Source organism: Manacus candei, unplaced genomic scaffold (genome assembly GCF_025592945.1).
Source record: "Manacus candei isolate 608988 ecotype Guabito, Panama unplaced genomic scaffold, ASM2559294v1 h1tg000014l, whole genome shotgun sequence".
NCBI classification, from domain to species: Eukaryota; Metazoa; Chordata; class Aves; order Passeriformes; family Pipridae; genus Manacus; species Manacus candei.
Window position 1 is genome coordinate 54,499,533 of NW_026138062.1, and position 263,706 is coordinate 54,763,238.

Here is a 263,706-nt window from a genome sequence, read left to right on the forward strand (position 1 = left end):
AATGGTGACAGATGGGCCCTGCTGGGAAGGAGAAGATCATTGAACGAGACTGGGATAAGTTAGTGAGTTTGCAATTATAAAGCATGTGGCTTTTGTAATTTCTAACCCCCAGTTCTGCAAAGTAATCAGTGCAGTTGGGCCCATATGCCTGCAGGGAGATTCATGGAGACAGGCATGAAGATCTGTGTAGAGGAACAGGGACATGCAGATATTCCAAAACACAGCTGTAAGGGAGTAAATCTCTCTTTTTCAGCCAAATTTTAATCTGCCCTGTCCAGAATGGAAGAATGCCTCACTATGAAATATGAACTTGATTTTCATGTTCCCCATAGCTCTCACCAGACTAGGGCTGGAATTTTAAGAAAAATATTACCCTTTCAAACATTGAAGGATCTGCCACTGTTAAATGTTGTCCATCTCAGTATGCCTGTGGCATACTGAGTGCTGGGTGACAGGTTTTTTTAATTATGTTTTGAAGAGGACTCTGACTTGTTTTTTATAATGTTGAAAATCTTTGTCTTGACTCATTTCTGTAATAAACTTCTGGCAACGGGAAGCTATAATTTATTTACGTAGAAATTTCTCATCTCTATTATCGTAAAGATGTCTTAGCAATTCTATTTTTAGGATTGCACAAATGGGGCATAAATCCTGTTTTTCTTTTAAAGCAGATTGTGCTAGGATATAAAACATCAAATGTGTGAGATTTGTGTCCATCTGAATGATCAGCTTGGTTTTTATTTCCAGGGACAACCTCAGTCATCAAGTCCCACCATATGTAAATGCAGACCACTAAGCAGATGATATATTTAACTTGTTACACAATCTCTTCCATGCTTTTAACAAGCTGCAATAATTCAGAGATGGTCTTCCCAGTGCATCCCTACAACAGGCAACTATTTGGTTTCAAGGTCTTGAAGCTATGCAGCTCTTGGCCCTTTTTTCTGACCATTCCTGGCAAACTTATTTTCACTTTTCAACCAAAGAATGGCAGTGCTGCTGCTGATCCCAATACACTCATCGACATCATGTTTTCTTTTACAATCTGATATTTATGCCTGTTCTGTGTCTCTGTAGAGAAGTTGCCATGAGTAAGTTCAGTTGTCATAGCTGCAAATTTTATGGTGTAGTCTAATATTCTTTCATGGTTCCCAAATTTCTTTTTGATGTGCAAGTCCTTTCATGCCTTAAGGAAGCACAGAAGAAAGCACAGAAGTACTTGAAACACTAATAAATAGGAGCCGGAGGCTGATATTATAGGTCAACTGGGTGTAGGAGGAGCTGATGTCTTAATGATGAATCAGAAATGCTAGGAGAGGGGGAAGGCATGTCAGGAAAGATTGGGAAGATGCAAAACTTGAAGTGACACAGCGAGGTCAATCACTCACAAAAAAAAAAAAATCTCTTTCCGGAAGCACTTGGAATGGACATGAAAAGTGCAATACTGTCTTTGTGGGAACCAGAGAAAAGGAAGCAAGACAATGCCTAAGTGGAATAGTTTGGCTGAGGTGATGGATCAGAAAGTCCATATCTTTGATACATTAAGCAGAAAAAATTCAACAAGTGCGATTCAGAGCGTGGATGTGAGTGTGTAAGGTGAATTCAGAGCTGAAGACCAAGCATGGGTTATGGGTCTGAAATAGGAGAAGATTGTGTTCTCCACCTTGATTGAAAAAGGAAGGAGGAGAATGAGATTTAGACAGTATTAATCATCCTGCTGTAGCCAAGGTAAGGATGAGCAACGCTAGTCTTCCTCAGAAAGTTCTGAGGGAAAGGGTGGTTTGGAACAAAATGGGATTTGAATCAGAAAGGGTGATTTGTGAGTTGTCCACATAGAAATAACAGTAAAATGTATGTTTACATACATTCAGCAACACAGGGAGGAGGTCTATATAGAGCAGGGCAATGTGCCAAAGACCAAAGTTTTGTGGCAAAGCTTCGCTGTGGATGAAGTCTCTTCCAAAGAAGTAGATTGGAAGAATAGGAGGGGAAACACGGAGACAAAGTCACAGGAGCCACTAGAGACTGGATTCCATAAAAAATGTGCTCTTGGGACCCCAATCACCATTGGGTCCAAGAGAATATGAATGTTGTTTCAAGCTGCATCAGACTTTCCATGGAATCTGGGGGCCACAGGAAGGACTGGAAAGTGTTTGGAAGAAAACTGAAGAGGCTTTGCAAACAATAAATCCAGACTGTGTGCCCAAATTGTGATGCTAGAAAAGCTTCCTGTGGTCATTTAAAGAAGAAAGAAATAATACGTTGACATGGATCTGTACTTCTACAGGACTTAATTTGTCTACCTTTGAAAAATGTGAACTACCCTAATAGCTTTCCAGAAATGTTGACTTGTGGAAATACAGTGACTTTAGTGCTGATGATCAAGCACTTTTGGACCTCAAGTTCCCAGTTACATTAGCAATTGATCAAAGTCAAGGCAATGAGTACAGGAAGTTCCTGGTTCTTGTGAAAATCTTTAGGTTTCAGCTCAGGACACTTCAGAGAATGTTCTGAGAATCTGATAAAACCCTAAGAGATGCAGAATCTATATAGTGCAGCTCCCAAAATCCAACTAATTCAATACAGTTCTATATTTAATGTTGTTCAGCTACAGAGTAACACCACTGCAGCGTGGAAAATCACTGGCAGACTTACAGGGATATGCATATTACCCAGTATGACAGAACCAAAGGATGAAAAATTACTATCAGACTTTGGTAAAAAGTAGGGAAGTCAAAACAAGCACAAAATTGTAGAAATACAAAACTTCATCATAGTTTAGACACAGATGCTTTAGAATTTGGGAAGGTCACATAACAAAACCTACAGAAATGTCACTTTCTTGCAATGAGCTGAACACAAAAGAAACATGTTATAAAGAAATTGGAAGCTTCTGCTCAGTCTTCTAAAGCAAAAGAAAAACAAGTGTTGGCAGAGGAGAGTGAAACAAAGGGCAAAGAGACTGAAGAACAAAAGTCTTCACGGACTGATCTTTGTTTTCCAGACTGTGTGTAAAAGCAATTTAACAAGTGAAGACATGAACATATTTGAAGATACTTTACTTTACCAGATCAAAACTAGAAGGCAGCTGAAATGGCCAACAGACCAGTTGAAGCATGTTCATCCTGTAGTAACAAATTAAATGTTTGGTTTAGTTACTGTACTGGCTGGAGCGCTTCGTAGTGCAAGACTAGTGAGCAGGGTCCATCTGTCTGCTGCATGGCACTGTCATGGATCCTCTTTGTAAAAAAACAGAGAAGAGGAAGCAAAATATAAGTTGATGGAAGAGTTTAGCTGGGTGGACAGATGAGAAAGGCCACTATCTCTGATATGTTATGAAAGATGAGAAGATTCAGCAAGGTGCAATTCATAGCTTGGTTGTGAGAACATAAGGAGTGATCAGAGTAGAAGAGTTAATTTTGCCTAGGTCTCCTTTACCTTGATCAGTTAACTTCAGCTAACTTGACTGGCTCATTAATCGGGATTTTTTTTGACGCACCCACATCTGTGCCACTAGATTGACCATCAGAGTATTTTTTGTTAGCTCAGCTGCTTTCCTTCCCTGGAATCCTCCAAAAATAACCTTTCTTGAGGGCTTAATTTCCATAGTACACCACACTCTGAATTTCCCAAAGATTGTAAACACTTAAAGGAAAGCATAAGCCAGACCTAAATGCCTGGTATTACTGTTATCAAGTCTGCATTGCTCAGATACCAGCAGCTGCTGTGACTGGGATCAAGGGCACCACTCATGGGCATTGGAAGCATTTGGGTAGTGGAAGCCACTCTTGGCTCTGTGCCTGCTCTGTCTACCTGCAGGACACATGCCTCAGTGCTTTCTCTCCCACTTTCTTTGTGTATTTACACCTGCAGATGGGATTCCTCACCCTTCTGGAGCTTCTCTGAGGAGGAAGGTTTCCTGCTGGGAGCTGCTGCTTACTGCTTCAGTTCAGTTTTCATCTTGTCACTCCTACCCCAGTATAGGGATGCTGCCTTACACCTCAGAAGTCCTCTCCAGCCTAGCTGGCTTCACTTCAGCACGTTGAACTGACCTGTTCTCTCTCCTGCCTTTATGCTTCCTTGGCTGTGATTCAGACTTGTCTGCCAGGTTTGCTGAGCACACTCTGCTCTCCATAATCTAAGAGTACCCGAGTCTCCAGTGATGTTGTAAAATCTTTAAAACGTGGAAAACACCCTACTTTGAAAAGAGCTTCAGGTGTAACTTGTCTCCCAGACTTACGGACCTGCTTTTGTTATGTGAACTCCTCTGAATCTGATTCCTGCAGCTACCCTGTCCATGCCTTTTCTTCACTTTTCCTTTTGCTTTTTTATTAAACCCTGTACTGAATGGGGAGCCCTGCCTTGTGGGGGAATGCAGGCAGCAAACCATGGCTGACCAGGGTAAAACAGCTATGTTTAATATTTGTAAAGGGCAATTCAGGTATGCTTTCTGTCTGTCACTTTATCTGCATCCCTTCTCAACACACTTCTGCCTGAACATTCCCACAGGTTAGGTTTGAAGTGGCTCAGGGAGCAGGATGGCTCCAAGACTTGAAGCCACGAGACCTGGCACTATTTGTGCCAGAGAAGTTGTGAGAGAGAACACCCTGGAAGTGTTCAAGGCCAGGTTGGATAGGACTCTGAGCAACCTGGAGTCTAGCGGAAGGTGTCCCTGCCCATGGCAGAGGGGTTAGAAATAGATGATCTTTAAGGTCGTTTCCAACTGAAACCACTCTATGATTCTATGACTATCTGTGGTGGACCCTCGGTTGCCCCAGGACAGCTGCCCTGGGCAGTGTGCTCAGCCCCTAAAGTAAACCAGAACAAGCTCACCTTGGGGTGCAAAGCCTGATGCCTTCAAGTCTGTCTTACCTGTGCTCCCCTCAGGTCTCTGTGCAGCTCCCTCAGGATGTACCACAGAAAATGTCACTCCTACTCAGGGCCTTGTCTCACAGAGTGCCCAGGGTGACTATGAGGCCCTGTGCTGGGGCAAATCACAGAATCATAGCATCCTTAGGGTTGGAAGGGACCTCTGGAGATCACCTAGCCCAACCCCCCTTCCAAGGCAGGGTCACCTAGAGCAGGTTACTGGATGCAAATAATAGCACAGGAACGCATGCAGGTGGGTTTTGAATGTCTCCAGAGAGGGAGACTCCACAACCTCCCTGGGCAGCCTGTTCCAGTGCTGTGCCACCCTCAACGTAAAGAAGTTCTTCCTCATGTTCAGGTGAAACTTCTTGCATTTTAGTTTATGGCCATTATTCCTTGTCCTGTCGCTGGGCACCACTGAAAAGAGTCTGGCACCATCCCCGTGGCACCGGCCTTTAAGATATTTATATGCATTGATGAGATCCCCTCTGAGTCTTCTCTGGACTAAATAGGCCCGGCTCCTGCAGTCTCTCCCCGTAGGAGAGACGCTCCAGTCCCCCCAGCACCCTCGTGGCCCCCCACTGGACCCTCTCCCGCAGCTCCGTGTTCGGGCGGTGTTTCCCGGGCCCCCCGCCCCGCCCTCCGGTACCGGCGCCGCATCCCGTGGGGGCCGCGCTGAGGCCCCGCCCCCTCCCCGCCCCCGGCCCCGCCCCTCCCGGGGCTCCGCCCGCGCCCCGCGCGCGTGCGCCGCCCGCCGCCGCCGCGCAGGCGCAGTGAGGGGCGGGCAGAGGGTCCGGAGCGGGACGGGCGCGGCGGCCGCTCCCGGCGGTCTTCGCAGCGGGACCCCGGCGCGGCCAAGGGGATGCGCCTCCGCCCGGCCCGGGCAAGAGGACGCGGGCGAAGCGACGCCGCGTGCCAGGCCGGGCCCCCGACCGCCCGCTGCCGCTCGTCCCGCAGCCCCGCGGTCGCGGAGCGCGGGCAGTGCCGCTGACCGGAGTCGCCCGCTCGGGCCCGGCCGGCCCCGCGGCCAGGGAGGGAGGGAGGGAGGGAGGGAGGCGCTCAGGTACTGGGGCGGCCGCGCCTCGGCCCGAGCCCCCGCGGGGGCCGTCGGGGCGGCCCGGCCTCCCCCCTGCCCTCCCTTCCCTCGGCGTGGAGGATGGTGCAGCCGCCCGCAGCCCCCGAGCCGGGCCGGGGCCGCCCTCCCCGGGGGCTGAGGGGATGAGCCGTGCCCCGCCGGGTGGTCGCTAGCGCAAGGATGACCACTCCCGCCCTGCTGCCGCTCTCCGGGCGGAGGCTGCCCCCGCTCAACCTGGGGGCCTCCGCCTTCCCGCACCACAGGGCTACCTTGAGACTCTCCGAAAAATTTATCCTGCTCCTTATTCTTAGTGCCTTCATCACCCTGTGCTTCGGGGCGTTCTTCTTCCTCCCCGACTCCTCGAAGCACAAGCGCTTTGACCTGGGCTTAGAGGATGTGCTCATTCCCCACGTGGACACCAGCAAAGGGGGCAAGAACCTCGGCGGCTTCCTCATCCACGGGCAGGGGCACGACGAGCACCGGCACAGGTAGGTACCTTGCTCGCCGGCGAGGGAGCGGGACTGGGGAGAGGGAGATCCCTTAAAATAGGTCCTTCCCGTACTGCTGTTCCTCCTCTCTCCGACATCCTCGTGTCTTCCCAACGTGCATCAACTTCTGAGCGCTAGCCTGGTGTCCTCCAGCTGCCACATGTAGCTGTGGCTCCATGTTTTCTTTCCCAGTGTGAATTTAGCCTTCTGGCGAGCGAGAGCTGGGAGGATAAATATGAGCTGTCCTCCAGTGACTGATTTATTTTCTCACCCTGGCCAATTCCCTGCATCAGTCATGGAGAGAAGGGGGTTAAGTTATGGCGTTTGTGGAGACAGTGTAAGTGACTGAAAAACTGCTGCATCTCTTCTGTAGCTATTATGTGCTTACTCAAAACAGCTGCTTGTTGCTGAATAGTGTGCAAGAACTTTGATCTGACAAAGACTGCATGCTGTGATCCAGAGGCTGTCAGCCTCTGATGAGCAGGACACGGAACTAGTGCATGTGGCACAATTGCCTTTTTCTGGCCCTTAAACTCACTTGTAATTATGTTATTCCAGGTAATTGAAGTTGCCGGTTGCTGAGTTGCCTTAATTGTATTTGCCAGTGTAAAGAACTTGGAGATAAGATAAGGGTATCAAGGTTTAATGTCATACTGTTGATAGGTTTTTGGGGGCCACCTAAAGCTCTGTGTGGTGTAAGCCTCTAAATGCTCAAGGCTGGGTCATGTGAAGTAAAGCGTTCAAAATGGAGATAAAACCCCCTTAAATTATGGTTATACAGTGTACTTGCTTCTAACATACTTTAATTGCTTAAATCCTGCCCTAGTGCCTAGATCATAGTGAGGCTGACAGATCTCTCTTCACTGTCAAACATGTGCTAAAATATGATGATGGGTGATAAAAGATCTGCTCTTCCATACTCAAATTAGTAATACAGTGAAATTTGAAGAAAGGTTACTTATGTTGGTAATGTTCCTTTGAGAACAGTTTAAAACGTATCTTTTTTACATAAGTATTATTTAAAGGTTATTTGTGCTAGATTAAAAGGAGAGGTTTTAATTGACCTCTTTTTATTAATCTGTTATGAGTTATAAAGAATACCTGAATACCGTGGTATTTTTCCTTAAGGCATCTTTGCTGTCGGATGCCTTAGGCCACTTCCATGAGCCCTTTCTCGCTATCTGAAAGGGCATGGATACTTAATATTTAACAAGTACTTATTTTGTCTATGATGTTAATTGCTGACGTGGTTAAATGTTGCATTAAGGATAAGTTTAGACAGTCTCTAATATGCCTTTGAAGTTCTCCTGTTTCGCTGTGTGTGTTTTTTCGTGATGTTATTTCTTAGCTTCCCTGGTCCCTGTTGCACATTCAGTCAAAATCAGTTTCTAAAATATAGGACAGATGAAACAAAAAGAGAGTTCAGGAATTTTCAAAACTCCAGCTGTGACTGTTGTACCTTGTGTTGCTCAGTAGATGGGCTGTAGAAAAAGGAGTTAGTTGATAGTGATATTTCATGTGGGTCCTTTACAGGTTCCTTCTTGAAGTGTAATTCCTGAGGCCACAGCTTTAGTAATGAAGTACATACGTTTTGTCTGTCATGTGTAGATAAGCAGTAACTTAAAACTGTTGGAACTAAATGCATTTTTGGTTGTTTGGGATATGTTCTTAAGCGAAGTGGTTATCCTGCCATCAGTCACCTCTCCTACTGTTCCTCTATTGCTATAACTGTGTGTACCCTGCCCTCCATTCAAAATTTCCCTGTCATGTTCTTTTTTTTTTTTTTTTTATGGTCACATTTTGAATTGTTATTTGAGCAAGAATAGATATTGTTCCTGTTGTTTTAGCCCTGCAAACCACTAGATTACTCTAGGCATATCTTAACTGCTTTAAAAGCCTGCCTGCTTAACCTGCTTGTAAGACCCTTGTGTGAATGCCACAAAATGCATTGTGGATCAAGGTTACGTGCTTTACTTTCAAAACAACTTCTTTGGCTGATTACCATACAGTCTTATCAACAAGCTATTTCCTAGCTTGGAGCTGATGTGGTGGCTGCTTTCCATAATGGAAAACACTTGTTGCCATTTTCATTATCGAGTTCTTGCTCCTGGGTTGCAGGGACATTGATAGATGGTATTTTGAGAAAGTATAGGGTCTTTGGTGGTGAGTTCTAGATTACTTGTTATATCTGTTTGGGATGGAAAATTTTGTTCTGCCTGCTGTCAAGGAGCAGAGTCATGCGTCAACTCTATAAGTGTTGGGTTTTGGGTAGTGCAGAGGAGTTATGGTACAAAAGATCAAGAGAAATTAACCTACCCTGAGTACGAAGGAGGATGCAGTCTAAGATGTGCAGTGTGAGGATGGATTGGCAAGTTGTATTTCCAGAAATCGAGGGACTTAGGTAATCAGATCAAAGGTCATTCATATGAAGTATACACTTGATCATGACATGACAGGTGTTTTGATTTAGTCACTAAAAAAAGTGTTTCTTCTGTGAATGCCAGTATTGACCTCTATCAAATGATAAAGTGCTCATATTAAAATGCTGCTCCCTTGGTATATAGGCTATAATAATTAATTGCACATTTTGCCGTACTCAAATTTTTAGCTTTGTAGGCTGTTGGAAAATAATTTTGTTTCTATCTTCTAGCAAAATATAGCAATGCTGTAGGTAGAAAGTTGTCGTGCAGCTATGCTTTAGTGTTGGGTGTACAAACAATGGTTCCCACAGGACCTTTTCTGTATTCCTTGCATTGCTTTCCCACCTTGTCCCTTGGGCACCCTTGACATTCTTGAGAGCTTTTATTATTATTGTTACAGTGGTTACTCCTTGCTGACATTAACTTTACATCTTCCATTAAACTGTTTTCCTTACTGCTCCCGTCCCTTTTTTTGTTTTCCCTTCCAGGCAGAAAAAGGCAGGAGGCGGGGGGGAACCCTGCTCCCTTCCTGATGTTCTTAAATATTTATTCAAAAATTACAGTGTCCTTGCCTATCATCCAAACAAAAAGACATTTCATGTAAGGAGATGGTTACAATCTGGAGTAAAACTGCAATTTATATTTTGGGAAATGGGAGGGATGTATTGCAAGGTGATGATCATTTTCATGTACTCATTTCATCGGTAAGCTCTTCATGTGCACTTGCAGCATAGTGCATGGGGAATGAGTTAGTAATGTTGGAAAGATGTACCACAAAATTTTGCCTCTGAGGGGAGGGAGAGTGGAAAAGACTAGTCCAGGACTTAGGAAGATATGCGCGTACACACACTTTTAAAAAATAAATTTAATTTCCTGAAGATGAGTTTCTCTCCATTTCAAATAGGATATTGCAGAGATTCTGGAATGAGAGCTGCATGGTTTTAAAGATACATCTTGCCAAACTAACTTGAGTGTCACTCAAAATTTGTTACACAGCTTTAGATAACTGTCACTTCTCCCAAACTTCTGCATCTTCTACCACATAAAAATACTTAAGGGGTTTCTTACTACCCAGTTACTTTTCAGATCTTAGGTATTTTATTCTTCCATACCAGACCTAAAAGATAACTCAGGAACCAAATCAAAACATTCTTATGGCTTCTTGGCATCTAATGTAAATGAGTGAGAATGCAGATGTCCTGTAATCTCCTTGATTTCTCAGATTTTTTGAAAACAGGATTATCTGCAATATAAAAATGGAGGGAACTTGTTTATTTAATGATGTGTCAAGCAGCTGCTCTTTATATTACTTTACAAAAGCTAAGATCATTTCTGTGGTAAAAGTGCATTAATCTTAGAGGCAACGAATAATGTAACTTTAGGAGCTCAAAGCAACAAAGCTACTTTGTAACAGCAATTGGACTACTATTGTGCCAACAGTTAAGTCCTTCAGAATTTGCAAAGCTGTATCTTCAACTGCTAAATTCCTGTGTATTGCTGAAGTCATACTTTCTGTCTGTGCTTCGAAACAAAAACCAGACACCAACCCTCATGTCATCAGGTTGATAGCAGGAGCTGTTAATAGAAGTGACCACCTCAACTACCTTACCCTCTGTGAGTGAGTAGGTATAGATCAGTTTAAATCATGCTTTCAACTTTGTTTCTGGAAAGCTAAGGAATATTGATTTCCATGTGATGCAAAGATATAAGCTCAGCAGTCTGACATGACCAGTTGAGAGTCAGCAACTGTATGGCAATAGTCTAAAAGTGCTCTTTCTTCTGTTGCTCCATATGTGGTTGTCTCTATGGCAGTAGCAGCTCCTGTGTCAACTCATAGGAGGTGAAAATAACAAAAATTATTCTGAGGAGCTTTCAGTCTTAATTTTTTCTTTTAAATTCTGCATTTTTTAAAAAGAAGCAGGAAAAGCGTAACATACTTCTTTTGAATCCCTTTGTCTTATCTGTATGACTTAATTAGCCATACTAAAAGTGGGCAGAGGAGATAATCTCTGTTACTGGGTTCAGTGTGTTCTGTCATAAAAGTACATAACTGCTCTTTGCTCTTCCTTTCCCAACTTTACTCTAGGCACAGCTCATTAGTGTAATTAACAGTATTTGCTGTTGTGATTCAGCGAGCCTGTTTTTTCCCCTGAAAAATCAGGAGCCGCTGTGTTGTCTGCACCCCAACTCCTACTCCATTCAATTTTTCATTGCAGACTCCCCACAGTCTCTTTCAAGTGTGGGCACTGAGTTTAGGCTGAGATGCTTGATCTAGAAGCAAGGATTTCCTAGGGTGCAACACGCAGGAGATACGGGTCCTCATGGTTACATCTCTGGAACTCAAGTAGTACGTTCCAATTCAGGGGTCAGAAGTATCTTGTATGTCTAGGGCAAAGTAGGCATAACTGACTGGTGCCAGTCTTCAACTGTTGAAACTACTGCAAGAGCACTGGCCCTCTTTACTGGGAGACTTTTCTCAGCTGGAGTTTTTAGTAGACAAATATAATTCTTCATTCTGGACTCCATTTTGAGAAAGGACTTGAGAGATGATGCTGGTACTTGAAGATTTATGGGAGTTTGATTTCTTCTGGAGTGCCCACTTTATACCCTTAAACTCAATTGGGATTTGTCCTGAAGTTGCACTGGGCAGTGGGAGAGGTGCCCTCTTGTATTATTTCTGAGGTTCTGCTGAAATGAACGCATTATGTTGTAGGCTGAGAAGTGCTTTCAATTTTGAATTACAAAATGCAAATTCTAGACCATCTGTCTAGATGTCCTCCCTCCTCTCCCCCATCTGCTGAACAGAGCAGAGCATGTGTAGAGCACTGCTTTCTTCATGTTCTTTTACTGTACTCCAGTTTGTCAAAGTATTGCCTCTATTATGAAAGAGGGGAGTCAAGAGCTGGTGTTCTCCAGTTCTTACCCTTTTCACTTAAAAAAAAAAAAGTTTTCACTTGTTGGTTTTCTGCATGATCTATACTTTGTCTACATGCTGGAAAACAATCAGGCGTGGGAAAACTGCAGGAAGCCTGCTAGCTGGATTTACGCCAGCTAGTGGGTGGGAGGCAGTAGCAATTTGGTTCATTCGTAGTTTTGTAGATTAAAATCTCAAAAGAACTTTAGCCTAAATGTGGGTTGCTTGATTATGGTAGCAATGGAGGCAATAGTAAGCAGCATGGCTAGTTGTGGGCATATTGCTCTACAAGAGTTCTCCCATGGTTTGATCCTCTCAGTTTCCTGTAGTAAATACAAATATCTCGATCCTACTCAGCTAGTTGTGAGTTATGGGTTTTTGCTTCCTTACAACAAACGTCACCAAACTTGTAATTGGTTTTTCATACAGGTGTGGTATGTGCACATGTTTTCATAACAACTGAACTGAGACTGAATATGGGCAAAGAGGAGAAATTTTGTAATACCTTTATTTTCTTCTTATGTCCATCCCTAGAAAGCCCATAAAATTAAGAAACATGGTCAATGCTTTTATTCTACCATTCTGCACTTCCATTATTGCAGCTGTCAATGTTGAGAAGAGACTGGTCTCGTGGGTAGGCAGCTGTTCCTCAGAGTTGTTATTCCAGCTAACAAAGTGGGAACTCGAGGACACCTGTTTGGGTATAGCTTGTGGGATTTGTTCTTTTCCCTTCATTTTCAGATGCTGGCTCAAGTGAGTGCTATCATCTGTCTTAATTCAGTAATAAGATTATCACTTTATTACTGAAATTCGGAGTTCTCTTGCAAGTTAGCTGTTTGTGGAGAGAGGAGTGTTCAACAGGCCAACAAGCCTGTAAGGGCAAGAAAGGGAAAAAATAAGTATCTTTTTTCCTGCTGCCTCAAACCTTGAAATAAAAAGTCTGAGGGCTTCAAATGTCCTGTATGACTGTAACTTTTCTGAAGTATCTGCATTTACAATCTAATGGTTTTTCTCTTATTTGCTCTATATGACCTAGGATATTTGTCTTCAAATTCAACACATAGATTTTGCTTTATTATTTTATTGTATTGAGAGTGAATACATTCATTCATGGGGGGAGGAATGTTGGGAAAAGTTTTGGTGATTGCTAGGTTCTTGTCATAGGTTTGCTCATAAAATTTGTGGGATTTTGATTCCTTTTGTCTTTGTTATCTAGCGTCCTGTACGGAGGAAATTATGTAACTTCATCCATTCACTCTAAGATCTGGAGATTCTGTGTTATTGTATGAGATCTTCGAATACTAAATAATAAGGGAGATAATTTCCCTGGTAACTTCCATTCTTGTTGTTTTGAGTACCCAACCAGGTACACTGGTGTTTCTAAAATTAAAAAAAAAAAGCTTAGAAGATAGGTTAATAAATAGCCTATAATATTATTATGTCAGCTAGACATTGCTTTTTAAAGGTCTTTTTGGCCTTGTTGCCAGAGCAAACAAAGTTTGTGGACATGCTGTGTGTTTACCTGTAGCTCTTACTGACCCTTTGCTGTTCTGTATTCCTCGTTCTTCCCTGTAGGATCTCTCAGCAGCAAAGGGTGACCTGTCGAAATAAGTGCTAAAGGAAGGATCACAGCTGTGAACCCAAGAGTCATTTGTGATACTTGGTCTGTGTTAGTCAGCCTGCAGAAGTGTAGCTCTGAACCAGCCACAGCACTTGTCCTCTGTTCTTCACTGATTGCTGGAGAGGGGTGGTTGGAGATTAATGCTGTGGCAGGGAAGAGCTGGATTTTATGGGATAGCAGTAGCAATGAGGTGTGTTACTGAGGTGGTAGGAAACATTGGAACAGAAAGCGGAAGGCTATTGGTGTTTGAACTACAGGACTGCGTTAGTTCTTCTTCTTGGAGGACTTATTTGCCCAAATGTTGAATCATATTTGCGATTCTCTCTTGCTACTTTTTTTTTTTTTTTAAATAATCTTATGATGCACACTGATGAGGAGGATTACCTTCCATGTGGTATTGAGCATTAGTTTCATTAATGTTTTATGTGCTCTATTACTTGCTAGTCACCTCTTAAACCACCAGAGGATTTTAAAATGCTTTCCCAGCTCCTTGCAGTTACTGCCATTGTGGCTTACAGTGGACAGCTAGCTATTTTCCATGATTCTATTTGAGAGAGCAAGTTTGAGGTTCTCACTTGGCTTAACATTATGTAATCTGATCAGTATGGCATGAGCAAAATTACAGCTTTAAGGGAGTGCATGTGATGAAAGTATTTTCTTGCTATATAAAGCTCTAGGAACTCTTAAATGAGAGAACTCTGTTAACACCAGGATGCAGAAATGTCAGTTTTCATAGAATCCTAGAATGGTTTGGGTTCAAAGGAACCTTAAAGATCATCTAGCTCCAACCCCACTGCCATGAGCAAGGACATCTTCTACTAGACCAGGTTCCTTAAAGCCCCGTCCAACTTGGCCTTGAACACTTTCAGGGATGGCGAGTCCACAGCTTCTCTGGGCAACCTGTGCCTCACACCCTCACAGTAAAGAATTTCTTCCTAACACCTAATATAAACCTCTTCAGTTTAAGGCCATTCTTCCTTGTCCTATCACTACATGCCTTTGTAAAAAATCTCTCTCTCCAGCTTTCTTGTAGGTCCCCTTTAGGTACTTGAAGGCTGCTAGAAGGTTTCCACGGAGCTTTCTCCAGACTGAACAACCCCTACTCTCAGCCTGTCTTCATAGATGTGCTCCAGCTTTTTATATGCTAGTAGGCAGTTGGAAGACTTTTGCAAGATGGTGTTCATCTCAGCTGAGTTTTAGCACTGTTTGCAGTCCAGCAAGGCATTTGGAGCTTTCACAGACAGGCTGCATAAGTAGTTTCTCCCTCTCAGTAATTTGCTATCATATCTCTGTGACCTGCTGACATGTTTTAATGTCTGAAGTGTACAGTCTGGCCATTTATGAGCAGGTGACCATCAGTGGTAAATCAGACTAATCCAATTGACTTTTTATTGGATCAAACTGAATGTGATCACTAAGGGTAAGAAAAACGTACCGTCTGTGGGATTGGTATATCCCTTAAATCCTTCAGTGGGAAGGGGAAGATCACATCTGCTGTATTCTCGCTTTGAATATCCTGCTGGATAAATAAACTTGTGCTGAACATACTGGGTTCTACACTTGGTTTGGGTTTGTTGGCTAGTAAGAATAGCTTACAGCATGTGCTGTTCCCTCAGCAGATTTTTCTGGATATGTAGCTATCTTTATAAATGTGTTGCATTTTGAGTGCTATTTGCTGTTTTTCCAATGCAAGTTGTGGGATCTGATTTCGCTCCAGAATACTTTCATCCTTTGTCGTATATTTAGAAAATCGTAATCCAGAGCTGACTTTCTGGACCACAAACTTCCTGTTTGTTTTTATTACTTTTGTGACATGAAATTTGCTCTCTGCTTTAAAAATAGAACTTGAAAAACACCTGCCACTGTCTTGGCTTGTTTGAGATGGCAAAAGTAGAGGGAAGGATGCTTAGAGAAGAGGGAAGTTATTTTCCTTGTTAAGATACAATATTCCTCTCCTCCCCCCTTTTTTTTTGTTTCTGAAGAAAGAAAGAATTCTGTCCTGAAAAAATGATAGTGTGAACTAGTTTGACTAAGAACTGTGTTTCTGGTGACCTTTTAAATCTCTTAATCAGGTTTATCTTGGAAACAGTGATGACTATTTAATTCTAAACTTAATAATTGCAGATGATGCAAGCAGTGCTATAATCACACATTCTTAGTTTCCTAAAGGCATCTGTTCTGCTGTCACTGGCTTCTGTTCGAGTCGAAAATGTTCTCCAAGTTTTTAAGTACTGTATGTAGTGAATTCTGAATTGCAGTGCACAGTGTTCTGGAGAAGACATGACTGCAGAGGGTTAAGTGGGCTTAAGAAATTCAGATTTTCAAATTTTCTACAGATAGTAGAATCCGTGGCAATTGAAATATTAATGGGTCTCTGAAACAGCCCTTTTCCAATAAATACATAAAAATCAAAACAAATGAGAAACAATGCTAACAATTAAAAAAATTTTAACTTTAGTTTTATCACTGTCTTGCACATTATTTTAACTGGTTGTTGCTCTGAACTGTTAAAAATACTGATTTAGGTACTTAAAAACAGTTAAGTTGGATCTGCTGATTGTTATACTTGTTAAATTGGTCGAGATCAGTGCAGTGAAAAGTTAATAGAATTTGAATGTTACACCTATTTCTATGTGAAATGAGTTACTATTTCACATGCCAGAGGATGGACCTTAACTGCTCTTCAGTAACTGTCACCCTAATGACTAAGAATTTTTTCAATTTTGTGTCATGTCTGGGAACTTTCTCATTTTGAGAGTTTGATACCCATGGAAGGATACTAGAGCTATCACATATACAGATATATTATCTGTATATGTGATATCTGTAAACTGCTTGGTGAAGTGGATAATCAATTGTCACTGCTATCACTTAAATACTTGAATGTGAAACTTTAAAACCAATGACTAATGAGGTGACCGATATTCTACTGGAAGTTTTTATAAGTAACTTCTGTATGAACTTGGGTTCAGCATTTTCTTGAAATAATATTAGTGAACATGATGATTGGGAATAATTCAAAGTTGTACTGGTAACCAAAGGAAGCTCTTTTGTAAAAACAACACCAAAATCCACCTAAGTCCCCACCCCAAACCAAACAATAAACCCTCCCATCACCCCATCATTCTTGGTCTTTATGTGAAAAACAATGGCAGAAACCAGTGATGGAAGAGAACCTGGAATCTTTCTGACAGGCTTTTACTCAGCCCTGTGTTGGCATTGCAGCATTTGATTGCTGCTTGTTGGCCAAAGTTGGCAATGGTAGACAGTTTATTCACTCAAAAAGTGAGTGCCTAATGGTGACTTTGTTCTTGAGTGTGTTGGTGAAACAACAGAATTTTTATCATTGCTCCATGTGACCCCCAGGTCCTTGCTTTGCTCTGTTCTCTTTTGATATGTTTATTTTGGTTTCTATAAATCACTTGAGTACTAATTTTATTCCAATGGGTGTGCTGTTGTGGTTATACTCAGTCATTCGCTTGACACCCTGTCTCCCCTTTTTAGACATAATTTTCTCAGAATAGCATCTGGCCGTCACACTATGGTGGGACTAGATCATCCAATCTACTGCTATTACAAAGAAAAATGAGGCCTGACATATTCATGTCAATTTGGCAAGGTGCCTGAATCATTGTGCTCAATGAAATATGTGACGTTTCAAGTGGTAATGTAACCTGCAGGAGCACTTGCAGGAGAAACTTGAGGCAGTGCAAAGAAAATGCCACGTTTGCTTGGGCTGGAAGGTTTAGATGCTGACATGAGCCACCTGATCAATCCCCATCACAAGAGGGTTTAACCCATTCCAGTATTTCATTTTATTCAAAATTTTTTATTCTCTAGAATTTGTTGGTGGTGATCCTAGAAAAAGTTAAGTGCCTTTTGAGTTCAAAAGCTAAAAAAACCCAAGGAAACATCCATGGAACTTCCTTTCATACATTAACAGGTAGACAAACTAGCAACTAGCCCAAACTCCAAAGTGGTGTGTGTAACTTTTGAGTAAGTTGTAATTCCTTGCTTTTCTATGGTTCTCTAGCAAGTTGGTTTTGAACTTTCATGGATTCATAGTATGGAATTTTCAGGGAAAAAAAAAAAAGCAAGCTATGTAATACTGTCTAGTGTTTTAGTAACTAGAAAATATGTAGAGGCATAAAAAATTAAATTACTCCTAAAATATGATACTTAAAAAATTCATTTTTCTATCTGACTTCTGTTAAGGAGAAGAAATTCTGGAACCTGTACAGACTGTGAGTAGAATTCTTCCAAGCTGTCTTGAAAAATTCCCTTAAACTGCATCAGCCATAACCTTGTTCTTACCAGCTTTCAAGTGTATTCAATAGTGCTTAAAATAGAATGCCTTTTGAGATTTAGAAAGGCTTATATTTACATCAAACTGTTAAAAAACATTTGTGGCAGATGGTTTTTGGATTTGTATTTTATTTTCAGTTTCTGCTCTACCTCTTCTTTGTATAGAATTGTTCACTTATTTTTAGCAATTTGACCCTACTGTTTTCAGTTCAGTGCTCAACAATTAAAAGGAAACAGGGCAGTGAAGGTGGCAAGTGCTATCCAATGGTTCTATAGTCCAAGACTTCTAAAACAGCATCACCATCTTCTGTGCTATGTGGAGATGGGAAAGCTGCGAGGGGAGGAAAGGGTAGACATTGGATTGTAGTCTAACCCAGAAATTTTTCTTATATTCCTTTATGCCGTGCTGGTTTTCAGATCACGAATAGCCTTTGCCCCAGCCTTTCTCCCACAAAGGCTACGTGTGGTACTGAAACATGCTGTGGTGATGGATGGCTAATAATGCCTCTTCTTTTAACCCGTTAATAACGACTGAACTGTAGCCACTCAGAAGAAAGAATGAATAAAAGCCTCCATAAAACTGAAGAAATCCTCAAGAAAGGAAACTACATTTGGCTTTGACAACCAGTTTAAATACCATGTTTTGTGCTATTTATTTTTTCTGGAATCCAGAATGATAATGACTGAAGATGACATAATGACTGAAGGTGACATAATATTTATAGGGGAGGGAATTAAGCTTCCATTTTCTAGTCTGAGTGCATAATTTTGCAACACCTTTACTTTAGGGTTGGAAAGAACTTCCAGCTAATATTAACTTCCATGTGTGACAGTGGCTGCAAGGATATGACCTTTTACCACAGCATTAATCTTCAGAAATAGAATCTGTCTTTAAAATTGCCATGGGTGAGTGTTTGGCATCTTGTGCCATGCACAGAGGTTCTTCAGACAGGAGATACACAGCAGTTATTTACTGGCTCATGCAGAGAACCTCACCAGTTAGGCTGTTTACTGTGGATTAATGTGCTTACCAGCTCAGTGAGTCTCTGCTGACCTGGAAGGTATAAGGTAGGAAAATATCAGCCTCCTTTGATCTTGGAGCGGGTTGATTCTTGATCTGGCTGAGTCAACATATTCCAACTCCACTTTTTCTTCAGCTTTTATGCCTTTTGGAGTCAATATTTTTCTCTTGGATTAAGTTAGTATCTCATCAATTACATTCTGTTTCTTACCTTTGGTAGCTTATAGCTGTGAGAGTATCCTCTCATAAGGTTCCAGTTTATTTTTGGAGCTCAGCCCAAGCTCACACTGGATTTTGAGTTGTAAAAGAGTTGAGTCTCATGATTTGGTCATCTTGGGACCATATGCTTGTTTACTCTGGACCAGTATGTTTGAAGCTATTAGGTCTGAACTCAAAATAAACATGACTGTTGCCTACAGCCAGTGAAATGAAGGAAAGAGTTGCGAGTTGTTTTCTAGTTCCAGAGTTTTCATTAGTCAAATCAATGGTGTTATCCTGTTTGAGTCATCTCTTAGTTATGTACTGTTATATAGTACATATAGCATGGATACATTTGTTAGTGAAATGATCTGTTTTTCATGAAAGAGGTAAGAAAGTTGCCATAATAGTTTGAGCTAATGAAACAGATTTTATTTTAATCTTTGAGGAATCAAACATTTAACTACATCTATCCATGAGCTGCATTTTGTTGCTGGGAATTTAGGAAGTTGTATATGGTGGTGGTGAAGGAAGAAATTAGACTTTACATGCTGGATGCATGTATGATTATATTACACAAATTAATAGAGGAAGAGACGTACTATGTACAGTACTATGTACTGTTTATAAAGCTCTCTGATAAACTTGAAATTCTATTGATGAAGACAATTCAAAGACCAAATTGCTGAGACATTTTATATCCCCATCTCTCTCCTTGTTTTGGATTCATGTTCTTGGCTACAGTACTTCTGTGTATTTTCTGTCTCGGTCATGTCAAGAGCAGTTTGTGTCCAGCTCATCTGTTGTTGCATACATCTAAAGTCTGTATGTGTAGCCTGTAAAATGTTGATATTTAACTGATACTGGAAATAGCTTTTAATCAACATTTCATTGCATTAGCTTAATCTGTTACTGTTATCATAGGTTTATGAAAAATATCCATGATAATTCTAGATGTACATACTACTGAGACATTTGCTGTATTTTGTTTCTTGTATCCTGACAATATTTTTTTTATAGCAGATATATATGAAAAAATATTTGCTTAGCAATCCCCAAAGAAAGCCAAATCATCTTTGGATGAATTATTTGTAATGTGTAAGAGTAGTTTACACATCACAATTTCCTCTGTCATACTTTTTTTGTATTCTGTTATGTTTACCATCATGATGCTGACATCCTTACCTTGTTTATGGGTCAGTCATTCCTTAGACTTTGTACTGGATTTTGCTGTCAGCAATATTGTTTACTCAGTTGGGAAGATGTTTCAATTGGGAAGATGTCTTTTGCAGAGTGAAGCTTATCATTCATATTCTATGCTCATGGAGTGGAGCAAATGAGCAAACTCCACTGCATAATTTATGGCAACGATATCTATATCCTTGAAGATATTCAGAAGCTATCTGGACATGGTCCTGGGCAATCAGTTCTAGATGACCCTGCCTGAATATGGGAGTTGGACTGGATGACTTCCAGAGTTCCCTTTCCACCTCAAACTTTTTGTGATTCTATGATAGGTGCTGTATTCTTGTCAGATGTGCAAAAACCTGCTTTCCGTATTCATAGATGTACTGAGTAGTGTGAGCCTTCCATTGTTATGTTTTTTCAGATGAGGAGTTACTGATCCTCTGTTGCATTTCTGACCTTTTCGAAAAGGAAAAAACTCAACACCCAGTTATCTGTCTCTTGAATCACAATTGTGTATTTCATTAGCAGTGTGGATTATTTTAATGTGGAAACTTATTAAAAGCACCTAGAAGGCTAAATAATTTGTCACACAGTTGTCTCTTATCCTCTGCTTTACTGACAAGATTAAAGAACTTTGGGAGTAATGAGATACAGTTTTGCTCTGTGGAGCAGTGCAGATTAGACTGTACGTCATGATTTGCAGGTATTTTGTTGCTCTATCTTTAGTTACTGTTTTGGCTGATTTGCTAAGTAGAGAGGTATAAAACCTTGCTGTTCTTTCCCTCTAAGTAGTCCCAGCGGTGCTGCATGGGAGAAGGACTTATATTTCTGTTTTAATTAATCCAGTATTACTGTTAAGTATATCCACTCTGCAGTCTGTATCATTCTATATGAAATTCTCTTGAGTCACAGTATATGTGCTCTGTATATATAGATATACCTCCCCTCCCCTGCCCCTCCTTCCCCAAAACAACAATGACTGTGTTTAACAACAGAACATGGTCTGCAGGTCCTGTCCTGTCCGGGCCTTTTCTCACGACGTGTGTCTAAATATCTTCTGGAAGCTATTGATATTCTGAGACTGAGTACAATCTCTTTTTTTTTTTTCTTTTTTTTTGCTGTCATTGCCCCATAATTCATCCAATGTCTGTAAGCAGGACTACATTTTAAAGTGTTGCCTCATAGAGGGGAAGGAAGTGATCCTGCCAGTCCTGCACTGTGATGACCTGATCTGTGTCTTTCAGACAAATCCAGTGCTGCTGCTGTGCCACAGCAAGGCGAGTGGAGTAGCACTGATGCTGTAATAGCCAGAAGGGTTGTGCATAGCTGTGTCTTGGTGTCAAGAGGAAGAAGTAAAGGGAAATTGCTATGTTTGGACTGAGCTGCACTCCCATAGTGTTGATTCCTATAATGGAATCACTTCCCTAGAGTAGATTCCAGGATTTTCCACTTTGTCTTTCTCTTCAAGCTCTGCCATACAACATTGCAGTGCATGGCTTATGGTGCCATGCATGGCGACTAGTCTTCTGATTTTAAACACATTGATAGACAGGTATCAACTTACCATGTTAGCCATATGGTAACAATTATAGGTGGAGGAGGAAGACGAATCTGAGCAGTATGTGTGAATTTCCAATCCAATAGTTAAAGCAGTGTTGCTTCTGGGATGTGCAAGGCAACTTTGGCTGGGTGATTAAAATAGCATTATGGAAATGTGGCAGTTTGTGTCGACAGAACATCTGTGTGAGGGTAGTCACTTCCTTAGAGCTATGTAGGACCTGCCAGAGGGTTTCCTGTGCAGAGAAGTCTAGTACCATCTGCTTACCTGAAAGTTTGCCATCTCTGAGTCTGCATTATATGCTACTGATACTTTTTTTGTAACAGCCACTCTCTTTATGTGTTGTTTTTTTTTTTTTTCCTGGCAACTTATTTTGTATTTGAACAATTGAGAATTTTTAGACTAAGACCATACTAATGTCATGGCTATTGCTTTAAATTGCTTATGTTCTCCAGCTGTTTTTCTTCTGTTGGTGAGAGTTTTGGTGTTTTCTGCTGGAGATCGGGCTGCCTAGAGGATTCTGGTTGTAAAAAGAGGGAGCTATCATACTAACTGTGGTGCCGCTTTTGAACACAGACATCAGGAAGAAGACATTGCTTCAGTCAATATAGTTTTCATTTTTCCAGCATGGGGTGGGGGGGAAGAAAGAAGTATGTAATTAGGAACAGGAGCCTGGAGGGGAGGGGAAAATTGAGCCAGGGCTAGCAGGGGGACTTGGTGGTAGTGAGGAGCAGCAATTTCTTTTCCTGGGAGCCCAAGATGGAAACTGCACATGGAGCAAACTACAGAAGGATAGGATGACTGTGAAATGGTGCCTTTTGGTTTCCTCCCCTTTGTCCCTAAGTAGAAAGAGATCAGTGTTGTCTGAGGCATAAGAAGAGGTGGACATTGGCTGAATGAGATACTAATCAGAGAAAGGAGACATTTGGAGGAAGGTGATACTCAGGCATAAATAAAATTCAGCATTGTAGGGACTGACTTGCTGATGGAGGAAGCGGTATCAGTGGGGTAAACTAGAGAAGAGGAAACCATATGGCTGAGTGTGGGGATAGAGGTGATAGCAGGGAATGGTTGTGGTTAATGGCTGTGTGAATTTGTATGCAGAAAACATGCATCTTATAACTTGGACTTTAACATCTCTGAACATGCAGGTCTGTAATACTTGAAACTCATGTCCTGTTCTGTGGTGCCCCCAGCCATTTAATCTTGCCTATATCCTTGCCCCAGCATCAGTGTTTGGGCAGTCAGCCAGTTAGGAGACCTGATTTGGTCTGAAATGATCCATAATTTTTCAACTGGCTCAACTCACCACTGGCTGAATGGCTTGTTGCCCGGTCTCCTGAGTACCAGTATAAGGAGTAAGTGAGCTTGCTTCTGTAGGGCCACTAAAGCCCTGAAAAAAGAATGTTTCGTACAGAGATGGTGACCAACATAAGGCATATAGAGTTATAATATCCTTTATTACAAAACCCAGTATTTAGACTATTACAACTGATCATGCTATTAATGCTGCTGTCGTACACAATCAGTTTTTAACCTAATAAAGCATGCATGGACATACAAGCATCCTTCATGCACTAGTTGACTTGTTTCTAAAGAACTGTTAATTTTCTAGTCACAAGTGTCTCTGTGTCAATGCCAGGGAAGCTGTGTTCCTTTGCAGTCTCTGGCTGATGATGAGCAGAGGGAACCCCTGCTGATGGTGTGCAACTCATAATTACTCAGGGATATTTTCTTACCAGCCCACACAGGTGGAGTTCTCTGCCTCAATGAAGGCAGTGTCATCGCTTCTCCAGCTGGAAGTTGTGTCTGCAGATGGGTTCCCTGTGAGTTTGTCAGAAAAATTTCCCAAAGCTTAACCTACCATGGCTTGTGCATGCATTGGTGATCTGTGCTCTAAATGTTGTTTGGGATGTCCCATCAGTTTGTTTATCTCACTGCATTTTTATACAGTAGTCCTCAGTTTCCATCGGATCCTTGCCTTATTACTGTTGAGACCTTTTACTTGGCAGTAACTGGGTATTAATCAACTTAAATATAGTGTGAAACTGTAGCTGGAGTCTTTTTTTTTTTTCTGCTGCAAGCTGATATGTGTGAAACCCTGTCAAGGTATTCTTTTCTTCCTCTGTTGTTTACCTACATAGTAACTGATAGAGGATGACAGCTTCCTGCTATTAGCTCAAATGGTGGATCCTCTTATGGATGAAAAGCTCCAGCATTACCATTTTGAAATACTAGGATGTTAAAATGATTGTCATAATTTTTAGTGATTGCTTCTTAGTTTCATTAAAAAACACTCCCTTACCCCATGACAATTCTATACAGTAAATGTCTTTTGACAGCCTATTTTCTGTTGTTTCAGGCTCTGTTCTTAAGGTTGCTTCTTTGATACTTTTAAAAGTCAGTAAGATGTTACTGCTCACAGTTGATGTTTAACTTTTTTTTCTGATTGTTATTTGAAACTAAATGCTTTCAAGCCCTGTTCTTAACAAAATAAAGTCAAAAGTTGGTTGATAGAGTTGTTTGCTTGTTGATTGTGTTGCTTGAAACGTTTTCATGGTCTGTTTAATGGTTTGCTTGGTTTTTTGTTGTTTTTTTTTTTTTTTTTTTCAAACCAAAAGTAGACCAGGAGTTTCCTTCCTTCTATTATTGATCTTCCTGGAATCACATGTTTAATGTGGGGCTTTTTGGCCAAATTCTTCTCAAGTATGTCCCCTCCTGTTCTTTCATTTCAGAACAAACTTATAATGTCTATGTAGAATGCCACAGAAGCATCACCTGTGGAGAATGAGGCTATTGTGTTGTATTAAGTACTTAAAACATTTGTATTAAGCACTTCCTATTGCAAGGAGTAAGTGCAGCTTTCTCTGTGATATGTGCTATTCTTACGCAGTGATTTCCACAAGCTTTTGATAGCTGCTGGAGGAGAGTTTTCAAGCTGTATCTTATGAACATAAACAGGTTGAATCCTGTTTCCCTTTTGCTTAAACATTCTCTCATATATTGCTGTTTCTCTGTGTCAGGTGAAATGTTAGAAAACTCTTCATAGCTTATGAGTCAAACAAATATCAGCTGTTCTCTTTTTGGGCCGAACTGCCTGAGTAAGGGCGTGCTGTAATCAAGAGATGTGCTGAGAAATTCCTTTAACATGTGTATATGCAGAGGAGAAAGGAATTTTTCAACCAGCTATGGCTCCTACTCAAAACTGGTTCAGTTTCTGGAGGCTATTTGGGTCCTTTCCACTACTCCTGAAGATTTTCTGCATGCCTCCTTTCTTCCTCTGGGAAGAACTCCTCTGGACTTCATTCTCGTTTTTGTCCCCATCTAATCCCAAAATTCCTGTACAAGTCTAAGGTTATGAACCCAGCATCCCATCTTGGCACAACTCTCATGTAGTGTAGTTGGTACAGAGGATAAAGGAGTGGCAAGTCAGTAGTGTAGTGCTTAAGATGTAGTACAAGCCTCTGTAGAGCATATACTAAAATACTTGCTGGTGTTGTACAAAATGTTGTACAAAATGGTACAAAATGATTAATTTTCTTCAGGTAAAAAATATGTAAGCATTATATTTTAGAGAAAAACTTTTCAAAGAATGTTAAAATGTTAAATAGTATAGTAGTTTCACATGCAATTTGTGGGTCTGCAGTGCTCAAAAGGGTGAGAATTAAGGTGTAGCAGAAACCAGTAATATTCTTGGTTTTCAGGTGTTTGAATCTGGTTTTTTTAATTTAAAATTAGCTGTCGAAGTCTGGCTAATTCTAGGATTCTGTTTCATATTGGGTGGCTAAGTTGTCAGCTTTTCCCCAGGAAAACTATTATCAAAGCAGCTTTGTTTATCATTGTGAAAAACACGAATTTTCAAATATTCAGTTTTGTATAGAATAAAGAAAAATAAGGAATGTTTGTAAAGATTGTAGCAAAGGTGACCTCTGAGGAAGATGAGCTTTGATGCTTCAGGCTCTGCAGCAACTTTTGTGATATATGCCAAATCATAGAATGTACCACTCTTATTTTCCTTCCTGGCTTCTGTTGATGAGTTTGACTCTTTGTTGGTTTTTGTTTTTTGTTTGTTTTTTTTTCCTATTGGAAACTTAGTTTTGGGCAGTAGCAGTAGACTAGAAATAATATTTAAGAACTTGATGCTGTATGTGGGAGCGCTCTGGTTCTTTTTATTTTTGCTTGAGCCTATGCTTCAGTATCTGATCTGCACCACCATCATCAATGGGTCTGCTTTGTCCTATATGTAAATGTGCTTATTTATAAAAATTCCTTCTTTAATAAGACACGAAGATGACACGTTGTTCTTGCATGAGAACTCAGTTCATTGCTTTCTCAGTATCATAGGACCAGCTAAGTATTATTCTGCCATGATCAAACTGTCTTTCGTATCAATAAATTATATAACATGCAAGATGGTGGTTCGTACTGTATTAGAATTGACCGTGGGGAGTTGAGTTTAAATACATTGCTATGTACATGTTTAAATTTGTACAACAGCAGTGTTTCCAATGACTTAGAATGGTTTGTAGTAGAAAATTCTGTTCTTTGACATTGTTAATCGTAGTGGGGTTCTGAAGTTTTGAATTAGAATTATCCTACTATTTTTTGCTGCTGTTTGAATCCCACATCAAAATAAACCTTAGATTTCCAGATGAAGAGTTGTTAACTTTTCATCCTACCCAATTCACTTGTTCAGTACTGATTTCTTTTTCTGTTTCTTATTCCTGTAGTCTATATGTGTTTGTCACTCCTGTTTCTTGTGACATTCTTTCATCTTTATTACTTTTAAATAAATAAGGTCTATCTCATTGGGATACTAGTTGGAAAGGAAGATCTGATGTTCCAGTCAGTATGGTATTAGGAGACAGGAAGCTATTTAAAATCATTTTGCACAGGGCAGGTAGCACCCTTCTTCTCGTTCAGTTTTCTTGATAGAATGTGAAGAGATCCTAAATTTCCTGAAGTTTTAGTAGGACTTTCAGAGTACCTTTTTAGAAGTAAGCCGGATTCCTAAAAGATAAATTTCTTTTCCCTCTGTATTAGTGTTGTAAGTACTTTGACAATCAGATATAAGACTTTGTTCTGCAGAGGCTAAGTATTCTGCACAGATGTAATTAGCTGCAGATGTTAACTCAAGTTTCTTTAATCATCAAAAAATCTGAAATAATACCTGTTTTTGATTGTGTTAGTGCCTTGAGGCAAATGTAGTTGTATTCTGTTTTACGTTGTGTAAGCGAAACAGATCTAAATGAGATGTGTTTGATAGAGCTGTAGTGATTGAAAACTCTACATTGTTGAACTTTCTGCTTTTTCTAATGAAGTGGTTTTGTACCTGAATGACATTAAGACACTAAAAACTGAATGAGTTTACTTGTATACAGTTGAAAACTTGTGTAATTTGTTTTATTTGCTCCTCACTACTGAAAATTGCTTTCATTGCTGTTGTAGTCTTAAAAAGTATGTTGATCTGATTCTTCTTAAAATCTGTTTCAGCTGATACATGAAACTTCTTAGTTTCATAGTTACAGTAAGCTTAAAATATTTGTGCAGTCTCTAGTGACCCTTCTTAGCATTGAGAAATTCCTACTGCTGGTTTAAGTGCAGCTGTAGGAGTGTTTGTAGAAAACATCTGCTTTTCTTCACTGGTAAAACTTAAGCTGACTGTAGCAGCTATGACAGTGCTTCCAGGTCCCAAGGAAGTCACTGACTTGAGCTTGGCACCCTTCTCATTTTTTTGCATTGTTGCTTGGAATAATGTGGCTGCTACAGAGGTGAAGAAAAAATGCCTTTGCTAATGGTCACAGCACTTGACAGATTCTCAAGATAAGTTTTACCAATTCTGTCCATGTCAACATTCATAACATCAGAAGCAAATAATTTCCAAAGGATGATCCCTTACCTGCATAGGTTTTGTTTTGTTGTTTGGTTTTTTTTTTTTTTGTTCCATCAAAGGTTATACATGTTCCACATTTGATCATATAATCTGTATTGTTTTATTCTTAACTGGAAGGTACGTTTTCTTTTTATTATGGTTATGAAAGAAAAAAAGAGATGTCTCATATGTTCATGCTCTTTATTAATGAAGTATTTCCATATGATGATTCATGAAGATCCTAGCAATGTTCCAAAATCTTATAAAAGATACCTGGGAATACTCAGGCTCTTTTTGACTTGCAGTTTTGCAGAGGACTTGGTCTTCCTGTGTAAGGGATGTGCTTCAACTCTCCACTCTCTTCTGCAAGTTCTGTGTGCCCACTCAATCTGTGTTTTTGAAATTCTCTCTCTAAATATGTTTCCCCAAGGATTTTGCTTGTCCTCATTCCAGAGCAGCTTCCAAAGGCCATACCTTAATTATGAGACAAAGGAAAACAATTGGGAAGAGACAGCAAAGGGTTAACAAGCAGCAGCTGGTCATCTTTAATGACCAGCATGGAAATCCGTGAATTTAACATACTGGACATCTGGAAGTAGCCATGTTTTTCAATTGTCTAAAAAAATACATATAATGAGTTAAAGGTGAAGGGAAAAAAAAAGTACAGAAAGGCAGTCTAAGGATGCCAGTAGTGAAGTGGATTGTCTTCCTAGGTGAATTGCTGTATGAAAGGAACAAGATCAAGCTCTGAGGGCTTATAACTGTATGGGTTAAGAAAGACTGAATTTAAAATACATGGAAACTAAGCAGAAAGAATGTGCAGACACTGGCAATCTGGGCAATGGAAAAGTTTCCATTGCTGAACAAAAGATGTGGAAAGAAGATTAAAAGTTAAATTACATTTGGCTTGAAGGTGACACCTAACTATCTACAAAGACATGTCAGAGGCTGAGGTTTTGGTTTAGACAAGAGAGCAGATCTGAAACAGAATCAGTGAGCTTCTACGATAGAGATGAGAGATTTAGAGACCAATCTGGCTGGCAGCCCAGATTCTTGGTCTAAGATTTGGCTGCAAAAGAGATCAATTAGGGACATGATTTCACAGAAGTGGAAGGAAGTTTTATTTGGAGGAGGTCTACAGGAACTTTAGGAGGGGGTATTTAGTATTGGAGGAGAGTGCCTGTGTCAGTGCATTAATTCTCACTTCTCCCTAGCATGGTCCAAATAAGTCAAATGATGCAAGTGAGGAGGACTGGCTTTCAGTGTGGTGGCCCTGCCTTTTTAGAAGACCAAGGAAGCAAACTAGCCTAAGTTGGTACAAATAATAGTAAAGAAAGGCAGGAAATAGGAACATGAAAAAGGTCAAAAGGCAAACTGAAACTGAATGGAGAGGGATAGGAGTTGAATAAGGACTCTTATCTCACGTTCCTTATGTTTGAGGAGCATTACTCATGTTCACATGCAAATCTAATCACTTGCTAGAAATAAATTCTACTGTCATTTTTGTTGAAAAGAAACCACTCAAGGAACCTATTATTTGGTTTAATTTTCTGGGCTATGAATCATAGAATTATAGAGTATCTTGGGTTGGAAAGGACTCGCAAAGGTTCATTGAGTCCACTCCTGGTCCTGCACAGGACAACCCCAGGAATCACACCGTGTGCCTGAGAGTGTTGTCCAAACACCTCTTGAACATCCACTTTCTGGGGGAGCCTGTTTCAGTGCCTGACCACCCTCTGCTGAAGAACCTTTTCCTAATATGTAGCCTAAACCTCCCCTGACACAGCTGACAGGCTGGTGATGCAGCCAGGACACAGTTGGCCCTCCTGGCTGCAAGGGCACTTTGACTCATATTCAACGTGATGTTGACCAGGACTTCCAGGTCCCTTTCCACAGGTTTTCTGTATCTGGAAAAGTTTAACAATAATTTTTCAAAGTGAATTAGGTCTGTTCCCTTTTGATGTCATAATGAACTGTTGTCTCCCTTAAGGGAGAAGGGTTGAAATGGGAATATTCTGCATTTTGGCTATTCCTATGCCACCAGTACATACATGCATAAGTAACTATAGCACGTGTATTACGTGTAGGTATTACTGTCTTAACTGAAACAGTGATCAGGTAGGATGTTTGCAGATAAATAGAAGCATAATGTTCTTAAAATAGTTTAGAACATCAACAAAGAACAGTTTGACTTTCAGTCTTTTTTTTTAAATAACAAAAAATTTTTACTACTAAGTTATCCCCTATCTACTCTGCCTGTGCTAAAGTTTCAAGCTGTTTCCATCTGCAAGGGTATTTTAAGCAAAGGTGAAAACATATTTAGAAACTGTGTTTTGGACGAGCACTGTGTTAGAGAGAGGATTTTTGGGACAACGTATTCCCTTGCAAACATGCACAAGATTATTCTTAAAAGTCTGGTTGGAAAGTCTTTATAACCAATACTTTGACACAGTGTTTTTGATACACTTAAGTTACCTTTATTCCTGCAGGATTCACTTATTTTCTGATAAAAACATTCCTTTCTAACCAGTGATCTCTGATTAAGTTCATTATCTGAGGAAAAAAACTTCAGTAAAATAAATACAACCTTAACTTGCCTTGAAAGAGAAATGGTAAGTAGCAGTCTCACTGTTAACAGTGGTGGAGGTTGCCCCTTTAGCTGTCACAGTCATATACAGATCTGGTACTCCTTCCTGAGCATATTTTCTGCTGCCTCAGAGCAGCCCAGCAAATTGGGAGGAAAGTGGTTATTTCTGCAGGATGACCATGATGAAAACCAAACATGGGAAAAAATAATAAAGCCTCCTCCCCTGTACACACTTGACAATAGAGAGTAATGCAGCCATCCAGCAAGGAGAAAAACCAACACAACTGCTCCTTTTTTCCAGTTCTTTCTCCTTCAGACTCTCTTCGTGTAAGGGGCAGTCTATCTCTCCAGTCGTGAGATATATAGACTTGTACGTCCTTGTATGTTGTGAATTTATGTTCTCCATATGCTGGGAGGACACAATGAAGTTGTAGGTATTATAAAATCGTGTATGCTGCAAGATTGGAGTAAAAACAACATTTGTAGTTAATGTGTGAAATGTTTTTTAGGCACTGACAGAGATTTAGTGTGTGTTTTGTGTTTTTTTTTTTTTTTTTAATTAGTGCCTGTTTTTTTGTTTTACCGTCTCTGAAAGCCTCTGGTTGAAGATCAAACTTGACCAAAGGGTAAAAGTTTAGAATTTCCACATAGGAGGTTGTTTCTGAATGACAGGCTTACACAAATATTTATGTGCTTTAACAGTTCTTGCCTATCCACTTGCTGAAACTCCAAATGATAATAAACTGGATGTCCTTTTGCTATAGTGAGCCAGTGGTCTGCTTTTTTAGTGGAGAGAACAGTTGCTGGTGGCCAGTTTGCTTTTCTTGACTCCATTCTAGTTTTTATTTTCTTTTTTTATCTTGAATCTTACAAAGAAATTTGAAAACATTTTTACGGATTTTTTTTGCAGTTCACTTTCTAAAGAGCATGCTGTGTCACAGCAGATAGGAAAGACTTCGTTTGAAGTCATTGTCTTGGCAAGTGAAGCTGTTCAGAAGGCTCACTACTGTGTACATAATTAAAGCACATTAAGTTTTGGTTAGTGATTTGCTTATCAAGCATTATAATTTGTGGTCTTTTCCGAATGATATTTAGACAGTTTTTGGACACTTTGAGAGTGTTCAGTGTTCCTGCATAAGCAGCTGCAATAGTTAATTGCAGTGATTGTTTAAAATACTTGCACCTGTTTCGAGTTTCAGATTGTAATTATTAGATCTATTTATGGTTCTTACTGGCAAAAATAGTCTAATCACAGGTTCTTTTAATAGTATTGCTTGTTTTAAAGTAGCTTCTGCTGTAGTTTTATGGTACTTGAATCTCTGTTTTGAGACTTTTGAATAAGCTTTTGGGATGACTAGAAGAAAGCAGCTTTCTATTAGATAAGGTTTTTGAAGATTTGCTCAAATACTCTAAATTTTAAGTTTACTTATGTTACTTAGAAGCGGGGGTGGGATACGGAAACAGTTTGACACGTTTTGGTATATGTGTTTATGCCTGGATTCTTTCCAATCTTATATTTTTAGATTGATTCTTTCTGAGGTCTCTTTCACTCTGAGAATTTGAATGTAGTGCTATCTACATGTATTAAACTGCTGCTTACCCTTTCTTATGCTGGCTGAGGAGCTTGTTGGTGACTTGAGGGGGTGTCAACTGCTCACACATATCCAGTCTTCTCATTAACTTTATTCTGTATTTTCACTTAGTTCTTGTTGCTTAAGAACTCAGAAGAAACATGTGGTATTGATTTTAGGAGTGTGATTTTTTTCTTCCATTAGAACCGTGTTCATGAATATATTTGGTAAAATATGTCTTCAGTTGGCACATAGAATATGACATATCTTGTAGTTCTGCTGTCCATCATTGGTAATTGCACTGAGAGTATGTGTCTGCAGAAGAAGCTCTTGTACTATCTCCTGTAAACTCCCTCAAATACCTGTTGACCTTTCTCTTCATCTTACTGTTTTCTTATGTTTATCTCGAAATGTCACTTCCTGGAAGGAAGGCTTTGAGCTGATCATACAGTTAGTGCTAGAATTTTTCATCTCTATTGAGTCTCTGTGTGTTTTATTCTGGTTGACTGAAGGAAAGCAGACTGTCATTCAAACCTCCTTAATGACTCTAATTGGATTATATTGCTGGAGAAATCAACAGCTTTTGTATATTTATGCAGTGGTGTCTGCAGTGTAGGCAGATGTAAGTTCAAAACTTGTTTTCTGATTTATGGCTGTTTCATGCAGTTTGAATCTAGATGATTCAAATGATTTGAATCGGTGAAGTTGGTAGAGTTATGGAGCTTTTATTATTACTGTTGTATGCAGCACCTGGGACTGAAAATTCAAAATAAAGGTAAAAGCGAAATCTTCCCAGCACTTGATCTTGATGGTGCAAAATTGTGAAGGTGCACAAAGCACATCACCAGTGACTCATTCCAGTGAGTCAGAGTCACTGTAACTACTAAAACTTCATTAATCTTTTTCACTTAGGGGAATTGTATTTGGGGACATGCAGGTTAACTGTGGGGTTTACCGAAAGCATTTTTATTTATCAATAAAGCACACTCATTGTAAAGCATCTTCAAATTAGGGTTGTGGGACTATACCTTGAACATACTTTTATTAAGGTCTGAGATAAATTGTTACCATTTTTTTTTCGAAAAGTTCAAGCATTTCAGTGATGGTTGATGCTTTGCAAAAGAATTCCAGTATCTAGTAACAAAATGTTAGTAAATTTGGTCAGAAAATAAAGACTGTCACTTGCCTCCAGAAACTGAGTTTTGAATATGAGAAGTGTACCTCCAAAATACATTATTCCCACACTGAATTATTTTGATTCTTAACCGTTCAGTAACACTTCCGATTTCTCATTTTTCGTCAGCCCTCCCTTTGGCTCCTGTACAGCTGCTGTCTCTTGGTGAGAACATGTCTCTTGGTGTGGGAAGGATGTCTTGTTCTGGCGACCTCATTCTCTCTAACTACATCTTACACAGAGCCCTCTGCTAGCCTTGGAAAAGCTTCCCAAGGTTTCAAATCTTTCAGGTGGTAGAAATTTTCATCTGTTTTTGTTATTGGAAATTGAGCACATTTACTGCCACACCGAAATGTGAATCACTTTTGCAGGAATACAGGGAAGTTATTTCCCCATATAAGTGGGTCATAGTAGAAGTAAAAGTTATCCTAAATGGCATTACTTGTGTTTTCTCTTTTTATAATAGCGTTTTGCCACTTTGAAGGTTGTTTCTTTGCTCCTTGGTTGAGGGAGAGAGGCACTGATACTGTTTGACAGTATTAATGAGCTTGGATTTGACAGTCAAATTGAGGAGCTCAGTCCTTTGCTTTTTTAATGTTTGGGATGTTAATGTTTTAATATGGATGTGACCGGAGTCATATTGAGAAAAGTGGCTGAAGAACTTCCATTTAAAAGCCCTTCAGTCGGCGCATCTATTAAAATGTTGCTTTGTATTTCTAGTACTGAAATATTGAAGGTAATAGTGCTGCTATAATTTATTTTAGATGTAAACCTAATAGCACTTCAGAAAAATGTAAGGGCTGATAAAGTACTCTTTGGGTAACAATGCATTTTTTACCTAGTGCTTGTTTTAAATCCCTACAGCTTTTTTTGACTTACATTAGTCATTGGGCAACTCTGTATTTTAAAGAAACTTGAAAAGGTTGTGCTATATTGAGAGATCCATGTGTATCTTTCTGATGCCTTGAAATAATTTAGAACTGGAATGGGCCATTTTTGTGTGTTGTTAGAATAATCTCTTGTTTAAACCAGGCTTTAAACCAGCACTCTTTGTTTTGAGTATGAATCTTAAAACTTTATCTGGTCATTAAAGATCACATCGTAAGATACTGCTTAAAACCAAGATGGTGTTCATTTTGTTGACAGTGAATTTCAAAATCATGTTTTACTAAAAGCTCTTATGCTCCTAAATGGCTTTATAATTAATTCTGCTTTTAACCTTTGGGGTTTAAGGACTGTACTGATTGGAATAGTGTGTTCTGAATTCGAGAGAAAACATGCTGCAGTGGAGGTTGGTGATAAAAGAAGTGGCTGTGATTTTTTTTCTTTTTTTTGGTAGTGGTTACTTTACTTCAGATCTTGGCAAGTTGTGTACGATCTATTTATTGTGCAGAAGGTGAGGAAGAGACCTTCTGATTTATAACAAAAAAAAAAAAAGGAATGTTTGCTAGATGTACCTCTGCACACATCCTGTATTTGAAGTACAGGATATAGGTCTTTTCCTCTCTAAATTCTTGAGTGGACAAGCAAAGGTGCTGAGACATAATCTAGAAAACTCCTATGATACATATTTCCACAATAATGTCGCTGATGTGTGTGGTGTTCTTTTGGGGTTCACGGCAAAAATAGCTTAGGATTGTGCACTAACAATACAGTAAGCTTGTCTGAAACATTGGAATTACTTAGAGTAAACCAGCTGGGGATGTGGATTCTGTTTTGAAGCTGCAGTTTGTTTATAAGCAATATGTTTTTAGTAATGAGATGCTGACTAGCATTTGTGTCTCTAGAGAAGAAGAGGAACGTCTGAGAAATAAGATCCGAGCAGATCACGAAAAGGCTCTGGAAGAGGCTAAGGAGAAATTGAAGAAATCACGTGATGAAATTCAAGCTGAGATTCAGACAGAAAAGAACAAAGTAGTGCAAGAATTGAAAAAGAAAGACAGCAAACCACTGCCCCCTGTTCCTTTACCAAATCTAATAGGGATAAACAGTGGAGAACCAGCAGACCTGGATATCCGAGAGAAGAGGAACAAAGTTAAAGAGGTAAAGATGATGTGGTCCTCTGTGTTCTTGTATCTGATAGCAGTTATTTGTATGGCATTTAGTTGCTATGATTTATACTAAAAAGAAAAGAAAAACAGGTCTACGAATCTTTTAATAAACAGTAAGATAAAAGTGCACAGGTATTAATGAGCATCAGCATTATTGCTTTTTTTCCTTGTGTTGGAGTGTTAATATTTCACTGGATAACAACATAAAAATTATTTTAAGGATTTCTTCAGCTTAGTCGTATGAGTTCAAAGTGAGTTTGTTGTTGACTCATGGAACAGTAACAAGAGCATCTTTAAAATAGAGCATGACTTTATCAGTTTCCTTTCAAAGAATGGGTTATGTTACTGTATCACAGGATAGTTTTAAAAGTTTAAAAAGTAGATTGAAAAGATAATTTTTTAGACACACTGAAGTTTTATTTTGAAAAGCATATGACTATTTTTAATAATTTTCAAGTATTAGCAGAAGGTCTTTTTTTCCTTATGAGTTAATTTAAGTAGCTTGAATGTTTTACAGGTAAATGATGTAAACTAAGATGTTTGCTTAGGCTTTTGATTCTGTGGCAGCTTATGCTATGGAAATTGCTGTTTCTGGTCTTACCCTCTCCACTCCTGATTGGCCATGAGATTTGTTGCCCTCTTTTGCCCTGGCAATGCCAATTTCCTATTACTATTGCCAGGCATTTTTCTGAGTCTGTACTTCTAACTAATACGGCAGAAATCTCGTACGGCCTTATTTTTCTTTTTCTTTCCTACAATCTGATTAGTTTTATACCTAAAAATCGGGTTAGCAAGCAGGAATGGTTCAGCCAGAGTTAGACAAGCACAGGCTCTGTTATCAAAGAACATCCAGGACCACAGCACTAAGTATTTACATCAGCTAAATCTTCTTTTAAATTCTAATCTGAGTTTAGTTAGCTCATAAAACCAAACAGAGATCAGTCATACACCTGTCCTTGTCACAGGAAGGAGTTGTAGTTGAAGTGTGTGCCATGCTGTGGGTAGATAACCCAACCTGGAATTTTAATTTGAATATTAATGATAACTAGATGGAATCCACTCTTACCAAGTAATGAACAACTGCTTATGATACACGAGAGATACAGCGTGGGGCCGTATCACTGTTGGTAGTAGTTACTACATACAGAGCTGTATCACAATTTGAATCTCTGAAGTAGCAAATCCTTCCCCACAAGATGTGTCCGTTAGTGATTATTGCAGAAGTACTTCTGACTGAGAAGTTGTGTGTGGAATATTGGACCTCTTTTACCCTGCTTGTGGATTTGAAAAGGCTCTACTACTTTTCAAGCCTTCAAACGTTTTCGGTAAGAATATACAGGGTATTTTGCTTTTCAAAATGTCTCTGAAGATGAACAGTGAATGGGTATGGTCATGTAGTTGTCAACACTTCTTAATTTTTACTACAGATTGCTGTAGTTAAACACCTTTGCCACTGATGGATTTAATGGATGGAATAAAATTGAGTTGACCAAGAACTGCAAAATTACTGCACACAGCTAACAATGAAGAACTACCTGGAAGAAATTATCAACCAAAGTTCCTCTAGATCAAACCTGGAATTGGAGGGAGGGTTGAAAATTGATATTTACATTTCTGAGGTTGTTTGGTCAGAATGTAGACTGAGAGGAGATGATGAGCTATAGGTTAATACAGAATGGCAATTTTCTTGGTGTCATGAATAAGTAGTAGAATTTGGACAATTCTTGCTGATCTAAACCTGAAGGTATATCTATTTGTAAGGAATTCAGGGTAGTTTGTGAGGATCACTAGGTTATAGTTCTGGTGATCCTTAGCTGCAGTTGCCACACACCTCGTGCTGTAAAAGGCTTACTCCTTTTTTTGGTGATCGGCCTACGTGTGAGTCACGCTGACAGTCTGTTTTTCTGTTGCATAACTTGTTGATGACTACTGTTGTGGTTTCTGAGGTGTAGCTTTTCATAGCCAGACAAAAGGTTTTTGTGGGTCTATGTATTGGGTAGGTAAGTCCTTCAGTCAGGATAATAATGCCTTTGTACTATGCGATCTTCAGTTGTGTGACCACTTTGCTTGAACAGTCCAGGATCATACCAGTATGACTGAAATTTGTCTTTGTGTGAATTGCCTTCATTGAATTGGTCTTGTTAGTACTGGTACTTGTTGGTATCAGGTGATTTCCAGAATTTTAATTTTTTTTCATGCAGGGCAGCAGATTATCACTTCTACAGCAGATATGAGAAGACATAAAATACAGGGGTAGAAGGTCTTCTAGGGAGAGCAGTCAAATGATAATGCTGAGGAACCCATGTTGGTACAGTGCCATTTTTTTTGGCCTTTGGGTCCTCTTCTGGATTTTGGATCTGCTATGTTGCAATGAATACAATGTGGCTGAGATAAAACATGTATTGACAGTGTCAGATGGATAATATTTTGCCTGAAACCTGTTTTTGGCAGCATCAGATGTCTCAGAGAAGGCTTTAGTGATTCCAGAGATGTGAAGTGCATTTTGAAGTATGTTATGTTCATCACTGAGTTGCTCTCTCACTGTTTTATGTAACCAGTATAGAATAATACACATTGTCTTGGTAGATGAGATGGAGACTTAGCAAAAAAAAGAACAAGTTTCAGGAGACAATCTCTCTTAACATTGGTCTGCAACTAGCACATATAGCATTTGTGATATGCAAGACATTATAGTTGCCTGGATTGAGGCCTAAAAAATAGCACAGGGATCTCCTAGCTCTTTGAAGGCTGCATATCTGGCTTCAGAATTCCACAGGGTCCCAGGAAGGCATTTGACCTATGCCTTGATTTATTGTAAAGTGTCCTGGTGCATGTTTGAGGAACTTCACTCTCAGAGAACAGCTTTAGACTGTTTAAATGCCTGAAACTAATGATGTTATTCAACCTGTTTCACCTCTTATCAAATGGTGGAAAACTGTGTAGAATTAGGCTGAATGATGGGGACAGTATGGAACACACACCACACACGGGTCTTTACAGTTGTGAGAAAGGCTGGGAAATTTTCAAATGAGGATTTAGTTTCTATTATTTTTACAGAAAATTTATTACCAATTTTTCTTTCCAAATAACAGCTTGATAAAGTCTTTTTTTTTTAACAGATCTCTGTATAAAAAGTGATTTCTCAGTGCTTAAATATTTTAAAAAGTCTTACTTTGATTTCAAAAAAATGCATATAAAAGAAAAAAATTGTGTAATGCTCTTAAGAGAGCTTTGTAAAACATTTGAAAGCTTTATATAATAACAATGCTTGCTGAGCACAGAGAGGGAGCCTTCTTAAGGTTGTGAAATAAACTGGGAGCAGAATCTGCATCTTCTTGGGGTTTTTTTTGTGTCTTTGGTTCTGATAATTATATGTAGTGTTACATTGTATTCTCAAGTGTAACTAATTACAGAATTGCAAAATTTGTCTGTCTTCTTCTAACAAACTATTCAGTTATTCCAATAAGCAGTATTTATGAATTGACTGATTATTTTAGATGCACAATGACAACTTCAAGAAGAAAAGGTTTTCCACCTGCTTACAATATGTGCTTTGTAGTATATTAGCTTGCTGTTCTGGCCTTTAAAAAATGCTATGGTGTTTAATTAACTGGTATTTTAAGAACAAACATATCTGAAAATTTTTTCAGATTCTTGCTGCTACACTTTAGCTTTCTATTAATATTTCAGTGGGTTTTTATAGTATGTAAAAGAAGAATGTTGGAAGTAGAAAATGTTCTTTAAGATGGTAGAAGTAAATTGTATAATCTTACAGAAAGATTTTAAGGTGTCTCTTTTTGTTGTGGTTAATGCAGAGAAATTAAGAACAAAAACTCATCTTTTGGAAGTCACTGACTTCCTTTCCAAGTTAAATTAGATATAAATTGCTTGAACGCTTGGAATTTTTGGCACTTAATTTCCATTATTATGTCCTTTAAATGATCAGAATATTAATTTTTTTCCCCTGCAGTTTAAATGTAATCATTACATAGTGCTCTGTAGTCTATAATGAGTTTTATTTCCTTTAGAAGTTAAATTTTACCCAGTCAAATAAGGAAAATTTTGTAATTTTTTTCACCCTAGGCAGGGTTCAGGTTTTCTTTACTTTCAGCATGTCATAGTATTATCTTACTGCCAGCATTCATTTCAGGCTAAAGTAGTGTATTTCACCCAATAATGGTACTAATCCCATGCAGGTGATCCTTCCTCTCTACTCAGCACCAGTGAGGCCACACATGGAGTTGTGTGTCCAGTTTTGGGCTCCTCAGTATGAGAGAGACATGAGCATACTGGAGAGGGTAGAGAACCACAAAGATGCTTAAGGGGACTGGAGCATCTCATCTGAGCAAAGGAGGAGACAACTGGGACTGTTTGTCCTGGATGAGAGAAGGAATCTTACCAGTGTATAAAATAGCTGAAGGGAGGGCACAAGGAGGATGGAGCCAGGCTCTTTTCACAGTGACAGGCACAAAGGTAATGGGCACAAATTGAAACACAAGAGGCTCCATCTGAACATCATAAAACATTGTTTATTGTGAGGGGGACCCAAGCACTGGAACTAGTTGCCCGTAGAGGTTGTGGAGTCTCCCTCCTTGGAAACACTTATAAGATGACTGGAAATGGACCTGGACAGCTTGTTCCAGATTACCCTGCTTGAGCAGGGAGGTTGGACCAGATACCCTCCAGAGGTCCTTTCCAACCTCAAGCAGTTTGTGGTAGGATGATGTTTGTTGACTAAGCCTGTCAGCTGAAAGAAAGCTTCTCTAGAATGTTAGGCAAGTACACATAGTAAACTTAGGAGTGAAATAATAATGTTCTAGGTTTCAAAGAGACTGGAAAATATGAGTTCTCTGGAGCTTTTATTCTATTACTTGTTCTGTATTTGTTGAGATGTGCAGTCATGTAATTAGGCAATGCTACTTCTAAATGCACTTTTTTTAAATTGACCTCAAGGGAGGTGTGTTGTTCACACAGACAAGCTACTTATGAAGTGACTGAAGGTGCTGGCTGTAGAACATACTTGCCTGTGCAATTTAAAAGCTGTTATGTTTAATGAGATGGGATAGCAAGGCGGTATCCTATTACTTTCTGATAAGCTGTTTTCAAGGCAGCAAAATTTTAGTTATCCTGCTTTTCACAGATTTCTGCTAAAAAGAAAAAGCGGAGAAAGACATTTAAGCAAAAGGTGTTGTGAAATGGGCATCCGGGGAGTATGGGTGCCACAGTTAAGGTTCATAGAATCATAGGATAGTTTGGGCTGGAAGAAACCTTTGAAGGTCATCTAGTCAAACTTGAAATTCACTTGCTACACTTGCAGAAGGAGTTACTGTTAAGTTTGGATGCTTTGCATAATTGAGGAACAAGGTCCTGTCTGGGAAGCTGGGGATGTTCTAACTTGAGTTCTTTTGCTGGTGAACTTCCTTCGGCAGAACTTTCCGTTGATCCTCTTTTAAAATTAGAGTTATAATATATTACCTCTTAGAAGGGAAGGTAGAAAGTTCATTTATTTAATATTAGTGGAGGTAATTTTGGAAATACTTCTAGGAAGGTGCCAAGAAGAAAAGTGATTAAAATGTATTTTCTTCATGGTCTCTGGATGATACTCAATAGGCTGTTAATAGTGTTGAGAAGTAACAAGCTGTTTTATAAGCAGCAAAACTAGAGGTTTTCTGTGGATTTTTGACCTAAATCCCCTTGTACTACCCTCTGCTCATCATGCACGTATTGCTGTGAATGTCCTCTTATCTTCCTGTTTGGCTGCATGAATTGCAATGTGTTCCATACCTGCTTTAGAGATACCTGTGTGCTAAATAGTGCCCCCTGAATGAATAAAGGGTTGAATTATGACTGCCTTTGTCTCCGTCAGGGTATTAATTTGTGACTGTTTACCTTATCTAACCACAGGTATTTTTTTTTTCTTTCCTTCTGCCCCCCCCCCCCCAAAAGCACAGTATCTGGTTCCTCCAGCTCTTTAAAATCAAGTATGAAATTAGGAAATGGATTCAAAGGCTACTGCAAATGTAGGTGTCAAATGACAGATGTACAGACAGCAAGACTGCATAAGCCTTATTCTTTTAAGAAATCAGGTTAACAGTAATAAGTGACCTTTTACCTGAGTTCTATTTAGTGTGCTTATTGAGAAAAGAGCTGTGTAGAAGAAAGAAATACTTAATCATCTGGAGATCTTTTTATGCTGCATGACTCCTCTTTTCATGGTTACTATTCATACAACTTCCAGTGCTAATCTCGTTTATTGTTTCTAATTGCAGTGTTTCTTATCTAGCCAAATACACTGCCTTCTGTGACTGGGGGACCTTTTTTCAACATCTGAAACCAACTTAGAACAATTTCATTGTTGCTGACACTTTATACTCTTTGTTTTCTTGGACTTCTAGTTGGTTATGACACTAGTTTTTAATAATCCACGTCTGTTAAGAGTTTTGCACTGCATTTTGTATTTTGCACTGTTCCTTAGATCCCAGTGAAACTGAAGGACATCAGTATTATGATCCAGCTTTTTCAGTGTTTAACACTCGCTGCTGTGTTTGTATAAAATATATACACATATTTTATTTGTAAGTGTGCATATAAAAACCTCTTTGTATCTGTACATATGTATACATACACATTGTTTATTTTGTGTGCACACTATTTGGATTCTCTGTGCTCTGGATTCTCCAATGTAATTTGACATTATGAGAACAGATAAGTTGGCTTTCAGCTAGTTTCACTACACTTCTTTAAAGCTTATCTTAATTTTATTTAATTAGTGAAATCTGTAAATTAAGGATAAAATTTTTTTATTGAGTTGGTAAATTAATTTTCTGTGGATATATTCGAATGAATATTTTGCAATTAGCACTTTGGCCAGTACAGACATGTTAGGAGTGGCCCTGCACAAAGTTCTGTCCCAGCTTGTTGGAATGATTGTATAAAGAGCTCATTTTACATTTGTAAATCTTTCATTTATGCCTATGAGAAGTTTTGTAGGTTGGTATATTTATTTTGCTGAAACAGAAGAATGAAAATAAAGCTTGGAGTTTTATGTGCAGTATTTCAGCTGCACATCCTGGATAAGTTGCTTGACTGGTAACTTAAAATGTCCTACTCATGAAGAATGCAAGTTTTTGTTTGAGGGTATTTTAAAAATGAATCAGTTTATTCAAGTTGTAGCAATGACAGAATTCTGCAGTGCTCGTGCACTATTGGAAGCATGTTAAAAACTCAAGGTCTTCATTATTAGATTTATCTTTTTTCCAGACTGTTGTGAGAATAACCTGTCTTTCAATGTGAATTAAGTGATTTAGCACATTTGCAGCACTTAATATTCATAAATGCAAAATAAAATCAAAGAAATAAGGAAATATTTCACTTCCCTGATATAATCAGACAAACAAAAATGAGCAAAACTCCAGGTAAATTACTTATCTTCAGAACTGGGTATATCTAAAGGCTCCCTGAAATCTCATTGACCTTTTTTTTATTTGTATTTTATATGCCATTTATTCCCATACAACAGAAGAGCTCATAGCAAAAATCATGAATTATGGCTAGATGGAAGATATCTCTATTTTAAATTTTACAAGATCTAATAGACCAGTGATATTATGTTTATTTTGCAGCTATGGGGACTTTGATTGGAAGGCCAGAGCATGCTGTTACGCTTTTGTTAGTCATCTTTACATAATATCTCCTGTAGGCTCCTCTGTGTTTCCCAGAGCAACTCCATGGAATATATGCCAGTGTGTTCTTAACATACAGTTTTCCTGATACTGCTACCTCTCAATTGTTGATATTAATAATGTAACTGATACACAATATGAGGTGCTGGTAGTTGATGAGTAACCTCTCATGGTGTGTTCCATTAAGACCTAGACCGTCTGCATACAATACTGAAATACCCCAAACTTGAAACAGTTCACTCTAACTAGTTTACTTTGAGATTTGGATTCCTGATTTGCACTGCTGGCATCTATTCTTATTTTCTGCTTTGTTACCCGAGCACTGATGGCTAACAAGGCTAGCAAGGGGAGATCAAAGAACTGCAGAACACTATGCCTGCTGATGAACTGCCGATTAACAGAAACCTGAGTGGGGAATAGAATCTCTGAGCACACAGATATGTAAGATTTCCTGCTGCATTTTATTGATGTCATCATGCACAAAGCTACAGAAGATCCCTGAAAGAGTCAGCAAACATGTGAACAAGGGAGATAGGGTTAGATACATAATTTTTCAAAAAATGTTTGGCAAGGTTTATTGCTAGTAGATATTGAACTAAGCAGCTGTGGGATGGAGGATAGTTTCTCTGTTTGCCTGAAGAAATTGGTTAGAAGGCGGGAAGTGGAGACTACAGATAAATGGTGCTGGAGGCCACAGAGGACATGTGCTGGGGATCCGTGCTCTAAATTATACAAATAAATTATTTAGAGTTTGAAAACGGATGAATATGGTAACTGCTGCCAATGGGAAGAATTGCAAAAAACCCTTATGGGACTGAGTGATTTTTCTCCCCTTTTATTTCACAGCTAAATGTAAAATGATGCATACTGGGGCTGGAGAGGGAGAGATTCCAACTTCATGCTTAATATGAAAAGGTGTGAGGTGACTTATTACCACTTTAGAATGAGAAATTGTATTTATTATAGTTCCTTGGAAATGTCAATGTAGTGCTCAACAGCAGACAAAGAGCAGATATTCAGTATTTCAAAAAAGAACAGAACAGGAAAGGTTCTTATGGTAGCTTCTGAAGCTCCTCAGGTGTCTCTGCATCTTGCATGCCTCACGTAGTTACTCAGCTTCAAAAAGGATGCAGCAAAACTGGCGAAGGTGCAGGGATTAGCTGATGAAGATGATTAGTCTGATGCCTGAAAAGACAAGACTGGAAGAAAGCAACTGCTTTCTGCTGGTTGATGTGCAGTCAGGGTTGTTTACAAAGATGTTCTGAGAGATTCTAGTGTTCTAAACACCACAAGACCAGTCAATCCTGTGAATACCAGTTTCTCTTGAAACTATGAGAATGCACAAGGTCAAAAATCTTGCTTTGTCCTCTTGGATAGAAAGCATTTGGCTCTCTTGTACAAATTTGAGCAGTCAGTTCACTGCTGTAAGCTCTCCAAATTTAGGCTCTTTACATCTACTGTTCCAGTTCCCGCCAATTTGAAGTACTTTCCCCTTAATTTCATCAGTCATCTAAGACTTCAAGTGTTTAATGCAGGGGGAAAAAAAAGCTTTTCACTTTGCATCCATTTGATAAACAGTTTTGTTTTAGTAATGGATTTGTTACCAGATTTGACAATAGAAGAAAACTCAACTGTGTGTGTGTTAGGAGCATGTTCCAAACAGACATTTTCAGTGACAGTGTTCAGAAGTGCATGACAGAGGCATGAACTGATGCCTGAAATAATTTCTCTTTAAGTAGACCTCCCAGAAGAATAAAAAAATCTGAGTTTTCTAAGTTTCATCAACAATCTGAGTAGACAAGGAAAAGATCGTTCTTTAAATTAACCTCCAAAACATACTCTCTGCAGACAGGAGGAAAATGGTTATTAATTTTTAATCTGCCAGTTGAGCAGTAATTTTGTCTAGCAAATCCTTGGTTAATTTTAAAACTGAATTTGAAGGTGGTTTATATAAATCTCTTTAAAGTGTACTCTTAACCAGAAGACGTTCCTTTGGAAGCAAAACCTGTTTGCTATCTGTTACGCACATTCCTGATGGAATAGCAGGAACCAGTAAATACTGCAATTTGCCAGTAAATTGTTTCTTTTGCTTGTTTGTCAGGACTTTTCTGTTGCCAGGTTGTCTGCTTTATTTTGAGGACTGGAAAGGTGCTTTTGAACCAATCATTAGTTTGAATTAATGTTTCTAACGTGTCACTATAGTGATAGATCTTCCTTACAAGTCTGTTTTCAATCACTGTAATCTCCTTTTACTGTTACAATTATGGATTTGTGAAAGATGTCATTACCACTCTATATGTATAAAAACCTGATTTCCCAGTTACTATAGAGAATCAGATCCCATGAAAGTGCTCTAAAGTCAGCAGAATCAACTATAGATAAGGGTGTACCTACAAGAACAGTTTCATTTGACATGCCCTGCTTCTTGCCGTTCTGGCTCTCTTGCAGCAGAGTCCAAATCAGTCTTTTTGTAGAATTATCAAGATGTACGTGCAGCAGCATCTTGCTGGTGGTTGTTTCTGGTGCATCCCATAATAAACACTTGCAATATTAGTATGCAATAGACCTATCCCCTATTAATGATTTTGCCTTCAAAAGCAAAATATAGCACTAATAGTGTCAGTAAAAAGTCCACTGCTAAAACCAGGTGTTCTCTGGTGGACAGATTGTAAGATCTTTATGTGACATCAAGCTCCAAGCACTTACTGTGACAAACTGCTATCAGGTAAGGAAATTTCAACTGTGGAAATCTGTGTATTGCCTTTTTCACAATGCTTGTAATTTTCATTCTACTGAACTTAAAGTGTCTCTCTTGTGAGTTCTTTAAGGGTTGGGTGTGGTTTTTTGCTAATAGTTTTACCTTCTTTCTATTATCTGTAGTGCTGATGTTCCAGTCAGTGTGCGAGACTTTCCTCTCCTCTTAAAGACAAGGTTTTGGTTTACGAAAAACCTGTCTCTTCCTGGAGCTGTTCTTCAGCATTTCCAACTTTGACTATGCAAATGCTATCTAGTGTAACTATAGAGATAATTTTGTTTTTCCGATTAGGAGTTCACGTTGCTTGTACTTCCTCAGCCAAAATGCCATCCTCTGTTAATTTTTTAGCTGGCAGAGGCATCTATCTTCTTGTGTCTCTCCAAAGCTTTTGTGTGAACAACTGCTCCCAATAGTATAGATGGTCTAACTATAGTATAACATGCTACCTGGTGTGGCAGTAACAGAAATCTCCATGTTGTTATAAGATCTCTTGGCATATCATCCTTACAAAATTTAATGCTGTATACAAGAGCCGTGGGGTTTCTCACTTGCAGATAATGTGCATTTATCTGCCATCATATCATGAAGCCTGCTTGCTTTGTGGTAGAGGAAAGCAGTGAGCTGTGTGACAGAGTAATGCTCAGTGTTCATCTGGAAAAAAACAGTTGACTACTTCCTGTAATAAAGTCAAAGGATTCTGAAGGACTTATCATATTCTTAGTACACTGCTTGGGGGAGGCAAAGGGGACAGGACAGATATGTTTGTGGTTATCAAAGTAGCCTTATCTCCTCAAAATATGATTTCCTATCTCAGAATTAGATGATGCAGTTAACTGTGTCTTAGTCTCTTGTGTTCAACTGAGTTTCAGGTCTCAGTAGTGTATTCTTAGGTTACTTCTGCATTAAGTTATGTGTCTGGTGAAATGTACTCTTTCACAACTTCTATCTTAATTTTATCTTAGGATAAATTATGGATATAGAAACATGTTGTGATGTATTCAGTTTTAGCTATTTGTGATTTCCATATTTTTTGTGTTTCTTCAGAGCTAAATATTCTGTAACAAAATCTGTACCTTTTCCCCAGAAGCATAGCAAATTAGGGCAGTGAAATATTCCACAATTAATATTCTGCTGTGAGGAAACAAGTTCTTCTCTTGGACTTAGCTGGTATTTGCATACACTGTGATTTTTACAAAGCTAAAATGTCAATGGTTATTTGATTCTCCTTAATAAATATTTATTTGAGGCATCCAAACATCCCAGAAGCCCAGTTTCCCTCATATGCAAGCCAAGTGGTTAGATCCGCCATGTCATGGTCACAGTCACCTTCTTGTTTAGTCACTCATCTGTTTTGAACCACACTGGTCAGTCAGTCTTTAGTTTCATCCTCTAAACCTATAGGTCTGTGTTTTCCCAAGTAGAGTTTTTAGGACTTAAAGGTGGTCTGGCAAGCTGCGAGTTTAGAGCAAGACCCTTCACAGAGGCCTCGACTATCCCATTCTGACTGTCCTTAACTCTGTCCTGACTGGATAAAGCCTTGAGTAGCCTGGTTTGATCCCATAACTTTAAGCAGGAGGTTGAACTGAGATCCCTTCCCACTTGAAAGATGCTGGGATTATTGATTTTATGATCTTAAGTTAATGAACAATTTTATATAGAAATTTGTACATTGGTTCTGGATAACCTTAGCAAGAGCTCTCACAGGAACTTCTGTACTTGCTGACTGTGACCAGGCTTTTACTGCGTTTGTCACATCAAGAGAGAATCACTTTACCTGAGTCATCCTGAGGTTCTAATAGCTATGAATTGGTCAGTTTGATAAGTGCTTTGTAAACACTAAGGAATTTGTGAATGCTAATGAAATAACTTTTCTCTCCTCTTTTAGTATAATATTTGCATCCGCTTTTGCTAGTTCATGACACTAAAAGAAGTGATACAGTATTATTGCCTATTCAAGTGTCAAAATCTTTTAGTGCAAATACCAAAAACAACGTATGAGCAGACTTTGAATGACAAGCGGTAGGAGTGGGACCTCTGGCATGTTGGGAGGGACAGCTGTGCCTAAGTTGATGGTAGTTTAACACAAGAGTGCTTCCCATCTTTTGGACCTGTGTGTATACCTTTGCTGTGGTTCACATTTATTGTGTAGGCATGACTTAACTGAGCTGTGGGAAATTTGGAAGGAATTTACATGCAAAGGAATTACGGCTGTTTAGTTTGGACAGGGATCTCTTGATGGTTGTAGAGAGACAGGGACTTTGTTTTCCACATCTCAGCAGGCAGTTTAGATGCAGTCTGAAAGATTTGGGATTACCGGATGCTGACTTCCACTTGAACTTGACAAGAGGGGAAACCTGTGAGGTAGTAGGACACATGTGAGGTAGTGCTGGTTGCACCTCATTTTTTAGCCAGCATCTGCTTCTTCCTACCATTTTCTGTGAGTATAGTGACTCTCTGATTAAAATAAGATAACTATAGTAATGTACATTGTAGTGAAAGCTGCCTTCCCTCAGTTTCTGAAACGGTTAGTATTGGTTTGTTAGTTACATTAGCATAGTTTCTTTTCCGAGAGAGCATTTCTCAAACTTGTGGAGATCACGATTTTAAGTACTATACAGTTGCTTGGGGATCTTGTTTATATTAACAATATTTTAACACCATTTTAAAAATGCAATGTAAAATAAAAATATATATAATGTGAATGCAGACACATGGCTGTTGTTTTAGAAGAATTTTTTCCTAACTGTCACTGTGGTAATTTGTCTTTTGAAATATAATTTCCTTCTGTTACTTGCTCTTGTCTCTTTAGGTAACTAATAATTTTTTTTTTTAAACTGCATTCAATTTGCAGTTTTCAACTGCTGTATATCAACAGGCAAGGAGTTTGAAGAGTTTTAGCAAATCCATAAAAGCACTGCTTAGTGGCTGATGTGCACGGCTAATATTTATGTGGGTCAACAAGACCTTTTAGGGTTTTAGATGTAATTTTCCTACCAGGTGGAAACATCTATTAAAAGGAGTTTAATGTTTTGTGTAGCAAGTATTAATAATGTTATACTTCTTTGTTCATTATGCTTTCTAAAGAGCAACCTTTTGGCATTTCTTTAGGTAGAGGCTATATGACAGTATATCTTTGTCAAGTAGGTGTTGCTAATAAGAAAATCATTATGCCTTTTGCAGAATTGTTTAGTCATACTTGGATGTACCAGTGTAAATAAATCCCTTTTATGCTTCAGATATTGGTAGATATCTTTTTCTTTTAGTTAGCATCTTAAGACATTAGCCAGTGTTTTACAGCCGTTCCTTACACTTAAATGCGTTCCTTATGCTTACATTCTTACATATCTGTGCATATATTAAAGGAAAAGAAAGAAGAAGAAAATGACCTAATGCAGAGCATTAGGCTCTATAGCTCAAATCAAATAGACTTGAAGTTGTTTCCAAATTTATTTATGCTGTAAAATCTGATTTTTTGTAACAGATAGAAATAGTGGCAAAGTAATTAATGAATATACTGGGATGCCTATGAAAGTTAAGTCTCAAATAAGAAACAAAATATATTAATAGAAAGTGGTTTTATAATGTAATCAAATCTTATTTTTCATTTCTCAGATGATGAAGCATGCCTGGGACAATTACAGGCAATATGGATGGGGACATAATGAGCTCAAACCAATTGCCCGGAAAGGACATTCCACCAACATATTTGGTAGGCTATGTTTTCTGGTTTGTTTGTGAATTTGTTTTTTAATTATATTTCTGTCTGTGTGTGCTCTTTGAAAGTCTACCCAAACTTACTACCAAACTCTGTTTTAACACAAATCTTTTGAAGTGTGGTTGACAGAAATGTTTCAGAATTATTTCAATGGTATTTCGTTGAATTACTTTACTAACCTATCTTTTTGGGAGTAATATGTTCTTATTGTTGCAAAAGCTAAGCTGTATCTATGTGCACTGTTACTTTGTGTGTGTGTGTATATATAAATGGAAGTTCTAATGCGCTGATGATATTTTGGGATGCAATGAATATAATTATTTTTTTTTGAAAAGCCAACCTTATGTTGTCTAGATCTTTGTGTTAAATTCCATGAGAATCATGGAACAGTTTGAGTTGGAGGGAATATTTTAATTTAAAGATGATCTAGTCCTACCCCCTCTGCCATGGGCAGGGACACCTTCCACCAGACCAGGGTGCTCAGAGCCCCATCCAACCTGGACTTGAACACTTCTAGGGATGGGATATCCACAGCTTCTCTGGGAAACCTGTTCCAGTGTCTTGTCACCCTCAGAGTTAAAAACTTCTTGTGATACAAGAAAAAGGTGCATGTAAGATGCTGAAAAACTGCTAGTACCAAGGTGAAATTTAACGTAGCTATAAAAAAAGGTCTGGGTAAGGAGAAAGTAACATTATTACTTGAGGTGTGTGACTTGTGGATCCTGAACCTGTGGATTGGAATGAAAGAAAAAAATTATATTCAAAATACGGAAGTTTGAGGGTAGGGGCAAGTTTTGAAGAAATTCAAGGGATGAAGTGAGAATATTAGAGCAATGGAGTGTGAATATGAGTGTTACAAATGGCATTTATAATAGTATAAAATGTGAGGATGGTAAAGATCAAGAGACTGACCAAGCCATCAGACTAGATGGCTTTTCTTCCTTAAAATATCAGTGTTCTGCAGCAGTACTGCTTTTCTTGGTGTAAATGCACCGAGATAGATCAAATAGAATAGTGATTAGAAAATGACAAGCATTTTGTTCGTACTCAAACCAGGAAAGAATCCATTTTTTGATCCCAACTCTGTAGGACTGATGGTTCCAAAAAACCCACATGGTCACTTGGTTGTCACTGTTGAGGACTGAGCCCTGGAGGTCCCTTACGTTCATCCTCTGGTATATCAAAACACATAACCTTTGTGTTAGTAATTAAGGTTAAGTCTGGATTGGTGCAGGATGCACAGCACCTAAGATGGCTGAGCTGTGAAGTTTATGCATTTATTCTGAAACATAGTGGAGAGCTGCTCGAAGACTAGGAAGAATTTTCTGAATTCTTTTCAGGGTTTCACACTGGGTTCATCCATTCTCGTATTTGAGGAAGATACAACTTTATCATAACCCCTTTTTACATCAAGAATGATTGTGAATATACTGTGTATACCTTAATTATGTTAGTATTGTTTATAAAATTTGCTTGAAATCAGGGAGGTTTTTTTGGCTTTTATTGTAAGGTGGTTGACTAATGGCATTGTGTGAGGCAGTTTCTCATTGTAATTGATATTTATCTTGTTTTAAACCTTGAATTTGTTTTTTGTAGGTGATAGAATATGGATTTGGATTGTGTAATTGTCTCATTTTTGGTGCTTAGTGCCTGAACCTAGAATAAAATATTTTGACTTAAATCAAAATTTGATTAGCTCTTTGTTTTCATTCATAGAGGAAAAAGTAAGGTCACAGAAGAACCCTATTCCAAAAGAAAAGTCAAAGGATGTTTTTCAAAAGTATTGTAATATTTAAAGGATCTTTCTAATTTTTTTGCTGTCCCTTTTCCCAATCCCCTTAAATTTTATCTCAAAACTATTCTTATATCTTACAAGTTATTTTCTTTATATCCAAACAGTTTTTCATTAAATTCATTTGCATGATGAATTTCAACCTTAAATAAGTTGTGGATATGGAGCATGGAGGAGAACTTTTAACTAGGCACACTGCTCCTTTCCCCTGCTCCCAGCAATGGAAGGAGAAGCCTCCAAGTTGAATTTTCTGCAATACTTAAAAAAATCTCAAATGAATAAAACAAAAAGAAAGCCCACAAATAAATGCACTTCCTCCTTGGAAGCTTATTGAAATCTATAGGAGAATAATTTCAGCTGCTGTACTAGGCCAATCTGCAGTAAGGAGTGTTTGACTTAACTGCAAACCTTGACTGCATTGATGTCTTCTGGTCTTGTGCTGGAACCTGGTTTTTTACAGTTCAGTACGGTATGAAAGCTGGTAGTGTTCTGATGTTATTTTACTTATTTATATTCCCTTATACAGAAAATGACTGGATCAGGGGGAGTTGTCTGAGAGAGGGAAGATGACCCAAGTTAGTATGCACAGGAGAAAAAAAAACATGTGGACTGGGCGAGGAGTTTGATGAATGAAAGGGAGAAGTCTTAGATGCAGCTGGTACTAAGTGTAGTGCAAGGAGAGAGTGTGAGGCTGAAGGAAAGACTGTAGGAATAGGCTTCTGCCATAACAGACAAAAGGACTTTACTTAGATACCCGGAAAGTACTGTGAAGTATTCTTAGATAATTTGTTTGCTACCTTGTACGTTGGCACTGCTTTAATTTCTACTAGAAAAATAGTTTTGAAGCTTACTGTGATTTAGTTTTATGTTATGACTAATTCATGGCTTTCCTTTATATTTTTTCCAGCTGATGAAATGGGATCTGACAGTGAAAAATCTTTAATGTTCACCTGTATGATCATGTCTTTGTTGAATTTAGATGCAATTCTGTTGCTTAATTTGCCATGTATAATTTTAGATTAGCCTTGGTTTGTAACCCAAACTCTATGAACTAAGGTTCTTTCTTCACATGGAAGGAAAACATTTTTATAATGTTTTGTTTTTAATGTGAGTGACGAAGTATTTTGAAGCAGTTATGAATTATAATTTCATTGTAGTCTTTTCTTTCCATTCCTCCTCTGCCTACTTCTAACATGTCTCCTAATGAGTCTGGAGGACTTTAGCTTTTTTCTCCTTGGAATGCTTATTCTTTAGAATGATGTATTTTTTAAGTTTTGGCATTGCTTTCTGAAAGAAATTGCAGGCTTTTCCACATTAAAGTTTCTGCTCCTCTTGTTACAGTTAACTCTAGCAGCCAGTTCCTATGTGTCTGTCCTTCTAAAATCCAGATGCTATTTTGTGCCATTTAATTTTTAGCCAAGTCATGTCATTATTGCTCAAGGCTATTTCATGTGGAAAACTTTTCTAAAGTACATAGTCTTGCAGTATATATTAAGTATACTTGATATAAGAATAGAATCAGCTGTTGTTCATTTGGTGGGTGGTTGATGGGGGAATATGTGTGTGGAAATTGGCCTTTCTACCAAGAATATCTAGGCTGTTTTGTTATTCCTAATTCTTTGCCAATCTTTATTACCCCTAATGTCACCATTCCCAGCAATATTTGCCTTTATAGAAGGATTGCATAATTATTTTTGAAATCTCATGCTAGTTTTAAGAAAAAGATGCTTAGCAAAACTTGTTTTTATTATTCACCTGAAAGATGATGTGACCCAAACTATTTTCTGCCATTACTGCGGTCTGCAGTCTTCCATTTCAATTCCTAGCACATCTGTGAGATCCTGCAAGGAGATGGTATCGCTGGTTGATTCATTTGCATGAATCTTTGGGAAATCAGGTTTACCGATAACTCTCAAGTGAGGTAAACGTGATTCAATGTGGAAGGCAAATAAGTCATTAGTCTTCTCTGGTGGACTCTACTTTTGTCTGAAGAAGTGTATATCCATATCTATGCCAAGAGGAACGCCAGTGTTTCTAACATTGCAAGATCTAGCAGGGTTCAGACTGGGGTCAGAGAAGGGGAGACCAGGTGGCCTGCTCTGCTCTTATAAATCTTAGTTTTAAGTCCTTAAAAATACGAGGAAGGATAAACTTTGTAAACTTAAAAGCAAGATGCTCTATGCCTCACTGAAGCATGCCAACAGGAACATATATGGGCTTCCTCAATTTATTAGCTTGACTTTTATAACAAAACCTGCTAGGGTTGCTTTAGTTGTCCTGCAGCTAGAAACTGTTGCCAGTCTTCTTGAGATGTCTGACTGTAAATTGTAAAGGAGAGCCTGCTAAAAATACTCGTCAGTCAAACTGTGTAGTCAGTCAGTAGTTATAATCTTGAATAGTACCTCTTCAATTGCTGGGTCACAACAGTAGTATGGTGCTGCTTTGGGAAAATACAATTGGGAATTGGTGAGCTTTTAAAGATATTTACATTTAGATGACATATAAACCAAACCTTTATAGGTTCTCTGTTGGTGAAACAGGATGATAACTTACCTGTTTTTGAAAAGGCTGGTATTCTCAAGATTTGTTATTTATTCCTACCCCATAAGATGAAATATGAAAGGCAAAGAGAAAGTACAGCAGAGAGGTGTAATTTTTTTTTTCCAGTTTAAATTTTAATTTGTAGCTCTGCCGAAGGTTGTAGCAGCTAAGCTTAAAAAAAAAAAGTGAACCTTTTTTGTTGGACTGCTTAAATTGCTGGAATAATTTGATGGCAGCCTCAGGGCATTATTGCAGAGGTGGGTTTCTATGGGATCTGGGTCAAGTTCTCATTAGAACACAAAGTATGGAGAGAAAAGGCTGATGGAAAACGATACACGTAGGATAATGAGCAAGCATGACAAACACTGAGCTTTCTTCAGAAGGTTTTCTGAGTTTAGCCAAAACCAGAGTAGTTGATGATACTGTTGGAATCTCTTGCTGTAATGAAATCTGATTGGATTTGCGTTTGAGGATGAGAGTAACCGTCTGAAACATGCTGTTTGAGGATGATTTGTCCCTGCACTTGTTTGATGACCTGTAGGTGAACATCAGTCCAAATATGCTTCAGAGTTTTAAGATGTATGTTTGTGGTATCTTTTACTTCAGTATGGTATGAACTGATTACTGTACCATAAGCTGTAAGGATACTTTATTGTGAGTTAAATTTAATAGTTTGTACTACTTAGTTTCTATCAGTCTTCAATCTTTATTTTTCTAAAACAATGTTTATTTGAGAACCTGAATGACTTTTAAGGAAAAAGGTAAAGAAAATAGACCACAATCCTTGGGCGATTTGGAACACTGTCTTCAGCAAACCTAGAAATCATGGGCTGTCATCTTACCTGACGCTTTCTGAAATGAGAGTTCTAAAATTTGTGGTGTGTTTTTTTGTTGTTGTTGTTTTGGTATTGTTTTTTGTTTTGTTTTGATAATTTTACTGTCTAAAAATAAAGTGAAGATGTGCATTTTTTTCAAGCAATAAGTATATGGCAAAGTATTTATACGAGTCTGGCAAAACTGAAAAATTTCCATATTACTAGCAGTGTATTTCTAAACCTGGCATTTGGATGTATTCTGTCTAGAGATGAAGACAATCTGATAATGTATATATCCATAAACAGTTATATGTCTAGATTGTTTTGAAGGGTGTAAAAAGATCTTAAGAATGATATCAAGTTTTAGTTGTAGGCTCTTGCATACAGATATGCCCATTCTTATGCACAAAGATTTAATAAAATCATCATTTTGTATTTTGTCTCACTAGAACTGTCTCACATATCAATAGGGCTTTCATGCCTCTCCTGTTCTCTCACCTTACATGCTACCTAAACAGTCAATTTAATCTGCGATGTCTTCCAGCTCTGTCTTGGGATCTTGTCTTCTAGGGGGGAAGAGAAAATTGTGAATGAAGTCAGGGTTGCATTTGTGTTACGTGGTAGAGCCTCAAGGCTGCAATGCAGTGCCTTATCTCTTCCTTAAAGTTGACCAAATGAAACCATTCTCTTTTTTGTGAGGGATTTTTGTCTGGCACGTTCAATGTCATTAATGAGCAACATGTGTCCAAGGGAACAACTTAAGGATTCAGTCAGGGCAGCTAGTGTGCTGAATATTTTTTAACTTGCCGGGTACTACTTGGTTTCTACCACCTCACTGAGTGTGTCCTGTTACCTGGCTTGTGCACAGCCCGTCTCAGCCTTTTGCTGCCCGTGCCACTGGTAAACCCTTGAGACACGGGAGAAAGTTGCTGAGCCAGCTGCCAACTGCCCACTGCCGCAGTGTAGGAAGCTCTTGCTGCAGATCTTTGTGTTGCTAAGCAATGGAGATCTGACAGTGCATTTCTCTGCTGTGCCAGAGAGCGGGAGCATCGATACTCCCAAGCCCCATTCAGAAAATGCATTTGTCAGACCACAAGGACATGGGGCTGTTGCAAGAAGGAGCTGAGTCAGGCTTAGGAGTCTGTTTTTCCAATACCTTTGACAAGTACAGTATAGCTTGGGAGAGGAGTATGATTTCTTTGAGTTTGTGGTCCTAAAAATGAGAGGCGGAATATTTCTTGTAAGCACTACAAGAAAATGTTGTAACACATTTATTTTTTTTTTTTAATTTACCCTTGGAAATATTCATTAGTTTATTAGTTTATTTTGGTTATCTGTCCTTTTAACAATTACTGGACTGCCTGAGTTGCTCTGACACTATCATCTGCTGTCACCTGATTAGTTGTAATTTACTTCTGAAGTTCACTTAATTGAATGTTGTGGGTGTCTGCTTTCATGGACCTTCTGTATTTTCTGTTTGTTTGTTTTTTTTTTTTTTTAAGCTGGCAAAATACCTGCAAAAATTTACAAACAGTACGGAGACAAACACTTTTACTGGAAGAAATTAGATGATATACCCTAAAGTAAAGGCTGAATGATGACCTTCTGAAAATATGGCTGAAAACTTCTTGTGTCTTCTCACTGTAAAATCCTAATAAAGATGGGAAACACAGCTTCTGCTCAGCATCCTTTTTCTGTGCATGAGTTCAGCCTCTGAATCCATGAGGAGGATAAATGAGCACAAAAAAAGGAATATGAGGTCTATATGTAAACAAAAATGTTCTTGACTATATGTTATCTTGATGAAAAAAACCTACTTAGTGAGCAGTAGTTCTTATCTTTTAACTGTACCTGCACAAGTAATCTACCCATCATTGCCTTTTCGTGTGGCAGATGAAAGGGGAAAGAAAATCCATTCATGCTAACTAGTAAAGTGAGGTAATTTCATGATGCAAATTTCAGGCTAATCTCTGTATATCAGGTTCTATTCAATTTTAAAGTAAATGGACCTGGCCTTAGGACAGGCCCGTGTACCTGTGTCCTCTGCAAACTTAGTAATGAGTGACTACAGCGAGACAGTGTTGAATATTACATGTACATTGAATGTGTATTTTTTTGGCCGGTAACACAAATTTTGGAAAGATAAAATTTTGAGAAAGGGCATAACTATTCAAGTTGCTGGCTTTTTTTTGTAATTAGAACAGTGTTCTGATATCGCAGGAAAAGTTTGTTCAGGTTGGATGAAAGATCAAAGATGATCATTACTCATCCTTCAAAAATTGTTTACAACAAGTACAAAGGGAAAAAAATGTAAGAGCAGAAAAAGCTTATAGTAAGTGAGCTTGTGTCTGAGTACTCTATAGCCTTACAGAAGTTTGTGCAGTGTTAGTGCTTCTGTGGTCAGAGGCAGCAAATTTTATTTAATAACTTTTAGTTTATTTTTCTTTGATTTCATGCACACTACTTTGGAGTCTGGGCAAACTTAAGAGCACTCAACATATCCCCTTATGTGTGGTTCCATAGTTTGATTTGATATTGTGTGGGAAACTTTTTACTTTTGAAGTCTGCTCACTGTCCTAGGTGACTGGTTTTGGTCTCTTATTCATCTTTTCCTCGCCATTCTTGAGTTTGTAGAACTGCGTATGCCCTCAGTTGTATGCCTTGTTTTGTATGGAGAGTCTTAACCTGTTAACATATCAGGTATGAAAAAATGTATGTATGAGAAATGACTTATCTCCTTTCCTTTTATCTTTTCAAGTTCTTTTTTTTGTTTGTTTTTAAGAGAAAGACCGAATCTTTGTTCTATTTTCTGCTGTGTTCACTGTTCCTTTCCTAGTAATTGTATTTTGTATCTTTTAGGCTCCTTATGGAGTCTAGAAAAATACTACAGGGTAGCTTTTCTGCAGTAGCATTCCTTTTCAAAATCCTAATCCACTGTGTCCAATTATATTTATTTATAAATATTTATAAATATTTCCAAATTATTTAATAAATAATCATTTGCCCAAGCATTAATCTCTATAGGATCCCACTGGTGGTTTCAACTCACAGTGATAATTGGTTGTTTATACTTATCCCATTTCCTTTCTTTATAACAGTTACTCACCTGCATGAGAATTTTTTCTTATCCTGTGGTAGGTTAGTTTTCTTAAAAGCTTTAGTTAAAGAGATATTCTCACTTTCCTTCCGTGTATGCTCTCTTTCTGTATACAAGTTCACTTCTTAAAGAGACCTCAACATTTGTCTGAAGATAAGACTTCCCTTTACAATATTTCAGACTCTTCCTCAGTTCATATAATTTAAAAACTCTTCTGATTGATGCTGCTAATTGGGCAAATAGTGGTGTGTTAACACTATTTTGCTTCACTGCAATACATGTCACACTTATTCAGAATATAGATGTTCTCTAAAACTTGTAAATGTGTGCAGGCAGGATGCAATCTGTCTGTGTGTTCCCTCAGCTGTTTTACAATACTGGTGCCATAGATAAAACAACTGCTTAGCTAAGAATCTTTATTGAATGTCATTGATAGTTCATCAAATTGTCACAAGTGTGCCTGTGCATATCAGGAAAATTCACCACGAGCAGCTGCTTCTGTTCTTTTTAATAATACAATATTCCCACTGAATTCTTCTCACCCAGTTTGTATTAGCTCATGTACAACACATTTAGGTCAGTTGTTCTCAGTGGCTTTTTTTTATGTGTTTTTGGACCAATGATGTTTAATCCTATGACATTATTCAAAAGATTGAAAATTCTGCTTTAACAGCAAAAAAAAAAGAGATGCACAAAAAAAAGGTGGAATTAGATAAACACACATCATTTCTATAACCTGTGTTGTAGAATAGTGAGGTAAACATCTGCATGAAATGGTAATGAAGAAATTAAGCCATACTATAGTTCAGGGCTAAGATTCAGATTGAGAATTTTGAGTCTTTCTAATCGCATCCTTTCCTGCTCTTCTCTTATAAACCAGATGGTTTGCTCTGAGGAAAAAAAAATTTATTTCCCATTGGAAATCTTTGGACTTAACATTTGTTTTGATTTGGGAATTATTTAGGTTCTGGGAATTCTGTTCATGAATTTAAACTTGTTTCCTATCATTTGGAATTAGGAACAGAGCGTGAAATTAAAGCTATGCAGTCTGTTTTGGACTGTGTTAAAATATTAAGTAAACAGGCATGACAGCTAAGTAAGAATTAGCATACTGAGCTCTAAAACTATATATGCTGAGGACAACCAAATGGGCACATGTACGAAGAGGGAGGCAGATGCGAGAACGCTTTGTTGTGATCTGAAGCTGGCAGATGTACAAGGCAGTTGTAATTCAGAAACAGTTCAACCACATGAGTGTAGCACTGTGCTTGTGCCTAATACACTGAATACTGTTCACTCAAGTTTTGCACCGTTCTGGTAAAGTTTTATGGCTACCACACTGAAATCAGCTCCTCTTCAGCTGTTCCAAAGAAAATTTAGAATGTGGTTTGGACCAAAATGTGTGGAAGCGGCCCAAGCTTCTACCTAAAGATAGAAAAGCTTTTGTGGCATGATGGCTCTTAGGTGTTTTGTTTTGGGTTTTGTTTGGTTTGGTTTTATGGTGTTTGTTTGTGTTTTGTAGGGTTTTTTGTTTGGTTGGTTTGGGTTTTTTTTTGGTGTGTGTGATGCTTTTCCTACTGCCTTACTGACAAAGTAGCTTAGCTCACAATTATCTGTAAGAGGTTGTATCTTGTCTGGGAAGATGAGTACTTAGCTTGCTTCGTACATCAGGTCACACAACTACACTCGAGTCCAGATAACATCTTGTTCTCTTATTTACTGTCAAATATTAGTCTTGCTTTGCTTCCTGCTGGGTTTAAGTGGCTGCTGCCAGTGTTTAGGTTCTGCATACTTCTGTGCCATCGTTCATAGGTACTTTTCCTTTCAGTCTTCCACTTCCTACTTTCTCAAAATGGACTTGATTCAGATCTGTATTTCTGGTTAGTTTTGATGGACTGCTTCATGTGCCCAGCAGATTGTCATCACCATTCACTTCTAGCACGTTATTCTTGCTTCCCTTCTGATACCCTTCCATCCCATTTAATGCCGATTTAACGCCATCTCCTCTCTCTCTCTCCTTCCTTTCCTACTCTGAACATCATCCTAATCTTTCTCTCCTGATATTGTGGCCTTTCAGTTATCACGAGGTCTTAAACTTCCCCTAACTCAGGTCATAGTTTCTGCAGTAATCTTCATTATGGTCTGCACACAGTCCTTCTGTCTACAGTAATTCAGTTTTGTGTTTGTGCTAAGAAATAAAATAACCAAAAAATATGGAGACAAATGGATTGAAATGTAGAAAATTGAAGTGGTCCGATATTAATCATAAGCCCTTTTCGGATTAGTTTTGAGGACATTAAGTCTTTGTACTAAAGAAACTGCATCCAAGTCTTGCTTGCATGACTTTCGAATTAATTTGAAGGGCCATGGAAGATTTAGTTAGAGAGCAAAGTAAAGCAATCAAGTGAGGAGCAGAGAAGAAGAATGTTTACTGTAGTATAGATTCTTAGACACTAAGTTTTAAAATTTGGGTCTTAAGAACATAGCTATTTGAGCAGCAGTTTGCTGATTAATCACATCTAGCTGTGGTCCAGTTTTTAATATATTCAAAGACTAGCATACACTTCAGTGCTTCACTCCCATTACTTTCTCAGTTATGAAATTAAGGAAAGCATTAAAATTGATTATTTAATGTTATTTATATGCTAAAGTACTTTATTGTCTGGTACAAAACATTAAGACCTCCTTTTCATGTTGTCTATTATCAGCAATTTAACAGAACTAAGCAATCAACATGCTTAGTTTCTTGTTCTGCTTTTTTAATTAGTCTAAAATGTTAAAGGCAATTGGTTTCTTCATGGATACTTAAAGGCTTATTCATTGTATTTTATGACTGAGCTGAAATCATATATTGCAGTTTTGTATTAAATGTATGGTTTCACTGACTAATTTTGAGGCACTTGTTTTCTCAGTGAAATTAAACTCTCTTGTTCAAAAGTTTAATTAATTTTCTTAAATGTTATCTTGTTCTTCCTGAGTCGTTAAGATATTTTGCAAGTGGTATGCTTCAGTAGTGGCAGCTTTATTGCCAGAGCCTCATTAGAGATACAGAGAACTGTTGATAATTGTTTGCATTTAATTTTCATGTTACATATTTTCCTACCATGTCTGTAATTGTCTGTCACATCAAGAAGTCCCGTTGCTACAGTCTGAAAGCTTGAATTATTTGAATCTTTTTTAGGAGATATTAGTATAATTTCCCTAGATCAATAAAGTCTTGCCCAGTCTGCGTTTTTCAAAGCAAGCTGGGCAGACAGGAATATCAATAACAAGAATATTTGTTTTCTTTAAGATTGTAACAACTCTTTATTGAATATCAGGCTGAGTTTATCAAGGAAACATTTTCACTCTGTTACTAGGGATTGAAACACCTGCCTATGTGAAAAATAAACTTTCTGGTTCGAAGTGTGACAGAGTATATACTTCTCCTTGGGGAGGCTTTACATCTCCTCTTTTGTTTCTGGAATCACTGTGGTGAAATTGGGAGGATCTGCTCTATGGTTGTGCACACCCAGTGGTTGGGTTGCTCTCTGGGTAGTGCTGGATCACTCTGAAGCTGAGGTCACCCGTCTTAGTGGAAATTTATCTTAGGAATGAAGATAAATCAAAAAATATGAAGTCTCAAATCAAAAAGAAAGTCTCAAATCCCTTGAGACTTTGGTCGTCTTACATTCCTTTTGCAAATCGAACCTCCCTCCACCCTCAAATAAATACACCAGTAATCAAATGCATTCTGCACCAGTAGGGGTAGGTTCTGTTTCTAGTTTCTAGGGCCCTGGAAAAAAACAAGAACTGGACATGAGTGGCTGAGACCAGGAGTATTTGTGGCAGATGAGGTCTGTTCGTATCTTACGGTTCTATTGATCACTCTGATCATCCTGTTAGCCATACTGTTTTGAGTGAAAGCCATTCCCTTACATCTAGATCTCCAGTCTTTACGCATAACTGACTATGGATTTCAGCTTTCTAATGCTTAGGAAGATAAGCATTTATATTTCTAAAATATAAAATAACTTATTTCCAGAGCGGGGATGTTTTATGACAGAGATACTTGCTGTTTGTATGATGTAGAGGCAGTTGTCTTCAATAACAACCCAAGTACTTTTACTGTATCTAACTGCTTGTTCTTCCCCAAGCAATCTTGCCAATTCCCTTAGCTTTCTTCAAAACATAGCTGCTGGTGGTGTCCACAGGCTGTCCTTGTAAACAGGAATAATAGTCTTTATTAGATTTCTGTGTGATTTTGTCACTGGTGTAGGAAATACTAAAACCCTACCTTGATTGTAAATGAACTGGTGAGCATCCTGCTTTTGGATCTGTCATCTGCAATCTTTTCTGAGTAATAATAAAATACTTCCTTCTCAGTCAACGGCATAAGGTAGAAGAGTACAAATGGTTACATGCACCTATTGGGGCTATTTATGTGACTTGGCTTGGAAGCTGAGTGGCCTCACAGTAATTTTCCGCTTAGGCTGGTTTCCTTGACTTTGTAGCAGCAGTCTGCATTTTGGTAATGAGAGATCCATTTGAATGAGCTAGATTTCCTTCAGGTTTGTTACTCCTCAGGCTGGTCTCTGGGTAAATACCAAGTGTGTTGTAAGACACACTTGGTGTTGTGTCCCAAGTGTGTTGGGACACGAAAGTGTTAGAGCACAGGCAGCAGAGAAAGGGTAAGAAGGACAATTCTCTCCCAACCTCTTGCCTACCCCCAGCTTATTCACTGTGGGGGCACAGAGCAGGGGGGAAAAAGAGAAAGCCTTGTTGCTGTGCAAGCACTGCTTAGCAATAGTCAAAATTTTGGTGTGTTATCAATACTGGTTTAGTCACATATCCAAACCACAGCACTGTACAGGCTACTGTGAAGAAAATTAGCTCAGTCCCGTGCAGACTCAGTACACCTCCACCCTCAATTTGGGCTAATGAAAGCCCCCATGGAAGTGTTTTTCAGGAGAAGTAATGAGATTTGTGTGTGGTGTATACATGTTGAAATAAGGAGTAGGTATGGGCGATGTGTCAAATAACGTTTCTGTGAAGCACCTATTTGATGACTACCTTTCAATTCAAAGTGCATGACTTCAGTTTGCTGATGCAGAGTTTTAATTTGTCATCTTGTTCCTTATTTAACTTGTCTGTGGCTCATATCTTCAGTCTTCTCTGTTCATAATTCGTCTGTGCTTATTCTCATATTTTCTCTAGTACCTCACTGCTCATAGTCTCTTCTGCTTCCACATAATAAATACACTAAGCAATTCTGTAGCTGATATCAGACTTTCTAAATCTCTACACTTATGGTATAATGAAAATGGGCTATTTGTTTTCTTCATATTCTTTTTGTGACAGAACTCATGACAATGATCTGTCTCCTTTGTACTTTCATAGTCTCTTGTGAGACTTTCAAATGGTACAAATAAACCAGTTCTTCATCTAGTGTTTTGGCATACTGAAAAAATTCTGGATAGGAAGATAGTTTTTCTTTTAGAGGCTTGATATTTTACACTTAGTCATACGATTTGCTAGATATTTCAAACTGTAGATTTATGTGCTATCAAGTGAAGGAATTATTTGGCTTATCTGAGGAAACAGACTTCTACCTAAATACAAATCTGAATTACTGTTTTGCAGTCCTTTGGAATAATACTGTTGCTTAATGAGAGTGTGCATGATTTTCTTAGTGGTTCAGCTATTTCATGGTAAATTCTTTCCATTAGCTTGTGATGGATGTTCTGTTTTATTTTGAAGAATAAGCATTGCATTCATTAGGCAAACTTCATTAAATTTGGAACTCAATCAACTAGAACTATAATTATATGGAGAGGAGACTTCTTAATCTGACGTTTGTAAAACTGAGCCTTTTTGGAATCAGTTATTATCTTATGCAACATGACTAGTCGAGCCTTTTTATTGAACAGAGGCAGACCCTGGGAGGAGTGCCTTTAGTTAGGAGGAGTGTTATTTTCCATTGTAGTTTAATTGTTTTATAACCTTTTTCACCACAGTAAGACATCTGCTCTCTCTGTATCTGGAGCAATAATAGATCAGATTGGTTGAAGTGATAGCAAGCGGTGTATGCTCCTCTAAACTGTAATCTTGTTGTTTAAGGTTACTTTATGGTTACTTTATGGCTCTTCAAATGACCACCTTCTACAGTTTAAGTCCAAGAAGGCTATACTCTTGTCCCTTACAGCAAAATTTATGGATATTTGTGTGGTTATGAAATAAAAAAACTCCCACCATCCTTTATTATGAATGGAAAGTGATTTCTCTTTGTGACTTCGGAAGAATGGTTTCTATCAACATCAGGAGGGGGGAGTACAGCTGCCTATCCATTGCAGTCTGCTTTCCCTATGGTACCACGAATGACACTAATTCAAGTCAATGATCCTTGAACACTTACTGTTTCTTCCTGCTTATATTTCAGCTAATGCTTTGCTGCATTGGTATTACTGCTAATGGTATTGCAGTGAATTTCAAGATGAAGACAGCTATGACAACATCACTGCCTGTTTTGGTTAGGTTGTAGACCTGAGCAGATAGAGAAGAATTCAGTGGAAGCTCTTATTTAGGAACAAATTAAGAATGACGTCCTTTCCACATAGTCCTTGAAGAAAACTTGAAGCAATTAATTTTACTCTTTAACCAAACTCATAAATGGTTTTAAGTTGTACTTCTACCAGAGTATGGGGCACCCAGTGTGTTACATGTGTATTGTCTTCACTGTTGCCTTAAGTCCAGGGTTGCCTTCTATTCAGCACAAGACTTCTGGGTGTGAGTGCCTCATTTTGGACTCTTCTGCCTCAGTGCCCAGGAGGAGAGAATTAACTGTTTTTGTGCTACCTGATTGACACTAAAGGAAGAAGATTGGGTAGACAATCTGTTGCAAAATATTGACTTGTCATCTCTTGACCTTTTGAAAATGTGTTCAACCAAAAGAGTTTGAAAAAACAAAGATTGTTTTTCTGAGTCTTCCTGAAGGAAGAAATACTCATGCAGAAAAAAGAAAAATAACCCAAATTTGGTTGAAAACCCCTACTTATAAGAAAGAAGAAAAACTAATAATTTATGATAGGTTGGGATATAAATGCTATCCTTAAGAGATGGTGTTAAAAAACAATTGAGCTCTCACATGGAGTCTAGAAACTATAACAGTACTGATCTGCATCTCAGAAACAGGTACCCCTCACCACTCAGGGAAGCGGCAAAGTGTGAGTAGAAGGGGCTTTGCTCAGTAATGTTTTATTTGATGTTTGTGCTTCTAGGAAATATAAACATAAAAATATGAGAGAAAGGAGTCTAAAGAGAGGAGGAGGGAGAGCTTCAACAAACTATTGGAGTATAACCCAGACAAAAGTTTAGAGTACAATGCTATGCCTTTAATTGACTCTTGGGGCAAAAAACGCTGAACAAGTCTGTTTGAGTGCTTTGGGCTGCATTTGTTTCTGCAGCTGTAAACAGCATGAAGCAGGTTGTCAGGCAATCCCTTTTGGGGACCTCTGGTTTAGGTGTGATCTCTGTATGTGGGGTTGAGGGCTCACTTTTAACACAGTGATGATGGAAGCAGATTTCTTGTCTGTATTTGGTGAAGTCATGTTGTTCAGTCATTATGAGATGCATTAAGGAAACTGTGGACACTTTTGGTCAATTCTGGAGAGAGATCTGTTCTGCTCTTTCTGAATGCATCTGTTTCATTGGTAAGATGGCAAAAGTAGTCATGTACTCTTGCATTTCCATGGCTCTTTTTTCATGGTTCTGTGCAGAGAACTCCATGAAAAAGGTGATTTAAATTTGTGAAGGTATTTTCCTGCGGACTGGCAATTAGGTATTCTTGTGCCCAACATACTGTTGTCCCACAATGTGGACACTGGAATGTATTTCTGAGATCTAGAAAACCGTGGGTGATTGTTACTGTGGTGTTTGAAATTTTTTGGGGGAGGCTCAGGTGTGGGATGGCAGACAGTGACACACCCGTCCATTCCCATGCAATGTGTTCTCCTTATCCCATGCCAGTTGAATAATATGAGAGCTTACTGATGTGATTACCACTGTGTTTAACTTACAAGGTTTTTATTTTTTGAAACTATTACAAGAGGAACTTTCAGGATTTCCCAAGGGTATGTATCCCTATTTGTTCAGACACTTTGTGTATTTGAAAGTTTTATCAACGTGGTTTAAATAAAGGAACAGAAATTACTTTGAATGTGTCCTGGAATCAGTATAACACATTCCAGTTTCATGTCAAAAGATACTTTGTCAGCTGGTACTGAAGGTAGTCCTTATATCCTGGTCTGATTTGCATATTTTTGAAGTGATATATTAGATAACTGTCACATTATGCTTATGAGAAGGTGTGAAGTTAAGTGCAGTGCTGTAGCTCTGCTCAAAGCAACCTCCACCTCAGGACAAGCAATGGAATTTGGCTGAAGGCATTAAACCTTACAGTACTTACGCACCACAGTGAATTCATATCCTCAGAGCTATAGGTGTGGATGGTGGCCAGTTTGTCAGAGAGTGTCTTTTAATTAATCTTGCAAAAGGTGGTGTGTCATGATCTGTACTTGAATATTCTTAACAAATACCACTAACTATAGGCTTTCCATATCTAATTGAAATTAATTAAAAATGATGCATGACTGTTTCTTTAGAAATTAGTTGGTGAGATACTGTTGTATCTGAGATACTGTTTAATTTTTATTATTTGGGGAAAGAAGTCCCTGAAAATGGAGTTAAGCTTGCATGTGTGTCAGTCATTTAGGTTCGTGAAAGAAATACGATGGGGTTGTTCATTTCACTCAGTTATTGTTATGCTTGAGGAAAAAACAATAACTCTAACCATGTGAAAGTCAGAAATGGCATAGAAAATACCATGCAGGAACACTGCTCTTTAGAGATTCCATTATGGGTGAAAAGCACATTAAAAAACCCCTAAAATAGGGCTTAGCTTGTTAGGACACTAACTGTCATTAAATTGCTAATCATAGTAATTGTACTGGTTTATAGATTACTGGTATGAACAGTGAAATTTGACTATTTTCTTAGTGCACAGGACATTTTATACACTCTATGAAAACAAATAAAACCGATGGTAATTTTTGCTTTCCTCTAGAAACAACGATCTCTGCCTGCTGAGGGCAACAACTTAGGTAGGGGTGGCCCAAGGAGACCAGTGCTAACATGGGCAATGACTCACTACCCCATCATCCTGGCTCCCTTGTACAAGCCGATGAGTCACTCATCAATCAGCTCTAAATTGCTGCTGTTTCAAGTGAATGGCGTTTTAGGGTAAAGCACCATTGATTTTTATTTGTCTTTCAATGCTCCACTTGAAATGGTGACAGTTGAGAAAGCCATTAGCAACTCAGGTTGTGGAACCCCGGAGAAACTGAGGTGAACGTCTTGGGACTGTGGCTTTCTCAGTCAGTCTAAGCCAGTGCGTCCCTGCTCATCAGTCCATGCTTATCAGTGATAAGGTAGCTTCCATAATGGCAAACTTTGAACATTTCAGAAATAAATGTTGGGAAATGCAAGACGTTACTTCAAGTACGGATTGTTTTATCTTGCATATGATTTTTTTTCCCTAATGCTTCTGTCCTAGAATTCCTAGTAGCTTTTTGAAGCTGAATGTCTTTCTGTCCCTTTTTTTTGTGTCGAACTACAGTTGCTCAAGTTCAGGTTAGAAAAGCAGATGAGAACAACTGTTTTTCCATCTTTAGTCTTCTTTTCTCCCCAGAAGCCAAACTGTTCCCGAGTGGTGCGTTGAAAGAGAAATGGGAATCTTCTTATGTACCTGATATTCCTTGCTCGTTTTGATTATTCTTTGTACTGACATCTTTGTAGTAACTTTGCTTTGCTACTGCTTCTGTTATTTTGTCATGTTTGTGATGTTTAAGAAAAGTAATAAAATAATCACTTGTAATATAAGTTCTTCTTTTTGCATGTAGGAAACTCGCAAATGGGTGCTACCATAGTAGATGCATTGGATACTCTTTATATCATGGGGCTTCATGATGAATTCAGAGAAGGTCAAGAATGGATTGACAAAAATCTTGATTTCAGTGTGGTGAGTAAAGCTTGCCCTAATATTTCTCTAGTCCTTTTTAGTGTCCCCCTTGGGGGAGACAGAAGAGGTCTTTCAGCTGAAACTTAAAAAACATATGAATCAAAGTGTCATATCTAAGCTTTAACTGAGTTCTCTGTGTATCTAACTTTATTTTGGAAAAAAAATATACCTCAACCCTTTTGCACTTACAACTGTAAGTAAAGTAATGTCTATATATTGTGTTTTCAAAGTGCAAATTACAATTGGATAATGGAAGAACGTGTTCTGTGAAAAGCAACAGGGCCTCAGAAATGAAGGCAGAAAGGTGAAGTTTTATTAGCTGATAGTAGTTGCAACTAACTGAGCTATGAAAGACAAATTTCCTCCAAGCCAGTGTGTAAATTACTTAAGAATACAATCTCTTCTTCTTCTTCTTCAATGTCCTTAAGTGTTTTAACACAAAAAATGCCACCTGAGTTGTTGAGTTTTCCTTTTCTATCGCAAGAATTTCCCAGTCGGTCATACAGCATCTGACATTCTTTGCGTATGCAGAGTTTGGAAACATTACATGGAAGAAATGGCTCTATTTTAGTCTTATTGATTAGTGTTCTTATTACTAATTTTGGGACTGTCACAGACTCTGTGATGGAATTTTTATTTCAGTCCTTGGATTTGCCTATGGTTCCAAAAATAATTTTTCATTCAATAAATGCACATAATTAAATGTAGATATACACTCAGAATTCAGCAAATGCTTACTGTTGGTTTTATATCTTATCCTACTTTTCAGAAATTATTTGTTTCAGCTTTTTCCTTTTCTTTTATACATCAACTGTCTGGCAAATGTTAAAGAAATTTTACTTTGCTTTTTCAGTTAGTGCCAGATAATTATTCAGTCTAAAACTGAAGATCCTAAATATATCAGAGACAGTGTAGACATAATGATACCATTATGAGGGTGAACTAAATTACTTCCATAACTTTTTTCTGTTCTAAGGCAATTTCAATATAAATTTGCAGAATTAATCTAGGATTTAGATTGAAGAAATTTACATGACCCACCAGGGTTCAATTATGTCTTCCTATGTATGAGAAACTATTTCTGAAGGTTAATGAGTTGTCCTGTGTATACACTAGACTTGAGTAACTTCCTTATATGGTTTGAAGTTTATAAATACGTAAATTTGTTCCTCTTGGATTGTTTTACTTGGAAATGGAAATATTTTGTTTCACTTCACACTGTACCATTGCATGTGTGATTCATGACTTTAATAGCTATTAAGTGGAATCATATGCTGCATTGGTGTTATTTTTCTTGTATCACTTGTTTATGAAAAAAGAACAACCTTTACTAAAAACTCATATTTGGGAGTGTTTCAAACTTTAGGCTTTTAATCATCAGTGCTATTTGAGGAAATCTTTAAAGTACTCATATAATCTTTCTGAAATAAGTAATACATGCAAAATGCATTGATTTTGGACACAAGCAAAATGCATATGACTGGAGGTGCCCTGGAAATAACATGAAAGGAAAGGCATACCTATGGATATATTTCATCTGTGTGTGAATTGGTGAGTCAGCTTGTACAGTGTACATTCTAGTGACTTTTCTGGATAAAAGGAAAAGTCTGCCCCATCTCAAAATCTCTTAATAAAACTGCATTTCTGTGTCTAATGGGTTGAAGAGAAGTTTACGGGGGAGACAGATGGAGTGTATGTGGGCAAATGAGCGAACGGGGCACAGAGGGAGTCAGAAAGATATTAAAACTACCTGGTTCTTCTTAATTTTTCTGTCATTAAATGAGTCAGAAGATACTGTTGAATTTAGCCTGAGGATATTAGTGTGGAGGAAGGCAATAAAATGGTTTGTTCTCCTGAGTTTCTCGGTGGTCTTGCAGTATTTCTTGTCATAACATTAAATACATAAAGGCTGTTCCTAGACAGAAACTGTTAAAATGGAGCTCTGAATTTTAAATTGCTCATTAGTAATTCAGGTTAAGAAAGTGCATTATGAGAATTCTATAATTATTATTCTGCTTTATCCTGTAAACCTAGAAGATTTGGTGTTATGCTTAAACATAAGAGAAAAGATACTGAATTATGGAAATATGTGGTCCTTGCCTTCTTTCCCACCATCCCCAAGTTACTGTAATTGCACTTTGTGGTGATAGTATGAGTAGAGGGCAGGAGAAAAACTAAGCTGATTTAAAAAAAAAATCACTTGAAACTGTAATTAGAATTATCATTTGATGTAATGAAGATGTGCACAAGAATTTCAGTATGGATCTAGAAACTGAAACAGTACAGACCCTTGCATGTAGGTTGGTTTAGGATATCTACTTGCCTCTGCCTTGATTTTTTTTTTCCTTTGAATAAGAAATTGATTATTATTTATTCTTTCTTTCTCTTCTAGAATTCCGAAGTGTCTGTATTTGAGGTCAACATTCGCTTCATTGGCGGTCTTCTAGCAGCATACTACCTTTCAGGACAAGAGGTAAGGAGACTGGAAGATGTCTGTGAAATTCAAGGTATTCTGTGAAGACCTTTCTAGAATTTTGATTTCTCAGCAGTTTACAAACTAATTACAGGAGTCAGTTGTCCAAAATAACCAAATTCTTAGAGTATGAATCTTTAAAGCTTGCTTCTCTGCAGATCTGGCACCATTTAGGACCCTTTGTTAGAGCTTTGAAATGTTTCTTTTATCAAGATGTTTTCAGAAGATATCTACTCAAATAAGCATCAACTTGAAATGTCAAGTGAAATGTCAGCCTTCTCATGCCAACAATAACTTGTTTTGATGTTCCGTAACTTCATGGAGGGAGAAAGAATAGGTTTGTCACTTGTCTTGCAAGGCTGTAGGTTTGCTTCATCAAAGTACTACACAATCTCCTTACCACTTTCTCAGTGACAGACTGATAAATAGCAGGCCAATTTTGTCCTACTTTTGAAACTTCTATTAAAAAAGATCAAAGACTGCTGAGCGTGTATGCAAGGACATGCTTATATTGAAAAAATGCTTTTACCTAAAAACTTGCGACCATGGGCTTCTTTGGTCCCACAGTCACATTGCTGTGACCTCTTATTTCACATTCTTTGACAGGACTGGAGCCTGACCCAAACTACAGATTAAGTTATAGCTCTTCTCATGTCTTAGCAGCTACCTCTCTTTAATTTGTTGCCTGTCTGATTTCTTTGATTTTGTCCTTTATTTTTCATGACCCTTCTGTAGCCCACTGCCAGACATATATCATGGCTTAAGGTTCAATACAATTTCAGATGTTCATAAGTATCTTCCTCCTTTGTTTGGGGAAGCACTGCATACATATCATCAGGTTCTCAGGGATATTAAGCCCACACCCCTAAAAATAACCAAGAGAAAATCCATAATTAGTTGACTCTTCAGGTCTTTGGAATCATCCTGGGATCTGTGAATTTTCTCTTGTATGAGTGTCTTCTCCTTTGGAAGAAGAGCTCGGTGGCAAAGCAAAAATCCAGTGTACACCATGAGAGAAATGAGTAGTTCATTTTTCATCAAGTGCTACTGCTTAACCTTCTTCAAACTGGAGCATGCTCCTTGGAGGCATCTACTGTGAATATGAAAAACCTCAGAGAAAAAACAAAGATCACACATCTGTAGCTGGATTGTTTGTGTAGATTGATATTGCATCTGTGCACAAACCCCTTAACAAGAACTGTTTTGCCCCAATATGCAGATGGGTACTGCCAAAACACGTGCTTTACCTGCAATTGTAAAGCTGAGTATTCCTTCTTTTAGTTGGTTCTAACTGCTTGGTAGAGTCAGATCAAGCTCCTCTGCTTAAAGAGCTTTCATTTCTTTTCTTCTTAGAAAGCACCTACCCTCTGTCTTTCCTAAATGTTCACCACTGGTTTGTCTTTTGTTTTTAAGAAGATTTCTATGGCATTGTTCTCTCCAACAGTCTTCAAATGCTTCATGACTTGTGGTACAAGATTATTCCTGTCAAATGTCCCTATGAATCATCTTTATTTTTCTAAAGAACAACTGCTAAAAAAAGTGTTCAGACTGCATTTCTTTCAAAATAGTGTGGCAGCTACGATTGCTTTGGGTATCTGAGAGACTACATCATTTGCCAAGTTGGATGGTGTTTCTCTGCAATTTGTCATTGTGAATATGACAAGCAAGGGAATCTGAGGCTTTTCAGCAACTGAGCCCAGGAGAGACACCTGTGTCTGGGAACTCCTTGGAGTTGGAAACAGGTTTGTTTTGAGATGGGATTTCCAGTCTGGTCTTTTCTCTCTTGTTCCCAAGAAGGGAAGGTATTCCTTAACTCAGGATTGTGGCATGCCTGATTTCTTTTTTTACTGCATTCAGACACGTGAGGAGGCACTTTTTAGCCACTGCTAAGACAGACAAACCTGTTATCAACTGTTCGGATGTTTTGCCAGGTCAGGGTTGTGGACATGCACATGGACTTCTTCCTCTAAGGGAATCTCTATCTAGTGATAGACTTCATTCATCAAGCTATCATTTACTTGCTCATATTCACTTACCAGATCTTCTTGGTATTTCAATCTCCATCTCCCTTCTTCCAAGCCTCTACTTCTGCAAGACTGTTGCTAAAATGTTTTTGTACTGTTTTCCATACTCTTCTGTGTCTTGTTTGATGTCTTTAAAGTAAGGTCCAATACAGACTGCTTTGAATTAATTCTAGTTTTCTCCTTTTAATATATAAATATAAATATATATGTCAGCAACAGGAGTTACTGCTCTTTGGTAATAGTTATAAAAGCCATTCTTATTTAATGTTACTATAATTACTTAGTCTTATTAAAGATGCTGTAGGGACAACCATAAAAGAAAGTGTCCAAGACTCAGCATCAACTGTGGAACTTTAATCACTTTTAAATGGCCACATCTGGAGAATTTGATAGTCATCATGGTTTATCTCTATGGTTTCACCATTTGTAGGGGGAAGGCTTGATAGGATTTTATCTGATTGAATCATCATGGTAGATATTGACCATAGTTTTCTAGTACAGCAGACTATTAACTTAGATAAAACTGTCCTTGTTAGTGCTTTTATTGAAAACATATGAATTTTAAAAAATTATTTAGCATGTCTGTTGGCATGATTCTGTGGTCTTGATGCTATATTTGCATTTTAACTGTCATGTTACTGGTATTACATAGAGAAGGGTCAACTGTGATCATGTTTTTAATAATGCTGGTTACAGTTGATGGTAAAAATTTAAGCCTTTCATATTAAGATTGTAAGTATTGCTGTACTTTCTTTTATCAGTGGGAGTTCCCTCTTACTCACTGCAGTGAATGGGGAAAATAACCAAAAATAAAGCTACTGTTTTTAGCCACTGGCACAGGTTGGCTGAAAATGCTGTAGGCGTGTCCTGTCTCGTGTTGAATCACAGGCCTTTCCCTGTGAAACATGACATCTGTACATCTTTTAACAGCTCAAACTTTTCCCTGTGGGAATTTATGCTGGACTTCTGTGTAGGATGAGCATGTAAAACTAGAACTTGAGAAGAATGCATTTTCATGCAAATGTCTTGGTTGTCTTGCCTTGCTGTACCATTCTGTTAATGTAGGAAGACAAAATTGTTTCTATGATTTGGGAAAAAGCAACATCTTTCTCTATTTTTCCATGTCAGAATGACTTTTGAATAAAAGAAAATAAGATATGCCTGTGAACCTTGGCACAGTGGACAATTTGCCCACATGTCTGTTTCAGTCTTTTCTGGTTGAAACAACACTGATATTTATCTGGTGACAGGAGTTGTAGGTCTGCAATCTGGGGGGGCCTTATTTAAATCCTCTGCACAATAGTTTTTCCTGGCTGATCGTGGACAGGCCAGCTGGTGTCTGGCTAGGTGTACGTTATTAGATCTAAGAGTGTGCCGCCTTTGCCTCAGCTCCCATGTAGGAATGAGGTCTCAATCTGTCATTGCTTTTGAGATTCTTTTAGCCTGCAGCTTTTCTCCAAGTACTTTATTGAAATATATGCTAAAATAGTGGAATATAGAATCATAGAATGATTTGGGTTGAAATGGACCATTAAAGATCATCTAGTCCAAACCCCTGGCCATGGGCAGGGGCACCTTTCAGTAGACCAGGTTGTGAGAGCTCTGCCTGACCTGGCCTTGAACACCTCCAGGGATGGGGGATCCACAGCTTCTCAGAGCAACCTGTGGGTAGCCTTATTACCCTCATTGTAGCATATATTTTCCTTATAGGGCTTTGAGCAGCCTGATCTGGTGGAGGGTGTCTCTGCCTGTGGCAGGGGTTTGGAACCTGGTGATCTTAAAGGTCACTTCCAACCTAAACAATTCTGTGATTATATCCAGTCTAAACCTACTGTCTTTTGAGTTTTAGAACTGTTGACTCTTCTCCTGTCACTACAGGCCATAGTAGAAAGACCTCTTCATCTGTTTTGAAAACCAGACCCCCTTTAGGTACTGGAAGGCTTTTTTAAGGTCTCCCCAGAGCCTTTTCTTCCCTAGGCTAAGCAATCCCAGCTCTCTCAGCCTGTCTTCACAGAAGAGGTGCTGCAGCCCTCTGATCACTTATGTGACCCTGCTTTGGACCTGTTCCAACAGGTCCACATTCTTTCCTGTCTTGGCACCCCAGAGCTGCAAACAGGATCCTCAGTATGAGTGGGGTATACTGTATACTGGATTTTTTTTGAAATTATATTGTCAAACCAAAGAAAGAAAAAGAGACGTAATAAAAAGCAGAAGAAAAAAGCATGATCTCTCCCAGGAATGCTGTATGACATAAAATCATAGAATCGTCTAGGTTAGAAAAGACCTTGAAGATTAGAGTTCAGCCTGTCCAGGCAGGCTCTTTTGTATTTTTCTGTATGCCAGAGTTTCCTTCCCAGTTTTCCCTGAGCAACCGATGCAAAGTGTTTACTTCGCTCATTGCTATCTTTATTAAACTGTATGTTAATAGTCATAATCTCTAAGTACCAAAGTCTCTAAATAAGAAGTGCAAAATTCATTGTGCCCATACTCAGTAAGGAGGTACTAGTAAAATATTTTTTGAGGTACAGAGTTTAGGAGACTTGCTTAGTAGAAAGTGGCTGGGAGCCATACTGTGAGAACTAGGCACTCCTATTTTCCACTCTAGGTTATGATAGAATGTATAAAATCTTTATTTTAAATTTTGATCAAACAGGATTGTAGTTAAAGTGTGTGAACTACAAGTCTTCCACCTTCTGAGTTCAGAGGCACCATGATGCTTCCTCTTTTTCATCTGTCAAATGGAGTTAACAGTCCAAAATGACATACTGGTGCTAAAATATTACTTCTTATCTAAATCGAGCCAGACTGTTTCTCAGTAATCCCTGCAGCAATCCTTTAATTTCTTTAAGAACTAGATATGGTCTTCATTATGCTTGGGGGAGGGGTGGGGGATACAGCACTATGATACAGTTGATATTATAACAGAAATAAGTAGAAATTAAATATTCTCTATGTCTAGTTTGGAGTAAATGTTGACTATGGCAGTTTAGGATGAAAATCAGCCTTACATTAATTAAAAAAACAAGCAGACAAAAGAACACAACAAAATTCCCAAACAAAACTAAAAAGCAATCTTTTTTTTTTTTTGTGGCTGCATTAAGATATTTGTTTTCTTGATGCCAAACAAGGCATTACTTAGCATTTTACCCAGAACAGTAGATTTCTTTGTTTATTCCAAGTTATTCTCTAGACTGACTGTATGAGAATGTTGTGTTCTTTATGATTTTCTTTATTTTATTAGTCTTGGACAATATCTTGGTATCACTCTATTGTATGTAATAGCATCAGGATAGAAATGCTTAGTGAAAGAGTATCATGTATACTCAGAGATTAGAACAAGATAAAACCACTTGCATTTCACAAAAGAAAAAAAAAAGGTGCTGTTGCAAGGATGCTATTGCAAAAGGATGCTCTTATTGTTAGATTGGAGCTGTCTATTCATACGGTATTTTAAAGTCTTTTTCCAGGGAGTTTGCCTGGAAATCAACCATAGTGTATAACTGGTTTCTGAGGATGTGGCTCTGGAATTCTTTGACCTCCTATGGTGTCTATCTAGTTTTGTGGCTGAAGATTTTATTCAAGATCAGTCATGTTTGGTGCTTGCTTTTTCTCTGGGTAACAAGAGGTTTTCGCTTCACCATGTGTGTTGGTATTGGTAAATTCTTTCTTTTTCAAGACAAATTATCTAGTTGATCTTTATTTTTTATATGACTGATTATAAATTCTTCCACTTCTTTCAGTCACAGATCTGTGGATCTGGTTATTTTTGGGCATCACGGTAGCTGATACTGATTGCTGAGGGAGGATGGGGGCACTGCTTTGTAAAATCACTGCCTGACCAAAACACTCTCAACTCCTGGTGCAAAAAACAACAACCAGGCAAACAGTAAGAATGAATGGCATGAAGTAGAAAAGAATTGGCTGATCTTACTGTGTTAATGCTGAAACAACAAAGCTTGCCAACAGACTGCAGTGATAAACTGCAGGAGAAGTTACAAAATAGATCCATGATGAGAGTGTCTCAATGTAGAATTTGTGAGAGTAGGCTACCACGAGACTGGGAATTGCAGTGTCCTCAAAGCCTAAGACAGTAAAAGATCTACCACAACCTGATGTAGGGTAATGCATTGGAATCTTCCACAGAAATTGGATTGTCTTGTGGTGTGCTGCATGAAAGGGTCCAAGAGTTATAACTTCTGTTATGCTGTCCCCACACTTGGGTAGTGAAGGAGCAATCAGGATGAGGAAGACTTCGTAGATGACAATGCCAGCAGAAAGCAGCTGCAGTCCTTCATACTGGCTGTGTGAACTTTGAGTTCATAAAGGCAGATGGAGATTCCTAGGGCATCTAGCAGGATCCATTGTTCCTCATTTCTGAAACCCATCCAAAAGACAGCAGTGAAGATGCTGAACCCTGCAAGGAGCAGTATCTTCACTTCCAAGTCTTTGTGAACACACTATAAATGAACTTTCTGCTCTCCAAATGGGAGTTTGTTCAAGGAGGGAGGGAATGACAGCTGCAGAGCCCAAATGTTGCGTACGTGCCGAATCATCCTGTAATTAAACACAGTGAATGATCGTAGGAGCAATAAAGCTTAAATAAGATAAAGAGTACCAGAGTTGAGTGCTCTGTGTTCAAAATCTGATTTTTTATAATTGTGTTTGGTGAATTGCTGTCGCTTCTCCTCTGTGGCTCCTGCCCAATTGCCTCTGGCATTGATTATACCTACTGCTGGAATGAATGTGATACTCTTGTTACATGCCAAATATCTGTCCAACTTCTTGAATAATAAATAGATAAAGTCCAGGTTTTTTAGCAAATCTACAGGAATAATCATTTCTTCACAGTGGTCCCAATAATAGACAATCCTAGACAAGCAAAAAAAAGCCCATTCACTGATCGTTACGGAGTTATCAGCATCTCCCCAGCTGTAGAAGGAGTCTTCTACCTTCTGTATGCCAAGTCTGCCCTTTACCCCATAGCTATGGCCCCACTTGTGTCTGTGACACCGTGTGGCTCACTGTGGTGGCAAGCCCTCAATGCCATGGACCCCTTCTGAGGCTTGGTGACACCTGGGGTGCCACCAAGTTGGTAAACTCCTTCTAATAGAAGTTTCAGCTTAGGTTAAGAATTTTGGTGTTTCCCTTGTGTGTTCCCAGTGTACTTTATTTTCTACTCTCTCATGATTGTGTGCGTTAGGAGTTGAGCAAGATCCTGTTTATACTGAGAGCAGGAAATAAAATCCTCTAACACTGAGAGAAAGTACCTGGAGCAAACATACCCAGGCATTTGCCACAGCTTCAGGTTGGAGAAAGCAGAACACAAAATGCATGTCATCATCAGAAGACCAAGGAGCTGTAGTTAACTGAGCCCAAGAGAGTCAGAGGAACATGGTGTTACATGCAGACCTTGTTTCAGGTACCTAAATTTTATTCAAATTACAATGTAACTTTTAAATGTGTGGCTTTTCCCTGACTTTCTGGGCATTAAAGAAGAAATAACACAAAAACATGTAAGTAGAGCCCTAGTCTATACAGAAAGACAAAATTCTTCTGCACTTATTTCAGTGGGTGAGCATATTTTTTTTGCTGATCATTAAGAAGTCATTGCTTGTTTTATGTGCTTGCTCTCTGTTTTTTTTTTTAATTGTATCACAGGCTCTAGAATGCATCTTCCAAGATGGTTGTTTTCAGGGCTTCCCCCAAAGAGGTGTGTATGCTGACTGTAGTACTGTGCTACCAGTATTCCTCTGTTCCAGATCTGAGATGGTCAGTAGGTCACAGGGTGCTTGGGAAGTAGTGCTCTGTCCTGCAAATGCGTGAAATGCAACCCCAGCCAGAGGGGAGATCACAGGGGAAGAGCTAGTTAATCATCACTCATACCTTCTGTGCAGGAGGCTTGGCAGGTGTGTGTGTGTGTGTGGGACACCTGTGTTTATAAGTACCCAGGATGAACCTTCTGTTCTTGATCTTTGCTGTAGAATTGTATTGGGCATGTGTCCCATAAATGTTAATTCATGAAAGTTTACAGTATTCTTGTGAGAGTGCATGTTATCATGCTAGTTTCAAACGTCAGTAATTACAAAGTGGATAGACTTAAGGATAAATATACTGGAGATAGTCACTGGATTTGGAGTGCTTCAGTGATCAGGAGTGTGACTTTACCTTTTCTCAGCAATTAAAACTCTGAGTGCCTATGGCCCTCACTTAACAGTCCTTAAAGCTTCTGGCAACTCAGCACATTTTCTGAAGCAAGATGAACCAGAAGAAGGAATGCCATAGCTAGCAGTGGTCTCTGAAAAGCTGGATTTAACTCTTTTAACTGGCATCTCATAGGAAGTCTGTTACAAAACCAAACATTGAGCCCATGGCTTTTGGATTCCTCCCTACAAAAGTATATCTGCAGCTGTTTACAGCAGGATTCAGGGTTTATTTCCACTTCTTGCATGTGTTCTGCTTTGTAAAGAAACAAAGAGAATTGAGATAAGAACATAATTCCTATACACTCTGCCTCGAGTCCTTTGTTAGCAGTCAAATCCATAAGAGATTTGTAGGGTGTGCAGGAGTAACCCCATCTTGCCTTTAGACTAACTAAGCATTATCTGGTATAAACAGCATTTGTCTGAGGAGAGAGTGCACAAGTGACCTGTTGACTGCTTGCTTTTTTTCATGAAGTGGAGCTTCACAAATCATTAAAACTTCTGGCATGACTGGTGGTGGCAAATAAAATATTCCTGTTAGCAATAATGCACGGAATGACAAAAGCCCAGAGATGGATAGAGGGTTGGTTGTTGTGCAGTGCACATGGCTGTGCTTGAGAAACGGCATCAAGTAAGGAAAACAAAGTGAATATTATTCTAATGGCTGTTGTGTGATAGCATCAGGAGGACAGTTAGACCACAATAACAAAGTGTTCTTGTCTGCTGATGATTTATTAGTACAATAAAAAGGGTAGCTTATTGTTTTATCTTTGTTGGACAAACTTATTTATGATATTTGCAATATAAAAAAAAAGATTAATGATTTACTTTGTCTACCTTTGCGAGCCTTAGATATAAAGCAGTTAGTTTACATGACTGTCGTTTTCATCTTTTTAAAAGCCATCAAAATGACATATCTTTCTGGGCAAAATAGTAATATAGTTCACATGGATAAATCCATCCTCAAATCTCATTTAAAGTAGAGCACGAGGGCTGTTAAGTACCTGATACTCTGTTAACAGACAATCAAACTAATCCTGAATCTGACAGGCAGCATCTCTTCTATTCAGGAAAATTCAGTCAAATTATGTTATATATGTCAATGCACATCCTCAACAGCAGACTTAAATATATAAATATAGGTCTTCAATAAACAAGACTATATTATGTGTCCTGGTTTCACAGAATTCTTAAATGTACCTATGAAATTATCTAAATTAAAGCTTTAAGGCATATCTAAATTAAGTTTTCAAAGGTTGAAAATCTCAGAAGAGTTACTAACAGTGCATATGTCCTGTCCAATGAAAATGAGATTTGAGCTTGTTGCCAGGAGATGAGCTGCTTATTCATAAGTAGTTGTGACAGCTCACTGGTCTCTAACAGGACACAGCCTGAAAAATAACTTTTTTTTTTCCTTGACTTTTAAAGCATTGTTTCATACTGGGCGTTACCACTGCTCACTGCAGTGCAGATTGTAATGCTTGTGCAGTTTCTGTTTACCGTGCTTGTAGTAAACATTTTCTTGACTGGCAAATGACACTTGGCCCAATTTATTGCTGCATCTTGGTACTGCACAGCACCTAAAGCGGAGAAAAGGAGGGGAAGACTGACTTCGTTGCAGATTTATTCCCACTACTCTGTCTGATTGGAAGCAGGTTTTTCCTATTAGCATAACATACCTTAAGCTGGTTTAAATAAAGGACAAGCTGTTTTAGCAGTAGAAAATACAATAACTGTGCAGTGATAGCTACTTATGAAACTCACTCTTTGGTCATGTTCCTGCAGAGGGCTATAAAAGCTAAGAAAACGTAGATCATTGGTACAATGTCATGTATCTCCTGTTGACTAAGTCTCTTAGTTTTTGTGTCCTCCTTCACTAATTTGAGTCATACTGATGCTGATTGGCACCAGTGACAGCAAGCACAGTATCCTGCCTGTTACTTTGCCAAACATTCACTTACTGGCATTATTGTTGACACAGTAATACGTTAACTGAGTTAATGTAAAACCTGCTGAGTTTTCCTGGGTACTTTCCTCCTATGTTAACATCTACACTGACCGTTTTCATGCTTGATCTGATCCAGAGAGGAAGTATGGTATTGTCTTCTGTCAACTGAAAGGACAAGTTCTTCCAGTGGGATTTTTTTTCACTTTAAAACAGAACAAAAAACAAGGCCGTGGACATGATACTGCTCTTAAATAAGGCATCTTTGGCTGGTTTTGCCTTTTCAAACTTGCTCTCATTCAGTGCTCGCTATCATGCTTTTGTCTTAAAAAGGAGTTTGAATACTAAAAACTAAGAACAGATACGGTGAGAGAAAAATAAATGCCATGAATGCTACAATAACTGCTAAGCAAAACCACTAAAAGCTAGCAAGAATGTTAACAAAAATCATGTTGCCTGTGATGATGTGTTGCACCTATTGTATGATAAAGATGGTGAACTCTTCCAGTCTGTGAGGAATCAAGTGGATGCTATCTGCAGTAATATTGTGTTGCCATTTATGAATTGGATAATCTGGGAACAAACTGTTAAAGAAATGACCAAGAAGCTCTCTAACCTATTAACAAGAATTTTTTTAATTCAAAATGTAAGATTGCAGATAAGTGCCTAAACCAAAAGAACGGAACTATGTCCATGTTCAGAAAAGATCTTTTAAGGTGACCTAGGGAACTGTGAGCCAGAGAGTCTGACTTCACTCCTCTTCCCCATCTCTGAAAATCACTTAATGGAAAATAAGAGATCATCAGTACATTTGTGACTTGACAATGAAAGTCTTCTCTTAAGAATGTATAGCTCACTCTAGCTCATGTTGAGATGGCAAATAAGTAGACAACTCCGGAGAAACTTAGTCGAATGTTCAACTTGCTCTGTATAAATTAAATGCATTTTAATGTTGCCAAAGGTGTAGGTGCAGGCTGCAAGTACAAGAGGGGTGAACAACCCATGTTGGACAGACCACCGTGGGGACAGAACAAGGGATTGTGTTTTGAGTAGCTGTGGCTTTCAATATACTTTTTTTTTTCTTTTTTTGTGGAACTCACAAAAAGCAAGCTGCTCAGCTTGAACTTCTGGTGTGAAATCCAGTGGCAAAGGACCCATGAGCATTTGGATTTATAAATAGGACCTTTGAATACAATGAGGAATTTTATTTCTGTTTAAGTCATTAATAAGAACTGCTGTTGGTATGCTGCAAGATTCTTGGTAATCGTATTCCTAGAAGGATTTGTAAAACCAGCAGAAGCGATAGAAAAATTGTGAAAAATTAGAGGACTGATACTTATGCCTCCTGCACACATGGATTTTCAGTATGTGGTACATGACACAGCCCAGATACATCTCTGGAAAGAATGTTTTTCCTAAGTACTACTTATGGATGTAACTATAAAGGTATCTTGGTACTTATGCCTTATTTTATGCAGATGATCAGATTGTTGCTCTTGAACCTTTTTTATTTTTGTTTGCATGGCATAGAGGAAGAACATTTTTATCTTATTTCTAGCCCTGAGATCTATAAATTATGCTGCAGGAGTTTAGGGTATTTAACTCGCTGTTTTTTTCAAAATAAATGTCTGGTTTTTCAAATGCCTTACAGTATTTATGCAACTATGAAGATTCAGTGCTTACTGATTCATTCCTCATAGGTTTTGTTTGCCAACTAATTCTGTGTCAGAACTTGGTCTATATATATATAAATGTTAGCTGTAGATAAGCTAAATGTCTGTTAATCGGTGAAAACAAACCAGTTCATTCATTAAAAAAAAAACAGAGCACTATTTACTTTCATCAAGTGCAAAGTATGGTGCTTTGAGTCTGACACTGTGTAAACGATATGTTTTGGAAGATGTAAAAGCTATGTGATTTTTACTTTTTTTTTTTCTTCTAGTCTGTGATTTTTGCATTGTAATCTGTCACATACCAATGGGGGAGGGAGGCTGTGTGTATATGACTGCACATAGTGTGAAACAATATGTAATTTAATATCTGTTTAACTTTTTTTTATAAAGGCAAATACAATCTAAAAGGGACTGAGTCATTTCTGGCCAAGACTAAAGGGGAAATCAAGATTAAGTCTAAAATGGAAAGCTTGGCAGCACATTTAAGAGAAACAGGAGACAGAGGAATAATCTGAGAAAGAAAGTAGAAATTGATACAATGTAAGCATGGAGTTGAAGGACAAAAAAGATATAGAAAAATAAATGGGAAATTAGGGAAATTAATTTCTGTTGCATGAAAATGATTCTTGTGAAACTTGTTAGTACAAATAGCTTAATTATTTGAGTTCAGAACCGGTTCTTAAGGTTCCTAACACAGATTTTTTTTTTTTCTTAAAAAAACACAGACTGGATCATCAGTTGAGTTGGGACTTTCAGGAACACAGTGCAGTCTGTTACTCAACTCAGTAGAACAGCTGGTAGTACCAAAATAGAAAAAGATTACTGTTTAATAGGACAAAAATCCCCACCCCCAAGATTCACTTTTACCTTTTGCTTTGCCTGGATGTGTTTGACTACAAAGGCACGTTGAAAGATTGATATATTAGAGTCAATTCTAGTTCCTAGGATCATGTTCTGGAAATGAGAAAGTGTTCTTCCCCTGTCAGATTCCCCAAGATGTTTCTCATACTCTTGTTCCCTACAACTACACTGTTGGCAGTCCATCCGTTTTATGTCTTACCTGCTTTAGACTTCCATTCATTCCCTGTCTTGCTCTTGATGCCTTTTGTTTCTTCCCTTCACTGGCTATTTGTGCTCCCTTCTTTTAACAACTTCTCCCTGGCATTTCACCCTGTAGGAGATGGGGAGTTGGAATCCCTGTCCTTTACCACTTCTGCTTCCCCACTGGCAAAGCTCCATGCTGATCTTCTGTCCCTTGATGGCTCTTTCTTTCAGTTTCCTGATGGCTGTTCAGAATAATTTTTCTCCTTTTTCTTTCTCTGTTCCTTTTTTTCACAGTTTAAATCAGTCTTTCTCTGTGCCAGCAACTATTGAGGAACATTTAAGCCAGATGCCAGACATTGTCTATGCTCTCACATCTGGTTCCCTCTGCTACTGTAGTAGCTCCCACTGCAAGAACAAATCATCTGAAAAGAGTCTCTTAGGGCATGCTCGGGCAAGAGTGATTGTGATTGGTATGTTGTGCAAATTGAAGATTGTTGCTTCTAGGCCTGGGACAATTTTTTTACAAAGGTAACTAATCTGGCAGGTTAATACTGCTTGTGAAGGTAAACTTACAGTGAAGAAGCTGGAGATATGAAAAGCAGGAAAGATAAAGCACAAAAATTGCCTACACTGAAAACAACTTTCTAATAATAATAGTATAAGAGAAAATTAACTCCAGACTACCATGGTTTCTGGCACAGTTAGACGGGATGTGAAACAGTGTGCTGTATCTTCTGGAATTATCAGATCAAGGAGACATTTATATGCCAGATTTTCATCACATTAATTCTGAATTTTAAATAATCTGTGATGTTGACTGACTGGTGTTAAGTGCCTTGAATTTGAAGGCCCTTTAAAAGTTGAGAACATGTAACTTTTCTATTCAGATATGCATGAAATCCATGCCAACGAAGCTGATACAGCTATTGAGGTGAATGGAAATTATGCAGTTTGAGTTGTTATTAACCAGTGCCAGGTAGTTTAAATGTGATTAGCTGGCTGTCCAGTGCATGCCAAATTTTTATGTTTAGATCTTCTAAAGCAAAAATGTCAAATATTTCTAATAAACTAATATATGCACAGACTTTCTCATGTGGGTTTTTCAAAAATATCAGTAGTGTGAAACCAATGAATATTTCATTAGATCCTAAGATGCCTTAGTCAACAGTAACTAGATGCTTCATGTCTCTGGTCCAGGAAAGCAGCTTTGGAAAACTTCTGAAAAAGATATAGTGTCACTTAAGAATTCTGTTTGCAGATCTTTCCCTGTTGATGGTAGAAAACCACTATAGTATTTATTATATCTAAGAAGCAGCATTTGAGTAAATAGTTGCTAATTTGTAAAATGTAAATAGGGGAAGCTATAGTCAACCAGACAATATCTGTCTTATCTGCAGTTAACTGATGCAGTTAGACTGTAGCTGAACAATATGATCAGATAGGCATTTTAATGCTTTTTAGTACAACCCTTGACTTAGGAACTACCATTAGGATAGTTTTCCTAGACTACCTAGTCCATCCAGATCAATTGATATGGTGGGGTAGTTTATGATACTCATTATTCTGAAAAAAGTGACCTGTATTTTCATTTCAGGACTGTCTAGAGCCTTTAGGAAAGAGGAGATCTTGGATGTATGACTGGACCTGTCTGGTCCCGCAGGCTTTACTGAGCTTTTGGTTTCAGAAGTAAGATGCAGAGCACAGTTGCAGATTTTCCTTTGGAAGTTATGATTATTCTGAAACACTGCCTTAGAAAATTTTTACAAGCTGAATCTCTGATTCTCCAGACAGAGAGACTAAGGACAGCTAGGCTTGTGTAGCCATAAATTTTAGATCAGAGGCAACTGTTACGTCGCCTAATTTCATGCATCATCTGAAACTGGATAGCCTTCCTTGCCTTCCTACCATTCTTTAAAACTGTTAGCAAAAGTCTGTCTTTCAGAGAGGAATCCAGTGTGACTTCTCTTAAATAAAAGTATTTGGAGAAGTTTGTGTGTGGTGCTACTGGCTAAAGAAAATGTCAATCTAGTCTTGAAAACTAAGGGAGTTTCTTTTTCCCAAAAGAAGGAACATTTCATGAAGCATTTATTGTCTTGTGAAACAAGTAAATCATCAAGTTATGTAATATTTATGGATTAAGTACAATCTGTTCTATCTTATTATTCTTGAGAGTCCAGAATTCTCACAGCTCAGGAGGACTTTGCAGCAACAATTGCATGAACAGAAGTATCCGATCCTGGACTTCCATTAGGGTGAATTTGACAGTGTTTTAAAATTTTGAAGGCTGTTAGAATTAAGCCCAATTTCTTTCTCTCTACCTGTGCAAATTGTCTGTGTGCAACAGCTGCCTTATAGAAGTGTAGTAGCTTACAAGGCGCAGGTTTAAATGAGCAACATTGGGCAACAAAACTAATAAGCAAGATGAGTGGCATCCCCCCTAGATCAGTCCTATATTCAGAAAGGGCAAGCAAGAGGACCCAAAGAACTACAGGCTTGTAAACCTTACCTCTATCTCTGGAAAGGTGATGGAGCACCTAATTTGGAAAATTGTTCCCTGGCCCATGAAGAACTGTGTGACTGGGAAACACATACTCAACCAACCCTGATAACCTATGCAGTGGTGCAAACTAAAGTCTGAGGCCAGTAACCAGTGGTGTACCCCAGGTATCAATACTGTGTCTGATCTTGTTCAATGTCTTCATTCTGGGTGATGAAGCAGATGGCACCCTCAGCAAATTTGCTGATGACACCAAACTGGGAAGAGTGATTGATATACCAGAGGGTCATGCTACCACCCAGAGGGACCTCAGTAGGATGGAGAAATGGTCTTGACAGGAAACTCATGCAGTTCAGCAAGAGCAAGGGCAAAGTCCTGCATCTGGGGAGGAACAACTGTATGCACCACTGTATGCTGGGGGTCACCCACCTGTGCACAGAAGTGGGGAACACCAAGTTGACCACGTGCAGCAATGTGCCCTTGCAGTCAAGAAAGTGGAAGGTGTCCTGGGCTACATGAGGAATTTTGCCAGCACGTCAAGAGAGGTGATTCTTCCCCTTGACTTTGTCCAGTTCTAGGCTCCATCGTACAAGAGACATGAATGTGCTCGAGAGAGTCCAGCAAAGGGCCACAAGGATCATTAGGAGACTGGAGATCATGGCCATTTTAAGTTCACACCATAGTCCAGATTCAAGTTGATTCCCCTTTTTTTAACTCTGATCTTAGACTGCTGAGATGGGTTTAGCTTTTTCATTTCCATATTGATCTTTTTTCTGTCACAGAGAAAGCAATAAAAATTCATAGAGCATCTGTTTGCAGGGTAAGTGTTCCCTTTTTTAAAGAGTTTCAGTCTTTTAGAAATGCTAAGTGTTGTTCATCAAATACCTTGATAGTCATTGCTGCTCACCAAAGAAAGGAACATTATCTTAGCTGTGGCATTGTCTTTACAATATATATTCCTTCCTTGAACATCTGCTACTACTCGAGAGACCTCAAATGCTAAAGAGGTGCTGTTGAATTTATGCATTTCTACATCATTTCACCACTATAGGTAGTGTAGTTTGTAGCTACCTTGCTAAGTTTCACATGAACATGATTTACATTCTCCAGGACCGATTCTAGATTGGCATACCTCTTCAGTCACCACTCACAAACATCTGTAAAATGTGGCTGAAGTGCTTTCCCTCTCTCATTTTGTACTCTGATAGCTGAAATGTTAGCATAATCTTACTGCATCTCCCTCATCACACAAGATGCCTTTGTAATTAAATACATGGAAGTTATTAGAAGCAAATGTGCAAAGAGGGAACCATTTCTCCATTTCTTGGTAGCAGGATGGCCCCTGCTCGCAGAGGAGGATGCCCTAGGAACACTGTAAACCCCAGGAGTTCCCAGTCTTGAAGGGGTAAAGTGTGGTGGAACTTACAGCTATTCATCTGGCATGTAGACATCTTTTTCCTATGCATTATGGCTTAAGTATAAAGAGGCATCAAACCAGCAATTCTTATTAAGCTATTTATATTTCTCTTTTTTTGTGACAATGCTGCTTGATTTTCACCATGAGCCTTTATCTCTACTCATGCTGATAGTCCTTTCTGACAAGTTGAGCTTTAAATGGGTGGTTAGCCACCAAAAGGCAGTGAAGAGTTCACTGCTGCAGACTGAAACTATTCCTGTTTGGGTCGAGGAATACCATATAGTTTCCTCAAGGATCTGAGTCTAGTATTGCTGTCAGGTGCTCTGTTTTTTTAATCTACATTCAGTAGATAGATCTGCTTCATTATCTTCATCCTTAGTGTCAAAGGAAACAGGTGCAGGGTTTGATAGTAATAGTAGTACTGACGGTGAACTGAGTACTACGTTTTTGTCAGCTTGTGCAGTATATCTGTTTTGTCTGATGTTTTTTTCAAGGATCAAGAGTTATCAGAACCAGCCACATTGCATGGCCATAGACCATCATACTAAGGGGAAGTCTGGCATTTATTACTGTTTAATAAGAATGACTCAAAGGCTGGTCTATGCACATAAATGAAAGAGGTTCTTTATTTGTATAAAACATCTATAATCTCCCTCAGAGTTAGGAACAAAGGCCATTCGATGCTGTTTGCCATTCATAGTGCTGGAAGGGAACACCTAACAGCAGTATTAGCATAATATAGTTTTCTGAGAGTTGCAGCCATGTATCTAGGCAGTCACTGGATACATCAATAAGGCTTTTGAAGAATCGTTGAAACCTTTAAGGCCTTTTCTACGGAATGTTTTGGCCTTGCTTGGATTAGGCTCAGGAGTTAGCTTTCATGTTGTGGGGTGGGTGGCAGGTTTGATATGTTAAGCATCAATTTAATGGGTGAAAATTATTCAGGTCCTCACAGCTAGCCTACTGTACATATTAGTTTGTAAATACTGATTGCTGTTTTCATCTTAATGAGGGATCCACTTATCCGATTTGGGGTTTAAATTTTGCTTTTTCTGCCAATTTTCACTCTCTTCCCTTATAGCTGTAAACAGCTTGATTTGTTTTTGAAAGGGGGAAAAATTCTTCCATTTCTTTACAGTATTTGCAGAAAGAAGCATTAACCTAGAAAAGACCATGTAAATTAGTGAGTTTAGTGTATTAGATTTTGCCATGTAAAATGGAAATGCTTCTCCAAGTCTGTGGTGGCTTCTGAAACTTTTCTGAAAAATTTCCATATGATGAGAGCATACAGAACAGCTACCCTGGGATTAATAGACACGTTTACCTAGTACAGTATTTTTGCATCTTCAAAATAGAATGTCTTGCTGTCGCTGTTATGGTGTCTTTAAGAAGATTCTGATTAGTTACTTCCATGTCTTAAGGCCACTGCATGTTGAATTCTGTGATTTTTGCAAGTGTGAATGCATATTTGAAAAAGGTGGAGTTACCCTGCAAGAGCAACATTCTTTTTGAGAGCTGTTGACTTTGTGGTTTCTGTGACTTTCTCACTCTTACAGGGGTCGATACTTGGGAGCTTTGTGCTACCAAAGAAACTTGAGGGTGAATAGTCTCCATGATTTATGCACCAGTTACAAAGGTGCTGTGTGGGTCTACAGAGTAGATACAATAACCCAAGAGACACAACACTTTCCATTTACCTGTATGGCACCAGCCGTCTCCTTACTGGGGAATTGTGGTGGGTTGACCCTGGCTGGATGCAAGGTGCCCACCAAAGCTGCTGTGTCACTCCCCTCCTCAACTGAACAGGGAAGAGGAAAAACCAAAAATATTAGGAGAGGCTCATGAGTAAAGGTAAGGATAGGGAGAGATCACTTACCAAGTACTGCCATGGGCAAAACAAAATTGACTTGGGGAAATTCATTTATTACCAATCAAATCAAAGTAGGATAATGAGAAATAAAAACTGAATCTTAAAACACCTACCTCCACCCCTCCCATGTTCAGAGGCTCAACTTCACTCATGATTTTGTCTATCTCCTCGCCCACAGTGGTGCAGGGGAAAGAGGAATGGGGTTTGCGGTCAGTTCATCGCAGATTTTCTCTGCCACTCCTTCATCCTCAGGGGGAGGACTCTTCACACTCCTCCCCTGCATCAGTGTGGGGTCCCTCCCACAGGAAACAGCACTCCATGAACTTTTCCAACGTGTGTCCTTCTCACAGTCTGCAGTTCTTTGCAAACTGCTCCAGCATGGGTCCTTTCCATGGGGTGCAGTCCTTCTAGAACAGACTGTTCCAGTATAGGTCCCCCACAAGGTTACAAGTTCCGCCAGCAAACCTGCTCCAGCATGGGCTTCTCTCTCCATAGGGCCACAGATCCTGCCAGGAGCCTGCCCCAGCATGGGTTTCACATGGGGTTACAGTCTCCTTCAGGCATCCATCTGCTCTATTGTGGGGTACTCCACAGGCTGCAGGTGGATCTCTGCTCCACCATGGACCTCCATGGGCTGTAGGAGGACAGCCTGCCTCACCATGGTCTTCCCCACAGGCTTCAGGGGAAGCTCTGACACCTGGAGCACCTCCTTCCCCTCATTCTGCACTGACCTTGGTGTCTGCAGGGCTATTTCTCTTACATGTTCTCACTCCTCTCTCTGGCTGCAGTTGCTGTTCTGCAGTTGTTTTTTTTACCTTCTTCTTTTTAAATACATTATCCCAGAGGTGCTACCACACCAATGCTCATGGGTTTGGCCTTGACTAGTGGTGAGTCTGTCTTGGAGCCACCTGGCATTGGCTCTGTTGGACACAGAGAAAGCTTCTGGCAATTTCTCAAAGAAGCCACCCTTGTAGTCTTCCTCCTACCAAAACCTTACCGTGCAAACCCGATGCAGCAACATGGCTGAAAGAGTGGTAAGGCAGGTGAGTAATTTTCAGTTATTCTTCTTTTCTTTGACAGAGTGAAGGAACATCTCGGACAATCATCTCAGTCTTTGTAGTTGTATGTGTTGTACAGAGCATTTCTAAAAGCTGTAGTGATGACTGGCAGCAGTCATGGTCATGCTTCATTCTTAGTTATCCTTTTTACCAACTTTTTCCTAGTAACTAACTTGCTTTCCCTTACTCCATTTCAGTGTTATTTTCTGTTCTTCATGTCCACAGGAAAAAATATTATTTCTTTTTCCTTTTTGTAGCCTTTATATACTAAAAAGTCCTTACCTTGTCTTTTCTTGAACATCTTTTATATAGACTAAATAACCCCAATTCTTTTACTGTTTTCTAATGAGCTCTATTTTAATAGGCAACCATTCATTTTTTGTTCTTCTCTGTTCTTCTTGTCTATATATATTTTTTAAATGCATTGCCTGTCAACAGGAAACTGCCAGGGCTAAAATAGAATCTATCTGTTCAACCTGTTTTTTTAAAAAAAATTAAAACTATTATATGATAAGTAATCATATTATCTGATATCAGCTTATTATTTAAAAGCTAGAGCCTGAGGCTTTTACTCTCTAGAACTTGCTAAAAGAAGGCATTTTAATAAGCTCAGCAGAGCACTCTGGACAAATATGCAATTTCCCATAAAAGGCACCTTACCCACCACTGCTTGCTACATTTCTTTCTTTTCCCTGCATCTCTCCAAATACGCTTTTCTGGTCACCTGACCCTCACAAAATCCTGTGCAGCTGTCTCAAGCTCTCACTCCAGCCTGCATAGGTAAACATTGTACCAAGTACTCAGTGGTTTTGTTATGCACAAGCAGCAGTGAGATAAGACTGAGATGTCAGGAATAGAAAGTAAAGGCATGTCTTCAACCAGTTTGTTTCCTTGCATTCAGTCTTGGGTGAGAGGGATATAGAGGGAGTTTTATACCTTCTGATGCTAAATCAGTGCTATGTAGAGTCCTTAACCCCAATGGAGGTGACAGGAGGGTGCCTCTAATCACAGCAAGTTTTGGCAGCTACTGCTAACAACGTGGTTATCTGAACCAGCAGTTAGTGCTGCTGCTCTGATGCTGAAATGGCTCAGTGATGCTTTGCTTTGACTGTCTTGTCTAGATTCGTGTACATTTAGATCAGCTCAACCTTCATACACTCCTACTAAAAACTCCTTCAATACTATAACTTGTTCCTCAGATATTGTAGTACGTTTCAAACTGATTAAAAGCTGGATAGCAGTATGTAAATAGTTAACCATTAAGAATATTCTTCTAGTAAGGATATTTGTAAGGATGTTCTCCCATTGAATATTCTTACCCTATTGCTTCAGTATCTTTTATTAATGAATAATGCAATAATGCGTAGCGCTTTCAAAGGGTACAGGATCCAAATGCTGAAGCTAAACAAATTAATGCTAAAAATGTCTTTTCAAACAATTTATCATTTAACTGGAAGTCATCATTCTTTTCTCGATTAGGTGTTAAAGCTTGTCTGTACTGTAGAGGAACTCCCCTTAGATGACTCTCTGTAGATAGTTCTGTCTGGTCTTGACCCGTCTACTACTTAAAAATCTAAAGGTTCAGTGTGAATTTTTGACACTTATCTGTAGATGCAAATCAGGTCGTTTATATGTAACTGGGCCAAGAATGAGCTTTTAGTTCTCTTTACAGTTTCTTTTTCCCCAGTTATGATAGACTGCACATGTATTGTACCTCTGTCTTATACTATGCCTTCTTATTTTGACTTGGTCCTTTATTTAAGGTCAGAGTGTTATCTGAATTTTACTGCTAAATTTCTGTGTATTTTCTCAAATGCTGTCTCTTGTCAGTTTCTTTGCTAAAAATCATTCAAGCCATATTGCCTCTGTTACTTCACAATTCTATCAAATAATATTCTGAGGTTTTCCAGTTTAGACGTATTCCATCTTACAATTCATTTGAAGTACCTCTCTAAAATTTCTTTTTCCTGGCTCATTGCTTTCAAATCCACCTCCATCTTTCCATACTACACTGCATCAAATACAGTTAGATGTCATCTTTAATATTTTGTTCTGGTTTATTTCATGTCTCACTAGTCATCTCCTCAAACATTAAGATATTGATTTTTTTCCCACCTTCATATGAAAAATAAGGATGTTCTTGATTGCTTATTTTTCAACTTGTTTCTCCAGTAAGCGTTTCTTCTATTTTCCTCCCATAGGCTTTATAAAAGGGCAAGATGCCTTTTAGAAATCCAACAGAACTATCATGTAGTCCTGCTTAAAGATCTTATTCTTCTTGATTACATGAGTATTGGTCAGGTAGTTGATCCTAACGGAATGGTAGAATATTGCAAATTAGGATTGTTGAATCCAACACCCTCCTTCTCTCAGGACTACCTAAAACTAAACCTTGTGATGAAGAGCACCATCCAAATGCTCCTTGAGTTCTGATGGGCTTGGTGCTGTGACCACTCTCTCAGTGAAGAACCTTTTCCCAATCTGAAATTCTCCTGAAATTCATTTAGTTTCCTCATGTCCTATCACTGGTCACTGGAGAGATAATGTTTCTATACTATGTCCATGTTGCATAAATTATTTTGGGGCATGATAGCGCTTTTTGTTACATGTTTATATGGTGCTTCAAACTGGTGAAAAATGTATCTCCAAATTAGGAGATACTTCTCCACAAATGTAATGAATACTGAAAGTGCATTAATTAAAATGTGTGCTAGCAACTAACTGGTAAAAGCAGATTCATATAATGGGCATCTACCAAATATGCCTCCTTTGGAAAATGTGCTTCATGTAGGCTTAGAAGGAGCTTTCTCCCAATTGCTCATTTATTTAACAACCATTAGGGTCTGAATAAGGCTGCTACAGATTTATGTTCTAAAAGTAAGTAGAAACAACACTAGAAATGACAGAGATTTTGTTCTTTCAATAGTTTCTCTAAGTAATCAGACTAGGGAGGAATTGTTTTTCCTATGCATTATCAGTGAAGGAAAAACTGGGAAACTGCATATATGGTTTTTCATAGGCTATGTTTGTGAAAGAATAGGACCTCTGTTTCCACTAATCTCAATAAAAAGAGATTGGAATTTTGTTAAAATTAAAATATTCGGGTAGGAGAGTTGTGTCTCGATTTTTAGCTAGCAATATAAAGAATGATTTAAAGACTGCTTTAGAAAGCACTTGAAATTCCCAGTATCTGTGGAGGAAGGTGGGAGGAGAGCTGATTCTTCTTCTGTAATAGGAATATAAGAACTATTGCTGGAGAGCCTGGAAGGAAAAAAATCAAAATGACAAGTTTGCTTTTCATGTTCAAATCTAAATGAAATTTATAAAATGAAGAAGTGGCAAAAAATTATAAGTTAATATGTTTTTTACAATGTAAAGCTTTTCTAATACAAAGGAGTAGGTGGGGTGGGGAAATTTCAGTCTTTATAGTTCTTGGAGATAAATCAGACTTTGTAACTATTTGCAATTGATCCTACTATCTTAGGTTTTCAAGATCAAAGCAGTGCAACTGGCAGGAAAACTTCTTCCAGCTTTCAACACACCTACGGGTATACCATGGGCAATGGTGAATCTGAAAAGGTAATGAGTTTTCTTTTGTGGGGACGTGTGTTCCTCCCCCTCCCTCCAACTTAGAATTAGTAATGGCATACATCAGTTTTTCTTAGTGGGGAAGCTGTAGAAGATGGAGACAAACTGTCATTTCTGGCATGTTAAAAAATTTTAATAGAGTTTAGAGCATTCTAACTCATTAACTGCAATAAATCGTGGTCATGGGTTTTTTCCTCTCATTGTGCAATAAGCATTCAATGTGCTGTTGGACTGTACCGAGTGTATTATTCTGTGTGTTGCCCTAGAGCTTAATAATTGTTTATTTAGTCATTGAAGAGCCTATTAGAAAATAAAATTGTTTGCAGGACAGGGTTGAACTTACTAGGTTTTCTGAACAGTGTGAGGTGTATGTTACCTTTAGAAGACTCACAGCATTTGAGAAGATGATAGGACTCTGAAGATATTATTTCATTTTATGTTTAACTTGGGTATAAAGTCTAGTGTGTGTATGTCTGCTATGGTCTGTGCAGATGGAGAGGCTCCTTTATGTGACTGTTCAGGTCAGACTGGACTTAAATGGTCTATATTGCCTTGTGGAAGGGAATTACCTTGCCTAATTCATCTTGTATTGCTTCCTCAGATTTTGAGAGAGCATTTTTGATGCAAGGCATTCTTTAAATTTTAGTATGTTCTTAAACACTAACTGAATTCTGATGCATGTCTAGATTGTGTGTATACTTAAGCAATGTGGGATAGTAAATAGCAGAGAGTTTTGAATTGTTTTACATCATTTTCCTTTGGGGAGAGGTATTTGTTGTGCTTTGTTAGGAGTGTGAAGAGATTTAGGACGTTTTTGAGAGCCTCAGGTGCCGTTTTGTGATAACTATATGCTCCTCGCTTTGCTGTCAGCCTTGGGTGAAGAACATGGAGCTGTGGTTTGCCCTTCTGCTGGTGCAGGGCATCACCACCCTTACCTGGTTTTCTCTTCTTTGCCCATGCTGCCTTTCCCCACTGAGACCATTTTTTGGACCATTTTTTGTACAGTCAGTATTGTTGGGTTAAATTTCCCTACACACTTCCTGCATGATGTTATCATTTACTCAGTACTGTGTTCTTTCTGCATTAGAGCTTGAAGTTCCTTTGTGCATAAATGAGTTTTTTTATTTTTACTTTGTTTAGCCCAAACCTGCACCATGACTCCAGTGTGTTTGAAGGGCCCTGGTGGCCCATGCTCCTCATCAGCACAGGCATCTGCCTCATTAGCTCGAGCAACACAGATAGTGAGGTTTAAGAAGCTGAAGCAATGGATGCATTGCTTGTTTTACTTATCAGTAAAACATGGGGACCATCAGATAGGTCAGGTCTCAAAACTCAATCAGAAAGACAGGACAGGGAGAAGGATTTGCAGTAGGTGGAGGGGAAAGAATTGGAGTGCCAGAAATTTCCTGAACGGTAGTGTCATTTATGCATTTACTGTGTCAGTCTCTCAGTAACGTATAGAACCAGCCAGCATCACAGCAGAAAACAGTGGCTGACATGCCAGAGGGCAGTGGCAGTAGAAGGTGTATATAAGAACACTTGTCATGAGGCTGACATGCAGTAGAACACCAGACTTGAAGGAAATATTTGGAAAATTATTGACTTGTGTTATATTAGCTTTTGTATTGATAATGAAAAAAAACCAAAAAACCCTCTGAGGCCATGATTGTGTCTTTACACTCTGTAAGCAGTGGTTACTGTGTCTTAAAATGTGTTGTGAGATCTACAACTACTGCTCCATAACCAACATTTTTTGTTTACATTTTCTCTTTCCAATGTGTAATTTAAAAAATAAAGAGGCATTCCTAATTGACTGTAGCCTTACTGAATTTTTTTGTGAGAGAAAGTAGTAGTATTCAGGAAAATGTAGTTGACTCCAGAAATTAAATAACCTGATCCTGAAAGGTGGTGAAAACTCCCACATTAGATTAAACCAGGTAAATTAGGAATTATGACTTTGCAAGATAGTAGCACTTAGAGTGCAAAAGATAGGAGGTGTGTGACACTTTCTGCTAATTCTTTATGTGAACCTGAGGAACTCATATATTCTGCCTACAGAAAACATAGTGTATTCCAATGTAGATACAGATAGAGAAGCACATCCCACACAAGTAAAGGGAACACAGCAGGTCTTTGGCAGGAGAAGGAAGTGAACGTTACACTCTTTGGAAATATACTTGTCTCATTTTGTTTCTCATTCTTAGGAACATACAGTAAATAAACAACAACTGAGATTGAACCCAGTGTTAAGTCATCGTATTTCTGTGACATCAAGATATTATATTTTTTAATTGCAGGACTTTTTCTTGATGAGGTCATGGTATCTTTTTTTGAAAAAGACCCAACCAGTGAGCTAACTGATCAATCAAACCACAGTTCCTATAATCTGAAGTACAGGTTAAAATTTAGATGTTACCTGTTTAATTAGCTGTGATAGTTGTGTTGTATGCAGTAATTCTGAAATTTTTGTTGTCTTCCCCCTTTTTTATGCGTATTTGTTGGAATTCAGTGGTGTTGGTCGTAACTGGGGCTGGGCTTCTGCTGGCAGCAGCATCCTTGCTGAGTTTGGTACTCTGCACATGGAATTTGTCCACCTCAGCTATTTGACAGGGGACCCTGTATACTACAACAAGGTGAGTCTCAAAATCAGTTTCTTTTATCATACTAGTGTCTTTTATTCTGTTTCATCATAAATTGCATTAAAGGAGAAGTACTTTCTATATTGAATTCTCTCTGCATTCTTGGTAGCAGGTAAATTTATTCATGCTTGTATTTCTATTACCAAGTAGATGTCCTTTTCAAGTAGAAATATGACAACACAAGTTTTCTTATTTGTTTCAGCATACCTTTAAAAATCATAATTTTTAAACATGTTTATGTGAGCAATCCTTTAAAAACAAAACCATACAAATCTGAAGAAAGCCCTCAAGAAAGCTTGTGGTTCAGATTAAGAAAATTTTGTAATAAAAAAATTAAAAAAAAAGGAAAAAAGATTTAACTATGTGCAGAGAGCAGATGGACGTTGTTAGCAGTGATCCTGATTCTTGATTTAATTTAGGTGATGCACATTCGGAAGTTACTTCAAAAAATGGATCGTCCTAATGGACTTTACCCAAATTATTTGAACCCAAGAACAGGACGGTGGGGTCAGCGTAAGTATTCTTATTTTACTAATTTCTAATTAAAGCTCCACTTCTTACTTTGTTGCTGAGTTGGAGATCAGAAAGATTATTCTATAGGGCACAAAACAGTGTTGCCTAAAAACATCCGACATTGAAGGATTACTTAGACTTGAGATCTCCTAAAACCAATTTTTGCCTGTTGCTCTCTGAAGTCACAGAACTGGCTTTTTAGGGTCCTTTCTGAAAACAGTTTCCTACTAAATCTGGTGCCTATCCTTACTTTTATCAGTCAGTAAAATCTTCAGTAATAAAGAATGAGGCTGAAAATATTTCCTCATTATGATTCTGTTCCTGGTTTTGTTCTGCAAACCATCTGGTAAATGGATTACTGTAAGGTGATACAGAGGTAATGCATGTTTGTGGTGGTTAAATTATGTTAGGGACTGACATCTACAAATGTAATTCGTTTACTTAGTGGCATGTGAAATGGCATGATGAACCTCCCTACAGATCCTGTTGGTATCAATGTGTCTCCCATTAAAAAAAAAAAAAGGCTTTGGAATGAAAAGAAAAAGTTGATTTTGTTGCTTGCAATGTAAGTAGAGAGATAAAACATGAAGAGAGAGACACAAACATGATTCCTTTTCTTGAAGTGGTTCTTTAAAGAAAAGTTGAGTGGTTTAGTGCTTTCGTAGTGGCTGTGATGAAAGAGAATCTTTTTCTTCAAGGTTTCTGTTTCTATTTCTTTTATGAATGCAGGTCAAAACAAGCAAGATGATCTATTTCTGTCCTGTTTGACATCAGTAATATGTTTGGGGGATTTCAGTGGTTGGCTGTAAATATCCAGCAGAACAAGTTCTGGCTTGCAAACTGAGAATTTGCTCCTGACTTTGAGTCTGGTATGTGAGGGAGATGAATGCAGCTGTCATTGCAGTCACTGTGAAATACTTGTCTAATCCTATCGTTAGGGCAAAAATTCCCTAATCTAATATCTCATCTAATGTCTTTGAGTGAATTGTGACACCTTCTGAGACAGGCAAATGGATTGATGGGATAAATTCTTTGGATAAAATTAGGTTTAACCACACATTCAGAAAAAAAAAAATTAAGCAAATACAAATATTCATGTATTATTTATTCAAAAGACAATTTTACATCGCTGCTTTGAAATATTTTTCTATTGCTTTTTTCCCTATTCCTAACCAACTACTTGTTCTTGTTTTATCAAAAGTAGTCTAATGTGGCATATAACCAGGAGTCACTAGGGGCTGTTTCATAGAATCATAGAATGACTTGGGTTGGAAGGGACCTTAAAGATCATCTCATTCCAACCCCCATGCCATGAGCAGGGACACCTTCCACTAGACCAGGTTGCTCAAAGCTCCATCCAGCCTGACCTTGAACACTTACAGGGATGGGGCATCCACAGCTTCTCTGGGCAACATTTTCCTGTGCCTCACCACCCCCACAATAAGGAATTTCTTCCTAATATCTAATCTAAACCTACTCTCTTTCAGTTTGAAGCCACTCTCCCTCATCCTGTCAGTACATGCCCTGATAAAAAGTCCCTCTCTGGCTTTCTTGCAATAACAATGCTGAGAATTAGTATCTCTTGGAAATAAAATACTCCTTGTCACTAAGAATAAACATACAGTACAAATTTTAACTTTGCAGAAGTTTGGTGGAGCTCAAACATACTATTTAAATGGATTTTGAAAGGTAATAAATTTGGAACGAAAGTTTAGGATTACAGGCTGAGACTTAAGTTCTGAGGATAAAAAGAAATACAAATTTATAGAGTCTTATATTTTTTTATGCTGCTCATGAGACATAAACTTATTTCCTGGAATTTGCTGGTTGGACGTTTTTTGTGGGGTTTGTTTGTTTGGGGTTTTTTTTAGCAAATAAGGTTCCAAATGTCTATACAAGTGTTCTGGTGTTATTTCTAGGATCTTCCCAATGCAACAAGCATTTTTGAACCCCACTTGAAAAGTTTTGTGGGGACTAGATAGAAAGAACCCATTATTCACTTTTTCTTTTCACAAATCGAGATGGAATGACGAGAAAATATCTTTGTTGTATCCCTGACAGGTTACTCATCAGTGAACCTATTTGCAAAAATTTGAGACATTACGGTAAAGGAGCATGTGGACTGAAACACTGGATGTATTAGAGGGAATAACTGAGTCTTAGGCAGGAATTTCTTTCTCCTGATGCCCTTGCAGTTTGTGTCCTGCATTGCACAAGTCAGTGGAGAAAGGGTGATACCTTCACATGTAGTGTCCCGGTTCACTAGAGGAACCGGGACTCATTTGAGTCTCCAGTAGTTAGTGACTTGAGTCACATGGTTGGTGTTAAAGGCAGGCAAGGCTTTTATGTCCTCCTCAGAAGGTAATTTTAAAGAGCATTGTATTTGGTGTGTTATATACTTTTGTACTGGAAAGACTAAGACAAAGGAAAGAGACCAAATCATAACTTTTCTTTTTTCAGCTTCTGGAAAAGCTGCCCTTTTCATCTGTGCTGTGACCTTTAGTTCAATGCATCTTATCTTGTACAAAGTACTTTCTGCAGATAGTTTCTGAGAATTATTTCAGAACTCTTTATTTGCCTAGATACATGTAACTCTTGATTCTGACCTTTCAGGGGTTTCTCTTCTACCTTTTTTTTTGCTCTTCCTTCTAAGATTTTTTTTCCTCTCCTCAGAATTTTTTGGGCTCAGTTCTAGTTAGGTTTTTTTTAATCCGTACACCATTCCAAGGAAGTTACAAGGGCTGTGAAATAGGTAGAATAAATCTAAATAAATATGTGTCTAAATGCACTGTTGAAGAAATACGGGATTTAGCTGCAAGCATCTTTATATTAGTGGGTTTATTTTCTGTTTGTGTACCCTTCATTGTAGGAGTGTGTATCTTTTTTCAGAGTAATAAAAACAACAATGTATATGTAACAGTCAGACTTAATGTTATTACTACAAGTTGGTTTTTCAGAGAATATTAGACAAAATGCATAGTGGAAGAATTCATTTAGGTCCAGTTTTCTCAGCAGTTATGTTTTGTCTTTACCTAATAATTTATTTTTTTAAAGAAAAACTTTGTGTTTTGAATAGAAGAAAAGTTATACACTTCTAGAAGTGCTGGTATTTTGTATAATTTGTTCTAACAGGCTGATAGATAAACTTGAATACTTAAAGGAAATTCCTGTTGCAGGACGAATTTGTGGAAGTAAAGAGAAGCATCATGTTCTGTGGGTTTGATGTGGCCCCACAGGGCTGTAAGTTGGATCAATCTTTACTTACCAAAGAACTTTGTGGAAAATTCTCGATATCTTCTACCTTGACACTTGATAGAGTATTTTGATACCTTCTCAGAGCTGTTTGCACAAGGAGCCGAGGCACATCCTGATTTTGTGGTTTTAACGAAAAAAACCCCACAAATATTGCATCTACTTTATTTGACTTGTCGTCCCAAGTATGAACTGCTAGTGTGAGCGACTAATGTGCTTTTGAAATACCCCATTTAGAAATATTTCCTTCCTTTTTCCTCTTTCCTCCGGGGATTTGCGCAGTAATTTATACTGACACATAAGTAACTTAGTACACGTAAGGTCTCCCAGCATACCGCCTTTCCCTTTTTTTGAATCTTAGATTTTGCAGAATGTAAATACTGTGTTGTCCATCCGAAGTTTATGTGAACTGGATATAATTCATAAATATGAAGCTTGTATGTCAGCTGCTGGGGTAGGAAAATTAGAGTAATAAAATTCAGTGCTGGGTCTTGTAGAAGGGGAAGATGGTATTTATTTGTTTACAGACTCTTTAAGCAAGCTCATTTTTACCTACTGTCATTTTTTCCTAAGTTTAATTCACTAATACTTACAGGTACCAAGACATGTCCAAGTTGTCTGGACTCCAAGAAAAGGGGACACTCACTCTCCAGTCCTCTTGGCATATCCAGGGTTCTTGCATGACGAGCTAACTTTCATAAAGATCTTTCAGACCTTGCAGGGATCAGCAATTGTTATGGGTTTTTTCTGTGCCTCAGAATATTTCTGTCTTTAGCCTCTGTAGATCTTAGTCCGTGTTGCTGTGTCTTGTCTGTTTTTCCTGATTTAAATGTATACTTTAAAGGTGGTCTGTGCTCTTCTTGGATTAGGAGAAAGGGAATGGTGTATGTGATATGCTGCAACCTTGTTGGTATGCTTCTGATGTTAGGATGCAGGGTCCTGTGAATCATTTCTGCTGTGGTTTGATTTATCAGAGTGCAGGCCTTTTGATCTCAGTATAAACACCATGTTCTGCAGTTTTACTGCTGGGGAATGATGTTCTGGGGACACTGCTCTGAGACTTGCAGACCATCCTTTTCACTCATCATTCTTCTGCTGGAGCTTAGAAAGATGTGTGTTTTCATTCAAACCAGTCAATGTTTCTGTTATAATTACCTGAAAAGGTATAATCAGTGAAGTAGCTTACCAGTCCGTTAGTAATGATTTCATCAAGGAGGGTGTGACCAGTGCTTCCAGGTTCTTAACAAGTTGTAGAGATGAGTCAGATCATATAGTGTGACATTAATCTATAGGTGTGTCTTTCAAGTGATTACAATTTTATTAATATAGATTTTCATTTGTATTTAATGCATTTGTCACAACCCTTGAAGAAGAGTTGTTGTGACAGATTACCTTCTTTCTTTTCCTGCCTGCCTCATGAAGAAGCAGCAGCCATCGTCTGAAGCCACAGGCAGGGCTGAACAGGGACTACCGTTCCATCCCATAATTTCTTTCCATTTGAATGCTGTAAAACTCAGTCCTAAAAACTGCTGGGTGAATGGCTTACTGGTCATTGCTAAATCTCCATGTTTTCCAGTGCAAATGCTTTGTAATACAACTGGACACTTACTGCTGTGTAGCAGGAATGGGGTTCATTATATCCAGGAGGAGGAAAGTGATTTATGATACTTCTTTGTTGGGGTTTCAGTTTCTGTAAGACTGAAAGGAAAATAGCCAACCAGAACCATTTTCTAACCTCTCACATTAACCTTCAGTTAAGTTTATTAGCTTTTCATTTACAAATGGTGAGTGGTTGGTTTGGTGTTAAGCATCAGAACTTCGAATTGGGATTATTTTCAAAAACAGTGACCGTGCTTCTAGAGAAGCCTGCTATGCAGATATAACAGCAATGTGATTAGAAGCAAGAGATTTCAGAATTATGGAAATTAATTTGTACTGAAGAAAAAGGACTTTTTAAGAAATGAAATATGTTGAGAAAATTTAATTCTAATTTGCATTTGCAAACAGGTTAGATGAGAATACTAGCTAGAAGAGCCATAACAAAGGAAATGCCAATCTGCATGTTATTTCAAAGTCAGGGAATGCTACTTGTGTTTGCACATTTCTGTAAATTGGGCATTCTTCCTTTTTGCTTTCCAATACCAAGAATAAATTACTGTATTTCTTCTGATTCCAACATGTCTTGCAAATAATAATGTTATGAAAAGGGATCTCTAATCACTCTGACTTCAAATCTCATTTCCTGTGCTTAGGCTACCTATGGAGTTACCTGGATTGGCTACAAAGAAAGTTGTCAGTTTAACTAAAATTGGGGTTTATACTAAATGTAGAATCAACAAAGTTGGAAAAGACCTCCAAGATCATCAAGTCCAACTCTTGATCCAACACCGCTGTGGTTACTAGACCGTAACTTCCATATGCAAGAAAATAAGCAGAACTATCTATTCTATGTTAATCTTGTGTGTTTATTATGACTTAGTGATATGTGAGCACATTAACAAGTTGCTGTAAAGCAAGCTAGCATGTGAATTTACAGTGCATGAGCTGAGCATTGCTATTACGAATGTAACAGCAGATACTGAATTTGCCACCACTGAATGCTGATGTGATGAACAGTTTATTCTACAGTGCTTTATTCATGTCTCCTTAACGAAAACAAGCCCCCTTGCTCAGATTTGCAAGTAGTCTAAGTTAAAAGCCTGATGAGGAGCACTCTGTCAGCATGTTTACAAGGACTCCCTGACAGTGTGGTATCAATCACATGTGTTATGTGCATTTAGTGCACTAAATTTAAATGGTGTCTTCCATGTACATGGCTATCCTTTAAAGATAGTAAAAAGATTCACACAGGTATTTAGCCTGCCTTGTTACACACACTACCTTAGCGCCTTTTGGTGATGTTCTCACCTTCTTTCAGTTCCCTGCACCTGTTACTACAGAGTAAGTAGAGGCACAACCCAGATGGCTCACTGGGAGAAGCTTATATCCTCTGTTTCCCAGTTGTTTGTGCTGTGGACTGGCCTTTAAATAAACCTTTATGGATGTGCATATTTCATTTTTATCAGGTGGTCTTCCATTTTCAACAATAAATGCTTAAATTAAACCAAACCAAGCACTTCTAATTTTAAAATACTATTTAGAGAAAGCTTCTGTGGATTTAATTTATTTGGATTAGGTTTACACTTCAGATAAAATGGTACAATTTTCATATGTAGGAAAACCAATAAAAACTATTTTAAATTACTGTCATTAAATCAGTGGAAATACTGGGTAACTATTCCAGTTTTTTTATGCCTGCCTGTACAGCTGGTTTTAGGCTAATGTTCTTGGGCTGAGCTAGGTAATTAACTGAACTGCTTAATTTAAACTCTTGCAGGTAATAGACAAACCATGAGCAATACTTCCTATCTATTTTCATTTGTGATAAGAGATTGTATCAAATACATAGCACTGTCTGTCTATATTTATTGTTCAGAATTTAAAGAAAAATTAAAAATAAATTTGATATAAATGTTTGTAAGACACTTAAAGATGTTAGGAAAACCACTACATCCATGAGACTCCAAGACCTGGGGATTCCTCTTTCCTAGCTACTGAAGCCCAGACAGGTACCGGTCTCTCCATCCCTATCCGATTGCTGAAGTTCCCATTTGGACTTTGGCTGGTGGTGAGGCTGAGAATGTGTCCTAGAGAGGTGTGCACGTATGGTGAGAGGACACTAATTGAGCTGCCCACACAGGCCACCACCGACAGCACTGCCTTTGTAGCACCCACATGTTGTACTGCCACAGCTCACATAGAACCTACCTGCAGGTAGCCAGGTTTTGATCCTTCTCGTTATGTTCACTGTCACATAAATGCATGGACTCGCACCCTTCACAAGTGTCCTCATGTTCATGGATCCTTCAGTTATGAGCAAGGGCTCCTGGTCTACCCCATACCTGTGCTTGCAGCCTGGACCTCTTATGCAGCCATCAACTCAGAGCTTGGCTCTTTCAGATGCAGATCTCCTGCTGTCCAGCTGGAAGTTTGCTAATGGACTACACATACACACATGCACTCGGGGTTAAATTCACTGGGAAAAACAAACACATGTGGGTGTTTCCAGTTGCTGGCACATAAACCTTGGGCTCAGTGACCCACTGTCAGCCTCCAGGCTCTGCCACCCAAATCTAATGGCCCCTGTGATCTGCAGACTTTTTTTGATGAAGAAGATGCTGTCACATTCTGCATATCCCCCCATATGAGAATGTTAGCTAATACTGAGAACAATCAGCATGTCAGCTGAAGGGTATTGCCCTGACAGTATGAACTCTTATCTGACTGAGATGTATATATATCTATATCTATATATAGGAAGAGTGGTTCTCTTGAATGCAAGCTTTCAAAGGTGCTGCAGAGATAGGAATCCAAATACTGATTTATTTATCAGTTACTGGTGCTTTCATTTTTAAAGTTAGGCAAGAAATCCTTTCAGTCTTTACATGTGCCTCTCTGGGAGATTAAAATCCTTGCGGATTGCCAGGTGAAGTGAATAATACTGAAGAATGAAGTGGTCTTTCAAAACATTAAAGAAATACTGCAGGTAAATATTTCAGATAAAAATATGATTGTAGCATAAATTAACAGGTTGATAGTGTAGTTACAGGTAGTGAGAAAGATGCTAGTGTTGGAAAATTCCTGTCTTTGCCAGCTGAAGCTGCTAGTATTCTCATTTAACTTTGAAGGTTCTTTGCGTTTTCCCTCCTCCCCTTTATTTATTTACTAGATGCATTGCTTAGCAGAAGTATCTTAAATTATATCTAGTAGTAACCCTACCTGCTTTAGACAACACTAAGAAACTGGCAGTGCCATGAGTCATGACAAATCAAAATGTAATGTCAAGTTCTTGCAAAACATCCATAACCTAAAAGGAAGTGAAGGGAATTGAGTAAAGTAAGCCTATATATTCCAAAGTATCTTCCCAAATTCTTCAGATAATTACCTTCTATTTGGACTTTTGAATAATAATTTCTAATGCTTTAATTCTCAGATTGTTTTTTTCCCCTTCAGCATAAGGAAAATATTTTCTCTCTCTTAAATAGGAATTAAATGGTGCAGAATTAAAATAATTATATATTGTAAAAGTAGTTGTAGAGTAGTTTCCAACCTGACTTCATCTTTGCACATTTACTTGATTTAGTAAGTAAATTTCTTTTTTTGATTTGTGGTTGGAATGTCAGTTATAGAACTGGAGATATGTGATCTATGTGATGATTAGTTTGGACACTGGTATACGCATTTCTTGAGGTGGGTTTTTCTACTTGAAATCTGCTTTCAGTTGATTGCATTATGAATAAATACAACATTATTTCTAAATACAACATTATTTCTAGACTTCCAGCAGTAAGCATGCAGTTGCAGGTGAGGAGGAGGGGCCAGTTCTTTGCAGTTTAATTTTTTTTGCCATATTGGCAGATGTCCTTAATTTTGTTCTCCATTATATTCTGTGATGTTCTGTTCTTAGGAACATGCATGTGTTTAGAATAGAAAATAATCTGTGTAATCTCTGCTGGGGAATTCCCCTTGCCCTTTTGCTTTACAACCTTGTACAAATGTAATTAGCTGTGTTCCAAGAAAAAGCTGCATTGGAATTTGTTTATTCATTAGGAACCAAGAGCAAGATAATCAGTTAAAACTTTATTTTAATGAAATACAGCAGAACTGTACATTACAGGGAATATGCTTTTATAAGACTACAATGTTTAGGCGTTTTACTGATCTTTTGAGCAAGATGCTGAAAAAGGTGAACAAATAAAAGTTTTGTTTAGCGTGTTAAAGATTCTAGTGTTATTGGAAGGTTAAACATGTATATGAATTATGCATTTGAAAAGAAGTGTCTATAAATAATTTCTAAAGAAATTATTTGGATATGTTGTAACTGGGTTTTGAAAGTGCTTGCATACATTGCTGTGGAAAGATGAATATTTCATTTTGCTATACCACTAAACTATACTTTTAGAGCATGATCTTGGTGAGGAGTGCATCAATATCTGGAATTTGAAATTTGTCCCACAACAGCTTCAACATTTATTTTCCTCACTGTGAATTCAGTAAATTAATCTGTGTTAACGTGTTTTAGGGGTGGTTTTGAGAGTTTACATTGATGGCTTTGAAGACAGTTAACTTGGAGGTCTGTGTGAAAACGTAGCTTGCAGATAGCACTTTTTGAACCCATATGGTCAAAAATAAGAAAGGGATGGTGATGAATGCTGTGCACATATGGTGTGGTAGCTCAGTGTAAGTCATAGAGCATGGACTGAGTAAGTCTTAAAATCGGCACAATTTCCTAGCACCTACAGAGTGACCAAAACTTCAGCTGACTGTGTGTGCCATTTCAGGCATTTGTCGTGAGAAGAAAAGTAAGAGATACTTAGACAGAAGTTTAGGAGAAAAAAACAGGCAGAGTAGCCTGGATTTATATTGCATGTGGTATAATCCGTAAGTACTTGCTTCTTGAATCGCTTTTGACTGTCAGCTTTCATGTGTGATATATATACACACGTACATATGTAAATATGTAAACTGCCATGGTTTTGATAAAACTTGAAGGGAGAGAGTGAAGTTGTTGACGGTGGTTTTGCCAGCTAATTTTGTAGAGATGAGTGTTGGACTAGATTTAATCTAATAAAGGTTTCTCTCTCTCCTGTTCTTGTTTTTTAATCAGTAAGAGGAGTGTTGAGATCTTCAGGGAAGGTTATGGTGACTAAACTAAAGGTTGTAATGACCTTAAGAGCTTGTCAATCCCCCTGTGTAGGAAATCTTATTCGAAAGGGACTCTTTGCATTTCGGGCACATGCCTACAGCAGTATTGTTTGTAGTAGGTGATGTTACTACCCTTTAGCTGCTTTTCACAGCCACCTTGTCATCAGAGATAAACATGTACCTGACTTCCCATCAATCCCCTGCAAATCCCAGCAGCTTGGTTAAAGCTACCTGCACAGGTGGGATTTACACTGACTCCAAACTTTGCAGAGAGGCAGGTGTGCTTTATTTGGGTGGCTTTGTGGGTGAGTGTAATAGTCTTGAAAAGACAACTTCAGGTGATAAAAGGCCACTTTACTTCTCAGTAAAAACATCAATGTAAGGTTTTAATATGTTTCTAATTTTAGCATGTGGACTTGATTTAATGGGTTGATTGGTCTTAAATTCGTGAACATGCCTTCTGAGAGATGACCTAAATCTTTCCAGAATTATAAATAATAGCTGGAATGTTTTGAAGTTTCAGGAAAGTTTGAATACAAAAAAAGAAAATATTTGTTCCAGCTGTGAATTCCTGAGAGTGAAAGGACAGTCTGTTGTAAGATACCAAATTAGGATATTCCTTTGACATTACAGGATCATAAATTACATTCTGTAATTGAAGAAGTGGTTAGATTCTAACAACATTAGTTGCCTAAATATATGTATTAATTGGGCTAGTTATACTTGCTGGTCTGTTTCAAATTATTTCTTTTGTCTTTGCATACACTTGAATTGTGCAAGTTTGACAATTTTTAATCTTTATCTTGATAAACCCTACAGTTCTAGGAAGTAATTTTTCTTAATTTTATTATATGACAAACTGGTAGGACTTATTATTAAGTCCTTAATACTTTCTATTAAGTGATTATATTTTCACTTTCTTGTAGCTACCAGACTTCAGCTCTTCCAACTGGAATATTCTGTCTGGCCCAAGCTGTTTTGTTGGGGTTTTTTAAACAATTTTGATAAAAATGCTTTAACCATTTCTAAATGAAACTAGAAGTGGAACGTGATTCTACACAGATCAAAGTTTCTTTTTTCAAGGAGTATAGTTAAGGAACTCAAGAACCATCCATATTTTTCCAGGCCTTTTAAGATTATTCACATCTACTTTCTCCATATGGTGTATTTAGATTTCAGCTGCTACGTTCTCTAGAGCTGTGTGTGCTGAGCAGATGTGATCACATATCCCCAGGTTGGGAGGAGCTGAGCAAGGTTTGTCTTGTTGCTTGATTACCAGACAGTAGAATGGGAAGCAATGTCTATTCAACCATCTCCCAATTATAAATGCTTGGCATTACACCCTTAATTTACGTTCTTTGAACATAGTCCTGTTACAATTTTCTTGGATTTCAGCAAGTGGAACTTCACAGATTTCACAGAATATTCTGAGGTGGAAGGGACCCACAAGGATCATCAAGTCCAACTCTTAAGTGAATGGCTCGTAGGGGGATTGAACTCACAACCTTAGTGTTATCAGCACCAACCGAGCTGCATGTTTTCAGAAAAAATGTCATGCTGTTGACATGTTCCTTAGTGATAAGTAGTTCATAGCTGACTAAAAAGTGCACCTTCGTCTCTTTTTATCAGGGCTGCCTCTGCTGCAGTTAATTTACAAGTGTTTGCACTTTTAAGCCAACCACTATGGCTTATGACATCCTTAGGTTGAATTTCTGCTGTGAATTGCAGCAGCTGCAATTTCCAGGGCCTCAGCTTTCTGGATTAAAGGATTAGAAGGGGAGCTTGCACCTATTTAGAGCAGCTGAGGAGCACTAAGCCCAAACTACGTGAAGTAAAGATTGAACTGAAATTTAATCAGAGCCACTCTGAAGACAAACAGGAAAAAAAAAATCTTTGAAAGTTTCCTGCACGGAGAAAGAGGGCTCTGCAGTGTAAGGGCAGTTGGTACAGGCCTTAACAACTACTGGTGATGGGGTGTTTGGGTTTCTTAATGAAAGTTAATATTAGGTTAATCACTTCGCTGTTCCCTCATGGTCACTTAACTTTTCCATTCTTGAACTCCTTCTCTGACTTATTACAGTAGCACTTTGTCAAAGATTTAGTTTGTGATCCTTAAGGAAGAACAGTCTCCCTTTTTATTACTTCATTCTTTTGTTGCAAAGTAGTTCTGTACTACTCCTCTTTTTGTTGAAATGAATCAGTAGTTTGTTTATTTTGGTGTTTCCAGTCTATGGAGTATAGCATGGGCTTAAGTTAGTTTTCCTTTACTTTAGAGCTGTAACTAACTATTTAAATTCTGAGATTTGAGTTTCTTTTACATATTGCCAAATTTCTAATTTTTTTGCTTGGTCGTTCTCTGTCTGTCTGTACCTTAAAATATTAAATCAGTGTTGTAGTTGCAATTCGTGGATTAAAAATACTATGGGCTTAGTTGATCTGCATCTCTACCTGCTTGTGCTTATGTACTGCTACAATGTTATCTCACCGAACTGCTTTCCAGCAGGACAGCCTATGCATGCTAAGCATACTTCTGCTCGGTATTGTATTACATCTTTTTTTTCTTCTCTGTGTGCAGTAAGTGATGCATAAGCTTTCTGAAGCAATGAAAAGACAGGAGGACGTGCCCTGGGGTCAGGGAGGGGCAGTGGCTCACTCCCTATCTGCTCGGGGCTATCAGAAAGCCTCACCCTCAGGTGTTGGGCCTATAGCATCAGCTCTGGCATTATGTGCTGCTTTTAAAACAATGCCTGGCTTCTTTCTTTTTTCTTGCTCCTTGCCAAGAAATGACAATTGAACAATTAAGGCACAAAGCAGAGAGGGTTTAGCAAATCATGAACTGTTTTTAATTTGCATCATTAAGCTGCCGTTAACTACTTAAAGCCATCTGCTTAAAAATAATTTACACATCTTGAGTTTGCTCTAGAGAGCAGGTAGACCTTCATTAGAGCAGGACTCGTTATTAATGTTATCTTTAGGGGGCTTTCAGTTGTTGTGGAAAATATGTTATTGCTCACTGAACCAAACTTTCCCTGTAAACAAAAGGAAGTGACGCATGCGGGTAACTTGCAGTCTGCATCCATAACCGAGTTCTTGGGAACCACTGCCATTCATTTGGAAACTGGCTTGCTGTGGAGGTAGTTATTTACAGCCATTAGGTAGGTCTGGATATGTGAGATAGGAGAATGAGCTGTGTGAATGCCTCGTATCAGTATTATCTAAAATCATACCCAAAAATTAGTCTTGGAGAGAAAGAACAGCAAGATCTGCCTCAGTGCCTCGCCTGTCATTGAGAAGGGGGAGTCCTGTTGCCTGCGCCCTGAAGAGCTAGCTGAGGAAAAACAAGTTTCTTTGTCTCCCCAGATGTGTAAAGAACCAATTTTACTTACGGAGAACAAATCACCAGAGCACAGACTCTCCCTCCTCTTTGGGGCTGAGATTCATTGGCATTTCAGTCAGACAGTATGTACACCCCGTCTGACCCGCTGCATAGGTCTGTGGTTTGCTGTGAAATTATTGTCCTGCTTCTTGTCAGAGGAGACTGTGTCAGCAGTGAGCTAATGGATTGCTGATACAAATAAGATCATTTGGAGTGAAACTAGCTTTAGGAATATTAGATAATGATGGTGTGAGGATTTAAAAGAAGATCCCCCCACTCAGTCTGTTGGAAAGAGATGGATGTGATTTTGGGCATATATTTGACTAAGTATAAATCTTTCATCATTGCATTAAAAACTCATTAAAATATTGCTACGAGATTGATTGGTTTGTTGTTTGGGGGTTTTTTTGTTTACAATTGTGTGCTGTTTATTAAGAAGAAAAATGCCAATATTTAATAGGATGTAAAGCCTTTGTAGTAGCTGAGCAAAAATGTTGCTATGAACTTTAAATATCATTGTCTTTCTATTAAGGTTTTATTTGTTTCTTTCTGGCAAGAAGGACTGTACAAACAGACTGACTGCAGACGTTTGCACACAATATGCTTTCAAGTGTGACAAACCAAAAAAAAATACAGGGCTTCTTGTAATTGCTTTTGGTTGCAAAAGTTGAAGCTATTCTTTCCAACTGTAGCTGCTGTGTTTTTTAAAATTACACTTCCAAAGCAATCTTTCACTTGGAATCCTTTTATGTTTGCCCAGTCATCTGGGCCTTCATTTGAAAAAATAGGTATGAAGAAAATATCTTAATTTGTCTTGATTAGAAGGAATGAATGTTCTAAAAATGTATACATTGAACATATACATGTGGCTTCTGCCGTATTTGATGTGCCCTCATGCTTCTGTTCTTTTTCCTATATTTGTCTTAATCTGCAATGAATGTTGCTTCAGGATTTCACTGTGAAACAGTTCTTCAAAATAACTTTAAGTAACATAGAGCTAATTAATTCTTGTAGATCAAATATATGAAAAAACAAATCCATTTTTAACTTTTCAAAATGCTTGTAAACATTTTAAACTTAATGCTTACCTTCTCAACTGATTACTGAGGACTGCTCAGTGCCAAGACGATGACTGAAGCTCAGTTACTCAAATCACAAATTGTTCCTTTTTAGTACTCTGGATTGACGTGTAAGGTTAGAGCCAGTTTGAAAACTTCAGTCTATTTTATATGCAAAACATTTTTCTGAGCAAAACATTTTGCTCAGTTAAATCTTTGAATCTATCTGAGCTGTAGCTCAAATAGCAGGAGAAAGTGATAATCACCCTGGACCTTCCTGGGAAGTTTGGGTAGAGAGCTTCGTTTTTAGGAGAGAATGATATGTGATGACTCAAATCTGCAGTTTTCACCAGTTATATATATACTAAGGAATCTTGGAAAATATTTCTTTAGCATTTCCACTCTAGGTGAGAGCAAGTTGTCAAAGACCACAATCTGTCACAAAAAGTATTTTAATTTTCAGTCATTTCTACCTACAATCCTTACAAAATGTAGCAGATTCTTGCTTTAGCAACACCTTCAGACACTAGCAGAAGACCTGAAGAAGACCTTGCCAGGGTGCAGTTAATGCATCTGCAGAAGTTGGAAAACTTGTTGTGCTTAAACCCTAGTTCACCTGCTGCTGTGGCTTCCTTTTCATGTCCATCCTCTTTTGACTATTTTTGCAGAAGGGAAGGGGGACAGGGACATAAAGATGGCTCTATCTTGATGCAACCAGCTCTGTTGAAGTACCATCATATGTGACTACCAGAAATATTTTATCTATCCCTTTCCTGCTGCCAAAATGTAGGAACAGAATCATTTTGCCCTTTTTGATAGGTCTTCCCTCTGGTCTCTCTGTGAAAGGCATCAGCTGGGGAGTGGAGGAGCCCACTGCTGACTGAGAGAGGAGCTTTGAAAACTCTTTGGCAGGTCAGAGCTGGAGTGAGGTACGCAATAGAGGAGTAGGGAAAACATTTCTACTGGGAGTTTCAGGGCCCTTGGAAGGCGTTAGCTTCTTACCACGTTTGTTTCTCACTTGCTGAGTGGGAGTAGGATCTGTATCTGAGAGTCTTGTGCAGCTCTATTCTCCGAACTACATGAAGAAGGTGCAAAAAAAGCTGTCTAGGGGATGGCTCTGAGTCCTGTGTCTCCTGGTGCTACTGGTTCCTGTGTTCCCTATATTTTTATCTAAGATGAGAAACAGAATTACAGAATATACTGAGTTCAGAGGGACCCACGAAGATCACTGAGTCCAACCCTTAGCCCTGCACAGGACCATCCCCAGGAATCACTCCATGTGCCTGGGAATGTCATCCAAATGCTTCTTGAACTCTGGCAACCTCAGTGCTGTGACCACTTCCCTGGGGAGCCTGTTCCAATACCCAACTACACTCTGGGTAAATCTGGGTAATATCCAACCTAAACCTTCCCTGACTCAGCTTCAGGCCATTCCCTCAGATCCTGTCACTGGTCACCTCAGAGAACAGATCAGTGCCTGCCCTTCTGCGTCCTCTCGTGAGGATGTTGAAGACCACAGTGAGGTCTCTCCTCAGTCTCCTCCAGGTTGAACAGACCAAGTGCCCTCAGCCTCTCCTCATATGGCTTCCCCTCAAGGCCCTTCACCATTTTCTTTGCCCTCCTTTGAATGCTCTCCAAGTGCTTAATATCTTCCTTATATTGTGGTGCCCAAAACTGCACACAATATTCAAGGTGAGGCTGCACTAGTGCAGAGCAGAGCAGGACAATCCTCTCTCTTGACCCACTGGCAATGCTTTGCCTGATGCCCCCCAGGACATGGTTGACCCTCCTGGCTGCCAGGGCACTGCTGACTCATATTCAACTTGCCACTGACCAGAACCTCCAGGTCCCTTTCCACAGTGCTGCTTTCCAACATCTCAGTCTGTACATACATCTGGGGTTGCCCCATCCCAGCTGGAGACAATGTGAAGGAGAGGAAGAGCTACTGACAGGAGAGGGACAGTTCTCAAATGACTGCCTGAAGAAGTAGACATGAAATGGGGCATGTTACTGATAATTGGCTTTGGAAACTCATCTGGAGTATGGATTTCTCTGTTTAGAAAATAAACCTTTTTCACTCATCTTCCTGCTCTTTCCTGCCCCGAACCCAGCTGGAGCTGCTACAAGACAAACCCTGCTGAGGGTTCAACAACCCTGTCCTCCTTGGGGGCTGAGTGCATCTGTCAAAGAAATCTGGCCAAGGAGCAGCGCTGACTCAAGTGACAGAGCTCAGCTGGGGACGCAGCAGCTTAACAGAAGTAGTTTTAAACAGTGTCTCTGATGAAGACAGCCCCTGAGTAGTGCTAACATGAGTCGTAGCTTTGAAGTCTTGTGATGGTTTGTGGTGTTGTTTTTTTTTTCTGAAAACCACAGGCCCGTAGTTCTTGTGTCTACTTAAGGATGTAACTGTACATTGAAACAGTAATTTCTAGCCCTTGCGTTTGTGTGAGAAAGTGACTCATGACCTGAATGTCCTTTTATGGCTCAGAGCTAGAAAGCTTATGAAAACTCATAATCATTGAGTAACTGGGTGTGAAAAGGCAGTCGAGGAGATTCTGAGGTATAAGAGAAGGGCATGAAGTAATTTGCTTCAAATTCACAACTTGAAACTAAATGGGAAGCTACTGGCTCTCCATTTGCTCCTTCTTTTGTTTAGAAATCCATTTGTAAGTAGCAGAGGAGCCAAGAGGCAGCTAGAAGAGTTAGGATAGCAGCACCTACCAGCTCTATCCTCCTACTCACATCTTCAGAGACAAGCTGACATACTGGGGCAGGATGGTGCTTGAAGAGAAAAAGAACAGAAGGAGAGTTTCGACCTCTTTAGCACCTTTATTCTAGAAAGACTGCAAAGAATACTTTTTTGAGGTCTTTTGTAAAAGGAAGTATCATGTCTTTTTTAAAAGGAAGTATCATATCTTTCCTTCATGCAGTAAAAGGCAAGTTGCATGACTGAAACAGTCATGCTTAGGGCAGTGAATTTCTGGCATTGTGGCAATGTTGGCGTTAAACATTTCCCTTGTCTAGCTTCAGTAGAGTTCTTGTGTTCTTGTGCCAGTGTTTTGAGGGGTGTAACATTAGGAAAGAAAAGGTTATGTGTGTTCTGTTTGGAGTCACTTATTAAATCTCATGGAGTGTGCTGCTTTTTGAATGAAGGGTGTACTAGGGAGTGCTTATCCTGTTTGGAAAAGAAACTCTGAGGCTGTCAGACCATCAGTAGGCTTTTTGTGGGGATAGTTCACCCAAAGAGAAGTGTAGGTTGATTGATCTCATGTGGTCTGTCAGCACAGAATAGCAATGATGCTACTTGTGAAAGGCAACCTCGAAAGAAAAAGAAAAAAAAAAGAGGACAAAACCAAAATCTGTGTGTCAGGAGGTCCAGTGCTGGTAATGGTGACTTCTAATAGTCAAGCAGCTTTACCCTGTTGCACATAGTGTGGCTCCGCTTGGTTGCTTGGGCATGGCAAAAAAGAGCAGGTCCTGTGTTGTACACTGCAAAGACAGTTTGCCTCCCTTTTGACTGAAATAGCTTCAATAAGAACATTTAATTTGAGGACTTCATTGGTCTGTCGAGTAACTACCTTGTTAGAATTAAAAAGCTCCTGGAAATATTGGATTCTATGTAGTTCATGGCAGTTTTTAGCCAGCCATGTAGCCTGGTTACACCCTGGATAAAGAGATCTGAGGGGTTTTTCTACATACATTTTTGACATATACATTAAAAAAAAAAATAAAACCCCAAACCCTAGCAACAGAACAGTTAGGTTCTTTGGAAGGAAGTAAAACTAGAGGTTAAAGTACGTTTTTTATGTGAGGGCTAGCCCCCTGTGCAGAATGACAGTGAACACATGCAGCAGGTTCCATGCCTGTGAAGTAAGTTTGGAGGGAATAGGGTGCAGTGTAACTTTGTCCTGCTAAACAGGCTTAGAATGTTAATTCTACAGCAGTAGGCCTTAAAAACATAAGTTTATGTTTTGAATAAATTAAGGTGCTATTACATAACAACTTCAACATTTTTTTTGTTCTCTTCCCTCTTTCCCTTCTACAGATCACACATCCGTGGGCGGGCTGGGAGACAGTTTTTATGAATATTTATTGAAAGCCTGGCTTATGTCAGACAAGATGGACACGGAGGCAAGAAAAATGTACGACGATGCAATTGAGGTGATTATAATTCATTGAGTTTTCCAATACAGTGGAACCATCTTTAATGATTTTAAAAATTAAAAAATACCCCCCCAAAAAAAACCCAAACCAACAACTAAGCAAAAAAAAACCACCATCAACCACAGGACTTGTTTTGATTATGTAAGTTTTAAGAAATCAAGTGATGAATAATACTAGTTTTCACTCTGAGAGTTTAAAACGTATTATTGTGGAATACATCTGATGCAGACTATTGTACTAGAATTAATCAGCTTGTCCAGAATGGTATAATGTAAAAGCCCAAGCTCTAGTTTATTAGGAAGAGATCTGGCAACCCTAAGATATGTGCAGAACGACCAAGTAATTTTTCTCCAGTGTTCAGAATCGTTCTAGGAGTTTGAAGTCCCAAATTGTTTTATTCTTTTTATTATTTTCTAAGGCATTTACATATTACATTCTATATTTATCTTGTGAAATGTAGTTCATATCTATTCCTTACTCTATGGTTCTTTTGTGATATGGTCTTGTGCCCTCTCACAGATCAAGTAGTGCTTGCCCAAACAGGGAGTACTGCAGCACCGTTCAGTAGGATTTGGGGTGGGGGCCTTTTTGTGGTGGCTCTGAGCTTTATGCTGCCCAGCTCTTACTTTCTCAGTTTCCCCACACCCAGGCATCTTCTCTCATCAGCTTCTCTTATGCCCATTATGCCGCTGTACCTAAGGTACAGTTAAGATGTGTAGAGCGTAACTAAGCTAATTTTAGGCAAGTGAGCTGTGGTAGCAGCAGGGACCATGTAGTCTTGTCCTAGTGCAGAAGTGTGGTTGGTGCTTGATGTGTTCCGTACTCTGTGCATGCCCTGGTTTTTTTCAACACAAGGCTTTCAAACTTAGTTTTAGTACAGTCGGTCTCCTAAAACAAATCACCTGTTCTTGGAGTTCTCAAAATGACCATTTTAAAAGACATATAGTGAAAGTTCTAGGACAAAATTACTTTGAAGATGTAATATGTCTTATTCCTGACCTGAGTTTGATTATATTTGACTTCGAGTTACTTGAACTTTTTCCTTTCCTACATTGTTTTAAAGTGTTATCTGCATCATGTAGCTGGTTACTATCAGAGGTATAATAGTCATTCTCTCCTGGAGAAAAAGTGCGTTATTTTCTTTAGTCTCACAGTATAAAACAGATTTTGAGTTATTTTTTAAGCTTTTTACATACTTTCCAGGGTCTTCAGTATGGAGACAACAAGTAATGGTTCTTCTAATCTGTTATTACCTGATTTCTTCTCAGTTTTCTCCTCTTTGTCTGACTAGGAGCTGTGTTTACACTCTTAACCTTTGCCTCACACCATCATGCACTTTCCAGTTGCTTTATTCTGAAGCTGGTTATAGTCATTGATTTACTGCTTTCCTACTACTGTGATTTACATTCCCAGTTCCTCAGTGTTTGACCTTATCTCTATTACAACACATTGTTCAGGCAAAACCTGTTTTGTCACCCGGTCTGAATGATTTTACAGGACTGACTTTTTCTTTATCACTATCTATAGCTGTATCAATTTTTGTGTCATCTCCAAATTCTTTTTAGCATTTTTCTCACAGATTGTTGTTAGAAATGCTGCCCAGTGTTGAATAAAAGTACCTTTGTAGAATCTTCATGAGATGAGGATTTTTTTCATGATTTTTTTTTTTTACTTTGAACTGTTCTAGCAAGCAAACTTTTAGTCCACTTTGTATATGCTGCCTTGAATTTGTTTAGGACTAATATATTGTAAAATGCCAAGAAAATTCCTGAAATTTCTAATATTCCCAGTATCAGCATACACGTATCAATCAAATGTTTATTTTTGAAATTACATAATTCATTTTATATGATTGTTTTATTTTCTATTTAAAATACTGATAAAGCGTCAGCAATTCCCCAGTTCTTTTGAACTTCCCTAGCTTTCCAGGGTTTGTTAAAGTCATCATTACTAGTTCAAAACATTAGTTCAATACTTTTAATAAGCTACTTTTAATGGGTCGTGTGGGTTTAAAAATGTTTAGAAATTGATGTTTAAAATCCATTCTGGTTACTGTTGAAATATTTTATTCAGATTCTTAAACTGTGAGCACTTTTAGAGGAAATAAACTTTCCCTTTCATCCTCTTCACTGTAAGCCATCTTGCAAACCTTTTGTATGGGCAAATCTCTGTCTCTGAAGGGAGACAGAGCGAAACAGGATTGGGATCCGGTGAAAACACACTGTGGATAGGAGGGAGGAAGAGCTGAGCTGTTCCCACTTCATGTGTGATATGACCTGCAGTCCAAGCATCAGATGGTTTCTTCGGCTTTTTCTCAACTAAACCCACTTCTGTACATTTGAATCTGCACGAACTATGCTGATTTATACGTTGTGGAACATAATTCTCTTTCAGGATTTGTGTTTCTCCCAGGTCCTTCTTGACACTGAAAGACATGGGCAAAGAGTTATTAAGTAGGATTTGCTTTGTGTAATTGCAATTTGAATTTTTATTTAAAATATTTTTAAGAGCCCATTCCCTTACCATTCTTTTGGTTTTGCCTATAACTTAGGTCTTCCTCCATAGCTAACACTTCTTACTCTTGGTTTTTCAAAATGTGGAGCAGAAGCTCTTTGCGTCGTTTGTGCAAGCAGAAGGGGAATGGTATAGAACACATTCCTCCCACGGAGCTGGAAATGTTCTCAGCACCCACCAGTCTAAAAGAGTGTTTCTGTCCAGCCACTCTTCACTCTCTTAGCGTATTATGGGGAGGTGAGTGGAAGATGGACAACCATAACCTCACTCTCAAGTCTTTCAGTAGGCAGTGATATCTCATTCCTCGGAGGTATTAAGAAGAAGAAAAGTACAACATCTGTTCTTCAAATGTCATGATTTCTGATCCATGGCATATGAAGCCTTATCCAGGTCACCATGTACTTTGTAACAAGAATACAAACAAGTTATATATCTGTAACATCTCTGTGCTGTATAACATTAATTCAGTCTTCCACTGTAAAGGACACTTCATTGGAATGTCCTGGTACATATATTCACAGTTGTGATAGAAGCTGAAATTGTGAAACCTGTTGGGAATTTTCTGTGGTGATAAAAATTGAGGGTGGGCCTCTTAACTTTGCTTTCATCATTGTGTTCACCTCCCCTCTAGTCTGGTTTCAACTGTCTTTTCTCCTTCTCACATCAGCTGGAGGATAAGGGAGCTTCTTTTGATCTACTACCTTGAGTAGTCTCATCTCTTAGGCTCACAGATTTGGTCCTCATCCTTTCTTATTGCACAGCATTAGGATAGCTAAAGGAAAGATTCAGCAGTGTGCTTGACTGTCACAAAATGGCAAGTATGGCTGCAAGTCAACTCAGAAAATGCTATTTTTGTAGTCATAAAAAGCACAGAAAGCATGAACATCAGATAGAGAATATTCAGGTCTTGCATGGAATCACAGAATATCCTAAGTTGGAAGGGACCCAGAAGGATCATCTAGTCCAATTCTGAGTCCTGCACAGGACCATCCCTAAAAGTCACACCATGTGCCTGAGAGTATTGTCCAAATGCTTCTTAAACTCTGTCAGGCTTGGTGCTGTGACCACTTCCTTGGGGAGCCTGTTCCAGTGCCCAACCACCCTCTGGGTGAAGAACCTTTTCCTAATATCCAACCTAAACCTCCTCTGATAGAACTTGATTTTCAGATTTCAAAAACTCCCCTTTCTACAAGACCATGATGTTCAAGTTCAGAAGTTGTGTTCTCTGCTCAGAAGAGTGGCACTTCGCACCTGGAACGTGTTCTTCTGTCAAACCATGAAAGCAAGTCTGGAGTAAAGGAGTAGCTCATGGACAAGTGTATAAATGTGGCCTTTGCTGGGTTTCCTGGTGCTAACTACAGCAATTTTGTCCCACTGGAAAAGCTTCTGCAACCATTTACTCCTCAACAGTTATGAAATTACAAAAAGATACAATTCAAAAGGGAATTTCACATAACATTTGGAAAAAAATGTTTTCCTCTAGGAAATAAATAATTCATACATTTTTATTCCCTCTTGCTCCTCATAGTAAAAGTAGCTTTCCTTCAAAGAGGACTCAACTTCTAAGTACCATATGGTCAAAAAATGTCAGTTTTGTCACAGTCTAGGATAATTGAATCAACAGAGTTAATGCTTACAGATCTGAGTATCCTTTTCAGTGGCAGTTTTCAGCAGATCCAGTACTTCCTGTACCAGTACTTTGAGAACAAATGAGGCTTGTACAGTTAACCACATCAGGCTCCCTAGCAGCAGAAGCTATGATATCATGCCAGTCCTTAATGCCAATTTGCATGATGGTTAGAAAACCACTGTCTGCTGTCAGAGATTTATTGATTTCAGCTCTGTCAGTTATTTCCACTTTCTTCTCACTGGATCCTGCCATAAGCACAAACTTCGGATCTGTCAGTAGTATTAGTGAAGAAATTAACCCAACAGGAATGCAGACCAGCACTTCTCTTTCATTGCCTTTTTGAGTGTCTAATGATAAACATAGTAAGTACTACAGCAGATTGGGGGGAATTGTGAACCTCTCTGAAAGAGGCTTAAGCAAATTTTGTTCCATCTAGTTTTCAACCTTTCGAAAGTTAGATCAGCTATTCCTCTTACTAAGAGAAGTATATAATTTTTAAGTCACAAGCAACAACATATATTGGTACAACTGTGCAAAAAGAAACCAGCAGTGGCCTCACTTATAAAATGATGTTTTTTGTGAACAGCAGCTCTAATACTCACCCATCATTTGAGCATGTGTAATTAGTGAGCTGCTTTGGAGAAGCCAGAAGGTGGCTGGTGCATTCCTGTCACTGACTGAGGGTACAGGTGCTGCCTTTACATATGTTGCTGATCAAAAGTTTCCAACATGGTTGTGTTTTCTGAGTAGGCACAGAGTGTACAGAGGAACAAAAGGGTACTTCTCAGAAGTAACAGGTAGACAAATACTGTTTGAGCCATAAAATAAGTGCTGAATTCTCAACTAAAAGTACAGTGTTATCTATGCTGTGATTTTCCTATGTTTGATTTCATTAGCACTGTTAGCAGTTAGGGTGTTTTTCTGTGTGCACTGAAATTATATTCTTTGTTCCTCAGAAGTGAATTTGCTCAGAAGTGAGTTTGAAAGAAGGAGAAAATTTTTTTCATTTTGAACACAGTACTTTGTTCTTTGAAGGAGAGTTAATATGTAAAGCTTGCATGTGAAACAATATTTGAAAGTTCTCTTAATCTTTTTGTAGGCCATAGAAAAACATCTCATCAGAAAGTCCAATGGAGGACTGACCTTCATTGGAGAGTGGAAGAACGGGCATCTTGAAAGAAAGATGGGCCATTTGACCTGTTTTGCAGGGGGAATGTTTGCCCTTGGAGCAGATGGTTCCAGAGATGATAAAGCTGGACATTATTTGCAGCTTGGAGCTGAAATTGCACATACATGTCATGAGTCGTATGACAGGACAAGTAAGATCTGTTGTTAATCTAGTTATTTCAATAGCTGGAATACAGCAACTGTTGTAATTATTTTTAGGATTTGTTATGGACCTATGCCTTATCTAAGATGCTCTAGTTTTATACCAGTATAAATTTTAACATCTGTGTATTTACTTCTACTCTACATCATAGTGAGTAAACATAAAACGAGACTTTAATATGGTTCCTTCATGCATGTTTATCCTTATTTTTGGGTTGGTCAGCCAAGATAGGTTATATCTTCGGATACAGGGAGGATACAGGGAGGAAGCAATTTGTGTGAGCTGTTGTCCTCACAGATATAAAGGGCGTTTTGTTTCATGTGTATTGTTCTTACAGTTATATAGAGTGAAAAATTTATAAATATACCTTTTACTGTTTTAGTAATAGTGCATTCTGGGTAAGTACAATTGAACTAGAGAGGATGAAAACTAGTATACAGACTGTGAGAAGACCAAAGACTTGACTAGTGAGAAAGCAATATCAGACTTCCTTGTTGGGCTGGAAGTTTCTCAAGGTCAGTCTTTTGGACCAGGTTTGTTTTATGTCTTTAGTAGTGACCTTGATGCATAAAGTTGAAGTGTGCTGATTGCACTTAGAGTGACTATAAAGCTGTAAGACATAATTAAAATGGAAGAGTCTCAGAACAGTAAGCAGGAAGATTTTGAGAACTGGACTGTCAGAAATAAGTTCACTAGAAAAAGGCAGGAGCTCTTTTCTCTGAACTGGGAGTCGAAAAATGCCAGTGCAGTCCTAGTCTGTATCAGAGGGAGAATTTTCAGCAGAGATTAGATAATATTAAGACTGCCTTAGAAGGCATGTGTAATTTGTCACCCAGAATACTCTGTATAAATCTGAATTTCAAACAGAACAAGTGAGGAGAAGGACCAAAAAAATAATTAAAGTGACAGAGCTTGTATCTTTCAATGGGGAAATTAAGACAGATCAGCCTGCTCAGGCTAGAAAAATAATACCAAAGAAGGGACAAAATTTATTGTCATCTCAAGGGTAAACACTGAAAAGAAATAGTTGTTTTTTAAGATATAAAAGATCACAGTTGTAACAAGAGCAAGATTTTTAAGCTCACCATGAATAAATGTAGGTTGGAAGTTGGAAATGGCTATGTGTAGCCATCAGAGAAGTGAGCTTCTGAAATAACTTCGCAGTAGAAGTAATGGTAACTAAAACTCAAGCAATTTAAGATAAGAATTCATGTATTTATTCAGAGTATTCCATTGTATCATTGTATAGTTGCCTGTCTTTTTAAATAATTCAGTCACACAAGTGATAATTTTATTTGGGTAGCAACAGCATTAAAAAAAAAGTATGAGGATGCTTAAGAACAAAGGAAGGACATAGTAGCTATTGTTGCATTCTGAAAAATTGCATTTAAATGTTTAATTCGACATTTAAAAATAAGCAATGCTAAATTTACAGTTGTTTGAGTAGACCTAATTTTATTCCTTCAGATGCTTATTCTGTATCCTAAATAAGTCAAAAGATGGGGGAGATAAAAGTTTTGATTACATATTTAATGACCTTATAGGAACATGCAAGCAAGACTGAAAGTTATACAGACAGCTATAAATTTGCAATGCCCTCATTTTCTTTTATTCAGTCATGCAGTCCCAGGAATGTGGATTGTTTTTGTTTGGGTGTTTTGGTTTTTATTTTCTGGACTGATTTTTCAAAGAAAATAAAGAACTTACATGTGCAAAATGTCAACTTCTTCATTATGCTTTAACAGCAGGATTTGAGATTTAATTGTACACTTTAATGACAGAACTAGATGATTGCAGAAAAAAACCTCTTTCAGAGGGAAGACAGTCATCCTGGTTCAGCTGATAGGTTTATGTTTCAGCCAGCAAAGGGGAGAGTCAATCTGTTTTTCCTATGGACTTGGGAGAACTCTTGCCCAATTTAGCATCCCCAGAAGAGACAGAAAGGTACTGAGACTGTGCTGGGGATAGGCAGCTCTTTTCTTTAGAGAAACCAACTAGAGCTATCCTTTCTTGTGTCTTCCTAGGATGCTTATAATAAATTGCAGTATATACCTGGTGATCATGTTTAGTTACCTAGGTAGCCTCATCTCCTCGGATGGTAAGATTGATGGAGAGATAGACAACAGGTTAGCAAGGGGATATAGTGCCTTTGGAAAGCTTCATAAAAGAGTTTGGTGAAATAAACACCTGAAGAAAAGTACAGAGATAGTGCCCAATAGCATTAGACATAGGTATGAGTAAATAATTAAAGATTTAATGCACAAACAGGCTACAAGCAAGAGAAGGCATCACAGTTTCTGTAGATGATGTGTCACCAAAACTGCCTGAAATCCAGCTGCTTTGGCGGATTAGAGTAAAGTAGTTGTCATGTTTACCTGATTTCCAAAAGGCTTTTTCAGAAGTATTTTACTAAGGCCTGTTAGGGACGTTAAGCAGCTGCTGCATAAGCAGAAAGTACCTGCATGGAGGTAAAAAAATGGGTATAGTATAACAAACAGGGTAGAGGTAAATAGTCTGCCCTTGCAATGGATAAATGGTGGTTAACCAGTGGTACTTTGATATATTTGATACATGTTTATACACATATGTGTATAGATGTGTAAAATATATAGTGTATTTATATACATTATGTGTTAAATGTTTATAAAAGTACAGTATATTAATACACCTGTGTGTAAATGTATAGTATATTTACATTTTAATATGTATATAAATAATATATATACATATATAAATTATCAGAAAAGACCATGAACAGTAAGGTACATGTGCCAATAATAACAAAGAAAGCACTACACAAGGATCTTTTGAGGTTGAATAATTGCATAATAAATTACTAAATTAAATTCAGTGTAGTTAAATATAAAGTGAAGAAGCTATGAAAAAATTATTTCTAACCTCACATATTAAATGATGAGCTGTTAACTGACCATTATAATTTGGGAAATTGCTCTTGAGATTATGAAAATGTCAGCTCAGGAAAAACAAAATGAGAAAGAACAAAATAGAAGATGTCATTATGTCACTGTATTCATCTTGGCTGCACTTTTTTTGCTATATTCAGGCTGGTCCTCTCATTTTACAAAGGATATAATAGAATTGGAAGAGTTGTGGAGAAAGGCAGGAAGAAAAACTAAAGGCTTGGAACAGTTTCCATTCAAGTCACAGCAGAATTGGATAGTATTATTCAATGTGGAAAAGGGACAGGTTTAAGGGCACATCAGATAAGTACTTGAGAAATAAATCTATTAAGAATTACTGACCACATAAAAAAAATATGTCTAGTTTTGGAGAAGCCTCGAGCTCAAAAACTTAGAGACTGGTAGGAAAGCTAGAAAAAGCTATCTCATATGCTGCCCCTGTTCTTCCACTTCCCCATCTATGTCTGATGGTGGGCATTGTTGGAAACATAATTCTGAAACAGAAAGAACTCCGTCTGGTCTAGTATGACCATTCTTATATTCTTAATTTTGGATAGGTAGAACTCTGTATCTAACCTATCGTTTTGCAGTGAAATTTGTGTAATTTTTGTACTGAAACTGATAAGGTGGTCCATTTTGAAAGAAGTACCTTAAGCGTTTCTTGATGGAGTGTATGTGGCTGAAAACACATGGTGCTTCTTTCTTTTGGCATCCAGCACCATACTCCCTTGAAACAAGAAAGTTAAGGAACTTCTTTTGGAGATTTTCTGCTGGGGCATGCACTGGGAGTTGCTCACATTTTTCATTGTAGTATTCTAAGGTTCCCCTTTCAGACCCATGAGACAATGGCTAATTTGAACCTCTAGCCCATAGGAATTACACAGTTAATTAGCTGGAGTGCAGCTTCAGAGTTCAGTGCCTTAAAAATTCTCTGCCAAAACAAAAGGTGAGGTGCAGCTGTAGATAAAAGTGCATTATTAATGTTGGATTTGAGGAATAATATGTAGCTGTATAATAAAATACATATATGATTGCAACTTCTTATTATAGACAGTTTTTCTACAGGTACCTTGTTTTTATATGAATAGTCTTCCAGATGCTGGCACAAGACCTTTACAACTTCCTTTAAGGGCTGAAATAGAGAATCTCATAGTTTGGAGATTTATTTTCAGGTGTAGTTAAGACTTCATTGCCCAGTTATAAACCTTAAACTTGAGAATCACAGCATGAAACATATCAGTTACAGTGGCCTTGCAGCACTTCCTTAAACCAACAGCTTAGGTAAAGATACAGATTATTTGGGATGGTGCTACCTGGTTTAGTTCCAAGATCTTGTCCTGCTGTGCTAGATAGGATCAAAGGACATCAAAACCTCTGTTGACCTTTTTTTTTTTCCCTTTTGCTTGTAAAGAACTGGTGTCGGTCACTTGAATTTTATCCTGTAATCGAATGTGTTACTGTGTTTATATTCTTAGCATTTCATTATTTTTGAAGAAGATTACTGTAGTCTTGTCAAAATAGGTAGTTTTCTCACAGGAATTGGATAAATTATTCATAAGAAAAATTATAGGCCTCAACAATAGGAAATATTTATGAGACTGCTTAAAGACAAGCTAGTTTCTGTTTTTCTCACAAGCTTGGGATATAGCAGTCTCCTACCCATCCTTCCTGCAAAGATTGGTATGGAATAAATTTTTCTTACTCTTCTTTACTTTTTTTTTTTTTTCTTTCCTCTGCAGCATTAAAGCTGGGCCCAGAAGCATTCAAATTTGATGGTGGTGTAGAGGCAGTGGCAGTGCGGCAGAATGAGAAGTATTATATCCTAAGGCCAGAAGTGATTGAGACCTACTGGTATATGTGGAGATTCACCCATGATCCCAAGTACAGGCAGTGGGGCTGGGAGGCAACACAGGTAACTGTATTAATTATCTCTAATTTAATTTTGTGTATTTTTCCTTTGTAACCACTTTATTCTTGTGGTACTGAAACACTTCAAATTGATTGTCGTGATTTCTTGCAAACTAAGGGGCTGCACACAGTTACTGCTGTTTCACAGCTGCTGAATCAGATGCACAGTTTAGAGATGCATTCAGCATTATACAGGTCATGAGTTTTAGGCATGGAAATAGAATCCACTGGTCATGACTCCTACTGTTATCAGTAGTCCACAGCCCCCGAGAGCTCCTCTGCTTCCCTGCTACCGCTCCAGCAGTCTTTGGAAACAGCTCAAAACCAGTTTCAGAGATGAGAATAAACATTAAAGATAACAAGACAGTAATGAAATATTTTGACTACAACCAAACGAGATGAGGAAAGAGCAAAGGAAGAGACAAAGGGGGCTGGATAAGCTTTATTTTGCAGGTGAAAACCAGTTTCGCTCCAGATGCAAGAGACTGAGACGAAGTACTTGGAGGAAGAGATCTGTTGAGATGCCTGTATTCATCAAGTGGAAGATAGTTAAGGCAGGTTCAGAATACTTAGCCAAGTTCGTTATTATCTGTCCCTCAGCACAGTTGCAACCATGTAGAAGAGTCCAAATATTTTAAGAATCCAAGTATATTATGGTTGTGTCATAGTCTTAGTGAGGTTTTGCACTGCAGTCTGTTTTGTTACAACCAGCATTACGTTATTCTGGAGAGAGGTTCCACATTTGTCACGCTTGTATTCCAGAATGCATTGCTGCTGTCTCCAAAACATCAAACACCAGCTCCTACCAGAAACTATGGCTGGATGATCTAAGCTGAGATTGGGTGCTTTGTGCTAGGTTAAAGAATTTACAAATATAAGGGTTTTCAGTACAGTATCAGTCTCTTAAGCCCACTGCAAAGCATATCTTTTAATTGTGTTTTGTTCAGTTTTCTCCATTTGCTTTCATATCTTGGTCCTGTTAATGCTTTCAAAACAAACCCTCCCATCCTCCCCTCTGCCTCCAGTTTTCTCTGTGTTAGGGATAGGATTTTATTTTATCCTTCTGTCAACCTACATCAAAGTTCTGCAAATCAAGCAGCCTGTGTGCTAATTGCCTCTGTCCTTACAGAATACCTTCTTTTGCTTGTTTCCCTAATAAAAGATTTCTTTATCCAACATAGCCATAAAATATTTTTGATCTCTTCATAAATAGTTTTGCAAACCCCTCCTTCCCACAATTACAGATTTTCTTACCCCACCCTCATACTGATACAGAAGCTTGAAACTTTTTCTTCCCCAGGGTTTTCTGTTCACTGTGCACAGAAAATAATTTCTTGTGTTTATTCCTCACACCTACTCACTACTTTTGCTTCTTCTGTACCCTACACAGATCTGGCTGTGTTTATTTCTCCACTTATAAATAGAGAAGAATCTGGTGGGACACACAGAGCAGTTGGCTTACTGCTCTTGTACATCACTGTCTGAATTTGCTTTCCTTTTGCCTTTCAACCTCTGAAGCATACTTGGCAATCAGTATTACAGACTTCTCGTGGTGAAGACAGTTTCTTCATCTTCTTTTGAACTTTTTAGGAAATGGAGTTTTGTTTCTGAGTTCTAAATAGCTTTATTTTTCTACACTGAACATGGTGTAACTTGGTGTTTGATGGCTGAGTTCTTGTGGTCTCCCTTGTTTGCTTCTTCGAATGGATGATTACATCCCTGCCAGAATGGATTTGGGTTAGTTCACCGATTTGTTGGATGTCTGCCTCTGTCATTTTAAGAATTCTTCAGAGATGTTCCAGGATACTTTGCAGAATCACCTGGCTTTTAAATAACTGCATTTCTAAAGTTTCTTAGCAGTCCCAGCCCAGATCTCTCTGCTTTTTATAATAAGAATCTGCACAGGGAGCTGGACTCTGTGTGTGTGCAGATCATTGTACTGTACTTTATCTATTTCACCATTCACAGCTTCTTTTTGTCTTTGTTATCTAGATTTTTGGACAAAACTTGGGCACTTTAATGCAGATGCTGTGCTTTGTCCAAGGCCTGTTTTGTCACATCTTGTCAAATCCAGTGTCTCTGGGGTGGGCAAAACAGGAAGTTCAATCTCACATTTCCTCAGTGATCATAAATCCCTGTGACAGGATCTCTCTTTCCTAATAATAAAAGGCTAATTCTCCTTGATACTATACTTAACACTAGAGACAACGTTCATCTCAATTGTATTGGGCCAGCCAAATTGGCTGATGGTGTGCTGGGGGGCTGGCTGAAGTATTACAGAAATATGCATGCAAGATATTCAGGGTAAATACAGAAAATTACTAAAATCCTTTTTAGGTTGATTATTTGAAAGCAATAAGAGCCACCACTTCACAATAGGCATGTAAAGCCAATTACTAATCTAAGCTGTGTGAATGAAAGGTTCAAATATTTTTTGTGGACTTCTGTATCTGACTAAGTAGGATTGTACCACAAAGGCTGCAGAGGTTCAGAGTTTCTACTAACAGTGAGAATAATAGTCAAGACCTCAAGCTTGGGCTAATTTCAGGACAATTGTGGATTGATGGTAAAATGAAATGAAAATACCCACAGCAGAAGAAGAATGTGGGCCTCGTAGAGCAGGTTCAGGGGAGGTCCAGGAAGATGATCAGAGGGCAGGAGCATCTCTCCTATGAAGATAGTCTGAGAGAGCTGGGGTTGTTTAACGTGGAGAAGAGAAGGCTTTGAGGAGAACTCATTGCAGTCTTCCAGTACCTGAAGGGGGCTCATAAAAATGAGAGAGATGGAGTTCTTATATGAGGAATAGTGACAGGACAAAGTGCAATGGTTTTAAACTGAAAGAAGATAGATTCAGATTAGATGTGAGGAAGAAATTCTCTGCTGGGGGTGATGAAGCAGTAGAACAGTTTGCCCAGAGAGGTTTTGGAAGTCCTGTCCCTGGAAATGTTCAGGACCGAGTTGGATGGGGCTCCAAGCAACCTGATCTGGTGAGTGGCATCCCTGCCCATGGTAGAGGGGTTGGAACTAAATGATCTTTAAGGTCCTTCCAACCCAAGCCATTCTGATCCTATCTAATGAGGTACAGTAGACAGAAAAGAACCAGACATAGGTTGGAGGCAAAAGAAACATGGTTTCACAGTCTCATGGGTTAGAAGCTGTAAGTACCACAGCTGGTGAAGAAACTGGCACAGTTTTTATGGGCATGTTGTTAGCATAGTCAAGAAAAGTCACACATGCAACACCCTCAGAGGAACTGAGGGAGCTGGGGTCCAATCTAGAGGACCCTCAAATTTTATTTCAAAGGAACTGAGGTCAGCTCTGACCTCCCTGTACATTTCAGGCACTGAAATTTCAGTTTGTGTCATTTTTGACCTGAGACACATGTATTTGTCAAGAGTACACTGTTGCATATTCTTCTGTTCTAATCTGAATAGATGAAACTACAAAATCCACTTCTTTTGGTAGTTTGTTTGATTATTTAATTAATTCTGCTGTGAAAAAAACCCCACACTTTATTTCCCATTTGAATTTGCTTGGTTTCAGCTCTCAATCACTGGATTTTCCTATGACTTCCTATTCCATATTAAAATGTTTTTTATTTTCCTCATGTTTTCTTTCCAAAGAGTTTTCATAGATTGTAATAAGCTTACTACTGACTCTACTTAAGATGCTAAACAAATTGTATTGTCTCTCACTGTAAAGTATTTTCTCCAAATGCCTGCACCTGCATTAGTTCATCATCCTTTTCTAAAAATGAATTCTAGAATTGCATATTCCAGTTTTGACTTCATCCACAGCCCTGTGCAAAAATAAAACTACATCCCTGCTACTTTCTACCATCCCCGTGTGTGCATCTGCCACAATAAGCTAGGAGGAACTCAGACTAAATGGTCTTATGTGGCCACGGAAGTCTTTGAAGTGTCTCTACCTGCCAGGCTAGCCTGGTTCTGCCCTTACACAGCCATTATGACTAGATTTAGGACTATATGAAACTCATTTTCTTTGGCACCCAGTTACCTCCAGATTACACTGTCTGCTGTTATTTACTCATGTCATTTTTGCCAGCAGCAGTGTTGCAGTGATTGATAAAACTTCAGGCTGCTCCTTGTGGATCTCTGTGAAAAGCAGCTCTATTTCGTGATGATTTTGCATTAACAGTTTGTTCTTAGAGCACTGTCAGTCAGCTTTAAATTGAATTATATTGGAATGGTGTAGTGCTGCCTTGTCTTCTCATAATATCTTTATGTCAATTGCCTTAGAAGCATTTAAGTTTATTACAGGTCTGCAGTTACCTTTATTTGTCAAATTTGTAGTTCTCAAGGAATGAAATCAAGCTTGTGAGCAAAACAGTTTTCTATAAAACCATGTTGCCAATTATCCTCTAATTCTTCTGTATATTTAAACGTGTTTCTGTAATTGATTGGAACTAACATCAGGTGTGCCATCGTAAAATTATTGTCTGCCAAAGCCTCGTAATGGTAGCATTACCTTAATACCCTTCCAGTCATCTAAGGCTTCTCTGTATTCTGGGGCGCAGTAAATTTAACATTGTTTCGTCAGCAGACTGGGCTTCGGCTCTTGAGTGAAAGTATATCCGAGTGGCAAATCAGGTGCCGCTACACTGAGTACTCTGAGGTCTGTGTGAAAGCAGTACACTGCAAATTTCAAGTGGCATTTGAGCAGCTTGTCTACGGCACCAAGTTTTTCAGCTAGTGTCCTGAAGTTCTGTACATGTCTGAATGAAGGACAATTTATTTGTTTATATTTTAAAATTTTACATTTGGATGAATAACTGTATAGCAGTCTTTCAGAGGCTTTTTTCCTCTGCAGTTCATTATGACCTGTACTGCCTAGAACTCTGATCAACCAGGGTAAATCCTTTGCCCATTCTGAACACAAGTTAAGCCAGAGTCTGCCTTCCCAAAGAGAAATTTCTGAAGGTACAAGGCTACTTGGTCGTCATAAGGAAAAAAAAAGTAAATACAGATCACATTTTTTCTTTCTCCAGGCTTGTAGGCCTGCTAGCTTCACCAGCGTTGCATGTAGTTACCCAAGCATGAGGCCTTTACAGCACAGAGCAGGATCTCAATGCTATGCATTATCTACACTCTCCAAAATAAACAAGTCTTGTCTCTTACACTGACATGGGGATTTAATTCTTTAGGAGGAAAGAGACGGGGTCCTAACAGTGGTACCATTTATTCCTTGTTTTCCATTTGCCATAGTCACTAGCAAGTTTCACCTCTCCAAGCTGTGGCACACAGCATCAGGGTTGCTGAATGGTTGACTAGAGAAACTCCTGCATGATCAGACTCCGAATGCTAAAATTCTCGCAGGAGTTGGAACCATTGGAGCTTTCTCAGAGCAGAGGCAAGGTTGTGTTCTGCAGTATTATAAAAAGGGGATAGTGGCAAGAGGAGGCACTTTCTTTCCTGCCTATAAAGGAAAAGTACTTTGGCTCTTGTTTATTCATATGACACCTGCCTAGGGGCTGTAGGACTTCTGGGGAGGAATATGCAAATGGTTCCATAAACAGCACAGGCATTATTTCTTCTGAAGTTGGCTGAGCTGTTGAACTAGATGTGTCATGTACACCTTTCTCTCCAGACTGTAGAAAAAACCTGGTCAACCCAAATCCCAGCGTGTGAATAGTCTCAGTGTAGCTCTAACCTGCACCAGTAACTGGATCTGAAAAGAATTCATCCAGACACTTCCTCCTTTTAGACTCAGGTCCCAACAAAAAAGCAATGATTTCCATCCAAACTTGGAGAAAACTGTGCTTGAGATAAGGAATTAGAGTGAGAATTAGATTTTGCCCAGAAATACTGTATCTTTCTTGGCATAAGCTCCTCTTGCTTCTTTAAAAACCTTGCTCTTTAGGAACTTGAAAGAACTTTGTCCAGGCTGGATTATTCTTTTTTCTATGAACAGTCTCACATTTCTACAGAGTAAGAGTGTATACTAGCAGGAGGTTAGCTGTCGTACCTGATGTGCTATGACTTACTGCCCTAGGTATCTTGCTCAACTTTTCACTTTTCATCCTGATTTCGGTGATGGCATCTGCTAGCATTCCTTGTGCATTTGTCCAATGGAAAATTCCTCTCTGTTTCTCAGTATTTCTAGTATGCAAAGGCAATAGTAAGGACCTTGAAGAGGTAGCTTTGATTGAATCTGTTTTCTCTGCATAAAAGGCACATCATTCAAAACTTATTTCCTCCCCTGCCTTGACTCCCCTCAGCTTCTGTTGAGCAGAACTAGCAAAAATCAGAATTAACGAAAATCTGGGCCTAAAGCACCATGTGGAGAGAAACTTCATGCAGGCTAATGAGCTGAAACATAGATTACTGAACTACAGGTAGCTGCGTTCAGTCATTGGTAATGACAGACATCCTAAGCCAAACATTTTCCTTCACCCCTGTTCCTTTTCTGTCCCTGCATGAATCTATTAAAAGAGTTGGTGTCTGCTGAGGAAGCACAGTCAAAGCAGCAGGGAGGCACAAATAACCTGTGAATCATTTCAGAGTCGTTTCTTTGGAGCTGGTTTTAATGGCTGATATCCTTGTGTGCTGTAAGGTCGTGCATGCGAGTGGAATAATGAAAGCGTAGGCGAGAGGTGCCCTGAGCTACTAACACGTTCTTTCCAGTCTCCTCCTCTTCCATTGTGCTTTTTGCAGTACTGTGTTGGAGCTGGGTGGTTTGTGAATTGCAGATCCATTGGTCCCTTTCTGCATAGAATGTTTACAGTTTTAAACTTCATGCTTTAATGAAAAAGAGCTCTTCTGCAGTCCAGCACACAAGCTGACTTGAGTTTCAGCTGTATAAAGGGGAAACAGAGAAAAGCATATGTAGGAGATGGAAATGTATGGAAAAAGTAGCAGCTAGAAGAGTTTATAAGATGAAATCAACAGTTGCTAAAGATGAGTACAGTATTTTATTCCTACTTTCAGTAAGTCTCTGTGACTGGCTACTAGTCACAGAATTCCTATAACTCTTCAGACTCTTCCAGCTGCAAAATCCAGGGATGCTTGTCATCTTCCTATGCACACAGTAGTACATATTGCGTTTTTTTGACTGATGGATGTTCTACTCAGTGTTGGCTATGAGGAGCAGTACAAGCTCAGGGCAAAAGTCCTTGTCATGTCATCAATACCAGCCAACAGCAAATACCCAGGAAAGAAAGTGTTCTTCCCTGGAATACTTTCTTAGCATGCAGCAGTTTGCCAAATGCAGTGTTGTTAGTAGCCCTGGAAGGATGCTACTTCTATATGTGTCCAGTCCCTTTTTATTTTTTTTGGTCAGCATGAACTGTTAACATCCATAACATCCTCTGACAAGGAGATTCACAGCAGAATAATGTGGCACGGAAAGAACCACCTCTTTTATTGAACGAGCCTGATTCTTTAATGTTCCCAAGCGTTGTTCTACAATTACATTCTGTATGTCTTTTCCCTTCCTCTTTGCAGGCAATTGACAAGTATTGCCGAGTTAGTGGTGGCTTTTCTGGTGTCAAGGATGTCTATTCCTCATCTCCTACATACGATGACGTACAGCAGAGCTTTTTCCTTGCTGAAACCTTGAAGTAAGTCTTCTTCACTCCTGCATCTTCCGGTAAAAGCTGGCATCTAAGCTCTAAAAGAATGCAGTGGCTTAACAAGTTTTTGCTGTAGCTGATGTATCTGAAGATTAGTTTGTGGTACTGGGAGCACAAAATGGAGCAGGGGAGAAAGCAGATCCTGCAAGTGGCAGTACTGGTGCCTATTTCAGGCACCACAATGTGTTTCACTGACAAGAAGGGGCTCCAAGTTCACTGTCTGTAAGGGAATAGTGTCCGTCTGCTGGCTTCTTATCAAATTCCTCTACATAATTACAATACTTTTTTTCCCTATGTTATCATTATAAAAAGAAAGTCAGGTACTGCTACCTGCTCTGTTGACTTTTTAAATTTTATTTCATTTAATCCTTCAAGTTCATTTTCTGGAGACTAAAAGCTATGTTCCCAAAGAGAGAGGCAGCAGTTTCAAACAGGTCCAGTCAGAGAAACAATACCTCCCCAGGAGCTGATGTTGTATGATTGATCTGCCTATAAAAGCCAAATCAGAGAATGAAATCTGCTCCTAAGGGACTTCTGTGGTGACAAGGCTGACTTTTGATATATCACCAGAATCTGTCTGCATCTTAAATAATCACAAGGAGATCTGAAAATTCACTGATGTGTCACTCAGTAACTGGATATACTGTAGTGCAAGCATTGCAGAAGGTAGCAGTTCTAGGAGAGAACTCAGAAATTTTTATTGGCTTTTGGTTTGGATAATTTCCTGACTGTGGGACAAAACAAAGTTTTATTGAAAAGCTGGATGTTAGATGTTTGACAGTGATGCAATTGGCATAGCCAAAACAGAAACTGGTTTCACATTGAGATAAAATAGAGAACAGAAGGTCAAGATAGCTCAAAAAATAAAGACATAATGGGTGTGATGCCATGAGGAAAATGAAGATATCCCTTAGAAGAGGGGCATAAAATGTGTGTTATGGAATGCCCGCTGTAATCTTTTCTGCTATTAATGATCACTTCTGCATTTTCATTCCCCTTAAATTCAAAATTGATAACTCTCCCAAACATGCATTATTGCTGCTCAGATACTTTGAATCATTAAGGATAACACAGGAAATTATGAGAGTTTTGGGCAGTACCTGGCAAGAAGGTACCTGTTGAGTGGGAAGGAGCAAGATGTAGAAACAGGTTGCTTCAGTTATTCAAAGAAAAAGTGTGAATCAAACGAGGAAGTGAGTTTGAGTAAGATGAAACATTGCTGCTGTGGCAAAAGAGAGTTTATAGAGCTGCAGAGGAGAGAGCAAGGCAGGAGTATTGAGGAAGGGAAAGGCATGATGCTTTAAAGACAAATGAAAAGTGTGGAGAAAGAGATATGCACAACAAAATGGAATCATCTCAGCAAGAAATTTTTATCCGTAAACAGTTAATTGGTGAGGAAGAGAGGAAAAAGTAGTGCTCCACTGACTGGGTTGTGCTGTGGATAGAGCTGGCAAATAAAGGCAGTGGGAGAAATGATCAGGCAGTGACACATGACTGTAGGCAGCAGACACTACCAGTGTCTGATGGAGAGAGCATGAAGTAACAGCAGAACAGTGTGTATGCACATTCTGGATGTGACAGAACCCACTAATGGGAATGACACCCCTTCCTTGTCAAGTGCTGCAAGACTTGTCTTTTTCTGGATGATGGGAAAGCAAGCTGCAGCAGGAGATGAGAGGTCCTGTACACCATGGTGTTGTGCTTGCACTCACACAGTCAGTTTTTCTGTAACAAGGGAAATGTCTTGAATTTTAGCAGTTGAGTTAAGAAGTCTTGACAGAAATCTTCGCTACCAATACCTCCTACAGTGTGTAGCACAGCCACATTCAACAGTGTGTCTTAAGAAAAAAGAAACAAGAAATACTTTTTTCCCCGTGTATGTCCAATAACCTTAATTTTGTTACATGCTTCATGTCCTCTGCATTACATTACAATGTACAACATTTATGAAACCACTCTGCACAGTATATAGTCCCGTATCCTCCCACCAGAAGCTGAACCAGCTTCCAGAACAGTGATGACAAGTCAAGTATCTGCCATGGCTTAGTGGCTTTTCTTGTGCTGCTGTGAAATCTTTGATTTAGCTTAAAGAGGATTAGTAATTTCCAAGTGGGTTTACTCTGTTAAGAAGAGTTTTTTGACAACTACTTCTCTGCTCCCCTGTCCTCCAAATCCTTGTGCTTGGTGTCTTTATGTTTGTTTTCCATTGCAAGTCTTGGAAAGGAGACTCAAAAAACAAAAGTTTCTTGGAAAGATTAAAATGCTGTCTTTATAACAATTTTTCATTGAAGGCCTTGATCATAATAAAAATGACTCACCAGGTCATTATAATAGGAGAGGTTATGTGGGTGCTGTACAAAGGTTGAGAGCAAGTAATTTGTTTATATCTTTAGCTGCTGAATGGTCGGGCCTGACACTGCTGTGTTGCCCCTGCCTACCTGTTGCTCTGCTTTAATACCCAATTTTCCTCTCTGTCTTGATTTGTAGGTATTTGTATCTGCTTTTCTCCAACGATGATCTTCTACCATTAGACAACTGGGTTTTTAACACAGAAGCTCATCCTCTGCCTGTTTTACATTTAGCCAACACCACACTGTCAGGAAATCCTGCATATCGATAAAAACAGCTCTATGAGGAGGAAGAGAGACTGTTTTCAGCTCTGTTTTGTTTACATGGACCACTTGAGACTTTAAGCAGGAGAGGAGACAGACAGACGCTTGGTAAAACTAGACCTCCAAGTCAAGCAAGTACCAGCGTGAGAAATGAAGCTCTTCAACATATAGATAAGTTAAAAGTTCTGTTTTATACATGACCAAAACACGTCAGCGTGATTTTTGCAGGACAGAGACTTCACATGCTTTGAACCCTAGCAAGACATGGAATCTACTGATAATATTAATGCAGCAGCTTAAGGAAGAAGAGGCTTTCCCATCTGGGGAGAGGAACTTGCTGCTGCTGTTCACTGTTGCAAGGAACAACACACCAGTCACCTCTTCAGATCGGGTGGGTTCCAAATACCTAGGTTTTCTTTTTTTTTTTCTTTTTTTTAATGATGGCATGAACGAAACAAAAACAAAAAGCGACATCACTACACCAGCAGCACCAGGATTTGAACTTTTTTCTGTACCTGTCTGAATTTTCTAAGGAGCATCTGTTTGTCCAGACTGGCAGCCATTCTCAGGGCCTCTAAGCTATTAAAGCTAAACTCTAAACTATAAACAGTACTGCCTCCTCATTTTCCCTTTTCAAAATAATGCTTATATCCAAAAAGAAAAAACAATTAGTAAGCATTTGGTTTGTAGTTCACTGTCAGCAGCGTGGGCTTAGTTCATTTGGCAAGCTACAGTCACAGAGTCTGGAGCATATCACAGGGGTAGGAAGGAGCCTAAGCTTCCCTTCCTCACAAATCATGTCACATGAAAAAAACCATTCTCAGTCATGGTTCTTTTAGCTAAATAAACAGAGATGACAACTTAAGAAAAACAATCTCGTGATTTATATAGAAGGGTACATATGGAACTAAAAAAAGCTCTCCTTGAGCTAAGCAGCTGGAGTTTGTTGCTTTATATTATTCTACACAATCTAGATTTTTCCTAAAAGTTACATTTCATTCTTTGAATTCTATTCACAGAACCTTCTTTGAAGGTTGTTTATGACAGAAGCCTAAAATTGCCTTTGATTTAGTTTACAAAACTTGCTGTTCTTCTGGGGGCTCCAGTACAAATGCAACATGATCTTCTTTGGAAGCAACTTAACATCTCTTACATATGAATGGAAAAAGAAACTGAAGAGTCTCTTCTTTCATTAATTTATGAGGAATGAGGTGCTGCTACTTGCATGGCATTATTTTCAAGTACTCCATGGCTGGGCTGGACAGTATCACTTAAATGGAGTCTGCTTCAGTCTTCACTTATTTACCAAAAGAAGTTTGTTTTTTTCAGGTCTTTTCAGCTTTTGTGTCTTTTCAGTTTTGTCCTTCACAATCTCTTCCTACTCTTATTCCAACTCAAATTATTCTTTTTATTCCCCTGTATAGCTCTCAGATCTTTTTGCCACGATGACTGGCCCCTTTGCTGAAGAACAGCTTTTAGGTGCTCCTTGCCCTCCTAATTCATGCACAGATTGAGTCTTTAAAAAATCTTTATGATGTTTTCAGACATAGATCAACTCTTCAGTTAGCTACAGCAGTACACCATCAGATCTAAAGGGGGAGGATGCTATTTTGCCCCCTCAAAAATGTTTTTATATGCAGTTTTATATATAAAAACCTTTTTCCCTATCATATTATATCTGACTGTAGAGTTTCCCCCCTAAAATTATTCCTCATTTGTCTATGACACTAACTTAGATATAGAAATCATCACATGATCTAAATAAAAATGCCATCAGATGCTTTTTTCCAGCCAGTTACTTTAGTTTAATAGGAAGAAGACATGGAGCTGGCCACAAGCTCCAATCTCAACCTTTGTATCTTAATACTAGTTACTTAGTTACAGTAATTGCAGCTGTATCTTGAAAATAATTTGAGAACTGATGAAGTAATTAGTATAGTAAATAATACTGATCCAGTATTTTTTAATTTAAAATTAGAAGTAGGTTAATAAATGGATTCTTCTTACTGGTCCCACATTAATTTATTTTTCTAATTATTATTCAGTAATTCACTGAAGAACTCGTCATTTTTCATTTTCCAAAGTTCAAATACGTTGTGTTTTCAAATTGTTTTTCCAGTCCCATGAGAACTGTTATTTGTTAAAAACTGCACTCAATTGCCTTGTTCTCCTGAATCTCTCCAGGTACAAAGGAGAAAGAGGAAAAGCAGACTCTTCTGTTCTATTTGAAAAAAAAAAAAGAGAGAAAAATAAAAGCAACCCATAAAGCCATCCCCATACACATCCTAGTAAATGCAGATGTAGAATGGCTGCCAGTCTGTTCAGAGGAAGGTCCAGGACAGAATTCTGGAGTCCCCAGAACAGCAAACTCCTTATTGTTGCTGCTCTTCCATCCTCCTCTTGTGAATTAAAGAGCAACCCTTCAAATTAATTCCTCCATGAATCCCAATGGGTCAACTCACTGCCACAGGAATCCTTGAATTGAGGACTAAGCCATTTCCTGTTATGGGATGGTATTTTTCTCAAAGCAGATGTACAGTACTGCTATTTCTTCTTTGTGTAGATAAGCAGCAGGTACCAAATAAAGGACTTGTTTCTTATTTTCCAGTCACCCCAACAGCAGTCAGTTTCTACTTTATCACTCTTTAAAATATCAACTGTCCTTTCCCTCCAGAAGTTAATGATGTGCATAGTCTATCAAAAATAATGCATTTTAAGGACTAATTACTATGTCATTCATGAATCTCATCCTGAGATTTCCTAGATCAAACAGAGTTTGGAGGTAATGGGTTCTGAGTGAGATTTGTGCATAATAACCAAGCACCACATATATTGAAACTTCTGACTGAAGTGATGTGCCCTTGTTCTAAGTCCTTCACAGAAAAGTAGGTTCTGATCTGCAGAATGGTATTACGTGCAACCCAAAGTTCAGACTGTTTTGCCTCTGGGTACATAAGGTACAGCAGAATATTGCCATTTTCATTATGTTGCTGCTGACTTACTTTCTTGAAGATAAAAGTGTAAATTTAAGCACAAAATGACTTTCTAGTCCTAGTTGTTTCTGAGTCTTGCACTGTACTCTCTAACAAAACAATCCTCATTTTCTTTAGGTAGTTGTCCCATTTTACCAATTTCTACAATACCCTTTCCCCTTACAGAATGAAATAAAGAACAGAAAATCATGTACATTTTTTGGCACACTGGACTTGGGCAAGAGCCTGGAAATCCCAGAATTGTCTACTTCCTGTTTGCATGCAGTCAAAACAAGGATGTATGGTTCTTTTCCTAATCCAAGCCTCAAACTTGCCTGTTGGTCAGGATCTGCCAGCAGTAAATTTTTTTCTAACAATTACAGCTTGACTTTTCAAAGAGGCCAGATTTCTGCAGCTTCCATTAACAACCCTGGAGCTTTCTGTGTCTTGCTGTCAAGAAGTCAGCTTCTTAGCTTTGTCCTCTAAATAAAAACAAAACCCTTGAATGATATTCTGTATTAATTTTGCTGCACAATGTAGTCCTTAAAACTGAATGTGTAAGAAAAGTATGGAAAACAGTAGGTGCCCTGGAGTAAAAGGAAAAGCAAGTAGTTCCATGTTCCAGTCACACCTTTGATGATCCTCCAAATTTGTGGATCACTGTCTTCTACCTCCCAATGACTGATGTATACCCACCAGTATTTTACAGGATTTGAATGTTACCTGGATTCTAAAAAGTGACAGTAATTACCTACTCCCTCTAATACCATCCTTTAAGGTTAAAGGTCTATCCTCTAAGCAAAGCCCTGTTGGGCTGTTTATGATCCCCTCTTCTGTCCCTGAGGAAATGCTTTATAAACCTTCATAATGTGACTCTCCTTAGTTTGAATGGAGAGGTGGTTAACAGCATTAACATTGAAAGGATCAACAATATAAAATGGCATCCACAGAAAATGGTGAGGCAAACTGAGCCTGGTAGGTCTAGTCCATGTTTTTAAGGGGACAAATAAGAAACAGGCTTCTTGATACCAGAGAAAAGTGAAAACAAGCTCTTGATCCGTACTGTAGTTGGGAGATCTGTTCACCCTGAATAAGACATCCCTCTTTTGCTCCTTGAATTTTGAGAAACAGTCTTCTGACTCAAGGGTTTGTGTTGCCATATAAAGAGGAACCCCAAGCTCTTTTGCAAGTTACGTGCGTACGACTGTAGCAGAGATGATAAGCACGAGCTGCTCCAGCTGTCAGCACCTTCTAACAAACTGCTCTGTAATTGCCCAGAAGAGTTGGGAACCACCAAAGTTGGAGGAGACAGCCTGACTTGTTACAGTGAATTGTTGCCTTTAATCCTAATTGCTTGGTGGAAGTTGGATTTGCATTCTGCCTTTATTCTTGCTTTGTCTAAAACTGACGGATTATTTTTCCTCCAAAATAATAAAAGGTTAAAAGTCTATCTTCTGATGTGGAAACCTTCTGCCTCTGACCTGGAATCCTGCATATGTACTTTTTACAGATAAAAAAATAATATTGTATATAAAAAAGATTGAATAAAGAATGTCTTTAAGTGAAAAAGGTGTGGTTTATGTCCTTTGCCTCCAACAGCAGCATCCTGGCGCACTGAACTGTGAAGCTGACCCTATTTCATAGGCTTGGTGATGCTGCAACTTTTCTCTCCCCTGCAGCTCTCCTAAGGAGTTTGTCAACTTAAACATGTATCAAGACCCCTTGTTGCAAAATTAAACCCCTGTACCCCTTGCTTGCTTCTAACAGGTTGCTGTAGTGCTCAGATTGTTCTCAAGATGCAGCTGCATGCACAGCAGTCTGAGGCTGTTTCTGTGCGACTGTGAAAGTGAAATCCCACAAAATCATGAGATTTCTCCCCTTTTGTCAAACTTGTGTGAAAGTGGAATTTTCTTACAATACCAGATTAAAACTCCAGATTTTCTTGAGGCTAAGTAGCCAGTGAATTGGGCAGTTAAGTCTGTCCGTCCATTCCTCTTCCCTCTGTGAAATGGAAAAAGTTGTAATTGTTTAAATGTTATTTACGGGGAAATTGGTATGAGGAAATGGTTTCAAGTGAGCCTGTTTTCACCCTACACCTTTAAATTCACTGGAATTGCTGCTATAGTTCTCTGTTCTGCAGTTCAGCCCCTGAATAACCAGATTTGCTTTCTGATTCACACTACCTGTGGATAATCCTTACTGTCTGATGTCACCCATGTTGCTCATATGTGGTACCTTGTTTTCATGACTGCCAGCCTGTGCGTCCTGTGTAAGTGCTCAGCTTTCCCAGGCTGTACCCAATGAGGGTGCTTTAGCCTCAGGCTGCAGTGACCTACTTCAGTATTACTTCAGAAGAGAAAATTGCTTCTGAAGTGCCATAATCCAGTGCAACACATGACACCAGGTCCACACCCTGCCATGCCATCCGTCTTGAGATCCAGTTTTGCATTCAGCTGTTGCTCCCTAGCTTTCCATGCAGGCATGTTCATGATGCACTTAGCTTCCAACTGCAGAGTCACTACCAAAGCAGCAGCTTTTGCTTCCATTGATCTCTCTGTGGTGTGCTCAGCCCTTAAGCCACCTCACTAAAATTCACTTTGTGTATCAAAGCATGTTTATGTCTATTCACGTCACAGTGTCTCCACCACTGAGCCCTAACACACAAAACCTTGTGCCCTGGTACCATCAGGCTCTCTGTCCTTGTGTGTAACATTTTGGCCCATACTGAAGACTCCATAACTGTCCTCACTGCTCTTCACACAGGATCCTATCCTTTGTGGTCACACTGCGTTGTCTCTGCCTCTTCAACAGTGAAGTGTTTCACCCCTCTGCTTCTACCTCTTCTGAAACACCCTTTTTTTTTTTGCATGTTCTCTATCCAAGGGATATATATAGGGAATATCCTCTTTTATCTCTCCTTTGGCACTCTGCCTGCATGTCACCCGCCCCCCTCCCTTCCCTTGCAGACTCTCTGGTTGTGTGTGCTCCTTCCTGGAGACCGTGTGCCTTTCCTATGCATATTAATTAGCTATATTTTAAAATCCTGAAATTAATCCTTTAATGGGCTAATTTTAGCCTTCATCTTGTAGTTCAGGGAGTTGGCTTCTCTCAGTGCTTTCTGTGGGCTTTGAAAAGGAAGCATTACTCTATCTGTGCTGCTTCACATGTAGGATGTGTGAAGATTGTTGATGGTGTTCTTCTTTTTAATGTGAAGAGCAAGAGTCTTTTTGACAATATTTCAGACTCAGCCAACTCCCATGTGAAAAGGTTTGAGAAGAGCGGTCACTCATACAGTCAAACTTACTTCCAGATAAAAATTTGGGGAAGGATTTGAGGAGGAAGAAAAAAGCACTGTGCGTCCATGTGTACCAATAATTTCACTGTTTGCTTTCTTACATGGTTTGCATTGTACCAGTAGTCACAGGCAACAGGTATGATGTGTATCTGTTACCATATAAACCAAAAAGGATGACTGGGAAAATAGCATGATGTGTTGGTATGGGGTCACACAGAAGTCCTGTATGAACTGCATTATGATACAGCAACAAAATGGAAGAATGTCCTCAAGTTGTCTCTTCCACAAGCTGGTGCTGTGTATGTCTGCACACCCATCTGTTCGCCAATCCAAGCTGTTACTTGAGCAAGGAAATCAGTGGAGGAAGTCTCAAAGAATACAAGTGGATGCCAGCAGTCTGCTACAGCAGCTGAGGCAGAGGCCTGGGCATGGGTTCCAGGAGATGAGGTGCTGGAAGATTTCCCATGTGGACAGATAGACCCATCCATGACTGGTGTGTGGATCATGTCCAGCATTCCTGTGAATCCCTTTACAGAGCTTCTGGTTCAACTTGAGCCATCTGTGAGGTCACAGAATGTGTTTTGAGTTAAAGAGTCCCTGAAGATGCAGAATTAACTTGAAATACCAAAGTTCTCAGGGTAATCAGATGCTACTTTTTATGAGATCTGTCATTTTCCAGGTGAAGGATGTATGTTACATCTCATGTAACTGAACTCCAGTAATGTATGCAGTCGTGCACCTTGATTAATTTGTCTGAAAAATATAAAGTTGAACACAAGAGCTGCACAGTGATAAGGAACTGGATAAAGGAGAAATGGATGTACAGAATGGAGAAGGAAACTTCTAAGTGTTTTAATGAATGTCACTGAATCCTGGTACTAGGACAAATCTTCTGTAATGGCAAGAAGAATTTGTTTGTAGGAAAAAGTTAGAAAGAATTGTCAGTAAAGAGAATGAAGGATCAGATAATCTAGAGGCCTGGAACAGTAGAAGACAAAAAGTCAAAATGCAAACTTGTTCCTCCAGGGACTAAGAACAAACTTTTTCACTATAATCTGGGATGTCATCAGTCTGAAATCAGTAACGATGAAAAAATACAAAATGTATAGTCAGTTATAATACACAGATCACCAATGCAGGATGAAAAAAAGCAAATGAAAATTAAAAAATGGTTGTGCTGGGTCAAAACTAAGATCTGTCTAACCTCAAGTCTGATCAAGAGCAAATTCCTACAGAAGAGCAAGAAAGTAAGTATTGATACTTTACCAATGTACCTTGGAATGATATGCAGCTTCATGAGCTGTTGGTGGTTATCTTTGTATTTAATAGACCTTGACATCCAGGGAGGGGGATTGTTCTTAGGAATTAGTCCAGTCACTTACTGAATCAATAGAGGCTGTCAGTGTGCAGAACAAGCTCTGTCAAAGAGCCTCATGGCATTGGCAAAACATCCATTCATTGAAAGTGTATTTCTGATGAAAGCAAAGAAGTGCCAGTAGAAAGCATATCTGAGATACCGTGTATGGCTCTGGTCACCTGGATTTAGAAGGGCTTGTCTCAGGGGAACAGGTGTAAGACAGGAGTATTGAGGCTTAGCAGGGAATGGACAGTTGGCATCAGGAGAGGTGAAAGAGTTTAGCATGGCAAAATGAAAGGCTGACAGAGGGGATAACTGCTGTCCACAAAACATCAAGTGATAGATCATCCTGGGAGAGAAAAAAAAAAGCTGTTTTTCCTGGAGCACAAACCTGCCACAAAAAGCCCCACACAAATTGATACCTGCAATGTCTGAATCATTTCTGATGATGAGGTCCTAGAAGTAGAAAACATGTTTATCTGCTGAAGAAAGGGAAGATGATGTGTGCTTGCCTGCAATTTTATGTACCTGAATCAAGAATGTAGGAGGTCCTTTCCTGTCCTGCATTCTAGAGCACCTGTGGGGTCTCTGAATGTAGAACTGAATTTACAAAATCCCTTTCCTTTGTTCTGTTATTTGTTTCTAAGGCAGGGCAAGTGTAAAATGCCAGTGGGTCAAAAAAAAACCCACCAAAACTTTTCATATCTTCATAGATGGGAGCAATTTGTTCATGTTTGCTACACTGATTGAGTAATGATAAGTAGAAATTCATCAAAATACTTTGTTAAGTTTTCTAACATGGTTATCCAATGATCTTTCAACACTGATTTGCTGTGGCTGTATCAGAAAGATTGCAATGTGTTGAAGCACAGTGTGCTTCACAGGACGCCAATCTCTTTTTATCTCAAGACTTTTTTTGAAGAAAAACCAAGTAACTAAGAATATGATAGTAAAAAGAGTGGTGCAGACCACAAATGAAGTCCTTTGTCCAGTGATTCTTACACAGCAAAATAAGTGGAGATCATCAGTACCCTCAGAGAGATAATCTCTGAAGATACTGTCTGTTGCACCCATTTATATTCTCGTTTTGTCCTTTGTTTGGGTAGGTATCCCATTCTTATTTGAGGTGCTTTATGTCTGTGGGTTATTTCTATACTAATTAATGTTCACATTAAGGGATTTCCCTGACAATTCTCTGGCATCTTTGCAAGTGCACTCTTAGATCTGCACTGATACGTGGTTATGCATTTTGTACACTTTAGCCAGGGAAATAATTTCAAAGAATCCATGGATTATTGCTGTTAGTGTGCTCAAATCTTAGAACCAGTATTTCTTGGGCAACCATTTCTGTCAAACTAATATTACTGTCTGCTAAAACCTTATGCCAAGCTCAGACACTGTATTTCTACTTGAATCACTGCAAGGTTAGCTTTTCAGGTTCTCATTAGATATTTTGCAACTAAAGTGGAAATTTTCCACAGGAAAATAATCCCCAAATTCTTTCAATACACACCGGCCATCAAATTGTGGAATTAATTGCTTTACTGTGAAGCACACTTTGATGAATTCAGTGACAACAGTGAAAAATTTACCACCACATCCAGGAGACATTGTTACATTCATTTTTTATTAGCTGAAATAATACACAGATGCTGCTTTTCCAGTGTGTCGCCTAAGTAAACCTTTCAGTATGCTGCCTCCAATTTCCTCCAGATCCTGCTCATGCTGTTTCTTAATAGAAGTCTATGGGGAAAGCACACCCACCCCTTCACAGAGCACAGCACGTAGCCCTGGAGATGTTCCCTCTGAACAGGCTATATTCAGTGCCAGATGCTTGTTAGCTGCATCAGAAAGATGCTCTGCCCACATCCATATTTTACCCCTGCTGTAGAAATTTCTCTGCCAGCTTGAGCTGTTGGAAAAGGGTACTGATGTGGCTGGGTGTGATCTGGTCCTCACCTCTCTGTTCCCTGCTGTATTCTGTGTTCAAGGCATATCCAGGCTGGTCAGCTCAAAATTTGAAAGTCATGATTTGGTTTTGATAATAGCGTCAGACTGACTTCCAAATTGGTGACATTTGAACATTAGGTTCAAATGTCAGACAGTTGCAGTCTGCCTCACAAATGCAGAACATCCTTCGCTCACCTCCGTGTAACTTGCCAGGATGTGCCAAGTTCCCTGTTTCAGGAATCAGCGAAGCTCAGAACAGCCAGCCAAGTGCAGGGGACACGTCAGGCTGCCCTGAACAGATCAGGAAATCAACACAAAGGATGGAGATGAGTTTGTGATGTGGACATGAACTGTGCAGAGCCTTCTTTCTGGGAGGGTGCAGAAACACCTGATCAGGAGGATCTGGTAACCTCTGTGAGATTTCAACTGGCTCCTGTTTAGAAAAGACTGTACTTAACCTGCTTGACAACCTAGATTTTTCAAGAACTCTTGAGTCAGGCTGCGAGAATTATGAGATTGCTTCTAAATAATAAGTTTGAGGATCTTTTTCCATGTCCTCATTTTTGGTTGGTTTTTTTTTAATCTTGAGCCTTTAAGTCACTGAGAGTTTAATATTTCCAAGCCCTTTCCTTTTCTTTCAGAATGATGAAAAACATGCTTAAAAATAAAAGAAAAAGAAGACTTGGCATGTCTCCCAATATGGCAGAAGTTCCAGTACCATGAAATGATCAAGAGTGGGCACTGCTGCATTAAGCTCACCCTGAGCATTGCTACAAATTAAAGGCAACTTGCTTTGGAAAGCAAAATTTTTTGAAAGTTAAATCTGAAGCAGATATGGATCTTCATTCCCTAGACATACCAGACAATTTATCCTGTTGACTGTTCTGGTTTAAAGAATTGGCAACATCTTGTTTTTAGTGAGATGGCTTACAATAACCAAGTATAAAACACAACTCTCAATAGCATGACATGCACATAAAATGTTCCGTGACATAACTGTGAGTCTCACAATTACTTTTGGATTCTTCCACAGATGCTTATAGGAGCAGGATAATTTTTCCACTCAAAAGTGAATAATGAACAGGATTTATACACTTTACCTCAACTCTATCACCTATGATTCCACCTCTTGCTGCAGGAGTGCTGAAGGAAGGAGGGAAGGGACAAACCTGTGGATTCTTTGATCCTGTGCTACCTACCTGCTTGTACACACCCATGCAGACTTCCAGTGTATGAACCAGTTTGTCCTCAGACAAGAACAGAAACTAGACAGTGGCACTCTGAGTTTGAGACCTTCCAGACGCTATCTCAGCTGTGCTCTAACTGTTCTGTTGTCACAGCTACACATGGCATCACTCCCACTGGAGCAATAATTAGAGACCTTTTCTTGAAATAGATGAATCAAGCCATTCTCTTAAAGCTACACTGTGAAATTTTGCCTTGTAAGAGGGCTAGACTTGGGTTGCAAAGCACCTGAGAATGTTAGCAGGAGAGGAGGTGAGATGAAAATTAGTTGTATGAATGCTTCACGTGATGTATCAGGTTAATCATTTGCCTCCGTTTGTCTGAGTCCAGTGTACCCAGTAGCAGGCAATCTGCACCAGAAACCTTGAACTGTGTTATTTGTGATAAAAGTGCAGACCTTGTGAAGACAGAAATTCCACAATCAGAATATTAAATTGGGCTTCACGGAGTGAGTGAGGAGAAACTATCGCTAAAGATACCATCTTGTGGTAGTAAGAGGCACAGACCAACAGAGACAGCCCATTTAAATGGTATGAAACAAGCATCAATCCTATCGAATAGCTGATCGTAAACTCCTTCTTTTCTAAGCAAAGGATGCCACCGTGGAGTATGTCCTAGGCTCAGATCCCACTCTGCACGCTGTCTTACCCAGGAGCTTCGGGGAGGGGACACACTAGAAAAGTCACAGTTTTATACTGCACTCACCCCACCCAGCGGCCGGTCCGTGACATCCCTTTTCTAAAACACCTTCCCCCCTGAAAGGGTGATGAGATAGGAATGTGGAACTAGTCCTTACCCTGGTACCCCACCCAGATCTATCCGTAGCCACTTCCCACCTGCCTTTCCAGTACAGCAGGAAGCTTTGCCCTCTGCCTGGGCACTGATGTTCAGCACAGCACAGCACTTCTGCCTGCTCCCTGGGGTTCCCACAGCTTCAATCCAGGCAGAGAGTCACTGGTAGTATAGCCAGGTGGAGAGATCCCAGCTGGGATCTACATCCTGCGGTGGGACTTGGTCAGTTTGCAGTTTATCACAGTGCTTGTTACAAGAGGTGATCGAGCTCCTGCTGTGAAATTTTCTTAGTTCCTTTCCCTCATTCATAGCAACACCACAAACCGAGAAGTCAAAGTAAATGAGATCATCATAAAAGTAATTACGTTTTCCTCTGTAAATATATAACTAGTAAATGTAAAGGTACTGTGGAAAAGTCCCTAGAAGCAAGAAAAACACTGCAAAAACAGTGCCTCAAACAATTCTTACAGGCAAAACCTACTGTGCCGTGCTCAGAGTAGAACGGTTTTGATTTCTTAATTATTCCTTATGACTGGCCAGAAAGACCATTGCTCCAGGAGTACCTGTGTGCCAGAGTTTATTTCAAAAGCCCCAAAGACAAGAGACATCAGTTGCTAGATGGACCAAAAGAAGCCTGCCACAAGAGTGACCATCTTGAACTTAGTGATGGGCATTTTAATGGAAGATACTCATACTATTGAAGGGCAGTGCTTAACTTTCAGCCCTCATTCTCTACAGTCCTCTTTACCACCTATTCCTGTGACTGCATTTGTGAGAGCAAGTGCATCCACTGATGACAAATGTACTTGAAGAAGCCAGTTTTGTAGACATACTATACTATTGGTGCCTAAAGAGTTCTCTGCATTTTTCAAATGGGACATGAACTTGACAAGAAGAGAAGCCCCACCCCATGAGCTCCCCAGTTCAAGCTAGTTTGTTAATTGGGCATCTCACTGCCAGGAACTTCTGGCCACATGACAACAAACCCCCTACCAGCCCAGCTGGCACTCACAGAATTGAGTGGCACCTATAATAGAACCAAGATGGAGATTTAATAGATCCTCTTTACTTTTGATTAGTGTCCTTTTCCCTTTCATAGATTAATCCTCAACGACTTAATATTCTGTGTTTGTTGCTAGTACTGGAGAGGCACATCTTATTTAAGAAATATGAGAAGTTTAGTTATTTGAATGAAGAACTTCTAGAAATAGCAGTGGTATGGCTAGAATATCCACTGCACAACCATACAGGAAGTCTGGTTCTCCAGTGGCTTTTGAACTGAGATGGAGATGCAGATGGAGAGCTTTAGAGAGGGAGAAGAATATTATATAGGACTACAGGAGTCATGACAAGAATTGGTGAAACAAGGATGTCTTTTGAAATGTATCTTACTGTACTCCCACTTTCCAAATTAGCTTCACAGCTGCTATAACCTGTTATATCTAGATGTATAAGTAACATATTTTTTAGGTAAAGAGATCATTGTTGCTCTTGGTTTCCTACATAACAGAGGCTATACATAATGTTTCACATTGTGTTTCTGCACCAAGCCTATGAATTGAGCCAAAGCTTTCTTTAAAAAAAAATTAAAATGCAGATTTGATTTAAAGATCATAGTTGAGAAAGTAAACATTAATTCTGTGATTTTTACCATTTAGTCTATATTGATTTATTTAATGTCATAATGTAAAATGAAAATGTGTAAATCAGACTTCATCTAAAAATAAATCAAAACTTTTATCATTATTTGAAATCTGCAATGCACTCAGAATACCAGTGTCACGCTTGTCTGACAAAATGAATTCTTCGTAAAAACATGCTATTTGACATTTACTATCCAACTGCCCTCCATTAGCCTATATTAATGATACCAGTGTCAATCAAGTATTTATGATACTGACATGATAGCCACTTTTGCTTCTGTTCCTCTGGCACTTCTTCAGTATTCCTAAATTTATGAAAAATATACATTAATAGAGTTCCTGTTCCCTTTTAGCAAGCAAAACTCTCTGTCTTCTCTAGTGGCAAATTATTTAACAGCAAGTGGTGGTCTTTAAACTTAGCTTTTTGCACCTACTGGAACCAGAAGTCATTAATTTGTCTGTAGCATGTAATTATCGCTGCCATATCTTTGCTACTTCTTCCTTTTCTGCATACCTGTAGGTAAATAAACACCTTTCCAGCAAAGGAACCTTAACTTTTTTCTTTTCCATTGTGTTTACAGAAGCAAAATTTTTCTTACTGACTGCTCCCCTGCTGACAGTGGAGCTTCATTGATAACCAATAGCTTGCTTACTGATTGCCAAACAAACTAATTAAATTAGATGAATGGTACCGGTCAGCTAACTTAAAAATAAGGCTCTTACCGATCAAGTACATTTTGGTTGCCATTTTGCTAACCTGCCAGGTGTAAGAGAATATAAACAAGCAGCTACAAAGTAGAGTGAAGTGTAAATGTGCAGCAAATCAGCCACTCTGCAGATAGTGTGCCTGCTCTCAGAATATCTTTATTAGCTTGTGTTTGTTATTGGGTAACAGCATGCACAGGCTCTCTCTGCTGAGCAGCAGAGTAATGTGTTCAGGTACCCATTCCCTCAGGATTTCGGTATTTTTTATTACAGGCACTCCACCATTTTGAGCAGACACCTGAAGTGAAAGACAACACAGATGCAAACCCGACGGTGCTCAGGGTGCGTGGGTGCTTGGATCCATCTCTCCACTTCACCTTCTGCTGGCCCTCCCTGCACCCTAGCACCAAGAAAAAAACCAAAGAATTAATTAGAGGCATAAAAATCCCCACCACACCACAAAAACACAACTAAAAATAACTAATGTAAGCCTTATGTTTTCCTTCCTTTCCTGCTGTCAGGCAGGTCTTGCACCAGCAGGTGCTACAGAGAGCTGGATACAGCACCAGGGGGCTGCGAGAAATTCAGCACAGGGAGCCCTTTCTGCAAATGGAAGTATCTTCACCATGTTTGGGGTTTTGCCCTCACCTCGAGGTCTTATTTCACACTGGGGCATTGACCCACCAGCTGCTTGTGGCACTGGGCACCACCAGCCCCCTGATCTGGCAGCTCTCCGGGAAGAGCTTCCTGCATCAGCCCCCGAGGGAGCAGCAGGAGGAGTGGGCCAGGAGGGAGCCACCATCCTCCTGCCCAGGCCCAACATCAAGGCTTCTCTCAAACACTTTCCCCACTGTGTTAACACTGGAGCTGAGGGAAGCGCCCAGGAGGCTGGTTCCCCTCAGGCTGCACTCCCACCCCACTGCTGTGGGGCAGAGTTTTCTTCACTTGGGTGGCAAGGCAAAGGGTCCTCCTCCCTGCCCTCCATCCCCTGGGGACTGTGTCTGCCATGCAGGATATGCACAGCTCAAATTTACTATGTGGTGGGATGAGGGATGGGGCAGTGATAATGCTGGGGCAGCCTGCAGGTTGAAGAGTATCCTCCCAATGGAGTGGTTGTCTAGGTGGTAATTCCTGCTGTTCTGAAGTCTCCTTCAGGGTTCATTCACAGTTGGTCTCCAGACAGAAGAAGAGCAGGAGCTGTGCATGGCCATTTTCAAGGCAGGGAGGGGATCTCTCCACCAACATCCCCAAAGGCGAGGAATATATCAAAGTGATTCAGTACATTTGTAACATAAAGCCAACAAAGTCACTTCTCTGTTGAGTTTGCAGGCAAGTCCAGGGTATCATTAGTCATCAGAGATTAAGGATGGGAACAATTCTAAATCCTTGTGTGAATAACAGGTGTTGCCCTCTGAGTCCAACCTTAAACTTGCCTTTAGTAAAGGCTCACAGTCTTTAAGTCCTTGTGTTGCTTTCTTGCTGAGCACTCCTGCTGGCTTCATTAAGATGAGGAGGTAAATAATGGGAATGAAGATGAAGGTCCCCTGGCAGACAATCCTGAGAACGTGAAACAATATGAGACATTGCCAGAGGCATCTGAAGATAATGCTTTCCAGAGATGTAGCAAGGTAGAGGCCTATAAGAACCAGCACATGCCAGAGATGCACCAGAGAGCTCTATGGGGAGACACAAGATGATGGTATTCATCTAAAACAGGCTCTTGAGGGCCTCAGGGTCATCCTTCTCCACCCAGAAGATGCTATAGGTGACAATCACTCTGGATACATGAGTCAGACATCAAATCTTCATCAGTGTGAGGTATCCCAGACAGAGAAACCCCACAAATGCCCCAAATGTGACAAGGGTGTCAGGCGGAGCTCTGATTTGATTAAACACCAGAGAACTCACACAGGTGAGAAGCCCTTCATGTGCAGCAAGTGGTTAGCTCCCACTGGACTCCCACAGAAAAATACACACAGGAGAAAAACCCTACTTTTGTCTTGAATGTGGGAAAAGCTTCAAGTGAAACTCTCACTTGGGGAATCACCAGAAAACTCACAGTGGTGAGACTTCCTTCAAATACATGCAGTGTGGAAAAGGCTTCAGGGATTTCTCAGCACTCACTCAGCATCACGAAACCCACGCGGCTGAGAAGCCCTGTGTGTGTTCCCAGTGTGGGAAGTGCTTCAAACAAAGTGCTTATCCCAACAGACACCGGTGAGTCCACACAGGAGAAAACCTCTTTATGTGTGCTGAGTGTGGGAAGTGTTTCAAAAACAAGACACACCTCAAATAGAACTGTAAATCTCACCTGAAATGTAAATTTCACAGCATTTCTCGTGAGTCTATGAGCATTGGTGCATCACCTTTAAAAAAAACCTCAGTTATTAATTCTATGGTGTGAATAAAAGAAGGAAGAAATCACAAAGGCGAGAAGAAGGTCTCTGTCACAGTATGAATACCTTGCTGATGAGGTGTGGGGGGGTGTTAGAGAAGAAACACAAGTGGGGAATAAGCACCCTGTCAGCAGGAGTGGCTTGTCATGGGGATTGAAGGAAGGGATGTTGTGTCAAGAAATAGGAAAGAAGCTCAGCAAAGAAGGAATTTAGCATTTATAAATCTGATTGTTAGGCACAAGGCTCCTGGAGACATTAAAAGGTCCCACTGTCTTACTGAGAAGGCAAAAATGGCAAAGTAAACTCTGGCAATGGGAGCTGGCATTTGGGAAAGAAGTCACTAAACTGCAGAAGAAAAATTGTCCTCTATTCTCTCTGGCAGCATCTGTGGATATTTTAGGACTTCTGTTAAACCTGGGGAAAGATGTCCCAGTTTTCTGGTATATGTTGTAATATTCCAGCTCTTTGATGTGCTAAGTGCCTTCCCCTATTAAATAGCAGCTTTGCTTCTGTTGTTCTCTCCCGTCCTTTCCTGTTCTATTTCCATGTGCCTGGATTGCCCTTTCTATTCCTACTTCAGTGACAGACACATGGCTGCACCCCTCACTTTGGTCTCACTGAACATTAGGATGAAATATAATTAGCCTAGGAAAATGATGGATGTTACTGTGTTAAACACCTTTTTGCTTTTCTAAGCAGTGTTTGATAACCACCTTCAGCAGTGTTTTGTCTTATAAATCCTGAGAGCCTTATTCAACCCTGGAGGCAACTGTGTATATGTAAATACATGGACCTGACCTGTAGCTTTACTAGTAGCACTTAGAGGGCTGTGAATTCTGTGTACTTGGGAGTGTTTTGGAGGCTTGTGGCCAGCTCAGAGCCTTATTCCCAGAAACAGAGTGAAAGCTGGCAACTGGAAAGGAACAGGGTATGGGTGATGGTGACTGGAGGCCCATAGACTGCAAACAGAGAGACCCAGAGGGGAATGGAAATGGAAATAGAAATGAAGAGTTCTGGAGGGGAGCAGAGTACGTACAGAGGTGAATGGAAAGGAGGCTTTTGGTGAGAAAAGGAGGCAATGAAGTGCGCTCTTGGCAGGATTGCAGATGACACCAAAGTGGGGGAAACAGCTGACAGGCTTGAAGGCAAAGCTGCCTTTCAGAGCTGCAATGTGGGCTGAAGGAATAGGCCCACAAAAACCTGACAGAATTCACCAGGGACCGATGCAAAGTTGTGTGCTGGAGCTGGGGCTGACTGGCTGGGGGAAGCTCTGCTGAAAAAATCTGGAAGTCTTGGTAGACATCAAGCTGGATGTGAGGGAGCACTGTGCTTCAGCAGCAAAGGTGGTGGGACAGTATCCTAAGCTACGTCAACGGGAGCATAGCCAGCAAGTAGATGGAGGGCAATGATTATCCCCCTCTACTCAGCAACAATTTGACATAATACAATGGAGGGAAACAGAGTGGGCTCAACGGAGATTGGAGGGGAAAAGATACACAAGAGGAGTGGAGCGAAACAGGGTGTGCATAGAGGGGTAGTTCTATTTTGCTGAGTGTTTACAAGGCCTTCAATGGAAGACTGGAAAACTTATCTCTGTGTCCTCAGAATATGACTGGAAGTTCTGGTGTCTGGTATTGTACTACTTCAGATCTCACACAGTTAACCAAAGATGTTACTAAAGCAAATAGTAATATTTGCACTGGGACTATCCAATGTCTAGGACACTGAATAATTGAACTCAGCACAGACTTTAAGTTGTCAGCATCTCTGGAACTGTGATTTATTTACATTAGTACTGAGTCAGGTAAAATGTTTCTGTTCACGCCATCCTGAACAGAACAGAGAAATTCCCATCTCTTAGAGTTGTTTTCAACGAGTGGGACATACACTGAAGAAACAAACACTGGATGACATCTGCTTGTTCAGACAAGATCTGCATTTTTGGCCTGAAAGTCAAGTTACACATTCTGCAGAAATTCATATGGCCATCAGAGTAGAATGGGAACAGCACATGTGCACCTATCTGCTAAGGTTAGCCTTTGTTCCCAGCTGAAACCTGGTATTTGCATGATTTTTTTCTGCACTGTTTACTTTTTCTCAGTGTTCACAAATACTTTAACTCTGCAAAGGACCAAGGCTGTCCTGTAGTATTTTTCTCCCTTTCATTTTCTTGAAGCTGTTTGCTGGACACCCGTCAGATTTATTGCAAAATTTGTAACTAGGAAAATGAGAATTTACAAGGAAGTATTAACCTGACCAAATCTCCCCCTTCTCTCCCTCCACATACTGCCCTTACTGAAACTGTATTGCACTTTTGGCCTCACAATGCATACAGGGCTCAATGTTTGACTGTCAGGTGAATGGCACAACACTTAAAAATTTGTAACAGCTTTTGCAATCAGGTGGCTTCTGCCTGCTGTATGTTTGGTAAGGCTGGCAAGCGGCACTGAGTGAATAGGGTGTAGCTGAGTGGTACATATTTGTAAAGAGAAATCATGGTTCTAGGAAAAGGTGTGCTTTGGTGGAAAAGGTGGCTTGGAGTGAAAGAAGGGTTGATGTGTTCATACTGTGGATTTTGTGGAATCTTATTAAAGTAAATCTTTGTGCTGCAAAGATGTAGAAGTGTGTGTGGACTATAAAGTTACCCTCATCAGCCTGTATTTGATAAGCAAACAAACATTTCACTTTTATTTATTCTGAGGTTGGGGGTGGGTCAGTGGGCTGTTACACAAAGTATTCTTTTAAATGCTTTGTGGTCCTCTACTGCTGCTGCTGCTTCCACAGCTCTCCTCTAGCTCAAGGCCCTACTTGTTTAGCTGGGTTTCAGCTTCTCTTTAGGCTTAGGCAGCATTGCTTTGCAAGTACAGCCTTCGCTGGGGGATCACAGAGGCAATCCACTCACCAGTACACTGCTTGGCCTCTTCCCACGTGTAGCGGGGCACATAGCCAAAATCCTTTTGTGCTTTTCTATAAGAAAAGGTGAATGGAGTATTCAGGAGGGTGACCAGGTGACGGTTGGTGGAGGGGATGTATCTGACAAAGGGCCGGAGCAAGAAGCTCACGATCTCCAGCAGCAGTGAGAAGTAATACAACATTGTCAGAGGCATGGGGAGCTTGGGCTCGATTCCAAACCCCAGGTCCTTGGTCAGCTCGTAATTTAGATCTGCGTAGCTCATGTGAGGAGTGTCATCTGAGATGTAGTAGAACTTCCCCCTGACATGCTTGGCTTTCTGCGGGACTCTCAGGGCTTTGGCCGCCTGCACATGTGCCCAGGCGATATTCCCCACGTACACAGGGTTCACCAGAGCCTCCTTCCTGGAGAAGCGCAGGTAGACATTTTGGTTCAACAGGCACTTATCCAGATGACCTTGAAGAAACGGACATCCTTCTCCAAAAATGTACATGGATCTCAGGGCACAAGTCATCAGTGTGCCGCCATCCTTTAGCACCTGGCCATCTGCTTTCAGCACAGAATCCTCTGCCAGTCTCTTACTTTGGGCGTAAGGAAATTTCGATATGCTCTCATAAGCTGTATCTTCGTCACCATTGAAAATTGGGTCACCTCTGCAGTTTGGGCCTGTCACTTCTATGGTACTGGTGTATATGAAGTGCTGGACGTTACAGCGGACACATGCCTCCAGCAGTAGCTGAGTACCTTCAAAAGTGAAACATGCAAGTCAATCTAGAGCTCCCAAAGTAGGAAAAAGAGGGCTTTTTAGATCAGAAACAACATCTCTGGCCTGAGCTTGGTCAGATCTCCTCTCTCTGCAGCTTGAAGAATCCTGTCCTGAACTGAGAAGTACGTTAAATGAAACCAAACCTGTTTAGATATTTCATTACTTTCTTTATTCCCTTCCTTTTAAAAATTTGCTTCCCTACCTTCCTAAAAAGATATTTTTGCACTGAGGCATTGTGTAGCATGTGACAGAGAGGAAAGCCCTGCATTAGGTCAAGTTTAACTTGTTTGCTTCTGTTCTGCTTTGTGAACATCCACGTCTGATTTCTTGAAACATTTGTATTATAAAAGCTCTATTTTCTAGGAGAAATAAAACTTTCGTCCTGCAAGCCTATGAAGTACATAGCAGTCTTGGCTGGTCAGAAAGCCAGAAGAGCATCAGAGTGAAAGTGGAGGGAAACAGGGAAAAGAGGACAGCAGTATTTACTGACTGAGCTCAGGGTCAGTTTGCTCTGGGAGAAGGACTGGTGCATGCTTTCATTCCAGCAAATGTTATCAGTAACCTTCACTGAACCAGTGGGCTTTTTTCACCCATGGGTAGGGAAGGGGGGGTCAGAGCTTACAAAGCTTTCTGGTTTGGGGACACTTGAATATTTGTTTGATTATTTGTGTTGGGGTTTTTTATTATTATTTTTCCCCAGGGATTTAGGCAACACATTCTGCTGTGAAAAAAGTGATTGCAGCAGCAGTAGAGTCATAAAGACAGAGCTTTACAAATCCTCTTTCTGAACTACCAACCCTGTATATTTTCAAACTACCCGATGCACAGGTTTCCAGGAACTTGGCTCTCTGCTCTTCCTCCTGGCAGGGACCTAAAAGGCTGCCCACTGGTCTCTAATTTGTGGTCACTGACGATTTGTGGCTTTGACTGAGCAGAAATGAAAGGTTCTGGAAGCAGAAGATACTGGCAATAAGTCAGGCTAAAACAAGTAAAATGCCATCCACTCTTTTTAAGGTGCATGTAAGAGACAACTCGACTACAAAGAATTCTCTCTTGCTCTGAACACTGGTGAGTAGCCAATATTTGTAAAGTGGTGCCTGTAGAGGTATGTTCCTTATTTTTCTATGAAGAAGTCCTGTATTTGTGGGAGAGAGGAACAAAGAACTGGGAAAACTATCCATATAAACAAGAATGTCTTCCCCAGATCTTCCCCAAGTTGCTGAAGCAACACAGCCGGGGAGGTTCAGCATGCATACGGGTTGGGCAGTACCAGTTCTCTGAAAAGCATAGAGAATTTTGGGATCACAGAGAGGGGGGTGAAGTTGTTCTTTTAGGAAATACATTTAAATTTCCTGGCAACTGATGCTACACAGGCCATTCCTAGGCCAAAACCTTCCCCTTCACCTGATTTTTTCAAGAAGAACAAAGGTTCCTCAGTAGAAGGGGAGACCCCATCAGTGAGTCACTGAAACCCCTCCCTCCCACAGCTTTGAGTTTGTTGGGGAATTTTTAATTATAAACTCAAGGTGGGAGAGCCCTTGTTCCTCTCAACTGCCTTCTTGCACACCCAGACCTTATGGCAAATGGAAGGAAAAGAAGAAAAGGAAGAAGAAAAAGAATAGGAAGCAAAGAGCCACAGACTCTGGGATGTTATTGATGCAACATTGCTGTAACTGCAGTGTTTGTAAAAACTGAAAAATGTACACAGGCAGGGATGCTACGTGGAGAGGGAGAATAAGAACTGATTTCTGAGGTGGGCATTGGGATTTCAGAGGTGAATTGATTTCAGAAAGTTCCACTGAACATGGGCTTGTGACTACAGCCACTGAAGGCAGAGTCTGTGCAGATCTCAGGATGGGCATATGTAAGTGTTGCCAAGAGTGAACAATCCAGCAGTGCCCTGCATCAGGAGACTGGGTGTGGAGAGGCCCAGAACTGCATAGGGCTGCATGTACGCAAGCTTTGCACTCTTAGGTATGCCTGTGCAAGATGCAGAACAACACAGTTAGCTTGGCTCAAGGTAAACACACGTCAGGTGCTCCCTTTCCTGAGCAGATGGTGATCAGGACATAGTAAGCACAGGTTTGAGAAAGTTGCTTCACCTGCTCACCTGTTACATTGACTTCCCAGAGCAACTTCTTCTCTATGAGGCCCAGGGTGTCAATGAGGGAAGCCGTGTGGATGACGAGGGAGACCCCCTGACAGGCACGGTGTAGGAATGTCACATCTCGGATGTCCCCTTCCAGGATTTTCACCTCAGTCTTACCCTTGAACTCTGCAAGAGCAGCAGAAAATGAAGCAAAAGAGTTTACAGGCATCCTAAGAAGAGCACTGAAAGGAGTGGTGAAGCACTGACCCTGGCTGGCAGGTGCTGACAGTCCCAGCACAGGAATGATATTTTAAGGCTGGTGGAACAGGAGGCATTTTCCAATGACTGTATTTTCAAGTGCTAATGGCAGTGCTATAAAGGTCTATGTTGCACTACCTACCACATATTTGGAGCCAATATTCAACACATTTCTTTCTTTTTTATATTTAAAGAGAAATATTTTCCACTGATAGCAAGATTCCTTCAGGTGCGACTATTTTAAAGTTCACAGGGGAGTAGCTTTGGCTACCCATGTCCTGAAGACTGTGTGGCTATAGATGTGTTAACCCAAGCCAGGCACTGCAAGCTCCTGTCTTCAAGGTGATGAATGATCTCTCTCCACCCACAGCATGTGAGCACAGAAATGTGTTCACACCTACTTTCTTCCCCTTGACCTTACCCATATTGCAGCTCTTCTAGTACATCACATACAGTTCTGACACATCTTTTTCTTGTACATTCACCAGGACTTATTGTGCTTTTTCCAGCTCTAACTCTGGCTCCATTTCAGCATCTGTGCTGTGGGGTCATTTTTAGTATGTACATCTTATCTGAACTCTCAAGACTGTTCTCCTGAGCTATATCAGCCCTGGCTTGCTTTAACTCCTGATTTTTAAGCCCTCTCCCTCCACAGCAGCTAATGTATATGACCCTGGTCAGCTCTAGGTCTCAGAGCCATCCTTGCCCTACATTGTGCTGGACAGAAGCATCTTTTCTACAGCCCAGAACTACACCAACAAATGAGCCAGCACAAGATGATCACTTGGAGACATTTACAGTCTGAGCCAATGCTGCTCTCCTGGGAATTCAACTGGCCTGGCTGCAGCAATGCCATGAGAGAGGAGAGGACTTTCTCAGCATGACCCACAACTTTTAAGGAGGTGGTGTCATTACAGCGGGTCTTCTCGGAGACTCTGCTGTGGTTGCACTAGATGGCTCCCCAGGCACAGCTGCTGGGGAAGGACTCTGCAGCACAGGCAGATCCTCTGTCTTACTCCATAATCAAATGCCCCTTTTAGATAAGAGAAGAACCTGATCAATTTGTACAGCTTTTAGCCTCAGCCACATCTGAAATCTTGTGCATCACCAGCTCCAAAGCAAGCAGTATTTCATCCCGTGTCTTTATTATGAAACACTGAGAGAGGTAGCTGTTGGGATCTGGAACTGAGTGGGAATATCTTTAGGCATTCCTGTAAACTTCTTAGCTTGAATTTCTTAGTGTTCTTTTAGATAGGACCTAACATCTGTGAGGTGAAGCGTGGGGGAAGGCATTCCTCATGAGAGCTCTCCATTTTCCTGATTAACTGGATGGTTCATTAAAATGGTCTACTTCGTGTATTCATGGGAGAAAATTTAAAATTGCATATTATTTTAATTTGTAAAGAGTAAAGCAATTTATTTGCTTCTTTAGCTCAGAGAAGCTGAAATGTTTATTCTGTCCCCCTTTCAGCTACTTGGATGTTCAGCTACTTGTTTTCCACACTGCCTTTCTGTTTTGAATGCCCCAATAAAGGCAAATTAATGTCTGCAAGATTGAGCAAAAAGATAGCAATTTCTGGAAAAAGAGTTCTGGAAAAAACCCATCACATTCCTTCTCCCTTTACTTTCCTTCTATTTTGGATCAGTATTGGGTTAGCAGTGCAAAACCATTCAATGCTCAAGCATCACACAACCTATAAATGTGTCTCTGAAAAATGACATGAAAAGAGGGTTCAGGGAAGGAGGGAAGAGATGTGCAGAGGGGTGAGATAAGGCCAAGTGAGAAATCCTCTTGAGAACAATACTGGAGTTCTAACTTCGCCAGAAGTGCCAATGCAGTAGTGAACAAAAAAAGAATTGTGTTAAGTGGAAGACCAGGAAAGGCAGAAAGATAAATCTGAAGTGGGGATGGGATGTAGGAAACCCAAGGCACCGAACTACTGTGTTCAACCTGACGTTCATTCTCAGCCACACAATGTCACTGGGTAGACTCCAGCTCACTCCAGCACTTGACATTAATTGGATCATCCTGAACTCCTCAGGGCTGTGGAAGAATGCTAATGCCACTATTCTACATAGATTGAATGCAGTGGTCAAGGTCTCAGCAGGAATGTTATTTGGTCGAAAGAGGAGTGTCCCTGAGTGTCTCTTGGCACAAGGAGCTGTAACTTGCACATACTCTTCTGCCTCTGCCCTGACTCTGCAAAGAGATTGCAAGTTCAAGGTGCTCAAGAGATTAGTGAGAAAAAAAACCCACTCAGCTCTGCTCCTGGCTATTCAAGAAATCCAGATAACACCTGCTAGCAAGTAAAAGCCTCCACAGTAAAAATAATGCAGGTCAGAAGACTCCAGCCCTATAGGTTTTGTAGCAGCCCTGCACTTGGAATAGGAGTCACTGTGATAGAGAAGGGCTTGAAAGGGAATGGCAGGGCAATATTTCAGGTAGTCCCAAGCACAGGCTCTAGTAGGACAGTTGAGGAGATGTAGCCACAAGGGCTGATCCAGACAAAGGAACTGCCAGTCAAAGTGCAGCGGTTCAAGTCTGTTTAAGCACATCTGGAATGCCAGCCTATGGTTTCTACTACAAGTTTATGGGGGAAAAAATGCTTTGATAATTGATTTTTCTCTACCTCCTGTGCTGGTCAGATAAGCAACAGGAATTTCAAAAGAATAGGAGAGAGGGTGTGTGGGCAGTGCTCAGTGGAGGAGGAAGGGAGGATAAGAAAAGAGGGCAGAAAGCTTGCCTATTAACAAAAAAAAAAGAAAAAATAACAGGGAAACCTTTGCTGCAACTCAGCCAAGATTGTGCCCACACAAACAATTGTTTTCACTCCCTAGAATTGTCCTCACAAAGCTCTTCTGGCCCAAAGCAGTGCAGATGCCTCTGTTGCTGTCCTGCTGCATCAGTGCTAAACTACACACACTCTGGCTTCCTCAGCCTCTACTACAGCTGCAGGTTTTGTCTCTGTGGAAATGCTCTGAAAATCAGAGTAGGAAGGGCTGCTGCAAGGCTCAGAGCCATCTAGCAAAGAAGTCTCAGTTCTATAAAATGATCATAAAGGCTTGTGCAATTTATACCAGGTTTATGGTGCACTGTTACTATTCTTTGATGATGTTTAAATGATTTATAGAAAGATTGAGGCTCTTTAGCAAATCATATGAAGATATTCCAAAAGGGTTCACATATATGTATAGAAAAAGAAGAGTCCTGAGGTGAAGATGTGATGAAGGAAAGCATTAATAAGTAAATGTAATGTAAGGACTTAAGACCTTGATTGAATTTTGGTCCCTCTGTGTCTTTTTATAGATGTACTCAGTATCTCAGGAAATGGGACATTTAAAACAATACTCTGAGCTGCTTTCCCTGCCACAGACTGTTTCTAACACTGGGCATATCACTCATTTGTGCTGTCTCCAATCCATTCAAGAAGCCAGAGTCCTTCCTTGCACTTTGCAAAGAGGTCCCGTCTCTTCTGCGCTTAGCAGAAGTGTTCTGCTCTCCAGAAAACTGTGGTGATGTTAATAACAACAATTTTTAAAATACCTCCTCACAGCTCTCAGTCAGAAGATCACTATTAACCAAACTAACCAAAGGTTGAAGAAAACTGTTAGAATTTGCACCCACAACTTTGTCACTGCATTCTAGTCTTGCATATCAGAGCCCAGCACAGCATGCTCTGGATAACACTGCCCTCCTGTCCACTATAGCAAAGCTTGTGTTTTCCTTTCTCCTGAGCCAAAGAGTGAGATTTTTACATTAATTTTGCTCTGTGGGTTTTGTTGTAATAGAGGCCAGGTTGAAGACAGCCTGTTTACTGAATGAACAGTCTCTCTCTCCCAATCTAGAGAAGCCTCAGTGCCTGACAAGGAAAACTCTTGTTTTCATTTTACATCTGATTTCTGAACTGGAGGGAGAGGGAGGGATAAAGCAAGACTTCCTTGAAATAAAACCTCTATCTGCAAAGCTGGTTTGAAGGAGAGGATAAGACTTCCGAGCTATCCACATGAGACAGCAACGCATATACCTGCAACACACAGTCCTCATGAAATGGTACTTACTTTCAAATCTGCCGAGTGCTTCCTCGCTAAAGGCTTTGTCCAGCAGTCTGATCTCAGCCAGAGCCTCCTCTTCTTCCAAAAGCAAGCGGACAATCCTCTGGCCAAGAAATCCTCCTGCTCCTGTCACCAGACAGCTTACCCCAGCCAGGGACATTGCTCTGGGTTGCTCCTCGGTGTCAAACTGGCTGTCTCTTGAGCTTAGGCAGGCTGGTTCACCTCCTGCCTGAGGGAATGAACATATGACATCAACCTCTGGAGTCTTCACAAATCAAAGGATGTTACCAGAAGGAGAGACTAATGAAAGACAAACTCTAATCTCTACAGTAAGCAACAATATTTTAAGCAGTTCTCACTTTTGATAGCTATTGCTATTCAGCAGTAGCTTACAGATTTTTTCATGCAAAGGAAAAATACTTTAAAACTAGTGTAAGTGAATTAAATTAACAAATCAGAAAATGCTTAAAATCAACTTCAATGCCAAACAAACCCCACAAAATTCTGCCTCAATCCTTGGTTCCACCTCTCTAACACGCAGAAGACTGTGGGGGAGATTTGCCTGTATTTATACACTGCAGAGCACTACCTCACTCATTTTGCTCCCCCTCCCTCTTGAGTGCCTCCTTTGCTGCAAAAGAATGTAATGCTTCCATACCACCACCACCACCCCTCACAAAGAGGAGAGCTCTGGATGCAGTGAGGTCTAAGCCTAGATGTGGTCCTGCAGCCCTAAATTCTAGGAGAGTAAACCCTCATGCTGATTATTCTCTCTAGCTTCACTTTCTTGTGTAATACAGTGTCAACATGGAGGTAGGGAGCATTAGAATTAAATGTAAATAGCAGGAGTGGCTATTTAGAGTGGTTTGAGGAGCAGACTCTATTTTTTGGGTAGTGTGCTTCCCCGTTATAGCATGGGCTCCTCACTCTGTGCAAAATCAAAAACTAACCTCTGGGATTTTGTGTTTGTATATACATTTTGTATACTACAGGCATTCAAGGTGATGAAATGGTTTAATGTACCATCAAAGACAAATTAAAGCTGCGGGAGATAAAGATTCACCTCTGGAAATATCTGGTGTGAGTGTACCTAATTAAAACAATGCTGCTTGTTCCTCTGCAGTGAGCTGTGTTGTTTACATGTTCAAAACACAGGGAAAAGGCCCAGGTATTTCCCGCTTCTCCAGTTCTAGCAAAACTCTTTTCTAGTGTGAGACCAGAGCAGGGCTTAGGCATTAGCCTGAAGCTCCTAATACCTGCACTGCCTTCCTGGGTCTGTCAAGACATGCTGGCTGCAGCTCAATTTTCTCTCTCTCACACACAGGGATAGACAGACATCCCTGCTGAAGCAAGATGATAAATAGGTAGCTACCTTAAGAGATAAGGAAGCTATGAAGAAGCCCGGCAACACAATTAATTAGGCTGAAATCACTGGAAAATGGATCACTGATTTTGGGCACAGCTGGAATGAATATCTAAAAATGTTTTGCTTCCATTCACACGACTAACTGCTAAGCTCCCTTTTTTATTCTATCATAGATTTTGTTCACTCATTAAAGAGAACCCTGGAGAAAAGCTATAGAAGAACCATCCCCACACTGTTATTTTTTTAGAGCAAAACTGGGCCTGCAAGGGACAGGAGGAGAGCGAAACCATTTGTGTTGGAGGAGAAAGGTTTCTAGCTGACACAGATGACAAAATTTTGGCAACTGTTTCAACCCTAGCATCCTTGAAAATCCTTTCCTTACACTAACAAATCTTTAAAAAAATTGTTATCAGTGCTTCTTTCCTTGGCTTTTCACGGGCGGGACCTTGACATTGTATGTTCTTATCAGAAGCTGCTGCAAATTACTTTTGTGCACTTTGCAAGGCAAAATAACTGGTCAGAGCCTGCTGCTGCAAGTGATGTTCTCTGTAACAGGGCTTTCTTTTTTCTTTTAGGAAAGAAAAAAAATGCCTTAAAGAGGCATTATAAAACCAGACAACACAGCATAGCCTCTTAAGATAGAAAACACTCTCCTACACCAAGCTTGCCTATTAGAATGACCAAGTTTAGCAGGGGTAGTGCTTATATGAGAATGAGTGCTGCATAGGGGACTGCAAGGAGATTTTGTCCTCTTGGGTACTACTCAGCCAAATGCTTGGCTTAGTTTGAGGTAGTTTTATACAACACTGCATAGCAGCCTTCATCTGAAATGTCATTTGTGAATGTCAGTGGTCAGACAGCAGTAGTTTGCTCAGTTCACACTCAGACCTGCTGGTGCTTCCTGCAGTCTCACCTAGAGCCAACATTTTCACATTTGGTTCTTGTTGACGTTGCTGGGTGGGGTTGCTGGGTGGCTCTGTGCTGCAGACAAGGCTGGCTTTGGTGTTCCCAAAGGGGCACAAAGGCAGATGCTGGAATGTGCTGTACACCCCGGAACAGTGTCAATGAGCAACAAGGCCAGAGTCCACCAGACCTCTGACCACCAGGAAACAGCTCGATGAAATTCTGAGTTATTGCACAGGTATAGAATTTGCAGACTAAAACATGATTCAGCAGCATCTAAAAAAGTTTAGCAATGCTATATTCTGTGTCAAGGTATAGTCATTTTTTAACTATGTTGATGTCTTCTCTTTGACTTCATTGTAAAACAAAGCCACCAAAATGCGTTTCTTACAACCATATGCCTGTAAGCTCAAAATGCCTAGATGTGGCAGCTCTGGGAAAGAGACTGTACTTTGAGATGTAGATTTACTCAAGGAAAGCTTCTGGCCTTCAGAGTGAGAGACACTGTTCCCTCTTGGAAACATTTTCCTCTCTCTTCTGGTTACACATTGACGAGAGGGAATAAGACTTAAATAATTAACTTTTGGGCATCTGTCCTGAATCACAGTCTGAATAAATACAACTTTTCATAGTGGGGAATAGTTATAAGACACTTTAATCAAGGTATGAAGATAACCACCTTAAGAGGCCTCAATGTTTCTGTGTGTTCAAATCTGAAAAATATCTCCTATTTCAGTAGTACCAAAATTCTTCCAGTAGAAGGGAGAAAGTGATTGTAAATGTTTCTTACATGGCCTCCAAAATCAAAGAGACTTACTTGTTGTAGTCTTTGCTATATTAGACAGCACATGAGTTGGACAATTAACTAGAAACAAACATTTAGTCTACTTTTCCCTTTTGTTTTAGGAAGAACTATTTCCTCAGATGAAATTAAAAATTGAATTATATATTTAAAGGCTGGAGAAAATTGCACCATATGGCAAAGGAAAATGTTTATATTTGGATCGATTTTGTAGATAAACTACCCTTGTAAATACACTGATTCCCTCCCCCTGCTGCATCCTCCAGGGATGCTGTGAAACAGCAGGGTTTGATTAGTCCTTAACCCACAAGTTTACAATATTTTTTTGAAAGATTTAACCTTGCTTGAATTTGTAGCAGAGATATGCACAACAATCAAATACAGAAAGCAGAACAGAGTGCAGACAAGAGGGCATGAGACTTTGGTACACATTGGCATGGATCATAGAAGATTTCCGAAGTCTTGGAATAACTGTAGGATGGACTTGTTTAATAGTCTCTCAGCCTAGTCAAACCCTGTGAGCTCTTATTTTTAAGCTCACCCACCAAATACCTTTCTTTTTCTCTCAGAAAATTGTTTCTGCAGCCTCTTTCACAGAGATACATGGTTGCCTCTGCAGCTGCATGGTAGTTGATCATGGCAGCACAGTGGTACAACATAGTACAGATATCATGTGTGGTTCTCATTTTATGATTCTGTGATATATCCTGACAATTTAGATGAAAAGGAGCCTCTGGAGGTCTCTGACCCAAGCGCTTCTTAAAGCAGCATCAGATCAGACAAGGTTGCTCTGGACCTTGTCCAGTCAATCTCTAAATATCTCTAAGGGTGGAGGTTTCACAAACCCTCTGTTGCAGGATTTGACCCCCCCTCATGGTGAATTTTTTTCCCACTGATTTCTACCTGGAATTTTCCTCATTGCCTTTCACCCTTTTACTGTTCACATCCCAGAAGCTGGGCTGGATTTTCTCCAAATGAGTAGTAAAAGACAGCGATGTGATCCCCCATCCGCCTTTAGCCTTCTCAGGACCGAGTACTCCCAGTTGTCTCATTCTCTTGTTGTACATCCTTGAAGTCCATCAACATGTGCAATGTGCTGTAATTCCTGAGTCTTATCTGGCAGGCTGTCAGTCTGCTGACAAGGTTTATTGTTACTGGAACAGAGAGGAAGGCCTCCATGTGAAGGCCTCTGGAAGATCAGTGCAGACACTGTTATCTCTGAGAGAAATTAAAGTCTAAACAGAGCGAGCTAACAGGGCTAGCTTCTTTCTTCTGCCTCCTTAGGGACAATTTAAAGTAGGGTTTATGTAGAAGGTTGCTTTTTGATAGCATGGTTCCCCCTGGTCATGCCAGTGAAGTGGGCACCGAGGTATTTGCCAGCTGCAAAGCAGTCTGTGGCAGGGCGTCTGAACCACTAAGAGCTGGCCTTTTGTCCCAGAAGTGGTACTCTGCTGCAGGCTCAGCTTGGAAACCTCAGGTGAAGAGCAGATTTACCATTTGCCTACAAGATGCACATGCCCAATTCCCCTTTGTTATTGATTCCTGAGGCATGATACTTACACAAACCTGACCAGCAAAATCTTCCCTTACCCTTGCTCTATGGCAGGGCATGCAGAACTATTCAAGCGTACAGGCATTGCCTCAGTTTTGGAATACATGCTGATCTGAAAGGGGAAAGGGGAAAACAGGCTAGGAGGATGTTCTATATAATTACATAGTTTGAAAAATCAGATAGAAAATTTGTGTGGCTTTAAAGGCCAATAGCAAGAGGCAGGATTAGAGAAGAAGATATTTCAGCTCTGTGAATGCTGCAGTCCCAGACCCCTGCTAATCTTCATTTCACTTCCAAGTGCTCCATGCCTGTTCAAATATAGCTCCAAAGGTACTCCACTAGACGCCCAGATCACAGGACTTGCAAATTAGTGGCCTTTGCAAACATTTCTGGTTTAAGATGTTTATGCTATCTTATACACCAAACTTATAGAACAGCTTGATTAAAGGCTGCTGTTTCTATGGCTACCTTAGTAGGGTTTACACATCCTTCAGCTCCACCTGCTCCACGTCCTATCCTTCATCCCCCAACTTCAGTGTCATGGGAAAAACAGAGAAGGCGAACAAAAAAAAACCACGGTGCTTTTATTTTCATGATGTTACACTGTCTTTCCTTTAAAACAGATTTTGATCTCATGTACTCCATAATAGTGTAAATGAAGCCACCTGAAGTCAGCTCAACAGTGCAGACAACTTCCATCACTACTGTTTCAGCTCCAACAGACTCTCTGAGTTTCTTAAGATGGCTTTCCTCCTTTAAAGAAAAGGAGGAAAGCCATCTTTCTTTAAAGATTCCTTCACAATTGTAACAATGGCATGCATTCCACCATCTTGGTTTTGTTGGCTTTAAATGAAAGCTGAGACTCTGGAGCCTGAAATTAGTGATTCTCCTGCCTCAGCAGAGCTGTCTTGAGCACTACCTCAGCTCCAAGGAACACACAGTGCTGTGAGGAGCAGCATGAGCAAACCATCAGACTGGCTGCATGCATGGAGCATTGAGAGGGTCTGACTGCAAGTGAAAGGTGTCTCACTGAAATGCTGGTAAGAAATGGATGATCTTTCACTACCTGGATTTCTCCAGACAAAAGAGATTTCTTTCAGTAAATAGGAGTACAGCACAAGGAGCAAAGCTCTTGATGGTCAGTGACTAGGGAGACAGAGGAGCTCATTTTCATGAAAACAGAACTTAAATGCAGTTGTCCCAGCCCCTCACTACCTATTTTCCCATTTCACAGCATCAGCTCCAGACGACAGTAGCTAACTTCAGGCATCTGCTCGCTCTCACCCTTTCCATGTCCATGTCTAGGTCTTATAGATTTATAGAAGCAGATCTAAAAAAATTCAAATGCCTGGAGGCAAGTCATCAAGATGTATTGGAGAAAGGATGCTGGAACTTCTGCTCCTCTACAGAGCTTAGCCAGATATCTCCAGTCTGCCAGCAGGCCCCTTCAGCCACTGCCATTTGTATAAGCTGGAAACAAGTCTTCTAGCAAGTTTAGGACCTAACGAGCCTCACTTGATTCTTCTAAGATATGGGCAAAAGTAGGTGATGCTGCTGCTCCCATTTTCCCTTTTACGCCAGGAGCCAGAGGTCAACATGCTCAGCAAGAACTGGGGAGCACAGATGCCCTCTCCTCCACAGAAAAAGCAGCACCTCTTCTCTGACGGGAGAAAGCCTTGACCAAAGAAGCTCATAGGCAGTTTTGTGGGAGGAGAGCAGGCACTTTCTTGGAATTTGGCCACACAGCACTCCAAAACAGGGTTAGATAACTGTGCAGCCCCATGCATCCAGGACTCCTGTGGTGTTTTCCTCTGAGTAATTACTGCGTGAATTAATGACCTCAGGCCCCCACCTTCACTCTCATACACAGGAGAACTTTGATTACTAGCCTACAAAGCATCACTTTTCCCTGTCTGCAGCCACTTATTCTTGATGCTTTTACTGAACAGTGCCAGAATTCCAAGGGGAGCAGGGAGAGATCCCACTTGGTGGGAAATACCACATGCCCATGCATGATACCCAGGGCAGTGCAGTTTGCAGGACACCACTGTTTGAGATTACCAAGAAAGGGAGCCTTGTGTGCAAGGGGAGACTGGGAGGTGCACTAAATAGGGAAGGTGCCCAGCAAGTTGGTATTTCTTTGGCACAAAGTGACATGGCATCCCATTGCTGTCTGGCACCCCTCTGCCATTTTGTGCTGCTGTAACATCAGTGGCCAAACTTGTGAGTCTGGCCATAAAAATTATTTATAAGAAAACAAGGTCAGGTGTCTTATCAGATAGTTTTAACATCACATTGCATTTTTAAAGATGATGAACATTATCAGTTTTCCTGTATGTACCATCTTAGTTTACTTAGCCTCATTGAAAAGACCTGATTTAGCCAGAGCAGTTAAATCAGTTAAACTCTTTGTGGAAATTCAGCTTATTCCCAGATACACTGGCCCAATGCCCCACAGATTTACGCGTCACATTTGTAACAAAGACCAAATATGCACACAGCAGGTTTAGCCATTTTGAGTAGATAATTCTTTTTACACCTTTACTTGGACAGCATAATGTAAAGATTAAAAAAACAATTGTTGTTAAACTCCTCCTAGGGACAACAGTTCAGGATAAATACTCATGCTGCAGCCTATTGACACAAACAAACCCCAAGGGACATCAGCTCCAAATAATACAACATCAACAGATTTCTGCCCTGCCTGTAAGACCGTATGTGCCCCCACATTCCCTCATTTCCATTCCCCAGTAGCTCCCTCAGCTATGGGCAGTAGCAGACTTCCTTGTCTACTCTGGGCAGCCAGAAAGCAGCTCTGACACAGCCAAGGGCCATTGGCTTCCTCATGAGGAGGCAACACTCACGTCTCAGGAAGAAACTTGGACAGGGAAGGGATGAGCACATATTTCTGCTACCTCAGAGAGCAAGTGTTTATGCTGGCAGCAGGTGTGACACTGCCTCTGAGCTATCCTCAGAGAGCAAAGGTCACATGCTGCTGGGGTGGTGCCAGCAGCTCCTGCCCACTCCATTAGCCTGTGCTGGCTGCCCTTATCCATGGGCAGAGACCAGGGCACCAGGTGAGTGATGTACCCACTGCCACAAACTTGTGGTGTCCTCTGAAAATGAACAGGTCTTGACTGCTACTCAGAAGAGTTTGCCTTACAAATTACCTATGTAGTGAAAGAAGAGGCTCTCTCAGCAGGGAGCACAGGGTGCTGATTTGGTTACAGGTGATTTCATTGCTCTGCGTTTAGAACCAGTGGGCAAAAACTGCCCCCACCATCAAAGGGTAACTTGTGTGCCTGTTAACTGATGCATCTTGTTTCTGTATCTGTTTTGAATACATCTGGGAAAGGCCCAAGCTATGGAAGATATTGGCCACAACAATTACTATGCCAGAGTAGGAAAGTGTGACTGAGTTGCAGTCAGACTTGGTAGGACAATCAAGTGGAAAAAGCAAGGCACATGGTTTTCCATGTCTGGATGTCCAGTGTAATAGAACTCTGGAGTAAAGCCCAACATAGGTAATGACATGGAACAGCCAGTTTAAAGCAAATGTATTTAAGCAAGTAAAAATTACTCGAACTGCTAAGGAATTCATTGGTCTCAACAAAAGCAGAGCACAGCCTTTGCTAACATGGAGACTTTCCTAATCTCCTCAGAGGTTTCCTGAAGGCCTTATCATATACTTATTGTTCCTTCTTTGCTGTCTTCAGTCTGGCTGGGACCTCATGTTGAGCTGCCTCTGTTTGGTGGGTATTGCAGGAGGCTGTTCACAGCTTGGAGAACCGAACCAGGTGTCGGCCAATCTCTGAGACTCTGGCACAGCCTGAAATACATGACACAACAATGAGAACGAAAGGTTTGTGGATGAAGCTCGGAAGCCCCCTTCTCTGAATTACAGTCTTGTCTTGTATGAACTGGATTGGGATAGGTTCGTACTTCAGTAGTTCTGTTCCTCAATGGCATCTTCAGCCTTGAGGTTAGGCACCAGACTTCCCACACAAGTAGAGTTAGAAACATGAAAAAAAATGATCCTTACAACAAGCTTATAGGTCTTTTCCAACCTAAAAGATTATATGGTTCTATGAATTTCACGCTTCCACTAAAAAGATCCCGACTTGCTGCTCTTGCTGAATCCAGTGCCCTTTTGCATGTAAAGTGTAAGAGCCTGCTGGAAAAAAAAAAAAAAAAAAAAAAAACAAAAAACAAAAACCCCACAAAACCAACAAACCCACCATGTAGGAATCTTTGCTAGTTGAAAAAGTGACCTGTAAAACCAACCGTGCCAACAGGATTTCAATTCCAGTCTCCTAGTCAGCATTGTTATCCACTTGAGTTCATGGTTGCTAGAGCATGAAAATCTTTAATAAGATCCTTTGCTGATGTCTGAATACTCCTGCACTGGATCTGCATGTCATGCTTAGTATCATAGAATATCCTGAGTTGGAAGTAGCCCACAAGGATCATGGAAGTTCATCTTCTGGCCCTGCATAGGACAGCCCAATGAATCACACCATGTGCCTGAGAACATTGTCCAAATGCTTCTTGAACTCTGACAGGTTTGGTGCTGAGACTTCCCTGGGGAGCCTGTTCCAGTGCTCAGCCACCCTCTTGTTCATATGTGAAACGAGTTTGCACTGGGCTCTGCAAGTTTGCTGTCAGTGAGGGGATCAAACATGGCAGCTACAGTTGGGAGCAACAGTGAGAAATGAGAGTGAGGAACAAGAGTAAAATCTTGGAGGAGACATGAAGGCTTTTAGGGCATGTAGAATGCAGAGGTTTCAACCTCCACGAACAGGCTGTATTCTCCAATATGCAGAGAAAAATTCTGCATCCATTTTTAATGGACTTTTCATGCAGAAAAAAATTGGTTCCATTTTGCCCTGATAAACAATATGTTAAATACTGAAAAACATATGCTACCGTTCCCAGCAGAACAGAAAATGCAGGTTTTGCTCAGCTTTACTTAGCAATTTTGTATCTCTTTAGCTGGGTCACAAAGCTGCTTTAACCTATTTCCTCCTTGCAAGTGTCATTGCTCTGACACCTGAAATGCCAAGTGATTTTCTAGGAAGCAAAGAATCACCTTAAGCATAGCAACTTGAACCGGCACAGGTCAGGTGGATTCCCTTTTTGTGACCCATCCATCAGACTTCTGATTTTATATGGCTTGCATGAAGAAACCTCTGTTTTACCCATTGCAAACAACCTGCAAAATACTTACCGGCCAAGGCCATCGACAAACGAAATTCATCCTGCAAAATTCTCAAAACGTCCTGGAGACCTTCTTCACCCTGCTCCGACAGAGAAAGACTCAGGGTAAAAGGAGCAATGCTGCAGGATGCTTGCACTGTGAGAGCTGGGACAGTCCCTTAACCTCGTGCCAATTCCAAGCTCTCATACAGATGAATGATTAAAACTTTATGATGGATGTGCTCAGTTCATTGCAGATTAATTTAAATGCTTTTCCTTTTGTGATACATCGGAACACGGAAAGAAAACAAAGTTGTTTTTCACTTGTGACATTTTCTAGCTGGTTTCTTCTCTTAGCTTTCAGTTTTCCTCTGCCAATTGGCTTGTTATTTAAAATGTCAAGCCTTACAATGCTGACAGTTTTCAATTAAGTAATGAGAGTTTTATATATGATACTGCTTTAAAAACTTTAGTTTACTCAAATACTGGTCTGAATCTTCAAAAATAATATATTGTGTGTTTTCCCCTGAGTAAGTGACACCAAGAAGCTCAAAATCCAATAAATTGTATATAAGATTTTGAGTTTCTTGTAAAATACTGGATGATTTTTTCTTTTCTTTTTTTTTCTTTCTCTTAAATTTTCTTTTTGCTTCTTACAATAAAGAATGTTTTGGGTGCAGACAACGTTAGTGCTTGTTCATGTCCTTCCTCTTTGTATGCTAGGGTAACACACCGAGATACATCTTTAGGAATACTCTAACTTACTCATCTTTAGGAATTTAATACCAAAGCACAGTTAAACTCCCCAAATTCCATCTCCGTTCTGCTTGCATTGTGGAAAAAAAGCAGTCAACTCACAGCAGCACCCTTTTCATGTTAGGCCCTTTTTTTATGTTTACTGGCAAAAGAAACAGTACTGACAACTCTTCCGGGTTTCTCAGAAGATTCAGGTGACTTCTTGCTTAAAATCTAGCTACTGGAATCCACAGCAATCACACCACTGGACAAGACTCTCATTCAAAAGATAGGAAATGTTTCTAGGCCATAAAAATAAAGATTTTTTTATTCTAGAGAAAAGTTTGGAATCTCCAATCCAGAGGCTAAATAGCAAAAATTTAGTAAAGCAAACAACTGATGTAATAATATTTTAATTATATTATGTTAACTTTCTGCATCAGAGGCCTAATTCATGACTCTGGATTGTAGAAATATTCCCATAGTTAAGAAGCAGCATATATAGGAAATTGTGACATTCAGTGGTATTTTTAAATCACAGAAATGTCAGATTTGAGGTGATTCCACTTAAAAATCCATTAAAAAAAAAAAAGAGAGAGAGAGATTCTTTACCAGTAAAAACTTTTTCTCTATGACTTCAGTAACAACAGAGTGTTGAAGCAGTCATATGAACTGAAAGCTCCTCACTCACCTTGTAAGCCAGACCCCATAAAGCTGGTCTTCCAATAAAGACACATTTTGCTCCCAGTGCCAGTGCTTTTAACACATCACTTCCTTTTCTTATTCCACCATCTAAGTAAACTTCAACTCTGCCTCGGACTGCCTCCACAACTTCAACCAGAGCATCAATCTGCAAAGAAGCATCCAGTCTCACCTTGAGGTCAGCCTTTGATTCCAAGAGAAAGAGGATATATTCCAAAGAGACAGGCGGGGAGACAATGCTTCCATAGCATACCTTCTCAAAATAAAATGTGATGATGCATCACAAATAGCTCAGCACCAAAGGCTGCACGATAAAGTGCAGCTCCCTATTCTGTTTACGGGATAGTTAATATGATTTTCCAGTGCTTTGCCTATATTGATATTTTTGCTAGCACTTCTGGTGAGTGCTTTATGAAAGATTTTATATATAAATTTCAATGAAAATAACTGTTATTAATATTTTACTTTTGTTTGAGACAAATGTTTGTAAAAAAGGCTGATGTCCAAACTGCCTACAGTTTACATTTCAACCTAATCCTGGTGACCACCTGTCAAATGCCTCCTCAACCCCCCTAAAGCATCTATGAAGGATTTCATTTGCTTTGTATGACAGGCAACATATCATTTCCTCCAGGTTAAGTCTCCTGATTCCCTAAGGTCTTTTTTGTAGAGTCCAACATGGACTAGAGTCCCAGTTGCTAGTGCAGGGCAGCACCATACAGAGATGCTGGCTGTGGTCTCAAAGGCAGTACAACCAGAGGCAGGACATTACACTAGACCTAATTAACTCTCAGCAAACCCAAATGGCTCTTTTCTGCAGTTTCTTATGCCCTTTTGCCTCCTTTCAATTTTTTTTTTTTTTTTTTTTTTTTTTTTTTTTTGAGTAGAGCAGCTATAACTAAGAATACTAAGCAGATTTTTCCAGTTAATCCATTTTTTTTTCCCAGGATTTCAGACTAAAAACTTTCAGGCTGAAATTTTCTAGGAGTAGCTCATCAAGGACAGGGACAATAGATTCTATTGTCAGGCTTGGTACCAAAAGAATATCACAGCCAAACTAGGTATCTACTACCCTGTCTGTGTATGTAAAGAAACTTTTATAGTAGAAGAGCAATTCAATATGGATACCATTTCTGTTATTATGCCCTCAGCATTTAGACTATAAATATTTCTTATTCATTATTGTCAGGCTTGATGTAGAATAGAAGACAATTCCCTGGTACCTATTTTTATTTCACAAAAGAAAACAGAGAAAAAAACATACATAAGATACTATGCAATGCAGAACTGTAAAATAAGGACAATCGGAAAAACTGAGAGAAGCCAAATTAAACCAGTGAAATACACATATGTCCAAACAATGCTTGATTTCTTTGTACAGTTTAAAAAGCAGGGGAATTTTTTTCCAGATAAGTTATCCTTTTTTTGGCTCATGAAAGTCAATAAATTCCCATTTAGACTTGAGTCCGTAAATACGCAAGCAGGCCTCTCACTAAATCTAGCTGCGTTGTTTTGCATGTTTTGACAGATGTGAACAATGAGAATACATTATGCTTTCATTTGTACATTTTTGGTTTCAGAGCTTCGTTTTCCTTTTGCTGCAGTGTGCAAAGAGTTTGTGTGCACTGCACCAGCTCATGGAGACGCAGGCAGAAAACATTTCCTGACTTAGGCCAGTACTTTATCTACAGTTATGTGGTTTCTGCAACACTCACAGAACCCTCCCAAGAAGCTGAGAAAATACTTCGGTGGGTAGGTCATGCCAAGTTACAGATCTTACAAGTTTAAAGCTAAAGTACATCTGCACACACCCACGACCACTGAACAAATAAATACAAGTCCACCAAAAGTGTACAGACAGAGCTGGTCATAGAGATACCCAGGTTAACGCAAATATGCAGACTGTAAGCAGTCATGGGACATACATTTTCTCACTTACAGTGGCAGGTCCTTCATCCAGTTGTCTTCCACCATGATTGGACACAATAATTCCCTGGACTCCATGTCTCACAGCCAGCTCTGCATCTTCTTTCGTCAAGATGCCTTTGATGATGATGGGCAGGTGGGTCAGGCTCTGCAGCCAGTAGATATCATTCCAGGTGACGGAAGGATCCAAGCTGTTGGGTGGCAGTCCATACTCAGAACGGTCATCTCCCTACAGCCATAGAACAAAAGAAAGCCTCATCTGAGCTGCAACAATTCAGAGGTCCCTTGAAGTCTTTCCTTGCCATAGAAAAGATTAATTAAACTTGCTAACAAACATGTTCATCAGCTCCAGAAAGCATATGTCTCTGAAGAAGAATAATTACAGTGGGGGTGGAGATCAGTTTGTCTTAGGCATTTGGATGGGGATTTTGAAGTCGGAACCCAGGTTGGCAGGAGATCAAGGCAGGATGCTGCAGAACCAGAAGGGGAGAAGATACACCCTGGGTAGAGCAGATGCCAAAGCAGCAGTTACCCAGTGGTTTTGTCTCATGTGGTACATGCCAGCAGAGTGAATGAAAGGACAGGCTCATTTTACAAACCTCAAAGTCTCGTTCCAAGTTCTTCAGTTTTATGTGGGGTGGAAGGCAGAAACCGTTGCGGATATCATCGCGTCTTTTGCCCGTGTAGGGCAGATCCGCGGTGAGGACAAGGGCCTGGAAACCCAAGGCCTCCGCTCGTTGGACCAGCTGACGGGAAGCTGCCCTGTTGCGGTGGATGTAGAGCTGGAACCACCGGAGGCCCCCGGGAGCGGCCGCAGAGATCTCCTCCAGCGTGCAGGTGGAGTACGTGCTGGCAATGTAACAGGTGTTCATGGCTTTGGCTGCTTCAGGACGTATTGAAAAAGAATCAGAAACAAAGTGATTTGAACCATCTCACCAGACATCAGACACAAAATTTTGTGCTCTTTGCAGAGACTTCCTGAACTCCTGTTTTATGTATATCCTATGAAGCACTGTGCAATTATGACCCCCGGGTTAAAAGTAGCTGTATTTACCATGCAGTAGTGTAGGATCATGGTTAAGAAAGTGGGAAAGAGAGAGACAATTTACCAAGTTGCGCGTTCATTTTGCAACTACTTTTTTTGAAAAAACATGAATTTTTTCTTTATGACTGAGTTTTCACAGGAATGCACTCTCAATTCCACTTGGTGTTCACAGAAATACACAGAAGAAAAGAGTAATTTTAAAGCATCAGGTCTCCAAACCCACCATAGGATTTGTGAAGAGATACCATCCCTCTTTTTTCTCCAAGGGAGACACTTCTTAACCAGTAACAAGGAATTCACAGTCTGAGTCTCATCCACCACTTTTATGACTTATCTAGAGCCACCAGGACTGAGAATCTTGTGTGGTTCTTGGTGTGAGTCAGAAATGGGTCCACTGCCCTTGTCTTAAGTTTGCAGCAGATTCCACAGTGAGGATCTTGTAATAGTGGTAGCTGGAGAAGTAGAGCAATGCCTATACAGGTTCCCATGCAGAGTGTCATAAAGTGGGAAAAGAGTTTGCCCCTTCAAGCCTGAAAACTTTTCTCAGTCACACTCCAAGCCATCCTAAAAGCTTCTTGAGGCTTTTACACAAACCACCCTTTTCGCAACATGGCAGCAGACCAGAAGAGTACCTCTGGCTGTGCTTTTCTCTCCATCAGGCCATGCTAGCTGGTGGAAGCCAGTGGGGGCGATTCCTACGGGAAAGCTGATTTCAGTCCCCAGGATCTTAGTCCTAATATCCATCATGGATACATCCCACAGCACACGTGGCTGGAAACGAATTCTGCAAGGCAAAAAGAGCCACATTCAGGATAGTAGATGTTCAGTGACTTTTCTGAAGTTTCATGGAAACCAGGTCTTCATTTACCAACTACAAGGCAGGAATCTGAGACAATAAATAGAACAGCATATAACAGAGGTTCAACCACTTCCATTTTCCATTAATCCTGCTTACTGGCCACAGTACTTAATTTCTTCACTTCCCACTTCATCTCACCTTGTGGGTCCCTTCCAATTCAGCATATTCTGTGATTCTGTGTCTTGTTCTCCCATTGTCCACCTCCCAGGTTGCTTCTCCTTACAGCCCAATCCCAGGTTGGTGCCTTCCACTCCACCATTCGTATGTCTGTCCTCACTGTACAGTGTGCCTGCCCTCACACTCTGCAGCATGTTCCCCAAATCCCATCCTACTTACTTAGACTTCCTGCTTTTCTGCAAGAACTCCCTGTTGCTTCTCAATCTATTATAGCTACTCATCTCCTTTCCTGTCATGCCTGTATACCACACAGTACTGTACCATACCCTACCAGTTGCCTGTACCCTCAGCATCACTTATGCCTCACACAATCTGTGTCACAGTCAGGCTGGCATCAGACCATGCAGCATGTATCATTCAGGTAAGTGCATTTTGCTTGGGGATCACCTTGAAAAGGCAAGGTCTTAGGTGTCTTTGCTTGTGAAGTCCAAACACTTGCACAAAAATGTAGTTTAAAAGCTCCCGGTACAACACCCCTCGTTTCCTCCTCACATTACCTTTTATATGCCAAGATGTTTTCATCTCGTGTGTTACAGTCATCTGCTCCAGCTGCAAAATAATCCCAAGCAATCTTGGGTAAATACTTTTTAGCGTAGGCTTCAAAGTCTGAAAGACACACCATAGCCATTGCTGAGAGAGGCTCTGGGAACCTTGAAGAAAAGAATAACATGGAGGAGAAATTAGATCCCTGAACTGTCATTCTCTCTTCCAGGGGCTCTCATGTCACTCAATGCAAATCTTTGAGCCCTCTGTCTTTTAGAAGACCTGCTGAGAGGTTGTCTCTGTCTATTGAGCGCATCAGTCTATGAATGCATCTTCTCCCCTAGTATGAGAAAAACTTGCAGATGAAGCTATAGGAAGCTTGCATCTCTGTGCCTTTATTCTGTTTTAAACAGCAGCCTGAAGAGGACGTTTTAGGTCCTCTGATCTTTTAGTTGCATAATTCTGTCATAAGTTCCATCTTAAAACTAGCTGGGTTATTTGTTCCACTAATTCTCCTCAAAGTTTGTCCCAGAACATCATTTGCTAGATTACCCCTAAGGACAGCTCCTTGACTGAACAATTAGTTATGGAACACAGTGATGGAATTTGAGATTATGAAATCTGGAAACAAGTAAATGCAGAGTCTACATCTAACCTGCTCCAGCATGAACACATTGTAAAACTATGTCCAGACTCTGACTGCAAGTGGAACAGCAACTCTGTGGAAAAAAACAAAGCATTTTCTACAGATCTTCATTTTTCTTCTCTAACAAATATCTTCTGGGTGTTCGAATTACATGACATATACTATAAAAGGAGCATACAGAATTTGGACAAACCATGAGAAAATACTGGCAAAAAACAATTTCTGCAAAATGAAACATGTTTCTAAGAACTACCCTCAGCCTTTCAGGGAAGACAAGTGATGTTGTGTTACCCAGATGTCTAATCAAACCAACAAAAATGCTGCCCAGCAAATGCCTGCACTTACATACTTTTGAAGTAGCCAGGACTAAAAACTGTGCAAATTAATGTTTTAGCAAACCATGGCTGTGTGTGAGGAAAAACATGTACAAAACACAGACAAAGGCAATTTGCTAAATTGTTTACTGCAATTACTTCCACAGCTCTGATTAAAATAGGCATTTAGTAAGGTATATGAAAACATGAAGTTTTTAAACAGCTGTGGTTCAGTCTGATTTTTCTAAAAAACATACAAGAAGAAGTAAATATTCTAATTTTCAGGATTAGCCTCCCACCACAGATTAGCAGGGGTTGCAAGATTCACCAAAATCAGTCCCGTGTGTCTGATGTTGTACAGTTCTGGCACAGATAAACACACAGGTTATGTACACAGAAACAACCTGTCAAACTGCAGGCATGGAGATGTCTCAGTGACTGAGGTACCTGTGTTTACATTTGAAAATTAGGACTTAAAATTCTATGCTAGAAAAGAGCCCAAGATGAGGGAGTCACTGGAAGATGAAGAAGAAATGCGACTGATTTCTTCAGTATTATTTTGTCTCATCTGACAGGCATTAGGTAGCCAGTGGTGTGAGTATGCCAAGCCCGCTCTCTACGCATTCAAGACATCAAGCACTGCCGACAGCACAAGTCTTCACATATATACTGTGACATACTTTAAACAATGTGTCACAACTTCTGCTTTTCCAACTCTTACAAAGGTCAAAACCAGAAAGCACAATAAGATAAACCAAGTCCTCTCACAGCAGAATAAACTGCAATTTTAAACAACCCAGGCTCCCAATTCAGGTCTCAGTTCAGACTTACTTTGGGTTTCAGAGAGAGCTGCAGGAGGTGAAAGCTTCTCCCTCAAGTTTGCCTGCAAACAGGATGTAGAGAAGGTCTTTTCACTGAGTAGATTCTGTTTTTTCTAGAATCAATAAACAACCGTCAGAGATAAAAGCTCAATCCTGTGGTAAACTTTGTACTGTTTGTATAACACTAATGTTGTTTTGCTATCAGGTGATTAAAAATACCTTCTGAAAACATGCATCACCTTGTCAGTGGTGCGATTGCTTGGGACAGAGCCTCGGAGCTGAGCTCTGGCAGCTGCTGATGGCTGTGCATTCATTTAGGAGAGCAACACTATTTCAGGGGTTTTACTGAATCTCTAAACTGTTGATAACTTGCTGTTTCATGTGCTACAGATCCTACCAAAATGATGATCCACAGACAGAGTGAATTGTAACAACCCATAGCTACAGAGCTTGGACTTTTTACCAGTACATGTGAAAGAGATATTTTTTTGCCTCCTACAGGCAACTACAACTAAAATACCCTTTGTCTTCTGCCATTTTTAATGGGCTATGAGTGCTCTCATGATCCAGTTGCTCTCCCACTGGGCTTGCAGATTCCCTCCTTTGGTCCCCCACTCAGTCATCTCCCAAGAGGATTGCCAGTCCTCCTTTTTCTGTGCTTGGAGCTGGTGGGACTTCTCTGTGCCTCCCTCCATCTCCTCTGTTAGCATTACAAACCAGGACTGAGGTGCCAACAGATTTTAAATTTACAAGATACGAAAAATAAACACTGGACAGTTTTATTTGTCTTTTGGTTTTTTAGCCTTTGGGGTAAAAAAATGCTTTCAACATTTACATGCATCTCTGAGATCTTGAAACTTTGATGTTTACTAACCGAAAATTGAGATATTATGATAAGAGGCGTAGAGAGTGAGGAAGAAACTTGATAAAACACTCCCAAAGTTTTACAAGTACTGTTGTCCTCTCAGTCCAAGCAGCCCAGATGGGGCAGTGAGAAGCTGAACAGAACTGCAGCCTCAGAACCTGGTGTTCACCTGGCTAGTCTGGTCCAGGTCTGCAGACCTAAAGTTTCTGACAGCAGAAATTGTAGTTCACTGACACCATCTATGCAGCTGCAATGAACCCCTGTTCTGTTAGATATGTTCACAAGATCCTGCCCAAACTAAATCAGGCATGGTCATCTCTACTGTTGTGTTCTGAAACTTGTTAAAATTCAGCCTTCAGAGCTCATTATCTGCCAACAGCACTGTGAAGTTAGCTTCTGGCATGGATAGTTATGGATACAGGTGTCACAAACCAGACAAGGTGTCACACTTAGCTAGAGTGCCCATGAGCTCTTTGGTTTGCTTTCCTGCTCAGGAAGAGCTGTGCAGTAGATGGCCTTCAGGTCACTTCTGAAGAGAAAAGCTGTGTTCTCTGTATGTGCACACAACCCTGGGAAAGGACGGAAAATCCTGCCCTCATTCTTTCTCCGCTAGATGTCAGGTTTGGGTCATATATATCAATTTATGTTGTTAAAAACAACAAAAAAACCCCAGTACTTGCTGGCCTTCAAGACACTATGGCCTTAAACCCACTACGATCACATCACAAGAATGCCTGCTAATATATTTGGAAATCTTCATTCTCTATGTTTTATTCTTAACATTTTCTGGTGCGACAGCACAGTAATAAATGTAACTACATCTGGTCTGCCCTGATCTTTGTTTCAGCCTACAAGTTGTCTGCAGGGTCCTCTGTCATATTTCTCATTATGCTGATCAAAGGACTCCCCTACTTTAGGGATGCACATTGCAGGCAACTCACCAAACCATAAAGTTTATGGTTTCATGATTATCATAATTTTACATGAATTAAAAATAGTCTGTGACTACTCTATTTTGGATCAGGAAAGGGGAAAAATCTCTGCATTTGTGCTGTGGCTTTTAAAAGGCTGTACTTTGCATCTAGATATATTTTCTTCCTTCAGCAATGGGCTCAATTCAAAGTAGCAATGACTTTTTTGTCCCAAAAGTGGTATTTTCTCTGATACTAGTAAAAGTCCCATGATTTAGCTGTGAAGCTGTTAAATTCTAAGAAAATCAAAATTTGCCACAGAGATAATATCTTTGATTACAGCTCCTGTATATACTCAAAAAAAGTGGACAAGTTTTAAAGCTCTGGAGCCCTTTCACTGGAGCACAATAAAAGTACCTCCCTCCCACCCTCCATTATTCCTTCCTTCCCTCCCTTCCTCCTACCCTTCATCCCTCCCTCCATTATTCCCTGCCTCCCTCCCTTTAAAAACTTTGCTGGAAGCCTTGCTGCCTTCTTTTGAAAACTGAATAAAATAATATAGGAAATAATTGCACATCTGGTCCAGGCTTGCAGGTAGAATGTCAAGCAGTCAACAGCCAAAGCTCAGTTTTTGCACAGATCTGCATAGCCGGGGTTTTGCAGCTGCTTACTTTTCAATACTAACATAGTCAAAAGCTTGTGGGTCCAAACACAAAGATCCTCTGTAAATCTGTGCTCCAGTTCCTATTACAGTCACGATGCTCATTACTCCAGTTGGCTGTATTTGTTTGCTTTTCACAGATGGCAAATCACTGTGGGTCAAGTTGACATCTCTCTCACTGATGCATCCACTAGTGGTTGGTTCAGTCTGGGACTTTGAAACATTTCAGTGAAGAATCTGGTGAACTCTAAGCAATGTAAATAATTCAGATGGCATAACAGTTTGCATACAGTCGCCACTGTTTTTCCTTATCAGATGTCTTTCTTGAGCATATGCCTCATGTTTGGAAGGAAAATTCTTGTCAGTCATACCAGAAAATCTATCCCAAATTGAATATTTAAATAGCCATCCCTCTGTTATAGGAGGAGATGGCAACGAATCTTATATTTAACGCAGCCTAACACTTTTGATTATAAGACATGTTTTTCAGCTGCTTCTAATTTTTTCATATTTTGATCATTCTAGGCTGAAATTTTCCATCCTTGATCTCTGTGTTGGGTTGAATTTTATTTTGGGGACATTTCACTGAAAGTTGGTCAGCAACTTCCAAGAATGAGGTTGGTGAAAAATGATGGTTGGCCTATGCTGAAAATGTCTTACAATGGTTTCACTGCAGTTCAGTGCTTCATGCAGGGGCCTGAAATTAGTGGGACCTGATCCCTGGAATCAACATCCTGGACTTCTGGCCATATGAAAATTCTGTCAGATCTGACCCAGCTGTAAATCATTGCTTTCCACTTGCACATGATCACCAGAGCTTGCCTGAAATCCAGATATTATCTTTGCTGAACACTTGCCTAGTGCAGAGCATGCTTCTGCCATAGGAACTCAGAGAGCCCAAAATATGAGCAGAGGACAGAGAGCTGGCCTGACCCCACTCTCCCACACCTCATGCCACCTGGGTTTGGACTCAGCCTGAAACAGCAATAAAGGAGAGAAGGAAGACAAAAATAATGGCTTAAAAGTGGAGCTGTGGGACAGCACCTAGGGACAGGCAGGGTGGGATGTGTAGAGGCAACAAGGTCAGAGGCAGAGCAGATGGAAGCCAAGAGGGCAGGGACATCTTGGGATGACAAGGCTTCAGGAGGATAGAAGAATCAAGAGAAGGGGACAAATTAGGGGAAGAGACAGAAGGGCACTGCCTGTGACATACTGCTCTAGTGTTCTAGGAGACTATCAGATATTTGGCTGTTCTTTCTGCAACCACCTCTGCCTCCAAAATCCAGAAGAGAGTTTGATTTATTCTCAGCATTACTCTGCAGAACAGCAAACAGCTACGGAGTCCTTTGGGAAAATGTGTCTCATGTACCTGGGTTTAAATTTTCAGAAAGGAAGTGTTTTCTGCTAGCAGATTACCCCTCTAGTTCATGTGACAGGGCTCTGTACTGGGTGCCTGGAAGCCAAACCATGTCTCCCATCTCCAGTGTAGTGTCATGTGGTAAAATGTGATTTCTGAGCCTTTCTTTCTGGCTTACCTAATGTGCCAGAAGGTCACCTGACTACAAGTGTTCACACTAGGCAGACATCTCAGTTCAACAGCTGTACCAGCATGAGAGAAGAGGTCTGAAGCACACCAGGTTTGACTACATGTATCAGAGAACACTGAGCAAAGATCTGCTAAACCAGTGACAACAGGGCACAGTGAAATCACAGGATTCAAAAGCAGATTGGGTTGGGAAAGAAACACTGAGGGTGGTAATCCACAGCCAGTTAATTGCCAGTAGTGCTATGTCAGCACTCTTCCAGTCTGTGAGCATTCAGAGTGGTTCTTGAGATTACCAGCAGTCCTAAACTCTGTGTTCTGCACCCTTGTCTATTAAATAGAGATGACTTTGTTATTATGGACAGCACCAGTTCAGGACTATTCTTTTTTTTCTGGGCCCTGCAAGAGCTAGTGGACTTAGATTGCCTGACGTATTCGGAGAACTGTGCCTCATGGGGCCCTAATCCTTCACCCTGCTACTGCAGCCCTGTATGTGGAATCTCTTCTTCATCCTCTAGAGGGTTTAGGTTAGAAGAACAATGATAATTTTCTGCAAGGCGTAGAGATCCCTTCTGTCCTCTCATAAGGTGAAGAGAATTAAGCACAGTAGACTTTCCACATTACAGGCTCGATCTCCAACTTGATCCCAACCCAAGGTGCAGCAGAATCTTTCAGTTGACAACTGCTTTGATGTACTGGAGTCTACCTCTCTCCCACAGCACATCTGTCTTAGCCTCCTTGGACATGGCAGCTCATAGGTAGAGTACAATGTACCCTGCCACCTATCAGTCTAAACCTTCCTACATCTCTAGATTTCCTCAATCATCTGAATTTTTTGTAGTATCCTTTCTTTCATGTCATCCTTACCCTTTTCCTTTATTACTCCTTTCTCTCCCTCAGAAAAACAGAAGAAACCAGGAGCATGCCTCTGGGTCCTACTGTGTAAGCCTGTTCCATTCCATCTCTTCAGATAAGGAAGATCTGGAGTGCTATGTGGCACTGAAGAGAGATAATGTAGTCTTTTTACCTGGCTACCCCTCTTCAGAAAAAACCTGGAGCTGCAGAATCCTACACCAGCAATTCTGGAATCAAGCCTATAGGCTGGGAGTAAAGATCACGTCAGGGATCTTGATGTAGAAGACCCACTTATCAGTCATGTGAGGAGTGATGGTCTGCAGGTAGCAGGGAGGGAGTGCACAAGTGGGGTCACAGGCTGAGCACAAAACCATAGAAATAGAGATTTCAGAGACCAGATGCAGAGTCATTGAATTATTGCTGGGAAATGCTGAAGGAGGAAAGACTATGACTGTACATTCTCAGTATGAAAATGTACAGCACTACTCACCTCAGGTACATATCTAAGACTGCTGTCAGGCAAAGAACTGCAATATGTCTGCAAAATAGGAGTAAAGGTGTGAGGTGAGTAAGAAAAGAGTTGGGGAGAAAGGTCTGCAGAACCTGTGTTTCCCAGAACAGCCTTTGGTTCTCATCAGCTGCTACCAAAGTTGCCTCCAAAGACACTGAGCTCACAGAATGTGGAGCAGCAGAGGAGCTCAGGTATGACTCAGCTTTGAGTTTGCCCCTTGATTTCTGTGGGCAGCTGCCCCTCTTAAAGCCAGGAAGTTGGAGGCAGCTGGATATGACATTAACCATAATATACCCTTATGTAGGTTTAGCTACAGTTTATTTTGCCCATAGCCTTACTTGGCCTACTAGGCCAGCTAGGCTTGTGTAGATGTCTAGCCTTCCTTCTTTGCCGTGTTCTTGAAATACCATGGTGCTGGTAGTGAAAAAAGTAGCTCACTCAAGTCCACAGAGCACAATAAAAACAGAAACGAGGTACCAGCAACCTGCACCTGTCTGAGTCAAAGACTACTTTGTGCTTGATGTCCCACTTCGATTTTATAAGCTGGGAAAAGTCCTGGTAACTTCCACTTGCAATGGGAATGATGCTGCTCTCTGACCACCATTTTGGAATCATCGAGAACTAAGTCTTTATCTGTCATTGAATAACAGTCATAGAAGAATAGAAAGTAGGGCTAAGAGGTGAAGCTATGTAGTCCAGTCCTGTTCCTGAATTCAGAATCAGCTACAATTGTGCCTGTCTCCACTCATGGAGGTACCACATCCTCCAAAGAAACCCATTTAATTGATTGACTACACAAGGAAAATTTACAGATGTTTCACTTGGATATCCTTTCCTGTAATTCCGGCTATTACCCATCCATAGTGGGAACAGAAAAATTCACTACTGTACTCCTTATGTCTATCTTTAAAATATTTAAATATCATTGATGGGCCACCCCCTCTATTGTCTCTTTTCTAAATCAAGTTATGCAAATTATTTTCATCATGAACCATGTTTTCTAGACTTTTGGTCATCCCTAGTTCTCTCCTCTGACTCTCCAGCTGTTCAACATACTCCCTTAATTAAAGCACCAGGAACTGGACATGATCTTCCAGCTGAGTCCTCTCCTGCCCTTATCTGGAACAAAGGAAAAAGAATATGTCAATATTCCTGTTTATTCAGCTGTGATGGTAGAATAGTATTTTTGTGTTCATTACTCAGCAGTATGTTCCTTACTCATTTCTTCAGATGAACCTTTCCATCCTGAAATTAAGAAAGGAAACAAATGCATTTGTTCATCTCTTCCAAACAAATAAGTAGTCTCATCTCTTTTCCAACTTGGACAAGAGTCAGGTTAAGGGTAATAGAAGTCTCAAACCTCAGAAATCAACCACTTATCAAAGAACTCTTAAATTTGGTAAAAATTTTGAAAGGAAGTAGATGTCATAAAAAAGACTCCATCCCAAATACACGAGAGAGACACCCTAATACATCCAGGAAGCCACCTCAGAGAAACAGAGACAGAGAAACTAATATGATATAACAGAGGCCTTTGAACAACAGTGTCAAGAACAATCTCTATCATGAAAGATCCACCTCAGCCTTGAGATTTTGTGGTGGTGGAAGGGTAGAAAATAAAGGAGATTTTCACGAATCTCAGTGTGAATGAGAACGTGGTCTCAAAACTACAACTGAGGGGTTCCTTTTAGCCTTGAGACTGAATTAGTGCTGAAGCTGAGCCTAGGTCTCCAAAATCCCAGAACTGATGCCTTCAGAAAAGTAAAACTCTGCTGGTACTTTGAAAGTTGGCTTGTCTATTACTAATGTCTAGACTCCCAGTAGAGCTTCAGTCCTCTCATGGAAGCAGTGTGTGATCAGAGCTTGCCCTGATCCTGACCAGCCCAAGGCTGACCCACTACAGAGGCTGGGTCCTCTGGCTGACACTAAGTCCAAGAGCAGGGAAGCAGCTGACTTGAGGCAGCACGACCCTGTTTGTACAGTGATATGTGGTACCTTTCCACAGGGGGTTTCTCTGTCTCGCAGCAGCACTGCGTGAAGCTTTCAGCTTGGGAGACACTGCAGCCTCCAGATTCCTCCCTGCAATGCTGCTCTCTAGCTGCACAGCTGATGATTGAAAGCTAAAGGCAGATGTTGTTTTCCTCACAAAACTGCATCCTAGCTTTTCCAGAATATTTCTCCAGTTCATCAAGATCATTTAAAGTAATTTCAAACCCTCCAAATACATTCTCTATCATGTAATCTACCTGACTGATGAAAAAATTAGCAATAGCAATCTCAACCAACATATACTTTCAAGTTAAGAGCCAATATTTTCTTAGCTTGCTTCTGAAGAGCTCATATGAGACAATGTTCAAAGCTTCACTAAAGAAATATTTTTCTGCTGTTCTTCCCTAGCCACAAGTCTCATCATGGAAGTATACTAGATTGGTTTGGTATAATTTGTTCTTAATAAATCCATACTGGTTGCCACTGACCTTGTAGTTGACCTCTGGAGACTCAAACATTACTTACCCTGCCCCCTCATTATTGAAAAAATTGTGAGAGGTAACACATTTATCTCTGTACCCCCTGGTTCCTCAAAGATAGCAGCTAATGGTTCTGGCATTGCTTCAGACAATCCTCCCAGTATCCTAGCAGGAATTTCATCAAGTCCAGCTGATTTGAAAACATTCAATATATCTCTTTCATGATATTGCTTGGTCCTGAAGCAAATTGAAAACATTCTCAGACATTTTTAGCAAAACGAAGGCCCTGGGCAGTCATTTTGAAATTACAATATTCCCCAAGAGGCTGGAAAATCCAGGTAGTTGGGTAAAGCTGATAGATGTGGAAAAGCCCAACATGAGAAGCCTTATGATTAAAAAAAAATGGGAAAGTTCTGAATCCTGAAGGAAAGTGCAATACAGAAGGTACAAGTAATCCAGCAGGGAAAGGGAAACAAACATAATGGATTTTATACTGGATGCCAATAAAAGAACCAAAGTAATGGTAAACTCAGATCTACACAATATTTGAAATCTAAAAAATGAGAAAGGGAACCAGAATGTCTGATCCAAAATGCAGACACTGATATACCATTCGTATTGGAAACATGGGGCAAAGAAGACCATCAAAGGGACACTAAACACAGGATATAAATTACACAGTAAAAACAAACTGTGTCAGAGGAAGAGCAGTGCTCATCATGAAATCAAATTTACAAGTTCATCATCTCAACAAGTAACATAAAGTCAGTACAGGTTGAAATTCCAGGCCTAAATAGCAAGAATACAGCTATGATAGATAATGTTACTAACCCAGGATAGCAAAATGCCTTGAATTCAATGCACTGAAAGAAATTGGAGAGGCAGGAAAAACAGCAACGGGAGACATCAACTGCCCTCCTGTAGACTGACAAATGTCATGCCAGAAGATGAAACAGAGATGACATTTTTTGGCTCCGTCAGCAATTATTCCATGGAGCAGCTGGTTAGAGCCCACAGGAGCAAAGGCAGTCCTTGGCTCTGTGGTTCTAGTCCTTCCAGTGGAAGCTCTACTCTGTGACAGTGACCACAGAGAATTCAGCTTCACCAGCTCTAGAGGAGCACCGCAGGCCAAATATGCCAGTGCCATTGTCCTCCGCTTCAAGAAAAGCCATGCAGAAATGAGGAAACTTGTTAAAAAGAAACTAGAAAGGTCAGCAAAGAAAAATCTTAACAAGCAGCCTGGAAACTGCTGAAGAACACCAGACTAGAAGCATAACACCGCTGCGTATGACCTATTGAGAAAGGCTGGAGAATGGATTAAAGGAGGCCAGCACATATAAACAGCCAAATAAGTAAGTTTATTAGCAGTAAGAAGGCAATTTTCAAAAAGATGTCTATTGTATCCAAACCAATAAAATGAAATGAATAGTATAGTCAGGCATATTAAGAGCAAAAATCCTAAAGGAGTCTGAGGACAGATAGCTAAAGAAATCAAAACTGGTACTTCATCAAAAATGTCAGGAGAAAAAAACTTGCTAGGGACTCTGCATGGCCAACGAGTGATAAGGCAAGCATCAAAGACAATGAAGCCATTTTGCTTTGCTTTTCACTGGGAAGAAATGTGGAAAGTTTTCCAACGGGGGTAAAATGCAGAAGATATGTCTGAAATCAAAGTAATTGTGGATGAGATTATGTTTTAAACAGACAAAGTGAAAATGAACAAATTGCTAGAGTCAGATGATACCTAGCAGAAATCAAAGATGGAAACGCTGAATTACTAACCATAGCGTGCAACCTTCCACTTGAAACCTCCTTGGGACCTGAAGACTCAACGGTGACATATATGGAGCCAGTATGGAAAACAGGTTCTGGGGGACATCCAGGGAAACACAGTTCTTACACTTCATACTATTTTTTAAGCCTAGAAATGTGAGCAGCTCCAGAAGACCAGGGTGTGCAGGTGGGACAGGGCAAATTCTTGACAAGTCATTAGCGTTCAGTACAGAATTCATTGATATGTGAAGAGATAGGATATACTGCAAACGAGTCAAAATTCTTGTGTAAAGAGAAGTCTTTTCTGAGAGCCTTCCTTGAATGTCTCTGAAAGGATCAGCAGCAGATGGCTGAAGATGGCCCTGTATACAGAATCTACCTTGAAAAGTCCCTCACCAAAGCCTGCAAAGTATGCTAAACAGCCAAAGTATAAGAAGGAAAAGTCCTGAAAAAGAATTAATTGGAATAAAGGAAATAAAGAGTAGTGATAAAGATTTTCAGAACAGACAGATGTCTACGGAGTAGCTGCACAAGGATCTGTGCTGGAGCTACAAATATACTTGATCAAAAGCAGAACAATTCTCATGTACCTCTTTCTTACATAGAATCATAGAATTGTTTTGGTTGAAAAGACCTCTAACATCATCATGTCCAACAGTAAACCTGACACTGCCAAGTCTGCAACTAAACCATGCCCCTAAATGCCACATCTACACATTTTTTAAATACCTCCAGGGTTGGTGTCCCAACCATTCCCTAGTTCAGGAATCATCAACACAAGCCTGTTACTGGGCTTGACAACCCTTTCCATAAAGAAATCTTTTCTAAGATCCAATCTAAACCTCCTCTGGTGCAACTGGAGGCCATTTCTTCTTATCCTACTGCTGGTTACCTGAGAGGAAAGACCAATCCCCATCCGGCTACAGCCTCCTTTCAGATAGTTGTAGAGAGCAATGTCTCCCCAGGTCTCCTTTTCTGCAGGCTAAACACCCCCAGCTCCCTCAGACACTCCTGACAAGACTTGTGCTCCAGACTCTTTACCAGCTCCATTGCCCTTCTCCAGGCACACTGCAGCACCTGAATGTTTTCCTTGTAGTGAGGGGCCCAACACTGAACACAGGATTTGAGGTGCGGCCTCATGAGTGCCAAGGAGAGAGGGACAATCACTACCCTGGTCCTGCTGGTCACACTATTTTTGATACAGGCCAGGATGCCATTGGCTTTCTCGGCTCCCTGGGCATACTGGTGGCTCATGTTCAGCCACTGTTGACCAGCACCCACAGGTCCTTTTTCACCAGGCAGCTTTCCAGCCGCTCTTACCCAAGCCTGTAGAGACACAAGGGTTTGGTGTGACCCAAGTGCAGGACCTGATACTTTGCCTTGTTGAACCTCAACAAGGTCCTCAGCCTGTTGATCCAGCCTATCCAGATCCCTCTGAAGAGCCTTCCTACATTCCAGCAGATCAACACTCCCACCAGACTTAGTATTGCCTGCAAACCAACTGAGGATGCATTTGATTTCCTTGTCCAGATCATAGATCAAGATATTAAACAGGACAGGCACTAAAACTGAGCCCTGGGGAATCCCACTGGTGACCAGCTGTGAACTGGATTTAACTCCACTCACCACCACTCTCTGGGCCTGGCCATAGGGACAGTTTTTAACCCAGCAAAGAGGACACCTGTCCAGGCCATAGACAGCCAGTTTCTCCAGGAGAATGCTGTAGGAAATGATATCAAAGACTGTCACTACTGTGTCAATAGTCCTTTGATAATGTGTAGATGAGGTAGAGGGTGACTATTGCATTCTTTGTAACACCTGGCCTGAATGTAGCTATGGTGTGCACCCTAGACTGACCACTCAAAGGCTCCCTTGCCTTCAGATTTCTTCAGAGTTCCTTCTAAGTATGCAGTAGAAGGCACTGAGCTGTCTCAGTACCTATCTATTTAGAGAATATTCTCTCTAAATGGACTTTTAAACTCCTCTATTCTGCATTTTTAAATAAATGGAAATATGAACATTCTTTATAAACATGAGCTGCAAACTCAGGTATTCATTCACATCTTGTTCCTTAAATATTGACAAATATTTTAAGTTTATAGCTCTTTAGGCACAATCACACTTCTTTTTAAGCTTGCATTACAATCAGTTCTGCTCTGTAGCATGCATTTCTAGTTCAATTTCGTCTATCATGACAACGTGTCACCAAGCAGTTCCCGTCCTAGGCTCCTTTCTACTTTACCATCCATCTCCTTCTTCATCCAGATCTTCCTGTTTTCTTCATATTTATGCATAGGTTTTATGCACAAAAAAAAAAAAAAAAAAAAGGCTGTCAAATATATGTACATTCATACTATCCAAAACTGTGAGTCCTGAAAAAACAGAAAGAATTCCTTGGGTTTAGTTTGTTTTCTTGAACAGATTTGCACTATTGAAACTGGGCATGAATCACTCCACTTGGCCTGCTGTCCTACTAGATTATTAAAGAACTCTTTAGAACGTAGTATCTACTACAATGAGAAATTTGAATGACTGCAGCATTTTCAGTGGGGTTTTGATTTTTTTTTTTACATGCACCATTTATTTCTCATCATTTTATTTTAGGGCAAATGAAAGCATGGGAAAAATAATAAGCAATCAGTCTTCCTTAATTAAGGGATATCATTCCCTCTAGTGAATTTGTGGAAAGCAGGAACAGAATAAATTTCTTCTCATTTCCTCACTGGGAATATTAAATGCAATGCAGTTAATTTGTCTGTGAATTAAATTTCCAGCTTTTTTCCAGCTCTTTAGTGCTAGTCTTATCTTTTATTTTACTGTAGTGGGAGAAGATGCTATTCTAGCTGAAGTATAGTGAGCTTTGCATTCTCCTTGTTTTTTCTGGTATTGAATTTCTGTAAAAAAGAGAAGTATATACAGAAAATAATATAGCAATACACACAACAAGGTTGGAATCCGTATTTTTCAAATGTAGCATTCTTTCGCCATTTACACAGATTTCATTTGTGTGTTTCTGCTGGCTCCTATCAGGCAGGAGGGTCTATATCAGAAGCTTTAAAAACAGCCTCTCTCAAAGCATTTTCATGGAGGTCTGGAGCCTCAGCAAGATTTGTATGAGGGAGCTGTTTGGGGCAGTTGTTGGTGCCTGTGAAAGCATTCCTCAGGCTGGCCTGAGGGACACCAGAACTTTGCTGTGCCTAGATTCCCTGCAGCACCTCCAGCCCTGCTCCTTCCAGAAGCAAGGGCAGTATTATCTTGCAATCAAGCTCTTGTCCCGATGAAAAAATTATTTCTTTAAAAAAAAAAACTTTCAGAGTAAACAAGTTTTAACCTAGCAGACCAATACATCTGCTTGCAGATAGAACCCACTGACAGTCCTGTAAGTTCATCTTCTCTCCCTTCCTCTGTTCCAAAGGCTTTTTAACTGTTCAATGGATTTTTCAGCTGTGTTGATTTTAAAGCCTAAAGTTTGGCTGTTGCCCTGTTAGTTTGGATGTTGGTTGGAAATGTTGCTTACTTGTTGGCTACTGCATTGCTCTCCTGCTTACTTTTCCTCCAGCAAGGCCAATTCTTTCCTCAGCGAAAGCATTATACTCTCAAGTATAGTAAATCATCTTACTAATAATGTCACCATAAAATTATTGTATTTCATTATTCTTAATCAAATTGCAGTGTTTCCACATTTTCCACCAAACTCCATACTGGAGAGAAGAGGATATGCAGCCTTTCTCAGCGCAGAATTGAGGGTGGCCTCCAGGACGACACTTGGGTAAATTTTAGATAAAACCAAGATCCATTTTTGTCCCTAATGTCCCAAGTTTGGCATATGTTTTACATACGGCAGAGTGGGCAGTTAATAAGCTTATACCAACTTCACCAACTTATTGACCATTACTTAAAAAAAAAAAAACACAAAAAAAGACTGAATACATTTCTTACATTTACATGTTTACATGTCAATTGTTCATGATGTAGAAACTTTTTTGCCCTATTTACTGTAAGAGCTTACTGTATGGAACTTGGTACTTCAGGAAGAAGCCTTTCTATGATCTGCTCTTCTACTTTTGATTTACATCTATAACGGTCTTCTAAACAACTAACCAAGTGGACTAAGCAGAAAAATATTTGTTTCTTATGTATTATATATATTTATAGTTTTAATTTGTTCTTCTTTACAAGCTTTCTTAATTGGCTGAGGAAAGCAATGACTTTGTGGCTGGGTAGTGCTGCGAAGCATAGGTTGTGGTTTCCATACTCTCCTCTAGCTGACCCTTTGCAATTCACTTCTCTGGATGGTTTTACTTGGGACTTCTATTTTTAGCTAGGGACAATGTCCTACAGGATATGCTATTTATCCAAATAATGGTGTAGGACCCTTGACAGAATGTAACTGCCGTATATTGTCATGTAGTTGCCTGCTATGTCAACATTTTAATTTTTTCTCCTTGTCTCTAGAAATTTTTGCATGCCTGTCTGGCCTGTCCTAGACCCACCACACCATAAATTCTAGTCAGACTACAAGATGGAAACTGATGCTGTACTGGTGGGTGATCTGCTGGCAAAGCAGAGAGAGCACAGATTTATCCTAGTCCTTCTCAGCATTGTTCTGGTGTCTTGCAAGACATCAGCTGTGGGTGATCTGGGGTAAGGGGTGCTGTTGTTTCCCGGCAAGATCTATTCCACAAACAGTGGTGGGAAGCTGGACTTCCACCATCAGCCTCTTTACCTGTGGAGTCTATAGAATGTTTTCTCTTCTCTCTACTTGCTCTTCCCAAGATGTACACATTCAAGGCCTCAATCCATATGGCTGTGCCCTCTGCAGCCCGAGTCCACCATCGCTGAAATAATTCTGAGAACTACAGGGCAGAGTCACGTCAACAAGGCACCATTCTCCACAGAAACAGCTCCTAAACCCTTGTGAAAAATGAGGAAGAAAATATCTTTTTGTATTTTGGAGGAAACAAAGAAAGAATGAATGGTAAGGCCATTCAGTAGCACCCTGCTTTGGAGGAACTTCTTGAAAGGGAAGTTTGAATGCATCTTCCATGGCTTGACATCTGCTGGAGTGGAAAATCTGGGTGACAGCATTGGGTACAGGTCTGAAAAACATTCGCATGTGGGTCAAATGTATTGCATGTATTTGATCTGGTTAGGCTCCATGGCTTAGACCAGAGGAAGAACCAAACAAAAGTTTAAAAAAAAAATAAAAAAAAAAAAACAAAAACTGGAGCCTGTTTCTATTCTCTGGTATGTTCAGCGCACTTAAAGTAGCTGTCTTATCTTTTTATGAAAAACATACATGTATTTGAAGTCTTTTTCTCCACCTACCCTTTCCTCTAAAGGCAGGGTCTGGGTTTATAATTTCCTGCTACAAGCAGGCCTATGACACAGGAACAGGGGCTCAAAAATTATGTTCAGAAAATAAAATAAAAATGCTTTAAGCAATCTCCCCTCCACTCATTACAAGGAATCCATATGCTCTGAGATACAAAGCCAGCCTCTTCCCTTTTCTGATTCACACAGAGGACATTCATGACAACATAGCATTTAAATACAGTGAACACAGATGTATGTTATGCTGGCAACGGTGGATAGTGAGAGCCCCAAGTCTCTTTTGTGAAAACACATATGAACAACATCAAGGTTACAGCAGAGCAGTTAATACTGGCTTAATACAGCACAAACCTACTCCCAGAGTCTGTTACTCCCTTAGGCTTAGATCCCTTCCATTTGCACAGCTTGACAGTATGAGGACAACTGATGCTGGAAGAATATGGGCTCAGTATGTCAGCCCATCAAAAGGAGATGGATAAGTATCATACAGATGGTGTGTGCTTAGAGGAGAGGACAGGATGGAGACACTCTCCTTATAGCTGGACCAAAATTTAATCATCTGTGCACCTGGCTTCAGACAAAGTCAGAGCAGAGATGTGGTTTTAGTTAGGGATGTAAGCTGCATCACAAAGGCAGAACGTCTATTAGTTAATGGCTAGTATCAGTTTTCATGCCTTTTTAGACTATAAATATTTTAAATATCAAGGCCTTTTTCTTTCATGTGTGTATCTATTTCTCTTAAGTGCATTCCACTGCTGTCTGTTCCCTTCTTCTCTGCTCTGGTCTGCAAAAGATTATACATGATTTTGTCCACCTCCAAGCCTCTAGTCATGGAAGGTGTTCCTGGCTCACCACAGGTCATAATCTGTAATTATTGCATAATTCCTATTGTCTTTGAGAGAGTACTTCATATTAGACAACTGGGCTTCCACAAAGATTGTGGAAATTATGACTCACAACAGGGATCAAGCACTTCTCTAGGAGATATGGATTAATTCAAGAAAGGTAGTGTGAAGCTGTGACAGAATTAATACTCCACCTGCCTACAGTTGTCTGGGACTGATACAGAAGCACAAAAGCAGGCCTGTCTGACATTGTCAGAGAAGCTTCTGAGAGCCTCTAAAATGCAGGCTGGAGTCTGAAATCTGTGTCCGTTCGATACGGAGAGTTACTGTTTGATTCGCCAGATGTGCTCTTCCGTATTCCACTCACCCACTCACCATTTCCTCTCCATCAGTGATTGTGGTATTTGGAGTGTGTTTCTACATAGGAGGACTTTCTTATTTGGTTCTGTGCTGGTTCTGTGTAAGGCATGCTGTTATTTTGCCACTATGATGGGGAATATGCTGACCTCTTCTCTGCCTTGCTTAACTTTTTCCTCTCCCCAGTCAGCTGTCATGACAAGGTTAAATAGACTTGCCTCCTCTTCTATGTATTTATTTCACTTCCAGCTCTTTGCATTCATTAGACATCAATATTAGTTAGCGATGTCTTTTTCCACTGTCAAATACAATAGAAATGTCCAAGTGAGGAGACTGACAGACCGGGGGAATCATACACTGTTGGAGACAAACAGTGTTTGTGAATTTAACAGAACTGTCCACAGGTTAGACAAGCCCCAGGGATGTGTCTGAATCCCGTGAAAAACATTCACATAATTAATTTGTGATAGACAATTCCACCTCCTTCAAGCTTTTGTTTTTGTTTTAATAATATCAAATGTTAACAAAACTAGCAGACTTTGTGGTTCTAGAAGTAATAAAAGGCTCTAAATAGTAGCTAAATCCCAGTTGGAGGATGTTGACATTGGTCGGGTGGTGGAGGGACTGAACAATTTTAGGGACAGCAGAGAGGTAGCTCCAGTATTTTTATTCCACATTTGACATACAAAGATGAATAACCCTATATTAACTTCTGGCATCCCCTGGTGGCAAGAGAACATGACAGAAACTCAAAGAATTTTCACCATATGAAGCTTATCTGTCTCTAGAATGCTTTTTTTGAGTGCATACATTATAAGTTTTGACATTTTCTGGGAGTAAAAGCCTCCCTGCAGAATTGGTCATGTATTCACATTCATCTGTGTATATGATGTGTGTCATCTGGGTCTCTGATGGTTAAGTGGTTAGATTCTCTGTAGACATTTCAGCATTAAGACTCTTCTGCATTGTATCACCAACAGCATGAAAAATCTCTACCTTTATCAAGCTTAACGAAGAGGTAAGTTTTTAATCCCTTGATTGCTGCTGAGGCTTCTGTGCCTAAAATTAGATTAACTCCATAACTTTTGTAGTCATCTGTTTAGAGGTGTTTAGCTAAACTGACTAGATACATCAACTGTTGCTTTCACATTGTCCTTTAAGAATGATCTGTTAGACCTCAAGCAGCTGGGGTCCAGATTGGAAAGAAGATGCCTACAGCAACTGAATGTGTCATTTAACAGCATGAGCTTCACAGAAGGTGTTAAAGGGAGCTGGCATGCAAGATATGCAAGGGACATAGGGATTCAATCATACACTCTGCAATTTCAGACAACCCAATAGGAAAGAAAGAATGAAGTGAAATTTGTGCTATTATCTAGGAATGATTCAAAATACTTTGAAGTCAATGGAAAGATTTTCACTGACTTCCAGAGCTCTGGATCAGGTCCTAGATAGTCTTATTCAGAATGACAGGGAACTTTCATCTTTAGGAATTCCTTTCAAGTGACATTGCATTAAATGGCCTTGACTAGCTGTCAAGGTCAGTGTATCTTTAGGTGATGAAATGGAAAATTTTTGGATCTTCATGGCAACTTCAGCTGTTGTCCACTAAGCAATTAAAATCTAGACACCTATACTGAGATGTATACATCTATATATAACTTCTGTATAACTGAGGTCAAACATGCAGAAGGATAAGCTTTTAGCCCTAGGCGTGGAAGTTCATGACAACTGTGGGTAATTATCAGATCTAAAAACCTGATCTCTTGATGAGATGCCTAAATACAGATAAGTCAGAGGAATGCATCCAGGAAGAGACCCTGTATTTAAAAATGTGTATCCATGTTTGTTCACAAACACATCTTTTTTCTTAGGCAAATGTATGCAAAGAGCAACCATTCCACAAACATCCTTAGGGACTGCATCCTGAAGTGCATCACAGCTGCAGTCAAACCAACCAGTTGTTTGGTATTTGAATATATGACATTTCCTTAACATTTGAACATTTCTCATAGAGAGAAATAGATATATATATACATATATGTGTATATATATATGTATATACACATGCACACTTAGAGGTGTTGGCCTTAACAGCTCAGTCATAGCTTTTGTCCCTTTTCACTGGATTCATCCAATTTGTCAATAACTGTCTAGCAATGATGCTGCTATAACCAAACCCAACAGGCAGATGCTCAGCTGGTGTTAATTGGCACAGCTCCACTGACTTCAAAGTCCCCGAAACTTTCAGGTGTGGTCACACCAGGCATGTAGAGAGTGGGTTTATTGTCATGTTCTCTGATGTGGTGCCTTTGTGTGTGCAACCCAAACTGCATTACTGACACATTGCAAACTCATGTCTAATTTATGATCCGCTCTGAAACTTAGGTCTCTTTTTTAGCCTACCTATTTCCGTGGCTCCCTTGGTGAATAATGTATTTTAGATGATTTTCCCCACATGTATTGGTTTATATTTTTTCCCAAGAAGGATTTCATTTTTTCACCCAGTGACTTTCTGATTCTTGGGCTTTTCTCTGTTCAGATTTCCCTGAGGTAGTACTCTTCTGCCTGCAGACATCAGAAAGTTGAGACTTACCCTCTTTCCCATTGTGAAGGATCTAGAAAATGTCAACATCAATACTCAGTGTGCAAAGTGTTCTGCAAACTTCTGGAGAGCTGTTGATTGCAAGCCAGTTTTCAGGTAGCTTGCATCTTGACTGTTATTGACAAAATATTTTAAATTATGCTACTAAAACCAAAGGACCAAGTCTAGAGTTACAACATGATTGACACAACCCTAAAAATAAGACAGGACAAAGCAGCTTAGCACCGTGGAACCTTAGCAGCAAAGCACTCTCAGCACTTCCCAGTCCGGCTGCCAAGCCAGTACCTCCTAAAAGCTAAAATTGCTTGAGGGCTGCTCTGATTGATCTCGCTGACCTCAGGCAGGTTGGAGGGGACAGGTGGAAAGTGAAGGTGACATACTTGAATTGGCAACCTCGAGAAAGGATAAAATAGGAAGCAGTTTGGTTGGCTTGCTGCAGTGCAGGACAGGAAGAGGGATACCCTGGGGGCCACATAAGGCACATTTGAAGCTGGCTCTGTTCAAAGGTCTCATGTTAGACTTGCTCCATCTACTGGTCTCCCTCTTCTCATTCATCTCTGCTGAAATCTATTTTGTGTCTGACAAACTCTACTTTCTCTTCATGCTTCTGTGACGTAGATCGTGGTACTTATTCCTTGGCAGGTGAGATCAGATGCACAGCATCAAGGCTCAAAGACAACACTGGTTTTAGGCAAGTGATATATACACTATGAGATCTTGGGGAAGCAGCTGAATCCCTGACAGCAAACTTCTGCTGTTTGCAATCTCCGCTCCTCTACTCTTCTGCCTTTTATGGGCACTCCCGTGTTCATTCCCACTCTTTCTCTTCTTTCCTCACCTGTCCTATTTCTTTTTCATACATAGCACTCTGTGAATCTCCACCACAATTTTCTATTGCCTCCTTCTCTTCCTGATAATTTTTTTTTTATTTCTCTGTCCCAGCCCATGCTTCCCATTCAGGCTATTCATACCCTGCATCTTCCGAGTCTTCCCAGTAACTCACTTTGCTGCAGCTCCCTTTGTTCTCCCCACTTTTTATTTTATCAGCAATTCCTACTCCATCTCTAGGACACTCCTGTTTTGAAGCTGTCTAAGCACTGCAATCCCTCACAACAATCTGCTTTTGCACTCACAGTTAGCTTTCTGAGCCCACCAACAAAGACTATGGGCTTCCATATCCTACAATCTGGTGTCTCTGTCAGGCTCTGAGGACAGGTAAGACTCAGCCTGAGCTAAGACTGCCTACAGATTGCCATCCAGCTTTGCAGCCATTGCATTGGAATCCTTGTAAAGTCAACTTCAAGGCCTCTGCCCCTGGTATGCTACATTTACCTAACAGCAGCACCAAAAGTTGAACAGGAAGCTTCATGGAATGCCAGGAGCTCAGCAGGTAGCCATGGGATGCAAAGTCCTCCAAACACCAGGACCGACTAGGGTCCTTCCCTTCCCCACACCAGAAATCGTGTCAGAACTGATACCCACCAGGCAAAGAATTTTAGTGGCTATTTCAACATCTAGGAAGCCCTAGATGTGGGGGCCCCTAGGGGATGTGTGGCACAACAGGGCAGATGTAGCAATTGTGCTGACCAATCTGATGTGGAGAAAAATTACTTTATGATCCTAAATCTGGAGAGTGCTTTAATGTGGAGTGTACAAGCAAACCATGCCATGCCTGTAACCTAAAAGATCCATCAGTAACCTCAGGACTACAAGCAGTATAGGACCTAGGGAGAATATACGGACTTTGAGCCTGAGTATGTATGTCAGCAACATTTTGGGCTGAATCTGGAATATTTTGCCATGTGGATTCAGAATATGGCTTTGTTGTGGGTGGATGGGTTAGTTACCTGTGGTGGTAGGAATCTACCCTTTAAATAAATAAATACAATTCTCTTGTACAGACTGCCACTTCTGTATCTCAACTGCATCACCCTACAACTGTTCACTGCTGTTCTGCACCAGGACAAAAATGTATTCTGTGAAAATAAATGCAAAACATCACTGAAGAAAAATCTTACAATTCAATGTAACTTAACATTTCTGCATTCCCAAATCTCAGTGTGCCGGATATCCTGTGAGTGCAATACCGTAGGCAAAAGACAACTGATTTAATTGATTCTTATTGGCAGAATCCCCATCTGCAGATTGAAGTTCCTGCATAAATGGTAAAACAGATCTCTTGGCAAAGGACCGAGAGATTGATTTAACAATTGGGAACTGAGAAAGAGGGGAAGAAACTTCCTCTTGAGGGAAGAAAACTGGGAAACAAATCTAAAGCTACATTGGAAAACTGCTCTTCACAGGTATCAAAGCAAAAATCAGTCCCACCTTCCTCCTTCCTCTGACCTCTCCCCTGTTATGGACTGAGAGGCAGGTATCCTCAGAGCAATTAGACTTAAGTAAACAAAACAAATTGGAGAGGTCATGAGTGTGTTACCCAAGTGTAAGAACAGGCCTCTTGCATCAGCATTTAGTGAGCCAGCATGTGAGAATGATGGATGGAGAGTCTGGGGGAAGGGAGATAAGGAAGTGTCCTCACTGTTGAAGCCCCCATTGAGTTTGATTGGAATATGTGAGCAGGAGACTTGCAAGGAATACGGAGCTGATAATCAAAAACATGACAGGGAAACAGATGTTGCCTGCTTTGGAGACTCTCCTTGCACATTCAACACAATGGAAAGGGCTCAGATAATAAAACAGAGAGGATCCCAGCAAGAAATATAGTGTGCTGACACTTTTATGACCTGAGATGCTTACAAAATACAGAAATGGCGTTTTGTTTGCTTTCCATGCGCAGCTTGATATCACATGCTCAGCTCTCTCTGCTGCCACTCGGAGTCAGGAAGGACAATATATTTTCCTTTCCAGATAAACCTAGTGATTCTAGTCAGGTGCAGAAAGCAAATAAATTACATGAGAAGACTTTCTGTATCTATTAATCAAGAGGCTTGTCATTTTCCAGGCCTTGATCCACATGAAAGAAAGTGAGGAGGGGGAGGGGGACTTAGGAATAAAGGAGGATGTGGAAGGGAGCAGAAAGAAGATTCTTGCTGAAACTGCTTGAGAGGTTTCTCATAGCATGAAGGACCACAGCTTAGACAAACATACTGAAAAACAACTCCCTACACTCTCCTTTTGAAGCTTTTCTCTGCAAGCCAAGAGGATGCAGTCCAAAAGGGGGAATGCAGGAACCAGGAATATTCCATTACGCTTTTGGGGCAGTTATTGTCACATTTCCTTCTTATTTTGAACGTTGAGAAGAAAACATCCTGCTGCTGAAAAAAGGAACCACATTCAACACCTTGTCTGCAAGTATAGGCCAACAGGCTATATCACACACTTGCAGGTTCCTTTCCAGCATATAGCTAATTATTTGTGGACTATAGCAATAGGGTTGGCTACTTACATAGATAAAGGAAGAGATAATTTTCAGTGCAGAGTACAGTAATTTTACTACCTAGTATAAAGGTATGATGGACTCAGTATTTTGTATGAGAAACTGGCTCTATTTCACTCTCTGCAACTGACTTCACATGTAACATTAGACAAGGCTCAGAATAATCTTATTAAGGCCATCATATTTACTTTCTTCCTTGGACCGTCATGAATGTAAATCAATGAATATTTATAGCATTTTGAGATCTTCCAAGAAAACAAGCTAAAAAAGCATAAAATTATTTTATGGAAGGACTGAATTATTGCTGCAGACCAAACATGAATCAGAATAACATCCCACATGGAAAACTACCAGGAAAGTTCTTGAACCAGGAACCTGGTTCATGGCCAAAGAGTAAATCTGGTTCTCTCTGAATCAACTGCCTGAGAAAATCTGTCTACACACTGCTAGATAGTCATGTAGAGACAATATGGGCAAAGCAATTTTTTGCTCTGAGGCTTCTTCCTAAGGCCAGCCTCAGCTTAGGGAAGCTGGTCTAAGTTCCCTCTACTGTCTGTAGAATGGCTTTTCCCAGAGGGACCTTGGAGGAGCTTAGGCTCTTCTGTACTGCTTCCTGGAGCTACCTATACAACCGTGTGTCTCTCCTCTTTCTAATTTCTGCACAGAAACAGGCAGTATTACTGTGATTGGAGTGATCATTCTAGTTCTGGTGTCCACAGCCATGATGGTCAAAATTGGAAGGGATTTGGAAAATAATTTAATGACTAATTTGAGGTCACGAATATCTGCTGTACAGTGAGAAAGGAAGAAAGGCAAACATAGCTTATCCAACAGACAGTTGAGAAGGAATTTGAACCGTAACGATAAATACCTATGTGGGAAAGAGATACCTGATAAGAAAGAGCTCTTTAGTTTAGCAAGTAAACACTATGAGATTTACAAATTTGGATTGGAAAGCATTTCTAATTAAACAATGAAATCACCTACAGAGGGATATAAGGGATTTTCCATTATAAAAATGCTTCACATCAAAACTGAAAAGGTTTGCAAGGGATATGCTATAACTCAACCACAGGCTACTAAAGTCACTGAAAAAAAATCTAAACCCTTTAGGTTTACGACTTTGATCTTAAATCCCTTAGAGGCTACAATTTTTTGTAACTCTGCCAATAACCTCTTAGTTTGTTGGCAGTCTCTGTCTAGGTAATATTCAAGATCAACCAAAGATGATTCTGTAATTTTTACTCCTACTTTAACATCTGTTGTCAGACAGACAATGGGAACACTGAAAATACTTGCTAGCAAGCGTTTCTTAGACATACCCCTGTTGAAAGCGAGTCCAGAAGACAGCCATCCAGTCTTTCATAATTAATGGCAATGCAGTAAAGTTTCTTAACTGGATACCCTAACTTCTCAGACAGAGAATTTGTTTCTAGGTTTACATTTGACTTGCTACATATATACCTTCTGTGGGTCTTGATAGTTGTAACAGCATACCAACCACAAAACTTGCTCCTCATCTGGGTGTCTTGTAGGTATATTTGTTTGTTTACTTTTCACTCAGCTTCGCTTCCATTTTCTGTCATTCCATGTTATTCTAATTGTTTTTAAATTAACTGACGAGTACTGGGATTGGAAGATGCATAATTTTCAGCATAAAAAATGCACTTTGCAAAAATGTATGTAGAATTTAGAGATGGGATATGTGACCAGGTAGCATCACAACATGAATATGCTACCACAGAGAGCACCGTTTGTGAGGTCTAAACCTGCAAATTGGGAATTCCTTCTGGTTTAGGTTGTACTATGCCATCGCTGTTGATTATCAGTGGTTTGCAACAGAAAATAGCACTGAGGGGGGTTACACACGATTACCTTCTGTTCTGTTACTGTTTTGTCTTCTGCTTGTCCATAATGGAACCATCACACACCTGTAGTGCATGAGTGATGCCCATTCAGTGGTGTATTTACAATGGCTGGAAATTCACAGAATATAATTTTCAATTCTCTCACACTGAAGGATGTCTACCACACTGGATACAGCCGTTTATACCATGTTTTCTTTCATTTTATTTATTTTACAGAGTAGGTACCATGTGCTGCCTAGGCATACCCCACCAAAAAAAAAAAAAAAAAAAACAACCAAAAACCCCCCAAAAAAATCCTATTTATCCTCACTCTCTCTCCTTCTTCCACTTCATAACCGCAGGGTATTTATTTATTCTGTGTGTACTGTGTTTTCCCAACAAATGAGGCTAACTTGATTTCCAGACATCCCTTTCTCTTGTAGTTTTTGCTAGAATGTAAAGACAAATTACCTAAATCATTTCTCTCTACGCCAGACCCAATACTCACCCTTTCCATATGCTCAAAGGCTTGATTTAAAGTCTTCAAATACTGGAAAATCCACCATGTGCCTAAATAAGTTGCTTCAGTAGTTAATTGTCTCCACAGCCATGCACATGCTTCATATCCAATCTCAATTTGACCAGATTTGGCTTTCAAACACAGAAACTCTTGTGCCAGAATTGTAACCTACCATACAAATATACACACCTTAAGGTACACATCTTGTTGATTTTTAAAATCTAAATGGTATTGTTGTGGCTCAACCCTTAAACTAATCCCTTGGAAGATTTAACACCTCTGCTATATATATGGTGGTTGATGCCTCATTAAAAAATGCTAACAGAAATTTTTATAGAAGACTCTTTTTTCTAGAGGAAAGTTTCATAAATTTGAAATGTAATTGAACTAGTGCACCTCTGACTGTCAGAGGTGTCTATTCCATAGCTGGCTAGCAACATGTTTCTGATTCTGCAATTATCTTGGCTGGACCCATCATTAAGGAATCTTAGACTTTTTTTCCTTTTTTTTTTTTTGTGTACATAACATCTTTTTCAACAAGATTGTAGAGGACTGAAACCAACCTGTTGCAGCAGCAAATAGGCTCATTAGTTCACATTATCCATAAACCAGTGACATTCAGAAAAGCATCAGATTTCCACACAAAGGATGCAACTTATGCATCCAACATACACAATTTACATACCTCCTCACTCCACATATAATGTACATTCCCAGACCAATATTTTTCTCCTCTCAAGGAAACTAGTCGTATCTACATCCAGCTCCTCTGCTGGACAACTACCTGGGATGGCGGCAACTCTTTTTGAGGTGTCATTCTGATCATGATCTAATGTGTTTCAAAAGTGCTTAAGTCCGGTTTGTATGTTTAAAAACAAGTTCTATCTGGTGTTTAGGATACCTTTTACAAAGACATATTTTAGAATGAGTGCATCTTGATAGCAAGACTTCAGCTGGCGTACTGTTCACCACAGAACTGTGGAAAGCTAGATTTGGAGAGGAAACTCAAGGGTTCCCATCACATTTCATATGAAATTCAATGACACGGTCGTCTTTGCAGTAAGAAAACATCATCCTGGTTAATTTCTACAAGTGGAAGTTAAGTGTGATGCAATCCTTTAAAGTATCTTAATGGGGATAAGATACCCAACAAAAGACAGATAAAAGCACAAGGAAATCCAGTGACTGGAAACTGAAGGAAGATCATTTCAGAGTACAAATAAAATTACATTCTTGTCCATGAAAATAGCCATTGAAGCCGCTTACCCAAGAAACACTTCATCAACTGAGACTTTCAAACAAAAAATGGAATATATTTCTAACAGCTAATTTAGAGATAAAGCAGAAGATACCATTCTATTGATGGAACCACCAAAATGCAATTCCCTGGCCTGTCTTATGGAAAAGCCTACAAGTATTGTAGTGGTTCCTCTGGGCTTTAAGATCTCTGGGAAGAACATCAATGCCTTGTGTTTACAGGGGTTTATTTTTTGGTTTACCTCTTCTGGTTTTAACAGGCTGATTTTCAGCTTTTAACCGCATTCTGCTACTTTATGTCTAAAAGTGTCTCTCTTTTTCTGTTGAGTAGACTCCTTCCTTCTGTGTGCAGAGCATCATCAATGGAAAATCTTGCTCTTTTTTTAAAAATACTGATCCAGACAGAGAGCAAAATACAGTTCTATTTAGTCCACTGAGATGATGACATTTTTCTCTCACATAGCTTTCCCATAGTGATGTTTCAATATCTTCCTTTGACAGAAAAGAAAAAACAAACTTTCAGAGAACCTGCCTCTCACCAGCTGCCAGATCCCCACTGAAAACTGGCTTGAAAGCTCACTGTGGCTTCCTTGAGCTGCTAAAGGAGTGGTGGATATGGGAGTGCTGAGTGAATGAGGGTGTGCATTGTATGTTCAGAAAACACGGAACACCATTGCGTATGTGGGGGTGGAGATGATGTCTTTATTGATATCTGAATGGGTTAGACATTGAAAAAACTAAAGGTCACTCTTTGGGAGCCAGAAACTGCAGTACCAGTGAAATCAAAGTGTGGGCACTGTAAAAGGCAATCAAGAAGCATGTCTTCCCAGCAAGACCTATAATATTCTAGATTAATGTGGACTCTTGAGCTTTGTTAGCAAGCTCGAGAGGGGCCCTACGTCCCAATAGTTCAGCTCTTGTGTTGTGCTGCTGTACCTCTTTTGCCAGTGTTCAAGACCACATGAAACACACATAAAATGCGATCACTGATATTTGACATGTTCTCAGCTCAAGGTAGCAATGGATGGCTCTCCACAATCTAAGGAGCTTTCACAAAAGGAAAAACATTCTTCTTACTCCCCATTCACCTCCTCCCTAGTGGTTTAGCCACATAAGATTCAATTGGTAAGCATGTAAGAGAAACAGCTTTTGTCACTGGGTGAGAAATGTGACATCCAAGTTTTATTCTGTTTCTGTCAAAGTCTAAAGCTTGTCTAAACAGTTTGCAATTACCCCAGCTAGCACCTCTGGGAAGCTGGAGCTAAGGTTGCATATGTTGTCTGTAATTTAGGAACTTGATAAAAATATGGATAATGTTGCCTAAATAAAATGAATCTGAATTGCAAGAAATGGGAGGTAAGATTACAGATAAAAATACGCTGGACAGGACAGAAATGCAGAACCAGCAGGGAATGTAGAGTTCTCTGGAGTACACCTTTGAATATTGTGTATCTATGCAGGAGATCACAGCACCTGTTAAATTTAATACATATTAAATTTTGTCATATCTTTTATATCTAGGCAAATGTAGCATACCTTCATACTTTGCTGGCAGCTTACAACTCCCAGATTTCAGTTTATGTTACAAAAAATATGTAGCCAATTCCCAATGAAAAGCTGATTTAAAGGACACCACTGGGGATTGTAAGGAGATTAAATTGTTCTAATATTTTCAATACATGGAAGGGGGATTTTAAATGGGAAGCTGGGAATCTTTGTTCCTTTTGTGAAACATAAAGGTCAAGATTTTGCCACAGATACAAGAGTGGGAAGAAAGTTTCTTGTTGTGCAGATGTCCATATGTCCTGGGTGGGAGCTTAAGATGGTCTTAAATCACATATAATGCACGTTGATGGTTCATCTTGTCAATATACAGAGGGATTACAAATCTGTGTGGGTTTTTTTTAGTATTATAAATGGAAGATATGCAATGAGGGGAAAACAATTACAGATTTTTGGGACCTTGCTTTCTGAGGTTTTAGATTTTTAAGTTACTTCACTGAATTTCCCATTAAACCTACTTATTTTAAACTCTTTCACCATTATTTTTCATTCTTCAGACATGAATAGTATTTTCTTAATTTTAATTTAATTTAGGCTGTTGGAGTGCTCATTTTTCTGTGGAAGAAATGTCATCCCTTTCTAGAATAAAATTAATCCTATGCAAAAGGCCAGTACAAGACCTACTTTATATACCAGGGTAGGACATGAAATCTGTGTGGGCTTCTGTGATCACATTCTGTCCTTATAATCCTACTGTTCTAGCAGCACTGCACCACAGTGTCCATCATTGCCAACTTGTATGCAACAAAAACCTCATGAAAGCCTTGATTCTAGCTTAACTGCTCACAAAGCTCTAGCCATATATAGCAGACATAGTCCTCACTCACGCTGCTTGTGAGTTACCACAGGTTTTGTACAAGATAGAAGGAGAAAAAAAAGGAGCAAGAAAAGATAGTTTCCTCTCCACTCTTCTCATTCTTAAGATGAAACTGTGCACATTGTGTAGTATTTCATGTTTTATTTTTAACATATGCACCATTTCCTCTATTTCTGATAGGAACTGATCACAATAAGAATAAAAACCATGTCACAGCTTGCTGCTTGCACAGGGAGAGAGCACCTGTGACCTGAGAAGCTCAACTACAGCCTTCTAAATCTTTGGATTGATGGCATTATCATGGAGGAAAATTGGATATACACAGCTCCCAGTGACCTTCTCCATGTTTCTAACTGCTTAGGTAAATTCCTCCACACCCACTGAGAATTCAACATTTGTTGTATCCAAGAAGAGAAGCTACAAAAAAAATTAAATATGTCATATCTGGCTGGGGTAGGCTTCTTCTGGCTCATTAAAATCAGCGAGTAAAGTTCTTAATGGCATCCATAGGTTTTTTCAGCCTAGCTAGTAAACTTATACCAAACTAGTCATGGGCAACAGTCAGTGATGAGATCACCAGAGAAAAAGATTGTAAAATAGAGACATAAAATACATTAGTGCAAATAATTAATATATTTGCCCAGAAAAATATAATTTAGGGTTAATCAAAACTATGCATGAGTCCTTATTGGATTTAGCAAGTCTGCAGAAATATTTTTTTTTTTTGGTGGAGGATAAGAAAAAAATAATTTTAACACTTTCTTGGTAAGCATTTTTGACTTTCCCACAAAATATTTTCTTTTGCAATTTGCTTACAGGTTGTATTCTTAAGACTAAGAAACAATTCACAGAATTTAAATGAATTCTCTGCTTTGGTACTGAGGGGAAAAAAAGCATCTTGAAAGGATGCTTTATTTGTTGGGAGAAAAAAATCAACCTGTACTAGTCAAAAAAAAAAAAAAAGAAGAGAAAATATTTATTTCAGAATTATCGACTCAGAATTCAAGCTGAAAACCCATTTATTGATAATGCAATATGGCATTTTCAAAAAACAGTATCCAGTAACCATAGAAAAGGCTGACATTGAACACACGTGAACTTGGCTCGATTTGTCAGGCTCTTTCCCTAACCTCTGCTTCTGGAATTGAGAGGTGATGGGTAATTACGTGGAAGGCTGTCCTTTGGTGCACGGCACAGCTCCAACAGACAGGGAAGGGAGAAAGACAACTGACCATTTTCTGATTTTACTCTCTGGGCCCCTAGAAGAACCTGAAAACCTAAAGTGTGTGGAGAAAACCCATGATTTGGCAGACCTGAAATTTTCCAGCCCATGTTGCTTTTGAGTCATGACATGCCAAAAAAGTTGTGTAAAAAAAAATCTTTTCGAAAGAATGCTTCAGTTTCTATACAAATCCAAAAATGTCTCTTCCAATTTGTCTCAAATTTTCCAGAAAACTTCTACTCTGACATGAGATCATATATATGAAATGTAAGACAGACTGGTTTGTAGTTTTGGCAAAGCTGGGAAAGAAGACAAATTGGATTGTACTTTTAAAAAGAGAATTAGGGTCTCATCTTTGAATTATCACTTATTTAGGCAAGTCCTGCCACTCATGACACTTTAATAATTAGAAATTATTAAAAGAGTAGTAAATATGTTACTGGGGACTACTTTGCACTGGCAAAAAGATCATAAAGCATGTAGGAGGAGGATGAGACATAAGGAAAATAGGGATGTGTAGGGAAACCACAGAGAATAAAAAGGAAGTAGTTACAAAAACTTTTATGCATCTGTGTGCAAGGAAGGGCTGACAGGGAGCTCAGGGGACTGTGTGGTGTAGTAGGATTTTAAGGACCATAGGGGACTGTAAAGGCCAGAAGAGAAAGAACAAAGAGATGTTGAGAGGCTGGGGAAGTGAAGACCCTCCTGAGGAAAGAGAAAGAAATAAAAAGTAATTTTCCCAGAGAGGATGAAATAACTAGAGACATCACAGAACAAAGAGAAAGGAAAAACAGTTTATGCCATTGCTGGAATCATATATACATAAATATTTAAAAGCACTAATATTTAAAATGCTAAATAAAGCGCTAAATATTTAAAATGTGAATATCACTTCAGTGGGCTTGGGACACCCATCTTCCCAGCATTTGTACTGCAGGAGAGCTCCAGTACACCACCACCCACCTTGCTGCCAGTGCCTTCTGCACTTAGAGAAACTACCACTGCTCCCCTGGAATGCACCTATGCAAGCACTGCTAAAGGGTAAAGTCAATGCAAAAATTTAATTAGTAAACCAACTTCTCAAAATACCTTAAGAGTGGCTTACATTGTTTGAAACATGCATAATGATACCTGGACTATACAAAATGGGGTAAGATCATCCATTTATGCTTTCAGCATGCTGAAGGTCACCACCTTAAAGAAATGAAACACTTCAAAATAAAATACAAAATGATAAAATACAGTAATGATTAACAATCTGCAACAAAAAAATTCTGTGTTAGAAACTCCTCAATTTTTGTCTTAAACTCCTTTGAGTGCCTTGGGATGATGGCTTTTATTACTTTTTGTCATGATTTCATTTTTCCTTTGCAAGGAAGAAAATCTCTGTTACTCTTGGAAAGACATGGGAGGGAACCAGAGGTGTCATGCAGCTCACTGCCAGAAACACATATAAAGGCAGCCTACTTTGGCAGGAGGAAGATGACTGGCCCTGCCTGTCAGCCACATATGTTTCCTGGTCTTTATTCTCCCTAACGTTACCACATGTCGCAAAGTACATTACAAAGCCTTAAGAGGAATTGCAGGCTTCCCACCCAAACAAAAACATAGAAAACCAACTCTGCAATTAAGTATCCATAACAAATTATGAGGTCTGAAGATGGGTTGCTGCTCCTGAGTTGACACAATTCATTAAGACTTTTGACTTTTGCACTGTTTTTAGGGGTGAAGGGGAATCAGGGAGGAGGTTTGGTTTAGTTTATTTTTTTCCTAATTGCTCTGCCTTTCAAAGGGAGAGCCAGGACTAAGGGCATTTAGGTGATGTCATCTGCTAGACAGCAGCCATCTGGAGAACATGAAATGGAAGTTTTCCACCCAGCAACTGGCAAACCTGTGGCAGATGCCACATGACTGCTTGAAGCAGTCCACAGAGACACAACAGGCTGATCTCCATCCTTTAAAATGTGCAAAGGGGCCAATGGCACAACTTGTGCAATTGATGTGTGGGCAGAGGTTTTATCCCGTGAACTCTCAGCCTTCGTTTCCAAGGGCTGGTGTCCAGGGAAGGGGTACTTTGGTTGAAAGGAAGCAGAATGCAGAACCATAATGAACCTCCCAAGTCACCGAAGCAGGCAATTGCATCATGTAATCCTTTTAAATATTTACCAGCCTGGTCTTAGAGTTTGTTCAGTTTCCAGTTTCCATTATTCCTACTGGTGCTTTTCCTCACTCTTCCAATTCACAGCATATGTTTTCTCAAAGCCATTTTTCTTGTGCCAGGATGGTCACTCAGCTTATATTGCTCTTCTGTACCCTGGCTGCTCAAACCTGGATTATGCATAGAAAACATTAATATCTTCTTCTTGATCTTCTGATGGCTGAGTTTAAGAAGACAAATCGTCTTCTACTCTACACATGACAGGCTTTCTATTCACAGCTATGCTAGCAGGCATCCTCTGCAATTTTACTTGCAGTTTAGCCTTTGCCAGCATGAACTGTGTTGTTACTGAACTCTTGTATCATGATATTAAAAGTCAACATCTGATAGAAATGCTTCAGTATACTGTAGGATAACATATGTTTTCTCCACAGTCATATCCCAATGGCAACTCACAGCCAACCTGCAATCAAGTAAAACCCTCAGTATCTTGCTCTGAAACAACCTTGCCCTTCCCTTTCCATGCACCAGTATTTATGGCCATTTGCTTTTTCCCATGTTAAACATGATGACCTTTTCTGCAGTGATGATGTCCCCAGGTCTGTGCCATCAGCAAAGCCATAATTGCTTTCTTATGCTTTGTACATTACTGAAGCCACTAGATGAGATCCATCCCACCTACATACACACTTCCTATACTGCTCCTTCCTTGAGAAAGTTTTTCCTGGGAATAATAAGATTTTGGGTACATCATAGAAAGATATTGTCTAGCCAGGGAACCCAACTTCTAAGAGAGAACAGTAACTTGAAACTTGTAATGCAATATACAAACTTATTTTAATAATGAAATATGGTTCCAAAACAAATCAAAAGAAAACATATTGAAATGTTGTATCTTAGAGATGAAGATGTAAAAAAAAAAATCACCTTTCTGAGTAAAGCCTTCCAGAACTTCCACTCTGCAGGAAAGTGGATGCTCCAAGTATTTGATATACTAATGCTGAGGTTGTTTTTAGAAAAAATATGTTACCTAAATATTTATTTCCAGTCATTGTTAGGGTTCAAAATTAAGGTGGATCATCCACATGAGACTCAGAGAGATTCAATTTATACACTGAATTATAAAAGCAACGGTTTGCATATCTATAACTTCATAAACAAATGGGAAAATATAGACTAGATTGAAAGGTTAATAATCAAGCAGAAAACTCCTGTTCAATAATATTTTCTAACAAGAAGTAAGATGGGTTTGGATTTTGGCCCTATTCTCTTTTGTTGGAGTTGAATTTTTGCACTGCTGGAGTAAATTGAAAAAAGAGCAAACCTCTGTATCTGTAGCACCCCTCTTTCTTGGTTGACTCTGTAAAACTCATGGAATGAAGTGGGTTGTTCTCATATCTGCCTGTGTTCTTAGTGTGGTGTTCCCCACTGTTGTTAACCTGTTTACCTCAATCTGGGTGGAAATCAGACATGATTTCATTTTGAATTTAACATAATACAAAAAACACAATGATATTAAATGATAGACATGGGGAGAAAATTCCATAAATATTTTTTTCTAACTTCAGCAAATTTCATGTTTTTTAAATCAAAGTTTTCTTATCTGACTTTGCAGAATAATCATGCTATGCAAAACACATTAAATTAGTGTCTTGGGAAAAAAAAAAGGCAAAATGTCTTTCAAAAGGACAAGATGGCTTCTTTTACTTTAATTTCCCATTTTTTACTTTTTCTTTAGGAGACTGTCTACGTGAAAATGCTGTGTAAATTATAGACATGCGCTATGACGCAGAACAATATTTATGACATGCCTTTAAAGTTATGTAATGCTGAGAACAGAAATGCAATTAAAGTAGAGCATAGAGGAGAGGAAGTTCTGTACTCTGCAGAGCATGCTGTCTCATCTTTAAACAATGCAACATGATGGAAACTAATGAATGTTTCTGTAGAGATGACTGGTTTTTCCTCCAATTTATTGATATGGGAGGGGTTGATCTCAAAGATACATTTTTTCAAAATCAATTTTTCAAATTCATTTGGGGAAAACAATGACATTTTCATTTTCTTTGTAAGAAAAATATATGCTATCTTCCCCACGTGTCCTCAGAAGAGTGCAGGCAAAAGAGGGCATTTGGAAGTTATTTTCTAGTTTATACTAAATTATTTCATGGGATTCAAAAATAAAAAGCCACGTTTATATGCATGGATGTATTTTAGACTGTGACAGATAGCTTCTCAGAAATGAGAACCCAAGATAAGTGGGGCATCAAAGACTTTCTAAGGATGTCAGCTGCACAAGAGAGGTCTCTTGTTTTCCATCGACAGAGTAGGAGTAATTAATCTTGTTACTTCACTTTCTCCAAAGATATTATTTTTATTTATTTGCTTTTCATATACCAACTTAAATAATTTTCTCTCACTAGATCCTATCTGCAACACTGTACACCGTGCAACTCTTTTTTTGTGACTCGTAAGTGCCAGAAACGTGCCAAGTATTCATCTGTGTAAAATGTCCATAGGATATCAGGTATTATAATCACTAGCCCTTTTCAAAACATACCCACTATAACTTCAGCATCATGTCCCAAATGTTCCTTGTCATAAAGTCCCCTATGGGATATTTTTGCCTTCTAGTGGTCCAAACAGGGAAGACTGACCAGGAGAGCTGGCACCAACACAGCCACATAACCAGCAGCATTAATGACAGTTCTATTGAGCAATGTTGGCTTTCACCAAGGACTAATAGTGAGAGAGATGTTGTGTGAGAAAAAAATCTGAAAACTAGGGAGAAGTGAGGCATCAAGTAAACTATATAAATGAGTACCTTCACTCTGCAAATCTTAGTTTCTGTGGACATGTTGATTTTTTACTGGAAGAGTTCAAGTTCCCTGGGAAAATGCCCAAATCAAATAAAATTCAACACTCAACCTACTCTAGCATATAAACAAAACAAGAGGGTGAGAAAAAAGAAAATACATCCAACTACAGCATTTTGGAAGTGGTTTATACTCATTAGTATCTCATTTGCTTCATTTTCTTTTGGGGCTTGATCTGTTTGGGGAATATGAATTTTGCCTTTCCCTGCGTTGAAGAGCAGGGTGTCTATGAAGGGACATGGAGATCAAAGCCCGAGGACACAAGAAAGAAAGATGGCACAGAAATGGAGTGGAGGGAAGAAACAGCATAAAGAATGTGGAATAAAAGTTGAGAAGGCTGTTAGTTATTAATGCCAAAGCAGTACTCAGAAACCACACTGAGCATCACAGCCTGAAGACATCACCAAAGATGATGCAGAGCACTGAGGATCATAGTTGAACTTGGCTGTCTTTCCTTCTGCTCCTGTTATCTTTCAAGACACAATAGCAGCAGGTGAAGGTGTTCATCAGGCTTGAAGTCCTGATCTAGACCATTCCTATGCACTGTTATTACATGGCAAAATACAGCAGAAATTTTATTCTGGTGAGTCTCTGTGAACAAATGCAAAAACGTACAAATGCACTTTTCAGAGAAAGGATTCAGAGATCATCATTTCTGTATTAGATAAGGAGGATCCTGAAGGAACCTGGACTACTTTGCAAGACCACACAGAAAGATAATTAAAATCTTGTATAGTCAGGCCTATTTAACTGGAGGGAGACTAATGCTGATCAGAAATTCAGAGGTGAGAGTTCAACTTCTCACACATTTTAAAATTTAATTCTTGTGTTAAGACATTCAAATCCAGCAATCCTTTCTCCTCAAACCCAGCCATGTGCACTCAGTTGAAGCTGTTCACCGTGCTCTGGCATCACCAATGGCTACCCTTGCATTTCTCCTTCACAGAATTATCAAAAGTGGACAGACTGGAACTTACGCAATGATAACTTTGGAAATGCAAAAATTTCTAAAAGAGAAACTTGACAGGAGAAAGCTAAAATAAACATTTACTTTTAAAAACCTATAATTGAGAAAGAGGAGAAAAGGGGAGGGGAGGGGAGGGGAGGGGAGGGGAGGGGAGGGGAGGGGAGGGGAGGGGAGGGGAGGGGAGGGGAGGGGAGGGGAGGGGAGGGGAGGGGAGGGGAGGGGAGGGGAGGGGAGGGGAGGGGAGGGCTAACACATTTTTAAACAACTGACAAAATCTTATCAATCCTGGCCACAAAGAGCTCAGAAATGGCACTCTAAAATTTTGGTTTAGGTTTTAGGAAGAATAAGTGAACAACATAAAGAAGATTATGTTAAGGAATATTCCATTTTTAGTAAAAAACTCCCTTCTTTTTTTTTTTTTTCCATTTTTTTCAAAATACAGTTTGGATGGAAATCTTTTAGCTTGCTCTACTTGCAATGAGGTACACATCATAGCTCTAGGACCAGCCACATGGGCTCATTTTGCTAGGACTCTAGTAGAATATAAGCTCTTCTTTGACTTTGCAGATATGAAAGGACAAAAATTTCTTATATTAGACTTTTGCTTTCTTCATTTTGCCCTTCAGGACAAGTGAAGAATTCTGAAAAATGAGCTGAACTAGAAACATATTATTTTGGAAAATAGACACAACACAGGTATACTGTGGTTCCAGAATTGTAGGTCATTATATCTGGCAATACTTCTCATAAAACTCCAGAACAAGAATCAGAAATAATTTTTATTAAATGCTCCATTTTCTGCACTGTTCTGCTCCTGCTAAAAGAAATACTGATGTTTGCATAGAAGCTGCCTTGGTCTTCGCTTTGTTCTTTTAAAACCCACGTGTCCTGCTGTTTAGTTCTCGCTGGGATTTACAGATTTCTTCAGAGCAATCAATAGCGATGTGATAATCTTGGACAAGAGTCCTGACGCTCAGGCAAAGATCAAGAAACTAAGAGGCTGTTTTCCTGCAAGTACTCTGAGAAGAGCTAAAACTTGGAGCCAGAGGGAGATCATACAGGTCTACCTAGTAAGCTGCTAGTTCAGTCACCCTGCCAAATTTACCTTTGTTTTTGTTGTAATAGGGACAGGCCAAACAGACTGGGGGTCACCTGTGCCAGGTCCTGATGCAGAGGAAAAAAACAGGCTCTGCCGAAGAGAGCTTATGCCACAGTGACATCTCTGACATCAGATGAATAGGATTGCCTGTACCCAGAGAAAACAGTTGCTTTTTTCCCCTAAAGATTATCTAGGTTGCCTGAGCTCAGTAAGTTATTTGAACATAGCATTACAGCAGTCACTGGAGTAGTCCCTTTCATTTTTAAGGGACTACTCACATGCAACACACTGCACATTTAAGAATGCTCAAAACTGGGGTCTAGAACATCACATTCTGTGCTCCTGTTTGATCTCCACTCCAGAGCAGTGTGCCTGCACAGTGAAGTCACTTCTCTGTAATCAGGTTGTCTCTGACTTACACATACAAAATGTATGGAATGTTAAATAAAACAGCACAACAGGCAATTTGCAGGGTGTGAAAAGAGGCTGGCAGCAAGCATGGTTCCACATCAGGTGCCACCACCTGCTCTACAGGAAGAACATTCATGGAAATCAAAGGCAAGATGCTAAATGTGTTTAAAATGTAATTTCACTACAAAACTCTTCTCAAGTCTTGCATCAAGGAAGAGTGAATCAAGAATAGGATATTATTCCTTTCCTACAGCAGCCCTTCCTAGCAGTGTACTTAATATTTTCCTTCAGGTTATTTTCAAACTCTACATTCATTTAGAGCTGATTCCCAGATGACACCCTTCTCTCAGCCATGCCTGCTGGAGTTCTCTATCTACAGGGCAGGTGCAGCACCTGCAGATGTAGCATGAGTTCCTCTAGATATTCACAGAGCACATGGAAAAATGTTCACAAAACATGCAATTACACATGGAACTCATTGCTCCAGGAAACTGGCACAGCTCAAACCCTAACAACAATAAAAAAAGGAGCAGATATTTATGTGGCTCTCAAGAACATCCACGGTTGCCACAGACAACAATAGAAAACATTTTGTACTTGAGGGCTTCTGCCACCTCCTAACTCTTGGAGACCTGAATGGCACTGGGAAACAAGGCCAAACTAGTGTCTTCTCTTTTCTCGTCTATTGTACCACAGGATCCTCAAGTCTTCCTCTGAAATCTTTGTTGTAGATCCTGCGGGTTCTGGACACTGGACTGGATGGGCAACAATCTAACAAGACCATCAGTTCCCACTTGTCTATGCCACAGAAGAAGGAAGAGGGGACTCCAGTCACTCGATCTTTTTCCTTCTCCACCTCTCTCCACTGAGATTTGATAATAGGTGTCATGTATTTTAGTGCCTGTCATCCACAAAGCTCAAAGTACTCTCTGTAGAGGTTATGTCCTGTTATCACCAGCTTAGAAAGGGATGTCAGCAGAGCTGAAGTGACTTTTGCGAAGTGTCTCCCTACAACCAAGCATAAGAATCAAGAAGAAAACTCCAGTATGCTTCCAGACAATCATAACTTTGCAGCCATGCTGGTATTTTCTAGTTGAGTTGCACATGTCATGACTCTGCCCACTGTAGGTTGGCATCCAGCCTGCTGCTTTCTTCTAATCAGACTCTGGTTTCTCGCTTTGGGATTGTGGTGGGCTCTGCTTTGAAATGAGATGCCTAAAAATGGTTGACACCTGTACTCCTCTGGCTCTCGGGAAAATCTGTTAACCTTCAAGAAAAGTTCTTGGAGACGAGGGACTTTCAAGTTTTACAAGATGGTGAAGTTCTCTTTAGTTCCTTTAAAAAGCATTAACAAAGGTCAGATTAACAAGTCAACACTGAAACTAGATACGACCAAGACTCCCAAAAATGATGCAGAAAAGAAAAGAGGTGGGTGGGGACTGGGTGTGGGGCAGAAAGGCCCACAACACAACATTGGCTCTGATCCTTTCCCCCTCGTTGGGCCTGGGGCACACTTGATAAGGTGAAGGGAAATTGTAAAATTAGACCTGGCAACCTACACAGAGAGGCCCAGTGCAAGGCCCTTGGCCTGAGGCAAGCTGAGAAAGTTGAGGAATTGTGGGGGAAAGGGGACTTGGCAGGCTAACTTCCTGTGGCTGCATCCAGGGCTAATTAGTTTTCAGTGTTCTGTGTGTGTTTGAATGGAAACGAGCCAGCACTGAGAGGCACGGGGTGAGGAAATCAAAAACACATGCACCAAGAAGGAAGAAGTGGGGGAAGAAGAAGGGGAAAAAAAAAAACAAAAACCTGTCCTTTTTAGCTACATTTTCTTTTTCAGGAGGAGATCTCATCATTTTGTTCCATGAGCACTAAATCACCCCAGCTCCCCTGTCTATCACATCTCACATCTGCTTCAGAACTCATTAAACATCAAAAGGCCTGCCCTATCAGTTCTGCTTAGTTAGAAGTCTGAGTTACTAGAGTCCTAACCAGGGAAGATTTTGTATGTTTTTAATAATAGCTTAAGGAACTTCTTAGCACCCCATAAATTACTTAATGCAACAAACTCTTCCTGTGGACCAGCAAATGTTTTACAGAGGAGCTGAATGCTGCCTTAACATGCTTGTGGTCAGTCCAGAGTTACGTAGCAACCTGCTTAAATGAACCTTTAATCTAGGTTTCAGTTGAGGAACTCTTTTCTCATGTATCCTCTCCTGTCACTCACCCACTCTCATTTTTACTGCCGCTCTAATTTTATATAACTACATTATAACTTGTATTTCTGTAGCATTTTGATCCTTCAGAATGCCAAGGCAATTATTAAAACAGTGATCATAATGCTACAGCACCAATAAAATCTGCCTACTTCTGCCATACCATTTTCCCTACTTCACATACATATGTACAGTGCCCTCCACTACTGCATATGCCAGACAAACGGTTCATGAAAATAATTTATATACAGGAAACACAATGAACACAGTAAAGGCTCCAGTGGGTGTTTGTTATTAAGAGTACCACAAGAGCACTTTAAAATGAACTGAGCCTAGACTGAGTGTGATCCCTGAGTGCTTGTTATTCAGACAAAAGCAAATCAATTTTCACCAGGACATTCACAAACTTTTGTCTTTGGTGAAGATGCTTTTCCTGCCTATTTTGAAGTTTTGGTCTGCAGCTATATTATCACTAGAGCATTTCCATCCCTCTTTATGGAGTCAGAAAGCACGAGGTTTGTACTTTTCTTCATATGGGGGAATTGTTAAATCACTTTTTGTCACATCTTCTAAGAAATCTGATGAGTGGTCAGAATTGAAAATGTGAGCCCCATAGGTAAAAATTTCAGATGGCAATGGGCAAATCAAAGTGAGTCTTTGAACTAAAAAAAACTCTGCAGGTTCAACTTTAGCAATCATCCCCACTCAACTGATATGGGTAAACTTTGTTGTTTAGTTGCAACTGTTCCTTCTTCAGAAATCAACAGCATCCATTTTTTTCAAAATATCAGCATAAAAAAAAAGGAATTAAAAAAAAAACATGACTCTCAAGCCATGTTGAACTAAAATCATCAGGGAGCATGAGCAGAGATGTGTATTAGCACATAGGACCATTATAAGGTCCTATGATTCCACTGGCTGTCTAACACTTACCTTCAGGCAGAAGAAACAACCTTCCACATTGAAAGTGCTATTAGGCAAGGAATCTAGAAAAAAACTGATACAATGGCAAGTTACTAACTCTTTTCTAGGATTGCTATTGCTTGCCAATGAGCTGGGAACACTGCATGCCAAGGAAGACTTCCCTTCCCAAACACAGCATGTTTGTCTCAGTGGAGGACAGTCTTGGAGGACAGGGAGGACTTGTACACCTGCAGTGGGTGCAGGATGGCCTCTAAGGGAACACACACTCTGTATGTTCACTTCCTCTTCATGTGAAGGGTTCTCAGCACTGTCTAAGCAGAGCAGATTTAAGAGAAAAGTATGAAGTTTATTTCAATGTGATGCACCAGGAGAAAGTTAAGTTCAAGAGGTGATACCTAGCCATTTAGCTCTGTTTTGAGATCTGTGTGGCGCTCCTTTCAATGACACTGCTGATAGGACAATTTCACAGCTGTCAGAGCTGCCAGCTAAATTCCTAGGTGATCTATGGCCTCCGTTCATTGCTCATTTAAAGAGGTACCTTTATCTGGAATAAGCTTCCCGTAAGAAAACTCCAAGTCACAGAGGTCCAGTTCAATATATTGGCCTCTGGGGACTATCTGTAACCCTTCACCTCGACAAGAAATGTAATTAAGACACCAGCTTATAAAAGTACATCAGTGGAATGCAATCAGTCACAGCATTAGTCTCTCTTATGCTATGTGCTTAAGGAATGAAGCACCAAGTTCATCAACAAACAAGCCCCCTTTACAATGCAAGGCTGACGTTCCCTACAAAGCAAGGTGCTGAGGATTAAATTTAGTTCTTGAGGTTCACATATGTATAAGTACAGAGATGTTCAATGACATATAACTCCAAAACTATTCACTGCTTAAATACTTAAATGATGGAGATGAGTCCAGACTATTACTAGGTCTAAATAGAGACTAAGCACATCAGGAACCATGACACCTTGAAGGTAATTATGTTTAGACTAAAAAATGCCTCAGTCACAGCTCACTTTGTTTGTGAACCCACATCAGACCATAAATATTCCAGGATCAGGAAGATTATTAATAATATGGAGATGAAATGTACCTGGATGGTATCATTGCACAGGTAAGTATTTCAAACAGGTAGACCATATACTCCAGATTTTAAGACAGCTATGCTCAGCTCTTAGCTGCTGTTCTCTGATAAGGCACACTACAGCTGTAGTCTTCCTCCTGTAACTGCAGTTTTCCTCTCTATTCAAGATTCGTATCCTGCACTAGTTTAAATTAAGCACCCCTATGGAGGAAATGACAGGTTCTGAGTGAAAGAAGCTCTGGGGAGTGTGTGTGCTTTCCCACTCTTTGATTTTCCTCTTCATGTGGAGCTCACACTGCCTTGGGATGATATTTACTCTTAACATAGAGTCAAAGAACATATTTGCTTTCTGTTTTTCATTAAATACAGAGGGTTCCACAAAAGAGGCCATTTTTCATCAAAAAATTTTTTTCAAGTGAAAAATATCTACCAGCTCTACTCTTGACTCTAAACAATTCCTGGCCTAGGAGCAAATTAATCTGACTTTACAGTTCATAGAGTGTGACTCCAGAAATGAGAAAAATGTTTTCAAAAAGTTACCATGAATATTTTTAAAAAACCCAACAAAGTATTTATATCATAGCTAACAGTCCAGCTGGTAGCCTGCATGCCATCTGAGACAGCCACAGCATTCACTAGCATCAATCTTGCTCCTTTTTTGATGACGGGCTCTACATTTGCTTTCACTCAGCCTCCTGCTTCCTTCTTCATTTTCTATCACTTTAAAATAATTGTCAGTAGCATGATATAAGCTGCAGTGTTTTTTGTCCTTCTTCTGCCTTCTTCAACTTCCTACACTTAGAGGTGTGCTAGAATAAAAACTGCGTAGGTTGATGTGCTGTGGCCAGTGTACTAAATGGGACATGAGGACTTGCTCTATGTTAATGCTTTAGGGGGTGAAGTATATCTTATTTGGATTCTAAAAACTGTCATAAGACGTTCTTCATATGTGCTCAAATTCTTTGTGGCTTCATCAAAGCAAAATCTAGCCTCTGTTTAAGGACACAATTTCCTTTCTTTCTTTCTTTTTCTTTTTCTTTTTCTTTTTCTTTTTCTTTTTCTTTTTCTTTTTCTTTTTCTTTTTCTTTTTCTTTTTCTTTTTCTTTTTCTTTTTCTTTTTCTTTTTCTTTTTCTTTCTTTCTTTCTTTCTTCTTTCTTTTTTTCTTTCTTTCTCTCTTTCTTTCTTTCTTTCTTTCTTTTTCTTTCTTTCTTTCTTTCTTTCTTTCTTTCTTTCTTTTTCTTTCTTTCTTTCTTTCTTTCTTTCTTTCTTTCTCTCTTTCTTTCTTTCTCTCTTTCTTTCTTTCTTTCTTTTTCTTTCTTTCTTTTTCTTTCTTTCTTTCTTTCTTTCTTTCTTTCTTTCTTTCTTTCTTTCTTTCTTTCTTTCTTTCTTTCTTTCTTTCTTTCTTTCTTTCTCCTTTTCTTTCTTTTTCTTTCTTTCTCTTTCTTCTTTTCTTTCTTTGCTTCCTCCCTCCCTCCTTCCCTCTGCCCTCTCTCCTTCCTTTCTTCCTTCCTTCCTTCTTTCTTTCTTTCTTTCTACCTGAGACTTCCTGCATGTCTTTACTAAAATGACATAAATCCCTCCCACATCAGACCAGTGCATACAACATATTTGGAGGAAGCTTATATAAACAAAATAAAATGGAGTTTATTAGCAGAGGTTAGGTCAACTGATCTGAGCCCTACACTGTGGTGTAGTTTTGTACCTCTGGAAACTAACAGAAAAAAATTCCTCTTTAGCTGCAAACTAAAGCATTGCCCATCATAGAGTTCAGAAACCATGACTCAAATGCAAGAAAATTGTTAGGCTCACTTAAAAGTCATGAAATGCACTTAAAAATAATAAATGTAATGTTTTTAATTCTTTCTATATTTTCAACCTTTACATTTGGCTCTCTTAGTATACAAATATACTACTTTTATGGACAAAGGATGAGATACACAACCCCTTCATAAAGAAATAAACCAAAATATTACCTGTCACAAGACACACAGGTAAATAATATGAATTAGCAGTATGAAATGGAGAGAGCAAGCACAGTAGAAGTTCATTCTATTTTTAGAAAAACACCAATGCTCCCCTTTTCTGAATTCTGTTACAGCACATAAGGTAACAAAAATAAAAAGACATCTGCTCTGAGAATACTTGATCATGCATTCCATGTTGGCAGGACACTGTGAGCTAGCTACTGCATGCCAGTTACACAGCCAAAGAAGGCATCATTGTGCAGGAAGAGGGGCGAGCTGAAGTCATTAGGGATAAGCTAACAATACAACTGCAAAGTTATAACTGTGCGTCATGATTTCCCTAGAGAGCTAAGCAGAAAATAAAACTGCTGTCTTCTCTGAGGGAGCATATGCCAGGAACACAGAAGCAATGCTTGTTGACATCTCTAGAGTGAGTCCTCCCAGTAAGCAAGGCATTGGATATAGAAAGCAGGTGTGATTATTGTAGCATCTCTGCAACATCTGTCCATCTGAATAGCTACGCCCTAGTAGTACCTACACCACCATGATATATAAAAGTCCCAGAGTTATTGTCCCAACAACATAAAGACACAGTCCAGCAGCTGAGGGAATTTTTGATTTTGTTTCTTCTCCTCATTTTCCATTCTCCTATTTGCCTTCACTTGTTGTTGTTGTAAGTTTCACTGAAGACAGGAGTTTATACATTTTATTCACAGAATGCCAAAGACCCATCTTCACTTGAAAGGAAGCCAGACTCTAAGAAAATTTCATCTGCTATCATGCCCTTCCTTTCAAGTCTGACAGTTTCATAAGACTTCTTGTAAAATAGCACAGAAACTACATACCATATTATTTGATCCCTGAAAGCATGTAATTTCACCTTTGTTTAGCACTTATTTCTTCATCTATGTATTACTCCTTTTGCAAACAATTTGGCAGCACATACTGTCACTCAACTGGAAAGAACAACAGTTTTAGCAAAGAGCTGAAAGGCAAGGAAGATCCTTGTCTGCACATGCTCTGAAGTTCGGTTTTCTCTGGACCAAAGCTATTATAAATAAATTTCCTACAAATCAGCAGAACTCGGGTTTGGCCAGACCAAGGTCTTCTGCAGTGTATTCTTTTCCTTAACAGTAGCTCTTACTGTCAGATATATTCACTTCAGCTTTGCAGAATAAAGAGTGTTTGACTCCTGAATTCTGTTCTTGACTATTAGAATATCAGTAATCTTTCCCTGAATGTGTCAATTAAACCTCTGCTTGTCCTCCCACCGAATAAGCACACTGTGATTCAATTTTCCTGTCTAGAAAATGACATTGATAAGGCAAGAAATAAAAAATAAAACCATAAAAATTTATCCATTATTTGAAAGCATCTACACTCCTGATCAGTCATCCTTCCAAGGGCTAGACTTTCTGAGATTTAGTTCAACAATACATGTTCCCTGCATGGTTTTCCCTTCTTCCTACCTTTCCCTTTGAAAAACAGATTTTAAAGAATCTAGGTTAAGCGTTAACTCATTCTTCTTTCTTTGCTGTTCTTCTTTCGCTTCAAGTCGCAAGTAAATCTTGTTTTGATGCTCTCTATCCCAACATTTTCATTTATGGATCAGTTGCATTTAAACTCTCCTTCTCAGAATAGCGCCTCAGTACATATGAGGTCTTTTTCTTGTTCCCTGAAAATGTTTGTTTTGTTTTTTTTTTCATAAAGGAATGTTAGCTCCTTGTGCTGTAATCGCAATGATTCTGCAAGAGAAGGCTCTGGGGAAAGGCAAACTCTGTGAGGATGACTTCATGGTGACTTACTAGTAGAGCCCTACTAATATGGGAAGTGTCCTGTGGGAAGGACACAGTTCTACCAGGAAGGAAAATTGTTCCTCTCCCAGAGCTCATGAAACCTTCGGGATATTCTGAAGGCAAGGCCATCTGTGAAAAATCTCTGGTTTCCCCTGCTACCACACATTTAACACTAGGGGAGGGAGTAAAAGGGAAGACACTGATGTAAAGAACTACCTTTTCATCAGCCTCCCTCTGTCCATTTAGAAAAGGATATGAATGCACATGGCTGCACTTCGTCTTCCACCGAGGATGCCAGATTTTTAGTGCTTCTTCTCTCATCTCCTAGAATCAAAATTTCAATACCCCAATTTTACTTTACTGTGGTTTTATTCCTATAAATTGTCGTGGAAGTCAAATGGAGCCAACTCAAGCAAAAAGTAAGTAAACAATGAATATTGGTTTGAGGGTTTGGTTCTACATTTTCTAGTCTTCTTTTATCCTCTCTATTTTTTTATTAATTTTTTTATTTTCTTTCCTTTACTTCTCAGTACATTTGTGAATTCAGTAGCTCAGTCCATGTCCTCTGTCGGCAGAAGCTCCTGGGTCCTGGTGCCAAAGGAGGCAGATACCAGACAGTGTCTTCACTGACAAGAGAGACTCCCTCTCTTCTGAACAATAATGTTATTTTTCCTATCCAGTCTAGGAAACTATTTTGTCCTTCTTTGACTAAAGAGAATTCCTGAGTTATCAGCATACATAAAGTTTACCCTCCTTCCTAATCTTGACATTTTGTGGTATTCTGCTTGACCAATGTGATCTCCTTTTATGACCAGGTGACCCTCATAGTGGAAGAGGGAAAGGCTGTGGATGTTGTCTACCTGGGCTTCAGTAAAGCCTTTGATACTGTCGCTTACAGCATTATCCCGGAGAAGCTGGCAGCCCATGGCTTGGACAGGTGCACTCTTTGCTGGATTAAAAATTGACTGGATAGCTGAGCCCTGAGAGTGGTGGTGAATGGAGCTACATCCAGCTGGTGGCTGGTCACTAGTGGGGTTCCCCAAGGATCAGTGTTGGAGCCAGTCCTGTTTAATGTCTTTATCAATAATCTGGATGAAGGTATAGAGGGTGCCCTCGGTCAGTTTGCAAGATGGTACCACATTGAGTGGGAGTGTTTATCTGCTGGAGGGCAGGAAGGCTCTACAGCAAGATCTGGACAGGCTGGATCAATAGGCCAAGCCCAACAGTACAGGGTTCAATAAGGTGAAGAGCCAGGCCCTGCACTTGGGTCACAGCATAGCTTGGGAGAGAGTGGCAGGAAAGCTGCTGAGCAGAAAAGGACCATCCCTGAAGTGTTCCAGAAACAAGTGGATGTGTCACTTAGTGCTATGGTTTAGTTGACAAGGTGGTGATTAGTCAAAGGTTGGACTCAATGATTCTGGAGGTCTTTTCCTGCCATAATGATTTTATGATTCTATTATTCTATGATTTGCTGGTTTGAGAAGACTGTGTTAGTATTCTCCTCCTGCCCTGGTGATTAGAAACAAATGAATATTTACATTTTTTTCTTTCTTTTTCTTGTGTCCTTACTTAGAAAAAGGAGTCAGAACAACTTCCTCTTTACCCTCTTCTGTTCTGTATAGCTTGTAGGCCTCACACAGGTCTTCCAGTGCAAAGTATGGCTTTAGTACATTTCAAAGTTTGTTTTACTGCATTGCAGTATACATCCATTAGTACAGCCTTATCCTCAGAATTACTATCTGACCCACAAGCTCCTTGTATACTAGGTAAATTCAGATGTTCCTATTTTTAGTATTTAAAATAACTCCATCTTTCAGCTTTTGTTTATCTTCTGTTGTAAGGAGAACCCACAAGACTATCTGTGTTAAGCAAAAACTTCTTATCAGGTTTAGATACACACTGGAGGAGGAAGCTCATCCACCATGAATCATTTACACCTGTACGTGTCACCAACTCATGATCCTTCATGCTGCTTTGGTAACACGCGTATACAACGTCAAAATGAGATCGTCTCTTACATGTTGTTTCCATACATGTGAAGTTCCTACATGCGAAAAAAAAGAAACACAACTATTGGTACCAGTTGCAATTTTGCAAACTTGAACAGAGGAATTAACACTAGCTTGACAACCAGACCCAAATCTTCTCTTTGAATCATCGCTGAAAGAAATATTTTGCTGAAATCCCTAAAGTCAAAGCTCAGCTACACAAATAAATACTGTAGCAGATCCTGACAGGAAGACGTTCAGCCCAATCTCTTCCAGATGGCAGTGATGGATGGCTGTGTGCTTCTATTTATTTGGTTTCCCAGGCAATGGTGTCCTGCTTTCACTGGTCATCACTTGAAGTGCTTTGGCTTACAGACCAGCACAACAGTTGTGTACACTGCCAGACAGGTATTCTGGTGGGCTTACTCATTGCTTGGATGTCATGGCTGCAAAAAAGAAGATAAATTTTACCACTTTGCTGGGACTATCTTTTCTAAAAACGTTGTGTCTTCAATTTGTGACAAACTCATGGCACAGGACGTAAGAAACTCTCAGGTAAAGCACAGCCCAATCATACATAACTTACTAATTGTTCAGACATGCCAGTTCTGAAAACAGTACAGTGACCTAAAGAGGGGGGGGAGAGAGAGAGAGGAAGGATATCCAAATCCTGAACCACATTGACTGAAAATGTGGCTGTCACTATTGTTCTGTAAAACACATGGTACTTTACATAGGGCTATAAAACAAATATCCATAGACCAGGGACTTATGTTATAGAATAATGTGTGGGGAAAAGTGGAGCTGGGTTACAAAGGCTTGTTACAAATCCAGACCATTCATTTTGCTTGGACATGCTTGAACAGTGAACCAAAGTTATTAGCAACAAACACATGTTTGGTGGCCTAGGTAAAATGATCCATTGCTTCCAGATGATGTTCATTTTGCAGACATCCATGCCAGAGAATAAAATTAGAAGTGTTTGCTGCAGAGGTATGAGTAGCATGGTGCCAGCACTTTGCAAACAATTTGGTGAAGAGGCTGTATTTTCATGCGTTCATATAACACCAAGCAATACAGGGCCATACTGGTGACTGGGGCTTGTGACACTACTGCTAACACAGCAATGAATAAACACAAAATATTGATACAAAAACTTCCTAGTGAAACCAGATGACAGTTGAAATATGGAGACACCCAGGACTGAATGCCTTATTGGAGCAGACACCAAGAAATGCCTGCCCTTCCCATGGTCTCAGCTCACAAACCTACTTACACAGACATTTTTCGGAAAGCAATATAGGCATTATGATAAAGCTCCCTTCTAAATTAAAGCATACACATTAACATCAGTAAATGAACAGATTAAGGGAAGGTTTCTTTTTAAAAAAAGTTCTATCTGGAATCCAAAGACAGCAGGAAGTGAATGAAATTGGTTGAGGCTGTGGGGATGTGGTCACGCTTCTCTGTGTACTTGAACAGATGGGCAGCAGAATTTGGCGTGTGCTGGTTTGGACAGCTGGGACTCAGGGAATCCATAGAAATGGAGTGATAAGAGTACAAGAAAATGAAGGCAGAGTTTTGACACCAGTGTGCACAGGCACGAGTCTTGCAAAAAGCAGTTCACTACCTACTAAATTAGAGACTTAGGTTACCTGCCAGGCTGAACCTTACTATTCGATGAACGAAATTAATAAAACATTGGTAGCCATTGTAATGACAGATAATCTCAAATCAAAAATAAACCAACGTGCTTGTTTTTTTATGCTGCCTAACTTAATTAGGTTCTCCTGTAGATGCACACCATGGTGCTACCAATAATTACACAACCGTGTGACACATTTTCTATAAAAGCTTCCTGAAAAATTACAACCACAAAAATATGGCACACTAATGGTATACATATGGCTCACAATAGGATAAGGGATTTTTTCAATCAGCACAGACCTATGTTGTGTTATCAAATATCTGAGAGAAATATTAGATTTTCAACTTCTTTAATCTTACATATAGAGATGAAGTCCTCTCATAGTATTGTTCCTAGGTAAGTGAATAGAAGAGGAAGCAATGATTCTCATTTTTCAATCCAGAGCCTGAAAAGCAATGATGATCCTTCTTTTTCCTTTTTATTTGGCCCTTTTAACCCATCCTACTACGTCTCCCTCCTCACCTTGGTCCTGCTCTCCTATTCCAGCGGCCTTTCTCAGAAAAATTACTTGGCCCCACAGCACAACAAAGTAAAATCTAGCCTGAGCCTTTCAGCCAGTCCCTTCTGATTCCCTCTCCCATCCTCCTGCTGTGACATGCCAAATCTCAACCTCCTGTCCAGGTACACACAGCCCCTGCCAGAGCTCCAGACTGCCAGCAATGGCCAAGCTGTCCAAGGAGATGCCACAGGGCTAAGGAAAGTGAGGATTTCTGAACGGATTGTGGCAGTAATTTATTTTATACATACTCTTGGCAATAAATTCATAGCTTGCACACAATATGCTGCCAAGTTCCAGATCATTATTTTCCTAGCCACTCAGCACCAACACAACAGCTGCAGTTGGCCCGAAGAAGTTGAGGAGTGAGGTGAAGACAAAAGCAGCAGCAGAAGCAAGATCCCAGTTATTTGCCAAACGTGACATTTTCATACAATAACACAACTGAAAAAAAACATAGGCAAGCTTCTTTGTTTATGATGAGATTTTGACAAATTATCCCAGTGAATTTAATTCACCCTTCAAGTAGATTAGGAATATAAACTACCTCAGCTTTCGGGATTGTGCTTAAAGCCCACCATAAAGGAGAATAAGCAATCCCACAGGCTGAAAAAGCAGATGAGAAGGTAGGCGCATGGATTTTATGGCTAAAGAGAAAACTGGAGGTTATTTTGACTTCCAGTGCAATACAAGGTGCAGAAATCCTACATAAACTCTGAAAACTTCTCTGAGCTGGAGGACATCTCACAGGCAAACTGCCAGACATAATGTAAATTTACTCAGTTACTTCAAGGAAAGGTGAATACACTGCATTTACTGATGAGCTTTTTCTAGCAACTCTTTGGCCTCACCATGTGTCCAAACTTGATTTTCAGTTTGATTTTGTCTATTTCACAATGTGTAAACTTGCAGAGTCTTGGTAATTTCTGCCTTTGCCTGAGCTGTTTGATCAAAATCTTCTGTCTATATAGTTACATACAGACCATCATCTAACTTCCACGTGAGTTGCTTTCTCATTATGAAGACTCTCTTTGTGGTTATATTTGTAATTGTTTCTAAACTTGTCATTTTTTCATCACCTTTTTGAAGTGTAGACAGCAGAACCAGGCACACATCTAGTGCCAGATACATATCACCAGTGATGTTTGCAGAGGAAATATGATCCCTTTATTCAGTGTTGTCTGTTTATATATACAGTGATTGCCCAGCCATCACTCACCAGGTTCACTCAGCCATAACACTGCACCAAAAGGTCATATTCAGTTATTTGCCATAAGATGGACTTTTAGGGTTACTGCTTCCCAACCAATAGGCTTCATCACACCAGGACTACTTACTTCCTTTGCCCAGCTAGTGTATAGCATTGCATTAACTTCAAAAAGATAAAAAAAAAATTACTCTCTTCCACTAGGGGAGGAGCACTCTGTGTCAGCCTCATACAGAACTTCACAATAAGACAACTCACCCTCAGAGCACAGCAGTAACTGTGGGATTTAACATATCCAACCAGTTCCTTTTCAAACTGTACATTTAAGTTGCATTTCCTGCTATGTAAGGAATATCCTTTAAGTGATAGCTCAGCAAGAATTCTTCAGGATGCATCATTTACATCCTGAGAGGGTAGGAAATTGGACCTAAAAGAAAGAAACCTACCAGGTATGAGGAGTCTAGGAGAGATCCCAGTATGAGCCATTTCTAGATACAGAATCCTACTTGAGAGTACAGCTAAATGCAGAGAAAAAAAAATTGATCACATACCACTCAGCCACACTATTCATTTACTATGGGATGTGTTTGCCATGGAAATTGTATTTATTCACTTGACTTTTAGCCAACTAGAGATACAACCTTTTCATCACCTAAGAATTTCCACTTGTATTTACATTCCAGCTGTGGACTGTGGAATTTCACTCGAAGAGCTCACCACAAAGGGTATGCGCTGTCAAAACAAGAGCAAAAGCATAAAGAAACTGCCCTTCAAATACGTTATTTAACCTTAGTGCAAGGTCATGCAATTCATGTGAAGACAATGTGTTACTAGATGATGTTAAGGCCAGCATCGAGTTTGATTGTCCATTCTCAGCTTTTAGGCACAGGTTGAAAATATATTGGGATTCTATGACTGATGTTCTATTATTTCTGCCAATACACTGTAGAAAAACAATTTTATTTCTTTCAACCAGAGACATTCTAAGGCGAAAATATACAGAAAAGCCAAATCCCTTGAGTTTGAAATCAGTAGTTTCAGGAATGGACGATCAAGATCTATTTCAGAATTTATTGGACCAGAGAGGAAGGGCTCAAATTTGCACAAATTTTGTGCAAAGGGAAATAAACTTGGGGAACTCTACTGCTGACACCCTCAGCAGGGGCTGAAGCCTCTTTCTGGCTGAAGTCCACACTGATTTACAATGCTCAGCATCCTATCAAGACAGAAACATGTTATTCCTATTATATTGCATTCTTTCCTTCCACTCAGTTGTGGAATATCGATTCCAACACCCTATAGTCTGGTGCTAGGAGAGACTGCAAGTACTGAGAGTTGTAATTATATTAATTTAATGGTGCAAAGGATACTTTGCTACAGACACATTTTCCTGACCAGAATTGTGGATTTCAGTTTTACCTATGCAAAGTCCAATTGCTTGAGATGAGCTTTTTCCCTTTTTTCTATTGACAGGATTCCACTCCAAATAAACAACCAGATATTTGATGGGTCAGAATGGGAGTAAAAATTACTCCGATTGAGTCCAAGTGACTAGTTCTGCAGATTTAGCAGGTATGACACTTGTCCAGTGCAGGTGAAAACAAGATTCCAAGACCCTTCACCAATTAATACTCAATCATAGAAAGTGGCATTTGCCACATGAACTGCTGGATTTCCAGAAAAGATTCAACAGAACTCTGGACTGTTTTCACTAAGAATATGTGAGATAAGGACTGCAAGAGTGGATTGGGCATTGTGGGACTTTAGGCAGATTCCCATAATGCAGCTAAATCACTTAGCCTACAGGTCTTCTGGAGAAGTCGAGGATAAAATTCTCTCATTTGCAGAACAAGTCTTTTGGAGACCTGTTCTCAGCTGAGTGTTTTTGTTAACATAATCTAATAATGCCCCAAACTGAAAGCATAGCATCTGTTTTCCATCAAGAGAAGAGAAAAGATCATGCCCTTGACTCCTTTTCACACAAAATGAGACTAATAGACTAAGAAAAAACTCAAAGACACACTAGCCATGTTCCCTGGAAATGGATTGAATCTTGTTGATAAAGCTCTTCTGTGAGCTCCTGCAAACTCTAGAGCTCACATTAGCTCTAGACCGTAATCAATTTAGAGAGAAAAATCTGTTTCCTGAGAGAAAATGTTAGTGCTAGTTTGAGCAGAATTCAAGCACATAGGAAGGATATTTACAGAGCATTTTTTACAGAGGAAAATTTCATCTAAACAGGGAGCTAAATTTCTAACTATTCCTGCAGTATTTTCAGTTTAAAGCCCTGACTCTACTAACTGGCCTTAGTTGTCCTGACGAACCTTACACATGTAATTCTCCTATACACTCTGTCCATGGGTCCAGGAACTCACTGTAAGTTCAGCCCTGAGCTAACTACAGCCCTTGCTTGAGCTTTGTTGTAGGGCTATTGGTTTCCAGAGAAGCCACAGCCTTGCCTGTGCCTGATCTTGGACCCCATGTTTTGGACATTAGCCATGGACCTGTCTTATCACTACAGACCTTCTCCACAATCACTGGACTCTCTCCAGTGGGTTGACTTCCTATCATGACCTTACACTTGCTTCATTATCACAAGCTTGCCTGATGATCTGGACTCTTGATTGCACCTGACCCTGGTCTTCTTTGCTCATATAATTTGAGTATGGTGAAACTAAACCTTGCCTAGTAAACCCGTTGCCTTGCCAGGCATGTTACTGATGTTGGTTTCCAGTGAGCAGCTGGTCCTCTGTTGTGATTTAATTCCAGCCAGAAACCAATCACCACACAGCCACTTGCTCACTCCCCCACCAGCAGGATCAGGGGAGAGAATCAGAAGGGTAAAAGCCAGAAAACTCATGGGTTGAGATAAATTCTCAATATATCTCAACAAAATTAAGATAAATAAAGTTTAATAAGGAAAACAAAAGCCATGCACATAAGCAAAGCAAAACAGGGAGTTAATTCACAGCTTCCCATGGGCAGGCAAGTGTTCAGCCCTCTCCAGGGGAGCAGGGCCCCATCACACATAACAGTTTTTTGGGAAGACAAACACCATCACTCCAAATGTCCCCCCCTTCCTCCTTCTTCTCTCCACTTTATATACTGAGCATGATGTCATATGGTGTGGAATATCGCTTTGGTAAGTTGGGGTCACCTGTCCTGTGTGTCCCCTCCCAACTTCCCATGCACCACCAATTTCCTTGCCACCATGGAAGCACAAAAAGCAGAAAAGGCCTCAATTCTATGCAAGCATTCCTCAGCAATAACAAAAATATCTCTATATTATTAACCCTTTGATCAGCACAAATCCAAAACATAGTCCCTTACCAACCCCTGCAAAGAAAATCAACTCTATCCCAGACAAAACCAACACACCTTCCCCAATCCCTGACAATACTTACCTATTAAGAAAAGAACTCTTTAAGAATTCGCAGTCTTTAAGAAAACACATTCATTTAAGAATGTGTTTTCCAACTTTTAAGTAAATTAATCCAACTGTGGCTACACAGACTATTGAAACATCCTTCATTGTAATGGCATATATTTACTACATGTCCCACCTTGACCTTCATCTCCCAGTCACAGTCTTGCAGTTTAGGCTATGGGAAATGCCAGCATAGCTCTTTGTCAGGAAATTCTTTCTTTGTGGTGATAAACACTGTAATACTTAAATATTAACACTGGAGTCTTGTACCTCTCACCAACACGAATACTGCATCTGGATCTTATGGTTTCTTATTATTACAGATGGTCTACAAAATCAGGAAGATGTATCTTAAATTCACTTTGTACTTTTAAAGGTCTTCTTCAAAACTTTGATTAAAAAATAAAAAACCCTTCCACACTCATTTAAACATAAGATATTTTGTGGGATGGGGGAGAAAGAGTTTCAGAAAATACATTCTAAGATCCTACTCATTAGTGTACTGTTCTATATTGAGTGCTTATAGACTCCCCGCCCCGACAGCAAAGGGCAGGCACGACCCCTGCTTACAGCCAGCTTCCCAAGGAGTCATGCTTCCCAGCACCTCATAGAGACAGAAGCAGTTCAAAGTAGCAGGCTTGCTGTGCTGGAAGACTGGACAATTCTTATCTAGTTTGTCATCTGGATATAGGGAAACAAAGTTTTTTGTCTTGTGTGCAAACTTAAACATCCCCTTTCCAAAAGTCACACACACACACAATACTGATTGTCTGCCATCCAAAGCTGCCTTGTGTTTCAGTCAATGCATTTCTTACAATCTAAATGAAAGGTAAGACTAAGAACGCTTATGAAATCTGTGCCGTTTTCCTGTCTTCTGTTCCAGACAACTACTTTCAGTGCTGCCTAGTCCTCACTGTCTGAGATGGTCTTGTTGGTTCCAGCAGCCTGGAACTAGCAGAAAGTCTGACAAATGTTTTCCATACACATGATAAGCCCAGAGCAGGCAAAGCTATAACGTTTTGAGTTAATAAACAAATATATTCTGTAATGCTGGAAAGTCTTACAAAGGCAGAAGGATCTGGTCTACAAGCAGTGGATGTGCAAAAACTTGTCATGTCTCATATGATACTGGATACAGAAAAAAAATCTATATGCTTATTTTATGTAGACATTGTATCGATCAAAGCAATATTTCTTCAAATAGCGAAAGCACCAGAACTTTGGTGGCCCCTGCAAGGTCCTGACCACAGAGAAAAATGCACCAAAAAGCTGAATGTAAAAACCAAATTGTGTCAATATGTACAACCTGAACAGGTATTTGGTGCAGAAAAACTGTTGCAGATAGAACCCCATGACAGTAACTTCTGAATTTTATTATTTTTTAGAATGCTGACTGTGATAACGATAAATCTTCCCCTTTAAGTGGGGACACCATACAAGTAGAGGTGCACAACGAGACCACGAGACAAAAAAGCACCACTGGTTATTTTGAAGCTTTCTGAAATAGGATGATGAAGAAAAAGCTTCCTGAAGTAAATGAAAGAGAAGGAGGAGAGAACTTGGTCTATTGCCTCTTAGGTTCAGAGAGACTAGATAAGAATAGGAATCCATGGTTGCTAAATAAATGCATGTATTAAAGCGTCCCAACATGTACCAGAGTCTGCCCTGAGTGCACCAATGTGCTCTGCAGACACTTCCCTCCCCATCCGAGGGGCTTGACCACCTGGATCAAGACCAGCTCTAGAATAGCACAGCTATGTAACTTGGACGAGATGCTGTGGAAAAAAGTGTAAGATGCCTTGTTGGAGGTCTCTCACCTTTGCTCAGGAACTGCATTGAGACTTAAGGCTTCACCTTTGGCTCCAGCCTGTTCCTGGTTTTGTACCACATTAATTCTGAGACTTAGTCACTGACAACCTCCTGGCTTGACCTTGCACCTGCCCTGTCACTGTGGACATGCGTGGCAATTACTGGATTCTTGACTTAGCCCTGTTACCTTCACTGGACTTGCCCTGCTCACCCTGTTTGGGTTCTGTGGGACTGTGCCATTTGCCAGTGAAGTCCCAGTCCCTGTCTGACTTGCTGTTACCCTCAGCTTCCACCTCATCTTTCCTTGCAGGGCAAACCACTCTCGCAGAGAGAGTATACAAAAAAGTTCTAAATACTTTGAAATATCTAGCTGGTGAAATACAAATACTAGGTTTCCTACAGATAAGCATTATGATCAGAGTAAACTGTGATGAATGAGTCTTCCTCTGAGTTAACGGAAAATTCCATGCAAAGGAGTGCAGAGTTACTGCTCCGGGCAGAAAGAAGCCCCTGTAATGCATCCTCCTGACAGCTGAAGCACTGAATGCTGTGTAGGTAGCAGACTTACTTCAACAGAAAGTGCCAGTTTATGGTCCACAAATTCCTTCTGAGAAACTCCCTAAGCAGAGTAACTGTGCTATCTGCACAAGATCCAAGTCATGGCCTCACCCTGGTGGTACCACAGCACATAGGCTTTGTTTGGTTTTTTTTAACAAGTTCAAGAAGTGGGCGCATGTGAATACCATGAGGTTCAACAAGGCCAAGTGCAAGGTCCTGCACCTGAATCAGGACAACCCCTAGTAGAGAGGAAGGGATTGAGAGCAATCCTGTGTTGAAGGGCTGGGGCAAGCTGCTGGATGAAAAGCTTGACAAAAGCTGACAATGTGCGCTTGCAGCCCAGAGAGCCAGCTGTGTCCTGTGCTGCATCAAAAGCAGTGTGGGCAGGAGGTCAAGGGAGGTGATTTTGCCTCTCTGCTCTGGTGAGACCTCACCAGGATTACTACCTCCAGCTCTGGAGTCCAGCACAAGAAAGACTTGGACCTCTTGTAGCAGGTCCAAACAAGGGCCATGACAGTGATCAGAAAGCTGGAACAACTCTCCTATGGAGAAAGGCTGAGGGAGTTGGGGTTGTTCAGACTGGAGAAGATAAGGCTTTGAGTGACCTTATAGCAGACTTCCAGTACTTAAAGGGGATTTATAGGAAAGATGGTGATTAACTTTTTAGTAGGACCTGTTGGACTAGAATAAGGGTTTTAAATTAAAAGAGAGTCAATTTAGACTAGCTATGAGGAAGAAAATATTTATCATTAGGGTGGTGAAACACTGGAACAGGTTGCCCAGAGTGGTCGTGGATGGCACATCCCTGGAAACACTCAAGGTCAAGTTGGACAGGGCTCTGAGCAACCTATGTAGCAGAAGGAGTCTCTGCACTTTGCAGCGAGGTTGGAACTAGGTGACCTTTAAAGGTCCCTTCCAACCCAAACTATTCTATGATTCTAAACCAGCATAAAATGGATTCCCAGAACGGTGAAGCAGACACAAGAGGGCATGTATATGAATGCATATACATATGCACATACATGTGAATGCTAACTAGCCAAAATCACACAGTTCTTTTGTAAAAATATTAACATCCAAAATGGAATACAGTTCTGGCACACTGTGAGGAGCACTGCTGTCATAAAGCTGCTAACAACAACAAATGCAAATGAAACTATACACAGCTATAAATCACAGTTTATATGGTAAAGCAATACCAAAGTTTCTTACAGCTCAGTGCTTTAGGCAGTAGCAGAGCAGATGTGACTGTGTCTGAGGTGTCCAAGGCTCTGGGATTTCAGGAAATACAAAATTATATTGACAGATGACTCTACCCATTAACACTTAGGCCATATGACAATAATGGTATACAAACAAACAATTCCCAACCAATTGTAATACAAAATTGAAATTCCTATGCTTCCCTGAAAAAGTTAGTTACAGCACAAATGAGGCTGTGTTTTGACCTGCTTACACCAGTGAAAATACAGTCATTCCAGTGACTTCAACAGAGCTTCAAAGAATTGACACGCCAGCAGAGGTGACATCAAAAACCAGTTAATTGTCCTTTCTACCACTTTGACTGTTAAGTTTCCATGTAACATACAAAATTATCAAGCTGTGGCAAAAAAGTCTGTTGGGTGCTTTTGCCGCTCAGAGGATACATTAAAATGCTTCCTGAGGAAGCAATGTCTTTTATAAGGACATGCCAGCTGTCAAAGGGGAAGATGGAAGATTGTGATGTTAATTGGCTTAGAATTTCCTTTCTATTCTCTCTCTTTTCACAATATTGCTTGAACAGGTTATCCAGTTTTAACTATATCTGACACAACTTTATAATATTTCAGAGATATTAACTCCAGATAGTCAATATGACAGTCACTAGTTGTTGAGGAAAGCCCTTACCAATGCTTTCCCACTGACAGGAGATGGTAAGACAAGTTTAGCACTTCACTGATCCCAGAGAATCCTTTCAGGAAGCCACTCTTGAAGACAATTAGAGAAAGAGCTCCAGCTCTTTGATGTCATTATTAGACACCAAAGTTTTGGTGGATATCACAAGATGCCATCTACATTCCATTAGTTCCAGAATTCATGGCGTTATTTGTCTTATTCTGTGCTTACTGATATTCAGACTGTTTTCTTCTGTAATCACTGACCCGTGAAAAGCTTTAACAGGGGATTAGCCAATTCAGATAATACGTCTGCAAACTAGAACTGAGAAAATAACAGTCTTTATTTAAGGAATGCATTTACAGAATTAGCACTAGACTCTTAGATCTCATGAAATGCAGCACAATTCTTTCCAGGGACCCCTTGGAGAAGACTTATCTTCTTCTTCTTCCAACAGGAACCATTTCCTGGCTTTCTTGATGGCTGAGTGGATTATATTAATAGTTTCATGTTAGTGAGAGAGAAGAAAAAAATAGTGGGAATATGGCTAAAAGATTGTTGGAAAACAGTTTGGACAGACTATTCATCTCAGACTTCATCTTCTGAGATGCAGTTTCAGGTGCTCATCTTGCCTTAATCTAGGCATAGATATCCTTTGCCTAGATTGTCTACAGATCCTACCTGCTCTGAAGGCCTTTGTAGGAAAGCCCATGGGGTGAATGCACTTGGTTCTTGATATTGTTGCAGGGCCCAAAAAAATATATGGAAACACCTGATCAGACAGAAAATACTAAGTATGTCCATACTCTAGGCAAGAGTATACTTGAACGTATTTCAAAGTGTAATAAACGCCTAAGATTTTCCTTGGCTGTAACAACTTAGTAAGCCTACAGCCAGGTATTTCTGAGGTTGCTTCCATAAAGAGAGTGGACAAATGCTGGAATTAAGTTTTGAGTCTCAAAGCTGTTCTTAAAATGTACAGTATGTAGAAGCTCACTCGCAAAGTCGAGAGACACAGGAACCAGGAGCTTGCAACAACAGTGTGAAGGTAAAAACACTGTGGATTAGGAGTATGACACTAGACCCTCCCATGAAGATGGGAACTCTGAAGCATATATGGAGCTTAAATATTTTTTTCTACCAGTTAGTGGTAGATTTTATTTATTTATGGTTTTTGATGTGTTAGAGATCTTGGATTGTACTTCAGAATACTGTGTCCTGACAGTCAGCTGTGGTTACCTCACTCTTCTAAGGACTCATGGGTAATGGCAAGAAAGGTGAGTGCTGTTAGCTGATGATACAAAGTATGAGTTATTAGAATCTATGTTTTGGGGACTGTTCAGGAAAAGAAAGGAATCCAGAAGAACTGCATATGCCTACTTACATGGTAATTTGAACTCAGATACTGTTCTGGAGAAGATAAGCTTTTTAAGGCAGAAATTCCTCCATAGATTTCCTCTGTCCTGACAGGCTCTGGCTGACTGTTCTTTGTCCAGATCCTGATATTTTCCAGGTGCTTAAAACAGGGAGATGATGCTATTTGCATATAAGGTAAAGGAAGTAGAGCTGAGACTTGCTGATCCTGCTTATAGCTCCATCCATACAGTTTCGGTCTTCTTCAGTTGCATCGAGCATGGTGTTGGCAGAAAGAGCAAAAACTAGGGGGATGCAGAAAAAGTCACAGATTTTTCAGCTTAGGGACACCAAACAGAAGACTCTTGACCTCTCAGAAGTCACTTCACTATAAATTTCTTTCACCTTGCTTTCATCAATAGTACAGTACCTGCTTTATAGGTATGTCATGAACATATGGTAAGCTTCGTTATTGTCTCATGTAAAATACATTACTATGAAAGCATGGGCCATGTTTGGACTTCTTGGCTCCAAACCCATGCCCTACTTGTGTGGACTTTGTTTGAGGTCAGAAGTATTCTGGGGTCTGAGACTGCTTTTGTTTCATGTTTTGTTTGACACAGAGCACACTGAGACTGCTTACACATAATAAAATAAATAATAACTCTAAATGAACAGGAAGCCCTGAACTATGGAATGAATAAAAGCATTTTCAAAGGTGCCCTGACAATGTTTTGCAGGTTTCAAGCAGCAGCTCGATCACTCATGATCAAGGTCTGCTCTTTCAGACTCGGCATCTCTCACCCCAACACTTTGAAGTGCATCTGCGCTGAAGAAAACTTGCTGTGTTTGTTTGCTGCTAGTGTGTGTGGTCACAACAGAAGCATCCCCTTTCTGAGGACAAGAGCCCTTTGTCTTGCAGCACATTCTGCCACAGTAAGCACAGGGGTGAGACCGCTCCTCACCTTTTATCCCAATTTCACACGTTGGCTTCACAGCATTAATAAATTGGTTTCATTTGCCACACATTTGGCAGGAGAATTTTCTAATAACATTTTTATCCCCTTTGAGAACATGAATCACTCACATGCTGAGTATAAAATTACTTCCCTCCCTCTCCTTATTAAAGGCACCGCACGTTAGCAGGGGTCAGGCACTCAGCCTTGCCAGTGGCAAAGTCACAACCAAGGGCACGGCTGGGAGGCACGGCTGTAAAGCTCACTGCTTTTCTTTCTTATGGATGGCGGATAACCTATTTAGCACCCAGAATATATGGTTTTCTCCAGCTGTCAATCCTACCTGGTTGGGATACAGATTGAGAAAATGTGTGAGATGCACTGTGCCGCTTGCATGGCTGCAAACAAGAACTACATAAAATGTGTGCAGCAGATGTCCACTGCTCCTGCCCTTGAGGGGGCCACCAGAAGCTCCCCCCGGGAGCCTTCCCACACCTTGGGAAATGGTCCCTTCCCAGCCATAGGCAAAGGGAGTTTTGCCTGAAAGCATGGAGGGGGTTGGCAAAAAACCAAAAATGGCAGTATTCACACATTTATATATGCATCTGTCTTTGATTTCTGGTTTAAAAAGGGAAAACCACCCAATTTTTCTGATTTCAAAATAATTTGGTTTTGTAGGGAATTTTTTGTTTGGAAATACTCTTCAGATAGCAAGCAGGTCATGCTACCGGAGCTAATTAAGTATATGACTTGAGGAGCACTGCATTCTGAGTGTTGTTTTGTTCCAAGTCCACTCCCCAATCAAAATGTGCCCCTTGAAAATACAGACCTGTCCTCAGATTACCTTTTCTCCCAAGTTCTTTCCAAAGACTCCCTATACTGGATTAAGATGGAGGAAAGACAAGTAAGAGAGATGGCAAGAACTAGCTTGGACAGGGAGCTAGGAAATAATCTGTGCTGCCAGGTTAGATCCCCAGCATATCACAAGCATGCACATAACCTGCTCGAATCCCAGGCATGGATTTCTGTGGTATCACAAAAACCTGAGGGGCACGTGCACAAGGGAATCCTGCTCACACCTTGATGGTTTTCTTCTCAAGATCTTGCAGGTTACATGCTGTGCTACCTAATACAATCAAGGTTTAACTGCTCAGCAGCAGACCTTCAAGAGCACAAGGAGGTTTGCTGGCAAAGGAATAGCCCTGTAAGGAATTTAGACATCTTCATGCTTGGTAGCATCTTTGCTGTGTTTTGGCATGTCCTTGAGCAATCTAGATGTTGGTTCTTGGTGGTGTTGGAATTTTTTCTCTTTTTAATGAGGCCTTTGTATTTTACTTCTGAATTGTTCTTAGGGACATACACACAAGAGTGATACAAGATACAGCTTGAAGCTGTTACTTCAGTGATGAGGTTGTGTAACCCCCATGTTACATGAGAATGACACTGCGACACCAAACGTCAGCGTATTTTTTACTGTTTTGTCCAAATATGCTACTTGGTGTATAGAATTCGTCCACAGTTCCTTTAATGATTTTGTATCAGTAAGGAGGGGTAAGATTTCATATCCAGCACAGCATGCAAACTTCTCCCTATCAACATATTCATATTTAAGTACAGAAATGAAAGGTTGAGAATAGTGAATACCTTAGATAGTGAGCTGTTCAATGAGGGTCAGGTTTACTGGGCTCCTATGCTTTTGACTCTTTGAGGCAGGTTGTGCTTTTTCTAGCTTCTGAGTCATTGGCAAGAAGAGCCAACTGCCCAGCTCACAACAAAAATACAATCATCTCAGGCATCTACCCTCTTCTTCTGCTGGCATGAAAATAGCAGCCAGCAGGAGAGCCTGCACCACAGCTGTCTGGGTTAGGTTTGATTGGTCAGATAAATCACATTGTATTGTTTCCATTCCTTTGGCTCAGGGAATGTGTAAGCACTTCAAAACTGAATGCTTATGCATGAGAACTTAAAACTAGTTTACTTAAATGCACACATATGCATCTCTGACATTGACTTTTTACAGATTTTCTTGTCAATAAAAGTAAATTGCTTGACTGTTCACAGAAAGTTAACATAAACAGAGTCAAAGTGAATTCCTATTTTAAAACTGCATTTTAGCACAACGTCAGTGACAACTTTGTGAAAAGGAATTATAAAGTCTTTATTGCTACGACTCCACGCCACCACTGCACTGAAGTCATTTCCCTGACCAAGAGCTCCGAACTTTAAGGAACACCAGAGCAAACACTGAATGACTATTTCAGAGCAGAGGACTTGCTGATTTATGGCAAGTTGTGTGTAATGGAATCGTCTCAGCTCATCAGAGGACACAGACACTGTCCAGTTACTTCCCAACTGTGGGAATGCTTTTATTTTGGGGCTGATAACTCTATACCTTTTCACCACTTCTCAGGTCCTTCCTCAGGGTGATGGAGAAAGCCTTTCAGCGTACAGTAAAAAATCATGCCTTGCAATCTTTCCCAACTCTCACACATCCTTGGGAAGCAATCACAGCTGCTCTACAGAAGGGGTCCTAGCACCTTCTGCCTACCCACTCCCTCCACACTACTAAGACAATAAAGGAGCAGGGAAAGAGAATCAAAACCCTAAATGTTTAGGAGAGCGTCTGGAACAAAAGGAGTGAAAGATAGGGGAGCATAGGTGGTGGTGGATTTTTTAGGACAATTATTGGTAAGGCATATATGGGAGTGCAGATTGATTAATTAATTTGGGATAGAACATTTGGGGTGTTTCCAGTTTCTTTCTCTTTGCTATGAGTCCCAGTTACATGAAGTCCACATGGCAACTCCTCTGCCAGCAGACTGAGCCCGAGGGCACCATCAGCTCCCATTCGCACATCCTCCCACACAGGCGCTGCCGAGTGAGGAGCTCCAGCACAGTGTCACTCTTTGTACTTTTGTACTGCTAGCATCAAACGCTGCTTGATCCATCCCCTAGGGATTAACCCTGACAGGCAGCTTGGCTGGATGTATCAGTACTGCTAGAGCAATGGCTGCTAAAGGGACGGGAGTGAGGGGGATGGGGGGCTGGGAATTCAATTTGTGACCTTTACAACCAATTATTTTTACCTGGACACTCCTGTAGACCTGACTGATGGATGGAGTTGGATCCCTGCAGCTATTGTAAGGTTACCTCAGTCTTGATCTATCCTTGATCAACACAGTTACTTGTCTCTGCTTCCCTTCATGTGTGAAGCAGCTGTCCTTGTTTTCTGAGGATGTGGGGTGGAACTGACACAATTAAAGGTCACTCTCCATCTGGGAAGAGAAAGTTCTGGTCTACAGTGAAGCACAGGGGCTGGTTTCCATTTTGTCAGAGTTATGTAATCTCTAAATAAAAAATAATTCTGCTGTTCACTACAAGATCTTGTTGCTTAATGCTCCCTAGAAATGGCTGCCAGATTCCTGTATGAACATAGTGTGTACACAGTGTTTTAAAACCTACATAGATTGGAAGTTCTTTAAATTGTAAACTCAAAGCATTATTTTATAGAAGGGAATCTGTTCTTCCAACTGAAAAACATGAGTGCCTGATTTTCAGAGGTGCTGAATGCCAGTTGAAGCCAAAGGCAGCTGCTTTTGTTTTTGTGCTGCCCTTCTGAAAATTAAGTCTGCAGTATTAACAGTACATTTCATAACAGGCATGCTAGGTGCAGTTAAGACATGAAAATGAAGTAAGGGGACACAGGATACACACAGAAGGAAAACTCCACTACGAGGGAAGCAGTCAAGCCTTTAAAGAAAAGCATCAACAATACCATTTGCTGTTTCCAATTTCAAACCCCCAGTTCATAATCCAGCTGACCTATGTTGCAAAACTCAACAGTTAAGGTTTTCCTATTTAAATACATATGCTCAAGAGACAGTGACAAATATTTCATCTCCACCCAGGATTAGGTAAGTGCACCCTTGCTTATTTTAGACAACATACTTTAATTAGCATTTTTGCCTCTATCCTCACATATGTCAAAATGCACTAATGTTCAATAAAATAACCAAGTTGCAGTGTTACCTCTGCATTCATATTTGTATTTGTCTTCAACTCAGATTCATCTCTTGAGTATTTAGTTTGTTTTCCCTTAATCAGAAAAGTATCTTTTTACTCCTCCTGATCTCTTCCTGATTGAGCTGAATTAGCCTAACTTAAAGTGGGGGGATTCATGCACAAAAACAAAGCCTGTGTTTCACTGTAGCTCTGTACCAGCAGTGGAGGAATGGTAGAACTAATGATTTGAAAATCCCCAGGACCCAGAGGAGTTTCCATGGCTCTGCCCATCTGGGCCATCCTCCTTGCTTGAAGAATTTTACATAAGGACATGAACAATGTGCTGGAGAAGGCATAAGATATGACTGGAGTGCATTATGCCCTGGAATCTTTGGAAACGAGAGCTACAGGGATCAGCTGGTGGCATCATCCATGAGAACAATCCAGAAAGCCTCTAACCTGCTCTCCATAGATATGCCTTGAGGGCCTTCAGAAAAGCATGGCAAGGAAGTGATTGCACGTTTGCTAGCAAAACAAAATATGTTACTGCACTGAGCTTTTCTTGTCCAGAGTAAGACCTAAGTGTATAACAAGCATGTGCAAGAAGAAAGAAACCAGCTATTTTCTGATTCCATTTCAATTTGTTGATCTAAACTCAACTAATGTTCATAACTAATGTGTGTTAATAAGCTAGTGTGCTCCAGCATAACTGAAAGACAAACTTGATCCCATCAAGGATATTTTTCATTAGCTTCCAGTAGATAACTACACTTTAGTTTCATTCTGTTCATACATAACAAACAGTATCTGTGGATATCCATCATCAGTTAAGGTATCTGAATTTATAAATCTACAAAATTGTATCTATTTCTGTGGAGAATCAATTATGTGCATTGCATTGTACAGATGATATGTATAAATTATGTATATATAATATCTCATTAGACTCCGTTTGTCTGCAGAAACTCACAAGATATTTTGGGAAAGAAAGAAAACCAAAATGAGATCTGTCAAAGAACCCAGAGATTTGCTATATTTTAAAAAAAATGCTTTAACCTGCCTCTTATCATATTGCTAAAATCAATTTTTCCTAGGCCTAAGCCATGGATCAATGACAATAAGACTGTAGACCTGCACTACACGGGTAGGTTATCTATGGGGTAACTACCCTTCATTGCTGAGGATTCAGTGGTAGAAGGCATAACAGCAAAGTCTGTTTCCCCTTCTGCAGTGATGGAGATAACTAAGCTAAGTGGAGTTTACTGAGGTTTGCAAGGAAAAGTTGAGATCTAGCTACAGGTAAGAATGCATGTAAGCTTTTGTTACATCCATTGTGCCTGGCTGTCCCTTGTTTTGGAGTGAATGCATAAACAGCAAAAGAAGCTGTTTCTAGAATAGAGCTGCCACAAACAGATGCAACCACAGGGTCTGAAGAAAAGGGTCTTAGAGGTGGTGAGCAAAACCAGGATCAAAAGTTAACATGGTGGCTGAATGGCCCATGGTAACACTTTGGGCAAGAGATAGGGTAGAAGAAAGAAAACACAGTGGAGTGTCCTTGAAAGGGATTAGAATTAGAGATCAAACATAAGTGATCTACAGTCATTTGCACAGGATGAAATAATTTTCACCTCCAAATCCAGGACAAGTTTGCATCTGTGCCTGCTCTTGTTAAAGAGGAAACTTAAACTCTCTGATGTCAGCATCCTCCCTAAGCATGGATGTCATGTCCAAGATTTCCTCACACAGGAATTTGAGCCAGGTACAGTATCCTTCTGTAGCATGGAACATATTCCAATCAAATGTGAACACTCCTTGTGCTGTGAATCCTTTCTTTCTGCATGTACATACACTCCTGAGAGGTTCCATCAATCCACAAAGTACCATGCCTGCATGACTCTTTTGAAACAAAGAACTAAAGAAATCTAAAGATTACAAAACCACCATTAACTTAGGACTTAAATACCCTGCTTCTTCCCATGAGAAAAACCTTGCATCTTACTTTCCTGACCATCCCAATGGGTGCACAGACATCTATCTACTGTAGAAATTCCATGTACATAGATTACAGCACAACACATGTAAATTGCTTTTATTTCACAGACCCTTTAGAAGTGGTCCCCCAGCTTCCACAAATCTGTGGTCACAAACTGAAAGCCTAAGGACACTGTACCTCAGGAGGAAAGATGAGAAAAGCAGGGAATTAAAGACAGAGAAAATAAAGTTGCAGTGGGACAGTCATGCAACAGACTAGTAATCATCAAGCTTGCCTTTAAATCAAGGTTTGCTTTGTTCCTATGTATGTGCTCTTATTCAAACAGGAATTAGCTTGGGACCTCTCAGTTATGTAAGTCAGCCCTCAGGTGAAACTCAATGGTCAAGCTACTCCCTCTTGAGGCACAGAGGCCCATTAGAGTGCAGATAACTGCCAAGTATTTGCCTACTACACCTATAGCTCAGCAAGACTGGATAAAATACTTAGGGACTTCTTTGGCCTTCTTATACTTAGAACTGTAAGCTGATGTGCACCTAAAAGCACCCTGAGGGTGCTCTGTATGCACCGTCACACAGAGATGCCCTCTTGCAGCCCATTGACATGAGACATTCTCAGCAGCTGACATAGCCTTTCCTTGCAGTACCATCCCATCACTGGTTTCCACCACACACATATTGAACCTCTCACCCTCTTTATTCCTATTTACTGGGAAGGCCACATTAGAGAAAATATGTTCTGCTTAAAGGAGCTTTACTGGGGTAACAAAAGCATGTGGCTCTCCAAAACAGATTACAAAGACAGCAAACATCCAGCAGTGTAGAGGGAGATCTTAACAGTCTTTAGACAGCCGTACAGCTGTCATTAATGAAAAGGAGAGGAAATCTTTTCAAAGTGAAAATATGCCTAGATCTGCCCCTGTACATTGGAGAGGCAGGAGATCTGAGCATCATTTTTTAATGAAGTAGAGCCTGAAAAGAATTCCATATATGTTAGGTGATGTAAGAAGCATTCTGTCACAGAACAGAAAGTGTTGCAATCATGCCTCACTGCAAGAATCGAATTACTAGAAAAACAGTCAGAATCCAAATGCAGAAGATACCTCATCATTTAAGACTGTTAAAACAAAGCATGTACTATTGCACATAATCTTGCATTGACAATCAAGAAGTGGACTAAATTATTTGATGCTTGGGTTCTCATTTATGTGCATTTGTATTTGCAAAGACAGCATATTCATAGAGATTATATCTGAAAGGGCACATTTATATTGCAACTTCTTAGCATTCCTAATGTAAATTTCACTAAGCGAGAAATCAGTGTGATTCACTTGTCCATGCTGCTAAGAAGATGTTTTTGAAGTGAGTAAAGAACTATGATCACATCTATTAGGCACTGCTTTGCTACAAACATTCCAGATAGAGAGAGTTGGGATTGTTCAACCTGGAAAAAAGAAAGATCCAGGGAGACCTTATAGAACCTTCCAGTACAAGAGTGCTGGAGAGGGACTTTTTACAAAGGGGAATGGCTTCAAACTGCAAGACAGTTGGTTTAGATTAGATCTTGGGAATAAATTCTGTACTGTGAGGGTGGTGAGACACTTGAAGAGGTTACCCAAAGGAGTTGTGGACTCCTCATTCCTAGAAGTGTTCAAGGTCAGGTTGGATGGGGCTCTGAGCAATCTGGTCTAATGGAAGGAGTGTTGGAATTAGATGGTCTTTAAGGTCCCTTCCAACACAAACCATTCCATCATTCTATGATTCTATGATATCCTGTACCCCAGCCTGCTGCATCCTTTAGAAACAGCCACATTTGGTTTACTGGACTAAAAATGAGATAATTCATCTTAAAAAAAACAGTGGAGAGTGTAGGGACAAGAAAAGTAATTCATGCTATTTAAACATGTACATTTTGCTTCTCCATTCTGACAAAGGATGAAGGATCTAGTATCTTGCATTGCCAGTGAGGACTCATTTTTAAAAGTTGCTTTTTGTGGCTAAAAGCAAAGGTGAATGTATAGATTGCAATTGATATAAGTCTCCAGAAAGGTCTTAAATCCAAAGGGATGCCTCGAGGATCCATACTAGGTAACAAAAGTATTAAAGTCATGACCCCTGGCATGAACAGAGCCTGCTCCAAGTGTCATAGCATCCCTGTATATAGCTGACAGTAAATCTGCCTTACTATCACTTACAGAAGGGACTCAAATCTCTCCTAAAGCACAGTATTAGAGCAGGGCAATTGAAGACCTAAATAGCAGTGACTGCATCAGGGAATGGAAGGTGGAAATGAAGCTGAGCACAGCTCAGAGATATATTTCTTTTTCAAACACTGACCCCCATAGCTGCCCAGGGTTCACCTTCAGCATCTGACCCAGACCTCCAGTCTTAACCCAGGTCTCAGAGGAAAGGCTGAACATGAAGCTCTGTTTTGTTGCTACATCTCTGATGGATGTGCTGCAGTGTGTCGCTGAAAGCCTGACAGTCATATTCCCTAGGGGCACCCAGGCTTCCAGCACCAGCGAGGTGAAAGGCAGCTGCCATTCGCCCCAGCACCAGCTGGAGAAGCCACAGTAATGTGTAAAGAGTGTCAGCAGTGAGAGCCTCGGGGGAGAGAGGGAAAGAAACTACGTCACTGTAATGGAACCCTTCCCTGCCTGACTGTCTGTCTGTCTGTCAACAAGGACTTCTGAGTCAATAAATACCAGTCAGAATGCACAATTCCTGCTGACCTACAATCCCTCCTTCATCTCTGGAGAAAATAAACATAGGCTGTGGGTGCTGAGCTCCTCTGTCTTCTTCAGAACCTCCACTGTATTTGTGTTTGAAACATTTCAGCCAGCAACACTGGGCAAGGTTCATTTGGTACTCCCAGGAACTTGGAGGAACTCCCTGGTTATTATGAGATTACCCCTTCACTGCAAAATAAATGGTTCTTTACAGATACCCTCTCAAGGGTGTTCCTTACAGACGTCTGGGAGTCAGGAGGGGTCAGGACAGGAGGGATTTGACATTGTGTATAAATCCTCTCAGTGCAAGCTGCAGCCCCCAGAACAATGCCATTCACTGTCCAAAGCACCCACAGGAACAGGAGCTGCCTCTGGAAAGCCTAAAGGAGGCTCCCTATCTCATACCTCAGCCCACAGCAGCACCTTACACATCTGCAAGCAACACAAAATCAGATGCAGAAGAGAGCTCCTGTTCACTCATGTCTGAACAGAACACCAGTTGTTATGTCCTAGTTTTCCCTGTTCCTAGGGAAAAGTGTTTTGGTTTGGGATTCTCTTGCTATCTTATTCCACATCTTAATAGAGCCATTTGTCCTTCCTATTAGTCAACATTCAATAGTGTAGTTGTCAAATTACTGATTTAAAAACAAAAAGCCCAGCATCCCTTATGCTTACTATTTGTTTGAGGGGGAATGAAGGGACAGAAACATCTTTGTTTCTCAATTTCCTAGCAGCAGCAGATTGCCGTTTTCTCCAGGGCCACGATGCTGCTTGCTACTAGTCTTGTCCCACGTCAGATTTCCAGTTCCAGATTTTTGGTACCCTATTCTTTGACACTGTAAGTCCACTAAGGCAAGGGGTGTTTTACACAATACCTGGAAAACACCTGATACACTGAGATGGCCCATCAGCAATTATTTCCAAACAGTTAAAAGCTAAAAAGATCTAAAGATATTTCAATCTGGCAGGGAAGATTCAGGATTATTTGCTTCTTTGAATCAAAAAAATATATTATTACTGCCCATTTTTGACAATGCAGAATAGAGGGGGTTTTCTTCAGCAAAAACTGAGTATACAAATATTCCAGCAGGTTTCAAGTCATTTGTCTCCTAAGCTATTGGGGTCATTCTGAAAACCAAGGCCGGTTCACAATTTGCAGAAGTTACTTTCTGCTTTTTCACCTAGAGCACTGTTGTTAAAAATGCAATCCCCTAAGCCTGAGAATTCATCCAAACATCACATCACAGTCCTGAGGTTGAGCAAGTATGAAGGTGAGCCATGCTTCACCTCACATCAGATAGAAGAGTGGCCCAACAGGACATAAGGATAGAAAATTGATCTGACAGGGGACAGGCACAACAGTGTGTGGCATAAGGTGTTCAACAGAAACTTCTCAGAGGAAAAGGCAGAACAGCAACCATGAGTGGTGTGAGCTGGTCTGGGGGGCACATTCTGCTGTGCTGCACAGAGTCCCTGCTTCCCACAGCTCTGCAGCCCATGGAAAACTCACTATAAATCACGTCCTGGAAATCAGTTTGTACTTTAAAAAGCTTCTGAAACTAGTTATGGAACTAACTGTAAGAACCTAAACCAGGGGTAAACCATTGCAGCAATGTAGAGATGCCTTAGAGCTGGAAACAACAGTTCTCGTATCTACTTCTTGAAGCATTAACTCATTTATTCCACAGCAATGGAATTTGGCACATTCCCATAACACGTAAGCACAGTATTTTACCAGTATCTGTAGTCAGGTACCCAACTTCAGTTTCTGGCTAGCTTGCAAATCAAATGCATGCAAAACCAGGGCAAAACAGGGTATAGGCTCTTTGTGGCAAAGGAAGGGTTTGGCACATGGTAGCATCAAGGCTGAGAACTGTGATCTGATACACTGCTGAGGACATCTACAAGTTAACTCCTTCCCAGGCAGATACCAGAAAAAAAAAAAGTCCTGGACTATGCTTCTTGAAATAATACTTCACAAAACAAGGCCCTGACAATGGAGATAGATTGCCTGGAGACGTTGTGAGGCCAAGAAAAGATAAAAGCTTTCTTAAAAGAATGGTTGAAAATATTCATTGCCATATTGTGGTGATGACTATTTTCAGCAGATATGGGCCACAGCTGCACATGTTTGTACGAAGAAAGGAAGACAAGAATGAAAGGATTTTTTTTTTTTATATCATTACCATTTGGTCCCGTCTCATTGCAGAATACACATAATCTGGCTTTTTGAAGGATGCATTCTTTTGAATCTTTATGGCTTAGAACCAGAGCTAATGTAAATAGCTGTTAATTAATTTAATATAAGACACTAATGAGATAAAGAACCTAACTCACTTTGCAGCAAGGTAGTTCCTGGCCTACAGGCTATACCAGGTCTATGTACTATATAAATAATAGTATGTTGAGAAACTATTAATGTTTCAAAGTCAAACACTCAAATGTTAAGGATCATCAGTAATAAGCCTGATCTTACTACTCTATCTACCTTACCATGCTTGATTACATAACCACATAGCAATTTTCCACTGGATCTCTGTTGAAGATTCTGTGTATTCAACGTCTCCTTTTATACTCATTGTTCAATTGGTGCTTCATGTGGATCATCCAGACTCTGCTTTGAAGACTGAATCATTACCTAATTTTTTTTCTCTTATATTTAATTTTTGAATTTCCAATATTTGGAAATTCCTGCTCTGTTTCTGGAGACAAGCATCTGAGGTTCATGCCTCTCCCTCATCATTTTTCCAGTCCTGCCTGGAAGATCCGAGCCTTTCTCTGAACATCAAGATATTGAGCTCAGCAGCTTTTTGTCCCAATGTCTTCATTCCCAGTACTTCAGTCCCAGGTCCCTACCTTTTGCAGTCTTGTCAGAAAGGTTCCTTATCCTCTTCCATGGTCTGTCAGTCAAATCACAGCAGAGGGAGCAACACTGTTCATCTCCTGTGCCTTGAGAATGTGGCCACACCACGTACCTCACTGCTCTGGTGGGAGAGAAGGTTGCCATCCACCCCTGGGTTTGAGAATGGGCAGAAATCCTTCAGAGAACATGCATTTCCAATGTCTTTGTGTGAAGTGGGACTTTCTGAGGCTCATAACTTGAGTAAATGCGGGAAACTTTTTGCGGAAATGGACAAGTATACATTCCTGACATCAGAGGGATCCTCCACCCCATCTGCTGACAAAAGACAAGTCTTTCATCAAATTAGGTAGGGACTATTAATTTTTACTGGTATCCCTTTCAGGGTTTTTTAGCATATAAGTAAGAATAAAGTCTTCCAAAACCTTTTCTAAAAACTCAATTAATTATTTTTCCTCCATTTTTCACAGAAAGGGGGAAAGAAGGATGCAAGGTACAGAGATTTATCCCTGACATGGGAAATTTCACCTTAGTTATTTCAAACGTAGCAAAGTTCATACACTACTGAAAACAAGGTATTACAATGATGTGGCATAAATTTTCAGTGTACCTAATTTTAAACATTTCTTTTTATGTTGGCTATAACAATCAGTTTCCAGGAGTATTTCTGTTAAATTAAACACAAAGTTCTGGTTGGCTCTCATGTGGATTAAAAGGCGTGCTAAGATCTTGCAAATCTTTGTTAAAAACCATGTTAATAATCCTTCCTACGTTGTATTGAAAATGTTCAGCTCAGTCTTAGCAACCTATTCAATTCAATTCCCGCAGCCAACCCACTGCCATCATAATACAGAATTTTACTTTTCTGTCCCAGTATACAAGACATGGATAAAACCAGAGCAGTACAGCAGGGTGCTCAACACAGTTTAACCAAGGAATCATTACAGACTCCAAGCTACCAGCCTGGGGACTCACCTTTCTCTTCTACTGCCAGCAGCCCACTTAACTTCCCAAAGCCCATGGTTGCTCTTCTTCAACCCCTTGCCCCCACCACCATGACACATCCTGAGCTCTACCAGGGAATTTTGGGCAGTTGGCCAGGGCCCATGCTATGCAGGTCACATGGAAAGCAGGCTGAGAACAACAGGAAACCATGATTTCTTCTGCTAAAGAAAGTAGAGACCAGAAGTTAACCAGCAAAATGCTTATGTCCCTGACTCCTGAGACACCACAGACAGGGAGAGCCTCAGCTCAGTTTTTTATCAGTCTTAGCATCAGGATGGAGGACTGATTAGAAAATTGAACTGCCTCCTTCCCACAAGGGCCAGAGGAGAAGGCAATTTTTCTGGCCTTGGTGAGGTGCTTTGAAAGGGGACCCCAATGAACCTTGATAGGGGAGTCACTGGTTCTGCTGCTTCAGTGGTACCTGTTTTGTGGACAAATAAATTACTTTAATTTCCAGTGCTGTCAATCTGGAACACATCATCACCACCAAATTAATAACAATGTCTTTAAAAAGTGAGTTAAAAGCATGCAAAAAGCGCTAAGTAGCCAGTTGCCCGGTGCTTGAAGCCCAAGACTGGATGGTAGAGAGGGAGCAGGGGGTCTCTTTCTCACCTAGGTAATGATTATACGAGCCCCATAAGGACATAGTTAAATCAAGTATTAAGAAGACTGCACTTAAGAGGGGGAAAATATGTCAATCACACTTCGCCTTTGACAAAAGGAAATTCCTTGAAACTGAGAATGGGGAGAGAGCGGGAGGGAGAGTGTCTCGTCATGTGGGTGGCCAGGAAACTGGAGGCCAGAAAAGTACGAGAGAGAGAAAGAGTAAGAGATGGGGCGGGGGGAACCCACCAGACTGAATTCTAATCCAAATGCTGTGAGGCGTTCACACCAGGCCTTGTGAGAATATTAACAAGGTTACAGGAGAGGGGCCTTTAGCCTCGGGAATTATTAGTGAATATGGAATTATATTTGCGCAAACACAACCAGATGCAAGCAGCTAAATGCTCTGCAGATGTGAAAGGAGACGGAGTGCATTCCAAATGGGCAGCAGCTTCACGAGTTTTAACCCTCCATCGTGATGCCTGGCTGCCTGTCAGAGTGGGCTGCTTTTCTGAAATGGCAATGGGATGGGAGACACAGGTTCTTCTTTTTTTATCAGAAATTTAAACATGGGTACACTTTAGGGATTACTCTTTCTCAGAAACACTAGCATCTCCTAGTTGACTATCACACTGAAGATTATTTGTTGACTACATTCTTTTATATCTCTGTGGCTTAGATTAATTTCCCACAAGTTTTCATTTTTCTCCATTTTGCCATGTCATTTTCTCAAATCTCTCTCTGTCTCCTTCTCTGTGTTTCCTCACTGTTTGCTCTCTCTGGTTGAAGGGTCCAACTCCACCATGGCCTGAGAAGTTAGCTTGTATACATACGATATTGCAGGCTGTTTCCATTACAATGAGAAAGTGATTACAAGAGCCAGGTATTTCTTTGAAGTAATCCTGTTTTACTACAAAAAAAAAGGCCCGCTTCTTGAAATACAGTAAGTTTGAACAAGAATCTGTTGCTTTGCTCATGATCTGAGATCTGCAGTCAGGGGTCTGCTCAAAAACCTCATTTCCTTGGCTTTCCTTCGAGACCATCATGTATTCATTTCATTTCTTGTACCATGATTTTTGGGTTTGTTCCCTGCTTGCCACCTCCTGCTTTCCACTGTCATTCACTCTAATTGATCCTCTGACCCCACATTCAGTATTTACCTTGGGAAGTGGCCTCCAGTGTTTAAGTTGTTCCTAAATACAGTGTTCCCTCTTCTAGCCAGTGTGGAAGGTAACAAACACACCTAGCATCCTGACTGGGACTTATGGTTATTCAAAACTAAAAAGACTTTCAGCTCCCAAACTCACATTATTAAGTGCATAATACCAGTTAAGCAAGTGTCTCTGCTGAGAATGCAGCTTCTTCACTCTAGATCAGTTGCTACTTTCAAAACAATTACTGTCCTTACTCTGAAGAGCAGAGAGAGTAAACTAAATCTTTACAGATCAATTTCATCAATTTAAGTACAAAGCTGCAGAAATGGCCATAGGTATAATTATAAAGGGGTTTAGTGTCTGGCAGGGTGGCAGGGTTAAGATCTGCTCAAGAGGAAATTTTTGCTATGAAGAATAATGGCAGCAGTTGACTGCCTATAGGACTGTAAATGTAAAAGTATGGAGATCTGGAAGTTTATGTATGTGGGATTTTAAGAGATTGACTTGATGGGAGTATGCTAATTGTGATTTTAATTACCTGAATGATTCGAATTCCCATTAAGAGAGATCTTGCCCATTTATGACCTTGACTGACAATGCTTGTTTTCAAAAATAATCAGAACATTCCTACAATATGGCTTATGCAAAATTATTGATGATATTTGCCTTCAAATTTTGTCATCTTTTAAAATATTTTATATCACTAAATGTTTATTTCAAAGGCAATAAAATACTCTAGAGTTAGGGTAGAATTTTCAAACTCAGGTATGCTCTGTTATGATTCTTTACTCTCCATGAAAAAATGCAGTGTACTTTCCTCAACAGTATAATGCATATGGTTTGACTACAAATTTTCCAGTAACTTCAAAGATGTACTTGAATATATAATTTTACTTAGAGATTAAAAATGAACCACTCATTATTAGTCCTCTCTTTGTTTCCAGTCTTATTAAAAATAATACATACTCCAGAAAGCCAAGAATACATGAGGAAGGAGTCTGCCCAGTAAGAAGGAAAGGAGAGTAGAAAAATATCACATTTTCATAGACAAAATGCTCATTATTCTATGACAAAAATTGTTTCCTATTAAAACTGTCAAAAAAGTATTTTGTTCACTTAGTATTTCAGAGCCAGTCAAGGCATCAATGAAAGAGAGCACCAAAAAGGACTTCGACTTCCCCTTCAAAAGCTAAGAGTTCTGCTAGCTCACACTTAAAGTGGAACCTTGCATGAAGACTTTATTTCACTTGCTTCTTCTAATTAAGCCAGTTTTGTTTTTGGTATTTTTCCTGTTGCATGTAATCTTCTTTTCCCCTCAGGCAGGGCTGAGGGGTCCTCAGTGGACCTCAACCTCCCCTCAACATGGCTGCTGCTCCCCAGTGCTCTGGATGGGCCTCAGCTGGTGGCCACGTTGAGAAGGCTTTTCCCCATTGTTCCCAATGGGGTCTGTGTTTTATGACGCCTCGCAGTATAGGCAGCCACTATCTCCCCTGGGGGCAATGGCAGTTTCTGTTTCATGGAGAACAATGGATGATGGTGGCCAGTTCAAAAAGGAACAATTCTGCATGGGGAGAAAAACAACAACAACAACAAAACAACTTTTAGTTACAAAAAACAACAGCAAGTATGGCCATTCATATGAAGCCTCTGTGAGGAAAGCACCTATTGTGCCAAATCCTCTTTATAGGCAAGCTGAGAGGAAGGTGGGAGGCAGCATGCTTGTCTACTGCACCAAAGGGGGAGCCAGGAGCACTCTTCCTGGAGGAGTAGTGGAGAGGAAGGAGGACACGTGTACATGGCTGGCTCCAGGTTTACAAGCACGGAGGGGAAAATCATATTTTACCAGACAAAGGAGAAGGGGCAGGGTCACTTCTGCCATGAGGCGGAGGAAAGGTAAGGAGGTGAGACAGGTGGCTCAGGGAAAATCTGTGAAGAGCTGATCAGGCATTGCCACCATCAAGAGGCTGGAAGAGCCAGAGACATGACCAATGTCTCTGGCAATGCCGTGCTCCTGCCCAGCCAAAGCTGGTGCCTGTGCAATCCCTTTGCTGCCTCAGCAGCAGCAGTTGGCCTGGCTCTCTGACTGTGGGCCACAAGATAAGCAGCTGGCAGAGCAAAGAGGTTTTGCTGTCACCCCCAACCAACCTGCTGCTCTGGGCTGCCAGCTACTCTGCTGGAATTAAGTGCCAGTTTGGCATACAAGGGGAGAAGAATTGTATGAGCCTGGGGAATTCCTCATATTCAGAGGATAAAGCCAAGTTAAGTGTCATGTATGAAGAACAATTAATGGTGGGAGGTGACAAATGAGGAGAAATTTGGAGTGCAGAAAGCAAAGGGTGCTAGAACCTGTTTCAGTAGCTTTTCATTGCTCTGGTGAAACAAAACTGCAAACCTAGCCAAAGTATCCCATAAACCATAGGTGCTCCACGTTCCCCAGATGGGAACACAGTAGTCAGAGTGTAGCCATGGAAGTGCATAGAAAATCTAAACAAAAAAAATTAGCTTTGAAAATCTGTACCTCAGAGTGTTATTAAATAATATACTAACACATGTGAGTGATCTTTTGAGAGATAATTATAGCAACTCTGCATTTTATGTACTTAATTATTTCTGGTATCTATAAATACACTTGGCTGTGCCATAACTCCATTGTGTAAAGAGTTTATTTTGATACTTCGTGATAGTCTTATTTTTAAATGAACAGAGAATAACCAGGGAAGTGTATATTGAACTGTACATTAACCATATATTAAATCATTACCAGTTCAACAGGTCTTAAGCCACTAATTTTAACAATTAGCATTTTTATTAACCACAAGGAAGAGAATAGGAAAGCACTGCTAGTAAAGTCTGCAGATGATTCACAGCTTGGTGGAATGATAAACAGTATTGAAAAACATTCAGTTATACACAGCTGGGTTGTTTGTTAGGAATGGGGAACTCATTCAAGCCATGACTCTGAACACACATTAATGGGGAAGGTCACACACCTGGAAACAAAAAAACCTGTCACCCTTACAAGTCAGGGTACTGTGGAAACCACTGACACTGAAATCGATAGAGATCAAATAGAAAGAATGTGAGCTGTCAGTGCAGTGCAGCAGCTAACACTATTCTCAAATATATAAATGCTATTTATTATTCTATCAATCTGTGCATCATCTGCAAACTTTCTCAGTAACTCTTCTATTTTATTTTTAGCAAATGGTTGAGTAGAAGCAGATGAATGATAATGAGAATAGCAATAGTAATGCGGCACATTTTGGTGCTTACCCTGAACAGAACAGCTTGAGAAACTGAAAAGATTAAGGAGTTAAACTTGTAATTTAGGATGTGCAAAGCCTATTTTATGACACTTTGGGGGGGGGGAAGGGGAAATCAGTCCATGCCATTTCTTAGGGGGGAAAAAAACAAACAAAAAACTACCAACAAAAAAACCATTCTTTGATTATAAGGAGAGAAGATTTCTTAAAGTAAAATGTGTTTTAGCTTAAAAGGCAATGAGGTTACACAATCTAAAAGTGGAAAGTAAAATCAGATCAATTTAGATCAGAAATACGGTATATTTTATAGAAACTAGAACAATTTATAAAAATAAATCATAGGGTTTACATCAATGACTTTTCGTAAGTGTCTGGTGCCTAATGACTCCTGATTTAAATGTGAATTAGGCAAGCAGATCTTTCCTACCCTATTCTCGCATCTTAAAGATTCTTATTACAATAAGCAGGATGAAAGATTCACTGAATTATTTTTTGTAGAGTCTCTTCTGAGTATCTTGGACAAACAGGTAAGTCACAGACATATGTTCACACTGTAACACATTCTCTAGAGAAAGTGAGAGAGATGTTATGCTAATTGACCTTGTAAACAGGCAACTGTGAGGTTGATTCTCTTACTAAACTGAACAACCAGAGTTACAAAGCACAGGTTCAGACTGTGAATTCCTACATATTCCTAAACATTCCAAATCTGTTTGCTTATGAGATTTTTCCTAACAAGCAATTTCTTAAATTTGTCAAGCTTGTCTTAAAACTAAAGTTTTATGTTTTCTCCATTTTTTCTATTAATTCTAGTCATAATATTTGCAGCCTTGAGAGTTTTTAATATGTTCAGAGGTATGGAAATATCACCATCAGTTGGGTATACATGAAGGAGCTTTGACAGATGAGGGAAATTATTAGGAGAGAGAAGATAATCCTCACTAATAATTTTACCCAAAATGAAACTCTTATTTGGAGATGTGCTTCCACTTCAGAAAGGAATTATCACTGCTGCATACCAGCAAAAGTCACCTTGGTGCCCAAGATGATTATGACTGAAGAACCAGCCCAGATGATTGTATCAAACTTTCCCAAATCTGTTCTAGTTTTGCAAACAACAGATCTGTGGTTCAATGGGGTGAGGGAGTACACGAATCTAGTGAAATATATTTTGGGTGATATTTTCATTGATGCATATTAGTATATTGAAGCTTCAAAAGGAGGGCATTCATGTAGGAGATAAATTTCCTTCTTTGCAGGGCGAAATTCCTGTAAGAATAACAGAAAGTATGAGAAAGTGCTGTAGATCTGGCTCTCAGTGCTTCTTACAACAGCTTTTCTCTCCTTTTCCACTCTTGTGTTCTTTAAAAGTAGACAGATATGGATGATATATGAACACTAATTTTTTTCTTTGTGAAGTCTGTTGACATCATCATTTTTTTCTGTCTGTGGATTTAATTTGACTTATATATGGTAAGTATATTCATTCACCATTTCTAATGACATTCCCTCAAAACACTTATCTGAACAGCAGTATTTGCATTTAAAATGCAGTTTCAGATACAAAAAACAGAAATTCTTAAAAGCATTGCTTAGGTTATACACAAAAATATGTTAAGCATTTTAGAGATATAGAATAAGATAACTCTCTACTGGGAACAATGATCGAAAGTCTCCTTAGACATCCAGGCTGGATTATCCACCGGAAATAATAGCAGAATTGGGTTTTCACCTACTGTAGTAAAGCAACCTTGTCTATAAACTCCTTATTGCTGCAAACCAAAGGTGTGTGTCTGGGGAGGGCAAGCTTTTCCCCTTGATGTTCCAGGACATGGAAATACAATCCTTTTTCAGACACAGATGTTTGCAATAGAAAACTTTCACTCCACTCTCTTCTGTTTTTAATCTGCTCATGACAGGAAACACAGATTCAAAATGAATGTAAAGAACACAGTCACCGTAACTGATGATAATACAAAAGAACATGCAGGAAAGATTTCTTTTTCCCAACATATTATAAGGAGAAAAGGTTTACAGATTTCAGAAGATTCTAGGTGGTTTTATTTCTCAGTGGCTACCAATACAGTGTTTTTCCATGAACTTCACAGGATATAGCTCTCTGCAATGCTATGATACTATCAACAGTTTCAGCATACAAAAGACAATACAACCCTTCAAGTTCTCTGCCAGATCTTCAGTGCTTCCAAGTGACTACCCCTCTAAAGCTTCACTGAACAAACAGATGTATAAAAATGGCCAAATATTCTTCCATAGCATGTGTAAAATGTAAAATGAAACAGGTAAGAGTGACTGATTCACCCTCTTCAGCCAGTCTTGCTGCTAACCTCTAGGCTCTCAAGAATTTCAAAGATGTGCTTTTTAAAATACAGCAATCTACACATCTGAAGTAAAGTTTTTTATGTATAACAGTGTGAAGGCTTTGACTTGACTCTCTCATGTGCTTTTTAGTTGTCTGTTCAAACTTCTCCTCTTACTCTGTTCTTCAGAACACAACCTACTTAGTCTTCCTTCTCTGACTCCTCCAGATTACCTAAATCCCTTTTCCTTGCTCTTTCATTCAGGTAGTACCTTGCTAATAACATCCTTCCCTTAAAAAACAACAGGACTCACAATACTTACATGTTGAATTCTGCAAATTCATTTATCATGCTGTGTGTCATACACTCTTCAATCTGTGTCCACTTTGTCTTTTAGCCTGTGAGCTATTTGGAGCAGGGGTTGTCACCTGGTGCATGCTTGAGCAATGCACAAAGGCATTCTATTTTAGACAGTATCTGAGCAATGTTGTAGCAAACAATAAAAAAAATTGTAGTTATAATTATCCCTCCTGCAAGCTACATTAAAAAACATGATCAAAAACTCAGAAATTGAGAAATGACAGCATCAACTCTGTTATGTGATTTAACTAATTTCCCTTCTTCTGTATAAATATTATGATACTGACTCTGGCTATATCATAGCATATTATTTTTTCTGCAAAGGTCTTGTTCCTTTGAGTATTGTTGATTTTTTTTAAGTGGTGTCCAACTCTTTCTTACCATAGGATTTTCTGTCATAATCCCATAATTGAATGGAAAATTACTGGTTTCCTTCTAGATTTTTCTTTGTTACTTTTATCAGGTAACGTGAATGATTCAAGAGTATTAGTGAAATTGTTTGGACAATGCTGACTTGAATACTTGTTACTCTATTTCAAAGATGGGAGATAAAACACAAATAGATTAAGCATAAAACATAAATCTTACATGTTAAATTAACAAACATAGGTTCTAACATTTTAGGCTGTTTCAAGGCTTCATGAAAATAAAAGTTTTGTGGGCTCTAGCCCAGCTACAGAGGTATTCCTACCTGGAGAAAAAGAAATTCAGACTTTCTGTTCCGCTTCTAGCACTTCCTGCATCTTCACTAATCACTTAATTGAGCATATGCCTAAGTCCTTTTTAAAATCATTTTACAGCTATTGTCTGTAGTATTTTTGCTTGATTTTTCAATATCTCTTTTTATGCATAGAAACCCACAGTAGACTTAGTATTTTCTGACCAGTGTCCCAGTACAAAAAAATTGTTTAATTGACCGTTTCAGCTACAGAACTGCACCAGCAAATAGAGCTGCTTGTCTCACATGAACTCCAGACCTTTTGCAGAATCACCATGTCCCAGGGGACACACATTGATCTGAAAGATATGGTCTAGAACTCCTGTTTCTAAGTAAACAGTTTGGCAGTACTAATAACAGAGAATTGTACTACTGATATTTTGACTGGAATCCTGGTTCATGTTCACCCGTTAACTGGCATTTTCCTAATTTGAGCTGTGTAGCAAATTCCTCACATCTAAATAGTCTTGAGTGGGTTAGGAATGTGCAATGGGGTAATATGGGTAGTGGGAAAGTGTCTAGGAATCATACATGAGAAAGGTCAGAAGTATTTTGGCCGCAGCAGGAGATTTCAGAGGACAATAAATATTAGCAGTGAATCTTCCTCCTTCCATAATTTTGCCATCTCTCAGGATGCAAGCTGCCTCATCTTCTCTGGGATTCTCAAGCCAAACTCTTCTCATCCACCTTGCACATTCACACCACTCTCCTTCTCTGCCTACATCAAGAATATCCCATGCTTATTCTTCTGCCCCTGCTAGATTTCTGTCATAGCAGTGGGCTCTTCCTGTGTTAAAGAGGTATTGTGAATATTTTATTTTTTTTGTTTTGTTGTTCAGCATCAGTTTGGGTTTAACAAAGACTGAAAAGTGATAACTCAGACTCAGCTCCAGTTAAAGAAAAAAATTCAATTTTAATTCAAGTTTTTACTTCAGTTTCAACTTGATTTTTAAACACGCTTTGTTTTAATACACTCATCTGTGTGATCATGATGTTTTTAGCATTATTTAAAAGTCTGTCAATATTTGTGTCAAGGGCACATTTCAACATAAATTATTCAGTATTTATTTCCAGATAATTGGCAACAATACTGAGTAGGGCAAAGCATGTCACCATAGAATTCTACTATAACAGGTACTTTTGAAGACCTGTCAGCTAAGGAGTCCTTAGTCATTTAACGTGTGCTTCTCCTGTATGTTTAATTAGAATGCTCTCTGGTACTAAATCAAGGTATTCCACAAGTCTAAATTTAAAGTATCACCTTCTAGTGTTCCATTTACTAACTCAAATTCTAATAGCTTTGAAAATGACTACTAATACTTCTTAAGCAGTGTTAACTATATCTTCACTCTTTAGTCTGAATTCCAGATAGCTTTTTTCTTCATCATTTTGTCTCAAACCAACATCCGACTTACTGACTTATAACAGCATTATAATATTTATATTTTTAGATGCTGAAAGTTTTCTCCTTGGCAAACATACTGGAAAAGAGTTTTGTTTTAAATTATTTGCAACTGAAAAATCATCTTAATATTTCCTTATCAGATTACTTCAATTTTCTTTGAGCAACTTTTTGAAGATGGGTTTATATTCCATTTACCTCCAGCATTTCCCCCTTTGCGGCATTAGTTTAAGACAGTCTACCTGCTCCAACTAGTCTCCAAAAGAGAACAGTTCTAGTTGTGAGACAGAGGCTAGGATTTGTCATCCCCGCCACCATCAGGGTTGTCGCCTGATGCTCCACTCTGATCACATCTTCAGCCTCATATTAGTGAAGTAGCCATAGGCTCTTGTCCAATAATCTTCTGGTCTTAGGACTGGAAAATCTCAAAAAATATCAACTGGGCTTCTCCATTTTTCAGCTTTTCCCCTGATGTTTCCTACAATTCAAGCAGCTTCATGTGATTTTTGCTTAGTTACGTTCTCAAAAAATTGTTGACATATTTTTGCTGGAACACTGAATAAAAATGTCAGACAAAGATGAACATCACACAAAGAAGTCTTTAGATAAAATTATAAACAATATCTATAGCGATGATGCAAATGATGAAAAAATTATATGTACAATTTCTAGGTTTGAGTTAAAGTTCTTATGGACTGTGCAAAGTAGATTTTTTACAATTCATATTATAGTAGAATCTGAGGGAATAAATGTACTCCTATGTACTAAGCACTGCACATACATGGTTTTAAAATATAAAAATTGTTACTAGCCAGTGCATCAAAGTGAAAATAAATAAACAGCTATGTAAATTTACAGTGGGTTTAGCTACTAAAATTACTTCCAGATTTTAGAGTTAGGAACATTCCATGATAATATCCTCAGTGACAGTGTTTGAGTGGGCTAATGGAAATAATCACCAGTACGACACACAGTGCCACTGCTAACAAACCTACAAGTGCACCTTCTTTGCTGATCCTTCTTTCCTGGTTTGTTTCCCCAGACCCTGCAGTAGCAGATTCCCACAGACACTGTCCCAGATGTTTCCAGACCTGCAGATGAGCTGCAGTTCACATCACCTGACCACTGCTAAACAAGCATTTTGTGTCTTCCCAGCCTGGGAATTGGAACTGGGTAGAAATTAACTGGTGAAAACCTGGCACCCTTTCCGGAAGAGCTGATGCAAAGGGTTGACGAACAACTTCTTCAAGAGCATGTCAAACCTCGTTAACAACTGCGGTGTTATTTGCTTTGGTTCTGTGAGCCTCCCTAAGATCTTGCTTTATGGTGAACTTGCCACTGGCTGCCGCATGAGAGGAGCCCCAAAGAGGAGATACAAGGACTCCCTGAAACATCTCAGCCTTGGCCATATTGATCACCATAACTGGTCTACTCTGGCCTCCAGTCGGGAGGCCTGGAGACACACCATCTATAACACTGCTGTCTCCTTTGAGAACACATGCAGGATCACTCTCGAGGAGAAAAGGCAACGCAGAAAGAACCGTGTCTTGCAGAATAGACCATCTAAGGAGTCTTTCTGCTGTGCCTTTTGCAATCGAATATGTCTGTCCCGTATTGGCCTCATTAGCCACCAGCGTGCCTGTAACAAATGTGGATAGAACCTTCCCAAATCTTCGTTCACGAAGCCTAGCCATGATGGTGAGCTGGTACATTGGAA

General features: G+C 39.7%; 3 protein-coding genes and 1 long non-coding RNA gene across 9 annotated transcripts; 1 reads left to right on the forward strand and 3 right to left on the reverse strand.

The window, feature by feature from the left end:
* Positions 1 to 5,654: 5,654 nt before the first annotated feature.
* Positions 5,655 to 139,945, forward strand: MAN1A2 (mannosidase alpha class 1A member 2). The gene is made up of 13 exons (XM_051780282.1): positions 5,655 to 6,432; positions 34,649 to 34,904; positions 48,962 to 49,058; positions 67,245 to 67,363; positions 69,756 to 69,836; positions 93,049 to 93,143; positions 95,662 to 95,785; positions 96,211 to 96,304; positions 114,780 to 114,895; positions 120,142 to 120,361; positions 125,033 to 125,205; positions 132,665 to 132,780; positions 135,280 to 139,945. The coding sequence occupies exons 1-13, from the start codon at positions 6,125 to 6,127 to the stop codon at positions 135,410 to 135,412; spliced, it is 1,932 nt and encodes a 643-aa protein (XP_051636242.1). The 5' UTR covers positions 5,655 to 6,124; the 3' UTR covers positions 135,413 to 139,945.
* LOC127467851 (uncharacterized) lies at positions 121,754 to 146,559 on the reverse strand. The gene is made up of 3 exons (XR_007903334.1): positions 146,178 to 146,559; positions 145,174 to 145,269; positions 121,754 to 122,830 (listed from the first exon to the last, which is right to left on the reverse strand). It is a non-coding gene; the product is annotated as an uncharacterized LOC127467851 (long non-coding RNA).
* Positions 146,560 to 149,509: 2,950 nt separating this feature from the next.
* On the reverse strand, positions 149,510 to 162,367 carry HSD3B1 (hydroxy-delta-5-steroid dehydrogenase, 3 beta- and steroid delta-isomerase 1). Of its 5 annotated transcripts, none has more exons than XM_051780286.1 (5): positions 162,330 to 162,367; positions 161,843 to 162,061; positions 157,547 to 157,711; positions 154,662 to 155,414; positions 149,510 to 149,763 (listed from the first exon to the last, which is right to left on the reverse strand). In XM_051780286.1, the coding sequence occupies exons 2-5, from the start codon at positions 161,994 to 161,996 to the stop codon at positions 149,594 to 149,596; spliced, it is 1,242 nt and encodes a 413-aa protein (XP_051636246.1). In that variant the 5' UTR covers positions 161,997 to 162,061; positions 162,330 to 162,367; the 3' UTR covers positions 149,510 to 149,593. The 5 variants fall into 5 exon arrangements, with proteins under 5 accessions (XP_051636246.1, XP_051636244.1, XP_051636245.1 ...); XM_051780284.1 differs by having other exon boundaries at positions 161,843 to 162,065; positions 162,330 to 162,362; XM_051780285.1 differs by lacking the exon at positions 162,330 to 162,367 and adding an exon at positions 162,196 to 162,323 and having other exon boundaries at positions 161,843 to 162,065.
* Positions 162,368 to 168,469: 6,102 nt separating this feature from the next.
* On the reverse strand, positions 168,470 to 179,472 carry HAO2 (hydroxyacid oxidase 2). 2 transcript variants are annotated; one of them, XM_051780293.1, is made up of 8 exons: positions 179,374 to 179,472; positions 177,597 to 177,749; positions 176,696 to 176,847; positions 175,618 to 175,898; positions 175,032 to 175,247; positions 173,082 to 173,240; positions 171,687 to 171,756; positions 168,470 to 170,288 (listed from the first exon to the last, which is right to left on the reverse strand). In XM_051780293.1, exons 2-8 carry the CDS (start codon positions 177,725 to 177,727, stop codon positions 170,233 to 170,235), a joined length of 1,065 nt encoding a protein of 354 aa, XP_051636253.1. In that variant the 5' UTR covers positions 177,728 to 177,749; positions 179,374 to 179,472; the 3' UTR covers positions 168,470 to 170,232. The 2 variants fall into 2 exon arrangements, with proteins under 2 accessions (XP_051636253.1, XP_051636252.1); XM_051780292.1 differs by having other exon boundaries at positions 168,471 to 170,288; positions 175,618 to 175,901.
* Positions 179,473 to 263,706: the final 84,234 nt, after the last annotated feature.

Excerpts from the sequence above, each read along its gene's own strand:
- MAN1A2 (XM_051780282.1), top strand. The coding sequence starts at position 6,125 with ATGACCACTCCCGCCCTGCTGCCGCTCTCCGGGCGGAGGCTGCCCCCG. Across the intron at positions 6,433-34,648 it reads CACGACGAGCACCGGCACAG|AGAAGAAGAGGAACGTCTGA; the intron begins GTAGGTACCTTG and ends TTGTGTCTCTAG. Across the intron at positions 125,206-132,664 it reads GGGGCTGGGAGGCAACACAG|GCAATTGACAAGTATTGCCG; the intron begins GTAACTGTATTA and ends TCCTCTTTGCAG.
- HSD3B1 (XM_051780286.1), bottom strand. The coding sequence starts at position 161,996 with ATGTCCCTGGCTGGGGTAAGCTGTCTGGTGACAGGAGCAGGAGGATTT. Across the intron at positions 157,712-161,842 it reads AGCACTCGGCAGATTTGAAA|AGTTCAAGGGTAAGACTGAG; the intron begins GTAAGTACCATT and ends CTGCTCTTGCAG. Across the intron at positions 149,764-154,661 it reads AGAGGCCAAGCAGTGTACTG|GGTGCAGGGAGGGCCAGCAG; the intron begins GTGAGTGGATTG and ends TCTTGGTGCTAG.
- HAO2 (XM_051780292.1), bottom strand. The coding sequence starts at position 177,727 with ATGGCTATGGTGTGTCTTTCAGACTTTGAAGCCTACGCTAAAAAGTAT. Across the intron at positions 175,902-176,695 it reads AGAGAAAAGCACAGCCAGAG|CAGCCAAAGCCATGAACACC; the intron begins GTACTCTTCTGG and ends TACGTCCTGAAG. Across the intron at positions 175,248-175,617 it reads ACTTGGAACGAGACTTTGAG|GGAGATGACCGTTCTGAGTA; the intron begins GTTTGTAAAATG and ends CTATGGCTGTAG.